General features: G+C 38.0%; 1 protein-coding gene across 1 annotated transcript; it reads right to left on the bottom strand.

Annotated features, from left to right (window-relative positions):
- Positions 1 to 116,189: 116,189 nt before the first annotated feature.
- LOC110564443 (large ribosomal subunit protein uL3-like) lies at positions 116,190 to 272,851 on the bottom strand. Its single transcript, XM_060373940.1, is given in 8 exon segments — positions 116,190 to 116,568; positions 132,835 to 132,978; positions 137,131 to 137,249; positions 265,191 to 265,432; positions 271,618 to 272,295; positions 272,298 to 272,744; positions 272,747 to 272,815; positions 272,818 to 272,851. Coding segments are annotated over 8 exon segments (2,112 nt in total).
- Positions 272,852 to 288,358: the final 15,507 nt, after the last annotated feature.

Raw genomic sequence — 288,358 nt, 5'->3', positions numbered from 1 at the left:
AAAAATAAATTAATTAATAAAAATAAATAAATAAAAATTAAAAATGATTTCAGATGCATTAAATATCTGGTTATGATAAGTAAAAGACATTATCAAATAAATATTTTGTATAAAAATTAAATTGTCATTTGCAAATGGTTATAATTGGAGATTGTTTCTGGGTAGGAATGGGTATGAGTGGACTTCTTTTGGCTCTAGGACTCCATATGTGCAGACTATGCAGGCCCTGTGCGTGCTGCCTCAGTCTCTGTGGTTCATATCGAGTTACATATTGAGTTCTTAGTGAGTTACATGGCCTTGCTGTCTTGTGTCTTCCATCCCTTCTGGCTCTTACACTGCCTCATCTTCCAAATTCTGTTTAGGGATGAATGGCTCCAGGTCTCTGACTCTCTGTAATGTTTGGCTGTGATTCTCTGTATTTATTCCCATTTGCTACAAGAGGAGGCTTCTGTGATGATGGCTCAGCAAGGCACAGATAAATGCTACAGAATGATGTTTTTCGGATCCATTCCATTCAAAAGAAACAAAACAAAACAAAACAGGAACCTTTGATTTCATTCCAGGTCCCTGTGGTGTTTAGTCTCAGGTTACTGCTCACCTCAGCGGTCTCAGGTATGAGCTCCTACGCATTGAGTGGGTACTAAGTCAAATCAGATATTGGTCAGTTACCCATAACATTTGTGTCATCATTGCACTAGCTATATTGCAGGCAAGACACTGTTATATATCAATGGGCTTTAAACAGTTTCTTTTAAGAGTAATTAGCAATGAAATTTGACAATGAGTTTGTCTTTTTTTTATGATTTCATTTTGAGAAACTTTTCAGAAAAACAAAAAAAGTCATATGAGAACAAGTGTTCCTGCATGGCCTATAAAACACAGGCGAGGTAAAAGCCTTTTTGGAGGGAAACATAAATCCTGAGTTTAAACAAAATGAGACTGCCAAAGTTGTTAAGGCTCCTGTAACTGCTGAAGACAGTCTGGGGTTGGACACTGCAAACCTTTCTGACTCGAACACTGATGAAGATGCAGGCTCCGCCAAGTTCTCATACTTGAAGCCGAGTTTCTAAAAGGTTCTGAATAAAATTCAAATAAACAAGTTGAAAAACCACAGGATAGCCTCAAACAGGAAAAAAAAAAAAAATTAGAAGCACAAGAAAATCAGCCTTGGAAAGAATGGTCATGGGTACTGTTAGATTCCTGAAGCTACAGAAAGGTAGAGGCAGAAAGAGATCAGGATCAGACCTTCAACACACAGAACACTGTATTACCTCACACAGCCAGGGGTGGCCTCTCTCTCTTGAAATTTCCAGGTCTACTGGAGGAAAAATCTGGGTACAACCCTTTGTAGTTAGGGGTTAGCCAAAAGGAATTAGTGTAGCTGTAGCAAAAGCAAGCATTCCTGCTGTCTTTCTTTCCAGAAACTGTTGCCCAAGGTGAGACAGGGTACTTGGAAGACAGACTAACTCAACAGACATTCTTTGTACTAAGCAAGATCATCTGTAATCTCACTGGAGTTGTGTTTTATGACTGAGACACTCTATCAGTTATGATCCAGTAAGCTATTTGGAGACCAAAAGTGTTTTTTTGTTAAATGTATTTACTATTTTTAATTAATTTATTTATTCATTCACTTTACATCCCAATTGTAGTTCCCTTCCTCCTCTCCTCCCAGCCCCAACCTCCCTCCCTCTTCATCCTGTCTTCCCTCCCCTACTCCTCAGAAAAGGAAAGCTCTTCTCCCCTGCCCCCCCCACCCCGCATAAGGACTGAGAACATCCTTTTCCTCTATGGCCTGGGGAGGCAGCCCTGCAAGGGGAAAATGATCAAAGCGCAGGCAACAGATTTCATGTCAGAGTCAGCCTCTACTCTTCTTACTAGAGGACCCACATGAAGAAGGAATTGCCCATCAGCTACATCCGTATAGGGGGCCTAGTTCCAGTCCCTGCATGGTCCTTGGTTGGGGCTTCAGTCTCTGTAAGCCCCCGGAGTCGTGGGCTAACAGCTGTCTCTGTTGGTCTTCTTATAGAGCTCCTGTCCCCTCCATTTCCTTCTATCCTTACCCGCAATTTTCCACGAGACTCACTAAGCTTCACCAAATGTTTGGCTGTGAGTCTTAGTATCTGTTTCAATCTGTCGGGGGGTGGAGCCTCTCAAAGACAGCGAGGCGAGGCCCCTGTCTGAAAACATAGCAGAATATCGTTAATAGTGTCAGCGGTTGGCTCTTTGCAATGGGTGGGTCTCAGATTGGAACAGGCATTGGTTGGACATTCCCTCCATCTCTGTTCTATTTTTATCCCTGCATGTTCGGTAGGCAGAAAAATTTGGGGTCAAAAGTTTGTGGGTGGTTTGATGTTCACCTCCCTCCACTAGGAGTCCTGTTTAGTTAGAGCATGGCATCTTCATTCTTCATGACCCCTGCTATTAGGATTCTCAGCTAGGAGTCGACCCTGTGTTAGATCTCCAGCTTGTCACATAGGTGCCTTACCCATAGTTCCTCTTCTCTCTTTAGGCCCTCTGTCTGCCCAGCCCTGCTCCTCAGGTGTGGTCGCCTCTTTCATTTCTCTCTGCCGTCCTCCTCCTACCTTGTTCCAAAACTACTTACACTCAGAAATTATTTAAAGCCTTAAGGACTTTACATTGGTTTGTCAAGAAAGGCTCATTTTGTGGGAATTGCTAGGAAATCAACTAAGTTTTATTTGGCTTCTTACTGGGTACTCATCTGGCAATAACTCCCAGACTACTGTTGTTAAAGAAAGGTATGCAGTTGAGTTCTTGTTCCATCCCTTGTCACATGACCTTAAAGTACTTATTTCTAAACATAACTCAGGTTATTATTTATGGGAGTATCCTATGATTTTCAAATGAAAATGAAACATGAGTTTTTAAAGTCATAAGGTAAACTGATATATTTTAAAGGCATCTCATCTCTTAGCCTCAACAAAAAATAAATCTCAACAAAACCCATTCATTTTTTTGGCCCGAAATGGCTTAAATTAATATGTACATAATCATTTAAAAATCTTTGCTGTACAATACATGTGACCTCATTCATGCTGTCATCTACTATCTTGAGCCTTTATGCATAATGACAACTATCCTGATAATCAGTGTCTTATCACAGTTTGGATAGAACACATTCCTCTTATTTAAGCAGTCGTAAAGATTGAAGTATAATAGAAAAAAATTAACAGTAACATTTTTCATTCCACTTATGTGTTCAGATACACTTAGCATTTTATTATGAACATACCTTACGTGTTGATAATATAATAGCACTAATTTAGTAAAATCCAAAAAATTGTCAAAAATAGCTATTTTATGGGAACTACTTACTTTTCTAATAATTTATCCTAATGAAAATATAATTTGTATTTATTTTTCATATTATTTAGTAAACATTTTTTCCAGATGATGATAGACTAAATTTTATAATCATACCTTCATTACAACACAGATCATCCGTTCTATCAACCCTTCATTACTGGCTCCTTCCCTTGACTTTCCCCAGTCCTCTCACAGTCTCAGTGTTCTAATCTCACATTGACATTTAGGAGAACATGCTGTACTTTTCTTTCAGGGTCAAGCTTATTTCAGTTAACCCAGTGAGACCCAATTCACTGTAAATGACTAGAATTTCTTTCCAATAAGGAACAAAGAAAGACATTTGTTTCTTATAAACTGAATTTTCTGTATTCATATTTAAATTTCTATTAGCAAGTAGCAGAGCTTAATGCATGCCTTAGCTATTAGAACATATCTGCAATAAAAATAAGAGCTCAGAAAGCCCTTAGCATGCTGATTTCATTTCCACTGACTATAGACCAATAAACAGGCTAGCTGGATCATATGGTAATCCAGTTTGAGCAAATGTTTTTTATCTTTAAGAGTTCATTAGGCAGAGAATGACAATATTCTAAAGTCAGTAATTTAGTTATTCATCTGCTTTAGGAAAAAAAGGTGATGTTTGATGAATTATCAATATCTTTCTTAGTGGTGAGAATGGAACAAAGAATCAAAACAGAATTCTTACAACAGAATAACGCCCTGAATCTATGGCAAATTGTTCCTGAATGGTTTTATTTTAAGTTATGGATATGGAGACATTAGTATTAGATAGTGAAGAATAAAATGTGGAGGCGATATTTTGCCAGGAAATTTCCTAATGTTTCTAGAATATGTCTGTAAATGGTGCGTGTCATCTGGACGTGTTTGTTTAAATTTAAAATTCGTTTATTTTATATGATAGCCAAGAACAATGTGAACACTCCAATTTAAATTCACAGATGACATTTATTGCGGCAGCTGTGGATGGAGCTCATATTTTTATTCTTTAAACAGATGGTTGAATATGCATTTTATGATAATATGGCTGTGTTGTTACAGAAAGGGGATCATCATAATTGAATGAACACTATTTTCCTGGTCTCTCAAGTTGAGCAGGTTACACCTTTTTCTTCTTTTTTGGCTTATTCTTCTCTTTACTAATGTTGGTATTTTTAATTTTGAATATAACACAAAGAAACTGCAGTTTTCATTTTTTTTCTGACAGTCTGATGCTCCCTGTGTAAATGTGTAGGAAATGATAGAGAAGCCAATCAAAAGACTTAGCCTAATACTGATAAAACAAATGAGCTTAAAAGACATATCAGTCATCAATAACATATAAACTGTATTTTTTATTTTGGTATGTCTGTATATGATTAATATGAAAGCCAATAAAATGCTATAGGGCACAAATAGTTTCAGTGTGAAAAAAATAATTTGTTTCAAGTTATGGCTCTGTTTTAGGCATGAACAATAGCTACTTATACTATTTAAAAGAATTTAAAGTACCTAAGACATGTGTTTGCATATTTTGTCACAATACTGGAACATTTCCTTTCTCCTAAAAGATTAGATTTTGTTAATTGATCAGGCCATAATGGCAATTTCTTGTTACATGAGGCAGAGAGGAGATTATTCTGTACCTAAGCCAAATACTTCATTAAATATCATGAAAATAAGAAAATAAAATTGCAGAGTGTTAAAATAATGAGCATTCATTCATTCATTCATTCATCAGTTAAAAGATGCATCTTAAACAATAGCCTCTTCCAGGAGAAGTATTTCAGCCTCTGTATTTATGAAAGGTCTTATATTTGTAGTACAAAGATGAAGCTTCAAATTAACATGCAAAGAGACAAACAAACAAAAAACAAACAAGACAAAACAGACCAGTAAACAAAAGTGAACATGTTCCAAAGTGAACATGAGGAATAGAGAGAAAGTTCAGCAATTAAGAACTCTTGCTGCTTTTTCAGAGGATGTTGCTTTGGTTCCCAGTGTGCATATCTGGCACTGTGCTGTCACTAACTTCAGCTCCAGGGGACCCAAGACCCTTTAACCCCTGCAGGCATCTGTGCATGTTCACACTCACATACATACGCACAGACGCGCGCGGGCACACCCACATGCACGCACAAATAAAACACGATTTTTTAAAAATTTGTTTAAATTGAAAGTTTGTCAAAACAAGAGATGTAATACATAAATGGCCATAGTTATTATCAACAATTAGAATCAAGAAGAGTAAATAGTATAGCCTCAAGATATTACTAAATAATCAAAAGGCAAAAGGTAAGATTACCTTTAAATTTTAAGACAGTCACATCTATTAGTAATTATATTGAGCAGTTACACTCTTGGTCTGAAACTGGTAGTGTGAGTTGAGCATATACTTTGTTGTAGAATAAACAGTTACTTGTGACTTACCATAACAACTGACAGCAATATACATAAATATAAATATTAGGGCATATGTACAGATGTTCATCATAAGCAACAATAAGAATACAGCTGTCACACAGTTTATGATGTGATAAACCCAAGTTGCAATCAAAAGTGAGATAGGTTAATACATTTGAAATTTTTATTTATTCCTCAGCGGAGCTCAGTGTTGTGACAAATACAAACACAACTATGGAGGAGGAAGAGAGGTGACATATGAAGTGAAGTACTTGCAGGTCAATGTGAGTATCTGAGTTCATGTTTCCAGCACTCACATAAAGAAATTTTGAGCCCAATACATTATTTCTTAAATTGTTTAATTCGGAGTATTACAGCAATAGAAAAATAAAACTTGATGTGTGTATGTATTTTAAATTTTGAGCCCAATACATTATTTCTTAAATTGTTTAATTCGGAGTATCACAGCAATAGAAAAATAAAACTTGATGTGTGTATGTATTTTAAATGTGTATAGTCTCATGAGTACCATTTATGCCATCTTTGTGTGAGCCTCTCATGTTTTTACCTCATGTTTCCTATTCTATAATAATATCTCAATTTTGTCTCTCAGAATTCTCCTCATTAAATTTAGTCCTAGTGAATGCAGCTTTTCAACAGTAAGTTAGGGAGTTTATAAGTCAATTTCTTCCTTCTAATAATCTTTTCATCATTCTATCCAAAAGGACCTCACTTTAGATTGTCAGTGTCTTGAATCTCATTAACTTATTCACACCATTTTCTTACTAATTTTGAGATGTATCTAAGGTTAGCATGAGGAAAATAATTTCTCTTTGTGAGTAAGGTTAAAAGCAGATCCTTTCAGAAAGTCATATGTAGCCAATAGCATTAATGGCTCCATTGATTCAATTACCTTGTTTGCAAAGCTGTCACTATTTTGACTCACCGACTTCCAATTATTCCTTTCTTAACCCTGTTATGATCATAGAGTTGCAGAACAAAAAAATCCAGGATTTATGGTGCTCAAAGCTTCTATGGGAAAAAGCTATTCACTAATAAAAATATTATAAAATATTAAATAAAAAATAAAGCATGTGCATGAATATTCAATCAGAATGAAAACATTTGCCCTTTTCAAAGTTTATGAACGAATGACTGTACAATTGAGGTATTAGCATGTCACCTGGCAGTGTTGGCTGATGCCTTTAATCTCAGCACTAGGAAGGCAGATGCAGGCAGATCTCCAACTTGGAGGCCAGCTTGGTCTACAGAGTAAATTCTAGAACAGATAGGGCTACACAGAGAAACTCCGTCTCAGAAAACCAAAAAATGGAAAAAAAAGATAAAAGAATAAAAGAATCAGAATGTCAGCTAAATTTATTTCTCCTACAGCACTTTTTAATCGAGTGTAAAAACGTCCTTTACTTATATTTTTCTGATACTGAACTTTGTGATATGCCTTATTACTTTTATCATAAATGCTGTACTTTAAAAATCATTTTATGTATATCAGTGTTTTACATGCATGTATGTCTGTGTACTGCATTCCTGTAGTGCCAACAAAGGACAGATTAAGGCACTGTATCCTTGGAAACTGGAGTTACAGATGGTTGTGAGCAGCTGTTGGTATTCTGGGAATCAAACAGAGGTTCTCTGGAAGATTAGTCCACATTCAAAACACTCAAAGTGAAGGCTGTCCTATTTTGCAAAGCATCCTACTCTTGACTTGAAAGATGGCTTAGTACCTAATAGCACCATTTGCTCTTCCTGAGACCCCCAGTTCAGTTCCCGTCAAGTAAATAGCTAACAAACCATTTGTAATCCACTTTCAACATCTGTTCTATTTCTCCTTCTGAGTGGGATTTAAAAGAGGATGAGGAGAATTGTATGGGAGAGGGCAAGTGGAAGGAAACAAAAGTGGGGATCAAATGTGGGGAGGGGAATGGGAGGCACGAAGGCTGGAAGAGAGAAGGGAAACCGAGGGGAGAGGACATCTCTGAGACAATCTGGAGACGCCTGGGAAGATAAGGGGGTGATTCTAGCTAACACTACTAGCTAGCTGCAGGGACATGGAGACTGAAGTGGCCACCTCCTGGCTAGGTGGGCCTTCCCATGGAGGAAGGGGAACACCAAACCTAATCACAAAACCTTAGACCCAAGATTTACCTGCCTACAGGATATACAGGGATAAAGATGGAGCAGAGGATGAAGAAATGGCCAGCCAAGGATTGCCCAACTTAGTACGCGCCCCATAGGAGACAGCCAACCACGGACACTATTAATGATACCCTGCTATTCTTGCAGACAGGAGCAGAGCATGACTGTCCTCTGAGAGGCTTCATCAAGCAGAAGAATGAAACAGATTCTGAGACCCACAGCCAAACATCACACAGAACTTGGGGAGTCTTGTAGAGGAGTTGGGGGAAGCATTCAAGATCCTGGAGAGGACAAGAACTGAGAGACCAAAGAAATGAAAATTAGTTTTTTTTGGGTTATTGGGTTAAAGTTTAAAGCACATGCCTGAACAAAGGCCAGACAAATGGGGACATGTCTAGCCACCTGAGGGAAGGAACCAGCCTTACTGCATTCTTTCCTGTTCACTAGAGGTACAGTTGCTAGGAAACCAGCCCAGATCACCCCTCTCCCCTAGAGAAAGCCAAACAAAGGAAGCTAGACCCTTAATGGTTTTAGCCCCTTCCCACAACCAATCATTTCAAAACGAAAAATCAACTTTTGTGTTTTAACCAATAGGCACTTGCCAGGATGAAATTCCCCTGCTTTGGGCTTCCTGGGAGGGACTGGGACCTTTAAATCACCCTCTTACCCTGAGCTCAGGGCTTTACTCTCAAACCCTGTGTAGGTGAGGGTGTGGGCCCGAGCTTGCAACAAAAACATCCTCATTTGTTTTGCCATGAACTCAGCTCCTGGTGGTCTTTTTTTTGGGGGGGTCTCTCCAATAGAGCACAACAGAACTCCTCCAGAAGACCCAACAGTGTCAATTAACCTGGGCCATTAGGGGCTTACAGAGACTGAAGCACCAATCAAAAAGCACGCATGGATTGGACCTAAGTGGAGGACACATATATAACTGATAGAAAGCTTGGTCTTCATGTGGGTCCACAGTAAGCAGCGTGGGGGTCATATCTGACATGGACTCTGTTGGCTTCTTTCAGTCACTTCCCACTAATGGGGCTGCCTTGCCAGGCCTCCATGGAGGAGGGAGTGCTTAGTCCTGATTCGACTTGATGTGCCAAGGTGGGTTTGTAATCAGGGGAAGCTCCCCTTTTCTTATGAGAAGAGGAGGGAGAAGTGAAAATGAGGGTGGCAGGGTGGGACCCAGAGGAGAGGATGAAGAGGGTTATGATTTTGATGCAAAATGAATAAATGAGTTTTTTTTTTAAAGTTTGTAATTACAGTGTAGAGGAACTTGGTGCTCCCTTTTGGTTTCTGGGGCACTGAGCATGCTGGTGGATGCATGGAGACCAAACACTCATACACACAGACAAAAATAAATAAAACTTACAAAAATAAATATTAGCAATCACAATTTTGTTTTCTACCCGTGATCATTCAGAGTGTGTGGTTTCACTTCTCATCCTGAGACTGAAAGACCAAAGAATTAAAAATTAGTTTTGTTTTGTTTTGTTTTCCGGGGGGGGGGGGGAGGGTTATTGAGTTAAAGTTTAAAACACAAGCCTGAACAAAGGCCAGACAGGTAGAGACATGTCCAGCCACCTTTGGGGCGGAACTAGCCTCACTACATTCTTTTCCTGCCCACTAGAAATAGAGTTGCTAGGAAACCAGCCCAGATCAACCCCTCCCCTAGGAGAGCCAAACAAGGGAAGCCAGACCATTAATGGTTTGGGGGCCTTCCTATAGCCAACACTTCAACATGCAGCATCCCCTTTTATGTTTCAACAAATACACCCTTGCCAGGCAGGAATTCCGCTGCATTGGGCATGTTAGGAGGGACCAGAATCTTTAAATCAACCACCTACCCTGAGCACGAGGCTTTCTGCCCTCCAAGGCTGGGGCAGTGAGGGTGTTAGCCCAAGCTCGAGTTTGTACTGAAAAGATCCACATGTGTTTTGCAACGGACTCGACTCCTGTTGAGCGTCTGGGGTCTCAAGATCCAGGCACAAGACCTGTTTGCTTTGTTTCCTTAACCAAATATCCTTCTGTTGTCCATGAATCCTTTTTATTTTCTCTGTCCCCTAGGACTTTGAATGCACTTGTAGCTCTGTATAAAACACTTTTCTTCCTTGTCAAACAAGGAGATTTGCCACAATATTCAATGTTTAGCCTCAGCAAAACTTATGGATGAGGAGTTTCCTCTGGTAACAAACTACACTCTCCACGAGGGTCTATTTTTTTGTTTCTCTGTAGTCAGTATTGAGCATTGAGTGTTTGTGTATAAGTACATAGGCACATATGTTTTCTTGTATCCTTGTGATCTTGCTCTGAATAATACACAGATAATATACAGATCTATTTTCCACGAAAAGTGGTGAAGTTATACATAGCATTCTTAAATAAAGAATATTTGGCAATAATGTGACTAGAACTGTTTTCTTCAAAAATATTCATTTAATTAGGCAAAAAAATGTATTGGTTGCAGAATCAGCTGCAGATTACTTTGAAAAGAAACTTAATCCAACTGTCTGATTAAAAAAAAAATAGCAAAGTGACATTTATCCTTAAAAACAAGAGAATCCACCCTGAATAAATATATGATAAAATAAATGGTAATTATTTGATGCTAAGTTTTTCTGATAACACAGCTCTAATTAATATTTTTTTAGAATTGCTTCATGCTGGAAACAGTACGTAAGAAAAGTAGCACATAAAAAAAATGGAGTAATCTGCTCTGCTTGCAGACTGGAGGCTGTTATAACTGTCTTCTGAGAGGTTTCATCCAGCAGCTGATGAAAACAGATGCATATACCAACAGCCATATGAAGGCTGAGCTTGAGGAGTCTTGTGAAAGTGTGGCAGGAAGGATTGAGGAAGTCAGAGGGGTCAAGAACACATAAGAAGACCTACAGAGTAAGCTAACCTTCACCAGTGGGGGCTCACAGAGGCTGAAGCACCAACCAAAGAGCATGCATTGTCTGGACATAAGCACCCTATGAGGCAGATGTGCAGCTTGTTCTTCATGTAGGTCCCCTAACAAGTGGAGGGGGGGCTGTCTCTGACTCTGTTGCCTGCCTTTGGATCCCTTTCTCATAGCTGGGCTGCCTTGTCTTGCCTCAGTGGGAGAGAATGCTCCTAGTCCTGCTGCAACTTGAAAAGCCAGGGTGGGTTGATACCCATGGGGGTCCTCCCCTTCTCTGAGAAAAAGAGGACTGGAGAATGGGGGAAGGGATGTGAGGGTGAGACTGGAAGGATTGGGGGAAGGAGGCAGCAAACAGGCTGGAAAGTGATTAGATAGAGAGATAGATAGATAGATAGATAGATAGATAGATAGATAGATAGATAGATAGATAAAAAAGAAATAAAGTTATGTTGAGGGCTCTAGGTCGTACAAGAAAACGGAGTGTTTATTAACAATGATTGAATCTGATGCTTTGTTCCCCAGCTTCTACTGGCCACTGCAGTAGCTTTGAAGAATGCTGTCTGGAGCCCAGAAAATATGGGCTATTAAATGAAAATTATTGGTACCATGTGTATGATACTTCTGTATTAGCTATTGATCAAGGAGGCTCCAGCAGCTCAACAATTCTGAAACAGTGTAGCCATTGACACCGGGGAAGTGGCAGTTTCTTTGAATACTCGGTGGAGTCATGTGATGTTGCTAGAAGCTATCTTGTGAGAGGCATGTGATGTTTTGTTGGAGGCTGGTTTGTGAGAGGGTATGTGATGTTTTGCCATGAACTGTCTCCTGTGAGGGGCATGACTTTGTCCAGCTGAGAATATCCGTGGGTGAACTCTGAAGAGAGGCGATATAGAGAAGCCCATGGCCAGCGAGTTGCCGAATTTTGGATAGACATTACTGTATTGATCTTCGTGCTTGCACATTTGACTTTGCAGAGAAAAAAACGTTCCAGAGAAGTTCTTGGGGGCAATCAAGCTTTGTCTTGTGGCTTTCCCTGACTTGTCCCAATCTTCTAAATCATGCTGGCTCAAGTTGATGCTTGGGGTTGGCCTTTGCCCTGGGCTGCTGGCATCTGGATAATGAAGAGTGGACTCATTCTAAAGAACTACTTCTGAGAAGGTCTGCAACCCCCTTTACCTGATAGCCTTCTTTCTCCCCTACCTCTGCACAGTGGGTGGAAGGGAAGCAGAAGCGTTTAAGAACCCTACATTAAGTAGGTTTGGTGAAAATACTAAGTGTACAACATTGCTCTTGGTTGCCCATCATTACTATATGGTAAGACCCTATTACTGAAGAGAGAACACAGTTTAGTTGTAGAATATAGAGAAATCAGGTTAGGACTGACCTAACACTTGTTGACAGAAGGTGCTATGCATGTCACTGGTCTTAGGCAGTACTGATCCCTTCATCTTACAATACTAACCTACCAGAAAAGGGCTGGTCATTGGTGAAACAGAGACATAAAGGTTACAAGGTAACCAACCACTTTTTGATCAGCTGTGAGGTCTACTTCTCAGGAGGGAATTCCTATTTAATGCTGTGATCATGGTAAAAACCCAGGTTTCACAGTAGGGGCAAACTACTAATGCCGTTTTTCTAAACGGACATATCAAAAGCCTCCAAAATGTTTACGATTACAGACTAATGCTGTTCCCAACTTTGACAGAGATACCTCTTTCTTTTGTGGGTAGCAACAAAAAGACTCAACTGGCCTAGATGGTGAGATTAATGACTGTAGAATATTTATTTTTTTAATGTATATTTAAGAATGTCTATTCATAAATGTCTTGGCAAATCAAGTCGCATAAAACATTGTGAAAGAAAGGTTAGGAAGGAAGATGGGAGCGGAAGATGAGGATTGCTGGGAAATGTTGTCTTCTGGACCTGACATGGCTGCTGCTCCCTTCAAATCATGGCACCTATGGTTAGCCGTGGAAGACCTGCACAAGGACAAGCCAACAAGAGCCACCAAGGTACCAGCAGGATAACACTAATCAACCTCAACATATGTCAAAATTAAGTTTTAAAAAAGGACATAAAAGTGGGAATGGGATGTATTTGGGAAAGTCTTTGGGGAGAGTACATATGACCATGATTAAGGCACATTTGTTTTGTTTATTTGTTTGTTTGTTTCTGTGGGTTTTTTTTTTTATTTTTATTTTTGGAGAGTTGCAAGAGAGGAGGGCAGATACAATAGGACCAGGAGATAAGTGTGACTGGGTTGCATGATGTGAAACTCACAAGGAATAAATAAAAAGGGAGTACCAAAATAAAATAGATACATGTATGAAGGTATGCAGTTGCCAAAGAACAAAGAAATATATGTTTTAAAAAATATTATGTAGAGAAAGCAAGTTGTATGGTCTCAAGCCCTAAGTGGATTTGAGAAACATTTTGCAGTAATTCCTTGCTAAAATGTTCGAAGTCATCAGTTAAAATCCTACAAGCCTCAGTGATACTTTCCTAGACTCGAATTAACTTTGTTCACAGAAGCCAAATGACTCATTTAGTCATTTTCCCAGTTAGGACTTTTAAATGTGCTGTAATGTAAGTCAGTCAAGTGGATTTCTCTGCTTGACAAAAATAGATGACACAATTGATGTCCTTGGGCATATTCCATAGGCTCTTGAAATCATGTTCACACTAGTGACATGAAATCATTTTGATATCAATTCAAGAGACAAGAAAAAAATGATACTGCCTGAATATTTTATTAAATACAACTAGTCCAGAAGCCAGTCTTTCTTATTTCAGTTCTGAACACATAAGAAGTGGTTTAGGTCAAAGTTCTTGAAGCTGTGTTAGATTGTAGAAGAAAATACACTTAAATAATATTTGCATAATTAGAGTTGCTTAATTAACACTTTGTTAAATACAAATGGTTAAGTAATCATCAAGATTTCTTACATTATTTTATTTTATTTCACTTTATTTACTTTACATCCCAAGGGCAAAGCCTCTGTCCTCTTCTCCTAGTCTCCCATCCCTCTCCTTCCCCTTTCTTCTTTCTATTTCCTACCAGAAAAGGGGATTCCCCCTCCCCCTCCCACCAACCCTCCCCAGCACATCAAGTTACATCAGGACTGAGCATATCCTCATCCCCTGAGGTCAGGCAAGGCAGCCCTGATAGGGCAAAGTGATCTAAAAGCAGGCAATAGAGTCCATGTTAGAAACAGCTTCCCCTTCCACTTGCCAGGCCCCCCACATGAAGACTAATTTGTCAATCATCTGTGCAGGGGGCCTAGACCATCTATGCTCCTCCTTAGTTGATGTCTCAGTCTCTGAAAGCCTCCATGGGACTGGGTTAGTCATCTCTGTTGGTCTTCTTGTGATGTTCCTGTTCCCTCCAGGTCCTTCCATCTTTCCCAGAACACTTCCCCGGGACCCCAGGAGCTCAGCCCCATGCTTAGTTACAAGTCCCAGTATCTGGGTGAAGCTGTTGAGTGAAGTCTCCCAGAGGGCAGTCATGTTAGGCTTTTGTCTACAAGCATAGAAGAGCACCATTAATAGTGTCAGGGGCTGGTTGTCTTCCAGCCCCCCCCCTTTTTTTTAACAAAGTTAGATATAAATAAAAGACTGTTCTAGAGAGCAACTGAAAACCTCATGTATACTAATGATGATAAATAATAAGTACCAGTCCCATAAAGAATTTGTATTTCTGTGTGTGTGTTTGTGTGTGTGTGTGTGTGTGTGTGCAATTCCATATCAGGTATAGACACACACACAGTATATACTCACTTATAAGTGGATATTAGACATATAATATAGGATAAACATACTAAAATATGTACACCTAAAGAACCTAAACAAGAAGGACAACCCTAGGTAAGATGATCAATCCTCACTCAGAAAGGCAAAATGGAAGGACATCAGAAGAGAGAGAAAACAGGAAACAGGACAAGAGCCTACCACAGAGGGCCTCTGAAAGACTCTACCCAGCAGGGTCTCAAAGCAGATGCTAATTTTATAATTTAATCTTATCTAGTTAACTAATAGTTCGTGATTTTTTTTTTCATTCTTCGTGGAAGACTTTATTTTTTTATTTTTTTAGAAATCAAATCACTTTTATTTGCAGGGGATATGATTCTTTATTTGAAAGAGCTTAAAAGCTTCTGCCAGAAAAATACTCCTTTTTTTTTTTTGTAATTTAACTTTCTCTAGAAAATTTTGCGCTACTGAATTTAAGCCTAAGAAATACACCTGTATTTTATGACAATTATTGAATCTTTAGTATGTGTTCATTAGTAGAAACTTTAATTCAAAACACTGATCATATTTTCTATTTCATCTACATCACTTTGTCAATGAAGAAATTTTAGTTTCTCAAATTCAGCATTGTGTATAGAAAAGCTGAGGTTTAATTTTCACTATCATTTTAGAATATTAAGCAGCATAAATTTCCTTAAAATTATTGAAATTTGTATCTGTCCATCATTTACCTACACGTGTACACACACACAAACACACACAATTATGATGGTTAACTTGATGGGATCTTCAACAAGACTGCAAGAGCATATCCTTCCAGGATTAACCAGATGAAGACCCTCACCAAGAGTAGGGGGAAGCAGCCAATGCTGACTTGTATATATAGGGGAATTTTTATCTAGCAACATTGCTAATCTGGCAAGGGGTCACACCCCAAAACTCAGGTTTGTGTGACTGGGCTGGAATACCGACACTTAGTACAAATCTTTAATGCCAGACAACGACTGCTAATTAAGGGACACGCCAAGTGAGAGATCAGAGAAAGATTTGAAAGAATGAGTCAGAGATAGGATACACCCCAGGGAACAGAAAGCAGAGAACACTTACCAGGGATTTAGGGAGTTTTGTGCGGTTCAGTTGAATGCAGTTGAGCTCAGTAGAGTTTGTGCAGTTCCATTCACTTCTGTCCAGTTCATGCGGTAAGGACAGTCAGCGCAGTTCAGCTGGTGGAGGTCAGCGGCAGTTTTTCCAAGTAGAGCAATTCAGGGAGAATTAGAGAGAAGCCAGATTGAACCAGGCAGCCTGTAGAGGAGTTTGAGCCAGAACAGCTGAGTTGAACCAGCCAGCGAGAGATCAGTAAGAGCTAGAAAGGGTAAGTTTATTCAGCAACAAGTCTTGGAGGCTGAAAATATTCTAGGTCTATGTTAGCTGACAGAGGCTGGAAGGTGAAGCCTTCAAGATTTGGAATTATAGAAGATTAGAGTGTACAAAGGCTAGATGCTTCCAGACCTCGGCATAGGGATAACTAAAACAGAGAAAGCACACATTCATACAGTTTGTCTATGGCTCTCATCTCATGCTCTCATCTGAGGAAATAAAAACAACATTTACAGATGTCTGAGGATGGAACCATGCTGCTAGATTGCCTACCTTTTGCTTCTTGCTGGTAAATGCATTTATCTTGTTGTTGCTGCTTTTGCCATCATTTGCTGTTATCAAAGCCCAGCTTCTTTGGGCTTCCAATGCCCGCGGGAGACCTACAGCTCTCCACGAATTCTCCAGGTATTCAGTGACATATTGGTAAAGCTGAGACATCCAGACTCGTAGATTGGGTAGATAGTGGGTTTCAGCTTCTTCAGTGTAAAAATCGGACTATACCAATATAATAAAGGTCCTTCTAACATATATTCATTGTATCGGAGCTTTTCCTCTACAGAATCCTATCGTTCTCTTTAGTAAAGCATCATAGTTGCCAATATTTTGAAAGCAGTGTCTCTATAATGAAACTCACTTCTACTACATTGTGGTATCGTTATTTATGGATCCGTATGTTTCATTGAACTGAGTTTAAGATTCAGTAGCTGTACATCAGTGGCAAGAAAGTAGTTATCAGTTATTGGCCTTACTTCTGAAACTGAGGAACACTGACATTGATAAAATGTACAACTCATTATTCAAAATTTATTTTGTTGAGGCAAAAATTCTAATACACAAGTGATAATTTGTATAAAAAAGCTACAATAAAAATTTTTTCACTTACACTGATTGCAAAGGCCAGACTGTACACAGTATAACAATTATAATTTTGCATACAGATTATCTACTAGATATCTATAAGGAAACACCTAAATAAAACATAGGTTATACACAAGCTTACTCTTTAAAATTTATGGTTCTTGGAGAGTTCTCTTTGTAATTTATAAATGTTAAAATTAAATAAACTTCTAAATAAAATAACACAACTCTATCCTTGGTATAGGACATAGAAATAAACTAGGTCAGGTGTAACTGTGTTGGCAATAAAATACCCTTTCACATTAACACAGTAGGAGGTGTAAATCACCCATCAATGCCTATACATGCTATATTGTTGTTGTGTGGGTATCCACCAGAGAAGACTACTCAGACATGGGTCCAAGCCAACAGAAAGTCTTCATTAGCCAATTAGCAGCTATACTGTGTGTTCTAGACCAGAATACAGTCCTGAGTCTTTTTCAGGGTGGGCTTTTAGGCATACAAAACTCATCCTGGATTAAGATACCTCAGTTAGCAGGAAAAGTTAACTGGCAGGAGACATAGAAAAGTCAAAAAGCAATGTTAGTACATTTACAAGCTTTCCTGGAACTATGGACTTTGTCGGATTAGGTCTTTGTTCTTGTTTTGGCCAGTGTTGCTCGCTACATGCTGGGTTCTGAGGCTTCTATGGTACTTCCATCATGTTGTCTGTTGTGCTAATGTTTGGTAACCTACTAAGGTCTGGGGAACTGCTATAGATTTAGTTGTGGTTTTCTGGAAGAATAAAGCTGATAAAATGAAATTGTCAAAATTGTCAAAAAGACAATTTCAAAATTGTCTTTTTAAGAGTTGCTTATTTCTTAGAGGAGGAACTCCCCTATTAGTGGACTGGGGGAGGGGCATGGGAGAAGAAGGGGGAGGAAAGGTGGGATTGGAAGGGGACAAGGGAGGGAGATCACAGTTGGGATACAAAATGAATAAATAGTAATAAATAAAAAAAATTTAAAAATATATGAAAAAAAAGAGTTGCTTATACATATAACATAGGATAGCCATCTACAGACTGAAATAGGCTAAACAACATGGAGGACCCTAGGGAGGATGCTTAAATCTCATTCAGAATGGCAAACAGGATAGACTCCAGAAACTATGGAAGAAAGGAAACAGGATGGGAGCCCAAGATAGAGGGTCTTTTGAAATGATTCACCCAACAAAGGGTTGAAGCAGATGCTGAGACTCATGACCAATCTTTGTGCAGAGTGCAGGGAGTTTTATGGAGGAAGAAAGGGGTGGTAATAGAGGGACATGGAGGGGACAGGAGCCCCACAAGGAGACTAACAAAACTAAAAGGTCTGAGCCCGGGGGATCATGCAGAGACTGTTTCAGCAATGGAGGACCATGCATGGAGAGGACTTAGACCCCCCTGCTCAGATGTACCATTGAAGAGCTCAGTCTCCACGTGGATCTCTGAGTGAGAGGAGCAGGGGCCACCTCTATCATGGACTAAGTTGACTGCTCTTTTATCACTCACTCTTGATGATCCAGCCTTGCCAGGCCACCAAGGAAGAGGATCCAGGTGGTCCTGGTGAGACTTAACAAACTATGGGTAGATGACAACAGTGGAGAACTCCCGTTTCAGTGGATTAGGGGAATGGGATGGGAGGAAGAGGAGGTAGGGTGGGACTGGGCAGAATTGAGGGAGGGAGCATCAATTTGGATATATAATGAATAAATTGTGAAGAAAAAAATTAAAATTAGAAAAAAAAGAGTTGCTTATAGACAATGGTCTGGCTACATAAATGATGGACGGCCATCTACATTAAAACCCCAAGCATGCTTCAGCACAAGAACACAATAATTTACCAGGAAAGGTGAGGGCATACAGGCAAAAGCAAAAGTTTCCTAGTTTGATGTCTTTATATAGGCTACAACCAGATGTGTTCATATTTAGCATAAGTCATAAGACCACAAATGATCTAAATTTAGGGTGGGTCTTCTCATGTCAAATAATACAGTCAAGAAGATCCTTCTTAGCTGTTCCCAACTGCTTGGGGTTTAGTTGGTTTCAATGCAGTCAAGTTACCAACTGATATTAGCCATAACACAAGCTAATCATGATTTCTGTACACTCAACAGGTTTTTCTTTTCTCTTTTAGAGCATGTTATTTCCTCTTACTTATGAAACTAAATGTATAAAACCGACAAAACAGGAAAGTATTCTATTGATATAGAAGCTGTGAGTTTAAAAGGATTGAAATGTTGGTTACTTTTAGAAGGTTCATGCAATGACAACATACTCTTTTTGTTTCTAATAACTTATCCCTTAATAATCAGTAAGGGAAACTGAGAGTACTTTCAGTGGCAGCTTCTCTATATAACTTCGGCTAATATATATGGTTAATTTTATTCAGAGAAATTTCATGTGTTTACATACATATTCTCTATATATGATTCAGAAGGTTTTGTGTACATTTAGCCAAAAGGGAGTAAAGAACTAATGAACTGGTGGCATTGTTTTGCCCATATATAATATAACTGTCTGACTACAAATCCAGCTCTACAGAAGACACTAAAAGGGAAACTTCAACCAGAGGTAGCAAGCCATACCCAAGAAAACACAGGAATAAAGAATCCCAGACCAGCAAATCAAAAGGGGGGGATGACACCAAAACATTATAACATGAATCAACAAACACAGTTCATTGATAAAATTCAACATAATGTGTCTCTATTTCTCAATAAACATTCACAAACTAACAAATGGAATTTAAAAACAAAAGAGCCATCCTTATCTTGTGTCCAAAAAAAAAAAAAATGCACCTTAACTTCAGGAATAGATACTACCTCTGGATAAAAGGATAGGAAAATTTATTTTAAGCAGATGGACCCAAGAAGCCAGTTAGTAGCCATTTTAATATCTGACAAAATAGACTAAAAACCAATAATAAGAGATAGTGCATACTCGTCATCAAATAAAAAATATAGCAAGAGGATATCACAGTTCTAAACATCTATGCATTGACACAAGTGTGCTCAAGTTCATAAAAGAAACACTATTACATTTAAAATCAAATATTGACCTGCACACAGAGATGGTACCAACTCCCACATGTGGAGAGGTCATCCAGACAAAGATTAAACACAGAAATGCTAGGGCTAACCGACATCAGAAGCCAAATGGAACTAATAGGTGTTTATGGATAATTTCACCTTAATACAAAACTTTCTTCTCTGCAGCTCACAGAAATTTCTCTAAAATTGACCATGTTATTTGTGGATATTGTGAAGGGTGTTGTTTCCGTAATTTCTTCCTCAGCCCTTTTGTCTTTTGTATACAGGAAGGATAATAATTTTTCTGAGTTGTTTGTATCCAGCCACTTTGCTGAAGGTGTTTATCAGCTTAAGAAGTTCTCTGGTAGAATTTTTGGGGTCACTCATGCATACTAGCATATCATCTGTGAATAGTGTGATACTTTGACTTCTTCCTTTTGGATTTGTATCCCCTTGATCTCTAGCTAGGACTTCAAGTACTACGTTGAAGAAATATGGAGAGAGTGAGCAGCCTTGCCTTGTCCCTGATTTCAGTGGGATTGATTTAAGTTTCTCTCCATTTAGTTTGATGTTGGATATAGGTTTGCTGTGTATTGTCTAACACTTAAAGAAATAGTCAATGTCCTTAGTCTTCAGGTAAATGTAGGTCAAAATGATCCTGAGATTTCACTTTACACTTATTAGAATGTCTAAGATCAAAAACTCAAGTGACATGCTGGAGAGGATGTGGAGAAAGGGGAGCCCTCCTCCATTACTGGTTGGAATGTAAACTTGTACAACCACTTTGGAAATCAATCTGGTACTTTCTCAGAAAATTAGGAATAGTGAGTGCTACATCAAGATCCAGCTATACCCTTCCTAGGAATATAACTAAAATATACTCAAATATACAACAAGGACATTTGCTCAACCATGTTTTAGCAGGTTTTTTCATAATAGGCAGAATTTGGAAACAACCCAGATGTCCCTCAGCTGAGGAATGGATACAGAAATTGTTTTACATTTTCATAATAGAATACTATTCAGCAATTAAAAAAGCATCATGAAATTTGCAAGCTAATGGTGTAAACTAGAAAAGATCATCCTGAGTGAGGTATCCCAAAAGCAGAAAAACACACATGATATATACTCACTTAAAAGTGAATATTAGACATATAATATAGGATAAACATACTAAGATCTCCAGTCCTAAAAAACCTAAACAACAAGGAGGGTCCTAGGAAAGATGCTTAATCCCCATTCAGAAGGATGACAAGATAGATATTTGAAGTGGAAGAAAACAGGTAACAAGACAGGAGACTACCACAGAGTGCCTCTGAAAGACTCTACCCATCAGGGTATCAAAGCAGATGCCATAACCAAACTCTGGGTAGAGTGCAGGGAATCTTATGAAAGAAGGGGGGGATAGTAAAGACCTGGATGAGACAGGAATTCTACAAGAAAACCAAGAGAAACAAAAAATCGGGTCTTTTCTGAGACTGATACTCCAACCAAGGACCATTCATGATTATAACTTAGAACCCTTGCTCAGATATAGCCCATGGCGGCTCAGTTTTCAAGTGGGTTTCCTCCTAAGGGGAGTCTGGCCTCTCTTTGACATGAACTCAGTGACAGATTCTCTGATCATCTACCCCTGGTTGGGGAGCAGCCCTACCAGGCCACAGAGGAAGACAATGCAACCAGATCTGAAGAGACCTGATAGGTTAAAGTCTGATAGAAGAAAAGGAAGACCTCCCTTATCTGTGGACTAGGGCAAGGGCATAGGAGAAGAAGAGTGAGGGAGGGTGGGACTGGACTAAGATGAGGGAGGGAGCTACAGCTTGGATACAAAGTGAATAAATTGTAATAAACTAAAAAATAAAATTAACCATATACTTGAACACAAAGAAAGTCTCCCCACATTAAAAAAATAATAAAAACTATACCATGCATTATATCAGAGCACCATGTATTACCGCTGGATATCAACACCAACACCAACACCAGAAAGCTCATAGAAACTGAACAACTCACCTCTGAGTTAAAAATGGGTCAAGAGAGAAATTAAGAAAGGAATTATATACATTTTAAAATTGAATGAAAAGGAATACACCAAGTACCCAGGTTTTTGGAATAGTCAAGGTGGTTCTAAAAGGCAAGTTCATAAGACTAAGGGCCTACATTAAAGAGAGAGAGAGAGAGAGAGAGAGAGAGAGAGAGAGATTAAGAACTCATTAGTAAATTAATGGCATAATGAAAAGCTCTAGAGCAAAAAGAAGAAATAATACACAGAAGAGATAGGCAGCAAGAAATAGTAACAGTGCCGAAATCAATAGAAATTGAAACACATAAAACAATATGAAAAATTAATAAAACAAAGAGTTTGTTCTTTGAGAAAATCATTAAGATTTACAATCAATTCCTTAGCAAAATCACATAATTAACAGGGAGAGGATATCTAAAATAAAAAGAGAAATTAAAAAGTAAGGTAAAACAGTATACACTGCTGAAATCCAGGGAGTCAAAGGACAAATGAAGCCAAAGATACCTATACACCCAAAGCACATAATGATTCAAGAAAGAAAATTACAGACTAACTTACAATATGAATATAGGTGGAAATATTCTCCCTGAATTCACACATAAAAAGTACCATCTATCATAATCAAGCATGCTTCATCTCAGAGATGAAGGGGTAGTTAAACAGACATAGACTGAGAAATGTAACCCACCGTATAAACCAACTGAAAGACAAGCCCACATAGTCATCTCATTAGATGTAGACCAAATCCAATACAACCTCATGATAAAAGTCCTGAATAGATTAGGGATACAAGGGACATACCTCAACAAAATATATATTGTAGCAAGTCTATAGCCAATATCAACCTAAATGGAGAGAAACTCAAGCGATTTCCTTTAAAATCATTAACAAGGCAAGACTGTTCACTCTCTCCATACCTATTCAATATAATACTAGAAGTCATAAATGGATCAATAAGACAGCTCAGAAAGATTAAGCACATAAAAGTAGGTAGAGCAGTAGCTAACATATATATATATATATGTATAATTTTTTGCAGATGATATGATAGTATACATAACTGACCAGAAAATTTCACTGGGTAACTCCTACAGGTGATAAACACCTTCAGAAAAATAGCTGGATAAAAAATTAACTCACAAAAATCTTCTGATATACAAATAACAAATGGACTGTGACCAAAATCAAGGAAAGAACACTTTGGGTAACTCTAACCAAGCAAGTGAAATATTTGTATGATAAAAACTGTAAGACACTGCAGAAAGAAATCGACGATGATATCAGAAGATGTAAAGGTCATCCATGATTTTGGGTCAGTAGGATCAATAGACTGAAAATGGACATACTACCACACACAATCTACACAATTCAATTTTGAATCCCCATCAAAATTCCAACACACTTCTTTACGGAACATGGAAACACAATTTTCAACTTCATATGGAAACACAAATCCCCAAGGCTGTTGGTAGCTTTTTGCAAACTAATGGTAAGACCAATTGCTGAACATCTACACAAACACATTGAAAATGGAGCAATTAAACCAGTGCTGACGCAGAGGATTTACCCCTACTGACTAGTGTTCAGGAAGGACTCCATATGCTACCAACGGAGAAAAGTAGACACTTCTCTAGCTTGAAACACTTTTCATCTGCAGTGGTGACCTGCCTGCAAAATATGCTAGTAAATATTAGCTCTAAGCTTTTAGAACTAACCCACCTATAGCTGGTTGGGTTTAAGGAGATTTACACCAATGTTGCCCAGGTGGCCAACAAACGAGACAACACAAACCCAGGACCTAGGGGAAAATCAGGTGCCACTGTTCTGCTAAAGATGTGTAGTTACAAAGCAACTCCTACAGACATTCTTCTAGATTCATGCTAATGCTTTGCTCAGCCACCATCATGAAAGCTGCTTGCTGCAATATATGGAAACACAGAGTTCACATCTGCACATTGTGCAGCCTGGGAAACCTTGGAACACTAGACTCTGGTCATCCTTTTCCCTCCAACCACATAGTTTTAGGTAACATAGCCATTTTCTAAAGAGTTTCTATTGTGCTTTTTAGACGTCTTTGCTCTCAAAGGCTCAGGGGACACTTTTCTGCTCTCTGTGCCACAGTTAAGAACCAAATCTTTCTTATTATGCTGTAACACCATCATAATGCATGGATCATTTTAAGAACTAATTCATTAATCATGTTATGAGAGTGACATCTTTCAAACTCCTAATGACTAGCAATGGTGAGGGTTTTGGGTGTATCACAGGTGAAGAACATCTGTTAATGCATTACCACACAGGCATGTAGTTTAGGTGGCTGATCAAGATTCTTTGTATGATGATATGTTTCTACTACAAGAAAGCACAGAACACACGCCTTTATGAAAGACAGGATATCTCTTGGCCTCTGCATACAGTATTAAGGAAGATGGCGGACTGTAGGTCACATGCCTGTGCATCCTCCGCGGAAAGCACCCAACTTCACAGTCTTCTTTCTCATGGGAAAGGACAAGCCAGATTTCAATGTCAGTTTCCCTGAGACGTCACTGAACACTTCTACCATTGCACTAAGTATGTTAACATTATTTATATAATTAAACGAAGTATATCAGCTGCGAATTTCATAATTATCAGTTTAAAGAGCTAGAGGATAGCATGTATAATTGTCTACATCCGTTTCATTATTTCATTTTTATTTCTGGCTGAATAAAATTTCAGCGTGTGTATCATATTTTATCATCCAGTCATCTCTTGATGGGTGTTTAGACAAATTCCATCTTTTAACTGTGAAAAAGGAAGAAATAAATAAAGATGCATAAGTATCTGTGTGGCAGTAGATATAGTAAGTGTTCTTTTACTAAGCCAGAGCTTACTTACTCTCAAGATTTTCTGACCATTGTCAATTGTCACATTTGTAATATAATATTACTTCAGTAAAATTATTAACATTGGATTTCTGCTTAACAAAAAATAACTTCAAAATTTAATGCTCAAATTACAAAGAAGAACTTTATGAAAATGAGAAAGGAACGTTGATAAAAAGTACACTTACCACACTGTATCAATTAATATAAAACCTTTGACATGGAAATTAAATTTTAAGTGCTTAGAGCCATATTGTAACATAGTTGTCATTCCAGGGAAATTCATGCTTGTTTTTGAAAAAACACTGAGTTGTTTAATCCTGGGGAGAAATCAAAGGATGATAATGTTCTGCATACATCCAGGAAGGTTTCATAGCGTCCTGTGGTATAGTCTTTTTTTATTTAAGATAAATTTCAATTTTTTTATTAATTACCCTTTATTTGCTTTGTATCCCCCCTGTAGTTCCCTCCTTCCTACCCTCCCAATCCCTTCCTTCCTCCCCCTTTCTCCATGCATGCCCCTCCCCAAGTCCACTGGTAGGGGATGGTTTCTTTTCCTTCCTTCTGATCCTAGTCTGTTAGGTCTCATCAGGAGTGGCTGCATTGTCTTCCTCTGTGGCCTGGTAAGGCTGCTCCCACCTCAGGGGAGATGATTAAAGAGCAGGCCAGTTAGTTCCTGTCAGAGACAGTCCCTGTTCCCATTACTATGGAACCCACTTGGAGACTGAACTGTCAGGAGTTACATCTGTGAAGGGGTCTAGGTTATCTCATGAAAGAGGTGGGAAATGGTAAGATCTGAAGAGGACAGGAGCTCCACAAGGAGAGCAACAGAACCAAAAAATCTGAGCATAGGGGTATTCCCTGAGACTGATACTCCAACCAAGTAGCATGCATGGAGATAACCTATAGTATAGTCTTAACTGCTGTCTCTCATCTATAAATGCCACATCTTTCCTGTGCTTCTAAGACTCTCTACCCTGCTCAGCTGGCTGTTTAAGAGTAGGACTTAATTCCTATAGACCCCTTTTTGCAGTTTCTTCATGCCTTGTTAGCCAATTTGACCCTAGCTATACCTCTATAAATACTCCCTTCAATATTCATTTCTGGTTATTTTCATGGAGATTGTCAACTATTTTTTTTCTTCCAGGAGTCTTATAAACAGATTTTATCTCTTAAGAAATGAACTCTTCAAAAAATAACAAATTGCTGATTTGTAGGAATGAACAAACATTAGATTACACAGGGAAGTTAAACTAATCAGAAGCTGCTAAGCTCTGAATGTCATGAAACAAACTCAAACTGAGTTTCAAAACCACAATAATAAAAATAACATGAAATATACATGTTCTCTTAGCTACAAAATGACTTTTTTCTTATCCTCTCTTTTCATTCTGCTTTCACGTGAGTTGGCTCCATTCCCTACAGAGAGCAGTGACCATGACTGGAAAGATGCTGTAGTCACCTGAGCTTCCACAGTCCTTATTCTCAGAAGCAGCACAGAGTTACTGAGCCTTCAGAGATTCATGATTTACTTTCTTGACTTGTGGGCGCAGAGCTCTGTAAATGTCTGCTCCAGTGGCAGATGAGGACAAATATTTGGATACGAGGAGTTACATGTGTATGTAGTTTGGACCAGCTAGTGTTTTCTGTTATTTAGCAATATGCAGGTGAGATCCTCCACATTTTTCTTGATATGATAGCTCATTTCCTTTAGCACTGAATATTATTAATTATTTAGACATTCCAAAGTTTATATATCTTTCTCAGGTTTTGTGTAGGTAGGAAGTTACTAACCTATTTTGGGAACTGCCAAGAAGCTTATCTGCTGTGTCACGCAGTAATGATGGGTATAGTTTTTTTAAGAAATTATCAAAGATACCCATGGCTCTGAATCATTTTTCAGTTACATTAGCAATGCCCGTGAATTTATTCTGCCCCGCATACTCACCAGCATTTGGCACTGTTAGCCTTCTGGTTCTCAGCCATGACCATAGCCTTGTAGATGAGTCTCGTCAATGTTTTAGCTCTAACTTTTATAGAGTTGGCCTGATATATAGATCATGGAACATTTTTTTCTTAACACTTGCTTGTCATCTCTAAAATATAAATCTGTTTTATGATTTCTCTTTTAAAGCCTTTCTATGGCCCATTTTGGATACAGGTTGTTTATTTTCTCCTTGTTCAAATAACCTATCAGTCCATGCCTTTTGTCCGCCTTGGCTAAATAGCTTTTTAAATTTTTCTCCCATTGCCGTATGTTGACTGTACTTTTCCTTTCCTTTTTCATTAATTTACTTATTTATTCACTTGACAGCTTGATTACAGCCTCCCTGCCCCTTCTCTCCTCCAGTTTCCTCCCTCACACTCCCTTGCCCCATTTTTCTCAGAGAAAGGGAGGATGCCTACGAGAATCAACCCACTCTGGTACATCAAGTTGCAGAAGGACTAAGCACATCCTCTCTCACTGAGAGGAGACAAGGCAGCCCATCTGTGGGGAAGGGAACAGAGGCAGGCAACAGGGTCAGAAATAGCCCCTGCTCCAATTGTTAGGGGCCCCACATGAAGAAAAAGCTGCACATCTGCTACATCTGTGTAGAGACCCAGCTCATGCACATCTTTTAATGAACCTGTGTGCCGACATGGTCCCAGTCTGAAAGTCTTGTCCAGAATTTCCTTTGGGTAGAAGATAAAGTTTAAAGTGATCTGCAGTTACACATTTAACTTCAGCTAGGGAGGTGGGTTCTGATAAAATTCGAGGAGTGTGTTCTAAAGAAAGTCTGACTAAGAACAGATGCTCAGATGTCTTTTAATATGGCCATTTCACCCTCCTGTAGACTGCAGAAAAGATTTCTCTGCTCTTCTCTGTGATCACCAGTTAGACCTCCAGGAAGTAAAAAAAAAAAGTCAGGGAACATCCCAAAGTCTTTAATTCTTGGACTGATGTATTTGGAGCCTCCAGCAATTCTTCAGTTACAGTTTAGAACTGACTGACTACTGGAGCTCAGAGGTTTTTGGTACCAAACTCTGTGATGGATTCTGCTTCTGGATTTGTTTCTTTAATTATTTTATATCTATGCTTTGATTCTGTGTCTGCCTATCTACATTTCCGAGTTGTGAGGCAAGGTTCTGCGCATTGTGACCGCCCTGCCTCTCTACCTTCCTGTTTTCCTCTCTCCATTGCTCCATCTTCCACTTCAATTCTGTCTTCTACTTTTTCTGGGTTTTGGTAGATCATGTTGCCAGTCACCCTTCTCAAGTGGCCCATTCGCTGATGTTGCTGTCTTGCTGCCATTTGCATTTAGCACATTTTTTTTTTTAATCTTAACGTTCTTACTTGTAACCTGCCCGTACTCATTTCATTGGTGGTAGAGAGCATATGTTTATTTGAATCCATGCCTCTATCATTCACCTCTGTCACACATGTTACTGTTGAGTTTGCCTCTATTGTTTAATGTACTCCTGAGGGTGGTCAAACTTAATCCCACCGTTTCTTCCTTTATTAATCTCTTCTGGTGAGATGTTATAGTTTCACTTTTTTTTCAATATATTTTAGTGTTTCTTTAAATAACTGTGTCCATTGTTTGTACCCAGGGCGTGTGGGGGCAGATCTATGGATGGACATGTCTCTGCATCCCTGTTCACACATGCAGAGCTCAGAGCAAGATGTCAGGTGTTGCGACAAGGTCTGATAGAGAGCGATTCTGGATGGCTATTGAGCTCTCTGGCATCTTCTTGTCTCTACCCCAGTGCTTGGATTATAGGTAAGTAAAATCACTGCCACCTTATTACGTAGGTTCACATGATCAAACCAATGTCCTCCTGCTTGTAGAGTGAGTGCTTGTACTAAGCATCTCTGCCTTATCCTTTAGAAACACTGCATCTAATGATAACCAAGATCTGCCAGCTATAAATAGGTACTCATGTCATCAAGTTATACAGTAAATTAAGAACATTCAGCTTTCGTTAATGTGGAGATTTGATATACAGCACACATGGTGTACTGACCTAGAAAGCCTAGTGGCATGTGCTTTGCTTCAGGAAGACATAGATGAGAGAAACCAATGCTATAAAGACACACTGCTGGGTAAAACTGACCTTATTTGAAGAAAGGAGACATCCACATATTTGATATGTTTATGACCTGAATGTTTTATCTCTTCGGAGTTGTGCATTTTGATTCAGATAATTGAATTCAGAAATTTCATCTCAATCCACATGCTCTCATCATTATTACATTATTATCATTGCTGTCACTTATCAAACCATAACATCAAAATCAAATATGCCTAAAGTATATCATGACATGGCAAATAAGCTCTCCTTGGTATCAAAGTCATTTCTATTAGACTCATATTTGACTTAATGGTAAAAGTATGATTGTTCTCTATTCTTCAAGATGAAATAGCAGTATCAATATATTTTTGAAGTATACTGTATCTCATCAAGTATAATGGCATTACTTTGTTTGTTCTGTTGTCAAATATGCTAACATTGTCCTTTGAAACACTTCACATTATTACCTCCCTGACAAATGACTATATATTCAAATCCCTACTCTTTCTCTCATTCATTATAATTGTTTAATTACCCATTGTTAATGTTAAAAGTTTTCCATATGAGGTGTAAGAAATACGGATATTGTTTGATAGACATGAATTTAGTTGATCTTTTAATTTTCTCATGAGTTCAATGATCCCAGGAAAACTCATTTTATATGATTCTTTTGAGGGTTTTGTAATGTTATACACTCTCAAATAAAGAATTATTCATGAAAACACCAAGAGAAACTTTTCTTTTTCATTTTTAAATGATAGTATTTATTTATTTTACATTCCTATCACAGTGCCTACTCTCTTCTCAGTCCCACCCTGCCACTCTTTCCCATTTCTCCCTTCCTTTCTTCCAAGAAAAAGGGAGTCCCCTTCCCAACATATCAAGTCCCATCAGAACTAAACACATCATCTTCCCCTGAGGCCCAACAAGGCAGCCCAACCAGGGAAAAGTGATCCAAAAGCAGGGAACAGAGTCCATGTCACAGACAGCCCCTGCTCCTCTTGCTAGGAAACCCACAAGAAGATCAATCTGCCCATCAGCTACATATGTTTCATGAGACAGGTCCAGTCCAAGCTTACTCTTTGGTTGGTGGGTCAGTGTCTCTGAGGCCCCATGGTCCTTGCTTAGTTGACTCTGTTGGAATTGCTAACGTTGTCAATTCTTGACAACCTAATGACACTGAAAAGACAAAAACATTATTACAAAAAAGAATATCTCTGCATTGAAGAAAAGTGATGAGTAAAATCTTCATAAACAAATTAGTGTAGGTCAAAATACAACTAATTACCATAAATACTAATGACATAGGAGAATCAGACCAGTGTCTTTTAAGTTTAAATGATCTCATCAGTATAATATTCACTGAATATTTTTCTGCAAAAATATAGAGTTATAGTATATTATAATATGACCAATAATTCTACCAAGAAGCTCCAGAATTCTGGACTACCTGCTGTAGTCCAGAATGAGTGACACAATGAGGCATAAGAGAGGCTTCTCCAGGACTTCCAAAAGAACATCACAAGCCTTTGCAGACAAGGACACCATTCACATAATTGCATATTTATGGCAACTTGGGTATTTCTGTAAGAGAGGAAATGTAAATATGGCTCAAGTGGGGCATATGCAATGTTAAGGAGAAAATTGTTTCTGGAATCTACAGGAAAGAAATAAACACGTCTGTTTATAAATGACACAAACCATGCTGTTACATGAGCATAAACAGGAAGTATCATTTTATTTTGATGGATTAAATGTTTATCAAAGAACTAAGAACAAAACGTTAAGCTGTGAGTAACTTATAAGTTCCTAAGTATTAGGTAAGCAGGGGGAGAATGTTGAGATTACTGGAAAAAAATACACGTACCTGAAACAAGGAGTGGCTTAGTTCTGTAGGGAGCAGAGGCTAGATTCCTGTCTCTTCTACAAAAACGTTGCCACTTATATCCAAGGTCTTTGTGAAACTAAACTCTTCTAGGAGACCAAAACACACAGGCTCAGAGGTTCACAGAAGTGATCCCAGGAACAGCAATAACACCATTTAAAGATATTGTTGCTATATTGAATGTTTATAAAATTTTCATAACTTAATATTCACACCTCTTAAAATGCACACTTTTAGTTCACATTGTATGAACTAATCTTGATAATCACTCATTTTAAGCAGAAAATATTCCTATGACATTGTAGAAAAGGTCTTACTTTGCATTTTTATGTTTGAGAAAATCATGTGTTATGTTCCCTGGATGTCTACTCCTCTCTTCTGCACTCCATTCACTCCATCCTTGATTATCCATCTTCTTTAAAATGAGGCTTTGCTTAGTGGTGACCAACGTGTTAGGCACTTTACCCTTTTTAAAGAACATACTGCATCTAAGATTACTCTCAACGGAGAGGAGGGCACTAGCCTCTCTCATGGAGTCATTATTTTCTATCACTGCCCACTTTCTATTGCAGCATGTGCCTCTTGGTAGCAGCATTGTTCTTTTCAGGATTATAACTACCTGCTCTTGGGCCTGGTACAAGACACTATAACATGAATTCATAATCTCCATAAATAGTATCATTTTAATAACACCTGAGTTTGAAGAAAGTTTGCTATGATATTGAGTTAGTATGAAGATGTGGTTAAACAGAATATTACTTAACTTTACTAGAAGGCATATTTTATACCTTTTAGTCTTTCCATGGTTATCAGTAATCTTTTACGTTAAGACACAGAATCCTATTATTCAGTGTCTTCTCTATGGCATATTCATATGGCGTATTCTCTAAAGCAATTCATAGTTTGTGTTACTAGTATCTAGCACTTTCTAGCTAATCTAGCTGTTGTCATATCTAAATACATAGATTTACATACAGTATAAATCCATGAAAAGCACAAAGTGATTAAAATTATATTATAAAATTCATAACCACAAAAATCTAGTAGGCTTACACTGGCCTATAAAAATGTTTAAACGTCATTTTATTAGTCTTTATACCTTTCAATAATTTTATTATTTTTTGTGGTGTTGATAATCCAAAGTCTCACATGCAACAGGCAAAGTACCCTACTACAATGTTGCTATCCACTGACAAAAATTTATACTGATTTTTACAAGCTTGAGAAAGCCAATGAAATAAAATCTAGGCCACAGACACATTGTGCACACTTTTTTTTTTTTTTTTTTTTTTGGTATCATACTCTCCTCTGCCACTCTTAACCAAAAATATATTCATCTCTTTTCCATGTAAGTCCAGAGAAATTTGGATCTGTAGTTGTTACAGAAATGAGGCTGAAGTGCTAGCCATGCCAACTTTAGCCACTTTGATGAAGAGATCAACATTTTCATTGGCATCCCATTGTGGCTATAGAAGTGAATGAGGTTTTCTGGGCCAAGTGCAAGCTGATAGCACTAGCAAGGGTAAATGCAAGTTTTATATGTAGACAACGAAATTCTATGCATTGGTTTGTTAGTGAACTTTTTAGTTTCACATGGTTAACTCCAGGACAAACATGAACATGCAGCCTTCAATCCATTAAAAGTATACAAGGATGAAAAGTCTCACTGGAGCTGCTCAGTTCTTAACTTTAACCATGTTTCTTTAGTCTCATTTCAGGGGAGACACAGGAACTCACATGAGCAGCTCACTCAGTAGAGGGTGGTAATGAATGTTTTTAATGACAGCACTGAGGACGCTGCAGCATGAGAACTACTGTGTGCTTGAAGCTACCCCTGGCTATTTAGTCACTACCAAAATGTTTGAACTACATGAGAAGTGTTGCCTCAAAGAAAGAGACAATCAAAACACACAAAAATATATATGCAAGTTTTAAAACACATGCTACTCTTTGTTTAAGCCCAGGAGAATCCGATTACCACTAAGCATGTAGCCTTGATGCCAGTACGCATGCCCAGGATATGGAACACTTCACTGGTGTTGCTAAGGTCTTAAAGGCCTCAGTCATATTTTGGGTTTTTTCTGATTGCAAGGGATATGCATGAATTCTCCGGAAGGGCTCATCAAGCAGGGGAATTATGGGAAACAGAGTAAATATGCAAGAATCCTGACTTCTGTCACATTCACAAGCACGTCACCTGCTTGGCCTGTGCAGAAGTCCAATGTACTTGGGAAGTTAACAGGACGTTTTTAAGAACTTAATGAGTTGGCAGTCACAATTGCAGCTGCTCCACTCGAAACAGTGTTTTACTGGGGGAAACCCTTATAACTCTGGCACCCGGCGTGGGCTACAGTCCTGCCTGCCAAAATGAGGCCGTTTACATCCCCACAAGCAAGAATAGCCGGAGCACTTTGCAGAAGTGTTCCGTGTCTTTACTCTTATTTTCTTTGCATGTTTCCTTTTCCTCTTGTAGTGAGAAGGGCTTTATTAGCATCATATACAGGATCGTATTGATATGTTATAGTAGTGATATTCTGTTAGTCAGACATAGTAACCAGCAGGTAACAAGAATTCTGAGCGCGTTGCTCCTAGGCATATGTTTTGAGTGTGGGAGATAGATTTTAAGTTTTTAATGACGCAGCATCTTGGTGAAGCTACAGGGGTAAAGTGGAGTAAAACACATAGGCACATTCCCGGAAAACAATAGCATCTTTTAAAGAAAATTTTCTAAGGAAAATAAGATTTTCTTTAATCTCCAGTTACCATAAAAAGAAGTACAAGCTTGGTATGACCTTTCAGAAGCAGCATGATCTGCAGTTGGATCACTGTTCTCCATCTGTGTGTGTGTGTGTCTGTGTGTGTGTGTGTGTGTGTGTGTGAACCACACAGGGATATGGCACACTCAGGATGTGCTATAAGCTCCTCTCCCTCCTAGGCTATATAATGATACAAATCTAAAATTATTAACATGGATAATGCATAAAGATATGATATGGAGAAATTTGGAAAAAAACTGCACATAATAATAAAATAGGTTATTTTCTGCTCTTATCGCATGCTGCAACTTTGGTCTCAGGGACAGTGACTGCACAAATAAAAACTAAACACTCAGTGCTACGGTTTATGGGTAATAGACAATTCTATGTTAGCATTGACCAATATTTATAGTTTTCTTATATGACCTTACACAACAGTGACTTTATAGTTAGCGAATTTTTTACATGGCACAACTTTAATGGTTTATCTGTTTTATTTTTTTTTTTACTTATTTGTTTTTTAATTTACTTTAAATGTATATCATAGACCTCCCTCCTCTCCTCCTGGTTCTACCCTCCCCATCCTCTGCAATCCCCCTTCCGAGAGGCTCTGCCCAGCAGCTGATAAAAACAGATGATTAAACTCACAGCCAAACATTGGGCAAAGTATAGAGAGTCTTGTGGAAAAGGGGTTGGGGAGGACAAAAGGATCTAGAGTGGACAGGGGGTCTACAAGTAGACCAACAGAACCAAATAACCAGGGCCCAGAGGGGCTTGTAGAAACTGTAGTTTTTGGTCAACCTGACCTTGTTCAGATATTCTTTCATGTCAGCAACAAGTTGAGATGATGTGGCTGTTAGGCCTGAAATAAATTTATGCCAAAAGGACCAGGTGTCAACACTTACTCAATCCACCATAGAACCAGTAGAGTGAAAACAAAAAAATCCTGAGAAGAAACTATGTCTGACTGTAAATGGAAAACTCTTAGAAGGAATCTGTGTCTTCAAACACTGATAGACCAGTTGAAATTCCACTACTCTGGGGAGATTAGAAAATTGCAAGTTCACATAAGCTAATTACCTCTTCTTGAGCTAGTTTTAGCCTTCCTTTCCCCACTTAGCACCTTGTGACAATAAATAAAAATCTCATAGAAGCTATTGAATTAAGAGAACACGAACTCTTGCCAATCTGGAATCTAAGAATGTCACTACATAGCATTTTAGTCCTGTAAAATAGTTCCCTCACATCTCTTTGCACCTCCCTTTCTTTGTATCCACAAATGTATTTTAAACTTGATTTATGGCTTTCTTTGCTTTTTTTTTTAACTTGATTTATGGCTTTCTTTGTTCTGTAAAGCTATAAAAACGTCATGAAACTGTGTTGGAACATGGAACTTGGAGCAACCTAAACCTGTGTTATCAGGGTATGGTCATTGAAAACGGGTCCATTATGAATCATTCTTTTAAATTTCCTTTAAAATTAAAGCTGTGGTATTTATGTTGACAAAGATTTAAATAAAAAGAATGAATGTGGCAATGTTACTTATGTTTCTATTTTGTGGAATAGTTTGAGGGGTATTGGTATTAGCTCATCTTAGAAAGTCTGGTAGAATTCTTCACTAAAACCATCTACCTGACCTTTATTTAACATTAGTAGGTGAAATCAATCAATGAAACCTTCTATTTCCTTTAGATTTTCTAATTTTATAGAATGCAGGATTTTGAAGTAAGACCTAATGATTCTTTGGATTTCTTCAGTGTCTGTTGTTATGCTTCTCTTGCCGTTTCTGATTTTATTGATTTGGATACTGTCTTTCTGCCTTTCAGGTAGTTTGGCTAAGGATTTTCCTATCTTGTTGATTTTCTCAAAGGAGCAGCTTTTAGATTTGTTTGATTCTTTGTATTGTTATCTTTGTTTCATTCTTATTTACTGATTTCAGCCCTGAGTTTAATTACTTCCAGCCATCTTCTCCTCTTGGGTGTTTTTGCTTCTTTTTTCCCTAATGGTTTCAGGTGAGCTGTTAAGTTGCTAGTACAGGACCTCACCAATTTCTTTATGAAGGAACATAATGCTATGAACATTCCTCTTAGCACTGCTTTCATGGGGTTCCCTAAGTCTGGGTATGTTGTGCTTCATTTTCATTAAATTCTAGGAAATTTTTAATTTATTTCTTTATTTCTTCCATGTCCTAGTGGTCGTTGAGCAGGGAGTTGTTCATTTTCCAAGAGTATGTATTCTTTTTCTTTTATTTCTGTTGTTTTTGAGGTCTAATGTTAATCAATGGTGATCTGATAAAGATCAATCAGTTAATTCAATTTCCTTGTCTTGGTTAAGATTTGATTTGTGACAAACTGTATGGTCAATTTTGCAGAAGATTCCACGTGGTAGAGACTAAACAGGACACTAACTCATCTAACTAGACTAGTCTCCTGGTTGAAGGAGGAGAATACTAACTCATCCACAAAAACTTTGATCCAAAATTTACCCTGCCCACAAAACCTACAGGAACAAAGATATAACAGATAGAGCAGAGATTGAGGGAATGTTCAAACAATGCCTGGTCTAACCCAAGAACCACCCATGGAAGAGAGGCAATCCCTGACATTATTAAGGATCCTCTGCTTTGATTGCAGACAGGAGTCTATAAGAGTTGTCCTCTGAGAGGCTTACCCAGCAATGGTTCAAAACAGATGCTGAGACTCCTGGCCAACATTGGGCAGAGCATAGGGAATCTAGGGGAAAAGTAGAGGAAAGGATAAAAGGATATAGAGGTGACAGGATCTCCCACAAGAAGATCAACAGAGCCAACTAATCAGGGCGCAGAGGGACCGTTCGAGCCTGAAGCATCAAACAAAGACCATGCATGGACTGGACCTAGGTGATCTACTTATATATAGCCAGTGGACAGCTCAGGCTTCATGTGGGCCACTAGTAAGAGCTGAAGGGACTGTTTCTGACATGGGACAATGTTGCCTTCTTTTTGATCACCTTCCCTTGACAGGACTTCCTTACGGTGCTGTAGGGGACAATGACTAACATAATCCTCATGTGTCTTGATAAGCTGAGGTGGATGGGTGGGGGGGTTCTCCTTTTCTGAGAAATAGGGGATGGGAAGGGATGGTGTGACTAGGAGCAGCTAGGAGGTTGCGACTAAGATGTAAAGTGAATAAATAAAGTTTTAATAAAAGAAGGAAAGTGCTAACAAAGCATTTTGAGATAAAGAATCTCTTCTTCCACAAAGTTCCCGGAGTCCTGAAAGAAGGGATTTGATGGAGATATTCCATTTGTGGCTGGAAAATATAAAGTCTTCAATTCTTTTTACATTATCTGGCTGTAGATCTATGTATTTGTTCCAACCTACTGCAGGAGGAAGCTTCTTCAATGACACTGAGCAAGGCGCTAATCTCTAAGCATAACAGAATGCCGTTAGGAATCATTGTGTCATTTCCTTCAGTCAAAAGAACAGAAGTATTTGGCTTTCCCCCAGCTTCCTGCTCTATCTAGTCTCAGGTTCTTGTCCACTTGGTCAGGAGTGTGTTCCTTCTCATGGGATGGCCCTTAAATCCAGTCAGACCATGGCTGGTCACCCCCACAGGCTTTGTGCTACTGTTGCACTAATACATCTTGGAGGCAGATCTTTATATATGAAAGGTTTGTAGCTTGGTTAGTGTTTCCCTTTCTCCTTTGGTAGGGCATAGTACCTTGAACACCAGTCAGCAGGGATGAAGGCTCTAGGCAGGCATCAGCTTGTTCTACATTCCATGCTCCATGAGTTGCATAGCTGTTGTCTTTAGGAATAGGGCCTTACCGTCAGTTTGTAGAGAGGAGCCAATAGCCTTGGCAATACCATAAGCAGCTTAGCAGTTTCCATGGGTCCCTTTTGGCCCACAAGTTGAATAGACATGACTTATTCCTGGAAGTGGAGGCTTCATATGGTTTGTCTAGTTGGTGATCAGAATGAAATTACCAATTAATTTCATTCTGAAAGATGGAGCCCCATTAGATATTTTCCAGAAAAAAAAATGAAAAAGAAATGACAGACTGTAAAATCAGCAACTCTCAAATATAAATAGAATATGATGTTTTCTTTTGCAAAAGTCCAAGTGATATAATTCATCACAGGGAAGATTCCCAAGAATCAGACCATTAAGATGACCCTTCTCTCAGATAGCTCAGTGCTTCTTGGTCAGGTGATATATAATACAAAGTATACGAATATCAGCAAAGGAGTTAGGCATTGTATTCATTATTTTTGTTACTGTTATGACAAAATACCTTAGAAAAGCAACACAAGGAAAGCAGCACTTGTTTATGAATGGAACACGGAGTGTAGCATGGTCGAAAATACAATGGCAAGAATGTGAGATGAATGTTCACACAGTCTGCATCTGCAGTCTGGAGCTGACGGCAAGAATTCTGGCGCTTTGCTCCATTTCTTTTTTCCACTTAGTCCTCAGCTAGAGCGCATAAAATGGTGTTTCCCACAGTTAAATCAGTTCTTTCCGTTTCAATTCACAAACATGTCCATATCAACTCTGTGTTATCCTAGATCCCATCAAGATAACAATGTTAACTATTTTGGGCATTAATGGAACAACACAAACTTCATTTCAAAAATCATTACACAAAGACTGTTTTCTGTGTGTTGAACCCACCTATGGCAGAATCCCTAGCATGTTACCATTTTGGGAGAAAATGAGTTTATCCCAGGTTCACTGTGCTTGATTCTTCCTCACATGGGAACATCTATTTGGTTTCTAGCAGTACTTCAGGCATGGATTTGTATTTACTTTCCTTAGATTTTTTTTTAGCTTAACATTACTATTTTACATAATGTTGCTTTGACATAAAGAATAATATTTAATTAAAAACAACGAGGGGATGTGTGTTATAGATTTCACATATTGTATGAAAGTCTATCACTGGATGTGGAGTATCTTGGTGGCAAAGTGGGAGTCACTCGTGATGGACACACAATTTGTGCTGAAAAAGCAATGACCCATCCCAAGAAGGCTGTCCTGGAGGCGTATCCGGAAAGGGTCTCTCTTCCATGTTCAGCTCCAGTTCAGTCTCTAGATATAGCCCAGACACAAATCAGAGAAAGAAGACAAGTATCATGAAGTTGAGCTTCTTTTTCTCACTTCTCTGTTTGAGATGACTGATATAATTTTAATTACTTCATTAAATTTCTAAATGTTTATGACACCTTGGTTTGAACTCAGAGCTTTATGCACGGTGAGCGTATGCTCTAACACTTGCTGCCCCTAAACGTCAGGTAGCTTGTGATTCCACATGGTTAGATGACTGCTCCCTGCTTTACAAGCACTGCGCTGCTGGTTTGTTTTTGGCTTCTGCCCTCAAGTCCTCTCCTCTCCAGGTAAAGTCAGGTGTGTAACAGCCTGCTAGGTTGTGTTTTGGGTTCTCACCTTGTCTTTTGTACTGTAGTTTTTGATTAAATGTTGTAAAGCATGGCTTTGTTAACCAGCTACATTTATTCCTGGAACGTGTTCTTTATGAAAGTCTTGACTTATTCAGAGACAGAGGCCAACGCACCACTGAAGGAGATGCAGAGTCTTTGCCCCGGTGTTTACCTCAGCACACCTGAGAGAAATAGGAGCTAGGAAATTAAGATTCTGTCTCGTAATTTTACAGGGAGATGAACAATGACAGGCATAATCAATTGTGCCTTGTGAATTGAGACAGACAAACTGATAGAAAAACTTGCAGCACTTTTAAGAGAAAACATAAAAAAAATCCAAATGAGATACTCAAAGCATTGCTGGGCAAATGTCAATACAATGAAACATTTAGGAGCTGGAACTAGAGAAAATCGCCAGACTGTAGAGCATTGTGAACAAGAATAGAAGAAATCATGCATGAAGAGTGAAGTCTATTAAGGAGGCCAGCAAAAATGATACTAATCAAGTTGAATACAGATTTTAATTTCACGGTAAAATTATACTCTTTGGAAATACCAGCATTAAAGAAGTTAAGACAGTAAAGGTCTTAAACAGTTGGGCCATTGTAACAGATGCCAACTGTTGGGCAGAGTGCATGGAATCTTATGTAAGAAGTGGGAAATATTAAGAGCTGGAGAGGACAGGAGCCCCACAAGGAGAGCAACAGAACCAGAAAATTTGAACACAGGGGTCTTTCCAGAGACGCATACTCCAACAAAGTACCATGCATGGAGATAACCTAGAACCCCTGCACAGATGTAGCCCATGGCAGTTTAGTCTCCAAGTGGGTTACATAGTAATGGGAAGAGGGACTGCCTCTGACATAAACTGATTGGCCTGCTCTTTGATCACCTTCCCCTGAGTCGGGAGCAGCCTTACCAGGCCACAGAAGAGGACAAAGCAGCCATTCCTGATGTGATCTGATAGACTAAGATCAGAAGGAAGGAGAGGAGGACCTCCCCTATCAGGGGACTTGGGGAGGGGCATGCATGAAGAAGAGGGAGGGAGAATGGGATCTGGAGGGGAGGAGGGAGGGCCTTATGGGGGGATACAAAGTGAATAAAATGTAATTAATAAAATAAAATAAAATTATAACCATTAAAAAAAAAAGCTCTGAGTGAAAGCCAGAGCTTCTGATTGACCCAATAAAAAATAAATAAATAAATAAATAAAAGATTGTTACCAGGAAGACTCTCAGATTATGCATGCAATAGTTTCTGTATGGCAATTCCCTTCCAAACTGAAGTGTAAATGAAAGTCTGGGCCATAAATTAAGTGAAGGGGAACACGGATTTCATATTTCTCAAACAGTATATATTTCTACAGCAAAGAAAGGAAAATAGACAACTTAAAGTACAGTAGAAGGAAGTTTTTGGTCTTAATCAAATTTCTAGCAGAAATAAACTAATAGAGACCTTTCTCAGTGCCAGGAAAAGAAAGGGAAGAGAAGGGAGCAGAGAGGAAATTTCATGGGTATGAGAAGGGAGAAAAGGGTTGGGGATAAGAGGGAAGGAGAAAGGAATGGAGAACAGAAATACATGTTTGTTTTTATTAATTAGAGTTATAATTGACTGTTATAGAGTGCTTGTGTGTTTGGCTACTTTTTGTTTTACTGTGGTGAGTTTATTTATTTTCTGTGTTTTCTTGAAAGTAGTTAGTTTTCTTGGGTTGTATTTTTCCTTCTGGTCTCTTCTGTAATGCTGGATTTGTGTGTAGGTATTGTTGAAATTTGTTTTGGTTGTTGAAAATCTTGTCTTCTCTGTCTATGAGGACTGAGAGTTTTGCTGGGTACAGTAGCCTGGGCTGACATCTGTGTTCTCTTAGGGTCTGCATGATATTCATCTAGGCCCTTCTGGCTTTCATAGTCTCTGTTGAAAAGTCAGGTGTGATTCTGATGGGTTTGCCATTATATGTTACTTGGCCTTTTTCTCTTGCCGCTTTTAGTATTTTTTCTTTGTTCTGTATACTTACAGTTTTGATTATTATGTGGCGGGAGGATTTTCTTTTCTGGTCTACTTTATTAAGTGTTCTGCATTTAGGCCTTGTATTCTTACAGGCCTCTCCTTTAAGTTGGGGAAATTTTTGTCTATGGTTTTGTCGAAAATATTTGCTGGGCCTTGGAGACAGGAATCTTCTTTTTTTTCTATTTCTATTATTCTTACATTTTCTCTTTTCATGTTGTTTTGGATTTCTTGGATGTTTTGTGTCAGAAATTTTTTAGATTTGTTATTTTCTTTGACAGAGGAATCGATTTCTTCCACACCGGATTGTATCTTCCACACCTGAGATTCTTTCTTCCATCTCTTGTAGTTTGTTGGCTATGCTTACCTCTGTAGTTCCTGTTTTCTTTTCTATGTTCTCCCTCTCCATGATTTCCTCTGTTTGTTTTTCTTTAATTTTTTCCAATTTTATCTTCATACCTTGAACTGTTTTGTTGATTTACTTCACCTGTCTGACTGTATTTTCCTTCAATTCCTTCACCTGTTTGTTTGAACATTCCTGTTTCTTTAATTTCTTTCAGTGATTTAATCATTTCCTCTCTCAAAGCCACAAAATGTTTGGCTGCATCTTCCTGTATGTCTTTAACGATAGCCATAATCTGTTTGATTTTATCTTCCTCTAATTCTTTATGCATTTTTATTTGTTTCCTCCGTTAACCTTTTCATAAGCGTAGATGTAAGGTCATCTTCATGAATTTCACTTATGTCAGTGTGTCCAGAGCGACTTGTCCCTGGATATGTGGGTTCTGGGGATGATGTACTGCTTTGCCTTTTGTTGTTTGTGCTTTTATGCTGGCTTCTAACCTTCTGTCTGTCTGTGTTTTCTTTTAATTTCTGGTTTCTGATGGAGTCCTGGATTGAGAGATCCCCTTGGCAAGGTTCTGAAGGAGATCTCCTCAGCTTTTCGGGTATGGTCAACTGAATGGTGGTGCTTCTCAGGAATTGTCACAGTTTACCTCAGGCATATGGACCTGTGTGGTTACTGGAAGGCTCTCCTTTCATCAGGAGAAGTCCTACTGTGAATTTAGTGAGCTGCTGCTGCTGCTATTATGCTGTATTTGCTGGGCACAGCACTCATGAAGAACCACGGAGACCCGTGGTTTCGTCAATATAGCTAGAGATAACTGGTCGCACCTTGGAGCAGTATCTGAGGGCTGCTCCAATGGCTCTCAGGCTTTTGAAGGTCTGAAGTTGGAGCCCTGTGCCCCACTACCCTAGCTGTAATCAGTGGCAGGTGAGCACAGCACTCATGTGTGTAGTAGAAGGCCAGAGCTTAGAGCCTGTGGGAACCCAGAAACTTTTCTTGAGCTGAGTTGGAACCGATGTTTTCCCTGAGTCTGTGGTGTTTGGGGGTCTGCAGGTACATTTGGGATGGCAAATAGAGCAAGCAGACACAGGTGCATGACTCCACCTTGCTGGCAACTTGGCGACTGGGTGCCTGGGTGCCTGGGTGCCTGGGTGCCTGGGGACGTGCAGCAACCCAGGGAATTTTCCCAAGAACTTTTTCTTTGAAGTGGGGGTTGTCAGCTGAATGCTCTGAGGTCAGAACTGCCCTTCCCCTCACAGTGGGCTTCCACCAGACAGAGAAGCTTAATCTCTGGTGCTCTGGGGCCCTCAGTTCTGTCTGGGATAATGATTGGAGACGCAGGCAGGACTCTGTGCTGGCAGTTAAGCACCCCACTTTGAGCTGGCACCTGGGCTTCCCCTGGACCTGGGTCTTTTTCCAGATTTTGTCTGGGTGACCTAAGGTTGGTCCCGATCTCTTCCTGCACCATGGGGTTTTCTCTCGACTAGAAATTCCTGTCTCTGCTGTTGTGGGGCCTGAAGTTCAGTCTGGGACAGTGATCAGAGCACGCAGGCACGTGGCTCTGGGATAGGGACTAAGCCCCTGGCGGGACCAGGGAACTGTTCTGCTGTTTAGCTGGGTGACCTGAGGCTGATTGAATCCCCCACCGTGGGGATTCCTCTCACCTGGGAAACACAATTGCTGGTGTTTTAGGGCCCAGAGTTCATCTGCTGGTCACTGTGCAGATCCTGCTGTGCTGCTGGTCAGAAAGAGTGTCCTCCCGGGGCAGCCATCTTGGATCTTGAGAACTACATTGTATACTATCTATTCAGAGATATGCCTTATTTCATGTTAAAACACATTAATAGTTCCTATCTATGAAGAATTAAAATATTCTTCTCTTATCTATTTGTCATCTCTGTATCTTTATCTATCATTGCTATCAAGTCATCATATTTTCTACTTTGATGCTCTTTATCCTCTGTCATGAATTTATTATCTATCTCCTATCATAATTGATTGTCTATTTCTCCACCCATCTATATATGCTTTGTATCTATATGTCATATATTATCTATCAGAAACAACCCCTCTACCACCTACTATTACCTAACCCATATATTTACCTCTCTACAATCTGCATATCTATCCATGTATCTATTATCTATTGCCTACCAGTATAGCTGTATTATATGCCATCTACTCATCCATCATCAATGTCATCTTTCGGTGCTCCTCGGCTGCCTTGCTCAAGGTTAGAGGCAGATATGGATGCTTAGGTGGAGGCTGACTTGAGGTCACTATGGACTGATTCCCTTGCCACAGAGCAGAACAATGCAACTGATAACACTGGCTGAGCCCCTGGGTGAGCAGCAGGAGAGCAATGATTGTACATTTAAAACAGGGAAGTGCCATTTTTGAGATGTGGATACACTCTAGCTGAACATAACTGGGACTTTAGAAAGACATTCTTCTGTTTAAATTCACAGCACTGAAACTCCTGCGTCAACTTCTCTCTCCGCAGGCTAAGCCAGCATGGCCACTTTAAAAGATTTGCTCCTCTGTGGCCTGAAGAGCAGCAGACATTTCAAACAGTGGGCTCAAGGGGCAAAGCACACAGTGCATAAGAAAATGACTTAAAAGTTCTGAAAGGGCCTCCACTGCGGGGACTCTAGAGAATTTGTACAGCCTGCGCACGGGAGTCCAAATCAGCACTAAGCACCGAGAAGCTAAGTTAAAAAAAAAAAGAAAAGAAAGAACAAATTCTGCTGCAAAAAGATGAATCTAAACCTATCATTTGATATTTTGTTTGTTTGTTCATATACTGTTTGCTTTATGGCCCTGTTATTTCAGGGTGCTAACACTGAAAACCAGTTTAATTGATACAGTTCTTAGTGTAAGCTTAGGAAAAATATGAAGCATAAACTCTGGTACCTTGAGTCAACACGTGTCTAACTCTGAGCTCATGGAATCCTCACTGCCAAGCCCAGCTGACTGTCCCAGTGTGTGTACTGTCCTCCCTCTCCGTGAACTGTACAGAAAACACCAGGCCCTCATTTCCCTCGAAGACTCTTAATTTGGCATTTTTGTTTTAATTTTAAGGCGTATGTGCTGTGTGACCTCAGATTCCAAGCACATATTACTAGTAAATACCAAAAGCCAGAATGCAGTGTTATAATTAAGAAATTATTTGAGATCAACAAATTGAAAACAGAAAATTCACTTCAGTTAATATAAGCTTTTATGTATAGTCCTCACCCCTGAGTTGGATGTGTAACTAAGCCTAAATCTGAGACAGTGAGTGACAGAGCTTTTTTGTGTTTGGAGGTAACACTATGACTTTGATGATTGCAGTTATGGACATGTTTCTGACATTTGTCTGGGATGTAGTAACTGTGCATGAAGATTTGTTCTGACTTCTTACCACCGTCCATGCCTGAGTGGCCAGAAGTGCAGCCTCTCCTGGAGAAAGGTCAAAAGACATTTGCCAACCAAATCTCTTTACTGTGAATAATCCAAAGCTGAAGAAGACTAATGATTGTGCTAGTGACCAAGTAAGCTTACCATTCTGTTTCAGGTAACAGCTGTTGATATACAATTCTTGTGGGCTGTGTACAAATCACCCTTGTTCATTCAAATGCTGACTTCTCTACCCCACTATCTGGTTTCAATCTAAACATTGCACTGTGATGCTTAGAATAAGCATCACCTGTCTCAAGTTTGTGAAAACATGCTACCATTTGTTCTCTGGATTGCCAATAAAAACAACCAGCCAATGCTGAGCAATGGAGAAAATATGGTGGAACATCCTGGTCAGGAGGGGAGGAGAAAGAAGGAGTGGGAGGAGAGATACAAGAAGAGAGGACATGGAAGCATAAGGAGAAATGAACCGGACCTAAGATATGACAGAAAAGCAAGTATAGTATGGGAAATCTGAATGGGAGGAAGCTATGCAAGCTTGGAGGTTTAGGATGGAGTAAGTATTGACCAGCATTGTGCTCTAGGTTAATTAAATATACCCTAGTCTCTGTGTGGTGATTTGGGTATACAGCTGGTTTAGGAATAACAGCTGTTTAACTAAAAGATAAATCAATATTAAATATTAATAATCATTAACAGACACCCCAACTTGAGTTTTCCATTGTGACAGTGTGTATTCCTTCAGTCTTAGGAAATCATCAGAGAATCATGTCATATGTGTTCTTAAAGTTTAAGCGAGCCTTTTGAACAAGGCAGTTTATGGTTTTCCTGTCTATTCATATAACCATACACTCTATTAGTCTCTCAAAAGGATAATCAGGAATGCTTACATTTAAATAAATTACAAAGAGCAGCAAAGGATTTTTTCCAAATACTTTACTAACATATCATTCTCTCAAAAATATTCTCACTATAAAGAATAGACACAGGTCAATGACAAAGGAAAAAAAAGCCTTTACGTAGGTTAAGGATTTAGCAATTCATGAAGTTTATGATGCTGTCATCAGCTCACATGTGATGAGGACCACATTGACTTAATGACAGCATGAAGGATGTTACTAGCAAGAGCCTATGCAGGAGCAAAAATCCACTTGTGAACTGGCAAGTCAGTGAGGCAAGTGTGCTTACGCTCAAATTTTAAAAGACATCACAATCTATCATGAAAGTTCACTTTAGGAACACAGAATTCCATTCTCAGGGCAGCATCACCAATGATCATTACACATTTTTAGAGATTCCATCTCTTAGAGATTTAACAACTACACTACCATAGTGGCTATCCAGCTTCTAGCAAATGTGATATTTGAAGACAATCTGCATCTAAATCCTAGCAGATCCATATTTAATTGCTAAATAATTTATAACAGCTAAGATGAGAGAATATCTATTGTTAGATGAATAGAAAATTAAAATGCATTATGAATGTAAAGGGGTCTATGATTCAGTTTTGAAATGGACATTTTACAATTTATCATAACACATATGAAATGCAGACAGATAATGAATCTCACTGTTGTGTGTAACCTATTCTAAAAATCTCATAGAAATATGAAAGATCTGGCAACCATAATAGTTAGGAGGATAAGAAATAAAGGTAAATATAAGTCAAAGGATACAAGTTTTTACTCAGATGATGAATAATTTCTCTAAGTCTTAATGTACAGAACAGTAACTTGAAATACTACATTACATACTTGAAATACGCTACATCAAAGTGTTCTTATCTTGTCTCATCAAAAAACGTCAATATAAGTCAACAAATTTAATATTACCATGGTAATCATTTTATAGTACAGAACAAAACATCATCCTCTGTACTTTAAATATATGGATTTATTTGAAAATCAAAAGTCAAAACAGAAAAATGATAACTCAAACATCACACATTCAGTACAAATGATAGTGTGCACATTCTTCAATATGACGAAAGAGCATGCTTCGAGGCAAGTTATGAAACAAAGACAAATCAGTGAGCGTTGTAAATTCATAGCAACAACAACTGCCAATATAATCTCATTTTGACCCTTTTAAATAATTGGATGGAAGATAAACTAGGCTTGCGCTCAAAGTATGGCTCACTGATAGGCATGGTTCGGAAAATGCAGTCTGGCTCAGATAGGCTTGCCCATAATACAACGAGATCATTTGGTTTTAGAGGTAGAAAGTTCTTTTATAAAACTGAAATTAGATCATTGTTGTAGTATTTTCCATCAGTAAACTCATGCCAACACATAATGCTGTTGTTTTCAAAGGTCCTCAAGGCACAGTCAAAGACTTTCTTAAACCAATATTTTTTTTTCCTCAGGCCAACCCTACACAGCTCATATGCCCATGACCATGACAGACTTTTTGACAGCACATTAGTACCCTCCAAAAAAATGCTGTTGGTATTCTTTATTTACAAAAAAGTAATTTTTTGTAGAATTAAGTGTATGGTTTTTTTTCTAAAATTTAAACAGTGTTTCAAATTAACTTATATTTGTTCATATTTTGAATAAGAATTATTAACTTTCTTGGTTGAACTTTCCATATTTAAACAATTAAGTTTAGACACAGACACATTAATTAATGAGGAATTGTCTGTACCATTACAGAATGGTTTATTAACATTCACAAAAGGAAAAGTTTCAAAGGTACACATTATAATATAAAGTTAAGTCCCATTATTACTCTAGCATAATAACAGAGAGATTTTAATATATCTGACTTTATTAGCAAATTATGCTATATTTTCATGAGAATCCTTTCACTATATTGAAATTATTTCTAAAAATTAGCTAATAAAACACACACATAATTAAAACTATATTACTGAAGTCATAGCATTTAAATGGTATAAGATAAATGGGGTTATAGTAACTTCTGCTATCTCAGTAATGATGTTGGATTTCTCATAACTTTTTGAGACCTAACTATTATTTTTTAAGGATTTATTTATTTATTATGTATACAATGTTCTGCCTCTATGTATGCCTATATGCCATAAGAGGGTACCAGATCTCATTATAGATGGTTGTGAGCCACCACGTGGTTGATGGGACTTGAACTCAGAACCTCTAGAAGAGCAGCCAGGGCTCTTAACCTCTAAGCCATCTCTCCAGCCCCGAGACCTATTATTTATAAGATGTCAAGAACCCAGTGAAGACTATGAGTTTACCATTTTCTGTTTTTGTTTTGTTTTGTTTTGTTTTGTTTTCAAATGAAAATTTATTTTGTAATATTTTTTTTAATTTATTTATTTTTATTAATTACAGTTTATTAACTTTGTATCTCCCCATAATGCCTACCTTCTTCCCCTCCTGGTCCCATCCTCCCTCCCCCAATCATGTTTAGTTATATATTACACAGATGTAAATAGAACTGATGATGAACTTTAGGTATTATTAAATAACACAGATTCTTATACTTCAACAAAAGAAAAATTGTGCAATCGCCACAAATAAAAGCTAGAAATCCAGTGGAGGGTTTTGCGAAGCAATTAAACTTAAATTACAGTTCACCCTTCTGCTTGATTGCATGAGTTGATTTGAGCACAGTGCTAATCAAACTGAGTTAGTACACACAGTCTTAGCTGATGACATTTTAATTCCTATTCCATTGATACAACCACTGAGTTACAGAGCTTACAAATATGTTTCATTATCTACAGAAAAAGATGTGGCTAGTTGATCACAAATTAACCTTTCTAAAAACAAAACAAAATTAATATATGCTGGGATATTGATAATATCCTAAGTTAAATCACAGAAGCATCTTATGTGTGTCTAAATATTTCATAAAATTATTTCCCTCTAGTTCAATCAAAGTAAAATGATAACTGTAATTTGCAAAGGATGTTTTAAGTATTTACTGTACAAATACAAACTTATATGAGTGCCTATTTACGCAATATAGTAACAAATAAAATATTTTCTTCTTAAAGCAGCTTTATATCAGAGTATGTAATATATGGTCAGTTGTCTTCGTTAGTTTAATTGTCCTACAATGTTATAGATAGAAGGCATTAAAGGCCAAGGTACAATTTTTAAAATATGCATTGTAATATAGAAGGCAGATAATTACTCAGAACTCCAGCAATCTTATCAATACATTGATATTACTACTTTATATGCAGGGTATGCAGCACAGAGAATATTTATAAAAACAACTGTGCGGTGTCTCTCAAGCACTCACTACTCTTCATCTTACCTCGTGTCTGCTTTCTTGTTTATCTTCTTTAGGTGTATAGACTTCATTATGTTTATCATATCTTGTAGGTCTATATAAGTGAGTATATACCATAACTTCTTTCACTTTCATTGCTCACTTTGAGAAATTTAAATACTTTTCAGAGTTTAAATCGCATTATAGATATTTTGCTGTAGAGTATATTGAATGATACTATCTATGTACAAGGTAATGTTTATACTTGTTGACTAAAATATTGTATCTCAGGTAGATTTAGAGCTGATTTTCAACCCTAGCATTTATCATCTCTATTTATGCCATATATATAATATTATATGTAATATCACACATATATAATATTAAATTTGTTGTTTTTGGTATTTAGTAGGTAATGTGGTCTTCCTTTCAAGCTTATCTTCATGTAAGTTTTCCAGATGCCACAACAGTACTTATACCTGTTTCATTGTGCTAGCTTTTAAATTTGTCTAAATATTAGCATAACATATAGCTCTGTGAACATTTTCTAGAGGAGAGACTACAGTTCATTGATGTACAATCCTTTTAAAAATTTTAAACCACCAAATGATAAAGACATGTCATTGGCCATATCCACAGGCACACAGATAAAGTTCAAGCCCCTTCAACTCCATAGAAGTTGGGGATGCGCACAGGCATTTGTAATTCCAGTACTGGTAAGGTATAGAGAAGATCACTGAGCCTCACTAGACAGCCTGCCCAGACAAACTGAGACCCAGGTCCCAGTGAAAAACAGCTCCAGTAGTTGACTTATGCCCAACGCAGTCCCCAACACACCCAGGCATATGTTCCTGGACTCACATCTGCAACAGAACATGAACATGAATCCACACAATCAACATATACACATAAACAAATTATAAATAAGTGAATGGATGATAAACAAATAAGCAAATGGAGAATTTGAGCTGAGTACCAGCATGCATCTTTTATGCTTCCTGGTTAGAGATGCACTGTATCTACCACTTACATCAAGTTCCTTTTGCCATGTCTTCCCTGTTACTATGAACTGTATTTCCAAGTCTATAAGTCACAATACACCCTACCTCTCTTACATTCTTCTTTTCAAGAGATTTTCATCAGAATAGTAAGAATGAGGGATAATTCACACAGTATATAGAATTTAGCACATTGGTACAGAAAGTTGGGTATAATTAAGTTACTCACCTGTTTATCTCCTTACATGTAACATAAATTTAGGAAGCACTCATATGTTTATTTTTTATGCGTCCTTGTCCTTTCATTTTGAGTATTACATCAAACCTACTTCACTGGATACTGAGAACAGTTTGTAGTCTGTTCCTGTATTTTACGGTTGTTCTACCTATTTCCCAATCTATTACCCAAAGGACAACAAACCTTGAACACGTAACCCAGCACATTCTAAATGAACAGAACGTGAAAATGTGCAGCCCTGCTCCAGCTGCTCTTTAAACATCTGCGGTGCTCAGCTGGTGCTAAAAGTGTCCCATTTCTTGATGAGGTGAGACGACAAAGATGTGTAAAACTGTCTATCGTGACACCGATCCCACACTGCATGAGTCCGTGTCAGACTAGAACAACCTGTGTCAGTCTGTCTTTCTGATTCTTATTTCTATCAGCTTCTTGACAGCAAGGACAGGCACTGTTGAGCATGGGGAGTTTTGCTTGCGTTTCATATGATACTGTCTCAATAGCACAATTATGCCCTAAGTTTTTCAGAACGGAGAACGATTCATTGGCCAAGTCTCTACAAATCATTTTCTAAGACAGGCTGCTTGTCTGCTCCCAGAACCACAGATTTCTATGTGGTGGGAAGGAAAAACAAGTTCTCATGCGAGTTCCCCTGCAAGATACAAAAATGTCAGACGTGTTTACGTTCGCGGGGTCATCAGACACACAGCAGAGTCACTTCTGCACCCACATCAAGCTCTGCCAACATCTTTGTGTCATGGTTGTGCACAGCTCAAACATGAGGACTGGACTCACCAATGTATAAACTGAAGTGACCCTGCTGTCCTCAGTAGGTTAGTAGCTTTCTCTCTCTCTCTCTCTCTCTCTCTCTCTCTCTCTCTCTCTCTCTCTCTCTCTCTCTCTCTTAAGAGCAGTCTTACCAGGCCACAGAAGATGACAATACAACCACTCCGATGTGATCTAATAGACTAAGATCAGAAGAAAGGAGAGGAGGACCTCCCCTATCAGTGGACTTGGGGAGGGGCATGCATGCAGAAGGGGGAGGGAGGGTGGGATCGGGAGGGGAGGTGGGAGGGGAGAAGGGAGGGGTTTATGGGGGGATACAAAGTGAATGAAGTGTAAAATAAATAAAGAAAGAAAGAACCATACTAAGCCCATGGCAGCTCAGTGTCCAAGTGAGTTTCCTAGTAAGGGGAACAGGGACTGCTCTGACATGAACTCAGTCCCTAGCTCTTTGATCACCTCCCACTGAGGTGGGGAGGCAGCCTTTCCAGGACTGCCTTGCCAGGCTACAGGGGAGGAGGACATGCTCAGTCTTGATATAACTTGCTGAGCTGGACTGGATGGGAAAGGAACTCCCCTTTTCTGCAGAAATGGGAAGGGAGATGGGTGGAGAGGGAAAGAGGGTGGTACTGGGAAGGGAGGATGGATTGGGCTAAAACAAGGACGCAAAGTGAATTTAAAAAATTTAAAAATATTTTTCATTGAAAAAAGAAAAAAAAAGTGGGGGGATATTTCAAGGATTGGAGAGAGGGGATTAGGGAGGAGACAGAGGAAGAAAGAGGAATGGAGATAGTAATAGAATTTTTCAGTTAAAAGGTGTATTTTTTTCTTTTTTTAATTTTTCATCAATTACACTTTATTCATTCTGCATCCCCCCATAAACCCCTCCCTCCTCCCCTCCCAATCCCACCCTCCCTCCTCCCTCTGCATGCATGCCACTCCCCAAGTCCATTGATAGGGGAGGTTCTCCTCTCCTTTCTGATCTTAGTCTATCAGTTCACATCAAAAGTGGCTGCATTGTCCTCTACTATGGCCTGGTAAGGCTGCTCCCCCCCAGGGGGAGGTGATCAAAGAGCAGGCCAATCAGATCATGTCAGAGGCAGTCCCTCTTCACATTACTATGTAACCCAATTGGAGTCTGAACTGCCCTGGGCTACATCTGTGCAGGGGTTCTGGGTTATCTCTATGAATAGTCTTTGGTTAGAGTATGAGTCTCTGGAAATACCCTAGAACTCATTGGTACAGGAGAAAACTTCCTGAACAGAACACCAACAGCACAGGCTCTAAGAGCAACAATCAATAAATGGGACCTCATGAAACTGAAAAGCTTCTGCAAAGCAAAGGACACTGTCATCAAAACAAAGCGACCGCCTACAGATTGGGAAAGAATCTTCACCAACCCTTTATCTGACAGAGGACTCATATCCAGTATATATAAAGAACTAAAGAAGCTGAAAAGCAGCAAACCAAGTAATCCACTTAAAAAATGGGGAACAGAGCTAAACAGAATTCTCTGTAGAGGAATACCGAATGGCAGAGAAGCACTTAAAGAAATGCTCAACCTCACTAGCCATTAGGGAAATGCAAATCAAAACAACCCTGAGATTTCACCTTACACCCATGAGAATGGCCAAGATCAAAAACTCAAGTGACAACACATGCTGGAGAGGTTGTGGAGAAAGGGGAAAAGGTGTATTTTTAAAAAGTAAAAGTAACATTTTCCGGAATGTTAAACTAATCTATTAAAACAAAACACTTATACCACCCTCTGTAAAGTTAAGGGTGCACCAGGAAAGGGGGGATGGGAAGAATGTAGAGCCAGAATATTGGGAAAAGAATTGCAAAATGCCTTCCTGTAAGCATGACACACCCACTATCATTATGACCCGAAAACTATGCATTTTGACATGTCTTGTTTTCCTGATGGAGTTTGTCCTCCTAAACTATAGTCCACCCAAATAATCCATTCTTCTGGTATTATTTGCTTGTAGAATCAAGAAAAGAAATGAATTCAGCAGTGGAAGGCAGAGAGTTCCAGAGAGGGGAAGTTGGAACACTCTGAGGGCTGCAAAGCAGAGCATATTTGGATGTGTATGTAACAGGAACATGGCAGAGCACACTGCACATTTGAGCAATGCAGAGGCAGTCGCCAGGGAAGCTGTGCTCCGTTTGATGAGTTCATGTTTGGACATCACTTGTATCCTGATTCCAGAAAATTAAACTTTGAAAGCACAATTGTAATGACTAAAATTCATTAGATTTAATTTCATTAAAATTTTATAAAGAAAAAAAATAAAAGCCTGCTTCAGTTACTTGTACAGGGCCTGAGTAAGACTGACTCTGTTTAGAAAAAAAAAGAAAGCCATGGGTCTGGGAAAGACTACATTATTTATTGTATATTGATGGATTCTGGGAGAGATGGGGTCTTCATTTTCAGTTGTTTACCCCTGCTGAGCCTGCCAAGCTCAAGTGGATAGCTCTAAACACATGTCCATTGAGATGACCCTGGTCTCTATGGCCATAAACTCATTGGGTCACCAAACCAAAAAAAAATATAGAAGAATATGAGAAAGAGGTTTATGGGAATATAAAGGAACAAGAGAAAGAAAAAAAGAATTACAAGAGGTGCAAATAATAAGAATGCACTCTATACATATATCAACTTTTCAAAGAACAAATTCAATTATACCAGTAGATTTTTTTGGAGGGAAGGATTCCTTTTGTCAATTTTTTTTGTCATTCTTTTTTAATGGTTCAATAAATTTTTATTACAATTTATTCATTTTGTATTCCAGCTGGATCCCCTCCCTCATCCCTTCCCAGTCTCACCTCCCTTTCCTTCCAATCACACCCTTCCTTCCTCTACTTCTCCCATGACCCTCCCCATATCCACTGATAGGGGAGGTCCTCCTCCCCTTCCCTCGGACCCTAGCCTATCACGTCTCATCAGGACTGGCTACATTGTCTTCCTCTGTGGCCTGGCAAGGCTGCTCCCTGTTCAGGAGAAAGTGATTAAAAAGTCAGCCACTGTGTCCATGTCAGAGACAGTCCCTGTTCCCCATACTAGGGTACCCACTTGGATACTGAGCTGCCATGGGCTACATCTGTACAGGGGTTGTAGATTATCTCCATACATGGTCCTTGGTTGGAGTATCAGTCTCAGAAAAGACCCTTGTGAACATACAGTAAGGACATTTGCTCAATCATGTTTGTAACAGCTTTATTTGCAATAGCCAGAATATGGAAACAACCCAGATGTCCCTCAACTGAGGAACAGATACAGAAATTGTGGTACATTTACACAATGGAATACTACTCAGCAATTAAAAACAAGGAAATCATGAAATTTGCATGGAAATGGTGGGAATTAGAAAAGATCATCCTGAGTGAGTTGACCCAGAAACAGAAAGACACACATTGTATATACTCACTTATAAGTGGATATTAGACATATAATATATGATAAACATACTAAAATATGTACACCTAAAAAGCCAAGCAAGAAGGAGGGCCCTGGGTAAGATGATCAATCTTCACTCAGAAAGGCAAACAGGATAAACATTGGAAGTGGGAGAAAACAGGAAACAGGACAGGAGCCTACCACAGAGGTCAAGGTATCAAAACAGATGCTGAGACTCATAGCTAAACTTTGGGCACAGTGCAGGGAATCTTATGAAAGAAAGGGGGAGATAGAAAGACCTGGAGGAGATAGGAGCTCCACAAGAAGACCTACAGAACCAAAAAGAAAAAAAAAATAAGGATAGATTTTTAAGAATGAAGGAACCTTTTAGGAAATACACAAGTTCACATACAGTCATGTAGTATATAAAAGCTATGCCCTACATGTCTATGAAAAGAGCTCTAAAGACATCAGTATTAGGAGTATAAAAGATTATGTCAGTACAAATATATTTTACATGCTATTCTCTAAAACTGAACTTTAAAATACAGTACTAAATTCATTCTGGGACTGCCCAAATTAAAACACATGACTGAAATTTCACAGTAAACAGTTAAAATTTAAATTTTCTCATTCAAAGCTGTAACTTGAGATGTCATCATGTTTGCAATTTCCTTCTAAACTCACTTTGCTGCTGTTTTCTGTCTTGTATCTCAAAATGCAAATAGGCAAGGTACATAAAAAAAGTCTCTTTGAAGTGGGATAAAAACCGACATTTCTCAGAGCAGATTTTGATTGAAAATAGCTTTTGCTTATTTAACAAAGCACATTCTTAGATTTTTTTTTCTCAAACCCATTTGACAATGCTACTTTGAAGAATGATATTACAGAAGTGCTTTCTGAATTGACAATCCAACACTTTCTCTCCTTACTAAACACTCTACATTTTTTGCTATGACAATGGTGTTAAAATCCCTAAGGTTATACTTAGGCCACTATCAAACTCTTCTCTCAACTTGGGAGCCTTAAAATTCTTTCCTAGGAAACAAATTAATAAGGTATTTGAGCCAAAATAACAACTTGAATTTTTATTGAACGATAAATACATAATGTTTTTTAGCACATGCTAGGTTTATCTAATTCTTTGATGTTTTAGAAGTTTAAAAATTATGTATAAAGAAAATACCTAGAATTTAATTCTTCAGATATAAATGCATATAATGAGGTAAACAGTTTGAGACACTGGCAAAATTTAGAGACCAGCGGTCTATTGCAAAGGAGCCTAATCCTTTCCTTAGAGGCACAGCATCTGACCAATCACTGAAGAAGACACACTAATGAGCATGCTCAGGTCATTTTTTCCCAAGACTAATGTGCATACACTCCCCATCTTGCACACACATTCTCAAACCCAGAAAGCATAGAGTCCTATCACCTTCTGAGGTTTCTTCCTGTTCTGAATCCTTTCCAATATGATTCCTAAGATGTATTTCTTACCAGATATTTTCAGCACATAAACATCCCTGAGGATCTTGGGAAATTTTCCATTTGGATTTGAATCCACATATCGTGTGCTTTCTACAATCTTTGTGAGTAAAATAGCATTTTCATTTGCTATTCTTTCATTCTTTATTTTGTTAATAAGTAAAAACTTAGGCAACCACAATGAGTAACTGAGTGAGATGGACTGTTTCTGTTGGGAATTATTACAGTTTGGATAATAAATTTTCTCTTTTCATAACCATGCTATACACTTCATTTTCCTTTTTGGAGAAATGTAGATAAAACAAATTTATTTTTTTATTTTTCAGGCACATTTGTGGTTCTTGGGGCTAGATATTGCTGGTTGGCCCATGAGTTGGAATTAAATGATTTGGCATCATTACTCCACAGTAAACCTAGAATGCTGACTACAGACAAATCATTAAAGACAATAGTTTATACCTTGATGGGAAGAGCACAGCTTCTCGGGCTGTGTTTTCATTTCTGAGATGCCCGGAGATGGCAGGATGAATTCAGGAGCAACACACGTGCATGGTGAGCATGATGTATAAGAATCCAAGTTGGAAGAAACTGAATTAATGTTTTCTTATAGAGCTATAGGTGACCTCAGGAAGTAAATATGAAGGTGGGAATGGATTTTCTTAGTGCACATGGAGCCCAGGGTTTGATCCCCAGCACCTTATAAGCTGAATGTGGTGTCGCATGCTTGCAACCCCAGAGCTAAGGATGTGGCAGCAGGAGGAGCAGCAAGAGCTCAGGGTCATGTCTGACAACAAATTTTGAGGGCAGCTAGGCTATATGCGACCTTGGCAAAGACGAGGAGTGGAAAGAGGATTCAGGCAAAGACAGGAGTGGTGGAGAAAGAGGAGTAGGAGTTTTGGGAAAGGAAAAGACTTTGACATCACCCTTTTCAAGTCAAAATATAAATGTGATTGATAAAGTTACAAATGATTCTTTCTTAAGGTGTTAAAATTTAAAAGGGCAATGCTGAGATTTTGTGATGTGTTTTCAGATTTAAGAAATAATAACTACAGTATAAATTTTAAATTACTATCTCTCTTCTACTCTCTATATGAAACCTGAAGTAACCACCTCTTAGGCAGGACTAGTGGAATGAGAGGATCAACAACCCACTGCAAAAACCGGTGAACCAAAAATTGCCCTGCCTACAAGAACTGTAGGGATGAGGGAACAAACACAGAGGGAAAGTCCAAACAACAATTGGCCCAACCTGAGATCCACCCCATGGTAGAGAGCCAGCCCCTAACACTAATAATGGTCCTCTGATGTGCTTGTAGACAGGAGCCTAACTTGACTGCCATCTGGGAGGCACCAGCCAACAGCAGATTGACACAGATGGTGGGGCTTGCAGCCAAGCAAGGGGCAGAACTCTGGGGAAAAGATGGAAGGACTTAGAGGGGACAGGAATCCCACAAGAAGACCAACAGAGACAACTAACACACTCCCATGGTGGCCTTCAGAGCCTGAGACATCAACTAAGGAGCATGCATGGCCTAGACCTAGGCCACCTGCACACATGTAGCTGCTAGGCTGCTTGGTCTTTATACAGGTTGCCTGGCAATTGAGGGGAGGGACTGTTTCTAACATGGACTCTATGCCTGCTTTTGGATCACTTCCCCCTGGCAGGGCTGCCTCACCTGGCCTCAGGGGATGAGGATATGCTCAGTCCTGATATGACTTGATGTGCTGGGGAGGGTTGATATGGGAGGAGGGGTGCTTCCCTTTTCTGGGAGGTGGAACCCTTGAGATGTAAAGTAAATAAACTAATACAAAATTAAAAAAAATAAAGTTGGAGGTCAGAGCACAATTTTTCCTAGTCTGAATCTGTTGTATCCTTCTACAGCATGGGTTCCAGTGATCAAAACAAATCAGTAAAATTGACCACAAGTACCCTTGCCATTTTGTTATTGTTATTTGTTTTTGTTTGTCATCATAATATTTTTAAAAGGATGAATAAAGTTGTAATTAATCATAGGCAATGATTACTTACATTAAAATGACATTATACTTTAAAAATATATGAGTAAGGTCACTGTATGCACTTTAGTTCCAATAACCCACCTACAGTAATAACTGTTAGGAAATAATCAGGCCAGCCATATGTAAAAGTTACATTCAAAATGTTTAGCTCATTTGATTGAGGTTATACAACTCATTGACAAATGCAAAGTTTACTTCCAGTCCTGTTAAAAGCTGCTAATACAAACTGTTTAGGATAATTAACTTATGCAAATTAATGGTTAATGAATCAAACTCATGCTCATGTCACATACTAATCTAGTTGACCACAGAAATATACATCCTAGGTTGAACGGAAAAGAAATAATAAATATCTAAAAACAAGCAACATTCACCTATTCTGATTTACAATAGATGATATGATTTAACAATATGTAAATATAAACGTAGATAGATGCTTCTCAAAAACTTCAGAAACCTACAGAATATGAATTTAAGTGAGTAAATTGTAATAATAATAAATTTAAATTGTGAAATCAAAAGATATTTTTATTAATTTAAGGCCGTTTTGATTTGAGACACGTCAGTTCCTGCACACTCCCAGCCTACCTCAAGGAAGATGATGAGGATCATATAATCTCTTTTTGAAGATAGCTTTTTTAATGACAAGCTAGCCACTGGGCAATAATGCCCCAGCTTTCTGTACAGACAATATGGTGTCCACAATAAACAAGAGTTGGAGGTAGGCTCAGTTGACTGCCAAGCTCTGCCTTGACAGGGCAAGAAAGTTCTTAATATTTTCTGCTTCAGTTTTGCCTGCCAGATATACTGAGCCAGAAGGCTGAAGATGACGCTCCAGCGTTGTATAGACAGAATGGGTGATGACCAGGAAGTAAATGTCTCTGTCCTCTCTTAATTTTGAAAGCTGCTTGCCTGTACTTCCTACTTATGTAATAATTTTCTTCCTTCTCAAGTCTCTGATAGGATTGAAAACTACATACTTATAGTTACAGTTAGGCAGAAGTTGTTCAGGATTTAAGAAAATTCTTTTGTTAGGTTGATAAATACAAGATACGACAGAGATTGATTTAGGTACAAAACTTTAGACAACTAGACAGAAGAGAATTTTCTTCATCATAATATTTTATGATAAGCAATCTTGTATGTGTAGACATTTGACTTGTGCTATTATGTTAAATAGTATAAATAAATAAATTTTGCTCTTTTATAATTTAGGTAGGTAAGCCATTTTTCCTTGAACTCATAGTTCTAGAAAGAAAACGCCTAAATGTTACATGCATGTTAAAGTTTTTATTTATTTGTTTATTTAATTTATATGTGTGTGATAGAGGGAAAAGGGAGAGAAAAAGAAACCTATTTTTATTTGCAATACAATTTTGTAATAATAGTGTCCATTTACAGCATCTTGAGCTTAAATTGGCACAACTGTTCCAAATATGTTTTTGTGTGTTTTTCAACTATGTCATGTTTTAGTAACTAATTATGTGTTTTATTCTTAATGCAGCCCTTCCTAAAGTCACATTTCCATCAGTAGTAAACACATGTATAAAAGTAACATTTGAAAAAGAAAATGAAATATGTAAGAATGAAGACTATATCAATGATTAAGAAATTCGAACCCCTATATTTTTTCACTTTATATCCTTGTCTTTCATTTAAATTTGTTTTGTTAATAATTTAACAAGCAGGTAAATGTTAACATTAGTATATAACAATATATAATACATAATGTATATTATAGTGTATGATATATGATGCATGCTGTATTATATATGACATATGGTATATAATTTATGTAACATATGACATAGGATATCTAACATACAATACATAATATAATGTATGATATATAATATTTAATAATATAATACAGCATATATATGATATTATATGTAATATATTAGATATAATATATAATTGATATATGACATATGGTATATGATAATATACAATACACAATATATAACATTAGTATAGTTCTGTAGTCCAGTGTAGATTGCCATTCAATATAATTTTGTTTATTATTGATAGTATGCTTAAATCTGTAATGTGTAAGATATTGTCAAGCTTTCAAATTTTTAAGATTCACAGTTTAGCTAAAAAGTTTACTTAACTAGATTTGATCCCCATCTATTGCCTACTTGTTTGCACTTCCACAGTAGTCTTCATTCTTAGTCCATGCATAAAATCTAAAGATTCACAGCACATCTCATCTTTCTTTATCTTTCTTTCTTTCCTTCTTTCTTTCTTTCTTTCTTTCTTTCTTTCTTTCTTTCTTCTTTCTTTTTTCTTTCTTTCTTTATTTCTTTTTCATTATAAATAATAAGCATTATTCGACTTAAGATTTTTAAAGACTGGCAAGTCAGAGGATCAGTCTGGTGAGGGCCTCATTACTGTGTTACAACATGGTTTTTACTTATTTACAAACAAAACTATCATATGAGCTCTCAATCCTATGACCGGGTGTACACCCAAAGAAAATGAAATCAGCATGCTGAAGAGAGACGCGGACTCCCAGGGTTCATTCACAGCCAGCATCAGAGATCAGTGTCCATCAACAGACAAATGGATGAAGATGTGGTAGGTATACACAGTGAAATACTACTTAGTCAGAACAAAAGCAAAATTCTATCATTTGCCACAATATGAACCTGCAGATTGCATTAGGTGAAATAAGACAGGCTCGGATAAACAAATACCACTTATCTGTGTAATATAGAAACATCACCAGCTACTGGCAGAGTGGGAAAGAGGTAAATCAAAGAACACAAAAACTGAAGTTAATCTAGGAATAGGTTCTAAAGAAAATTACTGTATAATGCTCTGATCTTAGTTAACACAGTTAACTTTTTTTTTCTCAATGCTGGTCATCCACTCCAGTGCTTGCATGTTTTCTTCCTTTGTTCCTTTCTCTTTTTGCCTCTTCAATTCAAATCTTACTCATTTCTAGAATAAAATTAAATACTTTGTAACATATTATTCATGGACATGTGAGGAGTATGTGTTTCAGTGTGAATAATATAACCTCATTTTTATGAATGAACTAAAATATTGACTTTGAAAGGACAGTATTATATTCTTTGAATTATTTCTTTAGTCTAGGAATGATTGGTACTGAATAACCTGAGTTTTTGCACATTTAATAGCCAATTTGGGTTGCCAATTATATCCAAGTTTCTTTCTTTTTGTTTGTTTTTATTATTTTATATTAATTACAGTTTATTCACTTTGTATCCCAGCTGTAGCCATCTCTCTCATTCCCTCTCAATCCGACCCTCCCACCCTCATCTCCTCCCATGTCCCTCTCCAAGTCCACTGATAAGGGGATTGCTCTTCCCCTTCCTTCTGACCCTAGCCTATCAGATCTCATCAGGGCTAGATTAATTGTCTTCCTCTGTGGCCTGGTAAGGCTGCTCCCCCATAGGGAGATGTTATCAAAGAGCCAGCCACTGAGTTCATGTCAGAGACAATCCCTGTTCCCCTTACTAGTGAAACCACTTGGACACTGAGCTGCCATGGTTTAAATCTGTACATGAGTTCTAGATTACCTCAATGCATAGTCCTTGGTTGGAGTATCAGTCTCAGAAAAGAGCCCTGGGCTCAGATTTCTTGGCTCTGTTGCTGTCCTTGTGGAGTTCCTGTTTCCTCCAGGTCTTTTTATCTCAAACTTCTTTCATAACATTCCCTGCACTCGACCTAAAGTTTGGCTATGAGCCTTAGCATCTGCTTTGATACACTGCTGGGTAGAGTCTTTCAGAGGCCCTCTGTGGTAGGTTTCTTTCCTGTTATCTCTTTCCTCTTTCTTCCGAAGTCTGTCCCATTTGCCCCTCTGAGTAAGGATTGATCATCTTACCCACACTCCTCCATTTTGTATAGCTTCTTTAGGTGTACAGATTTTAGTATGTTTATTCTATATTATATGTCTAATATCCACTTATAAGTGAGGATATACTATGTGTGTCTTTCTGATTCTGGAATACCTCACTCAGGATGATCTTTTCTAGTTACCACCATTTGCCTGCAAATTTTCATGATTTCCTTGTTTTTAATTGCTGAGTAGTATTCCATTGTGTAAATGCACCACACTTTCTGTATATATTCTTCTGTTGAGGGACATCAGATTCTGGCTATTATGAATAAAGCTGCTACAAACATGGTTGAGCAAAGTTCTTGTTTCAATGTTTCCTAAAGAACACATCAAGGTATTGAAGAAGTTATTGAGACTCATAGTCATACATTGGGCCCAGTGCAGGGAATCTTATGAAAGAAGGGGGAGACCTGGAGGGGACAGAAGCTCCACAAGGAGGCCAACAGATCCAAAAAACCTGGCACAGGCCTCTTTTCTGAAACTGATAATCCAACCAGGGCCATGCATGGAGATGAACTAGAATGCTTATAACTCCTGAACAGATGTAGCCCATGGCAGCTCAGTCTCCAAGTGAGGACCCTAGTGATGGGAACAGGGACTACCTCTGACATGAATTCAGTGGCTGGCTCTTTGATCATCTCCCCCTGAGGGATGAACAGCCTCACCAGGCCACAGAAGAAGACAATGCAGCCAGTCCCGATGAAACCTGATAGACTAGGGTCAACCGGAAGGGGAAGAGTACCTCCCCTATCAGTGGACTGAGAGGAGCATGGGAGGAGATGAGAGAGGGAGGGTAGAATTAGGAAGGACAGAGGAAGGGGGCTTCAGTGGGGATACAAAGTGAATAGACTGTAATTTATTTTAAAAAATAAATTAAAAAAAAAGAAATGTTGGCACATTTATGCGATGGAATACTACTCAGCTATTGAAACCATCATGTAAATGAATGGAACTAGAAAAGATCAGTCCCTCAGAAATGATAAAAAATAAGTTTCAAGCCCGTCTACTCAGGAAAACAAACAAACAAAAAACATCCATAGCAAACAAAATTTGTTCATTGACGTCATCTTAGCGATCCCATAATGACTGAAACTTTATTTAGAGCAACCAAAAATGGGGAAATATAGGTGCGAATAAACCGATGAATACATAAAGAAATGTATGTAAGCACAAAGGGATAATATAAAGCTATATAAATCAAATCCCAGTGCTTATAGCAATATAGACACACTTTCATCTCCATTAAACGAAATAACCCAAGCATAGGTATCAAGTAATTTCCCTAATATGAGGAACCTGCAAAAAGTCAGTCTTGTGTAAGTTGAAATCAGAATGGTAGTACCAGAACCTAGAGAGTGTTAGAGGAGGGAGAATGTGGGAAAGTGATTTAAAATGTTTCTTGAGGCTTCCTGTTGTTTCAGTTTAACAATGTCTGATCTTGCTGAGACTCATAACCAAACTTTGGGCAGAGTGCAGGGAATCATAGGAAAGAAGGGGGAGTTAGTAAGACCTGGAATGGACTGTAGCTCCACAAGGAGAGCAACAGAACCACAAAATCTGGGCCCAGCGGTCTTTTCTGAGACTGATAATCCAACCAAGGACCATCCATGGATATAACCTAGATAACCTAGAACCCCTGTTCAGATGTAGCCCATGGCAGCTCAGTATCCAAGTGGGTTCCCTCGTAATAGGAACAGGGACTGTCTCTGACATGAACTCAGGTGGCTGTCTCTTTGATTACCTCCTCCTGAGGGGGGAGCAGCCCTGCCAGGCCACAGGGGAGGACAATGCAGCCAGCCCTGATGAGACCTGATAAGCTAGGGTCAGAAGGAAGGTGAAGAGGACCTCCCCTATCAGTGGTCTTGGAAAGTAGCATGGGGGGAGATGAAGGAAGGAGGCTAGGATTGGGAGGGAATGAGGGAAGGAGCTACAGCTGGGATACAAAGCGAATAAAGAGTATAAAATAAAAAATAAAAATTTAATTTAAAAATATCTGATCTTCATTGATTTCAGCTACAGCATGTTTATGGATGATTATCTGGATTGTGGTTTAACTGAGATGGGAAGACTTGTTCCCTCTGCGGGCAAGACTATTTTCTAGACAGGGTGCGCTCGACTACATAGAATCGAGAATGTGAGCTGAAGGCTAGTGTGGTTCTCTTCCTGCTTGGGAGGCTGTCTCCCACCAGCCCACTGAGTCAGAAGGGCAAGATGAGGCACAAGGCTGGAGGGGTCATGGAACACACACAGAGATCAAACACTTTGGGCATCACTTCAGGGAGCTAGTTCAACTTCCATTCAACAAAGTCGCGGGGTGGAGTGGGGGGAGCTCTAAAGATAGGTAAAGACTAGGCACTTCAAGGATGCTTGATTTGCATTAAGCAGCATGCTCCTATCATGTGAATGGGAACACAGTACCTAATTATCATGTGGGCATGGGGAGGGGAGAGCTAGCAGAGAACTATGCCAAAGGTTTTATATAAGATGTGGTTAGGGGCATCTGTGTCTAGAGACCCTCTCCAGATGAGGTCAGGCGGAGAGCAGGAGGCCTTGCTGGGGACAGGGAGTCCTCTACCTTAAAGCCCAGTTCAGAATGTTATTCTGACTTTTTGTTTGCAACCTCAAACAGCAGGGTCCTTCTAACACACTAGCATGCACTCATCTCTGCCTCTTTACTGTGATCAGAGGTTGCGCTATGACTAGCTACCCAGCGCTCCTATGGCCGTTATCTCATGCTTCATCAAAAATGATGGACTGTCAACTTTAAACTATGAGCCAAAACACACTCTTTCACAGTTAAGTTGCCTCTGTAGGAGTATGGTCTCATAGCAAAAGAAAATGAAATTTAGGTAGAATCTAAATTGAGGATTAATGAAGTAAGACTTAACAACAGCAAGGCTGTAGATAACAGTAGAGTAATATGTATTGCAAAGTTGAAAGGCATTATTTAGGGTGTTCTCAGCATAAAGAAATAAGAGGCGTCAGAGTAGATGGATTAGCTGCCCTAAATTCAATGCTGTGTAGTATAGTCATATGCTGAACCATCACACATGGCTTCCTAAATATGCATAAGTACTGCATCTACATGTCTCAAATTTTTTAATTAAAAAATTAAATTGCCGTATAAAACGATGATATTACCCTATGATTTCAGGTGTAGCTTTCTTGTGTTTGATACAGGAATTTGTTATGGAATCCAAACTGACTCTGCATTTGTTACTATGCCACCTTCAACTCCCAAATTTTGGGATTATATGTTGATGCCATTGAAACCAGATCACCTTAACCTTGTGAAATGATGCGGATTTAGAGACATTTCTTAGACCTCAGTTCAAATAAATATATTTATTATATCTGGATCTCTGTATTTTTATTTCTTTTAAAGTTCAACTATTAAGTATTTTTTTAAATGTAAATATATTTCTCCCTGAAACACACAGAAAACCCAACAAAACATGAGGGTAAACAGAAAATTACTGCTATAAAAGAGTTAATTAAAAAACATGCTTTTAAACCAAAAACTAAAATTAATTTCGGTACTTAAATCATAGTGTGAATTGTAAGTTTTCTAAACTTACAATAGAGTGAAAATTTGATAAAATAAAATAAAAAGAATTATATTAATTGAATTAGTTAGGATGTTATAAAACACCTAAGAATTTCATTTAACAAGAGTAAGGGAATCCAGGGAGACATGAGGCAATACATCACCATAAACGCAATGTCTGCTATGTAGTGATCACTTGTCTGATATACTAATGCAATCAGAACAAGGGAGCTTAAATGAGGCTTTAATATTAGTGAAGACATAAAAATAGAGCACACGTCAATACTGTGAATGTCCAAAACAAAAAGGGGGAACTGTAGAGAGCTGCGTGATGCCGCGCCTGAAAGATGGAGCTGGTTCCCGCCTTCCACCTTCCCGATGGTGAGTGCTCTCTGTCACAAACAACTCCACATTTGGCTAAGGCTGAGGATCTAGCTTGCTTCCATGTATGTGGACCTATCTGCATTGCCCACATGGCACGCCTGGGTTGGCTACCCAGAGGCTATTTAAGCTGTGGGCTGGCTTTCCCCAGGGTCCGAGGATTGTTCAAGGTTCCTGAATAAACTGCATTGGAAAAAAAATTAATGTGATTATGTCCTGTATTAACAATAAAATTGTTATTTCTTTTTTAATATTGGATTTACTTAACTTTTTATTATTTTTATTAATTATAGTTTATTCACTTTGTATCCCAGCTGAAGACCCCTCTCTCATTCCCTCCCAATCCCATCCTTCCTCCTTCATCTCTTCCCATGGCCCTATCATGTCTCATCAGCACTGTCTGCATTGTCTTCCTCTGTGGACTGCTAAGTCTGCTCCCCACTCAGGAGAAGGTGATCGAAATGCCAGCCACTGAGTTCATGTCAGAGACAGTCCCTGCCTCCATTACTAGGGAACCCACTTGGCTACTGAGCTGCCATGGGTTAAATATGAGCAGGGGTTCTAGGTTATCTCCATGCATGGTCCTTAGCTGGAATATCAGTCTCAGAAAAGACCACTGGGCCCAGAAATTTTGGTTATGCTGCTCTCTTTGTGGAGCTCCTGTCCCATCCAGGTCTTTCTATCTCCCCCTTGTTTCATAACATTCCCTGCACTCTATCCAAAGTTTGGCTATGAGTCTCAGCATCTGCTTTGATCTAATTTTTAAGTTTAGAGAGATATGTTTTTTCTTCCTGTGCTCAAATATGACTAAGTTAATGAACTAAGTAATAACGACTTTGTCATCTAAAGTTTGCGTTGAGGATTGACTGTGCGGTTGTTCTTGTTTTTAAAGCTGGAATTGAATTTTCCTTCACCTGAGCTCACTTATCACTCAGTGTCAGATAGAAGATCATGGTAACGAGAGAGGCACGGCTGGAAGGAACGAGGCGTTGACAGATGCAGAAAGTAGGCCAAGCAGCGACTGTCATGTTATGAGGGTCATATTTCTTCAGAATTTAAAAGAAAGAGATTTCATTTGTATGTCATAATCTGTCCCGCCAGCTGTGTTAGTGTTAAACTATGCAGAATTTAGTAAAACACAACACTCCACTTAATTGGGACTTGCTATGAAGTAATCTGTATTTCTAGCCCTGACAAGGACTGCAGTAGTGGAGGCATCCGAGGCTCAATAGTAATATGTTCAGAATTATGTAATTATTGAGTGTGAGATAACCTAGAAGCCCTGCACAGATATAGGCCATGGCAGCTCAGTCTCCAATTGGGTTCAGGAGTAAGGGAACAGGGACTGTCTCTGACATGAACTCACTGGCTAACTCTCTGACTAACTCTCCCTAAGGGGGAAGCAATGTTACCAGGCCACAGAGGAAGAAATGCAGCCACTCCTGATGAGACCTGATAGGCTAAGGTCAGAGGGAAGGGGAGGAGGACCTCCCCTATCAGTGGCCTTGTGGAAGGAATGGGAAGTGATGAGAGAGGGAGAGTAGGATTGGGAAGGTAAGAGAGAGGGGACTACTGCTGGGATACAAAGTGAATAAACTGTAACTAATAAAAAAATAATTAAATTTTTAGAAGGATGATTATATGTAGTTACTGGGAACAGGGAGATGATATATCAGATATAGACTTGAGGATGTAACCAATGGTAAGCAGTGTGCTGAAATGAAGCAACATAGATATGATTGAAGTATGGACATGTGCTTTGTGCATATACATGCATGAATGCATGCACGTGTGCATACGTGGGTATCTATTTGGTATGTAAGTAAAACGGCAAGTAGATTACTGGATATGTAGGCCTCGAGCTAGATGGTAGAAAAGTAGATACCTCCCTGAATTTGTGACTCTTCATTATAGAGTTAATTATATTAAAACTTTCAGCTAAGTGTTATCACATAAAAATTAAAGGACTTTCAGAAAATCAGAATAAAAGTATTGATAAATCAAAATTTTGGTATATAGAACTTTCTTATGTGTTAAGCTAGAGTGTGCACAGAAGTCTTTGGTGACCCCAATGACTCCAACATCTATTAATCCAGGTAGCTGACGTCTAGATGGAGGGAGATGAAGATAGGAGGAAGGGAAAATTAAAAAGTACTTAATTAGCACATCACCTCACTCCTTCATGGAGCTTTATTGTAGAACCAGCAGGTTAGTGTGAATATAGCAAGAGGAGGACTTTGTTTTACACTTTGAAGCTCTGTAGGTTAAACTGCTTTCTCATGTTGGCAGAAACCAGCCCGGAGAATGATTTTATTGATAGTGTGGAATAAAGGGCATCCTAGTTAGAGTTTGATAACCTTCGTAACATGAAGATAATTTGTCAGGGTAAACAAAAAGAGGAAACTATGAATAAATGTTAAAACTCAAAGTAGTAAGGATTTTAGAAATGCAACTCAGTTGTTTTAAAATAACGTTTTGTATCTTAAAATCTTAGAGTGGACCAGCATTAGTCAGAGAGAACGTTCATCTGAAACAGTCATGTGATAAAGACCTGGCATCCTCTGGGTCCTCAAGTGCAGGTGAGTCTCTTCTGCACTTGCACTCTAGCATGGAAACAAAGGCACAAGGTGAGAGCATACATTCTCCGTGAAGAAGCAGTTGGGGTATTTTCTGTAGTGACTGAATGCCGGAAGCCAACGCTTTCCTCTAAATAAACAAAATAAAGCAGAGGACACAAAGTCTCTCTATGAAGAAGAAAAAGTTGTTGAGATCAGTTCAATGCACGGCTTTCCTTCCTTTGGAGAGTGTTATGCTGATGTGCTCTGTTGGCTATTGCTAAACTGCAAGTACTGATATTTTTAGAAATTTGCTATGTGGAAACTCCACCATCCTAAAAAGGCCTTTTACAAGTGTTTCATTGATAAGACTACCTAAATAGAAAGAAATGGAGGGCACAGGAGCACCACTTGGAGATTACCAGAGCCATAAACTCTGGGCCCAGGGAGCCTGCAGAGACTGATGCATCAACCAAGGACTATGCATGGAGAGGATCTATACCCCCTGCTCAGATGTAGACCACAAGGAATTCAGTCCTCATGTGGGTCTCTAGTAAGGGAAACAGGGCCTGTCTCTGACATGGACTCATTGATCACTTCTCTCTCCCTGGTGGGTTACCTTGCCAGCAAAGAAAGAAGGAGGATCCAGGTATTCCTGATGAGACATGATAGGCTAGGGTCAAACAGTAGGAGAGAAGGACTTCCCCTATCAGTGGACTAAGGAGAAGCAAGGAGTGAGGGATAGGGATGGGGGAGGAGCAGGGATAGGGAGAAGCAAGGAGTGAGGGTGGGATGGGGGAGGGGAGTGAGTGAGGGAGCTGCAATCAGGATACACATTGAATACATTATAAATAATAATAATAATAAAACAAAAATCCCAAAGTGTCTCTTTGAGTTGTGATCAACAGATGGAACTTTTTCCACAGTGATTGCTTCAGGGACATTATAGTAGAGGCCCACATATTGAAAGGATTAAAAAAAAGATTACTGAAGTAGGACAGTCTGTTTTTAAGGAGTGATTGGTGGCTCCTGAACATAGGTTTTTGTTGTTGTTGTTGTTGTTGTTGTTTTGTTTGTTTGTTTGTTTGTTTTTCTTACATTAGGGGACGTACAGTGAACACTCTCAGGTGAAATGAGGTTAAAAGAGTACACGTTCTCTTTGTGAAGAATACAATCTTCAAACCCGTTTCTTTTCTTATTATCTACGTGAAAACATTCTAGCTGTTTCCTCTCACTTGGGCACTTGGTGCTCCGTCTTGTCTTAGACCTTGTAAGACCTATAGTTTGGAGACCAGGTTTTCCTCAGTACCTTTTGGTGACCCTTATGGTTTTGTAGGAGATGTAGCTCATCTTGGGTTGAGTTGTTAATACCAATTTTTAAACAGGTAGAAGAAAGATGAAGAAGAATAAACCTTTATTTTATGAAACATTATTATTATTATAAGATGCCACTGATTATTAAGAAGAGATAAAAGCTGACATGTATTCCAGTAAAAGATACACTAATATGTACGCCACATGAAGAATCTGGAAGTCATATATTATTGATATCTTGTAGATTTATATTTTCTTTAAATATTTATTTTATCTCACATGTTATCATGTCTTTGCTTGTCTCTTCATTTGTTCTATTCTGAGTATGGTAATACTCCTCTTGCTCTAATTAATTTCATTTAGTTTTTTCTGCACCAGCTGCTAAGATGAAGTTTGAATTCAAACAGTTGGTTAAATGCTTATCACACATGCAAGGATGTCTGACTATTTTCTATCCAATTGCTTTCGATCTGCGTATGGACAGTGTGACACTTCCATGTCTGAATGAATGCATACAAGAATCATATTGAGATATAATGAAAAAGACTATTTTCCAATTAGTTTGCATGCTTCACTACTTAAGTAATTTTGAAGCCATAAATATACTCACTTTATCAGGGAGAACAGTACTTGTAAGCAGTTTACTCAAATCTCATTAAATTTATTCTTTCTCTAATCCCAAAAATTCAGAAAAATAGGTTTTAAAAAATGTCTCAATGCAGCCACTCCTGATGAAATCTGAGAGACTAAGATCAGAAGGAAGGAGAGGAGGACCTCCCTATCAGTGGACTTGGGGAAGGGCATTCGTGAAGAAGGGGGTGGGAAAATGGGATTAGGAGGGGAGGAGGGAGGAGCTTATGGGGGAATACAAAGTGAATAAAGTGTAATTAATAAATAAAAGAAAAAATGTCTCTGTGGTTGAAATTTCCTTTCATTACAGTTTGAAACTCAGACATTGTGATGTGATAGTTTCTTAATTAGAAAGTCAAGACACATTAATAAATTATCTATAACTTTTATTTTATAAAAATTAGAAATTTTAATTAAAGTAAAATATTGAGTATGTTGATTAATTATTAATTAAATTTCCTATTTTTTTAGTTAATCATTTCTTGCTAGTAGAAGTATTCATATTTTTAAAAATGTTATGAGTATCTAATTTATATGAAAGTACAAATTTTATGTAAATAGAAAAATAGGGGATTATCAACCACTTGAAAGATAGGATTTGAAATAGAAGAGGCAGGTAAATAAATAATTCTCAGCAGAAAATATATTGGTAGAACAAAATGTTAACACACAGATGTACTCTCATAACCGCACGTGGGAGACTGCCCAATATAAGAAATGACTCGGAGGGGGCGGAGCCAAGATGGCGACTAGCACACACAGTTTCTGAGCGGTGGGATACCTGATCTTCTGAGTTGGAGAATGGAAGGACCCCCAACCCAGGAAAACCACAGCGAGGCTTTCTGAACACCAGAGAACATCGCAGGAGGTGAAAACTTTGGCCTCCGGTCACCCGGAGACTTGCTTGGGGAGGGAGAGAAAAGATCCTTTGTTCTTGCTGCACTCCCTTCCCCCAGACCTCCTTCCTCCTCGGCACAGCAGCACAGCGGACTCATCTTTCTCAGCGCAGACCTAACTGCCTGGGGTATACAACCGCTGAGACGGAGCCCCAACCACTTTAGCGGCAGACAAAAGCCAGCAGTACTTACCCCGGAGTCCCAGATTCGCGCAGCGGCTGCACCATCCTCCCAGGGCGCGAATCTGCTAGACACCATACTAGCTCCTCAGGATCGCCATCACTGACTACGACCCGCCCAATCCCACAGTGACAGAGAATACGCTATATACTCACCGAAACCAGGCAGAAACGTCATACAACCTGGACACACCAGGCACTGGGCCTCCCAAGCTTGGAGAGCACAACGAAGAGATCCCAGGACTTCCCAGAAAGCATTGGGACTAGCAAGCCAGTCTCCAGTTACAGCAGGACGTGGCAGCAGAGCAGTACTGAACTGGCGGGGCACCACAGCCCTCCAGTTTAAGACTAACCAGGGCCAAACCAGAGAACAGAGAGCCTGATTACCCCATCCCTGCTGAAGTGACCACCCTGAAATCTCCAGCTGCAGCAAGACCTCAGAACCTGGCAGTGACAGCAGCACAGAACTGGCGGAACACATCAAAGAAGCAGGGCCAAACCAGAGAGCAGAGAGCCCCGGATATCACGATCTCGGCCAAGAGACCTGCCTGTAAGTGAGTGCACCCTTGAGAATCTGCAGTTCCCCAGATCCTGGGTCCTTCTAAATCAGAAGCCAGGCATCGAACCCCCTCCCACCCACATACCCACTTTGGGAAACAGAGGGGCACTAGGGACATTGAAGTTCCTGCCCTGTGGGCCTGATTGAGGAGCTAAGACAGTTAATACCAGAAATTGCGCTGCGATCATCATTAGCGCCTGCGACATATACAGTACAGAGCCCCTCCCACACACTCAAGGGTTCAACATTAGCCATCACTCTGTCCCTCGAGAAACTCATCCACGCACACTTACACACACAGACACACACGCACGCGCGCGCGCACACACACACGCTTGCATTTGCCCCGTTTGCGCCTGCGTACTTTCCTCCCACAGGTACAGCTAGTCCTCAGCACACGCTGAGAGTGCTCAGCTTCCTGAAGAACTCTCCAGACACCAGAGAGAGACAGCACCAGTCTGATCTGCAGAATCCAAAAACAAACAGGGAAGGTTTCAGATAAGCCAATGGCCAGAGGTAGGCGAAAGAACACTTCCAACATAAATCAGGACATCATGACTTCACCAGCAAACCCCAAAATCGATGGATACACCAATTCAGCAGAAGCACAGGAAAATGATTTTAAAGCCATGCTTGCCCAATTATTTGAGGCTCATAAGGAGGAAATGAACAAGTCTTTCAAAGAGATGGCCAGTCAATTGGAGGCAAAGAAAGAAGAAATAGACAATATCCTTAAAGAAACACAGGCAAACATAGCCAAACAAATAGATACACACGTAGAGGAAAAATTAGTGGCATATAAGAAGGAAATGAAAAAAGAAATAGAGGCCATCGTAGAGAGACAGGAATCCAAATTCAAAGACATGAAAGAAATGGTGCAAGGCATGAAAACAGAATTAGAATCAATAAAGAAAACACAAAATGAGAAAACCCTTGAGCTGGAGAACTTGGAGAAAAGATCAGGAACCACAAAAGTAAGCATCACCAACAGAATACAAGAGATGGAAGAGAGAATCTCTGGAGCTGAAGACACACTTGCAGAAATGGATACTTCTCTCAAAGAAAAAGTAAAATCAGAAAAGTTCCAATCACAAAATATCCAAGAAATCAAGGATGCTATGAAAAGAAAAAATCTAAAAATAATAGGAATTCATGAAAAAGAAGACTCCAGACTCCAAGGTCCAGAAAATATTTTCAAGAAAATCATAGAAGAAAATTTTCCCAACTTAAAGAAAGAGATGTCCATAAATATACAAGAGGCCTACAGAACTCCAAATAGACTAGACCAGAAAAGAAACACATCACGTCACATCATAGTCAAAACACTAAATCTACAGAACAAAGAAAAGATATTAAAAGCAGCAACGGAAAAAGGCCAAGTAACATATGAAGGTAGACCTATCAGAATCATGCCGGACTTCTCATCAGAAACTATGAAAGCCAGAAGGGCCTGGGCAAGTATCATGGAGACTCTAAGAGATCACAAATGTCAACCCAGACTACTATACCCTGCAAAGCTTTCAATCAACATAGATGGAGAAAACAAAATATTCCATGACAAAACTAAATTTATACAATATCTACACAGCAAACCATCCCTACAGAAGATACTAGAAGGAAAACTCCAATCCAATGAAAACAAATTCACCCAAGAAAACAGGGCATACAGATAATGTCCCAACAAAAATGAAAAGAAAACAAGCAATGAATCAGGGTTAGATCATTGACTCCATTACAAAAGGAACTAACATGCATTGGTCACTATTATCTATCAATATCAATGGACTCAACTCACCAATAAAAAGACACAGGCTAACAGAATGGTTAAGGAAACAGGATCCAACATTCTGTTGCATCCAAGAAACACACCTATGCAACAAAGACAAACACTACCTCAGAGTAAAGGGCTGGAAAACTGTTTTTCAAGCAAACGGTTCCAGAAAACAAGCTGGAGTAGCCATCCTAATATCTAATAAAATAGACTTTCAACCCAAGTTAATCAAAAAAGATAAGGAGGGCCACTATATTCTCATCAAAGGAAAAATCCACCAAGAGGACATCACAATCTTGAATATCTATGCCCCAAATACAAGAGCACCGACATTCGTAAATGAAACATTATTAAAGCTTAAATCATACATTGATCCTAATACCTTAATAGTGGGAGACTTCAACACTCCACTCTCACCAAGGGACAGATCAACTAGACAGACACCAAATAGGGAAATAAAAGCACTCACAGAATCCCTAAATCAAATGGACCTAATAGACATCTACAGATCATTTCACCCAAACTCAAAAGAGTACACCTTCTTTTCAGCACCCCATGGAACCTTTTCCAAAATAGACCATATAGTGGGCCACAAAGCAAGCCTCAATAGATACAAAAGGATTGAAATAATCCCTTGTATACTATCTGACCACCATGGACTAAAGCTCGACCTCAACAACAACAGAAACAACAAAAAGCCGACACGCACATGGAAACTAAACAACTTACTACTCAATGACAGCTGGGTTAAGGAAGAAATAAAGAAAGAAATTAAAGACTTCCTAGAATTCAATGAAAAGGAAGGCACAACATACCCAAATTTATGGGACACACTGAAAGCAGTGCTCAGAGGAAAATTTATAGCACTAAGTGCCTGCAAGAAGAAATTCGTAACATCACATACAAACAACTTAATGGCCCAACTGAAAACCCTAGAACAAAAAGAAGCAGATACACCCAAAAGGAGCAGACGGCTGGAAATAATCAAACTAAGGGCTGAAATCAATCAACTAGAAACAAATAAAACTATCCAAAGAATCAATGAAACAAAAAGCTGGTTCTTTGAGAAAATCAACAAGATAGACAAACCCTTAGCCAAACTAACTAAAAAGCAGAGAGAAACTATCCAGATCAGCAAAATCAGAAATGAAAATGGGGACATAACCACAGACATTGAGGAAATCCAAACAATTATTAGGTCATACTACAAAAGCCTATATGCCACAAAATTTGAGAATCTAAATGAAATGGATAATTTTCTTGAAAGATTCCATCTACCAAAACTAAGTCAAGATCAGGTAGAAAGACTGAATAGCCCTATATCTCCCAAGGAAATCGAAGCAGTCATTAACAGTCTCCCCTCCAAAAAAAGCCCTGGACCAGATGGCTTCAGCGCAGAATTCTACAAGACCTTCAAAGAAGTGCTAATTCCAATTCTCCTCAAGCTATTCCACAAAATAGAAACAGAAGGAACACTACCAAATTCATTCTATGAAGCCACAGTCACCTTAACACCTAAACCAGACAAAGACCCAACAAAAAAAGAGAACTTTAGGCCTATCTCTCTTATGAACATTGACGCAAAAATACTCAATAAAATACTTGCAAACCGAATCCAAGAACACATCAAAGATATCATCCACCATGACCAAGTAGGCTTCATCCCATGCAAGGGTGGTTCAACATACGGAAATCCATCAATGTAATCCACTACATAAACAAACTGAAGGAGAAAAACCACATGATCATCTCCTTAGACGCCGAAAAAGCATTTGACAAAGTCCAACACCCATTCATGTTTAAAGTCTTGGAGAGATCAGGGATACAAGGCACATACCTAAACATAGTAAAGGCAATATATAGCAAGCCTATAGCTAACATCAAACTCAATGGAGAGAAACTTAAATCAATCCCAATGAAATCAGGGACAAGACAAGGCTGTCCATTGTCCCCATATCTCTTCAACATAGTGCTGGAAGTCCTAGCCAGAGCAATAAGACAACTAAAGGAGATCAAGGGGATACAAATCGGAAAGGAAGAGGTCAAAGTGTCACTATTTGCAGATGATATGATAGTATACATGAGCGACCCCAAAAATTCAAGCAGAGAACTCCTTCAGCTGATAAACACCTTCAGCAAAGTGGCAGGATACAAAATCAACTCAAAAAAATCAGAAGCCCTCCTATATACCAAAGACAAAAAGGCTGAGAAAGAAATTAGGGAAACAACACCCTTCACAATAGCCACTAATAACATAAAGTACCTTGGTGTGACCCTAACCAAGCAAGTGAAAGACCTGTTTGAGAAAAACTTCAAGTCTCTGAAGAAAGAAATTGAAGAAGATATCAGAAGATGGAAAGATCTCCCGTGCTCATGGATTGGTAGGATTAACATTGTGAAAATGGCCATACTGCCAAAAGCAATCTACAGATTCAATGCAATTCCCATCAAAATACCAACTCAATTCTTTACAGACCTTGAAAAAAAGATTCTCAGCTTCATATGGAGAAACAAAAAACCCAGAATCTCCAAAACGATCCTGTACAACAACAGATCATCTGGAGGTATCTCCATTCCTGATCTCAAGCTGTACTACAGGGCAACAGTAATAAAAACTGCATGGTACTGGCATAGAAACAGAAAGGAGGATCAATGGAACCGCATAGAAGACCCAGAAATAAATCCACACACCTATGAATACTCGATATTCGACAAAGAAGCCAATTCCATTCAATGGAAAAAAGACAGCATCTTCAACGAATGGTGCTGGACCAACTGGATGTCTACATGCAGAAAAATGAAAATAGATCCATATTTATCACCCTGCACAAAACTAAAGTCAAAGTGGATCAAGGACCTCAACATAAAACCAGATACCCTAAATCAATTGGAAAAAAAAGTGGGGAACAGCCTAGAACTCATTGGCACAGGAGACAACTTCCTGAACAGAACACCAACAGCACAGGCTCTAAGAGCAACAATCAATAAATGGGACCTCATGAAACTGAAAAGTTTCTGTAAAGCAAAGGATACCGTCATCAAAACAAAACGACTGCCTACAGATTGGGAAAGAATCTTCACTAACCCTTTATCTGACAGAGGACTAATATCCAGTATATACAAAGAACTAAAGAAGCTGAAAAGCAGCAATCCAAGTAATCCAATTAAAAAATGGGGAACAGAGCTAAAGAGAGAATTCTCGACAGAGGAATATCGAGTGGCAGAAAAACACTTAAAGAAATGCTCATCCTCATTAGCCATCAGGGAAATGCAAATCAAAACGACCCTGAGATATCACCTTACACCCATCAGAATGGCCAAGATGAAAAACTCAAGCGATAACACATGCTGGAGAGGTTGTGGAGAAAGGGGAACCCTGCTCCACTGCTGGTGGGAATGTAAACTTGTACAACCACTCTGGAAAGCTATCTGGCGCTTTCTAAGACAAATAGGAATAGTGCTTCCTCCAGACCCAGCTATACCACTGCTAGGTATATACCCAAAGTTTGTTCAAGTACACAAAAAGGACACTTGCTCAACCATGTTTATAGCAGCTCTATTTGTAATAGCCAGAACCTGGAAACAACCCAGATGTCCATCAACGGTGGAATGGGTACAGAAATTGTGGTATTTTTATACAATGGAATACTACTCAGCAATCAAAAAGGAGGAAATCATGAAATTTGCAGGCAAATGGTGGGATCTAGAAAAGATCATTCTGAGTGAAATATCCCAGAAGGAGAAAGACAAACATGGGATATACTCACTTATATAGACCTATAAGATATGATAAACATAATGAAATCTATACACCTAAAAAAGATAATCAATTGAGCGGACATGGGGTAAGATGATCAATCCTCATTTAGAAAGACAGATGGGATGTGCATTGAACGTATGACAGGAGTCTACTGAGCGCATCTGAAAGACTCTAACTAGCAGTGTTTTCAAAGCAAAGACTCATGACCAAACCTTTGGCAGAGTACAGGGAATCATAAGAAAGAAGGGGAGTTAGTCTGATGGGGAAAGGATAGGAGCTCCACAAGGACCAAATATATCTGGGCACAGGGTCTTTTCTGAGACTGACATTCAACCAAGGACCATGTATGGATATAACCTAGAACCTCCACTCAGATGTAGCCTGTGGTAGCTCAGTAACCAATTGGTTTCCCAAAGTGAGGGGAACAGGGACTATTTCTAACAGGAACTCGATGACTGGCTCTTTGGTCTCCCCACCCCCGAAGGGAGGAGCAGTCCTGTTAGGCCACAGAGGAGGGCTTTGCAGCCAGTCCTGAAGATACCTGATAAAACAGGATCAGATGAATGGGGAGGAGGTCCCCCCCATCAGTGGACTTGGAAAGGGGCACGGTGGAGATGAGGGAGGGAGGGAGGGAGGGACTGGGAGGGAATGAGGGATCGGGACACGGCTGGGATACAGAGTCAATAAAATGTAACTGATAAAAAAAAATAAAATTAAAAAAAAAAAAGAAATGACTCAAAGCAAGCCAATAAGACATTTATATCTTGAAAACTGAATCTCTAGCATCCACAAAGGAAATGCAAGACAATTTTTGTAAGATAACAAACTGTCACAAAAAGAGAAGTGAAAATGATTACCTATCAGACTAACACACACACTGACAGACATGTGCACAAGACACTACATGGAAATTACTAGTATCTACAATTAGAAACAGTATCAGCGTCTTTACCCTGTGAATAAGCTATAAACCATTCTAACCATTGCCACCAGTACTGAGAATTGGTCTTTAATGACAAAGAACACTATATATAAACATATATAGATGATTTGAATGTGCACATAAAATGTTGGAGTATAAAATTATAAATGAAGTCATAGATGATAAACATCCAATAAACCTCAATTATAAATGATGCTCAATTATTTAAATAATATAAATTTTAAATACCAATTGAAATTGTAAAATGCTATTTATATTGAAATGTAGCATCTATATTTTTAAAATTTTGCAATAAAATGTTAATGTGCATATATTGACTTTTCTGATTTTTTTAAAATTAATTTTTAAATAAAATACCATCTTGCTTTGTCATGAAATGAACATTTATGTTCTAAACTTGTATTGACAAAAATGCATAAAATAATATACAATAAATGTTCCAAACAAAACATTTGATCTTACTCTATCAGGTATTAAAACTTAATAGTTATGATGATTCAAGAAAACGGCATGGGAGGAAAAGGATAGCATCACTGTAGTGGATTAAAACTTCTTTTTGTGGCAAAGAACCTATGAGGAAAGTGTTAAATCACTTGGAGTCCTGGACAGTTGTCAAAAACAACTTTGTAAAGTCTTTTGAAGTCTGCATGTCAATTTCTACCCATCATCTTTCATCAGATCCTACAGAGTGTTTTCTATCTCTACTCCTGCACATAATGTCACCATCTGACCTTGCCCATCTCACCATAACGGTACTGATACTTAAAAAGGTGTTACTAACCAAGGCCAGAAGCCCAAATGAGAGATGAAAGTGATGTGTAAAACTGCCAGCTGCATCAGAAAAGATCTTTAGGATTAAAGTGGATTCATCAAAAATTTTGACTTTACAGAGGAAAAACACTGTGTTATTTTTTTTTTTCAAAAAAATGCTTCAGCATCTGTCTTAGAGGAAGAGAGCTTTTAGCTATAATCTCACGGAAATGAGTTCTCGATCAAAGCAGTGTAAAGGCTATGTGTTGTTCTGTGAGGTTAGTCATGGCATGCATAGTAATAATGGTTTTTGATTCAAGGTAAATAACTTGAACTTCAAGATTCAACCCAAAGTTTGAATTTTATAATTAGAACTTCAGCCAAGAACCTTCATTTAGTGAGAATTTAAATCAAGGCATTATCAGTACTAGGCAAGCATTCAGTTCTAGGGCTTTACCCATAGTTTAAGAAATTTGAACACAATTCTGTAATAGAATCCTTCTTCTAGATGAAGCACACACACACACACACACACATGCACAAGCACACACACTTGACAAAGGAGCTCCATAGGCAAAACACAATATAAGGATAAGTATTCAAATTGATTTAGGAATTTCAGATTTAAGTTCCTGGAAGAAAGGTTAGAAATTGGTGTTGCTGATAGCATTTGTTTTTATTATTTTAAAAACAATGTCTTTTAACTAATGCATGCATTTTCTGCAAGAATAGGCTTTGGAAAACTTGATGTAATGCAATCTGATACAGATATAGAAATGACAAAATTTGAAATAAAATTCTATGTTTATGATGACATTGGTCTTTGATTAATACTACATACAGTGAGTTTATAAAATTTTCTTCAAGTTTGGTGTAGTGTAGGCATATTAATAAATGATATTTATGCTTGATATTGAACATGATGGACGTTTCAAATTATATATTCTTTATATTTTTCCTCTTGCATACAACTCAAAATATGAAGAAACTCTCCAAGTGCCTTGTCTATGATTTTTTTAGAACACTCTGTAGGTATTGCATTATTTATGAAAGTAAGTCTACGGTTCCTAGTAAAGACAGCAAGTTATCAAAGGACACTGTAGATTGAAAAGGTCATTACTTGTCTAAGATCAAGAATTCCTTAGGGTAGAGCGCTCAATATGTATTTACTGTAAAGCTTTTGTATCTTACTATATGTGACTTTCTAGTGCTTCAGAAATCATAAAGCAAACAGATACTAAAAGGTATCCAAATGTTTTACTACAAAGAATTTTAATTTTAAAATATCTCATCATTATTGCTCAATGCTTATACTAAATATTTATGAAGACTTCTATAGCCTATTTAAAAGATAGTACACCTGCTCCACTTTTCTTTTTTTTAATTTTGTTTAGCTTTTGTTTAATTTCTTCTTTTAATTAATTACAATTTGTTCACTTTGTATCCCAGCTATAGCCCCCTCCCTCTTTCCCTCCTAATCCCACCCACACTCCTTCATCCCCTCCCACACCTCTCCCACAGTCCACTGATAGTGGAGGTCTTCCTTCCCTTCCTTCTAACCCTAGCCTATCAGGTCACATCAGAATTGGCTACATTGTCTTCCTCTGTGGCCTGGTAAGGCTGCTTTCCCATAGGGAGAGGTTATCAAAGAGCCAGCCACTGAGTTCTAGTCAGAGACAGTCCCTCTTCCCATTACTATGTAACCCACTTGGACACTAAACTGCCATGGGCTACATCTGTGCACGGGTTCTAGTTTACCTCCATGCATGTTCCTTGGTTGAAGTATCAGTCTCAGAAAAGACCCCTGGGCCCAGAATTTTTGGTTCAGTTTGACTTTATGAATGAGAATTGATCATCTTACCCATGGTCCTCCTTCCAAATTTTCAATGACTATTTAATTATTGTATTTGATCTACACTTAAATATTCCGGTTTATAATAAGTATATATGGCTAAACACTGGCATATTTAATCAATAGTCAATAGTCATATATTTTTGATAGGTATAAAGCCAAATTTTATTATTTGTGGGGGGTAGAAAATCATGAATCAAAATGATATTAGAAAACAAATGAGATGGACATAGGAAAAGGGAGGAAACAGGGAACAGGACAGGAGCCTACCACAGAGGGCCTCTGAAAGACTCCATGCAGCAGTAAATCAAAGCAGATGCTGAGACCCATAACCAAACTTTAGGCAGAGTTCAAGGAATCTTACAAAAGAAGGGGGAGATAGGAAGATGTGGAAGAGACAGGAGCTCAACAAGGAGAGCAACAGAACTACAAAATCCAGCTCAGTGTCCAAGTGAGTTTCCTAGTAGTGTGAACTGGGACTTTCTCTGACATGAACTCAGTGGTTGGCTCTTTGATTACCTCTTTCTGAGGGGGGGAACAGCCTTACCAGGCCACAGAGGAAAACAATGCAAACAGTCCTGATGAGACCTGATAAGCTAGGGTCAGATGGACGGGGAGGACCTCCCCTATCAGTGGAAGAGGCATGGGAGGAGATGAGGGAGGAAGGGTGTGATTAAGACGAGAAGAGGGAATGGGTTACAGCTGGGGTACAAATTGAATAAAGTGTAATTAATAAAACAATAAATAAAATTTAAAAGAGATTCTTTTGAGTAGCTAATGTAGCCAAATAAAATTAACCTACATCAGAGTTCTAGACCAAGACCTCAAAGTAGGTCCTACCAACTCTACTCATAAAAACATGTTTGAGTAGGCACACACATGCAAAATATTTCTACAAGAGATAGGAAAACTGTTAAAATTACAAAACATGTATAGCTCAATTATAGGAAAGATGCATTGAAAAGGGTAAGAAGGAGAGCTTCATGTTACTCAAGTCACATATCACCACACAGAGTCTTGAGTCCCACGCAACACAGCACAGAAGGAGATATCAGATGGGGAGACAGAACTACACATAACACTGTGTCAATGATCCCAACCCCAGACCCACATGGTAAAACTTAGTACTCAAAGACAGCAAGAGACTTAGTTTCCATCTCTTACTGCAGATGGTGCCCGCAGTGCCTTACTGGCATTTGCGGACCAACATTGTCTCAACCTTCAAGCTTCACCGACCAACAAGATCACTGGACCCTGTCACCACTGGCACAAGCTAACTGACTAGACACTCTAGGAATGCTTAGCAGATGAGAGGACATGGCAGGCTTAAATTTCTCTTGACCACAACTGTGCCTGGATACAGCATGTCCGAGCTTCTGGAATGGCCCACTGATACCACCATGATGAAGGCTTTTGACTATTCTGACTATGCCAGGCAACCAGCCCCCAAACTGTGCACAGACTGGATGTTGAAGAGTGAACTCAAATCACCTCATATTCGGGGATTTGAATGATTGTCTACTTTCTTGAGCATCCCGTAAGAATCAAGAATAAATGAGAAATAGGTCATTATAAGAGGAATATATAAATGATGGTAATTAACAATTAAAAATAGTGTATGGCATGTGTGTACATGCATGCGTGTGTGCATGTTCATCCATGTGCCTCTCTCTGTCTATGTATGTATACATGTATGTGTATGATCACATGTGATTGTGTGTAGGCATATGTGTGCTTTCACATCGCATGTTGTGCATGTATGTATAAATAGATGTTTATGTATGTGCATGTGTTTATGAAGAAGTATGGGTGGGTACATGTTTGTGCACATGTATCAGGAGTGGGCAGGTTTGTATGTATGTTTACATGTTTGTGCCCTTTCCTGTGGCGTGCATTTTTGTGTGCATGTGTGTGTTTGTATGTGTTCACTTGCATGCATATGTGTGCAATACTTATGTGTATATGCATTGTTGCCTATGTTTGCATGTGTGTGTGCTTCTACATGCGCCTATGTGTACATATGTGTATGTATGTGCATGTGTGTGCTTTTGTGTAATTGTTAATGTGCATGCATGATTTTTTTTTGTTTTTGTCCTCTGAAACACTGTGTCTTTCTCCACATTACATATGTCTGAATAGCTGATCCCAAGCTTCCAAGGTGGTCCTCCTCCTGTCCTTGGTCCTCCTCAAAGAGCTCTGTTCTTATTGACTTATTATCCTGTTCTTCTTCAGATAACATTTGAACTTGTCAGGCAGGTTTTTTTGTTTGTTTGTTTGTTTTTTAACCAACTGAACCATCTCTCAAGACCCACAATTACCATGCCAAAAAGCCCTTTCAACTTCAAGAAAACACTAAGAAATGGTTTGATGAAATGAGAACATGGTTGGGGGAAAAAACAAAAAAAAGGAATTAGCAAACTACATTTTAAGAACCAAGAAAAAATCATCCTGCTAAAATTACAGAAAAAGTACTATGAAAATGTCCATGAAAGAACTGAGGAACCAAGAAACTTCTGGGTGTTGGTAGTGCAAACCTTTAATCTCAGTACTCGGGAGGCAGAGGCAGGCGGATATGAGGAGTTAGAGGCCAGCCTGGTCTACAGAGTGAGTTCTAGGACAGTGAGGGCTACACAGAGAAAGCTATTAAAAAATAAAATAAAAACAGGAACAAACAAACAAACAAAATGAATTGAGGAATCAAAATCTATAAAGTCAATAACAGTTTCTTTGAAAATGCAACAAGGAAAAATATGAAATGAATGAATAAAAAAGAATAAAGCATGGTAATGACACTGAGAGAAGAAAATTAAGAAATACAACAAATTAGAACTTATACAACTTGAAATCAGACCTCAAATTAATTAAAATATTAAGTATAATTAACTTAACCACTGTAACTCCTAGAAACCTTAAAAGAAAACAGAGGGAATATTTTGTTTCCTTTGTCTGGGTAAATTTTTTCTTAAATCTGATTCCAAAGCTCTTCAGAAAAAGAGTTACAGAATTGGTGGAGTTACAGAAATCTTGAAAGGATTCTGCATAGCACTAGCAGCCACCACTTCTCATGATGCCTCAACAATACAGCTGCCTAAACAAGACCTGAACAATACAACAGACATGCTAACCGGGGAAAAGAAACCTCCCTGGCCTCATACTTAGACAGAAAACTACAGGTAACTGGGGAGTTCTGAGAACAGAAGAAAGAGTCTTTCTTCACCAGGAGTGAGCCTCCAATTGATTGCCTCATACCGAATAGCCGGCCCTGAAATCATATTCATACAAGTAACATTAAATGGGCTTAGTAGGGTGTGTGTATGTGTGTCTGTGTGCTGTGAATTAAAAAAAAAGAGGCCATGCTTTCCACAAAAAACAAACAATTGAGAGTACAGAGAAATGATTAAAAGGAGGAAAGGACAGCAAAAATCGATGTAATTATATTTTAATTAAATGTTTTAAGGAAGCCATCGACTCAGCAAATTGGTAATTCTCAAAATGGGAGAAATATTTGAAAGCTACATATCTGATAAGGGGCTAGTTCTCTCTCTCTCTCCATATATATATATATATATATGTAGGAAAAAAGGTTAATTAAAAAACAAGTAAAGGATATGACATTTTCCAAATAACAAACAGCTGACATTGTTTGTAAAGAAAATGTTCAAAATCAGTATTCATCAAGGAAACACAAATCCAAACAACACATCACATCTCCCAGATGGCTATTATCAGAGAGAAAGAAGACAACGAAGTTGGCAAGTCTGTTGAAAAACAGATATGTGTATAGGTAGAAGGACAGGGAATTAGTTTCTCTATTTTGAGAAACAGATTTAGGCTTCTCCAGACCCATCTGATGTAACAATATTATTACTGAATATGTATGTAAAAAATAAAAATAAAAGACACTATGTCAAATAAACATTCAGTGTTATTCACAACAGCCAAGATATAAATACAAGCTATATCTCTATGAATAAAGAATGAAAACACGATTGCTAATGCATAAACAATGGGATATTATTCATCCATAAAAAGAAAGACAATTCTGCATCATCAAAACAATGTGTAGATGTGGAGAAATACGTGTTAGCAAATTCAGCCAATGAGATAAACATGAAAACTGCAAAAACTTCTGAGATTTCAAAACTAAACTATTTAGAAAGTGGGCGGATCATGCCCTTATGTTCAGGTAAATGGGGTACTGAAAACTATCTTGATCAATCAATAAATAAGTAGATCATAGTTAAATTAATTGATGAAGTTAGGTCATGTGACATCATGGTGCCTACATTAAATGGCAATATACTCTTGATTAATGACAAAAAAGACATGAATAGCATTCTTAGGCAGATTTCCATTGTTTTATATTGTAACATATATATTTACAGCATCCATACATTGTGTTAACCTTTTTGTTTCTGTGAAAAAAAATATCCAAGAAAGTATTTTATGGCATAAAAGACCTATTTTGTGTCCTAGCCTCAGAACTTCACTGTTTCTAACATGAGATGACACACAGCATTGCTGTGATGGAACAGAGCAGGTTACCAGGTGTATAGAGAGCCAAGCAGAAGGTTTTCCGCTTGCAGAACACATTTCAGTGAGATACTTCCTCCAGACCCACTTCTTCCAAAACTCTTCATCACCTCCTGATATTACTATCACTCTGTGGATCCATCAGATAATCATTCCACAAAAAAGTTGTGGGTTTGGGTCCTTCCACTTGAAGAAGACATCAGACATCCTTATCTGTCTACCCATCATGCTATTCTTTGCTTACATTTAATCAATTCAAGATCCTTAAATTTGTACTTATGATTTGATCTAATTTTGCAATTGGTTCTGGAAGAGTGGATCCCTTGTTTTAGTATACCATCTCCTGTAAACTGTAGCTTGTCAAAAAAAGAGATGTAATGACAAAGACCAATATGTAGAGAGGAGTTAGAAACCTAAGGTTAGACTTCAGAGGACAAAGGGACTTTATGCTATCCAAGTGGTTAGAGGTTCCATACTGCCTACTCTCTAATACTAGGGAAACTGGCAGAATGCCATTGTGGTGCTCATTCAAATATAGAATATTTGTTTACCTGCTAGCAGCACTTCCTTTTCTGAGGACCCATTTGGAGCTTGATGGTATCAAGAGTGACAATAACTTTAGGATGCTTCCCTCTGTTACCATGGATAAAGATCCAATGGGTACCAACATGAAAGTTCTTTCTGTATTAAGGATTTGGTGATCACATATCATTTCTTTTCTTCTTTTAAGTTGTGTAACATATTAATATACTTTTATATAATGAATTTTAGTCATAATTTCAACCCACCCCACTCCTCTTCTTTATCCACCTCCTCGCCCCCTGGCATATTTCTTTTCAACAAATTTGTCTCCTGCATTTTTTTTTTATTTTATTTTTCTTTTTAGTTACATTTTGTTAACTCTGTGTCCCAGCTGTATCCCGCTCCCTCATTCCCTCCCCAACCCCACACTCCCTCCCTGGTCTACTTCCTGCCCCTTTCCAAGTCCACTGATTGGGGAGGACCTCCTCCCCTTTCATTTGACCCTGTTTTATCAGGTACAGGGCTGGCTGCAAAGTCCTCCTCTGTGGCCTAACAGGGCTGCTCCTCCCCAGGGGAGGGGGGAGGGGAGGTCAAAGAGCCTGCCCTTGAGATCCTGTTAGAAATATTCCTACTTTTTATGTCTTTTGATTTTCTGTAGTTCACTGAGTTTAATCAAGGTTTAAAGAAAATGAACAGAAAAACAGGCATTTTAACCATAGTAGCTAAAGACATTATGCAATTGTGTCATTTTAACCTTACAAGGTGAAAGGAAAAAATCAGAGCCATTAAAACTTTGTATACCTAAATACCACATTGATATTTTGTTGCAATGAACCTGGTAAGTAGAATCTAGCAAGAAATTGGGCAGTGTGTATGGAATCTTATGTAAGAAGTGGGAAATAGTAAGATCTGGAGAGGACAGGAACTCCATAAGGAGAGCAACAGAACTAGAAATTTAAACACAGGGGTCTTCCCAGAGACTCATACTCCAACCAAGTACCATGCATAGAGATAACTTAGAACCCCTGCACAGATGTAGCCCATGGTGATTTAGTGTTCAAGTGGGTTCCATAGTAATGGGAAGAGGGACTGCCTCTGACATAATCTGATTGGCCTGCTCTTTGATCACCTCCCCCTGAAGGGGGGAGCAGCCTTACCAGGCCATAAAAGATGACAATGCAGCCACTCCTGATGGGATCTGATAGACTTAGATCAGAAGAAAGGAGAGGAGGACCTCACCTATCAGTGGACTTGGGGAGGAGCATGCATGAAGAAGGGGGTGAGAGGGGAGATCGGGAGGGGAGGAGAGAGGGCCTTATGGGGGGATACAAAGTGAATAAAGTGTAATTAATAAAAAAAAGAAAAATATATTTTCCAATTTTGAAGAGTAGAGGTTTTTGAAGAGCTAATGATTCTTTGGGTTTCTTCACTGTTTGTTGTTATGTTAATCTTTTCATTTCTGATTTTGTTGATTTGGATACTGTCTTTCTCTCTTTCAGGTAGTTTGGCTAAGGGTTTGTCTATTTTGTTTATTTTCCCAAAGAACCAGCCTTTGGTTTCATTGCTTCTTTGTATTGTTTTCTTTGTTTCTAATTTATTGAGTTGGATTATTTCCTCCTCCTCCTCCTCCTCCTCCTCCTCCTCCTCCTCCTCCTCCTCCTCCTCCTCCTCCTCTCCTTCTTCTTTTTTAAAGCTTTCACTTGAGCCGTTAAGTTGCTAGTATGGGATCTCTCTAACTTCTTTATGAAGGCACTTAGTGCTCTGGACCTTCTTCTTAGCACTGATTTTGTTGTGCCACATAAGTTTGGGTATGTTTTGCCTTCATTTTCACTGAAGTTTTGGAAGTCTTTAATTTCATTCTTTATTTCTTCCCTTACCCAGTGGTAATTGAGCAGGGTAGTGTTCAATTTCCATGAGTGTGAAGGCTTTTTCTTGTTTCTATTGTTGTTGAAGTCCAGCTTTAACCCATGGTTATCTGATAAAGTGCAATAGATTAATTCAATTTTCTTGTATCCATTCAAGTTTGCTTTGTGGTTGATTTTGGAGAAGGTACTGTATGATGCTGAGAAGAAGGTATAATTTTTTTGTGTTTAGGTGAAAAGTTCTGTAAATATCTATTAGGTCCTTTTGATTCATGACATATGTTAGTTTCATTATTTCTCTACTTAGTTTCTGTCTTGATCTATCCATTGGTGAGAGTGGGGTGTGGAAGTCTCTGGCTATTAAAATGTGGAGATCGATTTGTGATTTAAGCTTTAATGGTGTTTCTTTTACAAATGTGGGTACCCTTGTATTGGGTTCAGGACTGAGATATCCTCTTGGTGGAATTTTCCTTTCATGAGAATGGAGTGTCCTTCCCCATCTCTTTTGATTAATTTTGATAAAAAGTCTATTTTGTTAAATATTAGGATGGGTAATCCAACTTGCTTTGTGGGTTCATTTGCTTGGAAAATCTTTTTCCATCCCTTTATTCCAAGGTACCTAGTTTTAACTTGTCATACAGTGTTTGGCTTCTATTCTTGGAAGGCATGCTTGTTCTGGGGAAAAATGGAGAAGGAGTGAAACTGGCAAACGGAGTTAATGGGGAAGAATGGGAGAGAGGGGAAGTGTGGCCTGGATATAACACATGAGAGAAGAATAAACTTTTAAAAAGAGGTTGAATTAGAATGCCTCTTGTTTAGTCTCTTTTATTAAACTGATAGACAAGCTTCAAAGAATAACAAAATATTTGGTTTCAAGTCAGTTTACAGAAAAGACCCCTGTGCCTTCTTTAAAAAAGAAAATTCTGTTGCTCTCCTTGTAGAGCTCTTATCCCCTCCAGGACTTTCTATCTCCTCCTTCTCCATAAGATTCCCTGTACTCTGCCCAAAGTTTGGCTATGAGCCTCATCATCTGCTTTCATACCCTGCTGGGTAGAGTCTTTCAGAGGCCCTCCAATAACAGTATTCCAGAACTTTTTACTAAAATAGAACACTATCTTAAAATGCACACTATCCATTCATTTGCCATTGTGCTACTAACTATAGGGATGTGGCTAGTTAATGTACCCAGCAGATGCACTGGAACTGTGCTTGGCACTTAATTGAGCATGGCACATGTGTTCTGTAAATAGATTTTACTCCTCAATTTTTACATTAGTAGGTATGTGCTGTTCTGAATTTTAATAATCCATATGCAGAGCAACCATTGTTCCTCATCAACTGAGTATTATTAACAAAGTTAAAATTTGTGTGCAGAGATGAAAAGAGCCCAGTGTTCAGACATCTGTCACCCGAATGGGGGAATGTAGATGCATACAGTTATCATCCAGCTTGTAATGTGAGAAAACTACACACAGCCAGTAGTTTAAGAGTAAAATATTCTAATAAACATTCATAAACATTCTCACTCGTTACAAAATACAGATTTTGCTTAACAATGATAATTACTAATTCACCTTACAGATCCAAGATTACACAGAGAACAAGTGTCACCAGTGAGCAGCGTGACAATCACTGACACTAAAATACTCAGAGCATTTTCACAGCACAGATGCAACAGTCCCCTTTTAATCCTTTTTGATTTCTTCATAATGTTTGATTTCATTACTTTACATTTTATAAAACTAAGAAGGGATATTGCTGTACATGCTTCTGTGTTGTTAACTGTGATGTCTCATGTTGTACTAACATTCTCCTGTATCCATTCCACTTTAAATTAATTACAATTAATATGATTTATACATCAGATACTCAACCATACTAGCACTAGCTATGTTTAAAATGCTTCATAGGCACATGAAGAAAGCAGATATGGCAAAGACAAGATACATTTATCATTACAGAAATCACTATTAGACTGGACATCTATAAAGTTTGGAATTAAAAATTTATAGCATTTAATTTTAGTACTATAATCAATATACTTACATATATGAGTATATTGATATTTACAAGAAGAATGGTTATAGAGGCTAGGCTGTGTCAACATAAGCTATGCTAACCTATGACAAAGGAACATCAACTGAGAATTGCATCCGTAAGATCTGACCCTATCTTTTCAGGTCTCATCAAGGCTGGCTGCATCATCTTTCTCTGTGGCTTAGCAAGGCTGCACCCCGCCCCGCACTCTAGAGGGAGATAATCAAAGAGCCAGCCACTGAGTTCATGTCAGAGACAGCCCCTGTACTCCTTACTAGGGAACCATATTGAAAACTGAGCGGCCAATTGGCTTCCCCTGAGCAGGGGGTCTAGGTCCTCTTCATGCATGGTCCTTGGTTGGAGAATCAGTCTCTGCAGGTCCCCGTAGGCCCCCCATGTATTATGGCTCTCTTGTTCTCCTTGTGGAGTTGCTGTCCCCTCCAGGTCTATCTCCTTCTTCTTCCGTAAGGATTTCTGCTTCATGATTAGCTTCCTTAAGTGTACAGATTTTAGTATAATTATCCTATATTGTATGTCTAATATCCACTTATAAGTGATATAGCATGTGTGTCTTTCCGCTTCTGGGATATCTCATTCAAGATTGTCTTTTCTAGGTCCCTACATTTGCCTGAAAATTTCATAAATTCCTTGTTTTAATTGCTGAGTAGTAATCTATTGTGTAAATGTACCACAATTTCTGTATCCATTCCTCAAATGAGGTACATCTGTGAAAATTTCCAGCTTCTGGCTATTACAAAAAAGCTGCTATGAACATGGTTGAGCAAATACCCTTGCTGTACACTAGAGCACCTTTTGGATATCAAGTGTCCTTCATAACACTATTTATCCTTGATTATTGGACATACATGTGATTTTCATATTGCATAATTTAACTAATATGTAATATGTTCTCATTGAGTCAGTATTTATGTTAAAAGTTAATGATCATTGCAAGGAGTCTGTTCTGAAGAGAGGACTCAGTAGTAGATAACACTTAATGTTCTTCTATGGAACCTAATTTTGTTTCCCTGAACCTATGCTGGCAGTCACAACTGCATGCAACTTCAGATCCTTGGGCTCTGATCCCTTTGCCTGACCCCCATAGGCCACTAACATGTACAAGGCATGCAGAGACATGCACATCCACATATCAACAACAACAACAACAACAACAACAACAACAACAACAAAAACCAAAACAGTTTTTTGGTTTTTGAAAAAAAAAAAATGTCTTTAGATGAGGCCCATGACCTTCACCTCACAGGATAAAAGCTTTTACAAAGTGAAATTTTAACTTTTTGGCTAAGCAAACTGCAAGAAAATGTGCCATGTGGTAGAGGTTGAGAGTAAGGGTTGCTTTTTCACTCTGAGAAAAGTAGTGAGGTTTTCTCTCTGGGTCTGGTGATACTTGATGCTTTAAAACGGATTGAGAAAACTATTCAGGTGGGTGGGTTTGTCTACACGGAACAGAGAACATGGCAGCACCGCAGTGTCGGGGAGTAGAGGGCCTTCAAATGGACTAAATGCCTCTGTCACCATCCATAGACAAAAACACATTGTTTTTTAAATTTAATTTTACTTATATATTGAAAAAACATTCTAAATCAGTTAGTATTGGTACATTTGCCCTACTGGTAACCTGTATAAAAAGTTGTAGAAGGCTGAGGATGGAATAGTAGAAAAGGATCCTGAATGCTCTTAACCTTCATTAAATACACTTGATTGTACTTTACAACTTACGGTACACCATCAAAATATTCAAAATACAAGCACTCATGATCAGTTTTGCAATGTCATTTTGGACACGTGAATCTCTCTCTCTCTCCCTCTCTCTGAGAGTCTATGTGTGTGTGTGTGTGTGTGTGTGTGTATGTGTGTCAGAATAACACAAAGCTCATTCCATTTTTCAAACTAAGGTTCTTTCTGTCCTCATGTATTTTGATTGTCAGCGGTTGACAGCTTTACACTACTCTTCATGGTCTTTGGTATTCTTTAAAATTGATCTTTGCTTCTCTTTCTTTTTTTCCCCTGTCTCACTCTCTCCCCAACTCCTTGTCCCTGCTGCATATTTTTTATGGTATGTATAACACATAACATCAAAGACATAAAACTCCTGAACAGAAAAAAGAAAACCCTTACCAGAGTGGTAGATGTTGCCCTGGTCTCAGAAGAGAATACAGCATTTCCTATAACTTCGTTCAGCACAAATAGTTGTTTGTGCCTAAAGTGGCCTATAGAACAAATACCTTAGTAGCTGCTGTTAAGTATATGCTTTAAATATCTATGCCAATAGCAATAATCATTCCTTTAAATAAACATGTCTTAAATAAGAATAGCTCTCTCTTCAAATATAGAAAATCATCTTGCCTAAAACTGTTCCATCATCACACATAATGGTTTGGGTTCTAAGCAGCCTCCACATCCTACACAGGGCATTTTTTTTTTCTCTTCCACTATCTGAAGAAGAGGGTGGCGAGTCTCTAGTCAGTATCTGCTCTCAAGCTTTACAGTTTTGTTTTTTCTTATATGCAACTATACTAGTTGTATATCATGCTTTAAGTACATGGTATAGAAATTCCTGACTCAGATACTGGCTTGAGATCAAATTTAAATCTTCTTGGATCCCTCTGGGCTTAGATATTTTATTCATCAAACAAGAAAGAATTTGAAGATTAAGTGATTGCATTTTTTTTTGTAGCAGGTTTTGCTGTGAAAACACAAGATTCAATGTTCTGTAAAGTACAAAGATTTCTGTTTGTAATTTGTTTTTATAGATTTTCATTTAAAGCGTGCATGCTTAAAAAATTACTCTGAAAGACAAAAGATAGTGATTGTTTCACTGATGTTTTTATTATACTTTCTTTTCCTTGGTTTGTTTGCTTTAAGTTTATATTTTATCTCAGTCCTTGTTTTCCTCTGGATAGAGATGGCTGTTGAGTCAGCAATGTGTAGAAAACTCAAGTAGGACATGATTACTGGGGTTTCTTTTATGTTCCCTCCAGGGCTGCCACCTGCTTTGTCATTGAAAAAAAAACGACCCACGTGGCAGCCTGACAAATACCTGGTTTCTCAGCAGAGCCCTCTGTGCAATTCACTTGTAGCTCTGCTTTAAAAGAAGGTAAAAATGAAGATTAAAAATTCATTGAAATATCCCTGTGGAGCCCTGTTAAAAGGCAAGGAAAGGCCTTCATGTCATCAATAAAACATGAGCAGATTCAGTCCAGGGCCATGGGCCTCTTTTATGATTACTGCACCTAAATGATGCAGGAAAACAAGGCAACAAGATAAAAATATATGTCAGGGCAATATCTGAGTCCCCAATGTGTTCTCTGACCCAAAAGTCAAATTCTTTCAGTCTTCAGTTTCTTTGTAGTTTATCCTCTGGAACAGAGTGGTCTTAGTTAAATCTACTCAAACAATTCCAATACAGGTGGCACAGACCGCATAGCTTAGCCTGAAACACCTGACCTCTTTCTTCCGTATTAAACACTCATGGTGCTGGTTTCCAACAGCATTGGGCATCTTGCCAGAAAGTTCCTAGTCTTGTACCTCTGTTTTACACAGTACTCCACAATTTTGAGGGCAAAAATATTACCATTTTATTACTTCCTTGAAGCAACTGTGGAGAAATTAACGATAACTTAAAATAGAGTTGTAAGTCATCACAGACGTCAGTGAGAACTCACACAGCATATTCTATGGGTGTGAAGGGCCTCACAACTGTGTTCCATGAACTGTTGGATGATGGCTTTGGTTAGAGCTTCAAGAAATTCGTTTCTGTGCTATTGAGTACTATTAAAATCCCCCATTATGCATTTTATACTACTGAGAAACTTATTGTGTTACTTGAGGCTGGTTCCCAGTAATTTGGGGAGAATAATTCCTGTTAATGTCCTCTGCTCTATGAAGGGGCTGTCTCTGACAAGAGCTCAGTGACAGGCCCTGTGATCACCTGCTGGAGGGTGAAGCCTTACCAGGCCACAGAGGAAGATGATGTAGCCAGCCCTGATGAGACCCCATAGGCTAAGGTTAGAAAGAAGGGGAGGAGGTCCTCCCTATCAGGGGACTAGGGAAGGGGTATAGGGGAAAAACAGGGAGGGAGGGTGGGAATGGAGAAGATGAGGGAGGGGTTACAGTGGGGATACAAAGTGAATGAATTACAATAAATAATAAATTAATTAAATCTAAAAAGACAAAAAAGTTCTATTGTTAACTTCTTTAGCAATAGAGTTTTATAAACATGATACATCTGTGGATATAGGTGCTTAGAAAGTGAAATTGTTTATGTCTGACACTCAAAAGCCATAACCTAACTGCACTCTGATTGTAAACATTTAATACCTTAGTTAATAACTACTCAGTGCTTCTAGTTTTGCTAGATAACATGTGATTATCAGGAGAAGCTTAATCAAAGTTTTATTGAAAATAGTAAAAATGGTGATGATATTCTTATTGCTAATACTGCTAGCAATAATGAGTTAGAATAATAATAATAATAATAATAATAATAATAATAATCCTTTAAGAAAATTTCAATCCCCAATCAGTTTTAATTTCTGGTTAGTATATTAATCGTATATTCATACATTCTTAGGACAGCAGCAGAACCTGCCTTGCCTGTTTCGATGTCATTGAAATATTTCCTTGAAACAAAACTTAATTGTTGTTGTTTGTTTGTTTTTCCTGTGTTTTACCCAAGTGACTTTGTAGTGCCTTTCATATAATGCTATTATTTTGCTGAAGGAACTGAAAAGGAGAAATTTAAAATTCAAACCAAACATTGTATAACCAGTAACATTATTTCCACTTGGCAGACAATGCATAAATTACATAAAGCACCCATGTTTAGGAAACACGTGTGTGGATCTTTTGCTGTGTCTGGAGGCATCACAACAACAAGATTCTACATTCTGCTGCTTTGATTTATGAGTCCCCATTATCAGGATTCAGATGCAGAGTTCACATTATTATGTTGACAAAAATAATTTGTGGAATTATGTAAATACAGTTACGGAGAACTATACAGAGAAATAACATAAAGTTTAATTTTTTCTTATTATATCTTTTTTTCTGTTATAACAATAAGTACCTTTTCTAGTCACAGCTTTTATATAATTTAACACAGTTCATAGACTAGAAACACTAGAATAGTAACACATAATTCAGGAATCCTTAAGAAATAGCTTTAGGAGTCAATTTTGATATAGCATTTCTACCTACTTCAATTCACAAACTCTCACAGAATCAGGAATGTTTTATTTTTTTAAACTGCTTTCTATTACATAACATCACATAATTGTTATGTGATATTTAAACGACTAAGATTCTGTTCTTACTATCAAAAATTAGGATTGAAATACTCTTTTGATGAATGAAAAGAAAAAGGCAGAAAAAATGCTATTCCGATTTTTTTAAAGTGTTATTTAATTTGCACAGCTTTTCAAGGAAAGAAGCAGAAGACTACTTGTCTCTTTAAAGAATTTGGAAAATGAAGCAGCATACTTTCAGAAATTAGAGGTCCTAATTATGAGCAAGACTTTCTTACTAAAAGAACTTTATCCACTGTGTCATCCTATTATTTTTTGAGTATTTTATTTACAAAAACATGGTAAGAGTAGGAATAATATAATTAATGACTACTGCTTAATGGTGAAAAAATTGTGGACTAAGGAGGGACACATTTGAACTCACAACAGTTTTTCAAAATCTATATAACTCTACTTGTCATATATAACGACTTTATTTGCTGTAAATCCTCAATAAGATTTGATCAAAAGATATTGATATTTTAACAACAATATATAATTAGCTTTCAATATACCTTGTCAAATAAGGAATAGGAGGGGGCAACAGTTGGGATACCAAGTGAATAAACTGTAATTAATATAAAAAATAAAAAGTTAATTAACAAAAAGAAAGAAGGAATAGTAATAACAACACTGAGGAAATCCAAACAAGTATTAGGTATTACTACAAAAGCCTATATGCCATAAAATTTGAAAAGCTAAAAGAAGAGGACAATTTTCTTAATAGATTCTATTTATCAACATCAGGTAAATAGATTAAATAATCCTATATCTCCCAAGGAAATAGAAGAAATCATCAAAAGTCTACCTTCTAAAAAAAGCCCAGGGACAGATGGTTTCAGTTTCATAATTCTACCAGACCTTCAAAGAAGAGCTAACTCCCATTCTCTTCAAAGTATTCCACAAAGTAGAAAAAGAAGGAACATTACCAAACTCATTCTATGAGACCACAGTCATCTTGATACCCAAACCACATAAAGACCTAACAAAAAAAAAGAGAACTTCAGACCTATCTCTTTTATGAACATTGATGCAAAAATACTCAATGAATTACTTGCAAACCTAATTAAAGATCACATCAAAGATATCATCCACCATAACTAAGTAGGCTTCATTCCAGGCATGCAGGGCTGATTCAATATATGGAAATCCATCAATGTAATTCACCATATAAACAAACTGAAGGAGAAAAAAACACATCATCATCTCCTTAGATGCTGAAAAATGTATTTGATAAAATCCAGCATTCGCTCATGTTTAAAGTCTTGGAGAGATCAGGGATACAAGGCACATACATAAACATAGTAAAAACAATCTACAGCAAGCCTATAGCCAACATCAAAGTTAATGGAGAGAAACTTAAATCAATCACACTGAAATCAGGGACAAGGCAAATCTGCCCGCTCTCTCCATATCACTTCAACATTGTACTTGAAGTCCTAGGTAGAGCAATAAGACAACTAAAGGAAATCAAGGGGATAAAATTGGAACGGAAGAAATCAAAGTATCACTATTCTCAGGTGATAGTCTACATAAGCGACCCCAAAAAAATCCAACCAGAGAACTCCTTGATAAACACCTTCAGTAAAGAAATTAGGGAAACTACACCCTTCACAATAGCCACTAATAACATAAAGTACCTTGGTGTGACTCTAACCAAGTAAGTGAAAGACCTGTTTGAAATAAACTTCAAGTCTCTGAAGAAAGAAATTGAAGAAGCTATCAGAAGTTGGAAAGATCACCCATGCTCATGGATTTGTAGGATTAACAGAGTGAAAACGGTCATCCTGGAAGCAATCTACAGATTCAATGCAATTCCCCTCAAAATACCAGCACAATTCTTTATGGAACTTGAAAGACAATTCTCAATTTTATATGGAAAAATAACTGTTAATATAGAATTATGATGACATAAATGGACAAAAGGTGCTTTTCAATATCTTCAACAAATATCTTATTTTATATAAATAAACATTCTATATTTTAGCATGAGCTGGCTTTAACAAAAGTTAATACTTCAGAAAATTTTACATGTTCAACACAAAAAGGATTCTCTCTACTGATCAAAATACTAGCAAGATTGCCACAGCAATCCTACTGTGAATGAATGCAAAATGATGAGTGTTTTAGACAGGAAGGGCATATCTTGCAAAGCCTCAGAGGGAAATGTAAAAGAACCAAAGGAAATGCTTGTTATCAAATATAAGTGTGGTTGAGACAGGGTCACAAACCATGTAAAATATCAGCCTGGTGTCAAAACCAATAGAATCATAGTTTTGGATTTGGAGAGGAATGCAATTTAGTACAGATGACTGTTCCTCAACACCTGCTATACCTCAGTACATCACCAGGAAGGACTTGGTAGAACAAAACAGATTCACTGAGTATTTTTTAATACAAAGATATCCCCAAATTTTTCACTTTCTAACATGAAAGGCAGTTTGCAAAATACTTTTATACAAGAATGTAAGTCTTAGCAGTACTACAAGGGTAGCTACGGCAGATTTAAAAGGCACAAGATTCCTCAGTGTCTAGAAATTAAGATTTCTTTGAAAAACAGGTTATATGGGAAATCTTCATAAACACTGTTTCCCGTTTTATGTACTGTTGTTCAGCCGTGTGCTGAAGTTCACTTGCCCTCTTTCTGTGAATGGATATCACCATTGCTTCCATGTCCTACTGGGAAGCTTTAATGTTGACGTTCATTTTCTCCACTCACACTATCATTGGAAAGACCTCAATCAATTAACTAAATTGCTATTTTGGAAGTCTTTTGGTTTAAAAGGTGCCTAGAGAATCACTACATATTCATGGTTGATCTTAACTTTTTGGTATGCTTGTTTGTTTGAGTTCTTTTGTATTTGTCTGACTTAATGCTTTTTTAAAATTTATTCATTCATTTATAGTTTATTACAATTTATCCACTTTGTATCCTGGCTGTATTCCCCTCCCTCATCTCCTCCAGTCCCACTTTCCCTCATTATTCTGTCCCTATGCCCCTCCCCTAGTCCACTGATAGGGGAGGATCTCCTCTCCTTCCCTCTGAAGCTAGCCTATTATGACTGGCTGCATAATCTTCCTCTGTGGCCTGGCAAGGCTGACCCCCACAGTCCCCTAGAAAGAGGAGTCAACCACTGGGTGTATGTCAGAGACATACTAAGTTCCTCTCACTAAGTAACACACATGGAGACTAAGATACCTATAGGCTACATCTCTGCGGGGATTTTAGGTCCTCTCCATGCATGGTTCTTGGTTTGAGCATTGCTCTCTGCAGGACCCCCTGAGCCAAGGCTTTTTTGGCCCTGTTGGTCTCCTTGTGGATGTTATGTCCCCTCCAAGTCTTTCTATCTCCCCCTTCTTTCATAAGATTCCCTACACTCTACCCAAGTGGCTATGAGATGCAGCATCTGCCTTGATATGCTGGGTAGAGTCTCTCAGAGTCATCTGTGCTAGGCTCCTGCCCTGTTCCCCGTCTTCGACTGCTTCTGATGTTTATACTGTTTACACTTCTGAATGAGGATTAAGCCTCTTCCCTAGGGTCCTCCTTGTTGTTTAGCTTCTTTAGGACTATATATTTTAGTATGTGTTTCTTATATTATATGTCCAATATCCACTTATAAGTGAGTATATGCCATGTGTGTCTTTCTGCTTCTGGGTTACCTCACTCAGGATGATCTTTTCTAGTTTCCACCATTTGCCTGTAAATTTCATGATTTCCTTGTTTTTAAGTACAGAGTAGTGTTTCATTGTGTAAATGTACCATTTCTGTATCCATTCTTTGACTGAGAAACATCTAGGTTGATTTTACCTTACATCCACCAGAATGGCTAAGATCAAAAACTCAAGTGACAACACATGCTGGAGAGGATGTGGAGAAAGGGAAACCCTCCTCCATTGCTGGTGGGAATGTAAACTTGTACAACCACTTTGGAAATCAATCTGGCGCTTTCTCAGACGAGTAGGAATAGCGCTTCCTCAAGATCCAGCTATACCACTACTGGGCATATATCCAAAAGATGTTCAACCCATGCAACAAGAACATTTGCTCAACTATGTTCATAGCAGCTTTACTAGCAATAGCCAGAAGCTGGAAACAACCTACATGTCTCTTAATACCTTTTTAATTTCAAGTTCTCATAGAATATATAAAAAAAGACTTTATTATAAAATGTTAATGAGTTTTTATTTTGATAAAGTCATTTCTTCTGTTACCTTAAAATAATTGCCCAACACATACTGTCATTTTCCTTGTCTGTGTGCTAGAACACACCACAACACACACACACACACACACACACACACACACACACACACAAAGTCACACACACACACATTTACCAAAGAAAAGGAAAAGAAAAGACAGAGCTATTTATGCATGCATGAAGCAAAATAACAGCACGTTGAATTGAGGAACTAGTCTTCTGGGACCAATTTTATGCCTTCCTCTTCAGCTGTAGGGAACCACTTTGGAACATAATATATTCTTTTGAAGTCAATGATCCCTAAGGGTTCAAAGCAAGATAAGAATTTGGCTCTGGGTAGTGAGGATGCACTGTATAGAATGGTATTTAATTCCAAGCCTCACTGAGCACACACACTTACTCACACAAAGATGAACAGAGTAGGAGGAAATTGCAAGAGAATTCTTAAAAATGATTAGGATCCAAACTATTGATTTGGCATTCAGGAAACAATAAAAAAGTTTATGCACCCTTTTGGATTAAGGATGCAGTTATTCAAGTGTTTATTTATTCATCTTTTTCATCTAAAATGAATGAAAGAAAAATGATTAAATGCCCAAATGTATTACATCCAAGAAAAGAGGACCAAGTTTAACAAGGAAAAACCAGTGTTTTGAAACACAGGTAATTGTTTATACAGAGTTTATCATGCAGAAGGTTTCTAAAGGTGAATCAAACAAGGCTTTGCTGAAGTGGTGTTGTACACAGCTATGAATCAAACTATATGATAATATATTTGGTGTATGAATGTATATGTGTATATGTATATTATACTTATTATAAGGTATATAAACCATGAAAATCTCAGTTTGTTTGTGTGTAAAATGCAGTTAAGCAGTAAAATCCATTAGCTTATTATCACTGCTATCATTTGTTATACTGCCACATAGCTAACCATTTTTGTCACAATTAGACTTATGCACAGTGCTGCCTCAGAAAGAGGTTAAGTACATAGTAGTTATTCCATTTTCAGGTATGCTGCAGAGATGAAGTTCTTATGTAAAATAACTAAAACATATTTTAGAGACAGGTAGCAAGCCGGTAAGGAGGTGTTCTAAGGTTCCTATCTAAAATGCTTTAAAATTAATGTATAAGTGAAATTCAAAATAATTGCTAGAAATAAAACATGGAAAACAAGAAGTGCAATGTGTAAGTTGTAGCTGGTCTAACTTGTCTCAGTCATGTCTGTTATTGAACGAGACTAGAGGGAGACACTTGCACAAGAAAAGTTGTTCATATAGACATTTATCTAAGAGACGTAACAACAGTAAAGACCGATTTGAGGCCACATAAAAAGAGTGCGCTCATTTCCATTTATGTGTAATTGTGAAACTGTGTAATCATGATTGATGGACAAGGCAGCATAACTGATGGTGCAGTGGACACCTGTGTACCCTTGCAGCATTTGGTCTTCTGCTCAATTTCCCAGTCTTGTCAAGAGTTTGTTGTCTCCTGACATGGAGACTTCAGGCTTTACTCTCAGATGCTGAGGGCATGTGAGAGACAGACTTACATACTTTACCACTGTCTGACTCTTCCAGGTTGTTTGATATAATTCTCTCTTTTGGTTGCTGCCAAGAGAACTTGCCGTTATCCAAGTTATCTCACTTAATGTTGCTATGTCCCTGTTGTTGGTAATTAATATTTACTATTGATTTATCTTTTAGTTAAGCAGTGGTTATTCCTAACCAGCTGTATACTCAAATCACCACACAGAGACTGGGATTTATTTAATTAACCTAGAGCACAATGCTGGGCAATGATTAGTCCATCCTAAACCTCCAAGCCCACATAGTTTCCTACCATTCAGACTTTACAATTACACTTGCTTTTAATCATATCTTAGGTCCAATTTGTCTCTCCGTGGGGTCTCAAGACTTCTCCAGTGGATTCTCCTCCTCTCCAATCCTCTGCTTCCCTCTTCCTCCCACTCTGGACCAGGATGTCCCACCCTATCCTCTCCATTGCTCAGCAATGTGGCTGGTTGTTTTAACTGACAATTTAGAGAACAAATGGTGGCATGCTTACACAAACTTGAGACAGGTGATACTTAGAATAAACATCACAATGCAAGGTCTGGATTGACATAGTGGGGTAGAGAAATCAGCATTTGAATGAACCAGGGTCAACTGTATCCATCCCAAAAAGCATTATACCAACATGTTCCCTTCCCTACTGCCCGTATTGATATCATAAACTCGTTCTTTAACCCTAACGTGTGCTTGAAGTTCCGTTTGCTTTTCACATCTAGACTCCTAACATTAGCTGGGGGCACAGTTATATAGGACTTCGCGAATGACTGATTAAACTCCAGTACAATGCCACATGTTAACAAACCACAACGTTTGTTTCAGAATACAGGAGATAAGAGTTGAGGCTTAGCTGGAGAGGGCATCTTAAAACTAGTTATCCCCAAACAAATATGAGAACACAATCCAAAAAAAAGAGTAAAGAGATGCAAAAAGAGTTATGTTACCTAGCCAGTACCTTTGGCTCAGCCAAGCAGTGATGGAATGGTAAAAAGGAAAGAGAAGTGGAAATGAACACATCTAACCAGCATGGAGTCAAAACTGCCCCATGTGCATTGGTGAGCATGCCCCCGTCACCGAAGGAAGGAGGAGTAAAGATACACACTGTGAATCAAAAGTTGGAGTGTTTGATAACAGCAAAACAAGGGTCAAAAAACCCTGCATATATGATTGTATCAAGATGATATAAATTGCCTCAAACTCAATCCATTTTCAAATAACCTCCAGACTAATTATTATTTGATACTTCTTTAACTTAAATTTAATTTTTTTCACAATTTATTCATTATATATATATATATATATATATATATATTCCTACTGAAGCCCCCTACCTCAATTACTCCCAGTCCCACCTTTCCTCCCTCTTCCCTCCAACCCCTTCCACAGTCCACTGAAAGGGAAGTTCTCCTCCTTTGCCACCTGCCCATAGCTTATCAGTGTTCATCAGGACTGCCTGCATCCTCTTCCTCTGTGGCATAGCCAAGTTCACAACAAAGGCAGTTCCTCTTCCCTTTACTAGGGTATCCCCAATAAGACTGAATTGCCAATCTACATCTGAGCAGGGGTCTAGATCCTCTCCATGCATGGTCCTTGGTTGGTGCATCAGTCTCTGCAGAACCAGCTGGGCTCGGAATTTTTAGCTTTGTTGGTCTCCTTGTGGAGCTCCTGTCTTCTTCGTGTTCTTCTATCCCTTCCTCTTCTTCTTCCATAAGGCTTCCTACACTCTGCCCAAAATTTCACTGTGAGTCTCAACATCTGCTTAGATCCCCTGTTTAGTGGAGCCTTTCAGAGGACCCTCTGTAGTAGGCTCCCATCCTGTTTCTTCCACCACTTTTGGTATTTATCCTGTTTGCCATTCTGAATGAGATTTAAGCCTCCTCCCTATGGTCCTCCTTAGTGTTTAGTTTCTTTAGGTCTGTAGATTTTGGTGTGGCTATCCTATATTATGTGGCTAATATCCACAAGTATATACCATGTGTGTCTTTCTGCTTCTGGGTTACCTCACTTGGGATGATATTTTCTACTTCCATTCATTTGCCTGCAAATTTCATGATTTCCTTGTTTTAAATTGCTGAGTAGTATTCCATTGTGTAAATGTGCCACAATTTCTGTATCCATTCCTCTGTCAGAGACATCTAGGTTGTTTCCAGATTCTGGCTATTAAAAATAAATCTGCTATCTATGAACATAGGTGAGCAAATGTCCTTGTTGAATGGTGGGGCATCTTTTGGGCATATGCCCAGGAGTAGGGTAGCTGGGTCTTTAGGTAGAGCAGACTAATTATTTTTAAAGTGTCCATCTTTTTCTCTCAATCTAAACTTTTGGGCAACCATGTCTTTGCAGATTACCGAATGGAATTCAATGTTAAACTGTCTCTGACATGAACTGATTGGCCTGCTCTTTGATCACCTCCCCCCTCATGGGGGAGCAGCCTTACCAGGCCACAGAAGATGACAATGCAGCCACTCTTGATGAGACCTGATAGACAGGATCAGAAGGAAGGAGAGGATGACCTCCCCTATTAGTGGACTGGGGGAGGAGCATGGGGAGAAAAGAAGGAAGGAGGGTGGGATTGGGGGGGGAGCACGGAGGGAGCTACAGGTAAGATACAAAGTGAATAAACTGTAATTAATAAAAAGAAAAAAAGAAAAAATGAGCTCATGCAACCAACTCCCACTCTAACATCCCTTCTAATCGCAATGTAATTGTTGCCTTCAAATTATGGAAATGTCAGACTCTCAGCACTAAGCCCACACTATGATAACTCTTGCATCTCTGTTCATTATTAGACATCTCTTCCCTCAAGATCTCTCTTTTGGATAGTTTCTTTGCTTCACTTTTCAGTGTATTAGATATATCATTGTCCATTTTATATGTACATACTGCCCCCCCAAATCCAGGGACCATGTGCCATACAGTCCTCCATCCTATTTATCTGTGTTTAGTCCATTCTGCCCTTTTCCCCCTTCAAATTCATTTTGCTTTATCCATTTACACTGTTTAGAATAGTCATGATTTTCCCATTTCCCCTTGGATATTGGCTTGGTGAATTTGGTGACTTTACCACCAAGCTTCCTAGGCAGGATAAACTCAGTAATGCTTCAGAAGATGAAATCCAGTGCTTTCAGTGTTGTCAAACCTTTCACGGGAGCTTGAGTTGCAGCAGAGTGGTTATGAACGTTGTGAACATGGAATACCACATAAAAATATCATAGCAGCATTTATTAACCAGTTAAATGCAGCAAGGTTTGTGGTGCTAATTTTCATTTCACAGTTTTTTTTTTTTTTTTGTTCTGTTCATGCCTACATCTCAGCTGCTCCAGTAGGTTTTGGCAGTCCTACAGAGATCCTCAAGACCACACTGGCTCTTCTTTTGTTTTCACTTGTGAAGTTACCAGAGTTCTGGTAAATCTGCTTTATGAAACAACAAATTTCAAAATTTAAAGGCTTTACGACTCAAGTACATGTAAATCCTTAACAATGAAAAATTAAGAGCACATTGCAAATATCTTTCTTTGAAGCTTGCACCAACACAATCAAGAACATTTAAAAAATACTCCATACAAGAGTGACAAACCTGTGGTATAGATCTAGGAGAAAACAGGTCCTGAAAGCTGAAAGACCTGTCTGTTATTTTGTTATTATTATTTTTTTTTGTTATGAAACAATGTTATGAGCTAGACACTAAATAAAAGGCTGCACTGAAAATAGGAAGAAGGAAGCAAACACATGCGAAATTTAAGATGTCTCTTCTGCACTTTTTATTCAAGAAATAATGTGTATTTTCTTTTTTGCCTTACACCTTCACCACTGACCTCTGTTCCCTCTTTTTTCTGAGTATTTCACAACAGTGGATCCTAAGGGAAAAATAAATTGGGCTTGCAGATGCCTGTTGCTCGTCTTAGTTTGTCTGAAAGAAGATAGTCTAACAGAATAAAACTATAAGCATTTATAGATGGAGAAATGTTTTAAAATTGTAAGCAACTGATAATATGTGGAAGGAAGCTGAAATTTTGACACTGTGGTTATAATGTTAAGCTACATTTTTTTAAAAGAAAAATTACAATGGGAAGTACAGCCACGAAGAAATCTTGTATAAATAGCAGTCTAGGTCAGAATGGCCCATTGTGTACCATGAGCACACCTGTACATCATGGGAGAGTTCATCCATTTTTGCTTTTCCTTAAAAACAACACATGACTACATTTTGAGAAGTGAGATCATATGACGTCTAGTTGCTGTTATATTATTTCCCATCAAAGCACTCCTAACATTTGATCTACACTTAAAAAATCCCTGCTGTATAAATGAATAGCTAATTATACGGTCTTCATAAATGTCAAGGGTTTTCGACAACCGATTAAGTCAGGGCAATTTCTAGCTAGTTACTTTGGTATGCAGATAATTTATGTTAGGACAAAATGAGCAATTAAACAAATTTAAATCACTGAACCAGCTCAAAAAAGTTAAGCACCCAGTGAGATTTTGTTCTGCAAAGGAGGCAAGTTCCATTTTTTTTTGTTTCTTTGTTAGTTTTCATAAATAAAGCAGAATATCAGGGCCCATGTTAGGCTTAAAGATGATTGTAACAATCACACATGTACTCATCATTTGATTAATGAACATCACCCAGCTATGGCGATGAGGAAGCCCATATACTCACTAATCTAAATCAGTAAAGACACTCAACGTTATACATAACCTGACCCTAATCAACGCAGATATACAAAGCCAACTTGTAACAAGTCAGAACCCTCACACATCACTTCCTCTTTCTCCAAATAGTACTAATACAATCTGGGAGCCATTTTCATTTGTAACTGTTAAGAATTAATTTTATTTAATCTTTTCTTGTTTTCTGGAACAAATCCCAATGAGCAAAGGAGTGTAACATTCAGGGCTGAACAGTCAGTTTCTCTGCAGTCTCTGCTACACCAGAATCCACAATTTTACACACCAGGCTTAATGTGGGAACTGACAGCTTGTCATTTAAGACGCTTTAGTGCAGAGACATTGCTCAAAATAGAAGTTGCAACTGACTCAGAAACATTTCAGAAGAGCTTTCCTTACGATTAATATGTTTTAATAAATGACAACTCTAGAGAATGTTTTAAATTGACATAATATCTAATTTAATAAGAATCTTATTTTCCTTGAATTTGTTAGACTATGCTGTGTGTTTGTTAATATTATTAAGGAAATGATAACATAAGAGAAATAATTGAAATATTTTCTTTTAAAGTGAACATACCAAATTAGCCATTACCTTTGGCCTTTCATTGAAGAAGTTGCCAGCCCTTCCTAACTAAAACAACAAATCTGCACATCCTTAAGGTCAGAGATTAGACTGGCTGTATTTTCAAATTACATCTGAAACAGTTACACTGCAAGAGACAACAGAAAATGAAACTTACCTTCCCTCTTAGAAATTAAGTACATGTCTAAACAAATATTCAGAATAGAGAAACTGAAAGTTTTCTTTCTTTTTTAAATATCTTATGAAGCAAAATCATGCTTGGGTCAAGTAGAAGTATAACCAACTTTAAAAAGATCATAATTTTTAAAAATAATGTCCAGTAGAGCTAAACGTTAAATTTTCATTTGCAATCTGTGCTCATTTTAAATGTCTACAACTTTCTGTCCTCAAGAGACGCGGTTTCAGAACTTTTTGACATTCAGGTTAAGTCTGGGTTGTGCTGGTCATTCTTGTTATGCATTCTTCACTGTTTTTGTAACTGCGTTGTTGGGTCCATCACAGTGCTCATGCACGTGTCTCCGTAATGCAACCCAGTGCATCCCGACACCCTCTACCATAAGGCTCAACATAAACCACTGCTTTCTAATGATGAAGTCTGTAGCTTTGTCTGCAGTGATCCTTCAGAACTTGGAACAGTTTTAAAGCTGGTAGTGGTGAGGCACCTGACTCATCAACATCTGACAGGAACAGTGTTCTCACCCAAGGATTCACCTTTTGCCTGGCCAAAAGGCTAAGAATATCACATCTTAGAAATATTTTCCTATACACTTTACGTTTAGATATAAGTAATACTTTTACATAGCTTCAGTTGTTTACTCAATTTTATCAACATTAATATCAATGTTTTGAAATGTTTAACAAAATATAAATATATTTCTATACCTGTAAGCTTTCTGATTACTAATATTTCAGTTTTCACCTAAATATCAGTCTCTTCGTTACGAGTTCTGACTCTCTTCCTTCCTTCTGGCGATTTGACCCCAGACCATCACACTCAGATGTTCGTGCCCTCATGTGCCCACTGTAGCCTCTGCTCAGACTTGAAGACACTGGATGAGTCACACGCGTTACGTTGATCTTTTCTGGAATACGCAGCCAAGGCTGACTGACAGCCTTACTGCTTACCGTTTACCTCAGCAAATGTTTCTTTTAAATTTCAAGTACCTCTTTTGTTTTTTTATTTAAATTTAGTTTTTTAATTTATTCACTTTACATCCCTATTGTAGCCCCCTCTCTAGTCTCATCCCAGTCCCACCCTCTCTTCCTCTTCTCCCCCTATCTGCCTCCCCTAGCCTTCAGAAAAAGGGAACCCTGCTCCCCTATCTAGTTTTTAGAAGGAAATATCCTGGGAGAGATTGGTGCCATGGACTCGTTTGTTTGTTTGTTTGTTTGTTTGTTTGTTGTTTCTTTGTTTCGTTGCTTTGCCTGTTATTTTCAGAGTGTGCAAGATACAGAATCCACAAGTTTATTTATGTTGATTCATAAGTCACATAACACTAAACCTTCATTTTGAGACTATAATTTAATAGACTTTAGCACATTTACTATTTTGTTCAATCTTCAATATTATCCAGAACGTTTCCATCCCTGAGAGTAAAACTCCATGGAGATTTCCTATTAGTCTTCATTTCCTATTAGCCAAAATGGCATTCCCTAAAGGTGTCATCCTTCAGTTTCCCAAATTCCCCTTACACTATCGCCTTAAACTTCTGAATCCCAACTCACTTCAAGCACTTACTATAAAATTCTCTTTTTAGCTTCATCATCATCCTTGTTGATTATAGCCAACACAAACATTTTCTTCTTTTTTACCAGGTTCAAAGAAACATTCTCCCTGTTTGAGATAATCATCTGGTTTCATGTCCCTTACTATTATTTTATACTTTCATGTGCCTTTTACCTCAGGGTTTGCTTCTCAGTCAGCTTTATAGTTTGTATGTCTCATGTCGTGATCACCTCTCTCTATCCTTCTCAATGTTCACATACAAACCAAAAACTCAGAATACTCAGATATTTCTTTTTGAACTTCAGGCCTGGATACCCAACTACCCTTTGCTACCTAACATGTATTCCTGTGAAATCAGAACAGATCACCTCCTACCAAAGTTCTTGAAGTTTCCTAGGGCTGGTATGGTTGCAGTAAGCACCCTAGCTCAGATGCCCAGATCTGAAAATTTAGTAGCAGTATCCATATCATCACCATAACTTCTGTCTTTCTATTTTTTTCTTGTTATTGAACTTAAGGTGTGTTCAATTCCTCATCTCAACTAAATTTTTATCAAAGGCTTTTTTTATTATTAATTACACTTTTTTCATTTTGTATCCCCCCATAAGCCCCTCCCTCCTCCCCTCCTGATCCCACCCTTCCTCCCCTTTCTGTATGTATGCTCCTCCCCAAGTCCACTGATAGGGGAGGCCCTCCTCTCCTTCCTTCTGATCTTAGTCTATCAGATCACATCAGGAATGGCTGCATTGTCTTCTTCTGTGGCCTGGTAAGGCTGCTCCCCCCTCAAGAGGAGGTGATCAAAGAGCAGGCCAATCAGTTTATGTCAGAGGCAGTCCCTGTTCCCATCACAGCTGCCTGTTTTGTTATGGTCTCTGGTCTCAAAATTAGTAATGGCCACTAGACTAAAAGAAAATATAATTTTGTTAATAATTACCAATGCTACTACTTTTCTTTTTGAAAACTGGTTTATTTGGGTTATATAATCTGGGTCATTGAGGAATCAAGGTAGGAACTCAAACATGTTAGGAATCCAGAAGCAGGAGAGACACATTGCTTACTGGACTTGTTTATCATGGATTTCTCAGCCTGATTTCTTATAACACACAGGACCACCAGTCCAGGGCAATGCCCACAGTGACAAACACCCATAGTGAGTTGGGTCCATACTTCTACATAAACCATCAATTTAAAAAATGTTCCACAGATCTACTACTTGCCAAATTGGGGAAACATTTTATCCACGGAGGTTTCCTTTTCCAAAATGACTGTAGCTTGTGTTCAGTTGACATAAAATTGGCAAGCACAGTATCACTGGTATGTTCCTGCAAATATTCAAAAGCATTGAATATGTGATAAAGATAATGAAGGCAGCACACACACACACACACACACACACACACACACACACAGCATGGCGGGGTGGAGAGAAGTCTCACTGAGTAAGAACACTTAATGTTCCTGTAGAAGGCATGGATTAGATTCCTAGCACCCACTTGACTTCCTAACATCTGCAAGTTCAGCTCCAGGGGATTTAATGGCATCTTCTAACTTCTAACTTCTTCGGACATTAGGCACAGACATGGTACACAAAGGCACAAGCCAAATACACATCCCAATAATATACACACACAAACACACACATATAAAGTTAGTAAAAACAATAAACTAAAGAAACAGCACAGAATGAGATTTGAAAATAAGCATTTTGGCTCATGATATCAGTTAATTCATTTTCTATCTTTGGGACATTTTCTTTATTAATATATTTTTTATTCACTTACATTCCAGTTGTAACTGCAATCTTCCTCCCCTCCCAGCACCATTCTCCCTCCCTCCTCTTTCCTCTTCCCCTATTCTCAAATAATGGGAGTTCCCTTTCTCACCCAGCCCAGCTCATAAAGCTGCATCAGGACTGAGTGTGAAAATTATTTTCATTTTTGCTTACTCTCCAATGTAGAGTGAGCTGGACAACACCAATAGATTTAAAACAAAGGGCTGGGCCTTCCTTGTCAACCATTAAATTTTTAAAAAGATACAAAAAGAATATTTTTGGATTCACTGCCTGCATAAAAAAAAATAAAAACAAAGCTGCTGTGATTTGAAAGCCTGTAGTGTTTGCACTTTTAATAATTTACATAGGAAAATGAAATAGCCTTGTAACCAAATTATTCTCTTCCTCTCTCTTTCTGGTCTTTCCTTGTTTATTAACTGTAATAATGCTGCTTATTGTTTAATCAACCCTTCCCTGCTATCACAGAGCTAAGCAGCTATTGGTTTTAAAATTAAGGAAAGAACTCGTGTTTCAGTTAAAACTATTAGAGACTTCTGTACATACATTTCTGAGCAGTGGGTTAGTGGGTAAAGCAATGGCAGTAATGAAGGAAATTTCATTTTCAGTTTTGGACACTGGGAAAATGTCTTAGACATTGGCTTATAGAGTTTGTGACTTCATTTGCAAAGAAGAGTAAATTATTTCCTCAGAAATACACATGAGTTATGGTAAAACTTGATAGAAAATGCCATATGCCTTTTTTTTAGCTCAACTGTTAATATAAAGCACATGCTGAAAATTATATACCTTTCATTCATAAAGTATTTTTGTTTATGCCAGTACAATTTATATGAGTTATTGAAAGCATATTTCATTGTGATTTATTGATCTTAGAAAAATGACCATTCATTTATGTTGAACTCAATGCCCACATGGGTAGAACTCTACTGCCAATAAAGAAAATCCATTATAAGAACAGTCAACACCAAATTTTCTTCCTGGTTAAATGTGCTTGGTATTATGAAGCCTGTACTAAATATATGTAGCTCTTGAGAGAAGAAAAGTAAAAAAGGAAATTAAAAGTCATGGGTTAGTGTAGTGCTTGGTATGAAAAGGCCAACACCTGGTTAAGTGTAAACAAATTTGCATGAGTACAATACACATGTGGATTGTGGGAAAAGAACATCTGGATAGTTAAATAAAGCTTCAGTTTGATCTTGATACACATTCTTATGATGATCAACACCCCACTTAACAATTTTCAGTGTCAGTATGTTCATGTATAGAATGGGGAAGGAAACTCAACTCTCAACAAATTTTAGTAAAATTCAGAGAGGTGCATTTCCCAGGAGCATGACACGCTCAGGACACAATCTTCATATAAATTAATAAGACATTTTCATTTTTCTTATACTTTGTGAGGTGCTAAAGATTGTCTTCCTCAACTAACTTTAAGAGAGACTACCAAGAGTCAAAATAGAGTCTTGTTTGCATGAATTTCATGTGATAAGAATATTTCAGAAACAGAAACTCAATACACCTTGAAGACTATGGATTTCTTTCTTAGGTTTCATGAAGCATGCACAGAAAGATAAAGTATAATTTAATAAAGGGAAAGTACTATCTATTATTTATGAACTTGACAGGCTAAAGAATCATTTGGAGAACAAACTTCTGGTCATCCCTGGAAGGGATTATTTTCATCAGATTAATTAAGTTGAGACAACTAAGCCTAAAATTTGGCAGTGCCATTCCCTGGGCTTAGGTCCTGACTTAATAAAAAAGACAAAGCTAGATGAGCATTAACAATCTCCGTTCTGTGAACTGTGCATTGAGAAGCAGTTTGCCTCCTGAGGCAGATGCAATACAGACAGCTGCACCAAGATCCTGCCAACGTGACTCCCCGCCATGATCAACTGTCCCATTGAACTGTGGGCCAAAATATACCCTTTCATCCTAAAATTGCTTTTGTCAGCACATGTTGTTACAGCAACAAGACACATAACTAGAGGGCGTAACCTGGCTGGTGAGGTCAAGAACCCCAGAAGAGAGCCTAGTAAGACCAATTTCTTAAATCAATGTACTTTCTAATTATATTTTAATTGTTTAGCCTTACACTTACAGTTGAGTATGGCTTTCACTCTCAACAAAAATCTCTTTTTTTGCAGCATTTGGTACCAGATTCATACATACAAAATAACATAACCCACACACCTCAGGCTAAGAAAACTTCTTGGAAGAGGGGACATTAAGACTGTAAGAACCAGAGAACCAAGAAAGATCTGCTATGACTTATTTCTATGACTGGGGAAACTACATCCATGAAATCTAGTAATTTGGTTGCCCAAACAAGATTTGTGCAATGACATTATGACTTAACATGCCATCATGGATGAAGAAGGAAATTTTAGAGTAAGAGCTACAGGCAAATAATGGATGCTGAGAAACAGGGAATCATTCCTCTCTAGGGCAAAGCCTTGCTAGTTTACCAATCTCCAGTAGTCAGTCAGTCCTAAACATGTAACAGACAAAATGTGAACAACAGTAAATGGACTCAGAAAAATGTGTGTGTGTGTAAATATGGTAATTAGGTCATCAATTTGAGAAGGAGGGGAGCAAGGAGGAGTTGAAAGTGGAAGATGGGTGGAAACAAAAAGACACACACACACACACACACACACAGAAAGACAGAGAGACAGAGAGAAAGAACTAAGGGATCTAAAAATTCACATTTTCTTCTTTGTTGGAGGGAGAACATAAGTGGGATAGCGGAGCACTGAGCTCATTTCAGAGACAGTCCCTATGTAGGAAACCTACATGTAGACTGAGCTGCACAGGCTACATCTGTGCAGGTGTTGTAGTGTATCTCCATGCATGGTCCTTGGTTGGAGTGTCACAGAAAATAGCCCTGTGCCCAGACTTCTTGATTCTATTGCTCTCCTTGTGGAGCTCCTGTCCCCTCCAGGTCTTTCTATCTCCCCCTTCTTTCATAGGAGTCCCTGCACTCTGCCCAAAGTTGGCTATGAGTCTCAGCATCTGCTTTGATACCCTGCTGGGTAGAGTCTTTCAAAGGCCCTCTGTGGTAGGCTCCTGTCCTGTTCCCTATTTTCTCCCCCTTCTGATATTTATCCTATTTTACTTTCGGGATGAGAAAGTAGCATGTTACCCAGGGTCCTCCTTCTTTTTTAGCTTTTTTTAGGTGTACAGATTTTAGTATGTTTTTTCCTGTATTATATGTCTAATATCCGCTTGTGAGTGACTATATACCATGTGTGTATTTCTCCTTCTAGGATACCCCACTCAGGATTATCTTTTCTAGATCCCACCATTTGCCTGAAAATTTCATGCTTTCCTTGTTTTTAATTTCTGAGTAGTATTCCATTGGTAAATGTGCCACAATTTCTGTATCCATTCCTCAGAATGTGGATTGTTTCCAGATTCTGGCTATTACAAATAAAGCTGCTGCAAACATGATTGAGCAAATTTCCTTGTTGCATACTTGAGCATATTTTGGATATATGCCTAGGAGTGCTACAGCTGGATCTTGAGGAAGCACTATTCCCAATTGTCTGAAAAAGTTTCTTTAAGTGTTTCTCTATCATTTGATATTCCTCTGTTAAGAATTCTCTGTTTAGGTCTGTACCTCATTTTTTAAAAATTGGATTATTATTTTTGTTGTTGGCATTTACTTTACAGTGGCCTTTGCTTTACAGATGTTTTTCAGTTTTATTAGGTCCCATTTATTGATTGTTGATCTTAGAGTCTGTGGTGTTGGTTTTCTGTTCAGGAAGTTGTCTCTTGTGCTAATGAGTTCCAGGTTCTTCCCCATCTTTTTTTTCTAACAGATTTAGTATTTCTTGTTTTATGTTGAGGTCTTTGATCCACTTGGACTTTACTTCTGTTCTGGGTGATAAGTATGGATCCATTTGCATTTTACAAATAGATTTTTTAAATTTTAATTTAGTTTAATTTAATTTTATTGTTTTATTTATTTTTTTACAAATAAATTTTGCATGCAGACATCCAATTAAATCAGCACCAATTTTTTAAGCTGCTGTCCATAGAGAGCTCAGTCTCCATGTGGGTTTCCTAATAAGGGGAGAAGAGACAGTCTCTGACATGAGCTCAGTTGCCTGCTCCTTGATCACTTCTTCCTGGTGGGGTGACCTAGCCAGAGGTTAAAGGCAGTCCTGATGGCCTTTGATAGGCTAGGGTCAGACAATAGGGGAGGAGGACTTCCCCTATCAGTGGACTAGGGGAGAGGAATTAGGGGCGAGAGGGATGGAGGTATTAATGGGAAGAGATGAAGGAGGGGGCTAAAACTGGGATACAGAGTGGATAAATTGTATGTATTCCAGCATGGACAGTAATCACAATGTTCCATGATGACCTTGTACTCCCAGAAATCCTCCTAGCTTAGCTTTCTGAGTTCTGGGATTACATGTGTGTGTTATCATACCCAGGCTCACCTTTTGTAAACCCCCGAGTGGATGTTTCCAGTTTAAACATTTTTGTTCTTATATTTCACATTAGGTACATTTTTGTACATTATAAATAATTCTCAGAGACTTAAAATGTTTGACCCTTTGGGGATATATTTGCATATCTGTAAAAGGCTAATGCATCACTGTATTTTATTTTCATTCTTTAAAACAAGAACTATTTTTCAATATGTGTTTTTGCTATTTTAGTTCTCATACAGTTGTGCTCACATTTTCAGTTTTTGATTCCTGTGGTATCATCTAGTTCTTTTTGGTAGAGGCCATGAGAGACTGAATTAGACTGTTTCATCTTGGAAGGGTTCCACGCTCAATTTTTAATAGGCTGCCTGCACATTCCTTGTTAGAGTAGCATGGATTTTCTCAGACTATTACAATACCACCAACAGTGACTTCATGGCTTGATATTTTTGCTGCTCACAGAAATTAGATTTTTCTCCAATTTTATGCATTACTTTATATATTTTACATGGCACTTTCAAATCTTCATTGAATAATATCATGCATAAATAAAAAAAAGCAATGGTACAATGTATTCTTTAAGAATCTGCCTTCTAGAATAGAACAATTTTCAGTATTCACCTTTGAATCCCAAGCTAAGGACTGTTTGTCAGAGACCATTCATTAGTAAGTTCATTTTATGGCAACATACATTTTTTCACTCTTTATATACACACTGAGTCTATATTATTTATTAATGAAAAAAGAAATAACTTCTGAAAAATTAAAATTAACCAGTGTCAGCATTACATGGAACAAAAACATTAAGCACAATGCCTGTTTTGAGGCTTTCTATGCCAAAATACAAAATGCTTCTTCATATTTACACTAGTGTTACAAACTATATACCCAGCTACTTCACAGAAGAAAAAGGAAAGAGTGAGTCCCTAGATTTTCTTTTAATGAATCTGTGTTTTTCAGCTATAATTTCTCCTTAGAGACATATTCACTATAGTTAGCTAATAAATAGGCTTGCAGTGGGTAAGAAGACAGTGTAGAAAATAAAATAAATAAATAAATAAATAAATAAATGGAGAATGTGGTTATGTCACAATTGTGGCCTACTTCCCTCCGCTTACAGTGATATCAGTTTAAATAAGTCACTGTGTCTTATCTATACTAATGTCCAACACAGGTTAGAACAGTCTAAAAGCTCTGAGATGCTTTTCCTGGAACCAGGATTATTATCCTCATCTGCTGCGTCATTCCACCCTGTATTGTTTTTCTATGTTAGCATTGCTAGCCATAAAGCAATAGAGAACAGTGATGAATTCCATGCTTTTATCATTGTGATTTGTTAGCTGTAAATTGTCCAAACAGTAAACACATTTTAGAGCACCATTTGGTGATTATCAAGATGGAGAAACAGTAGGGGAAGGTGCTGTTTGGGGCTGTGTACTGTGAGGAGTTGCTTGTTGCTGGGAGCAGAATTTAGAGAACATTTAAGGCACATTTAGAGAACACACCTGAAGGAAGTGAGGAGACCAGCAGTGTCCATTCAGGAAAAGCACAGCTGAAAACATGCAAAAAGCAAGCGGGAAGGCTCACAGTTAGGGAATTTTAAGAGACAGGAGAGCCTGATATAATGGAGTGGATATATTTTTAAGGAGGTTCTTAAGTTAGCTGTGGGGCATGGAAGAAATTGCAGACCTGTGAAATGCATGATTCGCGCCTGAGAAAGAAATTATTCCAATAAATATAGGTGGGAAGAATGGGGAACTAAATTTTCTATTTATTTTGTGCATGCTAAGGTTGAAAGGCCTATTAACAGAGATGACAATAACACATAGTTAATAATATCAAACTATGAGGAAACATTTAGACTAATTATTAAAATAAAAATTTATAAAAATTTGCCAGTAACTGAAAATTTGTTGTAGATGCATATTGTCCAACAACAATAACAACAAAAATTGAATTATCTGACATCAGGCACAAATGCCTAAGAGGTAAGGGCATGAGTGTGTGTGTGTGTGTGTGTGTGTGTGTGTGTGTAATTTAGAAATGATACAGGATTTGAAGAAAGATGGAGACTAAGATCACAGAAGGAGAGTTTTAAAAAAGTGCTTGATGGTGAAGGAATGAAGAGCATCATACATTGCTGCTCACGTGGGACGCACAAGCCAGGCCTGTGGTCACTCAAGACTCATTCAGTGACTTGTCACAGATGCAAACCTCATCAGAATTACATCAAGAGAATCGATCTATCCGTTCTAACGATAACACCTAGGAAGATGGACGTGTGTGAGGCTGGAACTCAAGATGAAGCATCGGAGAGCTGAGATGTAGAGCCAAGGAGGGCTAAGGGCCACGAAGGTTTCCACAGGAAGCAGGTGACCCTGGCACTCAGTGGTGATGCCCACGTGCAAGAAGAAAGACAAATTACAGCGTTTTACCTTATTAAAAAATCTTTCTAGACTAGAGAGATAGATGGTGAAGCAATTTTGTACATCCTGCTCTTGCAGAGCACCAGAGGTTGGTTCCCAGCGCTCATTCGGGAAGCCCAGCACCACCTGTAACTCCAGCTCCAGGGAGATTGGATCCTTCTGGCTTCCCCGGGCACCTGAAGTCGTATACACACCCCTCCCACAACTAAACATAACGAAAAATTAAAAACTATTCCTAAATGTATAAAATCAACCAATTAATGTATATAATTTCAGCTTATACTGGCCAGAATAAATTACAATAAAATTAAAATAATGTGATTTCTCTATAAGCAATAAGACATGAAAAACCACTTCTCTCTTTTCAATTACATAAAAATAACTACTGAACATTCATTTTGACAAAGTTTTTTTTTAACAAATTAAAGTGCTTTTTTACCCTGAGGAGACACATCCACAGAAGAAAACAGTTGAGGATTCACAGACAAATATTCAATTTTAAAGGTAATTTTCCATCTACAGTTACAAAGTACAGCTGCATAGTAACATTATATTGAAGTTATCTTCTGAGAAGAAAGAAATAGTACTTAGAAATTGGAAAATTCTTTAAGCTCTGATTATTAGGAACAAGGCTGAATATATAGAAAATCACAATAACTTTTAAATAATAAATGTACTTAGTAATGTTATTAAGTCCAATAGCATCTACCAATTAGTTTTGGTTTTTATTTACTAACTACTGAAATTCATGAATTAAATTTTTTGAAAGAATATATAACAAAATTTGTTATATTTATGTAATGTAACACATTGTAAGCTATGTACAGTGTCTTCTCAGAATACTTTATTAACATCTTTTGAGAAGAAAATAAGATGTAGAAATGCAATATTTATGCATTAAAGCCTCCATTGTGTGAACACTTTAATGCCCTTCAAATGACCTGGGGATTGACATAAGCTTCTTCACATGTTAGATTTTAAATTTAATTGTATTAAATTTATTCTTTGACAATTCATGATTTGTTCTATTTCCCATCCTCTCTCAGCTCCTGCTCACCTCTCTCCCTTTCACACATTCCTGTGACTCTTTTATGACTCACTACATTTAAGCGGGCCTTCTCTATGACCATGGGTTTCAAGCGATTCCCTGGAACCTGATGGGCTCACAAATGGAATCTTTTCTTTTTTAATTTTTATTAATTACACTTTGCTCACTTTGTATCCCCCCATAATCCCTTCCCTCTTCCCCTCCCAATCCCCCCTCTCACCCCCTTCTTCACGCGTGCCCCTCCCCAAGTCCACTGATAGGGGAGGTCACCCAGTTTATCCCTGGAAAAGGTCCTGCAGACCAGCAGGCGCACAGCTGTCATCCCAGAAACCTGCTGCATTCCCAACTCTCCATCACAGACAAAACTGGGCACCCCAGGGTGCCAGAGAGCAACAGTAATAAAAACTGCATGGTACTGGTATAGAAACAAAATGGTGAATCAATGGAATCAGATAGTAGACCCATAAATAAACCCACACACTTATGGACACCTGGTTCATGACAAAGATGCCAAAACCATAGAATGGAAAAAAGATAGTATCTTCAACAGATCGTGCTGGACTAACTGGATGTATACATGACCTAGAACTTCTGCTCAGATGTGGCCCGTGGTAGCTCAGTAACCAAATAGTTTTCCAAAGTAAGGGGAACAAGGACTATTTCTAACAGGTTCTCAAGGTCAGGCTCCTTGACTCCTCTCCCCCCCCCCCCCAGGGGAGGAGCAGTCCTGTTAGGTCACAGAGGAGGACTCTACAGCCAGCCCTGAAGATACCTGATAAAACAGGGTCAAATGAAAGGGGAGGAGGTCCTTCCCTATCAGTGGACTTGGAAAGGGGCAGGGAGGAGACCAGGGAGGGAGTGTGGGGTTGGGGAGGGAATGAGGGAGAGGGATACAGTGGGGACACAGAGTTAACAAAATATAACTAAAAAGAAAAATAAAATTAAAAAAAAGAAAAACACAAATAGATCCATACTTATCACCCTGCACAAAACTAAAGTCCAAGTGGACCAAAGACCTCAATATAAAACTAGACACACTAAACCTGTTAGAAGAAAAAGCAGAGAAGAGCCTTGAACTCATTGGCACAGGAGACAACTTCCTGAACAGAACACCAACAGCACAGGCTCTAAGAGCAACAATCAATAAATGGGACCTTATGAAACTGAAAAGCTTCTGTAAAGCAAAGAGCATTGTTGTCAAAACAAATTGGCTACCTACAGATTGGGAAAGGATCTTCCCCAACCCTCTATCTGACAGAGGGTTAATATCCAGTATATATAAAGAACTCAAGAAGTTAAACACTAAAAAATCAAGTAATCCAATTAAAAAATGGGGTACAGAGTAAACAGAGAATTCTCTTTAGAGGAATGTGGAATGGCAGATAAACACTTAAAGAAATGATCAATGTCCTTAGAAATCAGGAAAATGCAAATCAAAATGACCCTGAGATTTCACCTTACACCCATTAGAATGGCCAAGATCAAAAACTCAAGTGACAACACATGCTGGAGAGGATGTGGAGAAAGGGGAACCCTCCTCCACTGCTGGTGGGAATGTAAACTTGTACAACCACTTTGGAAATCAATCTGGCGCTTTCTCAGACAATTGGAATAGTGCTTCCTCAAGATCCAGCTATACCACTCCTAGGCATATATCCAAAAGATGCTCAAGTATACAACAAGGACATCTGCTCAGCCATGTTTGTAGCAGCATTACTTGCAAGAGCCAGAAGGTGGACACAGTCCAGATGCCTCTCAGTTGAGGAACGGATACAGAAATTGTGGTACATATACAGAATGGAATATTATTCAGCAATTAAAAAAAAAAACAAGAAAATCATGAAATTTGCAGGTAAATGGTGGGAACTGGAAAAGATCATCCTGCATGAGGTATCCCAGAAGGAGAAAGACACACAAGGTATATACTCCCCTCATAAGTGGATATTAGATATATAATATAGGATAAACCTAATAAAATCTGTACATCTAAGGAAGCTAAACAGGAAGGAGGACTCTAGCTAAGATGCTCAATCCCCATTCAGAAGGCAAAGAGGATGGACATTGGAGGAGGGATAAAATAGGTAACAAGACAGGAGCCTACCACAGAGGGCCTCTGAAAGGCTCTACTCTGCAGGTTATTGAGGCAGATGCTGAGACTCATAGCCAACCTTTGGGCAGAGTACAGGGATTCTTATGAAAGAAGTGGAAGATAGTAAGACCTGGAGAGGACAGGAGCTCCACAAAGACAGTGACATCCTAAAAGTCTGGCCACAGGGGTCTTTTTTGAAACTGATACTCCAGCCAAGGACCACTCATGGAGATGGCCTGAAACTCCTGCACAGAGGTAGGCTATGGCAGTTCAGCATCCAAGTGGGTTCCATAGTAATGAGGACAGGGACTGTCTCTGACAGGAACTGATTGGCCTGCTCTTTGATCACCTACCCCTGATGGGGGAGCAACCTTGCCAGGCCACAGAAGAAGACAATGCAGCCTGTCTGAATGAGACCTGATAGACTATGATCAGAGAGAAGGGGAGGAAGACCTCCCTTATCAGTGGATTGAGAGAGGGACACGGGTGGGGAAGAGGTAGTTTGGGACTGGAAGGGGAGGATGGAGGGAGTATGGGGGGCACAAAGTGAATAAACTGTAATTAATAATAATAATAAAATAAAAATTTACTTAAAAAAGAATTTGCATCTAAGCTATGCCAATTTTTGGCACCTAGTTTTGGTTTATGCACAGGGTAAATAAAATTAAATGAATTCAGCTAATATTAGGAATTATGATCTTCTTTTATTTTTATATGTCTTTGTTTTCTAACACAGATATCAATAAGGCACCACAATACCCTAGGAGCCACCAATGTCTATTTGTGTTAAAGAGGAGCCAGAGCGGAATGCAAAATAATCCTCTTCACAATAACCAAACCAAGAGAATCACCAAGTCAGGTTTGAGCTCTGTGTGCCAGACCTTTAAAGCCATGACTCTTGGACTTAGTATTCTGGGAGACATATTTCCTTATCTATTAATTGGTTTGACTTTAGTGTATACAAACATTTTAAAAATATCCATTCAAATGAATGCAACAATGCCACGGAAGAACTTAATTTATTCTCAGAATTTGTTCTTTGCACCAGGTGTTTGCTGTTCTTTCATATTAATACTTGTTTGGGAATTTAATATAATTTATATGCAATTATTTTAAAAAGTTAAATTTATCTTCAATTTCACCCATCATCAAAATGCATCACTGTGTTTATATAACATCTTGTGACTGAAAAATCACCAAAATTTGTTAATTAGGATTTTTTTTCTCTCCTTCAATTATCCCCAATTACTTGTAATCAATTTCTGTTTTACAAGTTAGTTAACAATACATTCCCAATTGCCACGCATCTATGTTTATTATGTCTCAAGATTTATCCTCTAAAATATTAATAACATTCTAAACACTTAACATTTTTATTATCTATTGATTTAAAAGTAAGCAATGACAATGACACTATCTTGGCATTGCAGAACTTCAGCTTCTGGCAGCTACTTTTCTGGTTCCTGCTTTGACTTTCCTTCCATGGTAAATATAACATCTTGATTCCATAAACGTTAAGAAGTTTCCTATCAGTGGACCTGGAAAGGAGAGGAGGGAGGGAAGGTGGAATTGGCAGGGAATGAGGGAGTGGGCTACAGCTGGGATACAAAGTTAATAAACTGTAACTAATATTTAAAAAGAAAAAAGAACAAGTTTCTACACTCATTGTATTTGTTACTTTTCTTGTAGGACACTGTCTTTCTCTATCTAAAATATGCAATCTTATTTCTCAGCGCCACTATTTCACCCAAGCTATAAGATGGTTACATTTTAGTAATGACCACAGCCAGTTTCCTTTGTCAGTTTGTATATGTCAAAATTATAGCCTTTGAAATTCCATGTGATTTCTTTTCAGTTTTTCTCAGTTTTGCTAACTGTGAAAATACTGAGCAAATGAGCTTAAATCCTCATCATACAGTCTCTGTCTACCACATTACAGTCATATAATTCCACGCTTACGAGTCATTTGTACAATAGTTGAATTTTTACCGTATTTTTATTTTATCATAAATCTGTGAAGAAAAAGAACTTTTAATTCAATAGTGGAATATTTAATAAGACTATTTATTGTCTTAAATTTAATTTCATGGTACAAAGTATTATATCTTTGACTCACAAGAAAAAGAAATATATTTAGTAGTTTGTCATTTTATCTTATCTAATAAGATCCTTACCAAATGATAGTACTCCCAAATGATTTATGCTATATTCTTTATCTCATGCTTCATATCTGAATATGAGAAGTTTAGATTAAGTTATATAAGTTTTGCGGTATGGCATGAAGGACATTTTATTTTTCATTATTATTATATTCCAATTTATTCACTCTGTATTGTTCTTGTATCCCCCTCCTTCATCTCCTCTCATCATTCCCAACATTCCTCCCTCTTCCTCCCCTATCCTTCACCCTTAGTCCACTGATAGAGGAAGTTCTCCACCCCTACTTGCCTTATTAGGACTGCCTGGGTCCACTTCCTCTGTGGGCTAGCTAGGTCACCCCACCAGGGAGAAGTGATCAAGGAACAGGCAACTGAATCCATGTCAGAGACCACATGGAGACTGAGCTGTCTACGGGCTATATCTGAGCAGGGGAAACTAAGTCCTCTCCATGCATGGTCTTTGGTTGAGGCATCAGTCTCTGTAGTCCCCAGTGGGACCAGCCTTTTTTGGCTTTGTTGGTCTCCTTGTGTGGCTCCTGTCCCCTCTGGGTCTGTCTGTATCCCACTTCTTGCATAAGACTCCCTGCACTCTGCCCAAAGTTTGGCTGTGAGTCTCTGCATCTGCTTCCATCCCCTGCTGGGTGGAGTCTTTCAGAGGACACCTGTGGTGGGCTCCCTCTGTTCTCTCTGTTCTCCCACTTCTGATATCTATCTTGTTTTCCCTTCTGAGTGAAAATTAAGCATCCTCCCTAGGGACCTCCTTGTTGTTTAGCTTCTTTAGGTCCGTAGATTTTAGTATGTTTATCCTATATTATATGGCTAATAGCCACTATTAGTGAGTATATACCATGAGATAAGAGATTGACAGTTGGGACTCCATATCCCCCATAATTAGGAGACCTCATAAGGATTGACTTCATACACTTTAGAAAAATTATACTGGGCCATGTTTCCATGACCATCCACTCAATTCAAGCTGTCACTCCTATATCCTCTTCCCAAACTCACCTCCTTTTCCCCTCCCAACATGATAATCCCATTCCACTTCCCAATTACCTCCAGTCTATTCATAAAATCTGTTTTGTATTCCCCTCCCAGGGAGATTCATGTGCCCCACCCCAGTCCCTTCTTCTATACCTAGATCTATGAATTGTAGCTTGGTCATCATTTACGTAATGGCAAATACACACATATAAATGAATACATATTACATCTTTCTTTCTGGGTCGAGCTTACTTCACTCAGGGTGATTTCCTTTCTAGTTTCAACCATTTGCCTAAACATATTATGGTATTTTTTGAAGAGATGAATAATATTCCATTTCGTACATGCTCCTCATTTAGTTATCCATTTTTCATTTGAGGGAAATTTAGGTTGTTCTCATTGCTTCTCTATTCATAATTGCTGCTCTATTCATGGTTGAGAAAGTATCCTTGTAGTAGGATGAAGCATTCTTTGGGTATATACCCAAGAGTGGTATAAGAGGGTCTTGAAGTAGATCAGTTCCCAATGTTCTGAGGAATGGATATATTGATTTCCATAGTGACTATTCAATTTGCACTTCCACCAGCAATGGAGAAATGTGTGTTCCCCTTATTCTACATGAACTGTCACTTGTGTTAGGGTTCTTAATCATTCTGACAGGGGTAAGATGGAATCTCTGGAAGTTTTTATTTACATTTTTCTGATGGCTAAAGATATTGAAAATTTCTTTAAGTCTTTTTCAGCCATTTGAACTTTCTTTTGAAAATTATGTTTAGATTTGTGCCTCATGCTAACTGAATTATTAGGTTGTTTAAATAATTGCCTTCTCGAGTTCTTTATACATTTTGAATATTAGGCCTTTATCTGATTTGGAGATGATGAACATCTTTTTGTATCTGTAGGCTGCTGCTTTGTTAGAATGGGTGTCTTTTCCCTTACAGCAGCTTATCAGCTTCATGAGTTCACATTGATTAATTGCTGATCTTAGTGCCTGCACTGTTGGTACCTTGGTCAGAAAGTCTGTCAGTGAGATAATGAAGTCAAAGCTATTTGCAACTTTCTCTTTTTTTCTTTCTTTTTTTAAATTAAATTTTTATTTTTTATATTAATTACAGTTTATTTACTTTATATCTCAGCTGTAGCTCCCTCCCTCATTCCCTCTCAATCCCACCCTCCCACCCTCATCTCCTCCCTGCCACTTTCTAAGTCCACAGATAGGGAATCCTCCTCCCCTTCCATCTGAGCCTAGCTTATCAGGTCACTCCAGGACTGGCTGAAATGTCCTCCTCTGTGGCCTAGCAAGGCTGCTCCTTCATTGGGGGGAGGGGAGGTCACAGAGCCAGTCATTGAGTTCATGTCAAAGATAGTCCCTCTTCCCCTTACTAGGGATCCCTCTTGGATACTGAGCTGCCATGAGCTACATCTGAGCAGGGGTTTTATGTTATATCCATGCATGGTCCTTGATTGGAGATACAGTCTCAGAAAAGACCCCTGTGCCCAGATATATAAAGAACTTAAGAAGCTAAAAAGCAACAAATTAAGCAATCAAATTAAAAATGGAGTACTGAGTTAAACAGAATTCTCTCTAGAGGAATATGGAATGGCAGATAAACACTTAAAGAAATGTCTTTAGCCATCAGGTAGATGCAAATCAAAAAGACCCTAAGATTTCACCTTACACCCATCAGAATGGCTAAGATAAAAAAACTCAAGTGACAACACATGCTGGGGAGGTTGTGCAAAAAGGGAAACCCTCCTTTATTGCTGGTGAGAATGTAAACTTGTACAACCACTCTAGAAATCAATCTGGTGCCTTCTCAGACAACTAGGAATAGTGCTTCCTCAATATCCAGCTATGCCACTCCTAGGCATATATCCAAAATGTGCTCAAGTACAGAACAAAGACATTTGCTCAACCATGCTCGTAGCAGTTTTATTAGTAATAGCCAGAACCTGGAAACAACCCAGATGTCCCTCAGTTGAGGAATGGATACAGAAATTGTGGTACTTTTACACAATGGAATACTACTCAGCAATTAAAAACAAGGAAATCATGAAATTTGCAGGCAAATGGTGGGATCTAGAAAAGATCATCCTGAGAATCAGAAAGACACACATGGTATATGCTCACTTATACATGGATACTAGACCTAAAAGATAGGATAAACATACTAAAATCTGTATACCTAAAGAAGATAAATAGGAAAGGGGACCTGAGGCAAGATGATCAATCCTCACTTAGAAAGACAAATGGGATGGTCATTGGAAGTAGGAGAAAATAGGTAACAGGACAGGAGCCTACCACAGAGGACCTCTGAAAGACTCTACCTAGCAGTGTATCAAAGCAGATGCTGAGACTCATAACCAAACCTTCAGCAGAGTGCAGGGAATCATATGAAAGAAGGGGGAATTAGTATGACCTGGAGAGGACAGGAGCTCCACAAGGCAACTTTCTCTTTTATCAGATTCAGTGTATGTGTTCTTATGTTGAGTTATTTTATCCATTTTCAGTTAAGTATTGTACAGCAGGATAATTTTGGGTCTATTTGTGTTCTATGTGCAGACACACAATTTGACCAGCAACACTTGTTGAAGGTGCTATATTTCTTTCCAGTATATTTCTGCCTTCTCTAATGAAAATCAATGGTCAGTAAGGATGTGCATATATATCTCTGTCTTCAATCTTACTTCATTGATCACTATATCTGTTTTTGTGGTAGCACTTGTGGTTTTTATTATGATGGCCTTGTGGTACAATTTAAGATTGGGAATGTGAGACTTCCAGCAGATCTATTATTATTTTGGCTTGTTACTGGGTGCTTTCTTTTCCAGCTTGAAGTTATGAATTGTCTTTCCATGGTTTGTGAAGAATTGTATTGGCATTGTGATGGGGGTTACACTGAATCTGTAGATTGCTTTCAGTAATTTGGCTGTTTATTACTTTTTTTCTTACTGAACCATCATCATGCGAAATTGTTCTACCTTCAAGTATCTTCTTCAATTTCTTTCTTCAATGACTTGAAGTTTTTATTATACAAGTCTTTCACTTGCTTGTTAGAATTATCCCAATATATATAAATAGATATGTAATATATAATTTATAATATATATTTATTATTATTTGAGGCTATTATCAAAGGTGGTGTTTCCTGATTTCTTCCCGGTCTGTTGTGTGTATAAAGGAGGGCTACTGGTTTTTGTGAGTTGATTTTGTACCCAACAACTTTGTTGAAAATGTTTCTCAGCTGTATGAATAACGCAGTGGATATTTTTGGAGTGCTATGTGTACTATCATGTCATCTGGAAATGAAGATCCTTTGACTTCATTCTTTCCTTCTCTGTATATTTTACCTTCTTCAGTTGTCTTGTTGAGCTACGCAAGGCTTCAAGTGCCTGAATTCATGTGAAGATGGAAGACCAAGTTGTTAAGCAGTCATATACGTAGCCCATATCCCTTTGTTCATTGTGGTATTCCTCAGGATTAAAACCACATCATATAATATTCGTTTGAGCAGTGATGGTATTAGCTTAGTTTTCATTACAATTCAATAGTTAATCCATGAAGGTTCTGATTTGCAGAAAATAACGCTATCAAGTGGGAGCTTGCTATAATACTTTATTATATATTTTATTATATATATACAGATTTAGAAATTAAAATCATCTTTCAGGACATAAAAATACAACTAAACAGGCAAGAGCCTTTATTACTCTTGAAGAGGACAAAGATTCATATCCCAGAACCCACGTAATGGCTCACAACTTTCCATAAATCAAATTTCTGAAGATTTGACTTTCCTTTGTACCCATTGCTAGAACCACGCCCACAACTGATGCACATACATATATGTAAGTAACACATACATACACATAAAATAATAAATATAAATAGATAGGTAAATAAATATAAAATTAACTTTCCATCAGCAACTTTTCTTTACTTCTGTTTTGAGATAGACTCTAATGCAGATTAGGCTTGATATAAACTGGCTATGAAACTAAGGATTGTCTTGGAGTCTTGATCCTCTTCCTTGTACATATGTGCTAGGCTTGCCCACAGGAAGCACTGCATTTGCTGGTGTCCTTTCTTCAAATACTTTACACCTTATATCAGAATATACTGAAGTTTTCTTTCCATTTTCAAATAATATCCACACTTTTATTATTCTGAATTATTATTCTGAACTGTTATTCTGAACAATTATTCTGAACTATTTTATCAGAAGTTTTTTTTTTTTTTCCCACAGTACAATTTCTGAATCTTCTGGCAAATGAAGATAATGGCAAAGAGGAGCTGCTCACTGGAGCATTGTGCATTAATCTCACCTTTAAATGATTGTGCTAAATTAATTCCAGGTTCTACTTAAGTGAAGGACATTTTTTGACTAAACGTTTTAATTATTTTTAAATAAAAATACAATTGCACTATTTTCCCTTTTTCTTTCAGGTCTCTAAGTCCACCCATCTACTGTTCCTTCCTCTCTTTCAAATTTATGGTAGCCTTCTTTTCTTCAATTTTAGGTACACACACACACAAACCTAAATATACAAATAGAGCCTGCTCAGTTTGTAAAATGTCACTTGATATATGTTTTGTCTAATTATAAAATTTTAGCATTCTTAATCAAGAATTTTTAGAGATTAAAACTTAAAAAGCATGGGTTTTAAACATGCAATAAATATACCTCAGAAATGTATAAAATTGCCACATAAGTTTAAGCTTTGTAGAAATAAAATGTCAAAAACTGGCAATATTTAATATTTAATATTTCATTAGCCATTAACAAATTTAATTCTAGTCAGAGGTTTCCTTATATAAACAGTTTGAATAGTTTTGAAAATATTCATTAGTGTTAAAACTCTTTGTGGTCATTTATCAGTATAAGTTTGTTTTTTATAAGATGTCAAGTATAAAATATCTTAGCAATATAAAAATATATTTCCAACCAAGGACCATTCATGGAGATAACCTAGAACCCAGGTACAGATGTAGCCCATAGAATCAGTATCCAAGTGGGTTTCCTAGTAAGGGGAGCAGGGACTGTCTCTGACATGAACTCAGTGGCTGGCTCTTTGATCACCTCCCCCTGATGGGGGAATAGCCTTGCCAGACCACAGAGGAAGACAATACAGCCACTCCTGATGAGATCTGATAGGCTAGCGTCAGATGGAAGGGGAGGAGGACTTTCCCTATCAGTGGACTTGGAGAAGGGCATGGGAGGAGATGAGGGAGGGGGGTGGGATTCGGAGGGGACAAGGGAAGAGGTTACAGCTGGGACACAAAGTGAATTAACTACACCCTCTGCTTGGATGTAGCCCGTGGTAGCTCAGTAACCAATTGGTTTCCCAAAGTGAGGGGAACAAGGACTATTTCTAACAGGAACTCAATGACTGGATCTTTGACCTCCCCCCTCCCCCAAGGGAGGAGCAGTCCTGTTAGGCCACAGAAGAGGACTTTGCAGCCAGTCCTGAAGATACCTGATAAACCAGGGTCAGATGAAAGGGGAGGAGGTCCTCCCCTATCAGTGGACTTGGAAAGGGGTGGGGAGGAGATGAGGGAGGGAGGGTTTGGGAGGAAATGAGGGAGCGGGATACAGCTGGGATACAGAGTTAACAAAATGTAACTAATAAGAAAAAATATCTAAATGAAATGGATAATTTTCTTGAAAGATACCATCTACCAAAACTAAGTCAAGATCAGGTAGAAAGACTGAATAGCCCTATATCTCCCAAGGAAATCGAAGCAGTCATTAACAGTCTCCCTGCCAAAAAAAGCCCTGGACCAGATGGCTTCAGCGCAGAATTCTACAAGACCTTCAAAGAAGTGCTAACTCCAATTCTCCTCAAGCTATTCCACAAAATAGAAACAGAAGGAACACTACCAAACTCATTCTATGAAGCCACAGTCACCTTAATACCTAAACCACACAAAGACCCAACAAAAAAAGAGAACTTTAGGCCTATCTCTCTTATGAACATTGACGCAAAAATACTCAATAAAATACTTGCAAACCGAATCCAAGAACACATCAAAGATATCATCCACCATGACCAAGTAGGCTTCATCCCAGGCATGCAAGGGTGGTTCAACATACGGAAATCCATCAATGTAATCCACTACATAAACAAACTGAAGGAGAAAAACCACATGATCATCTCCTTAGACGCCGTAAAAGCATTTGACAAAGTCCAACACCCATTCATGTTTAAAGTCTTGGAGAGATCAGGGATACAAGGCACATACCTAAACATAGTAAAGGCAATATATAGCAAGCCTATAGCTAACATCAAACTCAATGGAGAGAAACTTAAATCAATCCCACTGAAATCAGGGACAAGACAAGGCTGTCCATTGTCCCCATATCTCTTCAACATAGTACTTGAAGTCCTAGCCAGAGCAATAAGACAACTAAAGGAGATCAAGGGGATACAAATCGGAAAGGAAGAGGTCAAAGTGTCACTATTTGCAGATGATATGATAGTATACATGAGCGACCCCAAAAATTCAAGCAGAGAACTCCTTCAGCTGATAAACACCTTCAGCAAAGTGGCAGGATACAAAATCAACTCAAAAAAATCAGAAGCCCTCCTATATACCAAAGACAAAAAGGCTGAGAAAGAAATTAGGGAAACAACACCCTTCACAATAGCCACTAATAACATAAAGTACCTTGGTGTGACCCTAACCAAGCAAGTGAAAGACCTGTTTGAGAAAAACTTCAAGTCTCTGAAGAAAGAAATCGAAGAAGATATCAGAAGATGGAAAGATCTCCCGTGCTCATGGATTGGTAGGATTAACATTGTGAAAATGGCCATACTGCCAAAAGCAATCTACAGATTCAATGCAATTCCCATCAAAATACCAACTCAATTCTTTACAGACCTTGAAAAAAAGATTCTCAGCTTCATATGGAGAAACAAAAAACCCAGAATCTCCAAAACGATCCTGTACAACAACAGATCATCTGGAGGTATCTCCATTCCTGATCTCAAGCTGTACTACAGGGCAACAGTAATAAAAACTGCATGGTACTGGCATAGAAACAGAAAGGAGGATCAATGGTACCGCATAGAAGACCCAGAAATAAATCCACACACCTATGAATACTCGATATTCGACAAAGAAGCCAATTCCATTCAATGGAAAAAAGACAGCATCTTCAACAAATGGTGCTGGACCAACTGGATGTCTACATGCAGAAAAATGAAAATAGATCCATATTTATCACCCTGCACAAAACTAAAGTCAAAGTGGATCAAGGACCTCAACATAAAACCAGATACCCTAAATCAATTGGAAAAAAAAGTGGGGAACAGCCTAGAACTCATTGGCACAGGAGACAACTTCCTGAACAGAACACCAACAGCACAGGCTCTAAGAGCAACAATCAATAAATGGGACCTCATGAAACTGAAAAGTTTCTGTAAAGCAAAGGATACCGTCATCAAAACAAAACGACTGCCTACAGATTGGGAAAGAATCTTCACTAACCCTTTATCTGACAGAGGACTAATATCCAGTATATACAAAGAACTAAAGAAGCTGAAAAGCAGCAATCCAAGTAATCCAATTAAAAAATGGGGAACAGAGCTAAACAGAGAATTCTCGACAGAGGAATATCGAATGGCAGAAAAACACTTAAAGAAATGCTCATCCTCATTAGCCATCAGGGAAATGCAAATCAAAACGACCCTGAGATATCACCTTACACCCATCAGAATGGCCAAGATGAAAAACTCAAGCGATAACACATGCTGGAGAGGTTGTGGAGAAAGGGGAACCCTCCTCCACTGCTGGTGGGAATGTAAACTGGTACAACCACTCTGGAAAGCTATCTGGCGCTTTCTAAGACAAATAGGAATAGTGCTTCCTCCAGACCCAGCTATACCACTGCTAGGTATATACCCAAAGTTTGTTCAAGTACACAAAAAGGACACTTGCTCAACCATGTTTATAGCAGCTCTATTTGTAATAGCCAGAACCTGGAAACAACCCAGATGTCCATCAACGGTGGAATGGGTACAGAAATTGTGGTATTTTTATACAATGGAATACTACTCAGCAATCAAAAAGGACGAAATCATGAAATTTGCAGGCAAATTGTGGGATCTAGAAAAGATCATTCTGAGTGAAATATCCCAGAAGGAGAAAGACAAACATGGGATATACTCACTTATATAGACCTATAAGATATGATAAACATAATGAAATCTATACACCTAAAAAAGATAATCAATTGAGCAGACATGGGGTAAGATGATCAATCCTCATTTAGAAAGACAGACGGGATGTGCATTGAACGTATGACAGGAGTCTACTGAGCGCATCTGAAAGACTCTAACTAGCAGTGTTTTCAAAGCAAATACTCATGACCAAACCTTTGGCAGAGTACAGGGAATCATAAGAAAGAAGGGGAGTTAGTCTGATGGGGAAAGGATAGGAGTTCCACAAGGACCAAATATATCTGGGCACAGGGTCTTTTCTGAGACTGACATTCAACCAAGGACCATGTATGGATATAACCTAGAACCTCCACTCAGATGTAGCCTGTGGTAGCTCAGTAACCAATTGGTTTCCCAAAGTGAGGGGAACAGGGACTATTTCTAACAGGAACTCGATGACTGGCTCTTTGGTCTCCCCACCCCCGAAGGGAGGAGCAGTCCTTTTAGGCCACAGAGGAGGGCTTTGCAGCCAGTCCTGAAGATACCTGATAAAACAGGATCAGATGAATGGGGAGGAGGTCCCCCCCATCAGTGGACTTGGAAAGGGGCACGGTGGAGATGAGGGAGGGAGGGAGGGACTGGGAGGGAATGAGGGATCGGGACACGGCTGGGATACAGAGTTAATAAAATGTAACTGATAAAAAAAAATAAAAGAAAAAAAAAAGAAAAAAAAAAAATAAAAACCTAAATTAATAAAAATATGTATCATGATCTTTAAAATACTGTTTAACAACAATAGTTTATTTACAAATACACGCTAAAGCCTCTGTATAACTGCTGGATTAATGGATGTGCCAGGGTCCTGCCACAGAGACAGCCAGGTGCCACAGAGGAGATAAGAAGTTGGGGAGGAAGAGTGAGTCAGGCGTCTGGTCTGTCGGCGCCAGGGAAAACTTGCAGGTGACTCACTGGCACTCAGGGTGCTTCTTTTCTTACATAGAACCCAGTAAACAGGGGTAGATTCATGTTTTCCCAAAATATAGATCATATAATCCCAGTCCCTGGCAGGTGGTTTATCTTTCTCTTGGTCACAAATTCAGTCATCACTGATAAACTGTGACCGAAAAGAGTTGCCTTTTACAATCATTTTCTTTCATAAATCCCATAATGCAACTCGCAAAAGCCTTGCTGTCTCAGGGCAGTAGACAGAAAGAAAATCCCCAAGACTGGGCTGATTGCTGTGTCCCACACAGTGTATCATCAACTTTTAAAGGTCAGAGTGCCAATTGTCATTAGGCCTAAGACAATCTTCAGGCCAAAGTCGATGATGTTATTATGAAATTTCTGCCATAATACAATGTTTATATTTTGTAGAGTTTATTTCTATGTCCTAATTTGGTATTCTTCTTTTACTTGGTCATTAAGGCATATTCTTCTGTGGTCTCTGCTTCAGTTTCAACCTCTAGATTCCTGCCTTGAGTTTCTACTTTGGTTTTCCTAGATGTTGAAGTGCAGGTTATAAGCTGAAATAAAATTGTCTTCCAAGCTAGATGGAAGGGGAAGAGGACTTCTCCTATCTGTGAACTTGGAGAGAGGCATAGGAGGAGATGAGGGAGGGAGAGTGCGAATGGGAAGGGATGAGAGAGGGGGCTACAGCTGGGTACAAAGTGAATAGGCTGTAATTAATATAAAAATAAAAATTTAATTAAAAATCTCCCTCCAATAAAGGGAAAATTTATTAAATGAATTTATTCTAGTTCCATATAGCACAGAGGCCCTGCATGAGCTAACTTTTCTAAAAGAGAGGCCTTAGCACTTCATTCTTTTACCATTTATCCACCCCATTCTTTGTCCATCCGTATAAGCAGCTATGTATGGTGGAGATAACTGTATCTTTTCCTCATGGTGAGTCATATACACTGCCTGCAACCTTATATGCCTGAGCACATAGTAGGAAGAGGCTCTTTCTTCTTTCTTTCTTTCTTTTTTCTTGCAGTCAACTTTTCTGGGCCACCTAATCTTGCTTACCTTTTTAAGTTTACTTTGTTCTGGTTATTTTGTTCCTGAATAAGTGCAAGGGCAACATTTGCAAGAGCATCGTGGAGGCGGAGCCTTGTAAGGAGGTCTCTGCCATCTTTATTTGAGTCACAATCTCTAGGACATAAAGAAGACCTACAAGTAGACCAGATAAAGATATATCCTTATGAGCAGGAGGCGTATAGTCAGGAATTTCTTGGGAAAGCTTAGAAGCAGTAATCCTGAGAGAAGGCATAAATGATACATTTTCACTTTATTGGGGGACAATTTTATTTCAGCTTATTACCTGCCTTTCAGCATCTAGAGAAACCAAAGCAGAAACCTAAGACAGGAACCCAGAGGCAGGAACTGAAGCAGAGACTGTAGAAGCATATGCCTTAAGGCTTGTTTTCAGACTAACATTCAGTTAACGTTTCTATTCTGCACTAGCCCAGCACACTTGCCTAGGGACAGCAGCATTCACATATTTTGAGCTCTTTTTTTTTTTTACAAACATTTTATTATTATTATTATTTTATTTATCAGTTACATTTTATTAACTCTGTATCCCAGCCTTGTCCCGATCCCTCATTCCCTCCCAGTCCCTCCCTCCCTCTATATCAACTAGCAATAAAAGAATCTCCACAGACATCTCACAGGCCATACAAAGGAGACAACTCTATATGTCAAGTTGACAACTGATGATATGGCACAGGCCAAAATTCATCTCATTGAAAAAATTGTTTTCCCCATTATATATATCATATATATATATATAAACTTGGTGTAAAAATACAACATTCCAAGTCTGAGTCTATACAAAGTTACCTCTCTAAATGATTTAGGGCTAAACTTTAACTTTTGGTATTGGAAGACCAGTTCATGTGCTCTTAATATATTTTCTCAATGAGTGAAACACTTATATGAAATGTAGGAAAAAATAAAATAATATTAAGAGAACTGAAATAATTATTATGTTTTAAGAATAATATATATGTAGATAATATGTTATAAATTAATTATTGAAGCAATTAAGCATCATTTATGTCAGGAAAATATCACACTCATATCGTAAGATTAAATATAGGATTATCAAAGTAAACCTACAATGAGTTTCAAGAGTTATACTATCTTATGATGATTCATGTAAATTTTGGACAAATATATATAATGGAAAGAAAAAATGAGCATTAAGTTATTCAAAACTGAGCTGAGTAATGATACATACTAATGCCAACCATTTATTTTGTGTGTATCATATATTGCAGCAATATTTTACACATAAATATGAGCAGATACATTGAGTGTATATTAGTGTGCAAGCTAACTTAATATGCTCTTGAAGCCATAGGAATTATTTATTTTAAAAGGACAGAATTAGTTAAATTTTAGAAGGTATAAAACACACGCAAAGTTAAAAGTAAGTGAAAAAATATTTTGTTAAATTTCAGCTATTTTTATTATTATGTTGAAATGCATACATAAAAAATGTACGTCGATGAGAGAAGTCCTGTTGGCTTCTTAAATTTACGGACAAACTATCTATTTCCTTAATGCGAATTTCATAAAGGAAAGAGAATCCCTCTACCGAGAGTGTTAAAGAATCATATAAACCATTTAAGTATTGCTCTCAATCATATAGTTTTATACTCTGATGTCTCCCTGAGAGTGATACATATACTAAATAATTTGTGCCATTTGCTCAAGTTCTTATCACTAATTTAACTACATAGTCTTCTCATGTGTAAGAAATTCCATGAAAACATTATCTATCTTACATTTCTGCAATAAATGATACATGTTACTTTGTTTCATGTGCACATATGTATTATATAATGGCACAATAATCACTAGAATAATATATTGTATATAATATAATAATATATATTATTAAGTTATATATTATAATTGTAGGATACCTAGATTTTATTTAATAATAATCTCTGAGAAGATCTATATTTTACTTAATAATAAGTTATACTTTCTTAGTATTTTTTTTTTTAGTGGAACTAGAGATTTTTACTTACAAGGGTTGAATTAAAGTTATCACCACTCAGGTAAGATTCCAGAGAGTTCCATTATGAGCTCTATGGTTTTGGTTCACTTGACAGGAAAGAATGGAAGGAAATGAAGTAATAACACAGAACTTTGAAATAAGATTTGGATTTATGAAAGAAACTAGTTTTGAGAAGGTCACAAATATCTCCTTGGTTCAATAGAACACTGAGGCACAAATGAGAGAAAATCAATGACACCAGTCCCCTGGTTAAAGATGACTCTTGACAGCATTTATGATTGACACTTTCTTAGTGTTCTCTGCCTCAAAACTGGTAAAATTGTCCCTGGGCATTTTTCAATTTAGAATAATTATGTAGAAAAAAAGAATATTTGAGATTGTTATAGAAATTGTAATATTTTTACATGCCTATATTCTACCATTTTTAGGATTATCAGTTTTCGAGATATTGCCTACCAGGAAATTCTGGAACTAGGAATTTAGAAGGTATAGTTTAGGTTAAAATTTAAGAGTGGTGAGTTGATGCTAGCTTAATGACTTGATCGTGAAATACAAGTTCAAACACACACACACACATTTTTTTTTTTTCAATGCTGTTTATTCAGGAACATTGAACAATCCTCGGACCCCGGGGAAAGCCAGCCCACAGCTTAAATAGCCTCTGGGTAGCCAACCCAGGCGTGCCACGGGGGCAATGCAGATAGGTCCACATACATGGAAGCAAGCCAGATCCTCGGCCTTAGCCAACTGTGGAGTTGTTCGTGACAGAGAGCACTCACCATCGGGAAGGTGGAAGGCGGAAACCAGCTCCATCTTTAAGGCATAGCATTCCGCAGCTCTCTACAGTTCCCCCTTTTTGTTTTAGACGCATCAGGCAAGAGTAGAGGTCTGATCTCTGATATTAGAAATAAATTGGGACTTTGTACCGATGTTCATTTAGGTGTCATCCACCCAAAGAGCATCAGACCCGTCCGATACCTTTTTCTCAGAGGCGGGACCTGGGGCATCAACCCGCATGCAATCAGACATGCTCTTCTCTGGGTCCAAAGCGGCTGACCCTGAGTGCAGTGCTTAGCCTTGCATCCTGAGCATAACATTTTAGCTTTTTATGGTAGCCAACCATGCTTGGGGAGAATGTCCTGCTTCAATGGCTGTAAAGGCCTGAATGATCATGGCTGCATCACACTGTTGTGAGACTCTAATCTTGCATATATACCACAGGCAAACCAAGGAGACCAACACCAGAAGGCCTGCTAACACTCCCATGCCCGCCCATTCCTTCAGATGATTCATGGCTGCAGCAATCCATGTTGATAATCCTGTGGCTAGTCCTGCATCCACTCTGGTAGAATTTACTGTGACAATGGCCACTCTCAGCTGCTCCATCGTAGTATCGAATTCTCCAGTCCAATTACCTAAAATATAGCTCGACAATTGTTTAGACAGATTTGCAGCACAGGAAAAATTCTCATGTTGTATGCTAGTGACACAAAGTCCAGCATACTTTCATTGACATCCAGGTTGAGCGATTTGCCATAGGGTATCTATTTGCTCCTGCAAGAGCTATGACTCTCTTCAGACAGAAAAGGGATCTTGGAACTACAGCCACCATTGTTACTACCATCTCATTGACGGCTGTTGGAGCTACCACCAGGGCATTAGCCATGAGTCATACTGGGCAGACTGCTCAGACCCTGAATAATCATTTAGCCAATGTAGCTCATGCCTTAGTTGTACATAAAGGAATTAATGCTCAACTAAAAGGAAGCTTGATGGTGTACACACATTTTTTTTAAAGAAAGGAAATAATTTAGTTTTCAGGATATTTAATATTTTGAAAATTATAATTTATACAAAGATATATCAAGTTTAATATAAGGACCTTATGTTGATAAAAGACACTAAATAAAATAGCCAGAAATAATATGCATTGATTTTAAACATAATGCTATGTCATCAAAAATTGTGGCACTCCCATTTCACCTGTTACTAAGCAAAAAAATAACATTTCTAAATTTAAAACTTATCACTATATATGTATATATATGTGTGTGTGTGTATGTATCTTTGAACATATAATCGTCTCTGTATAGTTTATTTCACACTTTTGCTTTGATGTTCACAAAAGTTGGTTATTGACTTTTACTTCTCTAGCTCTTGAAGAGCTGTAACATCAGTGTCCTATCTTCACAGAAAAATAGAATTAAATGGCTAGTTTGACACTGAATGTGAAAGAAAACCCTTTTAAAAACTCCAAAACAACATTTTCCCTGTTTTCATTGGTCACTTACAGTAGAATTGCACGTAGTGCCAAGGCATTAAACATAAGAGTGATGTCCTGGTACAGGCTGTCCACCAGGAGAAGAACGTTGTACAGAGGTTCCATAGTGTTCTCTTCAATAAATGGCACCTTAAGTGTTAAAGAGCAAAAACTCAACAACAACTTTACAATTAAAGTGTTATAATATCTCAAGTGTACTGCAGGCAAAGTAGTCTCGGTTTTCCAAATCCTGAATTCATATTCTTACTTATTGAACAGTGCAACAAATTTTATCTGTGTTGTAATGCAGCAATCTGTGCTTGACTTTGAAAGAACATAATTTGTAGAATTTCTTGAAAATACAAAGCTCTGAATAAAAAGTGTGGTGTGTGTTTCTATGCTACTATAATGTTTAGTTCAATACGTATTGAATCTTTTTTATTAGTTAACAATAGAAGTAACTTTAATGAGAAAACTTTATGGATGTGAAGAAATCTCCTCACAGGAAAACAAAGGTTCTTAATAAGAAGAGCACATCTGAGCCCAAGGAGATGGAGCAGATGTGTATTAAATACAGACATATGTGGAGTCATAAGAAAGAGCAAAGTGGGAGCTGGGTTTACTCTGCACTTTGCCATTTTCTTCTCTCCCACAAAGAAGCTAATTTTAAAGTGAAGATCTTAATAACAATATATCGTGGGCGTTTGACTTTGAGAAGGGGGTTTTAAAAAATCTCGAGGCTGACAGGAGATAGGTGGGACAATTCTAAATCACAAGGACACATAATTGGTAATCTAGCAGCACAAATCGACTGGGCAGATAAAGGTGAAGTGTGTGCCTGGTCTAGGTGTGTGCTTTTCTGTCTAAAACTCTTTCTTGTACTCTGTTGACAAATTATGAACTGTCCTGCAATTTCACCTTATTTTATTTTTTTTTTGATGGCAATGAGACTGATGGTATAGGACATGTAGTAACTAGGAATAATCAAATTCTGTAGGTTTCTTTTCAACAGGGGAATAGTTTTATTTTGATGTTAAGATGAAACAGGACATATATTTAGATTATATTGTGATGGACAAATTGAAGAATATATAAATTGTTACGATAAGATGGACTGAAGGTCTTGTGCCTCAGGTAAGAGACGGTTCTCTATTAGCTGAATGATGTTTTTGGAAGGGGGGATAAATGCATTGTCAGGATTTGATTTATGGATTAGGTTTTTTTTATATTTATTTTTTTTATTTTTATTTTTTTTATCAGTTACATTTTATTAACTCTGTATCCCAGCCGTGTCCCGATCCCTCATTCCCTCCCAGTCCCTCCCTCCCTCCCTCATCTCCACCGTGCCCCTTTCCAAGTCCACTGATAGGGGGGACCTCCTCCCCATTCATCTGATCCTGTTTTATCAGGTATCTTCAGGACTGGCTGCAAAGCCCTCCTCTGTGGCCTAAAAGGACTGCTCCTCCCTTCGGGGGTGGGGAGACCAAAGAGCCAGTCATTGAGTTCCTGTTAGAAATAGTCCCTGTTCCCCTCACTTTGGGAAACCAATTGGTTACTGAGCTATCACAGGCTACATCTGAGTGGAGGTTCTAGGTTATATCCATACATGGTCCTTGGTTGAATGTCAGTCTCAGAAAAGACCCTGTGCCCAGATATATTTGGTCCTTGTGGAGCTCCTATCCTTTCCCCATCAGACTAACTCCCCTTCTTTCTTATGATTCCCTGTACTCTGCCAAAGGTTTGGTCATGAGTCTTTGCTTTGAAAACACTGCTAGTTAGAGTCTTTCAGATGCGCTCAGTAGACTCCTGTCATAGGTTCAATGCACATCCCATCTGTCTTTCTAAACGAGGATTGATCATCTTACCCCATGTCCGCTCAATTGATTATCTTTTTTAGGTGTATAGATTTCATTATGTTTATCATATCTTATAGGTCTATATAAGTGAGTATATCCCATGTTTGTCTTTCTCCTTCTGGGATATTTCACTCAGAATGATCTTCAAATGGTGCTGGACCACCTGGATGTCTACATGCAGAAAAATGAAAATAGATTCATATTTATCACCCTGCACAAAACTAAAGTCAAAGTGGATCAAGGACCTCAACATAAAAGCAGATACCCTAAATCAATTGGAAAAAAAAGTGGGGAACAGCCTAGAACTCATTGGCACAGGAGACAACTTCCTGAACAGAACACCAACATCACAGGCTCTAAGAACAACAATCAATAAATGGGACCTCATGAAACTGAAAAGTTTCTGTAAAGCAATGGATTAGGTTTTTGAGAGTGAGATAGGAGTTGGCTACGTGGTGTCGGCACTATAGCCCTGCTGGGCTACAGCTTGGCTGTGGGCATGTAATCCGTGGACTCCATTTTCTCTCCTTCTTCTTCTTATCTTGATTTAGTTATTTTTATTTTTTTTAACTATTTTTAAAAAATTTTTTTATATTAACTGCAGTTTATTCACTTTGTATCCTAGCTATAGCCCTGTCCTTCCTTCCCTCCCAATCCCGTTCTCCCTCCCTCATCCCCCTATGCCCTTCTCCAAGCCCATGGATAGGAGAGGTCCTCCTCCCCTTCCATCTGACCCTGGCCTATCCGGTCTCATCAGGCCCTGCATTGTCTTCCTCTGTGGCTTGGCAAGGCTGCTCCCCCATCCAGGAGAGGCAGTCAAAGAGCTAGTCACTGAATTCAGGTTAGAGACAGTGCCTGTTCCTCTTACTATGGAACCCACTTGGATACTGAGTTGCCAGGGGCTACATCTGAGCAGGAGTTCTAGGTTATATCCAAGAATGGTCCTTGGCTGGAGTTTCAGTCTCACAAAAGCTCCTTTGCCCAGATATTTTGGTTCAGTGGCTCCTGTCCTCTCCAGGTCTTACTATCTCCCCCTTCTTTCCTAAAATTCCCTGCACACTGCCCAAAGTTTATTTATAAGTCTCATTATGTGCTTTTTTACAATGCTGGGTAGAGTCTTTCAGAGGCCCTCTGTGTGAGGCTCCTGTCCTTTTCCTTGTTTTCTTAACTGCAGCTCACTCCCTACTGTTTACTGACATTTAAAAATGTTTCTTCTAAGTTTTTGAGACTATAATATAATTATTTTATCCCCTTTTCTTCCTCTAAACACTCTCATACACCTCTACTTGCTCTATTTTAAATTCATGATCTATTTTTTTAATTTTTGTTACACACACCACACACACACATATATGTATTTAGTATGTGTGGATGTGTATTAATTAAAAAAACAGTAACTTTTTAAAAATAATCCCAAGGTTACTCTATATTCATCCAAATTTGATCTCTAATGACATTAGATAAAAGGATAAAATAGATCTTCAGTTGATTAAAAAAAAATGAATTAAAGCATATGGTGACAGGGGTTGCCCATGTTCTCAACTGTAGAGAAATAGGAATGCATTTCCTTTAGCTGTGGCTGAGCCACTCCATGTCCAGATCACTAAATCTGCGTGTGAGAGTGCTTTGATTGTGACACCTAGCTCTGTGCATCTTACTGATCGGAACAGTACTTGGATGAATGCTACTTGGGAATATTTCTGATGTGTGTAAAATGTTTTCTATGAAAAGACTTGGTCTGATCACGTCTATATTTCGTTTTTTGTCCAACTACCATGTTTTGTTTTGTTTTTCCTTTCTGGATTGTGCTTTCCCCTCTGTAGGTGACATGAGTTGTTCTGTCTAAGGTAGCTTTAGCTTTAAACAACTACCTATATATGGGTAAAGTGTGGAACAACTGCATGGGAACACTTGTATTAAAAATGAAGATTCATAACTTTTACCAAGGAACGTCATCATTTCAGTCTATAGAATATCTCCCTCTTTATGATTTGCATGGCAGGTTTTTGTACCTGTTGGAAACCTTAGTCACTGCTCATGCCCTAACCCTATTTTGTACACAGCAACAAACTCACTAATGTTATAGAAAAGAGAAAGTTTGTATATAAATATCACTTATTATCTAGCTGCAGGTTCCATCCATTCGTTAGCTAAGGGTAACTTTTGTTCTTTCCATCTGCCAATCATAGCCTTCAGTCACGTGATTCTGGTTCCTGGTAGGCAGGGTTCAGTGACAACGCAGCTTTTATGGACACCTGCTTGATCCTCACTTGCTTTCTCTGCTGATATGTGTGGACAAACCTCAACACTAAACATTTGTTAGAGTGACTCCAAGTACTTGCTGCACATTAAAATCAACGGGCAGCATTTTAAAAATAACTGATGCTTGAGCGTGATCCCCTCAGATAACAAATAAATTGTTCTGGGATGGAGCCCAGACAAAGCTGTATGCTTATTTATTTATTTATTTCTGTTCTCTTTAACCTCAGTTGATTATAATAGTCAGATCAGGTTTAAAATGGCAGAACTACTTGTTAGCAAAACAGTTAGCAATTTTGTCAAGAACTCAGATTTTATGTTCATTATGATTCTGAGCATCAGGACGATGATATAATTACCTGGGGTTAGGTCGCTGTATGTACATATACACAGCATTACACATACACAAACAAGAGAATTCTAGAAAGAATAATAACGTCTCAGTTTGAAAAGTCCTGTTCGCAAGCAGCGGTTATATCCATTTTCACAATTTATTGCCTAAGGGTTGCAGATGGCAAAGAGCTACTTAGAAGAGATGCCCTATTGTGAAAACCACATTACAGAGCAATTAATAACCAGGGGTGTTCTTTCTTTTGTGCACTCTTGGCTATCAGTTGAAAAACATGTCCTGACTTCATGGAGGTTAACCAACCTTATAAATTCACTGTTCTGGAAAGTCCGTGAATACATGTAAGTTTTGAATTGATTTCATTCCAGTAATATTCAGAAATCATTGTTTAAGGTGCTAAAGGAGACCAATTATAATCACTGTTTGTATACAAATACACAATTCAGAACATCGTTGAAGGTCATTTTTTTTTTCTGTATCAGATAATAATACCATTTTTTAAGGAGATATTTTATAAACTTTGTTAGCAGTTTTGTCAGCATATAATCAGTGACCTGGGTGGAAATCTCCTTTTCTTGTTCTTTTTAGTCAATCTTTACATTATTGTAGCAAAACACCAGAGAGAAGCAACTTTACAAGGAAGGATTTGTTTGATTCCCAGCTTCAGGGGTTTAAATCCATAGTTGTTTGATCTTATGGACTTGAGCAAAACTTCAAGGCTATGGTAATATGTGGTGGAAATATTTACTCACTTTCTAGTCAAAAAGGAAACAGAGAGTGAGACAGGGACCAGACAGGAAAGATTTGTTTCCCAGTACCCACCATCCTCAGTTACTTCCTTCCTTTGTCTAGATCCTCTTCCCTAACATTCTACAACATTACCAAATAGATCTTTTCTATGCTTTTGAAGCATTTACTTTGGTAATTTTCTTATATTCAAGGATGCATATAAATGCCCGGCTTTGCAATCTCATTGATTAAAGTGTTTGGGTCCCATTTGAAATGGGTCCTAAAATAAATAAATAAAATCATAAGTGCAGGGTGAGGCTGTGTGGGAACTTGAACTAGGAAAGGCATTTTGAACATTAGTATGAAAATCCTTCAAGAGCAAGGATGAGCCAAGTAGACCAGATGTCTCTCTTTGGGATATATAGCAATGAGAAATGTAACCAGCTAACCAGAGTTTCCTGGCTACCTATTTATTTATTTATTTATTTATTTATTTATTTATTTATTGTGAAACTACACATAATAGCAGACATAGGGATTTAATCTAGGTGTCTATCAATCTGGAAATGCTTGAAAAGTAGAATCTACTTATACACACAATGCCATATCATTCAGTCAAAACATGTGGGCTCTTATTACTTGTTACAAAATGGATAGAAATTTTATGGCATTCATGAAAATAAGACAGATAGGGACAGAGAAGTACTTTTGACATCTTACAATATTTGCAAGCAGAAAGATTAACCTGAATTTGAAAAAGGCACTAAATGCTGGAGGTTGGAAGTAGTTAAACAAGGGTAGATTAAGACAGACTGAATTTTATACGTGCACATTGTGTGCATGTGTCAAAATTCCATATTCATTCAATTAATAAGGCAACTAATAGGTGTCAGGAAAGAATAAAATAGGAAGAAAGGAAGTAAACTTAGAAAGAGATAGAAACAAAGGAAAGTTCTAAGAAAAGCAAACAACAGGGACATTTGAAATTGCTAAAATTATTTAGTGATTGAGTTTGAAATTTTGTTTCAGCAGAACCTAGAATTTGAACTCTGACATATTTTCTGGCATGCTATAATTGAGGTCTAAAACTGAGAAACTAGTCCTTAAATTACTTATTCTGAGAGAGAGAGCGCACTTATGTGCACCTGTGCAGAGGCAAGAGACACAGCAAGGGTGTATTTCTTTATCAATAAGAGAATAAATAATCTACAAGAGGGGGTATTTCAATGAACCCAGACCTTCCACTTCATGTCTTTTCATCTTTCTTTTTTCTTTCTTCTGTCTTTTCTTCCTTCTTTCTTTGCTATCGATATAAATTAAACTCTTATGTTTGTGTATCTAGCACTTTTACCTACTGAGCTCTCTCTCTCCCGTGATTCCTATCCTACATCTTGAATGAGTCATATTTCTATTTTATTTTTCTTTATTCTTTATTTCTTTTCTCTGTACCTGATTTATGAATATCAACAGGTACATTTTAGCTCTTGTTTATGGCTCAGTTTTACACAACCCCTTGCCTGCCTGAGATGAAAGTCAACGTTAAGTAGGGAGGAGGCTCTCAGTGTTCTTATTCAACTGAATATAAAGCGCATCTTTTTGTCTTCCTCATCTATGTGGCTTTGGGATATTATAGCATAAAGAATAGGAAGACAAACAAGGTTGAATGAAATACTACTCTCTAGTAAAATACTCATTTCAGATCTTTTATTGAATATGAGTTATGTAATTTAAAGATTAAGTACAGTCAGACATGAACTTTTTGCAATAATGTTTTGTGAGAAAGCATAATCATTATTTTCAATCTAACAGCACCAAAAGAAACATCATGTAACTTAAAACTGACTGGTATTTAGTGAAGATTCAAAAAACAGACAGAAATTTGAAGGCTTTAACGTAGTTTAGGAAATAATATTTTCAGGAGTATTGCTGAAGGTATATTAAAATGAGATAATTTAAACCTTGGTGTTTGACTACCCCTTATTGATTGTATTTAACTCACTTTGTCATTGCAACTTAACCTTGAAACTATTTAGGGAACTAACAGATTGTTTTCTATAACTGTACATTATTGTTACTTGAGAAATAATATCAGTAATGCTTAAAATCAGCATGCATTTAAACAACAACCCGTTAAAAAGAATACTTAAAACTTATGTTTATGTGGAAAATCTGCAATTATTTAGGCATTACCCTGAATATTATAATATTTTAAATAATTTTTAAATAAATCATTTCAATATGTGTACACAGCACGATCATGACCGAACTCAAGGGTGGCCATTACATTTAACCTTATTTGAAAGATAGGAATCTAAAAGAGAAATACTGTAGATGAATGGAGCTTAGTTTTCATTAGTTTGAGAATGTAGAGTATGTTAAAATTCAGCTACAAAAGCCTGACTGATATTTTGATAATTTCAATGCATCGACTCAAGTATTTCATGCGTTTTGTAGTATATCTGGAAATCTCTTTGAGGAAATGAGAGAAAAGTAAAATAATTCCCATGAAAACAGTATTTTTTTTTCTATTTCATTTACTTTTGTTTTATTGGAAATAGATTTTTCTCTTATAATGTATATTCTGTTATTTTCCCCTTTCCTCTACTTTTCCCAATTTCTTTCTAACTCCATTCTCATCCAGATCCACCCTCTTTCTATTTCTCATTTAAAAATAAAATAACAACAACATGTTTATTAGGAACAATAAACGAATAAAATACAATATAAAATAAAACCAAACAAGCAGACCAAAAAGAGCCCAAGAAAAGGCACAAGATAGATACAAATATCCACTCATTTTTACAGTCATTAATACCATAAAAATATGAAAGCAGAAGACATAATATACCTTCAATGGACTTATAGATAGACAGACAAACAGATAGTAAATAAAATAAAATATATATTTTAATTACAGAGACAAAAAAAAAACTGGACCCAGGCAGGGAGGTAGGGGGGAGCATCTGCAGAGACTGATACTCCAACCAAGGACCATGCATGGAGAGGACCTAGACCGCCTGTTCAAAGGAAGCCCACAGGCACCTCAGTCTCCAACGGGTTCCCTACTAATGGGTACAGGGCTTGTCGCTGACAGGAACTCAGTGGCCTCCTCTTTGATCACCTCCCCCTGCAGGGTGCAGCCTTGCCAGGCCACAGAGGAAGATGATGCAGCTAGCCCTGATGAGTCCTGAGAAGCTAAAGTCAGATAGAAGAGGAGGAGGACCTCGCCTATTAGTGGACTAGGGAAAGGGCATAAGGGGAGAAGAGAAAGTGTGGGTGGGACTGAGAGGAGAAAAGGGAAGAGACTGCAGAGGGGTTCCAAAGTGAATAAATTGTATCAAATAAGTAAATAAATACATAAATAAATAGATTTAAAAATAAAATAAAAAAATAAAAGCCCTGCCATGGCATTATGAAACAAGAAACTTCCAAAGATCCAACTGGTTTCTTTTTTGTTGGTCATCTACTGCTGGCAATGCAGCTGACCCTTTGTAATAGTCTCCCTAGTGAGACTTTCTTGGATGAAACTAATTTTTCAAGTGCAAGTTGTTATTCATTGGAGATATACAGTTTCCGGGTTAGCTATCTGGGCAGGGCCCCTTCCTTCTGCTCTGCAATTCCATCTGTGCAGGCATTCTGAGTTTATATATGCATTGATTATGGAGATTCAGAGGGCCTTGATTCCTTGATGCCCCAACCTGCTCTCGTGATGATGTAATATCTCTATTATATTTTTCTCTGAGACACGAGGGGGAGGGGGGACTTAATGGAGAAATCCCAGCACAAGGCTGAGTGCTTTCAAGTCTTTCTTACTATATAGTTGTGGGTCTCTGTTTTGTTTTGCCCCCTGCCCCGTCTGCAGCAGGAAGACACTTCTTTGACAGTGGTGAGCAGGGTACTGATCTATGACTATAATTGAATGTTATTAGAAGTCATTTTATTGCTATGGTGTCTATATTGAGATTTCAATCCTATGGGCTTCTGTCTTTGGTACAAGAAGGTACTTTTCTTTCTACTACAAGAGAAAGATAAACCTCCATGCAAACCCTTCAATACACAATGCTGTCCTACCTGCAAGACATGAGAATGACACTAATTTGTGGCAGTAACCAACCAATATCTGATTTAACTGGAGGCCCATTTCACAAGATGGAACCCATACCTGATGCTGCTTGGGTGACCATGACCCTGAGATTAGATATCCCTGAGACCTATGGTAAAACCAAATACCACTGTTCTACTAGATAATGCAGCAATAACATGACTCTTCCGGTTTCATTTGATGAACACTCAAAGCACTAGGAACATAGGAACTCTGACCTTCTAGAAAATAAAGAGGGACAGCAATGCATCAGTGCTACATAAAATACTGATCAGTTCAGGCCTGCAATATCTGTATAATTGGAAGTCTAAAGTGATTATGAAGTGCACCAAATTACACTGTTATTGAAGTTGCTTTCATATTGGATAACATGTATCATATTAGGCCTTCAGAGAACTTAATGATGTTGAGGTTTCATTGAAAAACATGATCCAGTAATCTAGCAGTTAAGTGTCTACACCTTTCTTCACATCTAAGAATATATAGTGATTCTGACTTACATAAAATAGCTTTTATGCAACAAATTTTTGTTCATGTTGAATTACTTTTTCCATGTAAAATGAAGTTGCCCTAGGGACTACCTTAGAAATACTTTAACAATGTAGGTAGCCACTACTCTAGCTGATTATTTGTTTAATTTGAACTAACTACTCAGCCTGAGAATATGAGGCATTCTTTCTGTTATCCATGTGATTAAGTGGTCACTTAATTTCATTGCTACAGAAATAATACAAATAAGAACAGTTAATAATTGCTTGAGTTAGGTATATTTAATTCAATGCTTTTGCATGTTTTAAAGTAAAGTTTAAATTTTTGTAAATATAAAATTATTTATAGTTTAGTGACATATTAAACAATTCCAACTCAATTACATGTGAGTACCTATGAAATCCAAATAAATATGTTTCATGCATAACTGTGCTTTTTAAATAACCACTCAGATTCAAATATTAATTTATACTGGGTTAAGGGGATTAAAGCAGATGCAACCAAACTTTAAACACAACATAAGAAGTCTTATGGAAGGAGGGGAAGATAGAGGGAGCCATAGGGGACAGGAGCCTCAAAAGGAGACCAACAAAGTCAGAAAAGCAGGCCTGAGGGGAACTGCAGAGACTGATGCATCAACCAAAGACCATGCATAGATAGGACAAAACCTCCTGCCTAGATGTAGCCCATAGACATTTCAGGCTCCATGTGGGTTCCCTTGTAAGGGGAGAAGAGACAGTATCTGACAAGAACTAAGTTGCCTGATCCTTGATTATTTCTCCCTCATAGGAGCCTCTGTGGGCTCTAGCCAGCCCACAAAGGAAGAGGATCCAGACAGTCTTGATGGCACCTGATAGACTAGGGTCAGACAGTAAGAGAGGAGGTTCTCCTATCAGTGGACTAAGGAATAGGAATAGTGGAGGAAAAGGGAGGGAGGGTGGGACCAGGAGGAGATGGTGGAGAGGTCTACAAATGGGATACAAAGTGAATAAAATGTATATAATAATAATAATAAATAAATACAAAAATAAAATACTTTTATTTTGTCTAATGAAGTTATTTATTAAATTGTGTTACTAAAAGCTAAGAAAATGATCATATATAAAGTTTGTAAAAATAGCTAGACATGATGGTGCATGCCTATCACCTCAGTGCATAGGAACCTGAAACAGAAAGTTCTCTAGCTTGAAACCGGATGAACCACACAGAGAATGAGTGGCTGAGTAACAAATAAGAGTCTAAAATCAAACGTTAGACCTTTTACTTGCATACATTTTTAACAACTGATCAGAGAAATTTAAGAGGAAATTTTACCAGTCCAGCACGTATTGTGTTGCAGTTCTTTCATTCTGTGGCTGGAATGTCAGGAAAATCAATTTCACATTTGTTAAGAAAGCTTTATTCCAGGTGGAGAGGTTAGGTACTGCTGAAATCTTCCCTGGCGGTCCTTGGCAGGATAAAACCCACATATATTTTAAATTTTTGAGATTCTACCTTCATTATATCATTTCTCCTTTGCCTGTCCTCCCTAAAAATTTCTCTCATCTGCTTCTTCCTCTCTTTGAAATTAATCTTTTCTTTAAATGTCGATATACGTATATGTATATACAATATTACATATAACCATGTATGTATATTTGTGGATATTTGTGCTGTGTGTACATACACATGTGTGTTTTGTGTGTATATAAATATATAAATACATAGCCTGAAAACATATAAAAAGTAACAAAGCAAAAAAAATCAATATTTTAATATGTTTCTGGCTTGGTATATGAGAGACAGAACTTCAATATTGCTAAAATTATAAGGTCATATTAAAAACATCTCTACCTTTATTACTCACAAATCAATAATTTCATGAAAAATAATACATGTAAAGAGAAAACTGAGCAAGCACAGGAACACTTACCTTTCTCACATCCTCCTGCACGCTAACAGAACATGAAAATATACATACATTAAATTCCTAAAGAAATGCCTGTAACTAACTTAATTCATCCCTAAATTCAAACTACATATTTTGTCCAATAGGCACATATTAAAAAGTAACTGTAATATGGTCCCAAATTTATAGTGCTTTGAGAAGCCCATAGAAACAGATACCTAAAAAGTTTTGAATGCTTATTTAAGGGAATTAATTCGAATTCAAGATTGAGTGTTATGATGATATAGTATTCCAATAGGCTCACATTATTTCTCTCTCTCTCTCTCTCTCTCTCTCTCTCTCTCTCTCCCTCTCTCTCTGGCCTTCACTGCAGGAACAAAGAGCGAGGAACACAGACTCTGCATTGAAGCACTGTAGGAAGTATGAGGTATCTCCTTGATGGTTTCAAGGAGGAAGGGAGATAAAAACAGATTTAAGCATTACAGGGTGTTTAGGTTAAAACAATAGTGGCAAGTTTTCTTGTCACGGTAGTAGTGTTGAAATGGAGCCAAGGCCATAATGCCTGGGTCCCATTTCCTTTATCAATGAGAAAAATATTAAAGAGAAATTATCATCGAAATGGCATCTCAAACGTGTCTGAGGGATGTGCTCCTTTGAACTGTTAAAAGTGCTAATCATCTTAATTTGGGGTTTTACTTCCCTATTGTATGTTTAGTGGGCCCTGCTCTTGGAGGGCTGATAAGCTATTCTTTTTTGCTGCATCTAGAGAGTTCACCGGGATCTTGACATAAGTGCACTGCTGTTTTCCACACAGAATATGCTTTTATTCAGGAACAGTCATCATTGAATGTTCCATTGATTTGAGATATTCTCTAATCATGAAAGAGGAACATCAAGTGGCTAAGAAACACTCAAAGAAATCGTAAATATCCTTAGACATCAGGGAAATGCAAATCAAAACTACTTTGAGATTTCATTTTACACCCAACAGGATGCCTAAGGTCAATGAAACAAGTGACAGCTCATGCTGGCAAGGATGTGCAGAAAGGGGAACAGCCATCTATTGCCTGTGGGAGTGAAAATGTATACAGTCACTATGGAAATCACTGTGGCAGTTCCTCAGGAAGACAGGAATCACTCTACCTCAAGATCCAAATATAATACTAGTAGCAACATAGCCAACTGGTATTTCATTTTATCTCAGAGACAGATATTCAACCATATTCATTTCTGCTCTATTCAGGATAGCAGAAATTAGAAACAATCTAGATGTCCGTCCACAGGAAAAAAAATGTGTAGAGAAAATTCCATAACCCGTTGGCATTCTCTTCCCTGAGGAAGATGTTATCTCCCACTCTAAACATTCCTTAACTGCTTATACTTCTTTGTATAGGGATGAGACCTCAATGCTTTTCCCCATCCGTGTTGACAGATCTGTTGGTTTTTTCCTTGCTTACCTCATATTTATGCAGTCATGGTGGTAATATTTTCTGGGTATAATTCTGACATCTCTGGGAGACAAAAATTCCCTAGCAAACTCCATGGTTTTCTGGATCATACAATCTTCCTGCCCCCTCTTCCACAGAGTTTTCTAAGCCTTGGTATAGGAGTGTTTTGTAGCAGTATTATGGGGACTGGTACCCAAATTCTACATTTTGATTGGTTCCACCAGTGTTTTCTATTGGTCTCCATGTATTGACATGAAAAGTGTTCTTAATAAGGGATGAAAACTACAGTTATCTGTAGGTATATGGACAAATGTTTATATTGTTGTGTCTATAGCTTCCCCAATATCCATGATTTGACTAGCATTGAGCATATCATCAGTTAGAGTTCTAGTACCAGGCATGCTCTCCCTCTTGTTGGGTGGGTCTTTAGTCCAATTAGAAAGCTGTTTGATACTGTCAAGGTATTTGAGCCACTAGTGCAACTTTATGGTTTTTCTGCCATTCAGGTCATTAATGTAGTTCTTAGGCATCATATCTGGGTAAGACTGTTGATTGCTTCCCATTTTTGGAAACTTGCATAGAGGCTTTGATGCAATGAAAACCTGTCTGTGGAAAGAGAACTTCAGGTCAATTTCAGGGCAGGGGTTTCTTGTGCCTGTTTCTGTACTGCATGGCATTTTTGGCAACAGGGACTTACCTCCCATATCAGAGGAAGTGGACAACCAAGGGCAATAACTCCATGCTGCGTGTTTAGAGAGTATTCTGGACAGTCCTTACCAGAAATTCAAAGAGGACTTTTCATGTCATTGCTGGAGGCCTGCCAGGTGGTATTTGGTATAGCTGATGTTTAAATATTTAAATATTTTATTTAAAATAGAACTATTGCTTTGTCTGGATTCTTACATGGGATAGACAGAAACATATAAAAAATATTAAAACTTTTTAATGCACAGGAGAATCCAAACTAGAGAGTAGGGTCAAAGCCATATAACATTAGGTCAGGGTCTTTATATTTGTTCATGGTTCAAGAAATATTGCTTGATTGAAAGATTGTTCTTCACAGTGAGAAAATGACATTATTATCTAAGATAATATTAGCTCCTTTGTACTAGAGATCCAAGACATAAAAGAGATAGGAAGAAGCAAGAGATGCTTTCTTTCTTTTTTTTTTTTGTTTGTCACTACTCAGGAGCCTACATGCAAGCTGTCTCATCCAATCCTTGATACACCTGTTCCAGTAAATTTTCACCAACACAAACTTTATGGGACATTATACATGTCATCGATTGCTCTGGCTTGCAGATTAATGTCTGATTATTCTTCCCCTGAAGATCACAAATAAATTGACGACACGTTTTTCTAACATGATTGCTGTGGCACCAAACACTGATTACTTAACAATGCTGCTAAATACCACTTTCCTCTAATCATGCAATGTTCTTGTACCCGGAGGAACATAATCGTGTTAATATACGGTGTAGGTGATGCCACAATTGGATTTAGGCACCATGGGACAGAAAGGCACTAGTAGCATCAATTTGCTCATCACAGGGATTGGAAGAACTGACACATTCAGAAGTGAAACGGCATCCAGTAGGAATAACAATCTGTCTAGAATAGCGGCATCCTGTTCCACTGTATGCAGAGACTTTAGACTCTATAGACATTTAGTAATGCTGAAGCCAATAACAAATATACTCCATCCCCTGTTCACTCCTTCAAGTCGTGTGTAGTATTTTTCTGATGCAACAAATAAAGGGGAACTGAAGTTGTCCTCGCCTGGCAAAGGAACGTGAATACAGCGCTCACGTATATGAGATGCTGATGTGTAAATGTGGGCTTTTTCTGTCTCAACATCCCCTAATACAATGAGTGGGTCACAGACTCCGCACCCAAGTGAGTGAAGTTATGTCTGGGAGTTTATAAATGACATCTTTCATGGCACATACAATCTGGGTGGTTCCCCCGCAATGGTCATATTCACGCAATTAACAATTAATTTGTTTTCCTTACTCCGATGTCATCAATGATACCATTTCAATATACCAGCATGACCTAGTCTCATCCAATTGGCCCAGGTGACTTTAGAGAACTACTATTTTAATTGTATCTTCTTGTTAGCAAGCATTTGTTTTTATCAGTTGCCGACATGTTGTCTTTGGCTGGATCAATGGACCCACGACAGTAGTATAGTTCACAAAAGAAAAGGTTTGGGCTGTCCTTGTGAAAATCTCTGCTTTTGCCACATCAGCTTGGCCCAAAGACAGTGAGGTGCTTCTTTCTACAAATATCTATGACAAGACCCGCCATATCCAAGCCTGATAAGGCAGCTATGATCTGTTGCCCTCCTGCATTTCAACATCACACACCTGCCGAGATGGTCTTTAGAGGGTGGGAGAGACCTGCCTTGGGTACTTTACTGTAACTCCCTATTGAGTGTCATTTACTTTTTTCTCTTTCTTAGCAGTTTTGGATCTATTCTTCTGATTGTGGGTTTTTTGGCAGAAAAATAACAATACCCATATATACATTTACATATATGTATATTACAAAAACCCTCTCTCTCAGAGACTGTGTTATATTATCTTTGCTCATCATCCAGACTCTACTGCCAGAAAAAAATAAACCAGTTAGAATCTATAGCTGTTTCTGTTTACCTTTGTCCAGAGATTTAGTGTTATCAAAATTAAAGTAATTCAACCAGGACCTGTGACAGGCACTTCATGCTTGCTAGGGTGATTACTGTAAAAAAAAAAAAAAAAAAAGATAAAATGTGAAGTGTAGACTAGCATGCAGATAAATCCATGAACTTATTTACTGATGGAGATAAAATAGTAAGGAAGCTCATTGCAAAACTGAGTAGATTTATAACAAATGTAATTTATGGATACACGAGGATTCAATGAAGTATTTGTCAACCATGTTCATAGCAGCATGAACAATATTCATGATGTCTAGGATATGGAAGCACTTGAATATCTATTGATAGATGAGCAAAACGCACTGCATACAAAGAATGAAAGGAGGGATTCTGACATGTGCCTCAGAATGTTAAAAAAAATTAACAAGTCACAAATACTGTGCAGTTTTTCTTACAAGCAAGTTAATATTTAAGAGACAGAAAATAGAATGGTGGTTGTCGGGAGCTGAGGGGATGGAAGAATAAGTGTTGTTTTTTAATTATAGAGTTTCACTTTTATAAGCTGAAGCACATTGTAAAGATGTATAGTGGGAATGTTCACACAGGTCGTGAATATATCAAATTCTTTACAATGTATTCTTAAAAACAGCAAAAATGGTAACTTCAAAAAGTTGGGAAACCTAGTCAAAAGAATGAGTAAATGCAAAGTGTTGGGTGAGAAACATATTCATTTTTAATATATTTGAAAACTTCACACTAACCAAAGACTGGTCTAGTTTGAGACCCAGGCCATGGGAGGGTCCAGTTTGAGACCCAGGCTATGGGAGGGAGCCCACCCTTGACTCTGCCTGGAGGACCTATGATAGAACCAAGCATGACTGACAAAAAAAGTCAATAAAATGATCTCTAATGATTTGTTGCTATACTCATAGACTGGTGCCGAGCCCAATTGTCATCATAGAGGCTTCACCCAGCAGCTGATGCAAACAGATGCAGAGACCCACAGCCAAGCATTAGGCACAGTTTAGGGATTTCAATGGAAGAGGGATCTGAAGGGTTGTAGAAGCCAGAGGGGTCTAGGGAACTACAAGAGAACACACAGAATCAACTAACCTGGGCTCCTAGGAGCTCACAGAGGCCAAACTGCCAACCAGGGAGCCTGCATGGGACTGATCTAGGTTTTCTGCGTATGTGTTACAGTTGTGCAGCTTGTGGAACTGCCTGTGGAACTCCTAACAGAGGTAGTAGCAGCTGTCTCTGACTTTGTTGCATGCTTTTGGGACCGTTTCCTCTTACATGGCTGTTTGAAATACATGGGATGCCTACCCTTTTCTAAAGAGAAACAGAGGTATGGATAGGATAGAGGAAGAGGGAAGGTGGAGGGAAGGATGGGAGAAGAGGAGACAAGGGAAAATGTAGTCAGGGTGTAAATAAACCCCCACACAGTGTGAGAGAGAGATTTTATAATAAATTATATAGATATATCTGCTTCCGTATCAATACTTTGGAACTTAATATTTGAAGTGACTCCACCTCAAATATAATTTGGATCCCTTAGTCATACTGTTGGAAAGAAAAAGTAAAGATATTTCAATGGCTTTTTAGTTAATTCTGGGTATTTACTTTCACATAAACTCAGATTATAGTCATCAGAAAGAGGAAGCCGTGATTGCTAGATTTTTGCATATACCATTAAATCATCTACAAACACTTACACTTCTCCCAGAGGAAGGTTTTGCTGTGCTTCAGAGCCTAACCCAGAGAAGGCTTTTCCAACTCGCATAGGTCTGAAACACTAGGGTTCTTGACAGGTCCATGCCCATATCAACAATACACAGTACATACTCACTCAGGGCTGCACCTGATCTTTACACATTCACTTAGGGCTTCCAAAGTCCTCAAGTATATAAAACATACTACTCATAATCCGTAGATTATATGTGGTTAAGATACATAGATAGATGATAGATAGACAGGCAGACAGATAGATAGATAGTAGATGATAGACAGACAGACAGACAGATAGATATTATTTAGAACAAAATAGAGTACATGGTCTAAGATCATTGAGCACAATCTTCATCATACCTTTAAATTATTAACATGTTTTTTATCTCCATGTTTAGCACATCTTGTGAGAGAGCTCAGTTGTTAGAAATGCTATGTTGAGTACTTTATTTTGTTGTCAAGCATTTTTTTTTATGTTATGAGGAAAAAAACATGCTTTATCTAAACATAGCTAAGGAAATGGGTTCAGGTATTCATACAGATATGTGTATATAATATATATATGCTATTATGTATGATATAAAATTATGTTATATAAAATTATAGTGAATTCTTAAACACATTTGCGTTATTAAGTCATTAAGTGGATAACATTCATAGTACTCAGTGACTTGTTCACATTCCCAGTACAAACCATAAAGGTTTTTGTACTCGAGGTCTCCATTATCCTTACATCTGTCATGACAGTTAGGTCTATATGTGAAACTTACGTAAATGTAAGAATGATTCAACTTACTTATATCTAGTGTTTTTTATATTAATGAATATGACTTGTACTCCTTATAATTGTACATGTTTCCATGTTCATTTATATGTAGTATTTAAATTAGTGGTTATACCATAATTTCTGTATAGATTTGGTTTTAGCTTTTAGCAAATTTAACTAGTAGCACTGAAATGCACTGGTTTATAGACTTTAATGATAATATGCCCATTACTCTTTCTTATTTCCTAGAAGCAGAATGGTAGAGCCATTGATTGAGCAGACACAGCTTTAATCAATACCAACCCCTGCCCCATACCCTATTTAGAAGAGAAAAGATCTGGGCACACTTTTTCATGAGGCACCTTCCTGTGAAGTTCACTAACAGCGTCCCCTGAAGAATTGTGTAAGTCTTTATAGAAACATTTGACCACATTTCAAATATCATAAGGACCCTTATCGTAGTGTTGTTTAAATGTGACTCCATGTACTAATTCACACACAGAAAAGAGAGGCAACTGGAATGAGAGAGTGGCCAGGGAAGATGGGCAGATTTCACAGTGTAAGATGTAAGTGTGCACGTGGAAGTCAGGCTACTCAGCTCATTAATTACGTGATGAAGTCAACAGCTTTGTACAGTGTCAAAAACAAAATATGATAAATGAGGAAAATATAAGAAAATAACATAAAAGTCATAGAGGGTGGACAGATAATTCATTTTTCTTTCCTTTTGAAACATTTTTTTTGTTTTTCCATGCAGAATGATTCACTGTATTATTTTTTAAATGTTTACTTATTTATTATTTATAACAGTTTATTCACTTAGTATCCCCGCTGGAGCCCCTCCCCTTGTTTCCTCCCAGTCCCACTCTCCCTCCCTCATTTCTCCCATGCCCCTCCCCTGGTTCACTGATAGGGGAGGTCCTCCACCCCTTCCCTTTGACCCTAGCCTATCAGGTATCATCAGCACTGGCTGCATTGTCCTCCTCTGTGGCCTGGTAAGGCTGTTCCTCCCTCACAGGGAGGTGGTCAAAGAGTTCATGTCAGCCCATGAGTTCATGTCAGAGATGGTGCCTGTTCTCCTTACTAGGAGACCCACTTAGGGACTGAGATGCCATGGGCTACATTTGTGCATGGGGTCTAGGTCCTCTCCATGGTTGGAGTTTCAGTATCTGTAGGTCCCCCTGGGACCATGGTTTTTGGCTTTGTTGGTCTCTTTGTGGAGCTCCTGTCCCCTCCATGTCTTTTTATCTACCCTTTCTTCCATAAGATTACCTGTATTCTGCCCAAAGTTTGGCTTTGAGTCTCAGAATCTGTTTCAATACTCTGCTAAGTAGAGTCTTTCAGAGGTCCTCTGTGGTAGGTTTCTGTCCTACCTATAAACACAGATTGCCATATGAATACATGAATCTTAATTATGCTTTTTCTCCTTTCTATTGCATTGAAGAAGTCATGATCAAAGGAACTTATAGAACAAAGAATTTATTTTGGGACTTAAAGTGCCACAGAATGAGCCAATGGCCATTGTGGTGGGGAACATGGCAGCAGGCAGGCAAGCATGACACTGATGTAGTGGCTGAGAACATGCATCTTGATTCAAAAGCAAGTGTCATAGAGAGAGCAAACAGGGAATTGAGTTGCTTTTCAAAACCTTAAATTCCACAAGGAGAGCAACAGAACCAAAAAATCTGAACACAGGGGTTTTCCCTGAGACTGATACTCCAACCAAAGTAGCATGCACGGAGATAACCTAGAACCCCTGCACAGATGTAGGCCATGGCAGTTCAGTGTCCATGTGGGTTCCATAGTAATGGGAACAGGGACTGCCTCTGACATAATCTGATTGGTCTGCTCTTTGATCACTTCCCCCTGAGCGGGGAGCAGCATTACCAGGCCACAGAGGAAGATAATGCACCTACTCCTGATGAGACCTAATAGACTAGGATCAGAAGGAAGGAAAAGAAACCCTCCCCTACCATTGGACTTGGGGAGGGGCATGCATGGAGAAAGGAGAGAAAGAGAGGGGTTGGGAGGGGAGGAAGGAGTGAGCTACAGGGGGATACAAAGTGAATAAAATGTAATTAAAAAAAAAAAAAAACAAAAACGAAAACAAAAAAACCTTAAAGTCTGCCCCTACTGGCAAATCCTTTCCAAACAGCACCACCACAAGGGGACTAAGTATTCAAATGTATGCTAACATGGAGGCCATTTTCATTCAAGCCACCACCTGGGTCATGATAAGACTGTTGGTTGCTTCTCTTTGGATAATTGCATAGTACCTTCTAGTACCATGAAAGTTACTCCTCCTAATCAAATAATAAATATTTTCCTGATAATCACAGATACCTATACCCCTCACTTCTCATCAAGAAAACTTCTCTTTGCAACATACAGAGACCCATCACAGAAAAAAACTACAGTTAAAATGTAGAGTTCTGGAGTCTATTAAACATCTAAAAATCAACTTCTGAACCTAAGACTCAGGGATCACTGTGGAAGAGGGGGCAAAAAGTTTGCAAGAGCCAGAGGATCAGAGAGTTTGCTGTGACATTTTATCTACTAGGAATATCAGAACTAAACCCATAAACTCTCACCAAAATGATCGCTTTAACATGAGCTGAACAAGGATGGCACCAAAAGACATGCTAACATGTCTTTAGATAGGGCAAAGCCCAGAAGGCCTCAGCCCCACACAAAGAACTATAAGCTATAACTTGGATACAAAGAAAATAAATTGTAAATAACAACAACAACAATAAAAATAATAAAATAAATGTTAAAAAAGAAAAGACAAATGAACAAACAAATCAGTAAAGAAAGTATTGAGGTAGCAAAAAAGAAAAAAAAAAGCTATAGGCAACTAAAAATTGCTTAGAATGGGGGAAACTTTTTCCACAGGGCAAAGCATACTGATCAGTTATCCTATACCAAATTGGTTATCCTACACCAAATGGTCACTCTTGAACATATATATTGAAGTAACCTTACACAGATTCACCAAAATGTATTTACGTATTTAGGAATATACACATATGTACATATATATATGAATAATTAATGAAAAAGCAGATCTTGAATTTTAATTTATCAGCAAAGAAGAGTAAATATCGTAGAATGAGAAAAGGTAAGCAGGAAATCATGCAGATATATTATAATCTCAAAAAACTAACAGAAATAATTTTAAAATAATTTGAAATTCATTCTTAAAATACTTATTGGATCAAGGGAGAATTTATCAACAAGCTCAGATAAACCAATATTTCCATATAGCACAGGAAGTTAAATTGGATAGTGGTGGCCATCTCTCTACCTTGAATATAGATTACTTATCCCTTTAGAGAGTCATGTGTTGTATGAGGCAAAGCAGTAGTCTGGGGTATTTGTGAAATATATAGAACAATGGTTAATAATACACCAATTTGCCTATTGAAAAACCCTGACACAATTCTAATTACTGTATGATAATCTCAAGTCCACTATAATCAAATGCAATCACTTCATAATATTTCAGAATGTAAAATGCTGTTCTTGTTAAAAATGTCAGGTAACATTATTGCCAACATACTCAGATGCTTGCAGGCTAATCATCTGTATCTGTAACAGTCTCCTTAGATTTAAACATTCTGCTGCAGAAATACATACTTTCCCATTTCAGCAAATAGAAGAGAAAGCTAAGTTAAACTCCACGAAATGCTCTGTTTCACCCGACAGTAAAATAATTATCATTTATGTCATCACCAGATTTTTTGTAAATGTCTGTACTAACTTTTGATTAAGTTTTAAAAAAAATAATCCTCAAAATAGCTATTCTGAACCTGTGGATCACAACAGGTTAAACAGCACTTTCACAAGTGTCACATATGAGATGTAAAGGTTGTTTTCATTTGCTCAGCTGAGGGGGGAAGAAAAGAGTTGCTCATAAGTCTTCATAGTTTTTCAGAACTCTGGTAGTCTGGTTCAACTCAGCTGATCTGGCCTAAAGGCCTCTCCAAGTTGACTGATTCAAAACGGCTTCTCTTGGCTTCTGATTGAATTGCTTTGCCTGGTGTCAAATTCATTCTTGCAATAGGTTTTAGTCTTCTGGCTCATTCCCATTCCCACTAAGAAACTCTTGGTTAAAAACAAAAATACCAAAAAAACCTCCTTTATCTTTGCGTTCTTGCCCCTTTTTCTGCCTTGTTCCCATGACAGCTGGTTATACACTATCATGACTCATTCTGTCAAATCCTTTTCTAATTCATCACTTTACCCCTTAATTAGACATCACTTTCAAAGATGGTTGCTTCCAGCAATAAACTTACCTTACCTTCACTGCTTGAGATTAAAGGAGTGTGCTAAGGGCATGTCTGCATCCTAGGCAGATCAGCCAGTTTTTGGTAGGATGGTAGAGTTGGACCTGTCTTCTTTTGTATATTGCACTAAAAAATAACACAATGGGTAACAGATATCCTAGTGATTTCTGGTATTCAGTGAAACACCAGGAGGTCTGATCACCCACAAGCGTGTTGGTCTCAGGCAGCCATTTCTAATTTTCTAATTAACTATAATTCAAAAATTTATTTTCCCAAAGTTAGTCAATATCTATTAGGGTGAACTGCCTTTAGTACACATATGAGAGAAAAAGAGGAGTCCAAACCATAGTTGCAAAACACACACACACACACACACACACACACACACACACACAGGCTTGCATGAACATGCACACATACAAGCACACACAAAAACTCAGGTTAATATTATATATATGAACATATATCTTACATATTACACATACATGAACACACAAAAAACTACTTATGTAAAAACTGATGAATTGAAGCATCATTTGAAGTCAATTTAGTAGAAATTAATTCTGTTTGTTTGTCTCCTGTACTCTTAAAAAAATCTCTTACACATCTTATATATAGGTAGATTCTCTCATGATAATCCCTTAAGCCTCTCCTCTTTATTTTAATTGATTTAAAAAAGAGAAATGACATCAGAAAACTGGGGGTCCACAAAGAAGAGAAATGGGCAAAAGTAGCATGCATCCTGAATGGTAAAGAGCAGCTTTTCAGGCAGAAAGAAAGAAAAACTGACGTTGAAAGATACATATCATTTTACGTATATGAAAGATTATATTATCATTTTGTAATAGTTTTTCGGAAAAGGTCAGTGTCTGAGAATTAGAGATATTATACACGTGTGTTGAAAGGAATAGGATTGTGGGTCCAAACTGCTAAAGTAGTTGTCTACATGTCATATTCAAAGGCTAGGGACTTAGGTTCTAAACCACGGGGTTCCGGTTTGAGGAAGACTGAAATGCCCAGAAAAATATTTTCAGAATGACTAGGTAATTAAAATGGGAAAAGAAGCCAATAAAAAGCAGAAGAGGAAACATGTTGTTAGAGATTTGTGTGAACAGAACCAGCTCTGTCTATTCCCCTGCCTTCTGCCTCTTTTATAATGTATAATGTATAGTATATACATATTATACATGGGCACATATAATGTAATACATAAATAATGCATAATATTACCATATGTGATATATGCCTATATACCCAGAACACACCTGTTCAATACTTTCAATAATGTTGATGAATATTTTAAATGTTAGGAATTCATAATGTTCTTTTTGGTGCTAGTGGGGAAAAAAGACTTCGTTGACCTAACTTCTAGTCTGATAGCTAAAGCAAGGATATTTTATGAAATATTTAAGATGAAAACATTTTACAGTCTCAATCCACAAATGCAATGAGATCAAATAAATGTATCGAAGGTCTGAAATTCAGTGTTTCAATCTGTATAGTGAAGGCACCTCCACTTGAAAGATGTAATTGACCTTCAAGAGAGAATACATCACAAATATTGGTGTTAGTCATCGAAACATTTAATATTTGTTGAATAAATTAATAATGGGAGTAATAACTTGAAAATATGTCTGATAAAAGGTAAAAAATATAAGAACTCTGAAACAAGATTTCCATCCAGAAGGAACTTCTTTATTTTTGTTTACATTTCTAGTTTTTGGTCTTTCAAACTCTCAACTTTTGCTCTTACCATTTAAGTTTATTCATAATAATAAACTTAGCAGCCACATAATGTGCAACAATTTATTTCAGAACCTTGTTAGTTATCAATTCATACTTTTATAAATTACTGAGTTGTCCTATTATTTTAAAACTTTGATTATTACCTTATGTCAGAACTCAGTTAATTAGAAAATTAAATTTTCGTCAAGAGATTCTGCATGTATCATGTGGAAGTTTACAGGCTGTTACCAAGTGCCCCATAAATCACTGAGCAACATGCCCTCCATAGCATTAGTTTGTATCAAGGAAAATCAACGTCACAGTCCTAACTGTGCTTTTCAAAACTAAGTCACAAAAGTAATTTTCTGTGACTTGCCTCAGTATACTTTTATATAAATACATCATACATTAGCTATTTTTGCCATTGTTTGTGTTTTCACTGAACTTTAAGATAAATTTCATTGAAACCCAGAATGATGTCTTAATGGATATTCACTAATTCATGCAATTACTATTTTCTAGAAGACGTCAATGTATAATAGGAATGTGTGAAGATGTTGAACAGTGAGTAAACTAGAAGACGGGCAGATTGTCCGCCATTCAAAATAGGAAAATCAACATTTAGCTTAAACACAAGTGATCAAATAAACACATGGTGCAGGGTTTCTGATTACAAAATGTAGATAAACTCCTTAGAGATGCTAAGGCGGTAGATCAGACCCAAGGTTGTTGTCGAAAGATGTGAGGAGATGAGGAACTAGGCTTCAGAGTGCTGGTTATTACACACAGGAAATGTCTGTTGACAGGATGCTCGGGTACACAGCATTCTCAAGGGTGCCCCTCATTGTCAGCACACAGCTCAATGGGATTTTTGAAACTAAAGTCCATGTGGTGCATTACCACATTTGAATCAATTGTAGAAAAGGAACCTGTGAAAATCTGCCTTTGAATTCCACTGGATGAAGGGATTTCTGCTTTGCCACACTCAAAATGGTATGATGACGGTATGAAGATCTATGAAGAAGCACAATGTTGCTGTTTATTTGTCTACATTGTATGGTTATTATGCACAGAAAGAAACAGATTCTGCTAGGTTGTGAGGCTGTGCAGTTGCCTTGGAGACACGTTCTCCCTGCAGCATATATAAGATCTGTTTGTTTCCATTGTTCTCTTGACACACAAAAAACACATATTAACATGATCAAAAAGCAATTTCTTATTCACGTGTATAGCATTTTCAGTTACAGCAAATCTGACACAAGGTTACTAGTTATATAATCAAAGTTAATTTCCTTATCTTAACAAATCATGGGTTTTGAATTCTTAAAGTTACAAATATGAATTTATATATGGTTACTGAGATAATTAGAAGTGATGTTTTAATAAATCATATGCTTCATATATTAATAAGTCACCTTATATCTATCAAAACTCTTTCTAAGGCCAAATACTAACAAACACTTAGTTTTCTTTTTTCACTTATTTATTCTTTTCTCATCTATTTTTCAGACTGTAGTTTTCCTTCCCTTTCCTCTCCCCTCCCCCAGATCTTGGACATTTACCCCCTATTTCTCCAGGATCCATCTCCTTCATGACCTTTCAGAAAAGAGCAGGCCTTCTAGAGACAGCAATGAACGATGGCATAAGGAGCTACAATGATTTTTCCCACTCTGCAGGCTGCCCTTTTGTCCTATCGACAGTATCTTCTGCCTCGCAGAAGCTTTTCAGTTTCATTAGGTCCCATTAATTAAGTGCTGATCTTAGAGCCTGAGCTGTTGGTGGTCAGTTCAGGAAGTTGTCTTCTGTGCCAATGTGTTCAAGGCTCTTCCCCACTTTCTCTTCTGTTAGAGTTAGTGTATCTGGTTTTATGTTGAGGTCTTTTATCCACTTGGACTTGAGTTATATGCAAGGTACTATATATGTATCAATTTTCATTCTTCTACAGGCTGACATCCAGTTAGGCCAGTACCATTTGTTGAGGATGCTGTCTGGAGCCCACCCCTGACAATGCCTGGAGAACAAAAACAAGAGGCTGGATAGCCCAGAGACCTAGGATACAACCAAACTTGACTGGCAAATAGAAAAAAAAAAGGTCAATGAAATAATACCTATGATATTCTGCTATCTTAGTAGCCTAGTATAGTCATCATCAGAACAGAGACTTCATTGAACTATTATTGGAAACAGATGCAGAAACCCACAGGCAAAGATCAGGCGGACCCCAGAGAATCCTGCTGTGGAGGGGCAAAGGGATTGTGGGAGCCAAAGGCATCAAGGACACCACAAGAAAATCCACAGACACAGCTCACTGATACTGAGCCAACGATGGGAGAGCCTGCATGTATCTAGCATCGGTCTTCTCTATATTTGTTATGATTGTCTATCTTGGTGGTTTTGTGGAACTCGTAGCAGGAGTGGGGGCTGTTTCAATGATTTTGCCTGCTTTGGGAACCCTTCTCCTCCTACTGTGTTGCCTCTTACAGCCTTAATATGAAGGGGTGCCTACTCTTATTACAACTTAATATGCCACAGTTGGTTGATAACCCTGTGAGGCTTGCCATTTTCTGAAGAAAAGGGAGAAAGAGATGATACAAGGAGAGGAGGTGAGGGGCAGAGGTAAGATGGGAAATTGTGTCCAGATATAATATGAGAGAACAAATGAGGAAAGAAGGGGACAAAGAGATGGAGAAGAAGAAGAGGAAAGAGAAGAAGAAAAGGAGAAGGAGGAGGAGGAGGGGAAGGAGAAGAAGAAGAAGAAGGAGGAGGAGGAGGAGGAGGAGGAAGAGGAGGAGGAGGAGGAGGTGGGGAAGGAGAAGAAGAAGAAGGAGGAGGAGAAGGAGGAGGAAGAGGAGGAGGAGGAGGAGGAGAAGAAGAAGAGGAAGAAGAGGAAGAAGAAGAAGAAGAAGAAGAAGAAGAAGAAGAAGAAGAAGAAGAAGACATAAAAATAAAAATAAGTTACAAGACCAGACACATACTACCATATCATAATATGATACTACCATATCATAGTCATGGACAAGACTACACAGAAGAAGGAAAAAAGGGTCCTACATGAAGGAAAACAGTGTCCCTGCTTCCACTGTTAGGAATCCCACACAAACATTAAGCTCCTCAGCCTTAACATAGATGCAGAGGTTCTAGGTCAGAACCTTACATGCTCCCTAAATTCTGGGAGTTTCCAGAACTCCAGGTCAGTTGATTCTGTGGATCCTTTTGTCATGCTGTCCCTTGCCCCTCTTCAATACTTCAATACTTTCTCTCCTTGCTCTGTGGGACTCCACATCTGTTCTAATCAGTTGTTGGATGAAGTCTTTTCTCTCTTCTTTGATGATGATTTTATTATCTCAAATTATCTTCAATTTTTTCTGTAAAATAATTAATAAATGAAATATTTTTCATAAGTATAATAAAATGTGTATTATTTATGCATATTTAAAATTTAAATTTTATATTTTTAATGTGTATTAAATTATTTAATATTTAAATAAAACTGATTATAAAAGAAATAGGAGCTTGATTGTTTTCATTCAGATTTTTAATGTTTAACTTTGGGAGGAACCAACCTCCTGAAGGAAATACCTATTCTTTAACAGCTTCTCTGGGAAACGCATTCATGTTGAATCTATTTGACAGGTTGAATGTACATACACGCATGTAGAAGTCTTACTCACGATTCTTCACAGATTTGCTAAAAGCCTAGATATTCAACAACAGCAAAATGAGTATGTGCTGTTGCCTATTCTGATATTTTTTTATTATACTTTGATTTTTCAATTTAATATATTGGATTATTTTCACAGCTTTCATCACAATTCTTCCTAAGGAATATTGGGGTACAACCATTTCTGCTATTATTTATCTATGTCCTTTACCAGTATTTCAGTTGTCCATGAGTGAAATCTATCACATTCATTTTATTCAGGAGATATCATACAATCCTTGAAAGAAGTCCGACTTTTGCATCTGTCCTACTTTCTCTACCAGTGTTCTCTCTTTCCATTAAATTAGGTTTACCAAGCTGTGTGAATGTGGCTAGGGACATTTCGAAAGGCATATAAAAAGACAAAACCTTGGACATTTGTAACAGTCTGTAGTACAAAGGTTGGTGTCCATAAATTCAGCAGGCTTGCTTATTACACACTCTGAATTTCTATTACAGTTCTGTAAATATTAATTAGAAAACTAAAAGCATATTTTCAGAAATAATAGCATTCTGCAAAGTTATGTGGAAGTGATATCTAAACGTTTATTTGGAGTAGATGTTATCTGATTTTGTTCAGTATTTTCTAAAGTTTCTACCTTATATGTGGTTTTGTGAACATAATTTTAATAAAACAGTTTGAAGATGTGCAATAGAGTGTGAATTTCAAAAGAAATAAGCTTCTAAACTAGTCTTTAAAATGTAGCATTTTCCCACTTTTCTTATGAAAGAAGTGGGAAATAGTAAGATTTGGAGAGGACAGGAGCTCCACAAGGAGAGTAACAAAACCAAAAAATTTGAGCACAGGGGTCTTTCCTGAAACTCATACTCCAACCAAGTACCAGGTATGGAGATAACCTAGAACCCCTGCAAAGATGTAGCCCATGGCAGTTCAGTGTCCAAGTGGGTTCCATAGTAATGGGAACAGGGACTGCTTCTGACCTGAACTGATTGGCCTGCTCTTTGATCACCTCCCTGTCAGGGGGAAGCAGCATTACCAGGCCACAGAGGAAGACAATGCAGCCACTCCTGATGAGACCTGACAGGCTAGGGTCAGAAGGAAGGAAAAGAAACCCTCCCCTACCAGTGGACTTGGGGAAGGGCATGCGTGGAGAAGGGAGAGGAAGTGAGGGTTTGGGAGGGGAGGAGGAGGATACAAAGTAAATAGTCTAATTAAAAATAAAATAAAATGAATTTAAAATTTATGTTATAATTTAAAAAAAAGAACTACATTGATTCAGTGTGAGTGTCTGATGTGGTCTTGAACAATCCAGAAACATGAAGAGCTAGATTACATAGAGGGGACAAAGGAGGAAATACACAAATTTTAGTGAAAGAGAAGATTCTCCCCCTCCCCCCAAAAATGTAGCATTTTTGTTTATTCACAAATAAGTTACTTCTAATAATTCAATTAGCAATTAAATATTGTTAGGAAATATAACAAACTTACATAGCAGAGATTCTTACAACACACTTCCTCCAGCATTTAAGTGTATCTATTATTTACAAATACTTTCCTTATTTTTGATCCTCATTCTCCTTTCCCCACATTAATAATGGGTCTTCTTAGTCACAAAACTGAATTTAGAAGGCATCATTTTTAATGAACTAAGTACAGAATCTTCAAAATTAAATAATCATAATTATTTGAAAAAAACGCTTAGATGGAAACAATGTAAGAGGAGGCTGTGGATGAGAGAGGGAAAACAGCAGTGTATGAGAGGTTTTGGAAGGAAGAAAGGGATGGGTAAAAATGTTATAATTATATTAAAATCTCAAGAATAAAACAGTGGGAGCTGGCAAATATAAATTCTGAGTAGAAGTTAAACCTATTTTCAATGGCACCATGAAATTATATCCAATTAAGTGTCTTTGACAGTGTTTTTATCATTATAGCAACCCTTCAATTATTTCAAAGCAATAATTTACAGCACAAGACACTTTTTGAAGTCTAACGGAAAATAATATTTGTTTGCATAAAGATATTCTCAAGAGACTAATTTCTCAAGAGAGAATCACAGCCACAGAAGGCAGCCATGCTTGACCAGCTGTTTTATGCCATGGAGCAAGAAAAGTTCCCAAAATAGTAAACGTGTGTTTGGAGCAAGATTCTAGTGTTGTAGCCCTCATTTAGTTGTGAGGTAGGAACATATGGAAGGAAGAATAAATGGAATTTTACTTCAATGAATATAATGAATATGTTTATATAAGCCAAAGTACTTTCAATGTCACAGTATGACTAATCCTGAAGGAGGACTTGTTTGTGTCTACAAATGACATTGCTGGAATTTTTCAAGGCCATTTTGTTATGTAAAAGCATTATGCCTTAGAGGGGAAAATCATACTTTGTAGAAAAATAGAGTGCACCAAAATTGTGTTTTTGTTTGAAATAGATTTTAGTTTTTATTATAATAGTTTTATTTGAAATAGATTTTAATTTTTATTATAAACTTAGGACATCACTTAAGATTTACCAAAAACAAACAAACAAAAAATGGTAACATTTTCTAGTATACAAGGAACATGAAGTATAAGCAGTCATAACTTTCCCATTTCCAGTCTGATTGGCATTTCTTCTGGTTATTTTTATACACATATGTACTTTCTTTAATAAGAACATCATGGTTAATTTTATCATCTAGTAAGATAAATATGAAATGATTGCAACCGTGAGTTATTTGATCAGAACAATGGCAGTAACCCAAGCTAAAAAAAACAACCTATATGTAAGTACAATCATCATTAATATTCAGAACAAAATCAAAGGCCTTTGTGTGTGTGTGTGCGTGTATATATATATATATATATATATATATATAGGCATATATGTATATATATATACATAAAGGTATATATATATACATACAAAAAATATATATATGCATAGAAGATGCTATTTTTATCAACTTTCTAAACTGTTATATTATTCAATTAACCATTTAAATAACTGTTTCCATGCCCAGCTATTAGTGGAACTCTCATTCCTCAGCAAGGAGGTGTCTTTTTATGCATTAAAAGTTATTTCAAAGAACCGCAACAAATCAAAGTGCAGATGAAAAGTGGCCTCGAAGCATCCATCCCCAAATGGGACATCTGCAATCCACTCTATCCCCTGCCTGGGCTCAGAAATCTTGGAAGATTAGGAAGATCATAGCAACCTGAGGAATTGTGCTGCTATGAAATAGTTTACTCTGTCTATGACAGGATGTTGTGCCTATGAATGATTAACAACTGTGGTTGCCTGTAAGGTCACACAAAATAAAACCTGTCAGCGTACCAGCACAGGTGTTTGAGAGGTTTCAGAAGGCCTCCCATCAGCTTCGGCAGTTGGAAGCTGCTTGGGTAGGTAGCTTCATTTTTCACCAGGAACATGGCTGCTGCAGAGTTCCTGTGTGCCAGTGGTCAGCCCTATATGCTTGTGCATATGGAAAATAGTAATTAGATGTAGAGAGTTATGTGCATCTAAAGAAAACAAAACAGAAGACACGGCTTTAAAGGTTAAGTTTGAGGTATCACAGAGGAGTTAAAGTGTGGATTAAAGCAGTTAAAGGGGTAGGTGTGATTAAAATGCATTGTGTATATAACTCCCAAAGAGTAAAAATAGATAAGCATATTGTGTTATATCTGAATTGACATAATTGAATTGATTACCTTCAAGAGTTAGAATATATTTCAGACAAAAATGAAGGAATCTTAAGACAAGTTATTTTCACGAACATTGTTTAAAGATTATGGAAATAGTCCTGGAAGCCTTAAGGCCGCTCTAGTCAATGAAACAGGAAGGCTAATTGCATATGCTCACCTCTGCATCCTCTCCTCCAAATTCGAATCCCGAGTATCACCTCCAGCTTTGTGGCAGACCTCCTGCTCTGGCTTCCCCTGTCTCACTCTCCCAATCTGCACTGGATTGTAGCAGATCTCCTCCAACCTTTCTCTCTACTCATCCTAGGCCCCAACTCCAGCTGTCATTTCCTTAGAAACAGCCAGCAACGCCTGCTAGAAAAGCAAGGAAGCCAGTAAACAAACAAACAAACAAACAAACAAATAAATAAAGGTAGCAAGCTTCAGTTCTTCACTCTACCACCTCTCGACAAAATTTAGGTCCCCAGTCTCATTCCTAGATCTGTAGCAGAATTCCTATTGTGGCCTTTCCTCATTATCACCGTTCTTGAGGGACTAAGCATATCCCGGTGGGACACCTTAATTTCTTGTCTTCTGTGGGAAGCCTCTCTCTCCTCCCTCGCCCACCCTTATTTCTAGTGTTAGCTCCCACAACCAAGAAACCCTTTATCTGGAACCACAGTAACCACACCTGGCAGAATCCCAAAGGAATTCCATGCGACACACAGCTACCACACCCTCTTGAAACCAGGGAAAGCAATAAATCAAGGAACAAAACACCCACCCAACAAAGACAAGATCATATGTCAGCACATAAAATTACAGTCATCCCAATTCCAGGTGCATAGAAGCCAGCATAACATTAAAATCAATAAGAGCCAGGACAATATGTAGCTACTAGATTTTAGCAACTCTACTACATTAGACCCTGAGGGTTTTAACAAAGTTGAAGCATAAGACACGGAGCTTGAAATTCACTTTATTATATGATAGAGGTCCTTAAAAAGGAAATGAATAAATCTCTTAAAAATCTATAAAAACAAGACAGAACAAACAGCAAACAAAACAGCACACAAACCAGTGGAAGAGAAAGAGATTCACCATTCAAGACCTGAAAGTGAAAAAGAGAATAAATAAAAAGCCCAAACGGATGTAACTCTGGAAATAAAAAGTTTAGAAACTTTAATCAGAACTTCAGAATTAAGTTTCCACAACAAAATACAAGAAATAGTAACATTTTAGGAATTGAATCCACAATAGATTTAATGGCATCTCAGTCAAAGAGAATATTAAATCTAAAAATACCGTGACACAAAACAGCTAGGCAATCTGGGACACTGAAAAAAGACCAGATCTAAGAATAATAGGAATAGAAGAAGGAGAGTAAACCCAGGTCAAATGCCCAGAAAATATTTTCAACAAAATCGTAGAAGAAAATTGTCCTAATCGAAAACTGGAGATGCCTAACATGGTGCAAAAAGCATACGAAAAACCCTAAATTGACAGCACCAGAAATGAAAGTCCCTTCAGCACATAATAATCAAAACAATAAATGTACAGAACATGTAGTGTGAAATTTATTTGGTTGGAGTTCAAGGAACTGAGCTGGAAATACATTTGCTATCAGCTGCACCAAATAATTTTTTGAGTCAACAGAGCACCAACTCCCTGCCACAGCAGTCTCAGAAAGTGAGGAGCTGATTATAAAATCTAACATGGTGAAAGGCAAGAGTGTATTTTAGTTATTAATACCATCATTTTGAAATGCCAGTGCCAAAGATTCAAGCCGTGCCATTCACAGGGAATAAGATAGCAGCCATACAGCAATCACCCAAGTCAAACCCAGTAGTTCTATAGAATTTTAACAAATAGTTGAAAACATATTGGTTAGAATAAAGATGGTGGTAGAATAACAATAGCATGTTCAATTTCTTTGATTTTTTTTTAAAAATTCAGATGCAGCATCATCACAGGCAAATGATAAAAGTATTGTAAATATAATAGAACTGCCATTCTCCATCCAGCGGGAGCCTGGAATGGTCCTGGGATGTGGTTGTCTCCTGATGTCCCCCTGCCCTGCTGCTGTCAGGAGTAGCACTGGGGCTGCTGGGTTCTGCCTGGCAGAATCCCTTACTAGAAACCCAGGCTTCTGGATGGAACTATATCAAAGCTCCTGGATTGCAGGAGCACTTAATGGGGAGACCCCTGCGCTCTAGGCCAGGGCGTGGAGAGGATTTTCCATGGAGTGTTACGATGTAGCTCTTTTAGAATGATATCATTGGTGGCAGTAGCCTATGATGATACCAGAATTTTACAGGTCTTGGCAGAGCTTCTGAGCATAGGGTGTATATCTCCAGGAACTGATAACTAGCTAAACCAGTTTTCTTATTAGGAAAGGCTCTGGCCTGTAATCTTCCCTGAGGGCTAAGTGACAGTCCTCACAAGATCTTGGGTCACCCAGTTCGGGGTGAGGGAGGGCTTTTAGAACCTTGTTGAGAAAAGGGAGTCTACCATTATAGACTGAGCACAAACAAATGCCTATCCAGAGGCCTCAGACTTCCACCTAATCCAGTAAAGCCCCACATATGACCAGAAAAACAAACAGGAAATACAGACAAAAACAAGGTTTGGAAACCTGCCAGGCACTTTACATTAGCTACAACTTTACTGTGTTCCAGGACCAAGTTTGCCACAGGTCATTGGTTAGGTGGAATGAGCCCTACTTAACTTCCATAAGCCAAAGCACATTAATGGGGCTTCGTATTAAACTGGCTCTTCAGGTATCAGAAAACTAGAAAATACATAAGGAAAACATTTATGTGTGTAGATTAATACTTTCTATAAAAACAGAGGACACAAAATTATGGCATTTTTGACAGAGTTGAAGAGCAAGCTGAGAACAGTGGAGTGGATTATTTATTACACCTGCTCCTGAAGCTAGTTTATTCAGTGTGTCAAGATCATGTTTTTGGAGATGGCCAATATTCTTAGGGGTGTCACCTGGCTTATGAATTATGGGGTGCTAGAATTTGAAGATAGACATTAAAAAAACAAGGTATTCCATGAAAAGAAAGTTCGTGATGATATAAAGAGTGGTAGAAATGGAATGTGTAGCTTGCTGACGGTTCCCCATCAATGGAGGTGGGGCTGTCTCTGACTCTGATGCCTGCCTTTGAGTCCCATTCCCCTAACATTGCTGCCCTGTCTGGCCTCAGAGAGAGGATGCCTCTCTAGTCCTATGGTGACTTCATATGCCAGGGTGTGTTGGTACCCAAGGAGAACTTCCTTTCCTCCTGTCTAAGGAGGAGAAGCAACAAAGGTATGTGGGCTATGAAGGGAAGACTGGGAGGAGAGATCAGGGCTGGGAGGAGGGACTACAATCAGGGTGTGAGGTGAATAAATAAATTAATGGAGAAAAAAGAAAACACACACAAAAAAAATGCACCAGAAGTTAATTTAAATAAAACAGTGGATTTTATTTAATCCCTTCTGTGGATTAACTTCAGCCAAAAATGTAGAAATCAGATAGGACAAACAAGTACAAGTGATGGGCTAAATTTTAATAAGCCAAGAACAAAAAGACAGAACAAATATGCATTAAATACCAAGCCCTATGGGTTACTAACATGAATGTAAATTAGCCTAGACACTGTCTTTCTACTTGGTAGCATGCAGAGTACCTTCCCCTTTCATAAATAGTAGTCCATTGGAGTGAAAGTTCTGGGTAGATACCAGGTCAACATGTCTGTGTTCAATGAGCTGAGCTATCATCAACAGTAGGCCCCTACTGTCAGTTTGTACAGAGTACCCAGTAGTACAGAGTAGTCAAAGCTGGGGGGTTTGTGTTTGATTTTGTTTTGTTTGTTTCTTTTGGCTTTTTGGGCTCCTATGGGGCCCCTGGTTGATTTAAATGTAAGCCATCCCTGTACAAGAAAGTTCATTTGGTGATGAGAGATGATCATTGGGAGCTAACCTTCTCTGTTATTCAGTGATTTCATTTCTATCTCCTTCATTTATGTATATTTTAGAAAGCTTCTACTGTATTAGATCTGTATAAAACCCTTCAAAAGGACTTTAGTTTTTTAGCTGTCTCTCCTAATATTTTCTTTCCTACCCTCCCTTTTGATCCTCACATCCAGACCCTACACACACACTTAGCTTGTCTCTGAGTATTATATTGACCCTTCCTAGAGAGTTCCATCCTTTTCCTCTAGCCCCTTATTCCTTACATAGTATTTGTGGTTATACAGATTGTAGTTTTCTTATCAAAGACTTAACTACATATAAACTAATGCATACTATATTTGTCTTTCTGGGTCTGGGTTATCTAATCTAAGGTGTTGTGTTTTTTTCTATCTCCAACAATTTATATCTGACATTCATGATCACTTCTACATTGCTGGTGGGACTGAAACCTTTTATAGCCATGATAGAAACATTGTGGTAGTCCCTCAGGATGCTGGGAATTACCTCAAGGTCCAGCTGTAGAATTCTTGAGCGTATACTTGAAAAGTGCTTTATTCTACTACAGAAAAAACTTGTTCAACCCTGTTCATTCAGCTCTGTTCATAATAGCCAGAAATTAAAAAACAACCTAGATGTCTAGCAACTGATGACCAGATAAAGTAAACATGGATGGACACAATGGACTATTACTCAGCCATAAAAAAAATGATTTTTCTTAGAATTGACAGTCATGATAATGAAAAATCAGGAGGTCTCAATAGTTCAAAAAATAAAAAAAAATAAAACAACTATAGGCAACAAGGAATGATGAGAGTGGGAAAAATAGTCATCCTCAGAGAAGAGTGTACCAATTAGCTAGACAATACCAAAAGTGTCAGCCCTGAGAACATACATACAAGTTATAAGTAACACTGTTCAGACTCGGCAGGTTATATTTAGGAATATATATATATATATATATATATATATATATCTCTAAATGGCTATAATTAAAATTAATAAAAATAGGCCATGAATTTGAAAGAAAGCAAAGAGGGGGCTACAGGAGGAAGGAAGGAGGAAGGGAAAAGGAGAAATAGTGTAACTACACATAATCTGTAAAATAAATGTTTCTAATCAAATATCAGTGGCATATACCTCAAAAACAATCTGCATCAAAAGTCCGGAAGATCATTTTAATATAGCTTCAAAATAACTCATAAATTGTGTTAAAATATCACAGAAGCAGATTAAGTCAGGTATATTTGAAGAAAAATTATGTTGTAGGAATCACTTATTTTTTTCTTTTTTTTTATTAATTACACTTTATTCACTTTCTACCCCCCCATAAGCCCCTCCCTCCTGCCCTCCTGATCCTACCCTTCCTCCCCTTTCTGCATGCATGCCTCTCCCCAAGTCCACTGATAGGGGAGGTCTTCCTCTCCTTCTTTCTGATCTTAGTCTATCAGTTCACATCAAAAGTGGCTACATTGTCCTTTACTGTGGCCTGGTAAGGCTGCTTCCCCCTCAGGGGGAGGTGATCAAAGAGCAGGCCAATCAGTTTATGTCAGAGGCAGTCCCTTTCCCCATTATTATGTAACCCACTTGGACACTGAACTGCCATGGGCTACATCTGTGCAGGGGTTCTAGGTTATCTCCATGAATAGTCCTTGGTTAGAGTATGAGTCTCTGGGAAGTTCCCTGTGTTCAAATTTTCTTGTTCTGTTGCTCTCCTTGTGGAGTTCCTGTCCTCTCCAGCTCTTGCTATTTCCCACTTCTCACATAAAATTCCATTCACTCTGCCTGACAGTTGGCCATCAGGCTCAGCATCTGCTTTGATAGTCTGCAGGGCAGAGGCTTTCAGAGGCCCTCTGTGGCAGGTTCCTAGGTTGTTTCCTGTTTTCTTCTTCTGGCTTTCAGAGGCCCTCTGTAGCAAGTTCCTAGGTTGTTTCCTGTTTTCTTCTTCTTCTGATGTCCATCCTCTTTGCCTTTCAGGATGGGGATTGAGCATTTTAGTTAGGGTCCTCTCTTTTGCTTAGTTTGTTTAGATGTACCGATTTTAGTGGGTTTATCCTATGTTGTATGTTTATATGAGTGAGTATATACCATGTGTGTCTTTTTGCTTCTGGGACAACTCATTCAGGATGATCCTTTCCAGGTCCCACCATTTACCTGCAAATTTCATGATTTCCTTATTTTTCATTGCTGAGTAATATTCCATTGTGTAGATGTACCACAATTTCTGTATCCATTCTTCAGTTGAGGAGCATCTGGGTTGTTTACAGCTTCTGGCTATTACAAATAAAGCTGCTACAAACATGGTTGAGCAAATGAACACCAACAGCACAGGCTCTAAGAGCAACAATCAATAAATGGGACCTCATGAAACTGAAAAGCTTCTGTAAAGCAAAGGACACTGTCATCAAAACAAAGCAACTGCTTGCAGATTGGGAAAGAATCTTCACCAACCCTTTATCTGACAGAGGACTCATATCCAGTATATATAAAGAATAAAGAAGCTGAAAAGCAGCAAACCAAGTAATCCACTTAAAAAGTGGGGAACAGAGCTAAACAGAGAATTCTCTGTAGAGGAATATCAAATGGCAAAGAAGCATTTAAAGAAATGCTCAACCTCATTAGCCATTAGGGAAATGCAAATCAAAACAACCCTGAGATTTCACCTTACACCCATCAGAATGGCCAAGATCAAAAACTCAAGTGACAACACATGCTGGAGAGGTTGTGGAGAAAGGGGGACCCTCCTCCACTGCTGGTGGGAATGTAAACTGGTACAACCACTCTGGAAATCAATCTGGCGCTTTCTCAGACAACTAGGAATAGGGCTTCCCCAAGATCCAGCCATACCACTCCTAGGTATATATCCAAAAGAGGCTCAAGTACACAAAATGGAATCACTTATTTTAAGGGGAATCAATGATATGTGCTTTTGGCTTAAGCACAATCACATTTCTCAAAGTACTGGGAATTTATAAATAAACCCCTATAAGTATGCTTAATTTATTTTTGACAGTCACAAAGAAACTCAGTGACCTTAAAAATAAATCAATCCAAACAAATACACTTCAACCTAAGCTCTACAATTGCATTTAATTATAAAAAGTGAAATTATTAATTACTTACTCACCCCCCCAAAAGAATACAGCTTTGGGATCTAGTTCTATGCAGAGTTCTTAGAAGTGATATGAAAACAATCTTTTCTAAAATATTTCATCTAATGTTTTTATCCTGTACTACAATCCTAATATCGGGGGGAATTCAAGTACTTAAATTGAAGAAAATGTTGCTAACAAAAGATATAAAAGATAACTGGTACATAGAATTTATATACATAAAACAATTTTGAAATTTAAATAAACGAAATTGCCAATTAGAAATTTCACAAAACGTATGAACATATGTTTCACCAAAGACTGTATATAATAGGGAATAATCACATATATTATCCAATAGGAAGGTGTTAATTAAAACTATAATAATATGTTGTTAGTTGAGTGTGAGAAATTTTATTTACATGGCATTAATGAAAGCAATGATGTGAATAAATAAATCACTACTCTGAAAAATACAAAATAGCAAATCTTTTTCTAGAAACATACAGTTTCTTGAAAGTTTCAGAAAGTGTCTCCAAATAACTGTATAAATTTAATCCAAGATTTTTATGCTTGAGAAAAATGTATTCTACAAAATTCATTTCCCCCAGTCCCTCACTATAAGCAGAGTTGCCCATGCTTAAAACATGAACAGTCAAAAACCAAAACAAAACAAAACACAAACCCTAGTATTCCTGCTCCAGCCCCCTCCCTCATCTCCTCCTGACCCAACCTCTCTCTCTCTCTCATCCTCCCTCCCTCTTACCTTCACTCCCTTTCACCCTCCCTTCCTCTCACCCTCTCTTCTTCCCTTTCACTCTCCCTCCCTCTTACCCTCTCCTTCCCTTTCACCCTCCCTCCCTCTCACCCTCTCTCCTTCCCTTTCACCCTCCCTCCCTCTCACTCTCTAATGTCCCTCCCCTAGTCCACTAACAGGGGAGGTCCTCCACCCCGCCTATCTGACCCTAAAATTGTAATAAATAATAATAAAATAAAAATAGTATCTCTGTGCCATCAGCATCACACATTATCCATAAGAATAAAGTTTTAAGAAGACAGGAGGATGCACACTGGGGAAGTGCTATGGAACTCTGTGAAGGGACACTTGTCTGAGTACATGGGCTTTACTTCAATATCCATCATGTTCTCCTCTAATAAAGCAGTGAGGATTTATCGTCCCCCGGCTAACAGAATACACGCTTTTTAGTATGGGGTACATGTCTACTGGCGTATTCACATCATCGTGTACTTTTCACCACTGTAAAAACTTAGAATGTTTAATTAATTTCTGAATAAAGAAATTTATATTAACAGTTTCCAACTCTGTCATTCAAAATTTTTAACAGCCATTTGTTTCTTACATAAGTACTTAAATAACTAATTTTAAAGTGTTTTAAAATTGCTTGCTACAGAAACTGCTATCTGTTGAATCTCAAATGAAATCAAAATAATCATCTTTTCCTGGGCTAAACATTCAAGTGAAAATGGGATGCCTTTTCATTAATTTTCATTTTTCATTTTTAGCAGTAGTTATGTTTGATTTTCAAAATTTCTCTTTCTTTTAAATTTCATTATTTTTTCAAAGTTTCGTATGATGTGTTTTGATCTTCTTTCCCTCTTCCCTCAGCTCCTCCCCAATCCACCCAACCTTCACCAGAAACCCAACTTTGTGTCCTTTAATAATAAAATAAACTTCTAGAACAAATTGCATTGTGAATGTACTATTGGATGTATCTTTAAGGGCATATATATGATCTTTCACTGGAGATGAAAAAAAAAAAACAAAACCCAAAATACCCTATAACAGGGCAACAGTGCCCCTAGTGGACACCAGAGGCTTGCACATAAAACCCCACTGCTTGCTACAACAGATAATCCAAACCATGCCCACTGAGATATAGACCAGTACAATATAAGTTGTACTAAAGTTCTCTCTCCCTGTTGCCTATATTGCTGAGAGTTAATGGTAAATTTAACCAATCTAATCCATTTCTTATCAGCTTGACATACAAATATATTACTGCTATTTCAGAACATTTTCTTTCTTCTCTTCAAGATAATATCATACCACGAAATATAGTACAACAACTTTTAAAGTCCTACAGTCTTTAAAAATTTCAACAATTTAAAATTTCAATGTCTCTTAACTGTGGGATTCTCTCAAATGATACACAGGTCATGAAATTTCTTCCCAAAAGGGAAGAGCCAGTAACTGCAACCAGCAATACAAATGCAAACCTGCAGCCGAATGTCCCTCTCGTGGCAATCGGCTGGGTATTCTGGGTGTTACAGAGTAACATGCTTCTCCAGCTCTGCATGTTAACACGCTTCTCCAGCTCTGCATGTTAACACGCTTCCCCAGCTCTGCATGTACAGCTGCTTACTCATGCTGGCTGCACTCAGCACCCACGTCTGTTCTGGGCAGATGGCTCAGTCCTAGAATCTGGAATAACTTGGGCGCTCCAGTGCAATGGAGACTATACTTTCACAAAGACCCTCTCTTGGCCTCTTGTCAGGATCTCTGACCCTGACACACAGTGCCAAGCTTCAGCTGCTCCACACAAAACCCTCAGTTTTACCTCTTTCCTGTCTATAAAACTAGTACCAGGTGGGTCCTATTATATATTGCCAAAATTTGGCTACCAGATTGAAAACCAGCTTTTCCTCTACCTTCACATCTCTCCTATACTTCATCTGTTCTGTGTGAAGACCTTGAGGAAGTGCTATCCTGAAGATTTACCTAATTGTTAACTGATCTCTTATCACAGCTGATTTTTAGTTCTAACTTACCATTATCAACTAGCCTCAATAGTGCTGATCTCCTTCGCAATCAAAGCTACTTCATCAGCTCCAACATAAGGTTAGTCACAGATTCGCAGACAAATATTACAGGGATAAACCTTAGGTCATTCCTCAAGTCCTTGTGCTCATAATAAACTCATGAGCCAGCCCTTCGTTGTTGTCCTTGTTAGTCTCAGCATTATCTTCCAAGATCCCACAACAAGAGCTTACTAATCTCTGAGTAATCATCAGCATTTCCAAATCAAAGTTTTAAAATCCTCCAAGAAAATAGTCCAAAACATGAAAAGCTGCATGGTCATCTTCATCATTAGTATCATCTCCAAGTTAGTGTCCACCAATTTGATAAAACTCCGAGGCTACCTTCCTCGAGACAGCCTTAGACCCCAAAGGCTGAAAGTTCAGTCCTGTAAAGTTGTCCCCCAATTCAAACTCCAAACACATTTTAGGTTGTGCTTCTATTGATTAAATCAGAGGAACCCTTACTCAGGTTCCTTTAATTTGATAGAACATATCAAGTAACTCAGCTACATAATCTTGAGAGTATTTGCTCATTTGTTGTAAAGAATGTTATAACTCATACAGGTGAGAATTAAGGTGGAAAACTGTGTTAATTAATTCGAGGGGAAGTGATAAGAACTTGCCATGCTTTCTCAGACGCATCACTTCAGGAACCTCCACATGTCAAGCTACCCTGAAGCCCCCTGAGCCCAATGTTTTGAGTCTTCAATGAGAATGACCTTGGTGTTCAACTTCCCTGGAGTATGAGAAGTATTGCTGGAAGGTACAGCCTATTTTTAAGGTAAACTCAGAGAGAAGAGTTCTGATGAAAGCCATGGCTAAGTGCACTGACTTGAATACTATTGAAATCAATATTCATGCAAAATCATAAACACCTAACCAGAATGGGAATGCTCCTTCATTATCACATATTATATGGGCCAAAGGATATTGGAAAATGTTGTTGTTTAAAGAAAAAATTCCAACTCAGAATTCAGTAAAAATATTCGGGAATTAAATGGAAGTGAACACATTTCAGATAGTGGAGTAATAACAGTAATCTGAAAGTACTATAATGGAACAAATTCCCAGCTTACCAATTACCAAGAATAATGTCTTTCCCTTGTCACCAGAGTGGAAAGGCTCATATTTTATGGGACATTGACTGTGGCACTTAGGAGGCCCTTGTTTCAGATGTTAGGGCAAATAAGACATAAACAAGGTAGCTCATGGTCCAATCTAAAAGCTTAAGAGCTAGACAGTAAAGTATCAGCTGTTTCCAAGTAAATGAACAGCCCCATCTTAAAAATTCAAGACTGTGTGAGGAAGCAGGACTGTCCAGGATTGTCTGACTTGGAGCTTAACGCTAATAGACTGCAGAGATGAGGCTACATTGCTTACCACTCAAGAATTTCATAATCTAAGATTCATGATTTACCGTGGTGGAAAACAGATTCTAGAAAAGGTTGCTAAAAGAGGCAGTGCATTTTTCTCCTGGTAAATACATATAAACTCTCATAATATGCAAAAAAAACCCAAATTTTAGTATTTTATTTACCATAGATCAAATGTGGTAAAATACTTGCAAGTGCTATAAAAATTCGCACACTGCCACTACATTCTTAACAGCAGAGAATTGCTGATGCAAATTAAATAACACTAAAATAAAATATATCTTGCTACTGTCTGAGGAAAAAAATCTATACTTTTAAGACTCAACATTATTACGTATTGACTTACAGTTTCAAAGCAATAGCTATCAGAATTACCACATTTACTTTTGAAGAAATTAATAAATCAATTTCAAAACTTTATGAAAATGCAAATTGCTTAAAGAGCCAAAACATACTTTCAAAATGAAGTAGAAGCTGACTAATTATAACATGCAATTTCAACTCCCAGTTTAAATCCACAGCTATCAAAAGGGCACAGCATTGAGGGAACCTCACACATGCCCATGGACCAGATTAGAACCCACAACATAAATCTGTCCATACATTATAAAATAACTGTCATCACATGTCAAGGAAACTCAACTAAACAACTCGCTATTAAATGACAGCTTGGTTAGGGAAGAAATAAAAAAATTAAAGTAATCCTAGAATTCAATGAAAATGAGGGCACAACATACCCAAACTTATGGGACACAATGAAAACAGTGCTAAGAGGAAAGTTCATATCACTAAGTGCCTTCAAGAAGAAATTCGAAACATCTCATTTAAGCAAATTAATGGCCCACCTAAAAGCCCTACAAAAAATGTAGCAGACACACCAAAGAGGAATAGATAGCTGGAAATAATCAAACTCGGGGCTGAAATCAATAAATTAGAAACAAATAAAGCAATTTAAAGAATCAATGAAACAAAAATACCTTTTATGAAGACTTTTTTTCTCTACGCTTTACAGGGTAAAGTGAATATTGTTGAACCCGAAGTGAATTTCCACCAGAAATTTAAAAGATGAACTATAAATTGTTTACAAATAATCACTTTTGTTACCCTGAATAGATAAAATGCATTTCATAGGTAAGGCATAAATGGAAACCATGACTGAAAAAAGTGATGAAATTCATTAATTTTTTTCAATAAATACCATTACGAACAAGAAAAAGAGCCTTGAGACATGTATTTATCAAAAGTATGCACAGAATTATTACAATCATTTTATAAATCAATTGCAAAAAACAAAACAAATTTAAAAATCATGAAAGACCACAATTATTTCTACAGATAAGCTTAAGGTGGCAAATTAACACATAGAAATTGATTTGCTCATTTATTATCAGCAAAATCCAAATCCAAATTGAAGTTCACCTGAAGATCTAAAAACAGAACAGCATATGGGACTTTGGATTTATGCCTCTAGGACTATAATGCGTGGTTGGTTGGAATCTAAAATGACAGAATTAAAACCAGGTGTAAGAAACGTAAAAACTACATTTGAAAAACATTTGGAAGCTTCCTAAAATATTAAGAAAAAAATTTCTTACCTTTCTGTTATTTTATGAATAATTACAGGATGTAAGTGGAATTAAATTGAATTACCGGAGTTTAAATGGAATATTTTGACAGTAATGGAACATTCAGATTGTTTGATTACTGCAGTGTAGGAGTGCCAAGCCACTTCCCTCTGCTAGCTTGAAAATTCTCGTGGTCAATGATGATGTATCTTTGAAGCCATGTCTCTAACCCACATTGGAAAGGTCTTTATCCTGTAGAATCCTGTGATCACTACTTTGCATAAATGATGAAATAAATATCACCAATGTTAAAACAGTTATAAATCATTGGATACTTAAAACAGTTATAAATCATTGGATACTTAAGAGGATGCATTCTTATCACATGGTAACTGAAATCACCAAGGAACATCATACAAATTCATATTTACAGAAAATTTTCTTTAAAAGGCATTAAGCTTCTGAAAGCCAAGGAAATGCTAAGTTCCTTTCAGAGATGGCAGAGATGAAAGCGACATGCAATTCTGAAGTACATATTATGCTGTATAAAGGACATTACTCAAGCAGTTAATGAGAAGAAACGGAGTGAGCAGTGTAGATGACAGTAATGAACATCAATGAAAATGTCTTTATTAAACTGCCCCTGCTGTTACTACATAAGAAATTCCCCCTTTCGCCAGAAATTTGCATTAATGTACTTAGAAGTAATAGAAATGAAGCTGCCTGTGGTGCTGGTCATGCTCAGTGTTGGCTGAAAACTTCACAGGCTCTGGAATTATCTTCCTCCCAACGATCAGAACCACCTAACAATGAAAGAATGGAAAAAGTCATTCCTGTGACTTGGCCAAGAAGCAACCGGGTGCTGCAACCCTAATGTCTGACCAAACAGACTTCAGCTAAGAGTCATCTACAACTTCGAAAGATCACACTGGTTGTGATAGCTGCTTTCCTGGCCTAGAACTGATTAATACCTCATCATACTGACTGACTTGGAAAGATTTGCCATAGAGTTGGATGGCAACTTTCCAACTGATAGCGCTAGCGAAGGAAAATTAGTTTTCTCCCATGTAAATCTCACTGGGGATACAAGCCATCCTTAAAGACAGACACCGTGCTTCTTAGTAGACAGCCAGAACAAATGTACTCTGTGGTAATTTTTAAGTTTTTTTTGTCTTATTATCTTTTGTCTGGTCATATTTTAACCTTAAAATCTTTTGCGTATATGTTATGGTTCTATATTTTCTGTTAATGGCTTTTCTGAGTGTGTGAATATATTTTTCTCTGTGTCTGTGTTTCCTGTGCTTCTTATTTGACTCTTTTTTGTTTGTTTTCCTTGTCTTAATCTGCATTTTTGTTTTTGTTTTTTTTTTTTCGATTTCATTACTGTTTGTTTCCTAAAGAGAGAGAAAGAAGGGATGTGGACTAGGGTCAAAATTGACGTGGGCAAATATGGGAGGAACTGGTGAAAGGAAAACACTAATTAACATTTTGTATGAAGTAAATCTATTTTCAATTAAAAATAGATACATAGATATATCTGGATAGATAAATAGATAAAATTATTCAAGTCCATAAAAGCTAACTCAAAGCTCTAGACTTAGAATTATTAATTTAATTTATTAGCTTTAAATGTCAAGTATTCCTATTTCAGTGCATAGCCTAAAATGTTGAGATAAGTTATTTTTCATCATATAATATGAATTTACTGAAATTTATATAATTAATCAATTTTTCTAACACTCAACATAATTCCATATGTTAATGTCTTCAGAAACTTAAATATAACTTCGCTCATTGAACAGTGAATTGGAAAATAACGGTGTCCCAATAATATTCCACAAATAATTTAACCTCAGACCTAGGCAGTGGTAAAAGTACAATCTCTCAATTATGTTATGAAGCTTTCACAAAACTAGGAAAAACTAAATCAAGTCCAAGAAGAAACTAAGTGAAAGTAAAGGGACAGTCACTAGTCCACACTTCTAGAGAATAAGTTTAGGACAAGCCCAAGGGCAATTTACAAAAAAATGAGCACTGTTCACTGGGGAACCTGCTCACTGACAAACTCTCTAGACAGAAAACTTTCTGTGGTTTGGCATCAGGACTCCATGATGGCTGTGAGGATTTAGCAGTGCCCAATGTTCAGAGCTTCTCAAAAGGAAAAAAAAAAAAAAAAAGAAGGTAAATTCCAAAGGAACAGGATTGATAAATTCTTGACCTGCACACAGATGCCTAAAAGACATAGGAATACAACAGTGCTACATATTAACACATACACAGACCACACAACTATAGGTGTTTGGGAAAAGAAGTAAAGGCCAGAATGAATATTTCATTCTCAGAAGTCCCTTAAATGGTACCATCTTACTTGGCTGATAAGAAAACTTAATGCACTCATACTTTATTTCTTCAAGCTAAGATTTTGGCTTATTTAATGACCTGAACTACTTTTTACAAAATCCCTTATCAGTTTTAATCATGTTAATATTATCAAATCAATTAATTTTAATTTTATTTATGTCAAATTGTTATTGGTTTAGTTTTAAAACTTATGAGTTTCTCCTAAGATGTCCTTGCAGCATATGATATCAAATAGTGATAAATTATATACTCTTAAACTATAAACATTATTTAATAATCTGTTTGCAGTATTGATTTTAACAATTGGTTCCTTGGCAATATAGCATAAAACAGGGAGTCTGCAACACATCTTAGATGTAAGACAAAAACTACTGTGCTCCTTTTTCTTTCATGATGAGAATTGCATGATTTCTTGGTCTCTAAACAGGAACGGCAGGAGATGAGTACTTTTACGATTTCAGTCCCTGCAAAAGAGCAACTATTATATCAGACACCTGTTGGAGAGCATTCAGAGCACCATGGGCATTTAGAAAAAAACTGTTGCTTTAGTGGGCCATGTTCTCCTGGTGTTCCCCATGCTATCTGACTCCTAAAAACATCCCCCACAACTTCTGCAGGTCTTATAATCTCCTAGGACAGGACTCAATGGAGACTTCAAATTTAGAGTCTCTCTCTCTTATAATGTCTGGTTATGTGTGTCTACACCCATGGTGGAGGCAGCCTCTTTGACAGCAAGGTGGCTGGATGTGAGTGTAGGAGAACTCATTCAGAGCCATTTATTGGTTTTTTTTTTCATGTATTTCTTTTTAGGTATTATTATTTACAATTTATTCACTTTGTTTCCCAGTTGTAGCCTCCTCTCTTCCACCCTCCCTCCAGCTTCCTCTCATATCTGTCTTCCGTAGTCCCATGGTAGGGGAAGTCCTTGTCTCCTTCTGTCTGACCCTAACAAATCAAGTCCCATCAAGACTGCCTGTCTTCTCTTCCTCTGTGGGATGGCCAGGCACCCTACCAAGGGGAAGTGATCAAGGAACAGGTGACCAAGATCATCTCAGAGACTGTCTCTTCTCTTACTAGGGAACCCACATGGACACAGAACTGTCTATGGGCTACATCTGAGCAGGGGGATGCATGTCCTTTCTATGCATGGTCTTTCGTTGATGCATCAGTCCCTGCAGTACCCTGAGCCCCGCTTTTTTGGCTTTATTGGTCTCCTTGTGGGGTCCCTGTCCCCCTTCAGGTCCTTCTATCTCCCACTTCTTCCATAAGATTCCCTGAGCTCTGTCCAAAATTTAAGTGTATCTGAATCTGCTTGGATGGTCTGCTGGGTGGAGTCTTTTAGAGGACATCTGTGGTAGGCTCCAGTTCTGTTCCCTCTCTTCTACCTCTTCCGGTATCTATTCTGTTTGCCCTTCTGAATGAGGATTAAGCATCTTCCCTAGGGTCCTTCCTGTTATTTAGCTTCTTCATGTCTGTAAATTTTAGTCTGTTTATTCTATATTACACGGCTAATATCTACATATAAGTGAGTATATACCAAGCGTGTCTTTCTGCTTCTGGGTTATTTCACTCAGGATGAGCTTTTCTAATTCCCATCATTTGCCTGCAAATTTCATGGTTTCCTTGTTTATAACAGCTGAGTAGTATGAAAGAAGGGGGATATAGAATGACCTAGATGGGACAGGGGACATACAATGAGACCAACAAAGCCAAAAAATCTGGGCCCGGGGAGACTGCAGGGACTGATTAATCAACCAAAGACAGTGCAAAGAGAGGACCTAGAACCGCCGCTCAGATGTAGCCCATGGAGAGCTCTGTCTTCATGTGGGTTCCCTGTTAGGGGAGATGAGACAGTCTCTTTGCATGAACTCGGCTGCCTTTTCCTGATCACATTTCCCTGGCTGGTCGACCTAGCCAGTGCATAGAGGATGCAGGCAACCCTGATGAGACCTGATAGGCTAAGGTCAGGTAGTAGGGGAGCAGGACTTCCCCTACCGGTTGAGTACAGGAGAGGGATAGGGGAGGAAGAGGAAGGGAGGGTGAGACTGGGAGGAGATGAGGGAGGGGGTTACAACTGGGATACAAAGTGAATACTACTAATAATAGCAACAATAAATTGAATCCAACTTGGGCTTCTGGTAAAATCCTTGTTGCAGACTCATCAAGTGGACCATGGTCATACTATAAGAAATTTAATTGTCCATTTCCTAGCAGTTACTGATTGCCAATAACTCCTTACATTAGGGTAGGGCTATGCTTCCACATGTTTACTGTGTGCTGATATTTCTTTTTTTCATCTTTAATTATTTTATTATTATCATTTATTAAAATTCATTCAATTTGTATCCCAGCTGTGTCCATTTTCCTCGTCTCCTCCCAATCCCATCATCTCTCCCTTTTCTCCCCCTTTGCCCCTCCCTTAGTCCACTGATAGGGGAGGTCCTCCTCCCCTTCTTTTTTGTATTTATTTTTTATTTTTACTAATTATAGTTTATTACAAAGTGAATAAACTATATTTAGTTTTCTTAATTTATCGTGTACAGGGCTTTAGCTTGCTGTCACTACTGCTGTCAATTCATGCATGCAACTGCCTTGCTGTGTGCAGAAGATACGGTTTCTTTTCAGTCTCTTGCTGACTCTGGCTCCAACAGTGTTTCTGCCCTCTCCCTCAGTGATCCTTAAGCTCAGGGAGAATGATGCGACACATATCTCATTTAGAGTTGAGCGATCCCTACTCTTATTATTTTCACATTTTATAGGTTTTTTTGTGGTAATTACTGTTCATTGCAGAGATAAGCTTCTCTCCGTTACAGAGAGATAAGCACTATTCTATGGGGGTAGCCATTCGCCATTAAAGGTCAGTTTAAAGCTATGGCCAATGAAGTGTTCCTGGCAAGAACAATGGGAGCAAGCCTGTAACTTGTGAGGGCTCTATAGGACACCACCAACCAACACATGCAAAAGATGAGTCATCATTTTTGGCATACAGATATTTATTGTTAGACTATGGCTTCATTATAATGTAACTTCTTAAATGTACACATATGATGTATATAAACACATATGTTTATATGCATGCCTTATATAACACACATATTCAAAATAAACATATATATATATATATATATATATATATATATATATATATATATGGGTAACACAGACATATGGGTGCAAATCCTTAACTTATGAGCTGCATGATGCAGGAGAACTGACCCAACCTCTCTGTGATTTAATACGTTCATTACAGTCCTGAATCAGGAGACGATCCACAACATGGAGATGTTAGGAAGAAAACGGGAGACAATATGTAAAATTCCTTAATTGAAGTCTAGCAGCTCCAAAGCGCTTAAATGTTAAATATTATAGCAATTGTTTTTATTGCTGTGCACACACGGATATTAGAAATATCTTTATAAATGATAATTTACTACATTATGAGCATAGGCTAATTCAGAGGGCCTTGGTGCTAACCTACTTAGTTATATGTTACATTTCTTCATATCATTCGGTGAATAAAACAGCTGTTAAGATGCCTGCGATTGGAAGGCCTGGTATCTCCTAATTGTCTTTCGTGTGTATCCCTTACCTTAGACACACTTTTTCTTTAATTCTGCTCATCACCTTCTACTGATCAATGATTAAACATGCACAGTTTTTTACATCATCTCTATCGTCTTGTTAGTTTGATTGAGGAATCATTGACTGGCCTGAAGTGCCACTACAGGATCTGAGGATTTTCTTCCTTGAGGCATTACTTTTCATCTTCCCAGGAGGCCTGCTTTTCATTTACTTCATAGCTATGTGCTGATACTATTTTAAGAACATAGAAGCTCTGTGGTCATCAAAACTAGAGGTATATGCAAAGAAAATGTATAGATCTCATATAGCCCTTTACTGTTTTCCCTCAAGAAATCCATGCTATTTCCCCTCAATCCATATGGAACTAATCCTTACCACATTTGAAAATCAATTGTTATTTTTCAAAGATTTTGAAAGAAGTATAAGGATATTGCTGTAAACCTTTGTAAGAGGTTTAATCCTGTTAAGACAACATATATCATTGTTAAAAATATAGTGTATAAAGTCTGAAGATAGGAATACAAAAATCAGAATATCACTTATTCTAATAACTTATATATAATGAACAATCATTTAACATACTAACTTAAATATCAGTGGGCATTTTAAGTTTTTTATTAGAGTATTTTAAGGCTTCACACGGGTCTGGATCTCTGTGTATTATGTGCTCTCACGCATACAGATAGGTATTATCTGTGATGGTCATATGTGTGTGCAAAAATATTTGTATGTGCACAGTAATATTTAAGCTGTATTATTCACTTTTAAATGTAAGAACAATGTGAAGAGTATGGCTACACACAAACCATAAATTTACACTCTAAAATTAGTGTACTATTTTATATGTTCAAATAAATCTAAAAGGCCTCATTACTTTGGTTGTCATCAATCGATTTTTATACTTTCTGTTTCTTCTACTTCTTTTCTTCCTTCAAGTTACTCTTTTTTTCCTGCCATCCTTCTTTGTCTCTACTACTGTCTAATTTTGATCAGAAAGGGAGAAACAATGTAATTCCAATTATTGAAGCTGAGCTTTCTTTAAAAATTGAAACCTATCTTACCAACCATTTCTGTGGCTTTTATTTTGCAAAGCTATATTTTTCAATTTCCCCATATTTATAATAATTGACAATTTTATATTTTCTTACTGTATTTTTCACTGTGTTATGGACTGAATTGTCTCGTTCAAATTTATGTGTTATATATAACTTGTACTAATTTTCATGTGACCATATTTGGATATCTAGAATCTTTACATAGTTAACTAATTGGAATGATTAGAACTAGTTTTTATTCAGCAGGAAAAGCTCTCATCAAGGGAAAGATGAACTCACAAAGAGTAAAGGTCTACACAGAGAAAACAAAACACCTGCAAACAAGAGATAGGGAAGAGTGCTATGGGAGTGAGAGAAGGGACAGGGAGGAAAGGAAAGGAAGCCAAAGAGGTAAGGAGCGAGTGAGGGGAAGAGAGTGGTGAGGAGAAGTGAAGGAGGAAAGACTGGAAGTGGGAAGGAGGCAGAGGAGCCAGAGGGAGAATGCAGGGAAAAGAGGGCAGGAGAAAGGGGAAGATAGAGGAACACAGCTAAGGAAACATTCCTGCCAGCAATCTGATCTGGGATTTCTGGTCTCCAGACCTTGAAGAAAATAAATCTGTTTTGTTTCAGCCACTCCCTGCATTAATTTTTTTTATGTAGCTTTAAAAAAAGGTAGTGAGGTAGTGTTGTGTGATTTCCTCTCCTCCTGCAGAATAGATGCTAGCAAATATCTACTCACTCTAAAGGGAACACCAATGACAGACTAAAGGGATGACTCACCAGGCTCCCATTTGATGAAGAGAAAATTTTATTGGGGTTACTTACACAATAATTAAAAAGATGCTTACAGAGATATAGACATGGCTGACTCAAAGGTGGCTCTCTGACCAAATAGATCAACTCTGCATGAATGGTGACCTAGGAAACCTGCAACCATAGACATTCTGTTAAAATTACAGGCAGCTCAGATGACTGAAACATCTCTCCCTTGCAGTCCTTACTACTTGTGTGCCCGTGGGGGTGTTGCTTGGTGAATATTGTTAGTATCAGGAACTTCCTTAGACTTGTGAATTATTTGCTTCCTAACCTTTGTAAACTTATTTAATCCCTGGGTTTTAAGGAGCATCCCTATGAGAAGAAGTTTTCAATTTAGACAAGATTATTACAGAGAAATGTATTTTCTTACTTGATGCCTGGTTTTGTTGTTGTTGTTATTACACTTGATTGAAGTTTTAGCATAACTCCAGAAATGCACAAAGAATTATGAATGTCATAATGATAACTAATGAATTACTTTAAAATTTTCTCTATAGTTAACTTTATAAAATTTTCAAAATGCGTAGGCTAATATAAACATATTGCTATTAGAAATGAGAACATTATTACCATAAAATTTTGTTTGTTCTTCCTTCACTAATTGACTCCAAATACATAGAACACTCTTTTTCTTTTAACATCCATGATAATTATGCCTAAAATGTAGACTCTAATAAAGAGGATTTAAAAAATGGATTCATAGTACAAGCAGCCATATAGCTGTATGTGGATAATCTACACATTCTACCAACACAGCAAACATGTTTACCACCATTTCTGATTTCAGTCAATGAGAGTTTCTTCATTTCAGCTGCACTGTTTATAATAGTAGTTTATGCTTTGAAATTTTATATCTCTATCAAATATGAGGCAATGTATATTTCAAATGTTTTTGGTCAATTAATATACTTCCTGTTGTATCATTACTGTTCAGTAGGGGTAAGCATGTTTTCATCTTTCCATTGAAAACATACTGAATTTATTATTAGTAAACTGTATTCTACTTATTACATAAAACATCATTTGGATTTGACTTACCTTCAAAAGTTTTCATAATTATTTCATTAATTATTTTTGAGAATGTGATACATATATACCGTATATTTTGAAATTCCATTTTATTGTCTTTCAATGAATAATATCTGTCTAGTCTATCTCAAGTGCTTCTTTATGTTTAACCATCTTTATAAACTCATGAGATCATTTTATTACTATTAACTCAAAAAGTTACTTTTTTATATTATTTTGTAGAAATTTAATTTTTAGTACATTTTACAATTAAAGCTAGATTTATTTATTTACTTATTTTTGTTCTCTTCACTTTGTAACCTCTAGTAATTTCATTTCATTTTTTTATAAAGTTTCAATGTAGGAGTGAGAGTATACACTATTTGTTATTCTATACCAGTTTTGTTTAATTGTGTAAATTATTCCCTGATAGGTCTTTAAATACTTCATCTGTTTCATGTCTTTCTATAGGTATTAGAATATGAGTTATGCTTGTTAAATTTTTATTTTAATTATTATTAGTTATCACAGTGTATTCACTTTGTATCACTTTGACCCTTCTTCGTCCCCCCCCCCAATCCCACCCTCCCTCCTTCCTCTATACCCCTCCCCTAGTCCACTGATGGGGGAGGACCTCCTTCTCTTCAATCTGGCCTTAGCCTATAAGGGTCTCATCAGGACAGGCTGCATTGTCTTCCTCTGTGGCCTGGCAAGGCTGCACCACCCAGGGGGCAGTGATCAGAGAGTCTGCCACTGAGTTAATTCCAGAGACAGCTCCTGCTCCCAATATTAGGGACCTCACTTGGAGATTGAACCTATGGTCTACATCTGTGCAGGGGTAATAGGTTATCTTCTTGCATGTTCCTTGGTTGGAGTATCAGTCTCAGAAAAGACCCCTTTGCCCTGTTTTGTCTTTTTTTTTTTTTGGCTCTGTTGCTCTCCTTGTGGAATTCCTTTCCCTTCCAGGTTTTTCTATCTCCCTCTTCTTTTGTAAAATTCCATGTATTCTGCCCAATGTTTGGCTGTGAGTCTCAGCCTCTGCTTCAATACCTCAATCAGTAGTGTTTCCGAGGCCCATGTTTCCATGGCAGGCTCTTGTTCTGTTCCCTGTCTTCTCGACTGTTTATGTTTTCTGGCTTTCTTTAGTTGATGGTTTCTTGGTTCTGTGGAGTGTTGAATAGATGTTTTTCTCCACTTATGTTCTACTTTAGCATTCTCTTTAGTTCTGTACTATATAGTGTTCAGTCTGTCTACTGAGATCACCATTTCTACCACGATCCCATCTAACTCTAGAACTGAACTGTCTCTTGCCATGCCACTCATAGAGCTATGTAGCTCACAGTGTCCATAGCTCTGTCTAATTGGTGGTCACATTTCTTCCCCACCATGAAAGTAAGCCGGGATGAATGAAGCTTCCAATAAGGACCAGCTTGTTGTCTCTGTGTGGTATGATTCAAGCATGTGGTTTGTTTAGCAATAGGTCTCACCACCAAGTTCTGCAGGGTAACCAAAAGCAACAGCCCATAATGTTTTGGAACTCACTGGATAACGACTCAAAAGAACATAATATGTTTCTGGACCAGGCTTTTGATTTGCTAACATTTGGTGTCTAGTATCAGCATAGTATCGGTGTTCCATTATAGGTTAACTCCACTTTGACTCTCTGTATGTATGTGTGTAAATACACATACATTTTAGGAAACTTTTAGAGTGGTAAGTTTCAATATGAATATTTTTTTAAATCTTTAGTGTGATTTATTTCTCCTAGTTTCCTTGTTCTACCATTTTCTTGCTTCCCTCAACCCAATTTAACACTTACTATTCTATAATTCCGTTTTAATCCTTCGTGGTGTGTGTGTCCTTATGGAATTAACCTTGTCATTCCTTACTTCTCTCAGTCTTATTGCATTTTTCTTTATTTGTCCTAGGTTCATTAATGTTGCTATAACACACATACTAAATATGTTATTTATAGTGCGAGTTTTTTTATTGTTTCTCCAGCTTTTTTCATGTTTTTGTTTAACCATTTCATTAAAATTATTATATACTAATGATCACTGAATATGTTTTTTCTCATGATTTAGTATTGATGATATGAGGTAAAGTTTTTTTTTTTTTTCCCAAGAGTATACTCTATCACATTCACCAATGATTTAAAAGGTCTAATATCTAAGGAACTTAGAGAACAGGAATTGTCATATTAGTTATTCCTCTATGTAAATAAGTTATTTTAATCTTTAAGACATTTCTCTTAATTACTTTTGTTCATTGTATCAAATTATCTTTTTAATAGTACAAAATCAGTTTTAGTTTTTCATAGCATAGCCATTCTACACTTTATTGCACAAGATGAAAGTAATATTTAATAAGCCTCCCACTTTTTTTAAAATCTAGATAATTCTCTGCTACTCATTGTACTAATGTCTATATTAACAGTATTTGTATTAATTTAAAAACTGAAATATTTTTTTGTTAAAATGAATATTTAAGTTTAAAGCTTAAGTATATATTTTTAAATCTTATATATTTTAAAATCTTCAACATTCAAATATTACTCATTACATTTGTACAAATATTTTCATTTGCTAGAGGTGACAAAACAAAACATCACATCCTAGGTTGTGGCTGCAAAGAGACGAGTCTCACCTTAAACTAGACAGAGCAAAGGCAGACATCCTGGGTATCTTGAACATTTGGCCTTTGTTTTTCATTTCCTAAGATTATTATGGAGCAGCTGTCCACGGATTTCATTACTGAAGGAAAATATTTAAAATATGTAAAGATGTGGTTAATGGTAACACAGTAAAAAATATGCCTTGTCTCTTTCTACTCTAAGACTAATTTTAATTTCCATGTGAACCATGTTCAAAAGTTATCTTATATGATTAAAACCCTTATAATTTTCAAGGATTGGAGATAAGTACATAATAATTGTATGAAATCTCTGGTCTCAGGACATGAGATCTTGATTGAAAACGCCTGCCTTATAAAATACTTGGCTGTCAGACCATTGTGACGGTTCAGTGGGAAAAGGTGCAGTAGTCAAGGCTCGTGCCATGACATGAGATTGGTTGCCAGGACCTTGTTATGGGCAGTCTTACATAGTCTCAATCCACTGCATCATGAAAAGTGTCACAGGCCCCTGTAAAGCTGAGCACATGCATGGGGAGCGTGAAGAACTTGGGCTCTCTCTCTTTTCAGTTGTTCAGTTGAAGTTATCACGTTGCCACCTATCACTGCTTCAACCCTTTCGGTGTCTTTCCCTGGAACACACCAACTGGTATATTCAATCCCCAAGACCTTAGTGGGAGAAGAGGACCAACTCCTGTCGTTGTTTTCTGACCACCACACAAGTGGTTCCCTGGTTCCCAATGAACATGTATACACACACACACACACTTAAAAATAAGACCGGAAGCTGGAGAAGACAGGGAACAGAACAAGAGCCTACCACAAAGGGCCTCTGAAAAACTCTCTGATTGTGGTATCAAAGCAGATGTTGAGACTCACAGCCAAACTTTGGGCAGAGTATAGGGAAGCTTATGAAAGAAGAAGGAGGTAGAAAGCCCTGGAGGGGACAGGAGCTCCACAAGCAACAGAGCCAAAACCCTGGCCCAGAGGCCCCTGCAGAAACTGGTACCCCAACCAATGACCATGCTTGGAGAGGACCAAAATCCCCTGCACTGATGTAGCCCATGGCAGCTTAGTCACCAAGTGGGTCCCTAGTAAGAGAAACAGGGGCTGTCTCTGACATGAACTCAGTGGCCAGCTCTGTCATCACCTCCCCACGGGGGGTGTAGCTTTTCCAGGCCACAGAGGAAGACAATGCAGACAGTCCTGATGAAACTTGATAGGCTAGGGTCAGATAGAAGGGGGGGGGGAGTTCCTTCCTTATCAGTGGACTAGGTGAGGGACAGAGGGGGGAAAGAGGGAGAGAAGGTGGGATTGGGAGGAGATGAGGGAGGGGGCTACAGCTGGGATACAAAGTGAATAAACTGTAATAAATAATAAATAAACAAAAAGTGTGTTTGGCAGATACTAGCCGATAATATTTTTTAAGTATTTTATTTAAAAATTTGAGTACTATTTACTATTATATGTATATGGGAGGTTATCGATTCAACTTTTGGTACAAACTTGATGCTCCTTTGAGGTCCTTTGAGATAACTAAAACACATTGAATTGAATGTTCAGTTGTGACTAGGTTATCGAATGGTTGGGACTGTAAGCATTTATAGTATAAATCTTTACTCTTTTTCATGATTGACTCTATAATGATACTGTGAAATAGATTATTTGCATGCCAGGATTTCATCCATGACAACCCTTATTGCTTTTCCAAGCAGAATGAAACTTAAGAACAATTTGCAATACTAAGAACAATAATCAATATCTATGAAGTTCATATTATTTTTGAACTTCTGTTTTCTCCATATTAACATCAAACTATCCAGAGAAAACAATAATGGATAACTTAGGTAGTCTGTTTTCTTCCTGTGTTAATGTTTTGTATTGGTTATGTACCTTGTTTTACTTTTTTTCTCCCTCCTAATTACATAGCAAAAAATATCTCAGGCTTCTCTAAAGGTGAGCACATGAACAGTGGAGCGTTCAGAGGACAGAACTGCCTTTCCAGTTGTTCATGTTGCTCTTTCGCCTTCTGACATCTTCAGAGCTGCTTTCTTCCATGAGTTATGACCACCCTATTTGGTGGCTTTCTCTGATACTTATTACTCTATTTTCCTACAAGGGAGATAAGGATGCATTCATCAGTATGAAAACTGTTCTCAAAATGACTCTCATTTATACTGCCTGGTCAACATCTTATTTTCATAAAATGTGTGCAATATTGCTAATCTAGCAATAGTTATTAAAGTGTCTTTCGAATTTTTTTCATCCATTCAAAATGGATTCTTTTCTCATTCAATGCATTCCAACCCCAGCTTCTCCTCCCTACACTTCTTCCAGCCTTTTATGTACATACAATTTAACTTCAACTTTTTGAACTTTAGCATTTTAATGTTTATATTTACAGTTGTTTTCTTTACTTGTTTATAGTTGTTTTGTCCATTTTGATGAGAGACTTTAATAAAAGTAAAATACCACGTTTAACATGAAGCTATGGAAGAGGCAGCTCAGCAAGATTGTTTTGCTGGAATGTACTGATATTGTACTTACTGAGCAAGCCCACAGAACCGTGTTTTTTTGGAACAAAAGCCACATCTTATAGTACAGTGACATTTCAGAGTCTTGATTAAAGTGCATAAATTCTGCAATTTCATTTGAGATACTGATCTCTAGAGACATGATTTAATGTTTCAATTTATATGAAAGAAAAAAATGAGCCAAGGTAAGAAGTTAAAAGAATGGTCATACACCAAAAACATAAGCCAAGAAGAAGAGGAGTAGGCAAAATTTGGGGAGATTTGGAGGACAGATTTAAATAAATAAAGATGAATTTCCAAAGTTTTGTCCATATACATTTAAACTACAGCTAATAAAATGTACAATAGCTAAGGTAGTAATTATAGGCCATTTATGAACAATATATGAAATCAGTATTGCATTATTATTATTAATTATTATAGCAATTTTATAGCCTATTAAAGTACTATTCACAGTTATAGAAAAAGACTGTTATTTTTACATGCACAGATTTAAATTATACCTACCTAGTACAGTATGCAAATAACCAGTAGAAGGTAATAAATATTCATAGACATATATTAACAAAATAAATGCATGTGGAACAAGCCTGGCATTTTCTAGAAAACATTAAGATGCTTAGGGTGTATAGAGAAATTTTAATCTAGCAACATGGTTGCTGTGTCAAGGGATCACATCCAAAACCTTGTAAGTATATGTGATACAGCTGGAATGCAAACACGCTCTGAAGGACAGTCTAATCTGGCTGGAATATAAACATGCCCAAATTTTACACCTCAAATCCCAAACAATGGAGGTAAAGTTAATTTATAGAAATAAGTAGGCATGTTTGAAAGTGATGTCTAATTGAGAGGCAGATAAAGTGATGAATTACAGAATGATTTGGAAGAATGAGATAGGATATTCCCAACTCCCATGAGAACAGGACAGAAAAGGGAGGCTACTGAAGAGCAGCACAGGGAGAGAAAGGGTAGAGTGTTTTGGTTTATTGTTTGTTTGTTTTGTTTGTTTAACCAGGAGTATATTACCAGTACAGTTTTAAAAGACAGTTTGCAAAGAGAACAAGCTAGACACTGATGAAGACAGAACAATCAAGAGAATGAAAAAGAACCAGAAGACTAGAACATATGGCCAGAATTAGCTTGAGGCTAGGCAGGGCAACTCAGTCAGAAGTCCAGAGAAGCCAGTTTGAATCAGTCAGCTTGGAGAAGAATTTAGGCCAGAAGAGCTGAGTTGAACCAGCCGGGCACAGTTGATAAAGAGCTAGAAAGGCTTAGGGACAACTCTCATCCTATCTCTTTATCTGAGGAAATAAAAATAGCATTTACCAGTGTGTGACACTGGTGTGAAATTAAAGGGGAGATACAACATAAGACTCCTCATTCAAATTGAATTGTTTAAAAAAAGTTAAGCATTTTATGGATTATTACTGTTGGCTCATTTATCTCTACTTTCTCTGTTATGTGATAAATACCAGTGGCCTTTTACTTCAGAAGTATGTTGGTAATCTTAAGACTGAACATGACAAATATCGATAGATGAACAAAGGCTTTTCCACAGAAAAGGGGTGATGTGATCTGTCTCTTAGTGCCATTATACAGCTGGTTGAGAAGCTAATAGGATACATACCTTACTGTGCTGAAAGAACTAAACCTGGATGATAGCCCCCTTTATTTAAAAAGGTTTTTTTGTTTGTTGGTTGGTTGGTTGGTTTTTTTGCAACAGATGAAGAAGACTATCACAGAGATACACAACTGGTCAAAATGCAGAAAAAAAATTTACTGTAGGGTGCCAAACCTCAACAGACCCATCTGCAACACGACCTTGATACCTATGACTCTGGGGAAATCGTGGAAGAGGAGGTGAAGAGATTGTAAGTGCTAGTAGGACAGCAGGCCAGTTGTTCAGTGTGGCCCTGAGACAAAAGAGGCACGGCGAGATAGACACAAGAGCTCTCAGTAACATGCTTGCATTGACACGATTAGCAAAATGACAACAGCAACTGACATGCCGGGGTAAACAGGGAAGCTTCGCATGATTCCACTATTAGTCAAAGCGCTATAGGCGGTCAGAGGCTGCTGAGAAATTTAGATGCCTGCAAGGATGAACTCCCACATAGATTTCCAATTTTGAATGGTCAACCCTGGGTACACACAGATACAAGCAAGCAAATTAAATGCGCTCAACAAACACACACAGAGACACACACGGACACACATACACAAACATACCACACCTCACCATTAATCATAATTACAGAAGAATCGTAATTTGGAGGGGAAGGAAGAGATTGAAGGTGGGAGGGAGGTGTGGAAATGATGTAGGTGTAGGTGCTAAACTACAAAATTTGTAAAAGAAATTAAACTATACACAAAAATTTACAACGGCAACATAAATAAAAAATAGATAGATAGATAGATAGATAGATAGACAGACAGACAGACAGACAGACAGACAGACAGACAGATAGATAGATAGATAGATAGACAGATAGATAGAAAGACAGATAGATAGAGCTGGCCCAAGTCAACATCAAAGTCTTTGACTATTGAATTCTATTTCATTTGTCTCTGGCTTAATGGAAATGGATTTCACCTCTCCCTTTTACTACATGGTGGTAAACTATTCCAAACTGTTATCAGCAGCAAGGGACTTAGCTGAATGTTTCAAGGTTATTGGCCTCTATTTCAAAGCATTGAAATAAAGGCATAGACAGGTTGCAAAGTAGCAAGGAAAACTTATTCCAAAGCAAAGCCCAAGTATAAATTAAGAGGAAAGCTGTCAAGAGCGACAGTGGCCCACATGAGTGTGACTATTCAAGTAACCTAATTATTATTTGCTTCATTCTTTTTGAGGGATTGAACAGAAGGCATTGGGTTGTTAAGGTACTCTGTTTTATTGTCTGTCTTGGAGCACACTCACATTCCTTCCCATGATGCATTGGATTTTAATATATACATATCCAGTTACTCACAAAAATCAGATGGTAAATAAGAAATTCCCCCTTAAAGTTTACTCTGTGGACACATTTTGCCCCATTGTACATGAACTCAAACCAAGTTCATCTTGTATCAGTTTCTCAAGATGTGTTCCAGGATATGTTTGCATAAAAATGAAGACACTATTAAAGAGCTGTAAAAGGCAGCAACTTATTTTAATTGTTTATAGCAGATACCCATGCAGCCAGATATGCTGGCATTGTGTGTGTGTGTGCGTGTGTGTGTGTGTGTGTGTGTGTGTGTGTGTCCTGGGGCAGTAGAGATCTTAGGTTTCCATGTGTGTTTAAAGGCACAGTGTGTGTGTATAGCCCAAGCTACGTGTATTCCTAGTTTGTTAATCTCCTTCCTATACTCATATGCCTTAAACACAAAACTAGTCTTAGGCATTGTGGAGCAAAAAGCATGTCAAATATTCATAATGGTAGATAGTCAAGAAAAACATGAACAGAAAGGTAGCAAAAGATGACAATTCCATGATGCAACTTCTTCAGAAGGTGTTGTTAAGTAATGCAGGGCAGCAACTCAGCACAGCTTCAGGGAAGACCAAGCAGGGAGAAAGGAAGCAAAAGACCAAAGGTAAACCGTAGAATTAAAACCCACTATTACAGTCAAAGACATTAAAAAAACCGAGGAAGAGAAATTTGGAACTGAAAGATGGAGAGTGTGATTTATTACTCTCATTGTCTATTTGAATTTGGTCAAGCCACTACATCTACCTGAGCATATTTTAACACTGGATTTATTGCTCACTATGGTTTCTTCAGCTTTACATTTCAAGGCTGAACAATAAGGGAGAGTTCTTCCAATCTACAGAAAAGATATTTAGACAGAAAAGGACTCAGTTACCTAGGGAAGCACTGTGTTTGAACTGACAGTTGGGCACAGTAAGTAATGGCATGGCTCTTATGCAGAGCAGCCTCAGAAATGATTCTATTTACAATCAGGAAAACATGGAAGCTGCTTGATGAGGACACTAAAGGTCAATTTTGTTAGCATTACATACACTATTATAATGAAACGAGAGTATATTAATTAGCTCCTCAATTAGCTACAATATTTGCTAGATCTGTTATTACTAACATAATACATAAAATGCTATTCGCTGGCTTATAGAACATATTTTAATATTGATTACGATAAAGAAAAAACTCATTAGTAAAATGTGTTATTTGGTTATAGGTCAACGTTTAGCATATTGTGTTGTAACACAATTCAAACTTGAGGCAAAACATGTAATTAAAAGTTAGATTTTCTCAACAATATTGTAAAAACAATAGATTTATGTGTACAAGCATATGCAGTCATATAAAGGCAAAATTAACTAAGCTTATGGAAGAGTAGTTCAGAATATAAGTACCCACGGCACAGTTGTAGCAGAAATTACAACAGTATCTTCATAAGAGTAAAGGGAGATGGAGACAATGTGAAGTCAGAGTCACTATTTACATGGTTTTGCTACACTACAAATTACCAAAAAGGCCATACGACGATCCTAGAACATATACGGCGTATAGGAGAAGAAAGTGTTCCTTTTTTTAATTAAATTTTATTTTTTACATTAATTACATTTTATTTGCTTTGCATCCCAGCTGTAGCCCCCTCCCGCATTCTCTCCTAATCCCACCCTCCCTCCCTCTTCTCCCCCATGCCCCTCTCTAAGTCCACTGTTAGGAGAGGTCCTCCTCTGTGGCCTGGCAAGGCTGCTTCTCCCTCGGGGGTAAGGGAAGGTGTTAAAGGGCCAGCCACTGAGCTCAGGTCAGAGACAGTCCCTGTTCCCCTTACTAGGGATTTCCACTTAGCTGCCATGGGCTACAACCAAGCAAGGGTTCTAGGTTATATCCATGAATGGTCCTTGGTTGGAAAATCAGTCTCAGAAAGGGGTCATTTCTGACACTAATTCTCCAACAAACAAAGTGTTTTGATTTGCCTGAGAAAAATCTGGGTCACTGAATATGTAATCACTGAGGGCATATCATCAAACCTTTGAAGGGTCATGTTGAACCTACATGTGTGTCCTACAAATTTAGGACATATGGATTTATCTAGATTTTATACCTAAAGTCAAACATGAAATTTAACATTTGAAATGTGGTGAAGTTTTATGTGAAACTCAACAAACTGTTTTTATTCATACTTGGAAGATGTATCATTTCACCGTTTAAAATTGTCTGCTTCCCTGGGTTATTAATTATGTGAATGTGTGTCACAGAAAATCAGAGGCTATGGCTGCCACTTTTATAATGCTATTAACAGTTCCAGGAATGTTACTTTTGAAAGGTAGCAGATGTTAAATACATATTTCTAAGTAAATAAACTAGTTTCAAAATTTTCAACAGATTTAAGGTAATAAATTACTATGAATTTCATGTTCAATAGAAGAATATAAGGTACAGTATTAGGACATATCTTGTTTATCACCTTTGTACTTAATGTAGTAGAAAAGCAATACAGTCTGTTTTACCTTTTCTGTTTTTCTGAAATGTCCAATTACATACAAAGTTAATTCAGATATGTATCTGAAATTATGATTCCACTCATATCTCTGGACAGACTTGCAAGAAATACTCTAACTCATCAGTTAAAATTAGACATTAAAATTCATGTCATATATGAAACTTGTTCATTAACAGAGCATTGTGCTGTTATTTTATTAGAATTGTTTATAGTAGGAAAACGTTGTTTTAGCAATGTAGTGGTTTTAAATATTAGGTTTCCTTTCTGGGTGCATCAAAACATGCAGAGTGTAGACCTGCTAAATGGTGGATATATTTCATTTTATTTTTCCAGCTCATTGAACCTTTATTAAGTCATGATAGAGTCAGGTGTCTTACATAGAGGGCAAAAAAGAGAAGATACCACTCACAGAGAGCTCTGTAATGGAAAGGAAAAGTGCAATTTTCCTGAATCCAGGCTCACCGGTCATGGGAGATACATTCCAGAAGGTTCCCAGCATTTAGGTTTTTACAGATCATTATTTGATCCTTTATAACACAAAGCATAAACAGAGTCCCCTGAAATTTACTATATTTTCTCTGAAGAATGTTCACTTATGTATTGAAAGTGATGGAAAGAGGGAGGAAGAGAGGGAAAGAGAGACACAGAGAGAGAGAGAGAGAGAGACAGAGACAGAGAGGGACAAGAGAGGAACAGAGACAGAGACAGATAAAGCACAGAACTTCATCACCACAGGAAATCCTGAGCCATTTAGAGATGTAGAAAGACTTCCTAATGATTAGCCATTTCTCAATATTCACAGCAGACTTCTAGTTCAAACCCATTTCTATATGAAGAGTGACAGTTCAGCAAGTGATCTTAACTTTCTGATCTTACACACATAACACTTGGCATTTTAGAGATGTGGGCATGAGCATGAAATCTTGACTTCAATTTTTTATGTGGCCCAAAATGTACTTTGCAAGCAATTCCAAATAGCTTAACATTCCAATGTTATCACCATAATATTATCTTTATATACATGTCACATATGCTGTATGAATATAATTTATTCATAACTCACACTCCAGCCTTTTCAGTATGCTTAGTCTATTAAGCAAAAATTGCACTTACAGATTGACCATTGTGTTAGTGCTGGGCTAGGTTACTTTTAGACTTGTTAACTAAAATGAACTATTCACTGTGCCCCAGTGGTTGACTCTGGAAAATCAGTGGTTATGGAACTGAATCTGGCCTGAGTCTTCTTGCAAAATCACTACATGGCAGAAGGCAGAAGGTCAATGAAGGGGAAGATGGCTGACCTCATCCTTTACAAAAGAAATATTTGTTTGTTTGTTTTTATTTTTGTGAATGTGTCTGTTATATGTGGCAAGATGCTCATGGAGGCCAGAATTTTGGTGAGATCTAGAATCACTTGAAAATGAGCCTTTAGGTAGGCATGCCTATATAGATGATTACATGGATTATGTTTACTGACATGAGGGGGGAAATATTTAAGTTTTGTGTTTATGCAATGTTTACATTTTACCCGGATCCTGCCACTTTCTGTCATTACAAATTTTATATGTCAATCTGTTAATTGGTCATTAAAATCTTACTACACTTGGTTTTCTATATAAAGATAATTATTGCAGATAGCTGGGAAAGAACAGAACGTATTTTTCCCTAGTGTTTCGTTTAAAATTTTCTTTACTATTTTCTCCACTTAAGTCATAACATACTTTACAATTTCCATATCATATAGTATATGATGTTGTACTACATATAGTTTTAAAATACCCCACTGTCTTTTACTTCATAGTAAAATAAACATGCATATTTTATTAAGCCAAAATAGCTAATGTGTTGCAATCTACTGCTTTTAATGAATAATAAGGTAAATTATAGTAGCTCCAATTAGTGTCACAGCTCTTCATATTTCAGGTTGTTGGGAGCTTCATTTCTATTTTGAATTATTTGATAACATCAAGTGAAATGAGATTTGCTTTTCCTTCTCACATTTGTATTTGACATATTCATATGACAACAGCTAGGAATAGTTGTGGCCATAAATTCACATGGTTGTTTACTTTGCAAAATGAAGGAAAACTAATAGAACTTATGGAGCACAGTTTTTAAATCAAACATTAAATTCTGAAGAAGGATTTTACTTTCCTTTTAGCTTTAGCCCAATCTAATCATTTGCATCTGCCTCAGTCAAATTAGTTTAGAAGCACTTACTGTGCTTAAGGAGGTAGCTTCTTAGAGAGGCACGGGAAACATTTATTGCAAATGGATTTTATGGTGTGTGAAATAGTTTGTGTGTTTTGTCACATATGTAGGAAGTTAAATAATTTTCTCTTTGGCAGATGAACCAAGAAACTCATTCAAAATAAGAACAGGAAAAATAATGCTAATCAGAATATGATTTAACCTTTAATACATCGAAATACATTTGAGTGGATTTTGCTGTGATATTTGTCATTGTCTGAATATGGAGTTTTCTAAACTCTCTTAGGATGAAGAGGCTAAATTTCATGCTTAAAAAATTCAGTCAAGAGGGTGGAGGATGGGATTTCGGTCCCACAACTGGCTCAGCTCTGCCAGGTTCACTGGCTGTACTGGCCACATTGGTTCCAACCCAGGTGGGGTAAGATGCTAAATCCTCACTCAGAAGGGCAAACAGGATAAGTATTGGATGTAGGAGAAGACAATGAACAGGACAGGAGCCTTTCAGAGAGGACCTCTGAAAGACTCTACCCACCAGGGTATCAAAGGAGACACTAAGACTCATAGCCAATCATGGAAGAAGAGGGAGATAGAAAGACATGGAGGGGACAGGAACTCCACAAGGAGAACAACAGAGCCAAAATACCTGAGCCCAGGGGAACTGCAGAGACTGATTGATACTCCAACCAAGGACCATGCATGGAGCAGACCTAGAGTCCCTGTTCAAAAGAAGCCCTTTGACAGCTCAGTTTGCAAATGGGTTCCCTAGCAAGGGGTACAGGAGCTGTCTCTGACATGAACTCAGTGGCCAGCTCTTTGATCACCTCCTCCTGGAGCGTGCAGCCTTACCAGGCTACAGAGGAAGATGATGCAGCCAACCTTGATGAGACCTGATAAGCTCAGATAGTGGGGGGCATAGAAGGAGAAGAATGAGGTTGGCTGGGACTGGGAGGAGATGAGGGAGGGGCTGTAGGGGTTATACAAAGTGAATAAGTTGTAATAAATATATAAACAAATTTAAATTTTAAAAATCAGTCAAATATAAATCATAAATATTAAACATTGTAAATATAAAGATTTTGAACTTGATGTATAGGTGCATTTGCTGATGAAGATTTTTGTAAGAGTATTCTTATTTCCAAATTAATCAAGTCATATTATTAACTATGAGTATCTTTTGATACTCCATCATTTTTTCAGGAATAAAAAGTGAATAAATTGTAATAAATATATATATATATATATATATATATATATATATATATATCCTTCAGAAGAGTACAGGGAATCATATGAAAGAAGGGGAGTTAGTATGACATGGAAAGGATAGGAGCTCCACAAGGACCAAATATATCTGGGCACAGGGGTCTTTTCTGAGACTGACACTCCACCATGGACCATGTATGGATATAACCTAGAACTTCTGCTCGGATGAAGCCCATGGTAGCTCAGTAACCAAGTGGATGTCCCTAGTAAGGGGAACAAGGACTATTTCTGACAGCAATTCAATGGCAGGCTCTTTGACCTCCCCACCCACCAAGGGAGGAGCAGTTCTGCTAGGCAACAGAGGAGGACTTTGTAGCCAGTCCTGAAGATACCTGCTAAAACAGGGTAAGATGAAAGAGGAGGAGGTCCTCCCCAATCAGTGGACTTGGAAAGGGGCAGGGTGGAGAGGAGAGAGGGAGGGTGGGTTTGGGAGGGAATGAGGGAACAGGATACAGCTGGGATACAGAGTTAATAAAATGTAACTAATAATAAAAATAAAAAAATAAAACTAAAGAGCCCCTCATGATAATGCATTGATATCCAAAGTTCAGAAACCCTAAGTAATTGTTCATAGTAAATGGACATTTCAGAAAGTTACTCGTGGCTGTAGTCAATTCCATGTGCAAATCTTGAGTACATATCTCTATGTACAGCAGTTTCTTGAAGACATTGTAAGGAGTGAATAAATCAAACATTTAGTGCATATATAACAGGAATTATGTACAAAGATAGAAAAATATTTACCAATTTGGTATATTTTAATTACTTCCATAAAATTTTATAATCTGCATATTTCACTTTTTAAGTCCTATTATTTCTTTCTGACAACACATTTTAAGACAACAAATTGTTGGAGAGGGGCCTGGGAGGAAATGAGGGAGGGAGGGTGGGATTGGGAGGGAACGAGGAGGGGGCTACAGCTGGGATACAAAATGAATAAACTATAATTAATATAAAAAATAAAGCTTAAGATAAAAAGAAAACAACAAATTAATATCTGGGCTTGTATTTGAAAGTAGAATAAAACCACAGTTTTCACATGTATTTTTAAAATTTTCAAGTTTATACAAAACCGGTTATTTTAAATTATAATAGTGCAAAATGTTTATTTGAGGGATGGTAGAAAACTTTTTTTCTGAGTAAAGAGTTGAGATACTGCTTCACTTGTTTAGCAACCGCCTAAAAGCCAAGCACATGCAGCTGACATAGGAGAATCATGAGTACTAGCCAGGCTAGTAAAGAGACAATTTGGGCCCAATATACACTGTCTCAAACAACAATAATAAAGAGTCCGTGGTCTGCAGTTTATACTTACAAAAGGATAAACCAAGCTTTATCTTTGAGTGATGGGGTAGATATGAGTGATTAAAAGGCCAGTGACAGTGACTCCTGAAGTTTAAGGCTTTTCTCTTGTCCTGATCCCGTTTACTTCGGGTTCTAGCTGAAAGAATAGCCTAAGCATTCTGTGACTACAGGGCCATGTGTATTAAACTTACAGCTTATAAGACCAAGACAAGCAACAAGCAAAGACAAAGACAATATTCATGTCCTGGAGCAAAACATACATTCTTGTCTGGAAAACACTTTAACACCCGCAGAAAAGGTCCTTGTAACAGCCTTCTCAAGTGCTTTTCTGCCTTCTGACTCCGCTTTCATACAAACAGGAGTGTGTTCCCAATAAAGGAGGGAGGAAACCACGCCAAGTGCTTTTGGCCTCTCTGGCTAGGGAGAGTGAATACATTTTCTACTTAGGTATACTCATGAAATTCACTAGTTTCTACAATCAGAGCCAATCTTAATGTTTTGGTTTAATACATACTCATGCAACTTAAAATTCAGTATCTGTTTTGAAATTTCAAATGATACAAACTAGGAAGATCATGCTGTCTGTCTCATATATATATGAAATATATTTTTATTTGTTTTTTATTACAATTTATTCACTCTGTATCCCAGCTCTAGCCCCCTCACACATCCCCTCCCAGTCCTGCCCTTTCTTCCTCTTCTCCACCCATGCCCCTTTCCCATAATCTAGAAATCCTGCACAGATGTAGCCCAAGGCAGCTTAATCTCCAATTGGGGTCCCTAGTAAGGAGAACAGGGGCTGCTCTGACATGAAATGTATTTTTCAAGAGCCGGAAATCACTTGGTAAAATTTTGTTCTTACAATAAGAAGCCCATGAAGAAACGGGGTTTCTTTGACATTTTTCCCCCCATCTCATGGAATGAAATTTGTTTCCAGCTTCTATAACACAACCTGGCTCTTTAATATCTTCACATTTAATTATCTAACTGGGACAAAGATTCCATAAAGGAAACCTAAAGAGCCAAATCATTTCTGCTGACTGTCAGCTCCGCTGATGTGTGGAGAATGTGTTGAAGTGTCAGTTGGGGTCTCCATTTCATGTGCACCATGGAAGACTGCTTTCATAAACGTGGGAAAGGACGCTTCGACAAGCTATTTTATTGAAGTGGGTTCTGTTGGGTATAGGCTAAGAAACCCGCTTTTTGTTGTTATACATGTTTTATAAATCTTTAAAGCGAAACATATGTTTTACACAAAGAAAAAAAAAACAAACAAACCGTAATTACTGAATACATTTCATGACCCCTATTAATATAAGCCAAATCACATATTTCCTTTCATTATGTATTTAAAATACTTAGATGTTATTTCAGGTCATTTCATCTAAATGTGTAAAATTATTTCCATGCACAGAAAACAAGCAGAATTGGAGAGTTGGGGAGAAATGCGGAATATGGGAAGATAATGAACTAATGAATCTGAAATATTGACTTTGTATCCTGACTTTAGGGTTAAAGGAATGGCTAAAGCTGCATTTGCATGAAGGTAAAGCTGGAGCAAAATTAGGCAGATACAACACTTTTTCCTATATTCAAAATCCTACACAAGCCTAGAAAATTCCTGAATCATAAAGACAAACATGCTTTCATGAATTCCCTCTCCCTTGTCACTGCTTTCTTAGAGTTTTAAAGTGGACCTGGCTCTCTCTGACTTTCTAGTCTAGCAGGATCATTAGAAACTGGGTATAAGTAGCAGGCTCTGGTGATGGTCATGGCACAATTTCCAGTGTTATCCGTGGAATGGATACAGAAATTGTGGTATTTTTACACAATGGAATACTACTCAGTAATCAAAAACAAGGAAATCATGAAATTTGCAGGCAAATGGTGGGATCTAGAAAAGATCATTCTGAGTGTGGTATCCCAGAAGGAGAAAGATAAACATGGTATAGACTCACCTATATAGACCTATAAGATATGATAAACATAATGAAATTTATATACCTACAGAAGATAAATATGAAAGAAGACCGGGGTAAGATGATCAGTCCTCACTTAGAAAGACAAATGGGATGGACATTGGACGTAGGAAAAAACAAGTAACAGGACAAGAGCCTACTGCAGAGGGCCTCTGAAAGACTCTACCTAGCAGTGTATCAAAGCAGATACTAAGACTCATAACCAAACCTTCAGCAGAGTGCAGGGAATCGTATGAAAGAAGGGGGAGTTAGTATGACATGGAAAGGATAGGAGCTCCACAAGGGCCAAATATATCTGGGCACAGGGATCTTTTCTGAGACTGACACTCCACCAAGGACCAGGTATGGATATAACCTAGAATCTCTGCTTGGATGAAGCCCATGGTAGCTCAGTAACCAATTGGTTTTCTGTATTAAGGGGAACAGGGGCTATTTCTGACAGGAACTCAATGGCAGGCACTTTGACCTCCCCCCCCAAGGGAGGAGCAGTGCTGCTAGACCACAGAGGAGGACTTTGCAGCCAGTCCTGAAGATACCTGATAAAACAGGGTCAGATGGAAGGGGAGGAGTCCTCCCTTATCAGTGGACTTGGAAAGGGGCAGGGAGGAGATGAGGGATGGAGGGTGGGATTGGGAGGGAATGAGGGAGCAGGATAGCTGACATACAGAGTTAATAAAATGTAACTAATTATAAAAAAAAAGAAGAAGAAACTGGGTATAAGCATGGCTGTCTCACTAAGTATCATGTCTCACTATGTATCATGTCAGTGTCCAGCAGGAGAAAATTGGAAAGAAAACCCTGAGATGTCCCTATAAGCTCCCTGATCATGATGAATCTGACAAGGTTGTTACTGGGTATGCTACAGGTGAAGGCCAAATACTCTTAGATCCGGTTACCATTTATATTTCCTGCTAACACATTTCAAAGCAAGGGTTTTCCAAATTTACAAAATGCAACTAATGGCTTTTCATTGGCAAGTGAAAAAACATTGATCTTGCATCTTGGTGTGGCTCAGAACTGCTCTCACCTACCAAAATTCACATACTGAGGTCATGTCAATATCATTCTCATCCTTTAGTTTGGAGCATGTACGCACAGAATTAAGAAGTTGTTAGCCTCTAGAGCTTCTTGTAGAAGTCTGTAATTTGATGACAGCTTTGATTTCAGAAAGATTTTAGAAGAAACCGCTTCTAAACATTGGTTTTAACTATTGTTACCATAAGCATTGGCATGTATATTTCATTACTCTTTATTTTAATATTTAACTAAATATACTGAATCTGCCTCTGTTCTCACAGTGGCTCAACTATCAAGGCATTTTTTTAAAGATTTTAGTTTAAACAAGGGAGGAGCAGTACTGTTAGGCCACAGAGGAGGACTTTGCAGCCAGTCCGGAAAATACCTGACAAAAGCGAGTCATATGAAAGGGGAGGAGGTCCTTCCCTATTAGTGGACTTGGAAAGGGGCAGGGAGGAAATGAGGGAGGGAGGGTGGGATTGGGGAGGGAATGAGGGTTACAGCTGGGATACAGAATTAACAAAATGTAACTATTGAGAAAAATAAAATTATGGAAAAAAAAGTAAAAAAAAAAGTAGTGTTTGTTTATAAATAACTTGTTTTAATTTTTATTAATTACACTTTATTCACTTTGTATCCCCTCTGTAGTTTCCTCCCTTCTCCCCTCCCATTCCCACCCTCCCTCTCCTGTAATAGGAACAGGGACTGCCTCTGACATGAACTGATTGGCTTGCTGTTTGAACACCTCCTCCTGACAGGGAGCAGCCTTACCAGGCCACAGAGGAAGAAAATGCAGCCACTCCTGATGAGACTTAATAGACTAGGATCTGAAGGAAGGAAAGGAAGACCTCCCCTATCAGTGGACTTGGGGAGGGGCATGCATTCAAATAACTTTTACTTTGTATAATATAGTATAATTTAGAACAAATGTCAATCTTTCCTTCCCCATTAATTTATTTTAAAAATTTTAATACCTAATAAATGTTATAAATATACTGCCTGTAGGTATATTTGTGCCTAATCATTCATATTTTTTATGCTAAATGATGGGTAACACACATTGAATTTTATTTCTTTTGCATTTATTTAATTACTGGTCTTGCTTGCACATAGTTTTCATGCCATGTTAAAATCATACTTTTTAATTTTGTATGGAATTACATTGAATATTTTCTATAGTGTTTCAAGAGTTTCTTACTAGTCATATGAATCTTTATGATTTAAATACTTTAATTATTTCATGTCGTAGTGCTCAGAGTTTGCTCTTTGACCATTTACTCAACTTGTGCTTCTCATTTCATACCATAGACATTGGGGTTCACTAAAGTAAACAAGCTCAATGCAAAGTGTTTCTGTATATCCAGCATGAAGAAGAGGAGTCTCGCTTATCCCCAAGTAACTATTGCAGACTCATCATGTAAAGGAGTAAACGCAAAGTCAGAAAGTAAACAAGCCACTGTACCACTTTTACTTGTTTGAAAGATTGCTATAGGCAGCTTCACAGCTGTGTAACATCATCTAACTAGTCACCAACACTGTTTTTTCCAAAGCAAGATAAGTGAAGGACACATGTAGTAACCTTCCTAGATAGAGAAACATCAACATTGGCAGGATGGTCCTTGCCACTGCAGGAACCAGCAGAGAAACCCAGCTCTGCTGTCTGCTAACTTGCATTTGTCTAGCTTCGTATTTGGCTAGAGCCACTGGCAGCAGAGATTTAATTTATCGCTCAACTATTTACATTATAGGATTTAATATCCTGCAGTACAGTGGACTCGCAGTGTTCGGGGCTCTGGGCATACTGGGAGACACAGTACAAATGACCCCAGGAAGCAGGAGGTAAAGGAAAATAATTACAAAATGCTGGGACAAAAGCCATCCCTCAGTGTGAGCATAAATACAATCCTTAGCCTTGTCAAGAACCCAAGTGTGAAGAGAGCGAGCTAACTGGGATAATCTCGGGTACGGTTCCAGAGTGAGAGGACATCAGCAGGCATTGTGCGCAGCCTTTTCTCCAGGTTATACTGTTCATCACCTGCTGAGTTCTTAATTGAGTAAAAGATGGCTAGGATGAATCTTGATTGCATAATCAGAAGTTTGACCAAAACCCAACATATGAAACAAGGAAATGTGAACAAAAAAAGGCAGGAAGGTCTCCTTAAATTATTCTGGAATCTCTGTAAACACACTTCCAGCTGGGTCTTTAGCAAGGATGAAGCACAGGCTTCAGGCTTTTTATAATTAAGTCCCCCAAACTATGTGGTTCCAGCAGCATAAGATAAATAAGTTAATGTAAAGCCTGGGCTGTCTGCAAACAATTGTACTTGCATTCCGGCTGCGTGTTTTCATTGATTATAGCTCAGCATTACTTTAAAATTATTTAAGTTGTTTTGGTATTTCTCTTTATTGTTTGACAAGCAGGATAGTTGAGCTACAGAGGTCCATCCTCAATTACTGCTAGGGACAGTGGATTAATTATGGAGGGTAATGAAATCATATTCATCATACTCACTAAGTTTTCTGTCAAATGGATGTGAAACTTTAAACACAATGCTGATTAGCTTCAAAAAGTCCAGTGTGAAGTGGTCAGTCATGAAAATCTTGTACACATACACATCAAAAAAGATCCAACAGGTTGCATTTTAAATGTACAGTTGTGCACACATACACACACACACACACACACACACATACACACACACATGCGCACACGCCGATATGTAACAATAATAATCAAAGAAAAAGAGGCAATGAACTTGAGATGAAGAGGCATGGAAGGGGCTGCAGAGAGGAAAAGGAGGTATCAAGTGACGTAGTCTATTTCAATTAAAAACATATTTAATAAAAATGCAGCAATGGCTGGGTGATATCGGGTCTCTGTGAGTTCAAGGCCAGCCTTGTTCACAGAGTGAGTTCCGAGACAGCTGGAGGTACACAGAGAAAACCTGCTTCAGAAAACAAGAAAGAAGCAAAACAAGACAAAACAAATATAAACAAACAAACAAAGCAGTAGCAGAGTCATCGTTGACTTCAAAAATGTCTTAGGTCTGATCAGGCTAGTGTTAGTGTCTAGCCTAGGAGCGCAATTTGATAAATGTTTGGATGTTGGTTAATGAACCTTGAATTTTCACTTAATAAAGTGACTATGTGCCTCAATGGCAGTGGTCATCCTTTAGCATGAATCAGTGTTCTTCGTTCCCCCTAGACTGTGGATTTTGTTATTTAAAGCATCATGTTAAGTATATGCTACTGTACCGCTCATCAGTGTTCTCTTCTTCCTTTCACCTAAGTGGCCACCATAGCTCAACCCAATACGATAGAAACATTTACATCCTGGAATCAACAATTTGTTAGTTAACTGACCTTGAAGAAATGGCTTAACAGTTTTGTTTTCCAGCTGTAAAACTTTCACAAGAACATTTGATTCATGAGGATTTTAAGCAATTTTAATGACCAGAGAATGCAAAACTCTTTACTGTAGGCCATGAACTACTGAAAGCAGTTTTCTTAAATTCACTCATTTAAAATTATGCTCGGAGAGACAACATTGGCCTTATTCAGCAGATGAGAATGCTTGCAAATATGCCAGCAGTGTGGGAATATTGACTGGCAGAGTTTGGTTTAAATGTCAGCAACACGTGTTCATCACGCATTGCTTTCTCTACTCGTGTGAGGGGAGTTGTCAGTAATCACAAGCCTCCCTCCCAATCCTGTGTGTCTTCTAGGTAACAGAAATAAAAGACAGAGGAAAGTGGGCTAGTGATTAAATGTGGTGTTCAACTCCAGCAGGTAGTGTAGGGAATGCTTGCTGGGCTGGTTTTTAACCTTTGAGTTTATCATTACAGTGTCTGTTCTTTATCTTAGATGCAATGAAAAAGGCAGGCCACACTCACCAGTCACTACCGCTCCCACCCAGCACTCACTCCTCCTCACTTGCATCCTCTTCCCCTGGAGCTTGACAAGGCAGCCCAGCCAGGGGAAAATGATCCAAAAGCAGGCAACAGAGTCCATGTTGGAAACAGTTCCCATTCTAATTGCTTGGGGACCCTCATGAAGAGCAAGCTGCCCATTAGCTATGTATGTGTAGGGGACATGGGACCAGTCCATGCATGCTCTTTGGTTGGTGGTTCAGTGGCTGTGAGCCCCCATGGTCCTTGGTTAGTTGACTCTGTTAGTCTTCTCCTATAGTTCTTGTTCTCTTCGGGTCCTCTCTTTTCTCCCCATCTCCTCCACAAGACTCTCCAAGTTCTGCATAATATTTGGCTGTGAGTGTCTGCATGTTTCCATCTGCTCTGTGGTGGAGCCTCTCAGAGGAGAGTTATGCTAGTCTCCTGTCTGCAAGCATAACAGAGCATCATTAATAGTGTCAGGGGTTGGCTCTAAGCATTTAGGCTTTTATCAGTCTTGGGAAAAATATTTAAATAATTTGATACCAATTTCAAGATTTTTTTTGTTTTAAAGTAACACCATTACTATTATATGCATGCTTAATTTTACCTTTTAAACAGTTTTTGTAATATTCACCCTTCTGTTTCCTATGTCCAAATCCTCTTCCACCCTTTCTTGCTCTCTTTCAAGTTCAGGGTCTCTTTTCCTTAATTGTTATCGCACACACACACACACAAACACACACACACACACACACACACACACATTTTTTTAATAGAACCTACTTAGTCTGCATAATATTCCTTGTATGTATGTGTATGTATGTATGTATGTATGCATGCATGGACTGACCATTTTTTATTGGACAGCCACTTGGTGTGCTCTTCCCTGAGGAAGATCATTTCTTTTCCTCAGCGTTCCTTAGTTTTCTGTAGTTCCGTGTGTACCTCTCCATTAACCAATTATGAGAGGAATTCAGTAGTTCAAACTAAGTATAGTTAAAGAAAATTAAAGACTCAGAAAATTAAAGGCCAGCTTTTTGATCATCTCCCTCTGGAGGTTGCAGCCTTGCCAGGCCACAGAGGAAGACAATGTTTGATAGGCTAGGGTCAGAGGGATGGGGAGGAGGACCTCCCCTATCAGTGGACTTGGGAAGGGGCATGGGAGAACAGGAAGGAGGGTGGGAAGGGGCTACAGCAGGGATACAAAGTGAATAAATCGTAATAAATAAAAAATACATAAATACATAAGACATCTATATTCCTTGGACTTCTGAATTTTTACTTCAAGATTAACTTTCAACTTCAGCAGAAATAATTTGATTGTAACCAGTACCCAATGCCTTATGATCATGATTTGTATAAGTTTTTTCTTCCCAATTTCTCAAGTCTATTTTAGTTGATTCTTAGATGCAAGTAGAGAGATAGAGGAGACAAATCATTTATTTATGGGAACTTGTTGAAGATATCAAAATATTTTAATGATAATTTATAATAAACAGATATATGAAGGAAGCTAGGCTTTATAAGATGATGTCTGTATGCTTTTCATATCCTCTTAGTAGTTCTCTCTGTGTTTGGAGCCAGACTCTTTCATCCTTTCCACTTCAAGCTTACAGAAGCATACTGTTCATATAACTTGACATGAGGACTCAGAGCAGCTATTTCCTTCTGTCAGATCAGATGTGAGCTTCCACACACAAGACCATTTATTATTGAGCTGTGCCCCACATAACTAAATAAAAGTTACAGTACTCTCTGCTACTCCTGTTAAATAGTCCCTGCTCTGTGTCTTCTCTGTAGGCTCATGTCCTATATAAAAAGTCTGTTCATTTCCTCACTGACTTCATGAATAAAAAAATATAAAGATAAATACATGTGCTTTAGATAAATTTATTTAAACACTTAAAACAACCGCATCAAGGATTTTTTTTTTGTTTTTATAAAAATTGCATAATAAAAATAAAGACAATAACTAAAATCTTCTTTGCAGCTGAGTCTCAAAGGTACAGTCTCTTTAATTTTGTCTAACAAAATGCGTTCTGCTTGATGGTGGTGGTGGTGTCACAGTACTTCGGAGGCAGAGGCAGGTGGATCCCTGAGTTCAAGACCAGTCTGGTTTACAGAGCAAGTTCCAGGCTAGTCAGGGCGCTGTTACACAGAGAAACCCTGTCTTGAAGAATCAAAAGCAAAAAATGTTACCATTCCTAATAGTAGATGACTATTATTTCCTTAAGTTGTTAGTGTTAATTTTTCCTGTGTGGGAACTTATCATTCCCATTACTTTGTTATAATTCAGATGATGCTTAAGCCACAGTTTCTTACATTTCATTGTCACTTTCCTTTCCAGAAATTAATGTACATATTTTAAGTACTCTCAGATAGTTAGCACCTGTCATGAGAGCCTAATGTGTACAGGCCACACTTATATTATTCTCATAATACTTTCAATCCTCATGCAAACCCACATTCTAAAACACATTAACTTATGCTGCTGTGTGGCAGGGGCCATTCTATCATCATCATCATCATCATCATCATCATCATCATCATCATTATAACAACTTAGCCACTTGGTATCCCAGCTGTGGTTGCGTCTCTTGTCTCTTCCCAATCCCACCCTCCCTCCCTGTTCTCCTTTCGTGCCCCTCCCCTAGTCCACTGATAGTGAAGGTCCTTCTGCCCTTCCATCTGACCCTAGCCTAACAGGTCTCATCAGGAGTGGCTGCATTGTCTTAAGAGAGCTTGTAAGCAAGGGGGACTTCTGGAAGGAATCCGGTGTTTTGCAAAGTCTGCACCCCAGAATTGCCTTACTGCAGGAAAAAAAAAAAGTGGCCAGTTTAAGTTTAAGTTTAAGTTTAAGTTTAAGTTTAAGTTTTCCTCCTTAACAGCAGTGTAGCCAGTCTCTAGACCTAGAGAAGTGATTCTGGGTTCAGTCCCCTCTTGTTTTTTCAATCCTCAGTGATTGGTTGCCTGAGCCATCAGCTTGGCTACCCAAGAGATAAAGATAACATTCCTTGCCCTGTCCCCAATCATACTTTGAACTCTGGAACCTTGCCAAATCACAGAGAGAGACATTGGTAGCAGACTTTAAGAGCTGTATGTGATAAAGATTTTGTCTTCCCATTAAACTGAGACTTCCTCAAGAGAGAGAGAGAGAGAGAGAGAGAGAGAGAGAGAGAATGTTGCCAATGCTCTTCTCTCACAGGGCTTGGTGTAGTTAGTGAATGAAGAACGATGCTTTAAAGTAATGCTGGGTCTGGCTCACAAAGAATGGCCAAAGTCCTGTGAACATGTGGGTACACGAAAGGTCTGGCTCCCGAGCATTCCTGTGTCCTTAGCGTATGACCTGTAGAAAGTAGGTTGACATGCCTACACTGCCCACATCTTCTATAAAATTTAAATGAAAATATTGGTCAATGACTATTTGCAAAGTTTAACTATAGAATTAAGTTTAGTAACTAATATGACCCTAGAACTGTGGTTTATACATCTGAAAGAGTAACAAGCCTATATTCTTCTATTGAGGGAATAATTATTTTACAACACTACAGATTTAGTGTGTTAGGAATTAATTATGGAAGAGTTGAACTGCATTCCTTCCTTCCTTCCTTCCTTCCTTCCTTCCTTCCTTCCTTCCTTCCTTTTCCTTCCTTCTTTCCTTCCTTCCTCTCTCTCTCTTTTTTTCTTTCTCATTCCCAGAGACGTTAATTTCAAATATCAGCTTGAGTCAAAACTTATGGATATTGCAGCCAGTCCTGATGAGATCTGATAAGCTAGGGTCAGGTGGCAGGGGCAGTGGCCCTCCCCTATCAGTGGACTTGGAGAGGGACATTGGAGGAGCAGAGGGTGGGATTGGGAGGGAATGAAGGAGGGGGTTACAGCTGGGATGCAAAGAGAATAAAATGTAATTAATGTAAAAATAAAAAAAATAATTTTAAAAGTATGGATATTCTACCCTGGTCCTGGGATACTCTTTTGAGGTCCTAGTTCTGATTAAATGTGATACTCTGAATCCACCATGTTGTGAGGAGACTCAGAGGACAGAACAGGTTAAGATTCCATCCTCAAGTTTGCTGCATACGGCCGATTTTCAGGTAGCCAGGCTGACTCACTTGACTGTCAGTAGGTAGCAGAACCTGGCTACAATTTCATGAAAAGCTTCTTATGAAAGTAGCTATATGAAGCAATTCCAAGAGTCCTGAGTATCCTCTCAATTTGGCAGCATCAGATAGTGGGAATTCTTAGGTGGTAGCACACATGCAATCAAAACAGATGACCTAAAGCCATTTCACCTCATATAATCTACATTTAGAAACCATGAAACATAATTCTCCTGGAATATCTTGGTTACAAATGAGTAGCTTAATTTATCCTAGCTAGGAAAAGAGGCACAATGAGTCTGCCACCATAAAGAAACACTTAAGTATAAGCTGTAGAAGTTGAAACAAATGTAATAAATTGCTTTTTTATCACCTGGCAATGATTATTTAATACAATGTTCTAAATTATCCAAGTTGCTAAAAGTAAACAGGTGTTTCTATCTTTCATGGCAATGTGATGGCTAAGACTATCTTTTGTTCACTACTGCTTTCCCTCTTTACCTCTGACTTTCAGCTAGTAGGACGTGGCCTTGGAATGCTTCTTCATCTAGAGGGTGAGCATGGGCTCCTTCATCCTCACATTCTGATGTATGTGGGATGCTAATTGCTCCTAAAAACATCAAACAAAAGTTGTTGGACACCCATACATATGCCCCATTGTCTGCTGGAAATCTCCGTTTATATGCTAAGCATAAAAAAAGCAGATCCTAGGAGAAACTCGTTTCTCTTTCCTAATAAGGAGCCAAACAGCAGAGTCAACCACTCTCCACCCCATTTTAGATATTGTTCTGGTTGTGTACTTCTCTTTGTTGTTGCTCATATCTAAATTCATTATGATTTTCTTTGATTACTATTCACAATTTTTTTGTAAAAGTTTTCCTCTTACAAATAAGATAGAAATTACAATACCCGAGTAATTGTAATAAAATAACGCTATATGAATTCCCAGTGTCTTACTGCAGCATTAGGAAGAGGAGAAATACTGATAAATTACTGAGATGATCTTATTCCTAATCATGCAAAATAATATTTCCTCTCTCCTCTCCACAATTATAAAACTAACACACACACATACACACAAGCACACCAGCACATTCACAGGCACAAACACTATTAAATTAATAATTAATTTTAAAACCTTAAAAAGCATAACAATTAAGCCTGTGTAGTATTTTCAAATACAAGTTTTTGTTGCATATTTTAAGAAAAACTCAAAAACCATTTATTGCAAATTAAAAAGAAGTTACAGAAACAAATTTTGGCTACAGTAACTTCTTTAGTGGCAGAAGACATTTTCTTTTGTATTCAGGACTTGGCTGTATGCTGTTTTATCACATGTCTGTGTAATGACTAATAAGCCTCCCTGGAAATCCTCTTCACCACTCCTCTTATTTGTTTGTACATCTGTGCTTTGCAATTTTGCTGAGCAAATCATGAGGGGAAAAGCACAGAAAGGATTCTGAAAAGCAAGTTCTCCTCTTTCATCTTTTCCCTCTCTGTGAGGAACACTGGACGGTAATGTTTGGGAAAGGAACATCGTCCTCAGTCAGCATGAAGTCACCTGAAAAAAGGCCAACATTCACTCAGAAAAATTGGAGAAAAAGGTAAAACATCACTGATTCATCAAATAAATGGCCATGGAATTACCTTTCTCTGAACTCTACTTATGAGAACATGATGAACTGCGTATTGATTTAAAGACATTTTTGTTGAAGTCTCTATTAATCATATTGCAAGAAATCTCTATGAATCATGTTGTAAAACATCTTCGATGACTGTATCAGCATTATTCCTGTCTATGTAAAAGAAGCTACAAGTATTAATCAGTTTGTTCACAGCAACTCGGCTTTCTTCATTTTGATTTCTCCTTTACTCTTTTTTCTTCTCATTTCTCCATGACTTTAGTGTCGCCTATGTTTACCTGATAATATTTCTGTCTGTCTGTTGCTGATGTCCACACACCATACATTAAGGCATGTGTAATCATCTGCAGACAACATATGCAATCTTCACCAGATACTGTCTTCTTTCAGCAGAAGATAGTGTGGAGTTCCGTAAAGGCTTTTTCCTTGCACACATGGACTGTTAAACCTCCCTGCACAATGGATATAAAAAGACTGTCATATTGAAAGTTTCAGAAACTTTAGATACCGAGCCTAGGAAAAACATTTGAATTTTTTGTACACAATGCCTTAAATATATGAACTTTGCTTTGAGATCTAATGTACACAATGAAATTTAGCCTATAATTGCAATTCTTTTAAAGAATAAGAACCACTGACAGTGGACTTGGAGAAGGGCATGGGAGGAGATGAGGGAGGAAGGTGGGATTGGGGGTGATGAGGGAGGGGCCTACAGCTGGGATACAAAGTGAATAAACTGTAAATAAGATAAAAAATAAAAATTTAATTGAAAAATGAATTCAAAAAAAGCCTATGTGCTCATCTGCATACTACTAAAGATAATAAAAAATAATAAAAAATTGGAGCCATTAAATATGTAGTAGATAAATAGCTATTGTTTATTCGTAAGAATAGTATCATATGGGCTTAGTAAACACAAATAATACTATAGTTTAATAGTCTTTTGAAGTTTAAAATACTGTGCTTGCATGTGAAAAATAATTACATATCATGCACATCGTTGAATCTGTCTTGTTGTCACCTGCACAGCTATGAACCTCAGTTTGCCAAGTGCAGGAGATGTTTTCTTGGCATCCAACTCTCAAGCATTCCGTAAGTAATCATCTCATTACTTGCCTTATAGATTCTATTTTCCTTTCAAGAATAATCACTGACAAACACAGTCTCACCCCATTTAGAGATACCTTCTTGTTAGTTTTGCCAATACCTTGTATGCTGGGGCTTAATCTAATTTTGATGCATCATATATTAGCTGCACTCTTTTAATTAACACTAGCGGGATTCTGGCAACTAAGTCAGTGTTTGGTGAGCTAAGTTAGATCCAACACATTTGAATTGAATATATTGTAAATCTAACAAAGGCACCAGAAAAAAGAAAACTATTTTCACATACAGTATGTCTTATTATAGTTCAAAAGACATAATTAAATAAACATTACCATTTTATCAAAAACGACACATGAAATATGAGGTACATGGAGTATTACTTTATGCAATACATAAAATACTCAAAGGTTTACTTTATTCTGCTTAATATTTTATTTTCCTAAAGGAACAATCTGATAATTAGATGTCACTATATTCCTGGTAGTAAAGAGGAGAAAGAGAATACAGATTTAGAATGTGTTATGCCATTCATATTCTTGCTTCTCTTTGGAATCAGGTGCTTTGTCCAGAAATTTAGTTAAAAGTACATTGAGAGTTCATTTAACCAGTCAGAATAACACACACACACACACACACACACACACACACACACACACACACACACTATCAGTTCTTCAGTTGAGGGACATCTAGGTTGTTTCCAGTTTCTGGCTATTATAAATAAAGCCGGCCATAGAGTTCATGTCAGAGACAAACCCTGTACCCTTTACTAGGGTACCCACTTGGGAACTGAGTAGCCAGTGGCCTTCCTCTGAGCAAGAGGTCTAGGTCTTCTCTATGCAAGGTCCTTGATTGGAGTATCAGTCTATGCAGGCACCCTTGGGCCCAGGTACTTTAGCTCTGTTGTTTTCCTTGTGTAGTTCATGCCCCCTCCTGAGATTTTACATCACACCATGAGAATGGCTAAGACAAAAAACTCCAGGATTGATGCATGCTGGAGAGGTTGTGTTGAGAGAGAAACCCTCCCCCATTGTTGGTGGGTATTTAAGCTTGTACAATCACTTTGGAAATCAAGCTGGCACTTTCTCAGAAAATTAGGAATAGTGCTATCTCAAGATCCAGCTATACTACTCCTAGACATTTAGCCAAAATATACCCTACAATTCAGTAAGGACATTTGCTCAAACTGTGTTCATAACAGCTATATTTGCAATAGTCAGAATCTAGGTTGTTTCCAGTTTCTGGCTATTATATTATAGATGAACATAGATGAGCATGTGTGTTTGTGGAATGTCCTTTGGTTATATGACTAGTTGGGTCTTGGCATAGAGCTATTTACAATTTTCTGAGAAACTGACAGATTGATTCCCAACATGGCTATATAAGTTTACACCCCCATCAGAAATGGGTCAGTGGTTCCCTAGCTTCACATCCTCACCAGCATGAGCTGTCAATAGTCTTTTTGATCTTAGCCATTTTGACAGGTATACTATGAAATCTCAGAGTCATTTTGATATGCATTCCTCTGATGGCTAAAGGTGTTGAAAAGTTTTTCAAGTGCTTCTCAGTCATTAGAGATTCCTCTATCAATAATTCTCTGTTTAGATCTATACCCCATTTTAAATAATTGGATTATTTGGTTTATTGCTGGTTAGTTTCTTGAGTATATTTTGAAAACTTGCCCTCTGTCAGATGTGGAGTTATAAAAATATTTTCCTATTCTGTAGGCTGTCATCTTGTCCTGTTGTCCTTCACTTTACAGAAGTTTTTCAGTTTCATAAGATGCCATTTATTAACTGTGGATTTTGGTGCCTGCACTATTGGAGTTCTGTTTTTAAAATTCCATTTATTTATTTATTTATTTATTCATTCATTCATGTATTACAAGTTAGTGATTTTGTATACCTAATGTAGCCCCCTCCCTCATCTCTTCCTACCCCCCCACACACACAGTCTCTTTTGTCCCTCTATGCCCATTCCCTAGTCCACTGATAGGGGAGGACCTCTATCCTTTCTATCTGACCCTAGCTTATCAAGTCTCATCAAGTCTGACTGCATCATTTTCCTCTATGGCCTGGCAAGGCTGCATGTCCCAACAAGATATGATCAAAAAGCCAGCCACAGAGTTCATGTCAGAGACAAATCCTGTACCCTTTACTAGGGTACCCACTTGGGAACTGAGTAGCCAGTGGCCTTCCTCTGAGCAAGAGGTCTAGGTCTTCTCCATGCAAGATCCTTAGTTATCAGTCTCTGCAGGCACCCTTGGGCCCAGGTATTTTAACTCTGTTGTTTTCCTTATGGAGTTCATGCCCCCTCCTGAGATTTTACATCACACCATGAGAATGGCTAAGACAAAAACTCCAGGGTTGATGCATGCTGGAGAGGTTGTACTGAGAGGGAAACCCTCCTCCATTGTTGGTGGGTATTTAAGCTTGTACAATAACTTTGAAAATCAATCTGGCACTTTCTCAGAAAATTAGGAATAGTGCTATCTCAAGATCCAGCTATACCACTCCTAGACATTTAGCCAAAATATACCCTACAATTCAGTAAGGACATTTGCTCAACTGTGTTCATAACAGCTATATTTGTAATAGCCAGAATCTAGAAACAACACAGGTGTCCCTCAACTGAAGAATGGATACAGAAATTTTGGTACATTTACACAGTGGATTACTACTCAGCAATTAAAAACAAGGAAATCATGAAATTTGCAGGCAAATGGTGGGAACTAGTAAAGATCATCCTGAGTAAGATAACCCAGAAGCAGAAAGACACACAATGTATATACTCACTCATAATTGAAATTAGCCATATGATATAGGATAAACATAATAAAATCTATACTCATAAAGAAGCAAAACAACAAGGAAGACCTAGGGAAGATGCTTAAACCTCATTCAGAAGGATAAACGTGAAAGATATTGGAAGCAGGAGAAGACTGGGAACTGAAAGACTCTACTGATGGAGGTATCGAAGCAGAGGTTGAGACTCCTAGCCAATCTTCGGGTAAAGTGCAGGGAATCTTATGAAAGAAGGGGGAGATAGAAAGACCTGGAGGGATCTCCAAAAGGAGAGCCAATATATATATATATATACTGTGCCCTGGGGAGCCCTACAGAGACTGATACCCCAACCAAGGACAATGCATTGAGAGGACTGAAAATCTCCAGCTCCAGTGTAGCCCTTTGACTCAGTATCCAAGTGGGTGTCCTAGGAAGGGGAGTAGGGGCTGTCTCTGCCATGAACTCACTGATAGGCTCTCTGATCATCTCCCCCTCTGGGTGCAGCTTTTCCAGGCCACAGAGGAAGACAATGCAGCCAGTCCTGCTGTGAAATGCTAGGCTAGGGTCAAATAGTAGGGGAGGAAGTCCTCACCTATCGGTTGACTAGGGGAGTGCCATAGGGGGAGAAGGGAGAGAGAAGGTGAGGGGGCCACCACTGGGATACAAATTGAGTAAATTGCAATAAATGATAATAATTTTAAAAACTGCTACAATCTCCAGACAAACAAAGTACCAAGATGGGCTTGTGGTAAAATGGCGGAGCACATAAATCTCCCTGGAAAGTTTAAATAAAATAGATATTACAGGTGAACTGGGGCCACTTGGGGAGAGGAACAGGAGGGAGATAACTGAGCTACATGGAGGGAGAAAACTGAGAAAGAGAACTGGAGTTTGGGGGGCATTTCAGGGGCAAAATAGAAACCTAGAAAATGGAAACTCCCAGTATTCTATGAAGGTTACCCTAGCAAAGAGGACTGAACTGGCCCTCTCTTGTAAGTAGGCAAGTCTTTCAGTGACAGGATTAGGACACCAATCCAACCATAGGACTTTTGACCTACAATTTGTACTGCCCACAGGATGTGCTAGGTAACGATTGCACAGAAATTGTTTGGCTAACAAATGGCTCTTTCAGCCTAAGTCCCAGGTCACAAGTGGGAGCCTACCTCTGATACTGCCTGGAGAGACAAGAACTGGAGGCCAGATAGTCCAGAGATCTAAAATAGAACCAAACATAACTGGAAAAAATCCTGATATTCTACTATACTCATAGAAAGGAGCCTAGAATAAATCATCATCAGAGATCCCATCCAGCAAGCGGTGGAAACACTTGCAGAGACCTACAGCCAAGCTTTAGGCAGAGTTTGATGAATCTTAACAGAAGCAGGGAGGAAGGATTACAGAAACCTGAGGGGTCAAGGACACCACAAGAAAACCCCCAGAATCAACTAACCTGGGCTCATAGTGGCGTGGAGATTGAGCTGATAATTAAGGAGCCTGCATGGGTCTGACCTAAACCATCAGGATATATGCTATGATCATGCAGTTGGGTCTTCTTGTGGAGCTCCTAATACTGGGAGCAGGAGCTGTCTCTGACACATTTGGCTGCCTTTGGGGACACTTTTCCTTCTACTGGATTGCCTCATCCAGTCCTAATATGAGGGTAGGTGCCTAGTCTTATTACAACTTACCATTCCATTTTTGGTTAATACTCCTGGTAGCTCTGTCCCCTTCTGAAGGGAAATGCAGGAGGAATAAATGAGTATAGAAGGGAGGGAAAAATTCACTAAGGATGTAGTATAAGAGAGAATAAATTAAAAAAAAAAGAACTGCAACAATGAAAACAAAAATGTCAACAACAAAAAAAGCAAACATGGATATGGGAAAAGGGGAATACTGTCACTGTGGGAGTTCAAACTACTGCAGAACTGTGGAAATCAGTGTGAGGCTTCTGTCAAAAGCTGTGACTAGATTCAATATAATCCAGCTGTATGACTCTTAGCCATATTCTCAAAGGGCTACATGTCTTACTCCATAGATACTCATCCACCCAAGTTCATTGCTGCTTTATTTCCTATGGCAAGAAAATGGAAACAGCGTTAATGCTATTCAAAATTTGATAGATAATGAAAATGTAATATATATTTATCATGTGAATTATCATATATATCATATAATGAAAATCATTCAGGTGTAAAGAAAAATAAAATTCATAGGTTAACAGATGGACTTTCAAATAATCATTCTAAGCATGTTAACCTAGACACAGAGGAACATAATATTTGTTCTCTTTTACAAGCCAGTGCTAGATTTGAACATATAGAAATGAATATTTAAATTAATATATAGATGTGTGTAGTTATTTGGTATTTTGCTCAATATTAAATCTTTGTGATTAATAATGAATCTTCATTATTTTCTCTCTTTTAATAAATTGAAAATATTCTTCCCTCATACATTATATCCCAACCACAGTTTCTCCTCTTTCAACTCCTCCAAAGTCACCCCTCGTCCTCCTCTCTCTCCTTTATCTACTCTCACTCCATTTCTTCTTCAGAAAACAACAGGCCTTCGATAGATGATAGCCAGACAGAACAAAACATGACACAATAAGACAAGGCAAAAAAAATATTTTGAGGCTGAACAAGGCAAATCCAACAGGATAAAGAGAATCTCAAGATCAGGCAAAAGAGTCAGAGACACACCTGCTCCCACAGTTAGGAGTCAAACACGCCAAGCTAACAACCCTAACATACATGCAGAGGACCTGGTGTCGCCCGAGACGACCCATGCTTGCAGCTTCTGTCTCACTGAGCCGTGTGAGCTGTGCTTAGTTGATTCACTGAGCCATTTTCTCCTGGTGTCTTCTAACCCCTCTGACTTCTAGAGTTTTCTCTCCCCATCTTCTGTGGGGTTTCCTAGTCTCCGAGGAGCGGGACTGATGGGGTTCCTCCAATCTCGACTCTCTCAGAAGAATACCTGTCTGTGGGTCTCTGTACCTGCTCTGATCTGCTTCCAGAAGTGTTTAAATTGCCATAGCAACAAAAGTCAGTAAATTATCATGGGACCATGGGTGTAGAGATTTGAAAAAAATGGGTATAGAATGCAGATAGGATGAAGGCAAAAAAGAGGATATTGAACAGAAAGCGATAACAGAGTGGGAGAAAGGAGGGCAGGGCATAGCAGAAAGCATTGAAAGGAATAACCAACACACATACACACACTATGTGCAAATAACCATTAAATATTTGCAATATTTTGAAATTCATATTCTAATTTTATTTTCAATTGAAAAAATGTAATATTCTGTACTATGTCTTAAACTAATAAACTAAGGCCAGTGAGATGGGTTTGCAGGTAAAGTCACTTACCATGAAGCCTAATGATCTTAGTTCAGTGTAATCTCTGGGAGCTGCAGGGAAGGAGTAGAAGTTCTACTTTCTTAAGTTGTTCTGTGACATCCAATCAAATGCCTTGACACTCATACGCCTACATTCATGAACACCGTTTACAAACATACATGCACACACATGCACATACACAAAATGTCTTACTAAAATTTATGCCAAAACACAATATACCTTATATAGTATTTTAATGTATATAAGTTAGAGATACAATAGAAATATTATATATTTACTAGCTAATTCTGGAGATGTTAACTATCCCTTGGTAATCTAAACAGAATTGTTGATGAGGTAATGTCATTATATCAAACTGAACTTTATTTAAGACTACACAACCATTATTGTTTTTGAGTTAAGTCAAAATGTCTATGGTCTACATTAATATCCTTAAGACTGTAGTGTCTATATTCTTATATTACTATTAACAGACAGTATAATGCAGAGTCAGTGGCTTCCTAATCAATTCCACTGTCGTCAAGCCTGCAGTGTCAAATCTGCCGACAGGGCATCATCGGTCTACCAATTAAAGAGAACCCAGTGTTTACTTCCTTTCTTACCTGACAGAGTAAGTGTCTGATGGACACCTTACTTTATTTCCTTGTATGTTTATCTTCTTTGCAAAATAATTTGTGTGACAAAACATCAATAAGAGAAATAAATTAAACTGTATTATAAATAAGATTCACATGCATTCTTTATATTTTCTGGTTCATATACATTTTCTCTAATGTTCTCTTCCTGACATCACTTATTTTAAATACATGAAGTTACAATCATATTCAGTAAAAAATCCTTTTTCTTTTCTTTTTCATAAATTTGGAAGTTCAAAATCAAATACCGGGTCAATACTCGGCTCTCAGCATATAAGCAGACATTTTGCAGTCAATTAGTAAATCTACAATTGGATTCAGCTTGACAGAATTAAACTTACTTATAGCTGAACTACTTGGATATTGTAGCTTGTTTCTGTATGAAGTTATTTTACTAGATCTGTTAACAATTAAAATTCATCTACACAGGTTGTTACAACCATTAATTCTTTTTCAATATAACTGTTCGGTTTGGCCATATAAGAAAAAAGTACTTCATGATAAATTTCAGAAAGTACAGTTCTTTAAAGGACAAAAATACAAACACAGCTAGCAAAAGTAACTCTTTAGGTAAGAGATATGAAATAAGCCTTTAATCCCACTACTTGAAAGACTGCAGCAAGACTATGACTTGAAGGCCAGTAGAGGCATCATGGAAAATTAAATCAGAATACAGAAGCATTAATTTCAGCCAACAAGTAAGTTTTCCTACATGAAAAATTGAGGAAAATGAGGCCACTAAGTCCACAATAGCCTGTTTCCCTGTGAAACCTTAGTTTTTAAGTAACATTATACATTAGATGTCCAGAGGGAATAAAAGAGGGTCACAGAACAAGCAGTGAAGACAACCATTGTCTTCCTCTGCTTCCCAAATGACATGCTGACAGACGGCATGCCTCACTGCATGCACTGCTGGACGATGAACTGGGGCCCCTCAAACCTGGAGTCAAAATAGATATTTGACCTTGGGTACGTGACTTGGGAGGAATTTGGGAGGCTAAGACAGCATGAGCTGGAAAACAGCATGTGTTCTAGACTGGTCTGCACTGCAAAACAAATTCCAAAACCACAGTGAGATGCCATCTCAAAGAAACAAATACCAACAGCCTACAGTTTGTCCCCCTACTTAAGTCATAATATGCTTTCACATCAATCAAACACACCTGGAAAGTTTGAGTTGCCATGCCAAGAATTACAGTGCGTTCTTTTAAGCATTGTAATTTTAACAATGCCTTAATACATGTATTAATTCCATGTACTTCTCCAGGTCACATTTATGGACAACTCAATTGCACAAGTGAAAGGACAAAGACGAGATCCCTCTTTTGCATAACAACCCATGATGTCACAGCCACACCCCAAGCTGAATACATACCATTAGAAAAGGACACTTCAACTGCATCAACTGATGTTGTAGCTTTTGTTTAACATTCGGCAATTCTTAAATGTCATGTGCTAAATCAAGTGAAATTAAAAAAAAAAAAAAAACAAAAACAAAAACAATTTTTAGTCATGCTCTGCTATGATCAGGTCAAATTGCAAAACAAACTCCACAAATTAGGAAAGACTTTTTCACAATTCTTTACTAGTTATGTCATCATACCAAAAGCCAAGCTTCTGAATTACTGCAAGTAATTCATAGATGAATACATGACTGAGTTTTCAGACTAAATGAAAGAAGTATTTGGAGCTAGAATTATAAGCATGTTCAGTGAAGAAAGGTGAATAGAAGAATCACATCAACTTTTAAGTTCTCAGACAACAGCTCTCATTTTTAACTGCATAAGCGGACATAGTGTTATTACTAATAATTAGCGCTCCATTTTAATGCTTCATTAAAATCTCAGGTTTGACTTCTTGCTTTTTTACATTCTTAAGTTCTTTACATATTCTGGATATTAGCCCTCTGTCAGATATAGGGTTAATGAAGATCCTTTCCCAGTCTGTAAATTGTCATTTTGTTCTCATGACAAAAGCTGTTCAGATTCATGAGGTCCCATTTATTAATTGTTGATCTCAGAGCCTGTGCTGTTGGTGTTCTGTTCAGGAAGTTGTCTCCTGTGCCAATGCATTCAAGCTTTTCCCTCTTTGCAAACAATCCAATTAGAAATGAGGTACAGAGCTGAACAGAAAATTCTCAATAGAGGAATATCAAATGGCAGAGAAACACTTAAAGATGCTCAAAGTCTTTAGTCATCAGGGAAATGCAAATCAAAATGACCTTACACACACCAGGATGGCTAAGATCAAAAACTCAAGTGACAACACATGCTGGAGAAGATGTGGAGAAAGGGCAAGCCTCTTCCATTGCTGGTGGGAATATAAACCGTACAACCACTTTGGAAATCAGTCTGGCATTTTCTCAGACAATTAGGAATAGTGCTTCCTCAAGATCCAGCCATACCACTCCTAGGCATACATCCAAAAGAGGCTCAAGTACACAACAAGGACATTTGTTCAACCATGTTTGCAGCAGCTTTATTTGTAATAGCCAGAATCTGGAAATAACTCAGATGTCCCTCAATGGAGGAATGAATACTGAGATTGTGGTACATTTACACAATGGAATACTACTCAACAATTAAAAACAAGGAAATCATGAAATTTGCAGGCAAATAGTAGGAACTAGAAAAGATCATCCTGAGTGAGATATACCAGAAGCAGAAAGACACACCTGGTATATACTCACCTATAAGTGGATATTAGACTTATAATATAGGATAATCATACTAAAATCTGTACACCTAAAGAAGCTAAGCAAGAAGAAGGACCCTGGGTAAGATGATCAATCCTCATTTATAAAGGCAAACAAGACAGACATCAGAAGTGGGAGAAAACAGGGAACAGAACAGAAGCCTATCACAGAGGGCCTCTGAAAGACTTTACCCAGCAGGGTTTCAAAGCAAATTCTGAAACTCATAGCCAAACTTTGGGCAGAGTGCAGGGAATCTTATGAAAGAAGGGGAGACAGAGAGACCTGGAAGGTACAGGAACTCCATAAGGAGAGCAAGAAAATTAAGAAAAACTGGGCACAGGGGTCTTTTCTGAGATGGATACTCCAACCAAGGACTATTCATGGTTATACCTAGAACCTCTGCACATATATAGCCCATGGCATATCACTCTCCAGGTAGGTTCCATAGTAATAGGAACAGAGACTGTCTCTGACATGAACTCGGTGGCTGGCTCTTTGATCACCTCCCCCTTGGGGAGGGGGGCAGTCTTACCAGGCCATAGAGGAACACAATGCAGCCAGTCCTGATGAGAGCTGATAGGCTAGGGTCAGAGGGAAAAGGAGGAGGACCTCATAGATCAGTGGATTTGGAGAGGATCATGGGAGGAGATGAGAGAGGGAGGGTGGGATTGGGAGGAGATGAGGGAGGGACTGTAGCTGGAATACAATGTGAATAAATTTTAATAAACAATAACATTAATTAAAAAATTAAGCCCTGAGATAACATTATGAGACCAAAAAAAAAAATAAATCCTAGATTTATAAACTAGCCTTGTCACCTTGGTCTTTCATCTTTACAAAATTATGTAAGGTATCTAACTCATTGAATGATTATCACTGAAGTAAAAAAGATAAACACAACCTACCCCACCAACAAGAAAAATCTCATTTTAGCGTTAAATACAAAAACACATACTGGATTTCTGTAGATAGCCACTTCATGAAAACTTGTAATCTTTCTTCTGCACCTTGGGATTAATTAGTGCTGGTTAACTTTTTCAGTTTCATCTTCCATTGTACCTTAAAATGAAAATCAAATAGGATTTTTGTGCCTCATTTATTTTTTTTTTCTGTGACTATGTGATTCAACTTATTGCCATGGGCACTTTCTTTGTGACAATCTGAATTACTGACCACACAGAAAAAAGACTTCAAGCCATACTGGAGGCCAAAATCTGCCATCTGATATGCATTGAAGCTTAGCTGTGTGAAGCAAAGTAAGTTAAAATGTCTACAAACTGAGAGCAGTATGTGTCCCTGGTGTAAGCCCTGCCAATTCCTCATCACTCACACCAGTATTGCACTTCAACTATCTATCATAGGAGTTCTTTTTTTTATTAATTACATTTTATTCACCATAGGCCCCTCCCTCTTCCCCTCCCGGTCCCACCCTCCCTCCCCTTTCTGCATGCATGCCACTCCCCAAGTCCACTGATAGGGGAGGTTCTCCTCTCCTTTCTGATCTTAGTCCATCAGTTCACATCAAAAGTGGCTGCATTGTCCTCTATTGTGGCCTGGTAAGGCTGCTCCCCCCTCAGGGGGAGGTGATCAAAGAGCAGGCCAATCAGATTATGTCAGAGGCAGTCCCTCTTCACATTACTATGTAACCCAATTGGACTCTGAACTGCCATGGGCTACATCTGTGCAGGGGTTCTGGGTTATCTCCATGAATAGTCCTTGGTTGGAGTATGAGTCTCTGGGAAGTTCCCTGTGTTCAAATTTCCTTGCTCTGTTGCTCTCCTTGTGAAGACCCTGTCCTCTCCAGCTCTTACTATTTCTCACTTCTTACATAAAATTCCATTCACTCTGCCCAACAGTTGACCATCAGGCTCTCTTGATAGTGTTTCCCTGAAAGGATCTTTCCACTGGGTTTTCCTTTAAACACTACTCAATGGCTCTCTTCATGATTGTGCTAACCAATTATAAACACATGAGCAGGAGTTGTTGCGAAACTGATGACAAGATAATATTTTTAAAATTTATTTATTTGAATATAAAACATAATTCTGAATTTACATGTAAATACAAGATTTAATTCTTGCCTCTCATTAGCCTCATCATCTGAAATAATAGAAAAAAACATCCTTCTCGCTCCTGTTTTATTTAACTTTATCTTCTCTTTTCTGCTTCATGCCTTGTGTGGTCTCAGAGCAAAGAAATCCTGAGAATTTGTATCATTTTCTTCATCCTTCTGGACGTATGTGTAGACATATGGATCACAGAGAGTTATAGAATAACTGTTGTAGTTAACACAAATGGTATGAAATTGAGTAAAATATGTTTAATTTTAGAAGCAAGGTAAGGATGTTCTGGTTATCATTTTTTTTTCTTTGTGACAAAATAGCTGATAAAAACAATTTAAATGAAAAAAATGACCTATTTTTTTCTTTAATGGAAAATAGATTTTTTTTTCTCATAATACATTCTGCTTACTCTCTACTCAGTTCCTCCTTACCTCTCATCTGGCTCCCCATCCTTTCTGCCTCCCCTGAGAAAACAAACAATCAACTAAAGAATAATACAATGAAATAAAAGACAGAAACAGAATAGGACAAAACTACCAAACATGAGAAGAGCCAAATAAAAAGCATTAAAAATACATACATATATGCAGAGGCGTACCTCTTTTCGCACAGAGAAGTCACATACAAACCTAAACACAGAGACCATAATAAGTATGCAAAAATTGTAAAGTACAAACAGACAAATACCACAACGTAATGTTATGAAAAATAGAACCTTCAAGGATGCTTTTGTGTTCATTTTGTGTTGTCCATCTACTGCTGAAAATCGAGCCCACTCTTAAATGAAGTTTGTTTTCCCAGGGAAACAATTATTTTTTCATTTGCCAGTGGCTATCAGCTGGAGGGTGGTGAATGTCCCACTTGTCCTTTCAGAGCTAGGACCCTGATTAGGGGCAAGCCTGTGCCTTGATGCTTGAAATAAGGGTACCCTGCCTGTTTTTCTAATGGCATCTTGGACCATGACATGCAGAATGATGTGGTAGTCAATTTTCTACCCCTGTAAAAAGTGTCTCTAGACAAAAGGAAGAAATATTAATTTTGGCTAAAGTTTCAGGACTTTGTAACACTGTTATTTTTCCCTGTAACTGTGGGCTTACAGACAGATAGAAACTCATAGTGTCAGAAAACTTTGAAGACTTATATTTAATGACATTATGTCTAACTTCATGGAATCCTGAAATCAGAGATAGAAGGTGTTAGAGACAGAGAAGAGAGGTGGACAGACGTGGACGGACACAATTTACATCCTTCTACGGCTTGCTCTCAAAAACCGGCTTCCTCCAATTAACTCATGCTTTCCAGTATATCATCAAGTATCTGGTCAATGAACGGATTTTTGTCATCCATGAAGTCTGTGATACTTTATGATCCAGTGCTCTCCCAAGTTTTCTAGTTATGAGAACTTGGGGTCATGACTAGATGATAGGAACTTCCGGGAGGCATTTAAGGTAGAGTCCATTACACCCACATGTGCAGCATGTCTCTGTGTGTGTTGGTAATCTGCTGGATGTTCGTAATGCTTACTTTTACAATAACAGTTTTAATTTTAATTAAAGGTGTGTGGATTTGTTGAATACTAAAATGACGTTGGTATTAATAATAACCCACTGTATATTTATGCAACTGGAAAAGATTTCTAGTGTTTCAACATGAAGACTTTTGAGATAACATAATTATTAATTTTGATCATTAGACAGGTGTTCAAATACTTAAAATTTTGTTGTGCCCTGCAATTTATACTAGTACTATGTCAGTTAAAAAAAATTTTTTTTCAATGCAGTTTATTCAGGAACCTTGAACAATCCTCGGACCCTGGGGAAAGCCAGCCCACAGCTTAAATAGCCTCTGGGTAGCCTATTTAAATTTTATGTTTTATTTTAATTATGTTTTATAATTACAAATAATAATTATTAAGACTTTAAATCACATAATTGTATACATTATCATTATTATATCTATATTTTATTTTAACAACGTTTTTTAAATTTTTTTATTAATTACACTTTATTCACTTTGTATCCCCCCTGTGGTTCCCTCCCTACTCCCATCCCAATCCCTCCCTTCCTCCACCCTCTGCATGCATGCCCCTCCTCAAGTCCACTGATAGGGGAGGTCTTCTTTTCCTTCCTTCTGATCCTAGTCAATTAAGTCTCATCAGGAGTGGATGCATAGTCTTCTTCTGTGGCCTGGTAATGCTGCTTCCCCTTCATGGGGAGGTGATCAAAGAGCAGGCCAATCAGCTCATGTCAGAGACAGTCCCTGTTCCTATTACAATGGAACCCACTTGGACACTAAACTGTCATGGGCTACATCTGTGCAGGGGTCTTAGGTTATCTCCATGCATAGCCCTTGGTTGAAATAGCAGTCTCAGGAAAGACCCCTGTGTTCAGAATTTTTGGTTCTGTTGCTCTCCTTGTGGAGTTCCTGTCCTCTCCTTACTGTTTCCCACCTCTTTCATAAGATTCCCTGCACTCTTCCATAAGGTTGCCTGTAAGTCTCAGCATCTGCATTGATAGTCCTCTGTGTCAGGCTCCTGACTTAGTCCCTCTTTTCTCCTTCTTTTAATGTCTATCCTCTTTGGCTTTCTGGATAGCAATTGAGAATTTTAACAAGAGTCCTCCATCTTGATTCGTTTCTTTAGCTGTACCTATCACCCTGCAGTAAACTAAAGTCCAAATGGATCAAAGACCTCAAAACAAAACCAGACACACTAAACTGCTTAGAAGAAAAAGTGGGGAAGAGCCTTGAACTCATTGGCACAGGAGACAACTTCCTGAACAGAACACCAACAGCACAGGCTCTAAGAGCAACAATCAATAAATGGGACCTCATGAAACTGAAACGCTTCTGTGAAGCAAAGGACATTGTCATCAAAACAAAACGACTGCCTACAGATTGGGAAAGGATCTTTACCAACCCTATATATGACAGAGGACTAATATCCAGTATATATAAAGAACTAAAGAAGTTAAACAGCAAAAAATCAAGTAATCCAATTAAAAATGGAGTACAGAGCTAAACAGAGAATTCTCAATAGAAGAATATCGAATGGCAGAGAAACACTTAAAAAATGCTCAGTCTCATTAGCCATCAGGGAAATACAAACTAAAGTGACCCTAAAATTTCACCTTACACCCATCAGAATGGCTAAGATCAAAAACTCAAGAGACAACGCATGCTGGAGAGGTTGTGTAGAAAGGGGAACCCTCCTCCACTGCTGGTGGGAATGTAAACTTGTACAACCACCCTGGAAAGCAATATGGCGCTTTCTCAGACAACTAGGAATAGTGCTTCCTCAAGATCCAGCTATAACACTCCTAGGCCTATATCCAAAAGATTCTCAAGTACACAGTAAGGACATTTGCTCAACCATGTTTGTAGCAGCCTTATTTGTAATAGCCAGAAGCTGGAAACAGCCCAGATGCCCCTCAGTGGAGGAATGAACGCACAAATTGTGGTATATCTACACAATGGAATATTACTCAGCAATAAAAAAACAAGGAAATCATGAAATTTGCAGGTAAATGGTGAGATCTGGAAAAGATCATCCTGAGTGAGCTATCCCAGAAGGAGAAAGATGCACCCGGTACATACTCACTCATATAGACATATAATATAGGATAAACCTACTAAAATCTGTACACCTAAAGAAATTTTAACAACATTGTAAATAAAATAGGTTAACATATATATATATATATACTATCATATATAAACATACATAAACTCACATCCGTTTTATTTTCAGTAAATGACATTCCTATCATGACATTCTTATCTATTTTCTGTTGTATGTAGTCAAAATTCACTAAATACTAACCACTGAGTGCATTAACCCCTTTTAAAAATTACAATAATTTGGTCATTTCATATGTTAAAATCCCCATGAAATTGAAATCCATAAAATTAGAACCCATGCTTTCTTTTTTTTTCTTATCATTTTTTTAAATTTTTTTTTATCAGTTACATTTTATTAACTCTGTATCCCAGCCATGTCCCGATCCCTCATTCCCTCCCAGTCCCTCCCTCCCTCCCTCATCTCCACCGTGCCCCTTTCCAAGTCCACTGATAGGGGGGAACTCCTCCCCATTCATCTGATCCTGTTTTATCAGGTATCTTCAGGACTGGCTGCAAAGCCCTCCTCTGTGGCCTAACAGGACTGCTCCTCCCTTCGGGGGTGGGGAGACCAAAGAGCCAGTCATTGAGTTCCTGTTAGAAATAGTCCCTGTTCCCCTCACTTTGGGAAACCAATTGGTTACTGAGCTACCACAGGCTACATCTGAGTGGAGGTTCTAGGTTATATCCATACATGGTCCTTGGTTGAATGTCAGTCTCAGAAAAGACCCTGTGCCCAGATATATTTGGTCCTTGTGGAGCTCCTATCCTTTCCCCATCAGACTAACTCCCCTTCTTTCTTATGATTCCCTGTACTCTGCCAAAGGTTTGGTCATGAGTCTTTGCTTTGAAAACACTGCTAGTTAGAGTCTTTCAGATGCGCTCAGTAGACTCCTGTCATACGTTCCATGCACATCCCATCTGTCTTTCTAAATGAGGATTGATCATATTACCCCATGTCCGCTCAATTGATTATCTTTTTTAGGTGTATAGATTTCATTATGTTTATCATATCTTATAGGTCTATATAAGTGAGTATATCCCATGTTTGTCTTTCTCCTTCTGGGATATTTCACTCAGAATGATCTTTTCTAGATCCCACCATTTGCCTGCAAATTTCATGATTTCCTCCTTTATGATTGCTGAGTAGTATTCCATTGTATAAAAATACCACAATTTCTGTACACATTCCACCGTTGATGGACATCTGGGTTGTTTCCAGGTTCTGGCTATTACAAATAGAGCTGCTATAAACATGGTTGAGCAAGTGTCCTTTTTGTGTACTTGAACAAACTTTGGGTATATACCTAGCAGTGGTATAGCTGGTTCTGGAGGAAGCACTATTCCTATTTGTCTTAGAAAGCGCCAGATAGCTTTCCAGAGTGGTTGTACCAGTTTACATTCCCACCAGCAGTGGAGGAGGGTTCCCCTTTCTCCACAACCTCTCCAGCATGTGTTATCGCTTGAGTTTTTCATCTTGGCCATTCTGATGGAACCCATGCTTTCAATGTGGTAGAGAGAACAGTTTTTAATCTAGTTGTTTCTAGGTCTCACTGGAGGCAAATCTTTCCTGACTTCGTTAAATCAGAAAATGATTGACTGTCCAAAGGTGATTTCATGTGCAGCGCTCCTTAACATTCATGATATTTCCCCTGACCTTAACTTCTTCGCTGATTGTTTTATAACATCTAATATTCATTCAAGATTTAAGCTAAATATTCCTTAATCTCTTAAAGCTAACCTCCCCAGGTAGCTTGAGAATTGAAAGGAGGTCTATGTGTCAACAGGGGCTGGGTTTAGCCATGACACTCTTTGTAAGAGGTATGTCTCGTGGGAAAACCTGGAGTCTGGGGGAGTCTGAACTGTGCAGGGGGCCCAGGCCTTCCCTCTTTCCTTTTATTTTCTACGCTGAACTGTGATGGGAATTCAGTCCTGCCACCATGAGCTCCCACCATGACTTTTCAGCCAAGGTCCCATAGCGATAAACCAATCAATGAAAGTCAAGATGAAGCTTTTCTCTTTATAAGCTGACTGTCTGTAGGTGTTTGTTACAATGATGAGATGCCAAGAAACTCAGATGTGCAATGTCCTGCCTAAAAATGCCAAGGGAGATGTCTAACTGGAAGAGTTAAGAAGTTCTGCTTATGTATTATTCTCTTAGACAGAACTTGGAAATTTATTTAAATGAAGGTATTTCACCTAATTATACTTTATCCCTGTCAATAAGACAGGATATACCACATCACAGATGTTTGTTAAACTTTACATGAAAACATAAACATCTTATCTCTTTATTGAAATTAACCACTTTAAGTGGAATTAAGTAACTATAAATGAGTAGGTGATTCAAGTATAAGTATGGGTACATTTCAAAACAGAATATGCTATTTTTCAAACTTTTGAGTGTGAAGAACGTTTTGCTGTCCTTGAGTAGGGCGTTCTTACTGCATATGAATGTACCTTAACATTTGCACAATATTGTTTTGAATGTTTGACAGAGAAATTATTCAGCAGGTTCAGGGGCTGTCAGAGCCTGCCGTTTGATGCTTCACCAGGCAGAACAGACTATTGCACCTGACCATGCAGAGCTTCAGCTGGCAACCGCTGCCTTGAATGTTTCAAAGCATGGGCAGGACAGTTACACTTCTCAACAGCAGGTCACTTATTTGTAACAAGACTGTTGTCTGTGACAGCAACATGATTGATGCTGTTCATTGAGTTCCCAGCAGGACTTTAATACTGTCTTAACCATGACATGTTACTTATTTCTGGTGCTTTTCTTACTGTTTATCATAAGTGTTAATTATGTCTTATTCAATTGTGACCTTCATATGAAGAGTTCATGTTCTTAACATATATGTTTTTTCTTTCTGCCCTGATTTGATTCTTTTTTTCGAGCAATTTCAGCAATTTATTTATTTTATTTTCATTTTTAAAAATAATTTTTATTTTTTTATATTAATCACAGGTTATTTACTTTGTATCCCAGCCACAGCCCCTTCCCTCCCTCCCAATCCCACCTTCCCTTGCTCAACTCCTTCCTGCCCCTTTCCACATCCACTGATAGGAGGCGACCTCCTCCTCTTCCACCTGAACCTGGCTTATCAGGTATCTTCAGGACTGACTGCAAGGTCCTCCTCTGTGGCCTAACAGGGCTGGTCCTCCCTCACGAGGGGAGGGGAGAGGGGGGGTTCAAAGAGCCCACCATTGAGTTCATGTCAGAAATAGTCCCTGTTCCCCTTATTAGGAGAACCCACTTGGATACTGAGCTACCATTGGCTACATCTGAGTAGGGGTTTTAGGTTATATACATACATGGTCCTTGGTTGGAGAAACAGTCTCATAAAATACCCCTGTGCCCTGATATATTTGGTCCTTGTGGAGCTCTTGTCTTCTCCAGGTCTTACTAACTCTCCCTTTTTTCATATGATTCCTTGCACTCTGGCCAAGGTTTGGTTATAAGTCTCAGCATCTGCTTTGATACACTGCTTGGAAGAGTCTTTCAGAGGCCCTCTGTGTCCTGCTATTTGTTTTCTCCTACATTCAATTTCCATCCCATTTATCTTTCTAAGTGAGGATTGATCATCTTACCCCAGGTTCTCTTTCTTGTTTATCTTCTTTAGGTGTACAGATTTCAGTATGTTTATCCTATCTTATAGGTCTATATAAGTGAGTATATACCATGTGTTTCTTTCTGCTCCTGGGATACCTCACTCAGGATGATCTTTTCCAGATCCCACATTTGCTGTAAATTTCATGATTTCCTTGTTTTTAATTGCTGAGTAGTATTCCATTTTATGTAAAAGTACCACAATTTCTGTATCCATTCCTCCACTGATGAATATCTGGGTTGTTTCCAGGCTATTACAAATAAAGCTGCTACAAACATGGTTGAGTAAATGTCCTTGTTGTGTAATTGGGCATCTTTTAGATATATGCATATGAGTGGTATAGCTGGATCCTGAGGAAGCGCTATTCCTAGTTGGCTGAGAAAGTGCCTGATTGATTTCCAAAGTGGTTGTACCAGTTTACATTCCCACCAGCAATGGAGGAAGGTTCCCCTTTCTCCACAACCTCTCCAGCATGTGTTGTCACTTGAGTTTTTGATCTTAGCTATTTTGGTGGGTGTAAGGTGAAATCTCAGGGTCATTTTGATTTGCATCTCTCTGATGACTAAGGATGTTGAGCATCCCTTAAGTGTTTCTCTGCCATTCGATATTCTTTTACAGAGAATTCTTTGTTTAGCTCTGTACCCCATTTTTAAATTGGATTGCTTGATTTATTGCTTTTTAACTTATTTAGTTCTTTATGTATTTTGGATATCAGTCCTCTGTCAGATATAGGGTTGGTGAAGATCCTTTCCCATGTATTTTAATATTGTGGAGATACTTAGCTTTCGAAATAAGATAGAGTAATTGGCATCATTGTAAGCTACCTCTGGGAAGTGTCCTTCACATCTTTGTTTAGTAACATTGCTTCATATAAGGCCCCTAATACATTATTATGTTTAAAAATCACAGAAAATTTGTTTCACATTTTAAGATAGGTGACAAGGAAAACAGAACTTATTTTCTAATATTCAAACTCATTGTCCCCTAGAGAACACACTGGTCTCATTGATGACTTCTTATTCTGCTCCAGACAATAGCAACAACAATAACAACAAACATTTTCAAGATCACCTTATGTCCAGACATTTATCAAACTCTGCAGAATTCACTGTATTTACTCATTCAGACAACACTTATTAATCCCTCACCATAGTCTACAGACATTGATGTATGGGGAGATGCAAGGATAACCTGAATCTGCATAATCCTGAAATCATAGATGTCCTGGGCTAGTGAGAGAGCCAAGAACTAATCAAATAATCTCACCAGCAACTGCAGAAATGCTGCAGTTATAGGGCTGTGAGATCCATGGTATTCTTGGCGTATATAATAAAATTTATGTAGGAAGTACTACATTGTAATTATTTTGAAAACAGCATAAATTGAACCATTTCATTATGTATAAATAAATCAACACTCACACTGTAAATCTTTATTTTTCAATATAGTTTTTTTTTTTTTTAAGAACAACTTAAAAAGGCAAATGAGAATCTTGGAATGTTTTAGGCACAGGGAATGACATTTGTAGAGGATCTGCTCTCAAAGACTGGTGACAGGCTTAGGACACTAACAGAAAGCAGTGTGCTCCAGGTGTACACAGAAATGTCGGAAACTCTTTCAGAATGATTCTGTGTTAGTAAGGATAGGTATGTCAAACCTTATAAGAGACAGGAAAAAATCTCATTCCTGGTATAAAATAAAAGCCATTTGAACTCAATAATCTAAGCAAAAATGAGAAATTGTTCTAATCAGATTTGACGTTTGAAAGTTCATTACTCAATACTGTGAGAAGAAGCTTTGTGAGGGAAAGTGGTAGTTGTATGTTAGATGCCATGGAGGGGAGGGAAAGTGACTTGTGCAGCATAATCATGCAAAGGGAGTTGCTTAAAATTGTCCTGAAGAGACCTGATAGGTTCAGGTCGGATGGAAAGGGAGGAGGACCTCCTCTATCAGTGGACTTGGGAAGGGGCAGGGAAGAGAGGAGGGAGGGAGAGTGGGATTGGGAGGGAGTGAATGAGGGTGCTACAGCTACAATACAATGTGAATGCATTGTAATTAATAATAAACAAATAAATTTTAAAAAATGATTTAAATAAACGAGAAGAAAAAATAAAATAAATTAAAAAATAATTTTTAGGCCTATGAAGAAAGGTTTTTTTGTTTTGTTTTGTTTTGTTTTGTTTTGTTTTTTTGGCAGAATTTTTGCCTTATAAGCTTTAAGACTTGAGTTCAGTCATTAGAAGCCATGCCCCAAAGCCACTTTTAGTGGCACACCCTTGAAATTCTAACCTAGGGAGGAAGTTAGATACAAGAAGAGTTGTGAAACTACCTGATTAGCCAACCTAACTCAACTGGTAAGTTCTAGGGCCATGTCAAACCCTGTCAAAAAATAAGGGTGCACAGTATCTGATAAATGAAACCGACAGTTTCCTCAGCCTCCATATGCATTTAATAGATGTGCACAAGCATTTGCATACATACCGACACCTAAACACATGAACGTTTACACACAAAGACTTGCTTTTATTTAAAATTTATGGAAGAAAATTTAAAGGAGAAACATGGGAAGTAATTGTGCTGAAAGGAGCAAAGAATGCTGAATTTTCTGGACATATCTAGAAGGTGCCTAAAAATGAACAGTAGGTGATGTCAAATGGATGGATAGAGGTCTGTGCTTCATTCTAGTCTGCAGATGTACCTCTAAATTATCACATATGTGGTAACTAAACTGCTACTCTCAGAGACAGATATAATACAAGATGAAAAGAATCCTAATTGCTAAACACTCCTGGCTCACTAAAAACACCAAAACAAGACCAACAACTCATTTCAGTGAACATTTTCAAGTAAAGATATTTAGACACAAGAGAATATATGTTATGTGACACACGGTGACTCACTACAGTTCCACAATGAAATTTTATTTTTAGTGATGGGGAGGTTGCAATGGCAGAGGGCAAATATGAAGGGACAGGGAGATGAATACGATTAGAGTACATGATGTGAAACTGAGGAGGATCAATAAAAGTTTTAAACAAACAGCGATGGAACAGTTCACAGAGCCCCACCTCTCCCTGGAGTACTGAAAGAGGAGTTAAGATTATAAAGTATTGCTAAATACTGTAAATGCTATGGGAAATTTTCCCTTTTCTCTTGAGCTTTCATTATACCTTTGTTGTGTTTTCTTTTTTCTTTTCAATAATTAAAACTGTCAAGACTAAGCTATTTAACTGACATTCCCCTTCTGCCTGGTAGCCTTAACCATGGAACTTCAACCAAGAAACCACTTTATTGGCGAATAGATTACTATTCTTGACGCTAGCCAGCTGTTTTTGATCCTTCATAGTCACTCCTAGGACAACCCAATACCCACAGGGGACACTTCAATTATGGCTAAAAAGATGACCCAGCTATAACCACTTCAGCTGTCCTAAAAGAGAATTATAAAGCAGCAATCAAAATATGACACTAATCAGTGATTTCCTAACAACCCCGACTTTCCCCAGAGAGCTATCCCAGCCCAAGAGTTGTGATAAGTGCAGACACAGTGCTCCATAGTTGATGCAATTATCCTTGCTGAAAGGTCTTCCCTGGATAAATAACCAGGCTGTTAAGATCACTTTTTTGTGCCAGTTGGCAAGACCTCCATGTGCTCCTTCATAACCAGTTAAATGGTTTTTCTACAGCAGAGTTTGCCCACCATTTTTTATATTTTTTGTCAGTATCATAGGCTTAGTGGGTAACGCAATGAAGACATGGAGGGACTAACCCTAGAGCAATTGCAGCAGGAGGACAGGTAAAGATCTCTCGAGAGTATGGAAAGGAAATGACATAAAGCTAAAACTTCAGATCCTCAAAGTGAAAAGAGTTGCACAGCTACAATAAAACCTGTGAAACGCTAAGATTCCTACCATCCTAAGCTTCATGATCGATGCACAAGTCACACAGTAATTCAGACCTCTATTCCGGTAGGTTTCCAGTTGTTAAGTCCTGAAACAATAGGCCCTTGTTCTTGGGCAGAGGCTGAATGACTCTGGTTCTGCCATTCTGCCCCCAAGGTTTTGAACAAAGAAGAATTTGGGATTACCAACACTGGATTAACGTCTTGATTTTTAACAGTTTCTGTTTCTATAGAGAAAATGTTTCTCTGCCAACTGGTTGATATTAAAATTTCCACCAACTGTTGCATTATTAAACAGTTTATGGCATACCATTTAGCAATTTGAACTGATGGATTAATAATATATGAAAGTGTTGATAATATAGCATTCTTTTACAAATAAAAGGTAAAAGATAGAATGATTGTATTTTGATGAAATTCTACAAACAGATAAAATTATAAAGAAACAATTTTTATTGTGTGTATCAGTAGCAACCAAAGACATAGAGAATATCACAGATGAGTATAAAAGCCCAAGGACATGCAGTGATGGGTTATCTTCAGGATGTGACGTGGTCATTGCATTCACAATTGAATTCACATTCAATTTACAACTGAAGCAATGGGTTATCTTCATCAGATCAAGCCAAGGAGGTCAGTCAACTTTCCATAGGAGGCACTGAATGAACTCAGTGGTTTACAAAGGAGACAAGAGAGGATATGAATAATGTAGTATCCAATAATAAATAGATGCTGATCAAATATAATATTTACATTATATGCTCTAAGTGGCATACAAATCCTTACAAGCATATAAGCTTACACGCATATCTTTGAGCTTTATACATCCTAGAATCACCTGGGGAGGAAACTTCAATCAAGGAACTGCCTAAATCAGAGTGGTTTGGGGTATGCTTGCAGGCACGGTCTTGACCCATCATTGACGTGGAAGGTGCAGCTCACTTCAGGCCTCATCATCGCTAAGCAGATGAGCTTGGACTGTAAAAGAAAGCTAGATGTGCATAGGCCTGGAAACAAGACAAAGAGCAGGAACAAGCAGCATTCCTCCATGGCTTCTACTCCAAGTGTCTGCCTTGAGTTCCTGCTCAGATTCCACTAGTGATGCACTGTAATTGGAGGTCAAATCAAAAGTTTCATTCTTTAATTTTCCTTTGATTCAGAATATGTTATCACATCAAGAGAAAAGGAAGCTCTCAAGCTATATTAGCTCATTCCAGTGTCCTTGGAAACCTGGAAGAACTACTATCATCCTTAAAATAAATCCTGTAAAATTATGCCTCACTCATGTTCCCAGATTCACCTTAACCTCCAAATCAAGTTCATGTGTGTGATCTAAGGATCAGGCTAGAGCTTCTGAGAAAATGGTACAAAATACAATATACATTCATCTTCAACACAAAGAATTGAATGGTCCTTATAAAGAAAAAATAAAGGATAAGGCTTGTGAGACCAAGGGAGAATTCATTACAGAAAAGGGAAGGAGGAAACTAGTACAACTTATATTTTAATTAAAAAAAAAAACCTAGAAAAATGGGAGGTTTAATTACAGTAGGTTAGGGTTTTAGATGTCCAAGAAAATTACCTTGGAGGTTAGCAATAGTTTTCTAGATGCAAGGACTATAATATACTCTCCATGTGCACTGACGGTTACATTTATTTGTTCAAATATTTTGGTGCAATAGATAAGAATTAATTAATGCCCATGGGTTGTAGCCCAGGTGACATGCTTTAATTATGAGGTGGCACTCCATAACTTATGGCTACATTACTTAAGAATTGTAAGGTCTAAATCTTACTAGTGAGGCAGATAGAGCTTCAGTGTTAAAAAAATTCTTCAGCATGCTCAGCCAAGGGCAAAAATTAAACAGGAATTTTAAGCACATATTTCCATAAGACCGTCAGGTTAATATCAAAGGAACAATAAAGAATGTATGGGACTTCGTAAGACTCCCTGATAAGCGTTAGTCCTAACTGCCAAATAGTGGTAGAAAATGGAGGAATGTCTGAAACATTATTTTCTATGAATAATTTAGAGTTGAGTTATTATTTGGATTTTATACTTTCCATAGGTGTGCCCACTGCCATGCAAAACATCCAATGATACATACTTTAAAGGTTGTGAACTAAGAAAGTCATAATCGTCATAGAGGCCCTTTTACTTAAATTTTCCAAAGGAAACTTATATAAGCATTAACATATATGTAAGGTTTTCTTTAATTTTTTTTTCTCAATATCCAATCTGGTAATTTGGTTTGACCTCCATCACATCTCCTTCTTGCTTTCTGCTTTAGTGTCACATGTACCAGAGATGTAATGGTTTGGAACACAGATACAAGATGTCACGTGTAGAAAATGTCTTTAAAACAGTGTTTCTGTTTTTCCCAACAAGAACACAATCCCCACTGTTATATGCAAAGGGGTAAAAAAGACCATGTGATTTCTTAAGGCATGGATGTTGATCTATCTGTTATCTGTTTCTCTGTTATCATCAGAAATTTTGGACAATTAATGCATATATGTTAGGAGGTCATTCTCTGAGAGGTTCCATGATGCTTTAAAGAAACATTTTATATATGATCTATCCATAGATTGCCAGTACCTCAGTATATGAATACCATTTGTAATTCTTGTCAGGGTCCTGTGTACACGGACAGAGAACCTCAAATTCTTCCTTGCTCGGTTGTTGTTAATCCTTGAAGCCAGCATCACAGCTTCAGACTGCAGAAGTCCTCCTCTTTCACGTGTGAAGTGGGAAAAACAAAAGAGGACGAATCCATTAACTATCTCCTTTGTTAATCTGACCTCACTTTTGTACAAAGTCAGAATTGCCACATCTGTACTTCATTCTATTCTTTCCCAATATCGACTATACCACAAGAGAACATGTTAAAAAATAACATATTAAATTTTACATTACTTAAACACATGTTAAAACTGCCTTGCCCAGCCTTGATATGAGTGTATGCCTAGTCTTGTTGTAACTAGTGATTCTGTTAGGCTGATATTCCTGGGAGGTCTACTCTTTTCTTAAGGAAAACAGAGAAGAAGTGAAGCTGGGGCAGAGGGAAGGTGCAGAGGGAAGTGGCTGAGAGGAGAGGAAGGAGGAGAAGCTGTGGTTGGGATGTAATACGTGAGAGAATAATTTTTAACAAGGAAATTATTTAGTATATGTGACAGTGTCTCTTCCGTGTGGTATAGGTTTCTTTGCATTCTATCTGGAAGCCACGGGGTCCTTAGTTTTCCATGATTTTTTCCATCACTGCTATTGTGGTTCAGCATATATAGCACACAAACTTTCTCCCAATGACTCAACTAACAGAGCTGTGAATGATCTGAAACACTGCGCAACAGAATCCAGCAAGGAAGACTAAAAGCAGTGGAAAGACAGGCATGTGTTTAACCTGCAGTATTATTTTACAATAGACACAACCACTATTTATAGCCCAGCGCTCCTTAGGAACTGCACTCTAAAATCAGTGTGCTAACTGTGAAATACAGTTCCGCTGCAGGTGAGCTGTGAGGTCACTTGTCTCCTCATGGCAAAGAACACATTATGGAGCAGGTTTGTGCTTGAGCTCACTAGTCTTCAGTGCACCCTTTCTCACACCCGACATGCATAAGTCTATTAAGTGTTAATATATGATGAGATTTTATTTTCAACATAATTCTAAAGTGATCAGTCACAGTCCTTTGCTTTAAGTGAAAAGCACTGTGTTCCTGTTTGTTCTTTGTAAGCTTGACGGAGCGGTTCTAGCCTTTTAGATGATAGCAGGATGACTCTCTGTTTATGTCCCCCTGGGCGTGCCTGAGAATGGAGAAGACTGAATACTGCAAGAAGAACCAAAAGCTCCATCCCAGAATGTGGACACACCATATTGATGAATGTGACACAGGAGGAAAGACAAAGGGTAGCAAAGCCCTTTCCAGATTGAAAACCTCACTGTCAGCATTTCAGAGTAGAGGAATGTAAGTCCTCCCTAATTGTTCACACATTGTACTTCAGTGAATAGGCTCTGAGATCATGATAATGATAATAACCAGCAATTCTGGTCTCAAACAACAGCTCCGGGAATCTTCCAAATATCTTAGGCAGCTTATCCTGTAATACACTCAACTTAATACTTTGTGATGAATATCATTATTCCATTCTCTCACATCTATGATTTAGGAGGAGAGGTGCAGTGCCTTTTAAAATAAGAGAAAGAAATGAGCCTTCTTGTTCCAGAGAGAGGGAAAACATAGAATGTACAGTGCACAGAGATGTGAAGACAATGGGAGAGATAAGTGAGAAACATGAAACTTGGAGGAAACTTGTTGAAACTTCCTACAAATTCTGGGCATAAAATAAAAATAAAAATTTATTTTACAGGGATGAGAGAGAAGTATAAAGAGCCATTCTCTGAAACATATCTCTGTCCGGTGAAATAAATACTTTTGTCCATATTTTTATACCTAAATTTAGTTTAGAAATATGAATATTATAGTATCCTAAAGAATAATGAATGTTGACATCTTTCAGAATGAAATATTGTACTTAATTAATTAATTGTACTTAATAAATTAGTTCCTATTCTAAATTTAAAACCATCTCAAAAAGAATGCTTTATTATAGTTATATTGAGCAATAGAGGCTGTGACAGAAAATCTAAACGTTAAACTAGGAGAAAAAGACAGGTCACTCTAACTGGGATCAAGAGATAGGAAAATTGGAACCAAGGGAAAGTACTCTCAGTTTTACCTATCAATATGGAGTTAACTTTATGGATTTAGTTTTATCTTCTCAGGATTGCTCCGAGTTTTAATTCCTCCTGTGCTCATTTTATTTATTGAAAGCCTTAAGTTTCTCAAGCCTGCCTTGACTGTTAACAATCTCTGACTCAGCAATCAACCTTTGACCTATTAGTCAGCTGTCCATTGACCCACCAACCATTCCTTGATCCACCCACCATATCTTGACCTGTCAGACATCACTTGGTTTTTGACCTGTATCTAGAGCTTTACATTGCACAACTCAACATTTACACTTTCTCTCTTTTATAAACAGATATTTTGATAAATATTTAATGTCAATCTCTCAGATACTGAGGTTTTGTGCTTTTGAAAGGCAGTTTAACTGTTTTATTTAGGATGGATTTTCAAGTCTTGACATGTAGTGAAGATCTAATTATAATTTTTTATTTGTCTTTCCTAATAAAAATAAAACAAGAACAAAACTAGAACAATAATCAATTTCTCTGTATGTTATCTGGTGGCATATACTATTTCTAGTTTGTAACAGAGTTCACCATTCCTTCTTCTATCTGGCAGCATCATTTATTTTCATGTGTAGTGCTTCAGAACTCTCATTGAGTGAAGACATATTTACGCTAAGATAAAAGTAAGATGTCCTGGACTATTGTTACAGGTATGTGTAAAATACCATGTCATTTTGTGTTTTGGCCTATAGAACAACTTGGGTGTGGATTTCACATGAGAAAGAATTCCAGTTCACATGAGTTTACAAGAACACCGGAGTATGTCATCTAACTAACAGAAAATTCTCTTTACTATATTACCCAAAACATACTTCTGAATTCACCTTGGACTTTGCACTAGACTGCTGGCTGCTTGATTGATTAACTCATTGATTGATTGATTGTGTGCATGTGTGTGAGTGAGTGTGTGTGTGTGTGTTTAAGAATCAAAGACAAATACACAGATTTTAAGGACAGAGAGAATTACAATAATATATAGAATGGTAGAAATATTACAAATGCCTGAATTGGGGATAGAAACAAAGGTTTTGTTTCTTTTGATTTTTTTTCTATGTCTGTTTATTTGTTTCACTACTCATTCTGGTTTGGTCTAATAAGTACATTTTGTTCTAGTGGTTTCAGAGATATGAAGGCTGAGATGAAGATCACTAGGCAGCTCCAGATCCCAGGCACATCTTTGTTCTTGAGAGAAGCCGTCATCTTTACCTTTAACCATGAAAGGATGCGGACAAGTCATAGATTCAGCTCTTCTCCTTAATGTGCGGCTATGTTCAAGTCAGTACAGTGCTCCTGAGGAAAGAAAAGTATTTAAATTATGAGTGTGTCATTTTTTGCCTTATCACTGGATTTTAGAGCTTTGGCATGATATGGCACTCAATCTTGTGCAGCTTGAAATGTTTATCACATAATGGACTTACGTAAGCCATTTAAAGAGAGTAAATGCAACCTCAGATTCTGATTTAATATTTTTTCTTAACTTTTTTTCTCTCTCTAAAAAGTAGGAAAATAAAAATCAGCACAAACCCCACATGTCTTGAAGGTAAATTATTACACACACTGGGCCTCATGTACTAAATTTCAGTGGTGAAATCCTGTTCCAACATCTGCTTTTGAGATCTCAAATGGCTGTGCATTTTCAACAAGGGCTTTTTGTTTGGTGTGTGTTGTTAAGAAAACCTTTCCTAAATATTTTGTTTTTATCTAAGTTTAAAATTATTTGACCAGCTATTATTCCACAGGGAAAAAGGAACATTAATATTGATTTTAAATACAGTGAGCATATATTTATTAACAAAATCTATATATATATTTTAAATTTCTCATAAAGAAAGACAGTGATATCCTATAGCAACAACTAGGAGACTCGAGACCATATTAGCTCGTGGTCTACTGGAGAATGGGTTGACTTCTTTATTTTGCTTTGAGATTATAATTTAATTACATTTCTACTTTCACTTTCAAACTATCCTTTATACCATATTCCCCATTCTATTCTTGTTTGTTTTTTTTAATGGTTATTACATTCCTGTGTGTGTGTGTGCGCGCGCACGCACGTGCACATGAGCATGCGTGCAAAACCATGTATATTCTTAAACAAAATCTGTTCAGTCTGTCAAAAGCTGCCTGGATCAATGCTCTCAGGGCTGAACTTTTAGCACTGAACGACAAATTGTCGTGCTCTTCATTGAGGAATGAGACCTCACTCCCCTCTGCCCAACGTTTCTCAGATGGCTATTGTGATTTGTGAAGGGTGGAGGCCTTGTGGGCTTTCTTTTCCATCCAGATCGGCGTGTTCAGTGCCATCATCTTTGATGAGCACATATTTCAGCAGCCATGCTGGTGAGAGACACATGGGTGAATCCTCTGATATTGATAGAATCTTTCAGCAAGCTCTCTGAGCCTCTGGCTCATAGAATCTTTCTGCCTCCCTTTCTGCACTATTTCCTGGGCCCTGGGTGCAGAAGTTTTTTACAGACATCTCCAATGAGAATGAATTTTGATTGGCTGTGATTTAATGTAGTGATCCCTGTCTGTGGCAATGAGAAATTACTTTGATGGAGGGGTGTGTGTGAATGTTTCACTCATCTGTGAATATAAGCACAAATAAGTATAGACTGTTAGTGATTATATTGGCTTTGTAAATTATTGATTGTAGATTCTCCTCCAATAACCATGCTTTCACTAGCACTGAATGGTTAACTAGTTATCCGGTACTAGTCATGGTCTCCCTCTTATTTATCAGGTCCTAAGTTCAGTTGAAGAGCGTTTTGTTACCCCTAAGGTATGTGTGCCTGAAACTGTGCTCTTGGGCTTATTATGTTATTCTGGTCACTGAATTAGTTCACAGGCGGTTGTTGGTTGGTCCAGAGACTGTTGGTTTCCCTCTTCCTCTGGCAGACTGTAGGGTACCTCTGGTGGCATAAAAACTAGTCCTGAGGAGGGTCATTCAGGCCTGTTCCAGCTCAGGTCTCTGGGCCGTTTCTAAAGTGCATAGTGTCTTTAGCAGAAGGGACACATCCACCTCACTTGACTTCTATGCACACGAGTTCTTTTAAAATTCTTTTTTTTCTTTTCTACCAATACACATTTTGAGGTAGTACATGATTCTTACAAACTATATTAATTTTAAAACAATAGAAAATTAAGGTATTTTCTTATTGGAATTATCAATCTTTTTTTGTCTTTTCTTTCTTCTTCCTTTTCTTTGTATAAGGAAGTGCTTTGTGTGGAATGGTTGATAGAGGAGAAGAGATTTCAGTTTCCACAGAAAACCCCTGGGTACTTTCCTTTGGAATGCTATGATGTAGTTCAGTCTCTGACTCATATATCTCGACAAATAAGGCATGTCTTCATATGTAAAGAACTACATACTTATTGTTTCTCTTATTACAAAATGTATTTATTTATTACATTACTATGATGGTTAGTTTTTATTGTGACTATGGCACAATGTGAAATTATCTAAAAAAAAAAAAAGGAGTCTCAGTTTAGGAATCACTTTGAACAGGTTGGCCTCTATGCAGGTCTATGGGAAATTGTCATGATTACTGGTTGAAGTGAGAGCACTCAGCCAAATGTAAGTAGCACCATTTCCCTGACATAGGTAGGGCTGCAAAATGCTGCATGAGTAGCAGCAGCAGGATGCAGCAAGGGTATATTTGTTTCCTCTGTGCTGGACCTTTTTGGGTTAAGACTAGGAGTGTAAGTTGAATTTCTCTCAGTTGAGGGCAGAAACCTGGAATGTAAGGGATCTTTTGTCCTTTGTGTGACCTATTGTCATAATGTTTATTATAGCTGTGTAAATGAAACTAGGATATCTACAAAATTTTCTTCTCATTGGCTTTTACAGGTCAATAAAAATGCATTTATATATATATATATATATATATATATATATATGATAAATATACTAAAATCTGTACACCTAAGGAAACCAAGCAAGAAGGAGGACCCTGAGTAAGATGATCAATCCTCAATCAGAAAGACAAACGGGGTGGACATTGGACGAAGGAAAAAACAGGGAACAGGACAGGAGCCTACCACAGAAGGCCTCTGAAAGACTCTACCCAGCAGGGTATCAAAGCAGATGCTGAGACTCATAATCAAAGTTTGGGCAGAGTGCAGGGAATCTTATGAAAGAAGGGGGAGATAGTAAGACCTGGAGAGGACAGGAACTCCACAAGGACAGCAACAGAACCAAAATATCTGAGCACAAAGGTCTTTCCTGAGACTGATACTCCAACCAATGACCACTCCTGGATATAACCTAGAGCCCCTGCTCAGATGTAGCCCATGGCAGCTCAGTGTCCAAGTGGGTTCCCTAGTAATGGGAACAGGGACTGTCTCTGACATGAACTCTGTGGCTGGCTCTTTGACTACCTCCCCCTGATGGGGGAGCAGCCTTGCTAGGCCACAGAAGAGGACAATGCACCCAGTCCTGATGAGACCTAACAAGCTAGGGTCAGATGGAAGAAGAGAAGGACCCCCCTATCAGGATACTTGAAGAGGGACTTGGGAGGAGATGAGGGAGGGAGGGTAGGATTGGGACTGAAAGACACACATGCTGCCTTTTAGCTGCTTCTGTCTTGCAGTCTTGAATAGCAATACACTTTAGGGGAGAGCTAGGCATCGTAGTGAATGCGGGAGCATTCTTTCAGTCAAGTTGGAACACTGTGTTAATGGCGAACTAAGTACAGAAAATGCTCCCTGTGTCTCCTTCGTGATGGCAAAACATCTGGTCACGCTCTCAAATTAGTGTGGGTATCTTTAGTGACTATTTCCACATTTTCCCCGACCTGTTAGTAAGCACAGCCATCGCCGATGGGTTTCAAATTTATTACAAACATCTATTTAAGGACAAGTTGAGTAAAACTCCCTTAATTTGATGTATAGTTGGACAAGTTCTTTACAAGTGCATTGTCCTGTTATCTGTAACTTACATCAAGATAGATAAATCCCCTCACGCTGTTCCTTTGTAGTCACTCTGCCACCTCTATTAGTCTAGCAAACACTTCCTGTCCCTATAGTTTTGCCTTTTATAGAAGAAACCATGAATTCTAATTTTGAGGTTTTAGCCCACAGAGATGATCACTCTTTTTTAAGATGAAACAGTGTTTTCCACAAACTTTAAGTTGCCTTTGGAGGAGAAAATTTCCTTTGTAGATCCTTCCAGCTGTGATTTCTTTTTAGGTTGAGTTTAAAACAAAAACTTTGCTGAAGATTACCTTTTAAGATAAAAGGATCATCTAACTACAGTACATATGGTCATTGGAGGCAGAAAAGAATGATGTCTGAAAAAACAACAGCCAGCAAGCTATACCTGCTTCAAACACAGATCATCTTCCCACTTAAAAATTTTTTTATCTGTCTTCATTTTAAACTAGAGCAATAGCACTGTAGTAAATAGAATCACAGTGAAAAATACAATAAAATACAAATGTTCATCATGTCTCTACCCACACCAACATGTTCAGTAACACTAATTGTGGTGCCAAGAATGATGTCCTGATTGTTAGGGAGAAACCCATGAATCTATCTATCTAAATCTATCTATCTATCTATCTATCTATCTATCTATCTATCTATCTAAACAACAAAAATTGTCCACATGTATATTATGATTTTTTCACAAAAGGCAAGATGATAAATAATTTACATATAATTGTAGGTTATTTTTCACTATTTATGCAATTTCAAAGCCTTTAAACTTTTTGTCACAATTTATTCATTATATATCCCATTTGAACCCCTCTCCCTCAAATATCCCAGTCCCACCCTCTTCTCCGTCACCCCATCCCCTTCCCCTAGTCCACTGAAAGGGGGAGTTCTCCACCATTGCCATCTGCCCATAGCTTGTCAAGTTTCATCAGGACTGCCTGGATCCTCTTCCTTGGTGGCCTGGCAAGACTGCCTCACCAGGGGCAAGTGATCAAAGAGCAGGCGACCCAGTTTATGATAGAGCCCCTGCTCCCCTCACTCAGAGATCCACATGGAGACTGAGCTGTCAATTGCCACATCTGAGCAGGGGGTCTAGGTCCTCTCCATGCATGGTCCTTCACTGGTGCATCAGTCTCTGCAGGACCCCCTGGGCTCACATCCTTTAGCTTTTTGATCTCTTTGTGGGGCTCCTGTCCCCTCCATGCACCTCAGTCCCTACTCCTCTCTTCTCCCATAAGACTCCCTGCCCTCTGCCTAAAGATTGTCCCTGAGTCTCAGCATCTGCTTAGATCCTCTGTTAGGTGGATCCTTTCAGAGGACCCTCTATAGAAGGCTCTCATCCTGTTTCTTCTTGTCAAACACTTCTGGTGTCTATCCTGTTTGCCATTCTGAATAAGATTTATGCATCCTCCCAAGGGTCCTCCTTAGTGTTTAGCTTCTTTAGGTCTGTAGATGTCTATCCTATATTATATGGCTAATATCGGCATCTAAGTGAGTATATACCATGCGTGTCTTTCTGTTTCTGGGTTATCTCACTCAGGATGATCTTTTCTAGTTTCATCAATTTGCCTGCAAATTTCACGATTTCCTTGTTTTTAATGGTTGAGAAGTATTCCATTGTGTAGATGTACCACAATATCTGTATCCATTCCTCAGTTGAGGGACATCTGGTTTGTTTCTAGATTCTTGCAATTACAAATAAACCTGCTATGGGCATAGTTGAGCAAATATCCTTATTGAATGGTGGGGTATATTTTGGGTATATGCCCAGGAGAGGTATAGTTGGATCTTGAGATAGTGTTATTCCCAATTATCTGAGAAAGTGCCAGATTGATTTCCAAAGTGGTTGTACAAGTATGCACTCACACGAGAAATGGAGGAGGGTTTCCCTTTCTCCCATCTTGGTGTAACTCTAATGAAGCAAGTCAAAGACTTGTATACAAAATTTTCAAGTCTCTGATGAAAGAAATAGAAGAAGATATCAGAAGATGGAAACTCTCTCATGTTTATCGCTCGATAGGATTAACATAGTAAAAATGGCCATCTTACCAAAAGCACTCTGCAGATTAAATGCAATTCCCATAAAATTACCAACACAGTTCTTTACAGACCTTAAAAAAATTCTCAACTACATATGGAATAATAAAAACCCCCAAATAGCTAAAACAATCCTCTATAATACCACTTATGGAAGTATCTCTATCCCTGATCTCAAGCTGTACTATAGAGCAAGAGTAATAAAAACTATATGGTACTAGCATAGAAACAGACTGGTGGATCAATGGAATCGAACTGAAGACCCAGAAATAAACTCACATACCTATGGACACCGGATTTTTGACAAAAAAAAAAAAAAAAGCCAAATCTGATTGGCCTGCTCTTTGATCACCTCCCTCTGGGGGGGAGCAGCCTTACCAGGCCATAGTAGAGGACAATACAGCCACTTTTGATGTGAACTGACAGACTAAGATCAGAAAGGAAAGGAGAACCTCCCCTATTAGTGGACTTGGGGAGTGGCATGCAAGCATAGGGAGGAGGGAGGGTGGGATTGGGATGGGAGGAGGGAGGGGTTTATGGGGGGATGCAGAATGAATAAAGTGTAATTGATGAAAAAAAAAAACTATACTATGGAAAAAAGATAGCATGTTCAACAAATGGTGCTGGTCTAACTGGAATTACACATGTAGAAAAATGCAAATGGACCCATATTTGTCATCCTGCACAAAATTAAAGTCCATGTGAATCAAATATCTCAACATAAAACCAGACAAACATAAATCTGTTGGAAGAACACGTGGGGAAGACCCTTGAATGCATTGGTACAGGAAACAATTTTCTGAACAGAATACCAACAGCTCAGGCTCTAAGATCTACAATTAATAAATGAGACCTCGTGAAATGAAAGCTTCTATAAAGCAAAAGACACTGTCAACAGAATAAAATGACAGCGTACAGAATGGGAAAAGATCTTCACCAACACTATTGGATACAATAGAGGACTAATTCCAGAATACATTTTTAAAAACTCAAGAAATTAAACAACAAACCAAATAATCCATTCAAAATGGGGTACAGATATAAGCAGAGAATTCTCTATAGAGGGATATTGAATGGGGTAGAAACACTAAAAGAAATGTTCAATGTCCATAGCCGTCAGGGAAATGCAAATCAAAACAACTCTGAGATTCCATGTTACACCAATCAGAATGGCTAAGATAAAAAACTCACGTGACAGCACAAACCCTTTAATGTCTTGAACAGATAATTACATAAGGATGGTTCTAAGTATATACACTCCTGGGATGGTGAGATATTGAAGGAGGAGCAACCAGAAACACTGTGATATCTGTAAGCCCTTCTGGGGTTGTGGAGCTCCCTGTAACTCCAGCGACCCAAGGCTGAAGATGGGAAGATTGCAGGTTTGACACCAGCTAGACTATGTGCAAAAATTAATTGTGGAAGAATATGTTGAATTGACTTGATATCACAGTCCAATGGTGAGATAGCTTGTGCCTTCCCATGATTATATTTACATTTCTCAACATTCTGGTCTTCAAATAAACAAAATATACTGATCTATTTTCATGTTTATTGAGTTTTTAATGTCCTCTCACATCTTCTGTTGAACTTGTTCAGCAAATTTTCATTTGAACTCTAGTCTTAAATTTTTCAAATTTAGAATATTAATTCTGTAAATTTTAATACTTTACATTTCATATTTCTCATTTGTTTTATTTTGTAAACATATTTTGCACAACTTTTCAAATTTTACACCATTCAGTACTCTAAATCATATTTGTAATAAATTTATTTAAATTGTTCTTTAACTTAATTCAATACGAGGTTAATTTAAGGTGAATTTTTATGGCCTTTTCTCTCTGCAGTATAAACACTTTATTTTCTGTTATATATTAAGTGCTATCCAATGAGTATTTGGGCAGATGTGTGATCAAAATTATTAAGTGCTGTGTCAAGTCAAGCAGTTATTAAAATTTAATCAATAACCCAATTTATTCTGGCTTAGTTAATCATCAGATTTTCTTTACAGGCATTTCCAGATTAATTGGCAGGCTGGCTTGGAGAGCTAGGCCTGGCTTATTCAAGTCTGGCTCATACAATACACAGCCAAATTCAACTGAAACTTTGTTGGAAGAACTAAGTGACTTTATAGAGTCTATACTGGTTACTAAATTTTACTGATAAACTCATAATTCATGATTGTAATTACTATATTTAAGCTTGCCTCCTATAGCAGCAGGATAGTTGATTTAAATGGGGTGCCTCCCAAATTTGTGGGATAAATGACATGGCATGTTTCTTTAAACTATTTTTGCCTAATTGCATGCTTTTTTTCCCCTTGAAGAATGAATTTACATATGCTTTGTTAAAAGTATTGTGTACTCATTTTAAATATTATTTTATGTAGATGTACCACAATTTCTGTATCCATTCTTCAGTTGACGGGCATCTGGGTTATTTCCAGCTTCTGGCTATTACAAATAAAGCTGATACAAACATGATTGAGCAAATGTCCTTGTTGTGTACTTGAGCCTCTTTTGGTTATATACCTAGGAATTGTACAGCTGGATCTTGAGGAAGCGCTATTACTAGTTGTATGAGAAAGTGCCAGATTGATTTCCAAACTGGTTGTACAAGTTTACATTTCCACCAGCAGTGGAGGAGGGTTCCCCTTTCTCCACAACCTCTCCAGCATGTGTTGTCACTTGAGTTTTTCATCTTGGCCATTCTGAAAGGTGTAAGGTGAAATCTCAGGGTCCTTTTGATTTGCATTTCCCTAATGGCTAATGACGTTGAGCATTTCTTTAAGTGTTTCTCTGCCATTTGATATTCCTCTATGGAGAATTCTCTGTTTAGCTCTGTTCCCCATTTTTTAATTGGATTACTTGGTTTGTTGCTTTTCAGCTTCTTTAGTTCTTTATATATACTGGATATTAGCCCTTTGTCAGATAGAGGGTTGGTGAAGATTCTTTCCCAATCTGTAGGCATTCATTTTGTTTTGATGACAGTGCCCTTTGCTTTACAGAAGCTTTTCAGTTTCATGAGGTCCCATTTACTGATTGTTGTTCCTAGAGCCTGTGCTGTTGGTGTTCTGTTCAGGGCAATGAAAAACGAGGAAATCATGAAATTTGCAGGTAAATGGTGGGAACTAGAAAGGATCATCCTGAGTGAGCTATCCCAGAAGCAGAAACACACACAAGGTATACACTCACTCATATAGACATATAATATACGATAAACCTACTAAAATCTGTACACCTAAAGAAAGTAATCTAGAAGGAGGACTCTGGCTAAAATCCTCAATCCCCATTCTGAAAGGTAAAAAAGGATGGACATCAGAAGAAGAAGAAAACAGGAAACAAGTTAGGACCCTCCCACAGAGGGACTCTGAAAGGCTCTGCCCTGCAGACTATCAAAGCAGATGTTGAGACTTATGGCCAAACTTTGGACAGAGTGCATGGAATCTTATGAAAAAAGAGGGAAATAGTAAGATCTGGAAAGGACAGGAGCTCCACAAGGAGAGCAACAGAACCAAAAAATCTGAGCACAGGGGTCTTTCCTGAGACTGATACTCCAACCAAGTACCAAGCATGGAGATAACCTAGAACCCCTGCACGGATGTAGCCCAAGGCAGTTCAGTGTCCAAGTGGGTTCCATAGTAATGGGAAGAGGGACTGCTTCTGACATGAACTGATTGGCCTGCTCTTTGATCAACTCCCTGTCAGGGGTGCAGCCTTACCAGGCCACAGAGGAAGACAATGCAGCCACTCCTGATGAGACCTAACAGATTAGAATCAGAAGGAAGAAAAAGAAACCCTCCCCTACCAGTGGACTTGGAGAGGGCCATGAGTGGAGAAGGAAGAGGAAGGGAGGGATTGGAAGGGGAGGGGGGGAACTAGAGGGGGATACAATGTAAATAAAATGTAATTAAAAATAAAATAAAATAAAAATTAATAAAAATATTATTTTATAAATTCCTGTAAATGTTACACACTGAATTTTGCTCATACTCACTTCCCCTACTTGTTCCCACGTTCACCCCTACCTTCATAGGCACCCAGTTTTACCAGTTTTTAAGCAATTGAATTTTTTAAAATTATTTTTTTATTCACTTTAATTTGTGGTTGTAGCCCTGTCTCACCTTTCCCCACAGTCTCTCTCTCCCTCTCCCTCCTTCCCCATTCTCTATTCCTCAGAAAAACCTCCACCACTTCCAGTCCACCCTAGCCTGGCAAATCCCTCCAGCACAAAGCTTGTCTTATCCCCGATGACCTGGCAATGCAGTCCCTCAGGGAGAAATGACCAAAAGGAAGACAGGAAAGTCTGTGTCAGAGGCAGTCCTCTACCCCTTTCCTTACCCATGAAACATAAGCTGCCCATCATTTTGTAGGGGGCCTAGGTCCAGTCCATGCATGTCCTTGGTTGATGCTTTAGTCTCTGTAAGCCCTTCTGGGCCTTGGTTAGTTAACCCTATTGGTCTTGTGGAGCTCCTTTCATCTCCTGGTCCTTTTCTTTTCCTCCCACTTTTCCTCAAGAGTCCCTACCATTGCCCAGTGTTTGGCTGTGATTCTCAGCATCTGTTTTGAGGTGCTGCTGGGTAGAGCCTCTCAGAGGACAATGCTGAGAGACTCCTGTCTGTAGGATTAGCAATATTTTTCATAGTGTCAAGGGTTGGCACTCTTCCATAGGGTGAATTGTTGGATGGGCCAGGCATTGGTTGGGCGTTCCCTCAATCTCTACTCTCTCTGTTTAGCTTTATCCCTGCACATCTTTTAGGCAGGGTTAAAAGGGGAAGAAATTTTGGGGGTGGGTTGGTGTTCCCCTCCCTCTACTAGAAGCCTTGTGTACTTAGAGAGTGTCCTCTTCAGTCCCTATGGCCTCTACTACTAGGAGTCTCTGCTTGAGTGCCCCCCATCTCTTCCCAGGAGCCTGCTCTTTCTTAAGTCTCCAGCTTGTCACTGAGATGCCCCAATCATCAGATTCTCTTTACTCTATAGGCCTTCTTGTCCTCTTGCTCTTGCTCTCCACTCTCTTTTCCCCCTCTCAAGTCTTGTTCCCTCACTTTGACCACTACCTCTGTCTTTTCCATTTCCCTGTCTGGGTGAGATTTATCCATCTTCTCTTGGATCCTCCTTGTTACTTGTCTTCTTTGGATCTGTGCCTTATAGTATGTTTATCCTTTACTACCTGGCAAAAATCCACTTGTAAGTACATACCTTGTGTGTCTTTTGCTTGGGGGATACCTCACTCAAGATGATCTTTCCTAGTTCCACAAATTTGCTTGCAAATTTCATGATTTCTTTGTTTTCAATAGCTGAGTAGTATTTTGTTGTGTATTTGTGCCACAGTTTCTTTATTCATTCTTTGGCTGGGTCTTGAGAAACAGCTATTCAAAAGTTTCTGAGAATGTGCCAAATTGATTTCCAATGTGGCTGTCCAACTTTGCACTCCCAGTAGCAATGGAGGAGTGTTTTCATTTCTCAATATCCTTGCCAACATGTGCTATCACTTGAAATTTTGATTTTAGCAATTCTGACTGCTGTGAGATGGAATCTCAGTCATTTTGATTTGCATTTCCCTGATGACTAAGGACACTGAACATTCCTTCTCAGCCATTAGAGATTCCTTTTTTAAAAATTCTTTGTTTAGTTTTTTGCCCCACTTTTTTCTGTTTTTTGTTTGTTTTAATTGGTGCTCTCTAAATACACTTGAGAATCGGGTCTAAGGAGCATGGACATAGCAGAGTTATATACCCTTAAAAATCAACCAAACAAACAATTTTCCAGTAGCTATCAATTGCCAATATCCCATGAGCCAGGGGTGGGACTCTATAATCACCTCCACATTTTACACTACAATGTTGTCCAATTTTGTCTTTAACAGGGTCACAACTACTGTGAGTTCACATGTCCAAATGCCTTGCTGTGTCCAGAAAACCCTAATCCCTTGCAGTCTTCCACTGCCTCCCTTTCCCAGTTTCTTTCCTTTCCATCGTTCTGAGTGATCCTTGATACAGCCGCCTTGCTTGAGACCGAGTACTGCACAGCCTCTTGTTCTCTGCATGTTGAACTTGTGTTTAATTGTGATCTATTACAAGAAGATGCTTCTCTGGTGAAGACTGGGAGATACATTGCTCCATGGGAGGTGGAAAATAATTTTAAGTTGCTTTTATTGATGTGGATAGTGTCCCTCTGCCTTTTGGTTAGTATGGCTATGGGTTTATCTATCCTGTTGATTTTTCTCAAAGAACCAGCTCTTGCTTTTGTTGATTCTTTGAAGTGTTCTCTTTGTTTCTAATTTATTGATTTCAGACCTGAGCATGATTATTTACAGCCATGTACTTCTCTTGGGGGTGTCTGCATTTTCTTCTTCTTCTTCTTCTTCTTCTTCTTCTTCTTCTTCTTCTTCTTCTTCTTCTTCTTCTTCTAGTGCTTTCAGACATGCCATTAAGTTGCTTGTATGTCTCAAATTTATGAAGGCACTTAGTTCTATGAACTTTCCTCTTAGCACTGCTTTCATTGTGTCCCATAAGTTTGAGTAAGTTTTACCTTTATTTTCATTGAATTCTAAGAAGTCTTTAACTTCTTTCTTTATTGTTTTTATACTACATTTGTTTGCCAAAACAATAGTAGTATATTATACCCTTTATTCTATGATCTATCTAGCCACTGCTCTTGGGTTTCATGATTATGCCAGGTATGGGTTTCATCTTGTGGAGTTGGCATTAAACCCAATAAGTACGTGATTAATCATCTTCATAACATTCCTGTCACTGTTACATCATTGAACATGTATTGCTTGTCTAGTTGTTTTTATACCTTGCAGGGTTCAGAGCTGGGTAAGACTATGTTTCTCTTCTAATATTAGACATAGTACCTTCAAGTACTATAAAAGTCAGCCAACAGATGAAGTATCCAGATCAGTATCAGCTTGATTTGAATGTGTTTTTTTAATTGTAGTATGTGGTGTCTTCAGCAGTGGAGTTTTACTGTCAGTATCTTGAGGAAACTTCGCAGTGGAGGCACATGCCTTCAATCTTAGAACTCTGGAGACAGAGACAATCAGATCTCTGAGTTTGAGGCCGGACTGGTCTACACAGAGAGAGCCTCAGGGCAACAGAGATACAAAAGGGAAATACTGTCTAAAAACAAACTGCAATAAAAAGATCTGGAGAAAAAGGAATAACATGGCAATATCCCTGTTTGGATGTCTTTCAGACTCTGAAAGTGGTAACATCATTCCTGGCTCTGAGGATTTTATTTGGTAGCCTATGGTATCTAATAGAATCATTGTTACTCAAATATAGTATAACCTTCCTTTAAACTCCTTATATATACACATAGGTATAGTAAAACAATATTAGCTGTTATAGTAAAAGGCATCCATATAACTTTGGGGAAAGCCTTTATTGTTCGTTATCACTGATAGGGGAAAACTACACCTTCCAATCCCCCAATGACATTATGCCTTCTTGTTCATTACTTCTCATTTTCCCATTTCTATCCCTGTATTTCATCTGCCTTCCCCTGAAAGGTCTTTTCCCAGTTCCCTATCAATTTCTGGACATCTATTAGTTTTCTAAACGAAACACACATTATCTCAAGATTCAAATATAAAAGTCACATAATAGAGAAGCATATGGTATTTTTCTTTCCAGACTGTCTTATTTCACTCACTATGCTTCCAGATCCATCCACTTACCTGTGAATTTCATAATTCCATTTTTGCCAGTAGCTGAATAATATTCCACAGTGTAAATGTGCCATATTTTCATCATTAATTCATTAGTTGATGGGAATCATTCCCTGGGCATTGTGAAGAACAGCAACAAACAAGGATGAGCAAGTATCCCTGTGGTAGGAAATAGAATCTTGTGTTACAGCTAGATCCTGTTCTAGACCTAATGTTAGCTTCTAGGGAAACTGTCACATTTCTTTCCACAGTGGCTACCATCATGTTCTCCCACTAATGAGAAATATACGACCCTACTTCCCCACATGCATTCCGATAGTTGTAATTTTTATTGTTTTTCTTTAATTATAGCCATTCACACTAGGAAATGAGAAAACACCAAAGTAGTTTTATTTTCACCTCCTGTAGTGCATAAGAATATTGAACATTTTGACAAATGCTATGTACCCATTTATATTTCATCTTTTGCTAACATTAAACTTTTTTATTGGGGTTTTGTTTTCTTGATTTTTTTTGAATTTCATTTTATATTCAACATATTAACTCTATGTCAGATGTAAGGCTGTAGCTTTTAGTCTTTATATTCTCTTTAGATACTTTGTTTGTGGGTTCTTCTCCTAACTGTCTTCTTACAATACCCTTTCTGGGTCAGCTCAGCATCTTCTGGCTCAGCTGTCACCAACTGTCTTCTCTTCTCTACTCTCTGACCTTACTCCTCAGTCTCTTTGACCCTACTCCTGCCTACTCCCCATTCCTGTTTTGTCTCTGCTGTCTCTTTATATCCTCTCCTGTTCCTAGAATCCCATAGCCAACCAACACTGATGAGTTTGAAGATCCTTCCTATTTCTTTCCAATAGCTTTACCAGGGTTCTCATGTGTCTGGTGTGATCTTTCTGTTGATTTTTCGGGAGCATATCCACATCTGAGATAAGAACTTAACACTGAGGCTTCTTTTCCTGTAACTTGAGTACTGCCTCCTGAACCTTTTTATATTCCTGGACTGCCTTATCTTTTAGCATCTTGTGCTCTGGAGTTCCTCACTGAAGTCTCTTAATCTCTGCTCCCACCTTTATGAACCATTAGTTTGTAGTCGCTATTTTGGCATGCAAGATGTAGTATTCAGCATAGTCTTTTTTAAAGTCCTTTTCATAGATCTGCCAGTGGTTAGTTCCTGAATATTTCTTGTCCAGGGTCATCTGGCGGGCACGGGAAGACAATGGCTAGTCAGTCTCCCTCCTTCACTCTTTTTGGGTCAGTGGCCAAGGTTTTCAGAAGACTTCCTAAGCTCAACTCTTTGTTAGTTTTGAAGGTCTCCACAGCTTTTTGTTTCCCATGTAAATGTGAACAAATCTGCATCCCTAAAGAAAAACCTTCGCTGATTTCCATTCTGATGCTAACACATCTTTATAGCATATAGACTGATTTAATTTTTTTTTTTTTTTTTTTTTTTTTGTATAACCCAGTCTCTCAGCGTCTTTTCTTGTTAAAGTTAGCAGAACACTATTTAGTCTATCATCTATGGGGTCTTTAGTCTTCCTTTTTGTTCTTATAAGCATTTCTTTTAAGGTGCAGTTAGATCTTTGTATCACTGCTTGACCTATAGGATTTTGTGGTATACCTGTAATGTGCTTTATATTATAATATGCAAAGAATTGCTTCATCTTCCTGGAGACAAGTTGGCTGGGGAGCATTGTCAGTCTCTATTTGTACAGGTATCTCCAAAATAGCCATTGTTTCCAGAAAATGTATAATTACAGAATCAGCCTTTTCATGTCTCAAAACAGTTGTCCATTGAAATGCTGAATATATATATTAATGGTATGGTTTACAAACTTTAGTTTTCTAAATACTTCAAAATTAAACACATCCCTCTGACAGATGTCATTTCTTTTGGTACCTTTAGGGTTATTTCCAGTGGGTAATGGAGTTTGGTTATACAAAGAACATGTAGTATTTTCTTACAATGTCCTTCACTTGTTTCTAGGTGATAATTTTTATTTTTCCTTAAAGCTTTACTGTTAACATGGAGTTTCTCAGGATTGTATTGATGCAAAGAATATTTTTTTTATTTTCGTGGAGTCCTATTTATTAATTGTAGGTCTTAATGCCTGTATTACTATGGTCTTGTTCAAGAAGTCCCTTCTTATGCCTATAAATTATAGCTTAGTGCCTATTTTCTTCTGGATAAGGTTCAGGGCATGAAGTCTTATGATGAGACCCTTGATCAATTTGGAACTGAGTTTTATACAGGGTAAGATATTAAAGTCTAGTTTCATTGTTGTGCTTATAGCTATCCAGTTTGAACAGCACCATTCATTGAAAATGCTGTTTGTTTGTTTTTTTTAATATTTACGCAACATGTATTTTTGCCTCTTTGTAAAAAATCAGTTGGCTCTATCAGTGTGACAATATATATGGCTTCTCAGTGTCATTTAATTGATGAACCTGTATGTTTTTAAGGAAATGGTCTGATTTGTTATGTGGTTCTGTAGTATATCTTAATGTCTCTAAGGGTGATACTGACATTTCTTTCTGTGTAACTTATACAGAGGTATGGTAACTTGGCTAAAAGCTTTTGTTCAGTTTTCCATTTCTATAACTTATTACTTCTATTAAATAGTACATAACATCAATAATATACATATTTGAATTAATGTTTTATTTTGTGTATCATTTTCTGATTGAAAACATACACTGTCTTATATCATTTTCAGTTTTCTTCCTTACTGATACCTCACTCTAAAAGCTTCCAGTTTATAAGTTGTTTTTGAAACTAAAATATTGTTTTCATTATACTAATCTTTCAATTAAAGTAATCCTTGTCTATTGAATTATATGTGCCATTAATCCATCTGCTTTCAAGATGCAAACTTATTATTCTTCTATAAATTACCTCCACTGGCAGAATTTATTCAAATCAAATAATTATTAGCATATTTTTATATAATGAAGATTATTTGGGGCAATTTAAAATCATCTGAGACTATCAAAATGGAAATATAATTGTAAATCAAAGCAATCTGGAAAGGTGAATATATTTCAAAGTATCCTGAGGCAAGCCAGTTAAACACCAGCTTTTCATTCCTTCATGATACAGAGTTAGCTGTGATAACGTGTGTGTGTTTGTGTTGGTCTGTATTGGCAAGGTAGGAAAAAAAGATCAATGCTTTTGAGTGATGGGAACCATTGTACAATCCTCCTCTATAGTAAAACAAGAAAAATTAAAATGAGAAAAATAGGTTGATGATATCTTCTAAAAGGCACTAGAAGAAATATGATGTCCCTGCTTAGGACAATTTTTGTTTTAGTTTGGTTTTGGTTTCTTGAAACATGGATTTTGTGTAAAGGGCCTGGCTGTCCTGGACTTGCTTTGTAGACCAGGTTGGCCTCAAACTCATTGAGATCTGCCTGCCTCTGCCTCAATGCTGAGATTAAAGACTCTCCGGCTCTCAGGAGAGTTTTAAAAGTAAGAGTTAGCATGAATGACAACTACCTTAAAATTACTAAACATGATGAAACTGGAAAAGATTCTATTAACATGAAAATTGAATGATGGAAGTGGTATGAGGAGGAAAATAGAAAAAAACTTAAAAATGAGGATAAAGCAGAAAGATATAAGGCTATTAGGGCCCCTAAACAGCATACCGTATCCACTGGCATCTAAAAACGGTAATGAAAGGCTTACCAGGATTTCCTTAGCCACTACTGGCTTCAAGACTTCTAAAGGAGCATTTATTACAGCCTTTGGTGAAGCTGGATTTACTTTTCTCCTAAGTATCAGGATCAAGTCCTTTAAGGATTTTAAACCAACGTGAAAAAAGCCTTCTCTCTTGTTTACTTGTTCGACATCCATTTTAGAATGTTCATCTTCTTCATCTCTTCTAAAATTTACATCTGTATTAGCAAAACGCTTTTGATTTAATTTTCCTGAATGACATATAATTAATGGGAGTGATCACCGATGATTGTGTGCGCCAGGTGATAATTTAGATTTTATCAGCTCTTGACAAGCATTCTGTAAAGCGAAACTAATAAAAATGTTAAGGATTTATGTTCTTTGGGTCTGTGCCTCAGATTATGTTTATCCTGTGTAAACATACAGTTAAAATCCCCTTATAAGTGGGTATATACCATGTGTGTCATTTTGGGCCTAAGAAGGAGGATCCAAGGGAGGTTGCAGAAATCTTACATGGAAGAAGAGACAGAATAGACAGACATAGTGGTTGAAGAAAGGGAACAAGATAGGAGAGGGACCATATAGAGTTAAGAGGGTGGAGATCAGTCCTGGGAAGAGAGAGGGAGAGAAGGCAGAAGGCCTGTAAAGAAAAGAGAAACTGAGGGTGAGGGCATCGCTGTGATAAACTGGAGACCTAAGTCAGTGTAAGCTCCAGGGAGGATATGAGCAGGACTCAAGCAGAGACTCCCGGTAGTAGAGGCCATAGAGTGAAGAGGACACCCACTAACTAGTCTCCTTGCCTAGGGTTTGGAACACCAGCCCACACACAAACACTTTGACCCTAAATTTACCCTACCTACAAGTGCGCAGGGGTAAAGACAGCAGATTTAGCAGGGATTGAGGGAATGTCCAACCAATGCCTGGCCCAACTAAAGCCTACCTTATGGGAGAGTACCAATCTCTGACACTATGAATTATACTCTGCTAAGCTTTCAGACAGGAACCTGTCAGTGCTCTCCTCTGAGAGACCCTACCCAGCAGTGCTTCAAAACAGATGCTGAGAATCAACAGCAAACATTGGGTGATGCGTAGGTAGTCTTACGGAAAAGTAGGAGGAAAGAGAAAAAAGACCTGGAAGTAACAGGAGCTCCACAAGTAGACCAACAGATCCAACTAACCAGCCAAGGGCTTGCTGAGATAGAAGTATCAACCATGGTTCTTGTATGAACTAGACCTAGGTCTCCTACAAAGATGTAGCAGATGGGCAGCCTAGGCTTCAAATGGGTCCTCTAGTAAGGGAAGTGGGGACTGTATTGGACACAAACACACTTGCTAGCATTTTGCTCACTTCCCCCTGGTGGGACTGCCTTGCCAGGCACAGAGGAAGAGAACTGCTCAGTCCTGATAAAATTTGATGAGCTGGGGAGGATGGAAACAGGAGTTCCTCTTTTCTTAGGAGTAGGGGGAGTGGGAAGGGGAGAAAAGGAGGAAAGATTGGACTGGGAGGGGTGGAGGAATAGGACTACAACCAGGATGTAACATGAATAAAAAGTAAATAAAATTTAAAATAAGAAAAGAGAAAGGATTTCAGACATTGAAAGAAATTGAGGTTTGTTTGTTTGTTTTTCATTTCTTTTCTTTTTTTTTTTTTTTTTTTTTTTTTTTTTTTTCAATGCAGTTTATTCAGGAACATTGAACAATCCTCGGACCCCGGGGAAAGCCAGCCCACAGCTTAAATAGCCTCTGGGTAGCCAACCCAGGCGTGCCACGGGGGCAATGCAGATAGGTCCACATACATAGAAGCAAGCCAGATCCTCGGCCTTAGCCAAATGTAGAGTTGTTCGTGACAGAGAGCACTCACCATCGGGAAGGTGGAACGCGGAAACCAGCTCCATCTTTAAGGCATAGCATTCCGCAGCTCTCTACAGTTCCCCCTTTTTGTTTTAGACGCATCAGGCAAGAGTAGAGGTCTGATCTCTGATATTAGAAATAAATTGGGACTTTGTACAGATGTTCATTTAGGTGTCATCCACCCAAAGAGCATCAGACCCGTCCAATACCTTTTTCTCAGAGGCGGGACCTGGGGCATCAACCCGCATGCAATCAGACATGCTCATCTCTGGGTCCAAAGCGGCTGACCCTGAGTGCAGTGCTTAGCCTCGCATCCTGAGCGTATCATTTTAGCTTTTTATGGTATCCAACCATGCTTGGGGAGAATGTCCTGCTTCAATGGCTGTAAAGGCCTGAATGATCATGGCTGCATCACACTGTTGTGAGACTCTAATCTTGCATATATACCACAGGCAAACCAAGGAGACCAACACCAGAAGGCCTGCTAACACTCCCATGCCCACCCATTCCTTCAGATGATTCATGGCTGCAGCAATGATGTTGCCTCCATTTCCATCTTTTCATCCTCTAACAGTGACTTTTAAACCGTGTCATATATATTAGGAATTATTTTTTATAGCACACAGACAAGCTATAGTTTTCTGAACTTTGATCTAGATTTCATTGGCATATACAATGATATTGGGCGAAAAGTCAATACAGTTCTTTATTTAAAAGAATAGAACTATAATTCTGTCCTTCACATAAACTAGTTGTTATTCAGTCTTTTGACTGAGTAGAAGGAAATCCATTCTCCAAATTGGTTGAGTACCATTGTCTAGAAATCATGTTAAGATGTTATAACAAATGTGAACAGGGGCCAGTGCGGAGTCTTAGGCAGAAAGACATGGATGCATGACAGTCTTTGTAGTTCCTAATGATAGCCCTAATTTTCATATGAGTCTACATGGAACTTTCGCTTTATTATCATGGCTCAACCAGAAGGGAATTTTAGCCATATGCCAATAAATGCTTACAAAATAATATCCCTTGATGGTGTTACTCCAGGAACTAAGTGTAATGTCAATGATACACTCCTGAAGCTTGGCGATGCTAAATATTTTCTCACTTATTATTGAGAAAACTTGTCTTCCTCAAGTGTTGCTCATAAAGCAAACCTCTGTCATGTAATTAGAGAAGTTCCATATAACTTCTCGTCCCTTTTTTGTACACATGTTACCTGCAGGAAGACATGGTTTCTACCTAGTGTCCCTCCAGAAACATATTGAGCAGAGCTGAGCAGTACAAGGCTTTTCTCATCTCACAGTGGTCGCATGCTGAAACAGAACCACAGTAACTGCAAATACAAATAGATTTCTCTTCTCAGTCTGCTATTGCAGGTATCTTCGATATTTGCATACAGCTTTAAACCATACCTTAGCATCCCATTTACTAAACTGGTTACTTGGTCCCTTTGCTTTCAAGCCTATTGTCATCAATTATTAACACATTCATAAAACACTAACTAGAGATGACACATTGATAAATTGAGATCAGCAGTAGCCAATTTTCTTTAGAAGGACTTATAACTTCAAGAACTTAAAGATATTGATCATTAGTACAACGATGCATCTCATAATACCGTAATTTATCACATCTTTATTCTATTAATGGCATCAATAAACACTTCCTCCAAATCACATGATGGCGTGATAGAGCTCTGAAGAAGCAATATTTGCGTACTTTAACAGGTGCCGTAATGGTAAGATTAAAGTGTTTAAGCTAGGTAAGGAATCATTTAAGTAAACCACAAAATCCACTGAATACTTAGGAAAGCAAAATTAATATTTAAAACTGATTGCTCCCTCTTACTATTATTTACAACTATAAGTACACTATACTGGCCAAATTTTAATTTATTCTAGGAAGCATACATATGACAGCTTGAAAAATTTCTTCATGATCCAGAGTGTGAAGAAATGCATATTAATATGGTTTTACAGAAAATTATATTTCATCATGAGCAATCAAAAAAAGCTAAATCATCTCACAGCAAATTTCTCATACATTTGCAGTGATTCAGTTTGGTAGATGTCTCTATTTTCACTTTCATGTAGACATCTTTATCTTTGCCTGTCCACCATCTAGAATGTTTATGGAAATCAGTTCATGGCTCACTACACCTTGAAATTGCTTAAATGCCACAAGTGACCTGACAGTATTTAAGGCAGACAAAGCAGAAATAAAGAAATGTATTCTATGAAACAATGTGCTGAATGTATCAAATCAAAATTCCTTATAGTTTTCAAGAAATTCTGAGAGAATTAATCTTTATTTCTCTACATTTTTAAAACATTGACAAACAAGTAATTGCTATTGAATTAAAATAAAGCAATGTTTATGGCAAATAAAAGTAAAATTGCTCATGTATCCTCTGATGGATAGGACACACAGGCAGATGGTTCCACAACTCTTGGAAACAGACATCTGTTACTACTTAATTATTAACTTGTTCAACTCTGTTAACTTTATTATTTTCATACTCAAACTGAAGATGGTGTTATATTTACCTAAATTATTGTCATGGGAATTACATGAGAAAACTTATGAGTCCCTAAAAAAGCCTTATAGCAGGGTCTGGAGAGATGGATGCTTGGTTAAGAGCACTGATAGTTCTTCCAGAAGACCGGGGTTACATTCCCAACTCCAACCCAGGAGCTTGCCATCATGTGTAACTCCAGTCCCGGGGGACCTGAGACCCTTTTTAAGTCTCCACAGACCAGTCATGTAAGTGGGGCACAGAAACACATGGAGACAAAATATCCATACACATTACATTCAATTTAAAACCAAGAAAATAATAATCACACTGAAGGTTGCATGTGCTACAGCCTTCTCCCACATGAAGGTCTGGACACCATGACTGGTTTGCTTGTGTTCGTCAGAAGAGAGGTATGCTTTCTTTCGATGACATGGGGCATACTTGGTGTGCTGTGAGACATGCATCTGATCACTAGTTAACAGAATGTACTACCATTTACTTATTTAATTTAAAAACGTTGTCAATTATTCAGTATGTTATGGTGTGTGTGCTCTAGGAGGATAACTAGTATGAGTAACAACTTTATTTTTAAATATACTTATTATTATTATTATTTACAATTCATTCACTTGTATCCCACTTGTATCCCCCTCCCTCTTTTCCTCCCCATTCCATCCTTCCTTGGTCTTCCTCTCCTATCCCTCTCCCCTAGTCTACTGATAGAGAAAGTCCTCCTCCCCGACTACCTGACCCTAGTCTATCAGGTCCCATCAGGACTGCCTGGATCCTCTTCCTCTGTGGTCTGGCTAGGTTACCCCACCAGGAAGAAGTGATCAGGGAGCAGAAAACCGAGTTCATGTCAGAGACTCTTTCTTTTTCTCTCACTAGGGAACCCACATGGAGACTGAGCTGTCAATGAGCTACATCTGAGCAGGGGTCTAGGTCCTCTCTATGCAAGGTCTTTGGGTGATGCATCAGTCTTTGAACAACTTTATAAACAGTGGCATTGCAAAGTTCTCTATTGAGTGACTTATAATTTATTCTTCATGATTGAAGAAACAAAACTATTTTTAATAATGTTTTAGAACATTTACTTATTTATTATTTATATAGCATTCTACCTGCATGTGTGCCTGAGGACATCAGATCTCACTATAGATGGTTATGTGAGTTGCTGGAAATTGAGCTCAGACCCTTTGGAAGAACAGCCAGTGTTCTTAATCTCTGAGCCCAGAAACAAAACTATTTTAAATGACAAATTATTCATAGGAAAAAACAGACTTATAAATCTTTTAAAAATTACAAATTCTGGTTATATCTAATAATTATTGAACCATATTAGTGTTTTTATGTTTTGTAGAGTGTACGCATGAACTAATAATCCTTATATAATGCTGAATTTGTTTACCACTTTGTAATTTACAATTTTGGGAAATAATAAAAACAAGTAAGTATATGGCATGAAATTATAAATAATTTACAAATTTAGAAGTCTATTGTTTTCATATTTAATATTTAAAATTTTGGAATGCTAACCTATTTTATTACAGATTGTCAAACGTGACTTTTTCTGCATCTCAGTTATTTACATAATAAAATAATATAATATAATAAATAAAATAAAATAATTTGTACCAACAAAATAATTTCTTATGTCATAACAGTCTCTATGTCGCTCACATTTGGCTTCCTTCTACCCTGTCTAAGATTGATAAGCTCATGCCACCAATTAATGTGTTCCTGTGAAAAACGCGTAACAGCAAATCTCACATTTAAAAAATAATATTTTATTGCCACACTTTTTGAAAGTATTTTTGTTTGGTAATATACGTTTCCCAGAAAGCTGGGAAAACATCATCTCTGTGTATTTAGGACCGAGTACTTCTGTACTAGAATAAAATTTGAATTAGCACACCTGAGTAAGGAAGACCAACCTGCAGTAGGCATCATTCCATCCCTTAAAAGACAAAGAATAGACAGTAGAGAAAAAGAAAATCCACCCATCTTGAAGTTGGGACATCCACCTTTTTCCCCCCACTGTAAACATTTTTATTGAGACCCTACCAGCTGTGCAAATTGCTTCTGGCATTAAGCAACTTTCCTCCTTGGCAATGCAGTCTTTCTTGAGTGGTCCCGTGAATGCTTTCTTCTCTTCCATGGTCTGGAAATGGCCATGGCCAAACTTGGACGTGGTATCAATAAACTTAAGGTCAGTCTTCTCCAGAGCTTGCCATTTGGTCTGCACCAGCAAGGAACTGAGAAGAATAAGCACTCGCTTCTTGGTTCTGACCAGGCAGCCTTTGAGCATGACAAAATCATTGGTCACCTCACCATAATGGACAAAGCCACGCAGTGGGTTGATGCTCTTGTCGAACGGGTCATAGTCAGTAGATGCATTGTTCTTGATCAGCTTACCATCCTTGAAGAGATGGCCTTGACCAGTCTTGTAAATCTTCTTGTTAATCTCTGTTCGATGATGGTAGCCTTTTTGACCAGCTCAAGCCACAGAGAAGGCCACACAGGCAGGGTGCCAGGCTCCAATACAGGCAACCTTACGCAGCCCTCTGTGGGTCTTGCGGGGCAATTTCTTTGTGTGCCAACGACTGGTCACCCCTTTGTACCCTTTGCCTTTTGTCACCCCAATGACATCAACCATCTCATCCTGTCCAAACACCTGGTTCACAGGAATCTGCTGCTCCAGCCTCTCTTGGGCCCAGTCTAGCTTCTCAGCCACAGTGCCCCGTTCACTTGGATCTCCATCAAGTGTGCCTTCTTCTGGCGCAGAGGAAGCAGACACATCTGAGTGTGGGCAATTATGCGGATGACTTGACAGTACTTCTTCATGCTTTTGAAGTTCTTATCCAGTTGCTTCTTGCCCATGTCATCCTGCCATTTCTTACAGTATTTGGTAAAAGCCTTCTTCTTAGATTTGTGCCAGTTCTTAAAGAAACGACGTTTACAGTCATCACTGATGTGCTCAGCAAATATGGTCTTGAAGGTTCGGAGTCCTCGTGGAGTTTCCACGTATCCCACAATGCCCACAACCACCATGGGTGGGGTTTCCACAGTGGTTACAGCCTCCACAACTTCCTTCCTGTTCACCTTAGATCCTGGCCTGTCAACTTCCCGGATGATGTGGGTCAGGCCAGCCTTGTAGCCTAAAAAGGCTGTCAGGTAGACAGGCTTGGAAGGTCATCCTTGTGGAAGCTCTTCATTTCCCCGCGATGCTGGCTACTTTGCTTGCGAGGCAAGAAGCCCAAGGACCATGCCTGGGAGCAGAGAATTTCCTGTGAGACATCTCGCAGTCACTTGCCACCGACAGAGCGGGACATCCATCTTATTTTGCTTATGATACTATTTCAGGGTCGTTAGCTGCAGATCTTCAAGTATGAGCCAAATGACAGACAGTATTGCTATTCTTTGGTTATCAGTTTGCAGAAACCACAATGATGAATTTTTTAGTTTTAATTATAAGCTGATAAAATTCTCTCTTCCCACCTCTCTCTCTTTCTCTATCTCACATACACACAAACACATAGAGAGACACATAATCACACATAAACACATTCTTTCCCTTTCTGTATACATGTATAGATAGATAGGCAATAGATAAATATATAAATGCTAGATAGATAGATAGATATGTGTGTGAAGTGTGTGTGTGTGTGTGTGTGTGTGTGTATGTGTGTGATAGGTGTGTCCTTAAGAATATTTGGGAGATTTTGTCTTTCTGTGAACACCATGAACTGTTCTATGCAAAGGTATGTAGAGTAAGTCAATTATTTGTCTCTTGATGTGATCCAGATTAAGTAACTGTAGAATTTTGAAGCTACTGCAAAAATGTTGGGCTATCCTGCATTCCAGAAAAATAGTTTTAGAAGTCTAAAAATTACCTCCTAAAATAATGATAAAAGTATAGAAGAGGGAGCTGTGGGGATGGCTTGATGGATATAAGTGTTGCTGTATTAAACAAACAAACAAACAAACAAAAAACTTTTATTTACATTTCTTTTCTCTATTTCTCCCTACTCCACCCCAGTCCCTTCCAACACCCCAAGACCAGGTAGGAGAGAGAAAGGGTTAGTGGGAGAGAGGGTGCAGTTCTCTTAGCTGCTTCCTGCTGGTCAGGGTGTCAGGGTGCTTGCAGCCAGTCCAATCCTCGTTTCAGGAAATATATGAATTCTTGTCTCACAATAGCAACCAGAAGCAGCAAGGGGAAAGAGAAAACACCCTCATTCTTTCTCTAAGCTCGACACTCTGGGCCCTGGCATTTTTTCTCCCTACAGAATCATCAGATTTAAACTATCTGCAGCTGGCAAAGAGCACCTCTCTGAGGATGTGGACTATGTGAATCAGGTCCACATCCCACACCTGGGAACAAAACGAAAACACATATATCCATAACATACAAGTGCTTGCTCTGGAAGTATTACCTGAGCTCATTTCCCCGCCACAATGTAAGGCTAGCATGGCTGAATGTGCCTAAATACCTCGCACAGAGACAGAGAAGGGAAGACCCAGAGAATATGCAGAAAGAAACAAACAATGAGGTGGAAAGAGATAGAACAATACACACCTTATATCCTACCCCAGGCGCCATTCATTTATTCTATTTTATGAGTAGATGTTCTCTGTAGAAGCAGCCACCATTCAATTACTGATTTATGCATTGAAGAATTTTTTAATTAATTTATTTTTATGCACTTTACATTCTGGTAGTAGCCCCGATCTCTCCTCCCCTCCCAGTCTCCCCTCCTACTTCACCTGTTTCTCAGAAAAGGGGAGATCCCTTTCCAAACCACCCCAGCTCATCAAGGTGAATCAGGACTAAGTACGCTCTCTTCCTCTGTGGCCTGGCAAGGCAGTCTTGCCAAGGGGAAATCGGGAAACTGGCAAGTGAGTTTGTGCCTGAAGCAGTTCCCACTTCCCTTACTAGAGAACCCACTTGAAGCCTAAGTTGCCCATCTGCTACATCTTTGTAGGTGGCCTAGGTCCAGTTCAGGCATGGTCCTTGGTCGATGCTTCAGTCTCTGCAAGCTCCTCTGGGCCCAGATTAGTTGACCCTGTTGGTCTTCCTGTGTTGCTCCTGTCACCTCCCACTTCCTCCTACTTCTCCACAAGACTCTGTAACATCGCCCAGTGTTTGGCTGTGGGTCTCAGAGTCTGTTTTGAGATTCTCCTGGGTGGAGTCTCTCAGAGGACAGCTCTTCCAGGTTCCTGTCTGCAGTCTTAGCAGACCATTGTTTATGGTGTCTGGGACCGGCATTCTCCCGGAGAGCAGGTCTTCGGTTGGGCCGGGCATGGGTTATGCATCCCCTCAGTCTGCTCATTCTGCTCTAACTTTATCTCTGCACGTCTTGTAGGCAGGGTAAACTTGGAGTTGAGGATTTTGTGGGTGGGTTGGAGTTCCTCTCTCTCTACTAGGAGGGTTGTCTGGTTATGTCCTCTTCAGACATAACCGACTCTGCTACTAGGTGTCTCTGCTTGAATCCCCTCATATCCTCCCAGGCCTTACCCCGACTTAGGCCTCCAGCTTGTCACAGAGCTACATCCACCTCAGTTTTCTCTTTTCTCTACAGGCCTTCTGCCCTCTCACCTTCGGTCTTCCCAGGTCTGATCTCCACCCTCTTAACTCTCTTTGCCTCCTCTCTTACCTGGTTCCCTCTCTTCAGCCACTAATTCATTTATTCCATCTCCCCTTCCTATGAGATTTATGCATCCTCCCTTGCTTTACGTAAAGATCCAGCTATGTCACTCCTGGGTATAAATATAAAAGAGGCTCCAACGTAAAGCAAGTACATTTGCTCAACCATGTTCATAGCAGCTTTATTTTTAATAGCCAGAACCTGGAAATAACCCGGATGTTTGAAGAATGGATAAAGAAAACTGTGGCACATTTACACAGTAGTATACTACTCAGCTACTAAAATCATTAAATTTTCAGGCAAATGAATGGAAAAACAAATAGAAAAGATCATCCTGAGTGAGATAACCCAGACCCAGAAAGACACACAAGTATGGACTCACTTATAAGGAGGTTTTAGCCATATACTATATAATAAGCATAACAATAAGGCACATAACCAAAGGAGATAAATAACAAGAAGCACTGAAGAATTTTTAAAGGCATAGTACAATTGTATAACTAAAGGATATATTCATTATTTAAAAAACAGTGGACATGTGATAATTTATTTTCTCTATTTTGATAAGTTTTACGTTTTCTGTGATGATCTCTCTCTATTGCAAAGGAAAAGTATTTGATGGGGGATGACTGCTACACTTTCTCCATTGTTATAAAGATACATATTAAATTCAGTTAGAAATTATCCTGGTTTAGTAAAGTGGCAATTGTAGGTCCTTCTCTTAGGTTCATGACCTCAGTAAACCCAAGGTAGTTGTTTATGTTTCTAATACAAGTTAGTTAGCCTTATGTCTAATTACAGAGCTGTTTGTTACCACCATGAACTCTCAACAAACCAGGTTACCAAAACACCAAACAAAACAAAACAAAACAAACAAACAAACAAAAAACAAACCTGAACAAAGACACAACAGTGGACTTCCTAAAGTGGAAGAGAAAAATATTATAACAGCAATTACAGAAAAGGAGGCAGCAAATTTGTGAGAGAATGAGGAGGAATGAGTATATGAGAAGGACAGAGAGAGAAGGGGAAGGCAGAATATAAGGTAACTACATTTTCATTAAGATTAATTTTATAAAGAGAAAATCACTGAATATATAACACATCAGTGGTTTTGATATAGTATCTTCTTTTCTTCTGCTCAGAATCATCAGAGGTTAGTTACACCAGAGTACTGTATATATGAAGCAACAGAAGTACAACACTTTCCATATTGCAAATATATGTGTAAAGTTCTTTAATGTGCTCCTGGAAGTCTATTAACACAACCAACTTTTAACCAATAGTAAACTTAAACTATTGTTATACCATTCATTTATAAACTTAATAGCTTCAGAAGCGTTTAACTTGTCTTTGCAGTACTTGTCTGTTGTAGTTCTCTATTTAATACCTAGTGACAAAATGTGCTTTCATTCTCACAAATATACAATTATTTTCATAGGTGAAAAAATAATATTTAAAGCAATGTGTGTCAAAGAACAGAATTGCTGTAGCCTAGGGGAGGAAATTATTCAAAGATACTAATTCCTAAGTAAAAGCAAATAAACAAAACTAGTTGTTTTATCTTGAGAAGTCTTTGTTAAATCATAGAAGATTGTTGCAATTTTTAATTGACTCAGGACTTCATTTAGTCTATGATCCAATGTGTATACATAGGAGGTGCATACCTGCACACAGTCAAGGGGGATTCCTGACATGGTTGGCCTTCTACAAGCTTCTATTCCTATTTGCCTGATCTTCCACATTATGCACAGTGGCTTCCAAGCAAGAGTATTTCCACAGGGAGTTTGTCATCTGTTTTTGTTAATGTTTTCCTGGCTGTTTTTACAGGGTTGGCAGACACTCACTTTCAGTTATTTTTTTTTTATGACAACTGAAAAAAAATGTTGTAAGCTGTCAGTTCTCATCCATCACTCTATTATCATAAACTACCCAACCTCATCGAGATCATTCCCCAGCCTCGAGGCAGGATTATTTTTTTTTAAAGCAGTCCAAGACCTTGTGGATATTTATTCTGTTTCAAATGCCTGGTTGAAAGATGACGGAGATATTTGGCATTCCTTGCAATGCCATATGGCATCTTGGTTGCTTTCTATCCTATGATGTTAGTAAATATTTATTATTTGTATTGGCTCTTAGTCACTGGTGAATACAACGATTAGGATGTGAAGGATACATAGCTGCTAAACAAACATCTGAGTTAGTTGGCTAAATTGTGCCAACTATTAGGTTATGTCTTGTTGGAAGCCAAGCCTCATGATAATTTAAGGGAATTATCCTGCATCATAGACAATGGAAAGAAAATGGGGCTGGGGTAGAGTCAACAAACCAAATATCAAAATATTAGCTTTAAACATATATGGGGGAAGCACGACAGGGTGTAATTTATCTCAAGCTTCTTGTAAGATAGATGGTGTAGTAAAACTTTCTCCTAATTCTTAAAGTAAAATATCTAGCCAAAACCTCAATTCATTGGCTAGTAAAACCCATGTTTGTTTATTCAGATGTTGTAGTAAAGGAAAAAATAATCGGGCTATATATTGTTTATTATTATTTGCCCTATGATTATCACAGCAGTATTATTTAACCTGCTATCACAAATAATCAGGCATAGACACCTGTTAGATTTATAAGAGCCTTATTTACCTTGGGCCGGGCAGATATTTCACTGAAGCTGTCTTAATACCTTCATTATCCATCTCCCATCTCCCATCCAATGCCATCCACCTCAATCCTCCTCATCTGGTCTACCTTCCATATGAGATCCCATGGTACCCCATCATATTCTATATCTGAGCCTTTTCATACCATCGTTGGAGTCTTTTCTCCTTGCCCACATGCTCGCTTCGCCCATAACCCATCGCACATCCTTCTTCTTCCTCTCTTCTTGTTTGTCTCCTTCCTGGGATTCTCTCCTTCCTCTCCAAGCCCAGGAACCTTAGCCACGCCTGCCCCATTTTGCCCTGCCCAAGTATAGGTCGTTCAATTAGCCAATCATGTAGTATTACACAAAAAGTATAGGTGTACCCAGACCTTGAGGGCTAGTAACATGCATCAGACCAACCTCCAACATTGAGGTACAGAATTCAAGTTTCCATAGTATGGTGAGCATTAGGATTCCGCAACTGGATCTCATATTATGTCGTCGGTCAACAGACAACAGCTCTAGTTTGTCAAACATTATTTTGTCCATATATTTTTTCGTGTGGATTATTTTTACCCTACCTATTTGTAGAATGTATATTCCCACTTAATTTTATTGGATATTTGAAGTATTTTATATGTTTTGATAATATTCATTTTCACTCTCCCTCTTCTTCTCAGATCCACCCCTCTTCTTTATTTACCCAACATTCTCCTATGAGTTCTAAATCCTTCCAGACAAAACTTGTGCTGAGCAAATGTTCTTGGGTGTGTGACCTTCCACTAAAGAGAGAAAGCTGTCTCTCCCTCACAGCTGCTGCAAGTTTCTAATAGCTCTACGGTGAGGGATGGGATTCTGTGCCCAGTTCTACGGTCTGTGCTGGGATTTGGTCTGGCTTTGGTTTGTATTTTATTTTTTGCATGCTATAGCTGTTACATATGTTCAGTGGCCCTACTCTCTTTGGAAAACTCTCTTTCCTGGTAGTTTTCTACCATCTCTACATCCTCTTCCACAAAGGCCCCTGAGCCTTTTACAGAGGTGAATGATATGTATGTATCCCTTAGGGCTGACCATTCTACACTCTCTTATTCTCTGAGCCTTGACCACTTGTGGGTCAACTGTGTTAACCGCTGTAGAGGCCTCTCAGATAAGGGCTGAAAGTACACTGATCCAGAGGAAGTAAGCAGGAAAAACTCACGCTCACACTTCTTGAATGTGGCTTAGCAACTTAGCATGATGTGGTCGGTGCAATGTTACCATGTAGCCAAAGCACACCTGTGCGACACAAATGATATTTATTAGTTATTGTGTGTTGTTAGTATTTGATGAAGCTCTCCCTGTCGACCAGGTGAGATTCCTTGACTCAAAAGCATGTTTAGCTCAGGTGTCCTCTGAAAATCTTTGCTCTTGGTCAAGGTAACCCACCTGACCGCGTAACGGGAAAGAACAATAAACAACTACAGATAGTAAACACACTGTACCTATAAAAGGCTAGAGTAGGCCACTTTCCAACAGAAATTATGATTCTTTATTCCATGGTATAAAAATGCCTGTAACGGGAAAGAAAAGCCAGGTGACTATACGTAGAGAGGGCATCCACCTGACAAACTCTCAGGAGATCCAGCACGGCTGTTTCAGGACTGCCTCCTCAGGATGTTGTGAGGACCCAATACTATACCCTTTTATTATCTGTCTTCTACTCAGTATTTTCTTTAATTTTGCAGGACATATGCTTAATAAAATCAATCACTCAAAACTGGCATTATGCCTATAATGAATCGTTCTGCAAATGCACTGCCTGGAGGACGTGTCCAACACGATATTGGTATCTTCTGAAGAGTCCTTTCCTTGGGAAGCTGCACTTCCACGGCAGGGTCAGAGGACTGGGCCACTTCCCTCAGATGATCCAAGCGCTACGCTCAGAAACCTGCCCTTTACATAACCCATCCAACCATTTCCCCATGTCTCACTGTTACTCAAACTCATGAATCAAATGAAGGAATGGGAGGAAGATTTTGTAATTTGCATTAGGGAATTATTGTTAAAATGAATTATTAATACATTTTCTTGATACTGATTTTGCTCATTCCTTAAGAATTCATTATTTTAGTATCTACTTAAGACTTGGTAAATACTTGATGAACAAATATGTGATTTAAATAAAATATTACCTGAATATTTAGTATTGCATTTTTTTGAGAAATTTTGAAATTATTATTTAGCAGTGGCATTGCAATAATATTAAAGTACATTGTATATGTTCTGAATAACTTTTCAAAAAATTTATACATGCACACATATTTGCGTTGTTATGTTACCAATTTTATTTACAGTTCTTTTGTACTGGCTTTTTTTTTTTTTTTTTTTAAGATAATTGCTATGGTGCTTTCAACCATCCAGTAATAACTGGAGACCATTCATCTAGAAAAAAAGCATCTTAGAAAATGTATTTAGGATTTTCAAGATAAATCATTTGGTTAGGCTAGGAAGTAGAAATGTGGCTTTGTAGTACTTTACAGTGAGCTAGTTGAAGATGAGGCAGCACAAGTAAGTGGAGATGTTGCAGCTGAAAAAATAGAGGAAATATATCTTTAATGTCATCTTGCCAAGTCTTTTTCTTCACTTATGTGAATGAGGAAAGAGGCAGCATAGTAACAGGAGCACAATAATGCAGCAGAAAATCCAGTCTGAGGAAAGAAAGCAACATGACAGTAAGATGACCTTACAGCTCAGGTAACCTAAGGACTGTCCATCACCAAAAATGTGCAGAATGGAGAACTGGAGAATGTAATCTGACTCTGAGCTAAAGTCTGATAGTAAACTACTTTTTATATTTAATTTTCCAGTGTTGATTTTAAGTATTCAATACAATGATACATTAATTACAGTATTTTAAATAACAAATATGTAACACAAATTATATATCATATATATTATATATAGCATATTATATATGACACAAATAATATTGCACTCGCTTTTTGATGTGTGTATATAAAACATTCTTTTTCCTCAGAGCTGCCTGATACTTCTCAGTTAGCTGGCACTGATGAGTCTGTGCATGTGGGAAGTTTGTTTTCTAAATTAGTAAAGTTGTAAGTTTGTGAGGTGGAAAGAGTGGGCCAGCCATTAGGAAATAAAGAAGTGCACACACTTACCCTTGTTTTTCTGACATCATTTGAACTTGGTTTTCTGAGTAAGCTAACTGGTCAACCAATCTGATTAGGAGATGGTCATGAGGCATTTTTTTTGTGGAGGAATTTAGATCCAGCAATATGGTTACTCTGGCTGGAATACAGACACGCCTTTACTACACATGTTTAATCCCAAACAAGGTTCTAATTGTGAGACAGACGAAGTGACAAATTAGAGAAAGATTTGCCAGAGTAACTCAGGATAAGCTCCACCCTCAAGAGGACAAAGAGGAAAGAGGGGAGGTCTCTTCAGCACAGTTCAGGACAGTTCATTTGAGCGCAGTTGAGTCTGTGCAGTTCAGTTTCTGGAGTTCAGAGACAGCTTCTTGAAGCAGAGCAATTCAGCAAGAAGCAGAGAAAAGCCAGTTTGAACCAGTCTGCTTGGAGAAGAGTCCTGAGACAGAACAACTGTGTTGAACCAGCCAGCCAGAGTTCAGAAAGAACTAGAAAGGGGAGAGTTTTTCAATTTATTCAGCAAGAAGCTGAAGCCCTCCAGGTCCAAGATTACAGAAGATTAGATTAGATAAGGAGCTTCCAGGTCTAGTCCTAGAGACAGTTAGATAGTAATGCTCTGGGCTGAGCCTAAGCCATTTGTTAGTAAAACTAGGATACACTCTCATCTCATCCCATCTGAGGAAATTAAAACAATTACAGTTTATAACCTTCTTCCAAAAGACAAGTTGAAAAACATGCAGTTTCTTCTTCTATAACAGAGAAAAATATCTCTTATAGCTTTATAAATGTGAAAATGGAGTGTCTGGAATGATTTTTTTTTCCACTACTGAAATATAAACAGTGTATATTAAAATGTATTTTATTGGTTTATTTCTGTAATTTTTTGTCATTTATTCCAATTCATATACAGAATTTCTTCTGTGAACTCATTCAGGGGATACAGGCTGGCAAAACGTGCTTAACTGAACAATAGTATCTCTGTTTCACAGATGGAAGAACTAAGAGAGAAAAGCAAAATGACACGTTCAGTGCCATCGACCCTGTCACTAGAAAATCAGGATTAGAACTCACTATCCACAATTTCCAGGAGAGTGAGTTGGCAGAATACAGCGTAATAATTCCTGCATTTTACTGGGGGTGTTTGTTAGCATCATGTATTTCAAACAAGAAGACTTATTTTGTGCTATATTAATAAGTCTGATCTTCAGTTTAAGAAATAAAGGTATGGGTGGATTTTTATTGTTATAGAAGTAGGTTTGGATGCAATATATAATTTACTGTGTATCTACTTATGAAAAAAAATCATTGTAAAAAAGTGTTTTTGGTTTTAGACGCATCAGGCAAGAGTAGAGGTCTGATCTCTGATATTAGAAATAAATTGGGACTTTGTACAGATGTTCATTTAGGTGTCATCCACCCAAAGAGCATCAGACCCGTCCAATACCTTTTTCTCAGAGGCGGGACCTGCGGAATGCTATGCCTTAAAGATGGAGCTGGTTTCCGCCTTCCACCTTCCCGATGGTGAGTGCTCTCTGTCACGAACAACTCCACATTTGGCTAAGGCCGAGGATCTGGCTTGCTTCCATGTATGTGGACCTATCTGCATTGCCCCCGTGGCACGCCTGGGTTGGCTACCCAGAGGCTATTTAAGCTGTGGGCTGGCTTTCCCCGGGGTCCGAGGATTGTTCAATGTTCCTGAATAAACTGCATTGAAAAAAAAAAAATAAAAAAAAATAAAATATCAAAAAAAAAAAAAGTGTTTTTGGTTTTTTTTTGTTTTGTTTTGTTTTTTTTTTTTTTTTTTTTTTGTTTGTGTGTTTTGCACTGAATGCTCTGTCTGTCAGGCAATTAAATCATTGCATCATTCATTTCCTATTTTGTTGGAACATTGTTCTAGGATTTAACACTTTCACTCATAAGTTGGTTGCTAGTTCTACTCACCCACCATCTCCACCTCCTATAAAGATGCAGCACAGCAAGCAGAAAAGATGCCCCTTTATCCCCTTTCTTTTATAATAGACTTTACAGTATTTGTTTTGCCCATTTTACCTCATTTGCTGAGCTCTGTGATTATTTACTTCTGCAATTACTTCAAATATATGAACACAAAAAAAATGATTGATTTAAACATGGAGTTTGGCAAGTGATTACACATAATGTGCTATAATTACTTTCGGGGAAGAAGCTTCTATGAATTTTTCATAAGGATAAGTGCAGAGTAAGTAATTAATTGGTGAAGGTTTTCTATTTACACAGTGAATGTATTCATAACTTATGGATTATAACAATTGTTCTGGTTGACTGAAATTATAATAAATATTCAAATGTTGTATAAATACATCATTAAAGTTATTAGGTCTCCTAAGTAAATTATGTTAATTGATTAAAACAACTATAATTATTTTACCATGGCTGTAAAATTCTAGCAAGGCTGAAATTTTTTGATCCATATTTAAATATGAGATCTTTATCTATCTATCTATCTATCTATCTATCTATCTATATATATGTTAGATAGATATTAAAACTAGTAAGGGGTTTTAAAGCTTCAGTCAACTGAAAACAAGAACTTCTTTTGTCCAAAACTAAATCTGTGTTTATTTTGTGTTTATTTATTTTTTACTTTCTTTTTAAAAATTTTATCTATTTATTATTTATTACAATTTATGAACTTTCTATCCCAGCTGTAGCTACCTCCCTACTCTCCAATCAGTCTCACCATTCTTCCCTCCTCCTGAGGGGGAAGCAACCTTACCAGGCCACAGAGGAAAGCAATGCAGCAGGTTCTGATAAGACCTGACAGGCTAGGGTCAGATGGAAGGGGAGAAGGACTTCCCCTATCAGTGGACTTGGAGAGGGGTATGGGAGGAGATAAAGGAGGGTGGGTGGTATTGGGAAGGGATGAGAAATGGGGCTACAGCTGGAATACAAAATGAATAAATTTTAATTAATAAAAATTTAATTAATTTTAAAAAAGGAAAAAAAAAGTTGCTATAATAAACTCCCTGTCAATTTTTGATATCAATTAAATCATACCAAAAGTTAAAAAAATAAAAATAACACATAATGTTTGTCTTTCTGGGTCTGCATTACCTCACTGAGTATAATAATTTCAGTTCCATTTATTTGCCTGCAAATATAATCACTTCACATTTCTTTAAAGTTTAGTAATATTTAATGCACATCTGAACCACATTTTTTTCTTACTCTTCCGCTGGTCCACATCTACATTGATTGCACTTGTGTTTTGTAAACAGTGCAGCAAGGAACACGTGTTTATGCTATCTTTGTATTAAGATACTGTATTCTGAGTGTATGCCCAGGAGTGGGAGAGCCAGGTCAAATGGGTTATTTTGTTCAAAGTTTTTTTTTTAAACTAACTGCCAATTTCTTATTTTTCTTTTTTTAACTTTTATTAGTTACAATTTATTCACTTTGTACCCCCAAGTACCTCCCCTCCTAATTTCTTCTTCCCTCCCCCTTCTTCACACATGCCCCTCCCCAAGTCCACTGATAGGGGAAGTCCCCCTCTCCTTCCTTCTGATCTTAGTCTCTCCAATCTTATCAGGAGTGGCTGCATTGTCATCTTCTGTGCCCTGATAAGGCTGCTCCGCATGGTACTTGGTTGGAGTATGAGTCTCTGGAAAGACCCCTGTGTTAAAATTTTCTGGTTCTTTTGCTCTCCTTGTGGAGCTTCTGTCCTCTCCAGATCTTACTATTTCCCACTTCTTTCATAAGATTCCATGCACTCTGCCCAACAGTTGGCCATAAGTCTCAGTGTCTGCTTTGATAGGCTGCAGGGCAGAGCATTTCAGAGGCCCTCTGTGGCAGGTTCCTAACTTGTTTCCTGTTTTCTTCTTCTTCTGATGTCCATCCTCTTTGCATTTCAGGATGGGGATTGAGCATTTTAGTCAGAGTCCTCCCTCTTGATTAGTTTCTATAGATGTACAAATTTTAGTAGGTTTATCTTATATTATATGTCTATCTGAGGGAGTATATAACATGTGTGTCTTTCTGCTTCTGGGACAGCTCACTCAGAATGATCCTTTCCAGGTCCTACCATTTACTTGCAAATTTCATGATTTCCTTGTTTTTCATTGCTGAGTAATATTGCATTTTGTAGATGTACCACAATTTCTGTATCCATCCATGCCCAGAGGGGCATCTGGGCTGTTTCCAGCTTCTGGCTGTTACGAATAAAGCTGCTACAAACATGAAAGTGGGGAAGAGCCTTGAACTCATTGGCACAGGAGACAAATTCCTGAACAGAACACCAACAGCACAGGCTCTAAGAGCAACAATCAATAAATGGGACCTCATGAAACTGAAAAGCTTCTGTAAAGCAAAGGGCACAGTCATCAGAACAAAACGAATGTCTACAGATTGGGAAAGAATCTTCACCAACCCTTTATCTAACAGAGGGATAATATCCAGAATATATAAAGAATTCAAGAAGCTGAAAAGCAACTCAAAATGACTCTGAGATTTCACCTTACACCCATCAGAATGGCCCAAGTTCAAAAACTCTACTGATAACACATTCTGGAGAGGTTGTAGAGAAAGGGGAACCTTCCTCTACTGCTGGTGGGAATGTAAACTTGTACAACCACTCTGGAAATCAATCTGGTGCTTTCTCAGACAACTAGGAATAATGCTTCCTCAAGATCCAGCTATACCACTCCTAGGCATATATCCAAAAGAGGCTCAAGTACACAATAAGGACATTTGCACTACCTACCAATTTCAAAAGTGATTTTGCATGCACATCAGCAGTGTATAAATCACATAGCCACATTAGCATTTGTTGTGAATTTCTGATGAGGATCATTTCTGACTAGGGTGAGGAGGAATCTTAAAGTACTTTTAACTAACATTTTCCCTATGGCTAAAGATATTGTGAAGATTGTATTAAGGTTTTTCTACCCATTTCCATCTCTTTTTAGAATTTTCAGTTCAGTTCAGGAACTCTCTTTTTTTTTTTTTAATTTGGCTTGTTTATTTTCTTATTATATACTTCTTTTTATTTCTTTGTATAGTATAGGCCCCAATGTTCTGTTGAATTATATATGGTTAGTTTTTTTTCTAAATTATACAATAAATTTTAGTCATATTCTCTCTCCTTCCCCAGCTATTCCCAGATCATCACCCACCTCTGTAATTATCTAACTCTGTTCTCTCTCTTTCTCTCTTATGCACACAAATAAAAATAATGCAAAACATAAAACAAAGAAAATAAAAACCAATAACACAAAAACATACCAAAATAAAAGTACATAAAATCCATGGAATCTAAACACAGCCTGCAGTCACCTGAAGGAAGACTGAACCTCACCTGAAAACATATTCCAATTAGTCTTTTTTATAACATCAAGAATTTTTCTTTTATTTCTTTTTTTGTTTGATTGTACTTGTTTTTTTTTTTAACTTCAGTTTATTTATTTTACATTCCAACGATGCTCCCTTCCTCCTCTCCTCCCACTCAACCCACTTCCACTTTCTCCACTCTCCCAGAAATCTGGGAGCCTCCCCCATATCAAACTACCCCAGCACATGAAGTCACATCAGGACTGAGCATAGCCTCATCCCCTGAGTCCAGGCAAGGCAGCCCTGCCAGGGGGAAGTGATCCAAAAGCAGGCAATAGAGTCCATGTTAAAAACAGTCCCCCACCCCCTCCAATCTTCCGGCACCCCATATGAAGAGCAAGCCGCCATAGATTTCTTTCTTTCTTTTTTTTCTTTTTCTGTGTAGACTGTATTTAAACAACATTGGTTTGGACTGTTTACTGACAGAAGTATATATGAATCAAAACAATTTCCACATATGCTATAGGCATAAATGTTATTTATCAATAAAATTAAGAGAAATGCAGATAAGAATATGTTTACTCTTCTTAGACTTCAGTGGCAACACGCAGTGGATATTTATTCTCTCAGTTACGGAAGCTACTCTTGCAGATGGGCTTGGTTCTGGAGATAGAAGGTTGTAATCTCTCTACCTCATTATTTTGTCTTTCCTCTGTGGCACAAACTCCTCTTCATATGGTTAACAGTTTTATCATACTGTGGCTGTGCACCCAAGACTTTTGTTTGTTTGTTTGTTTTTAACCTTTACTATCTTTGTTATAGGATCAGTCTCGAAATACAGTCCCAAACAGTCACAGAGCTTCCATATGTGATTGGGAAAGCATAGTGCAATGCTTAGCAAACTAAATTTCACAGAAATGATAGTGAATGTTCTGTGTGTGATAACAGTACTGTTGTTTTAGTTGAAATAATAAAATTCTTTACATTAGCTGCACAATTAGTCTCTTGCTTCTAATAAAGAACATCTTTCCCCTCAGCAAATAGATTCATTTCCTCTAAAGGCCTCTTGTTAATAGTCTTAATAGTCTATGGACTATTAAGCACACCTTCCTCTGTTATGGATAATATTTTTTAAAGCAATACAATGTAAAATTATACTCTAGATTCTGTCTGTAAAAAAATACCAGTACTAAAAACGAACTGAAAAATGTAAACATATTTCTCTGCATATAAGATAATTCTAGGAGATTGATTATTTTCCTATGAAAGCCGATAATTCTGCTTTTGAACTTTTCCAAAGATGTCTATTTAATTATGATAAGGAATTATATTTACTGTGTTGATGAAATAGCACAGTGAATGTTTTATATGATTTGAAATCATTTATCATAATATTTTTCCTTCATTCTAGTATTGAGAAAAGTCTTTTCCTGTGTAGACATAACTATGCAAATAGCATTGCTTGGCATCAGCAGTGCCTTTTTATGTCTGCCAGAGTGAAGTTTAGGCCTGAGGCATCCTTCACCTCTGAGGTAAGATCAGATTTAAATGTAGATTCCTGAAAGGAGAATGTCTGGAAGTCCAATTGGGTTATAAATGTTCCTAACACAGCAGGAATAAAGAGCTGCTGAATTGCCTAGGGGCTCACTGGGGGCGTTAAGTACTTTCATTTACAGAAGAATGTTCTGAAACTACAGCTATCATCAATGCTTTAAAGTGATCATATTTTCCTAACCCCTCCTTTTACAGTCTAATCTGAACCAGAGAAGCAGTAGTAAATACTTCTTAGAGCTTTGGAGCTCACAAGGAAGTCTTTGGGGAGCTTCTTCCAGAGCACCTGAGCGTGGTTTCATTGGCATTAAATTTGCAAAAATCATCCTCTGAGATAAACTGTGAAGGCTTCCTATATATTTTCTTACGAATGCTGGATCATTTACCATAATATTCTCTAAAATGTATCTATTATGTCTAATTTAAATTCCGCAAATTTCCTCTCTTTCGTGTAAATATCAAGAGGTGCAGGAAACAGTGAATAAAAGATTTTTCAAATCCTCATTTTTTCC

This window comes from Meriones unguiculatus, chromosome 21 (genome assembly GCF_030254825.1).
Source record: "Meriones unguiculatus strain TT.TT164.6M chromosome 21, Bangor_MerUng_6.1, whole genome shotgun sequence".
Classification (NCBI taxonomy): domain Eukaryota; kingdom Metazoa; phylum Chordata; class Mammalia; order Rodentia; family Muridae; genus Meriones; species Meriones unguiculatus.
The sequence above is the reverse complement of the archived record's forward strand: the minus strand, read 5'-3'. Positions and strand labels throughout refer to the sequence as shown.